At 49.0% G+C, this 260,819-nt stretch overlaps 3 protein-coding genes across 4 annotated transcripts; 2 read left to right on the plus strand and 1 right to left on the minus strand.

Annotated features, from left to right (window-relative positions):
• Positions 1–41,731: 41,731 nt before the first annotated feature.
• SLC15A2 (solute carrier family 15 member 2) lies at positions 41,732–91,186 on the plus strand. 2 transcript variants are annotated; one of them, XM_077273303.1, is made up of 23 exons: positions 41,732–41,868; positions 48,492–48,553; positions 52,414–52,501; positions 60,000–60,141; positions 60,577–60,669; positions 60,748–60,847; positions 60,933–61,023; positions 61,119–61,196; positions 62,745–62,827; positions 73,279–73,365; positions 74,816–74,905; positions 74,989–75,033; positions 75,665–75,697; positions 76,386–76,474; positions 76,565–76,646; positions 78,166–78,300; positions 81,593–81,730; positions 87,084–87,130; positions 87,353–87,457; positions 88,196–88,289; positions 88,669–88,821; positions 89,278–89,382; positions 89,467–91,186. In XM_077273303.1, the coding sequence occupies exons 1-23, from the start codon at positions 41,841–41,843 to the stop codon at positions 89,668–89,670; spliced, it is 2,172 nt and encodes a 723-aa protein (XP_077129418.1). In that variant the 5' UTR covers positions 41,732–41,840; the 3' UTR covers positions 89,671–91,186. The 2 variants fall into 2 exon arrangements, with proteins under 2 accessions (XP_077129418.1, XP_077129416.1); XM_077273301.1 differs by lacking the exon at positions 41,732–41,868 and having other exon boundaries at positions 48,434–48,553.
• Positions 91,187–95,817: 4,631 nt separating this feature from the next.
• Positions 95,818–182,507, minus strand: HSPBAP1 (HSPB1 associated protein 1). The gene is made up of 9 exons (XM_077275249.1): positions 182,371–182,507; positions 169,157–169,345; positions 165,857–166,041; positions 149,152–149,288; positions 144,681–144,852; positions 141,732–141,815; positions 137,868–137,978; positions 134,992–135,073; positions 95,818–95,950 (listed from the first exon to the last, which is right to left on the minus strand). Exons 1-9 carry the CDS (start codon positions 182,396–182,398, stop codon positions 95,937–95,939), a joined length of 1,002 nt encoding a protein of 333 aa, XP_077131364.1. The 5' UTR covers positions 182,399–182,507; the 3' UTR covers positions 95,818–95,936.
• A 2,686-nt stretch (positions 182,508–185,193) lies between these two features.
• Positions 185,194–230,503, plus strand: SLC49A4 (solute carrier family 49 member 4). The gene is made up of 9 exons (XM_077273304.1): positions 185,194–185,593; positions 195,736–195,829; positions 201,180–201,445; positions 202,380–202,509; positions 209,732–209,840; positions 210,946–211,013; positions 213,952–214,079; positions 218,404–218,586; positions 229,846–230,503. The coding sequence occupies exons 1-9, from the start codon at positions 185,329–185,331 to the stop codon at positions 229,959–229,961; spliced, it is 1,359 nt and encodes a 452-aa protein (XP_077129419.1). The 5' UTR covers positions 185,194–185,328; the 3' UTR covers positions 229,962–230,503.
• The last annotated feature ends 30,316 nt before the right edge of the window (positions 230,504–260,819 follow it).

Below are 260,819 nucleotides of genomic sequence, written 5' to 3' on the forward strand. Positions count from 1 at the left end.
TAGATACCCTAAACATCTGTGTGTAGATACCCTAAACATCTGTGTGTAGATACCCTAAACATCTGTGTGTAGATACCCTAAACATCCATGTGTAGATACCCTAAACATCTGTGTGTAGATACCCTAAACATCTGTGTGTAGATACCCTAAACATCTGTGTGTAGACACCCTAAACATCTGTGTGTAGATACCCTAAACATCTGTGTGTAGACACCCTAAACATCTGTGTGTAGATACCCTAAACATCCGTGTGCAGATACCCTAAACATCCGTGTGTAGACACCCTAAACATCTGTGTGTAGATACCCTAAACATCCGTGTGCAGATACCCTAAACATCTGTGTAGATACCCTAAACATCTGTGTGTAGACACCCTAAACATCTGTGTGTAGATACCCTAAACATCCGTGTGCAGATACCCTAAACATCCGTGTGTAGATACCCTAAACATCTGTGTGTAGATAGCCTAAACATGTGTGTAGAAACCCTAAACCTCTGTGTGCACATACCCTAAACATCCGTGTGTAGATACCCTAAACATCTGTGTGTAGATACCCTAAACATCCGTGTGCAGATACCCTAAACATCCGTGTGTAGATACCCTAAACATCCGTGTGTAGATACCCTAAACATCTGTGTGTAGACACCATAAACATCTGTGTGTAGATACCCTAAACATCTGTGTGCAGATACCCTAAACATCTGTGTGTAGATACCCTAAACATCTGTGTGTAGACACCATAAACATCTGTGTGTAGATACCCTAAACATCTGTGTGCAGATACCCTAAACATCTGTGTGCAGATACCCTAAACATCTGTGTGTAGATACCCTAAACATATGTGTGTAGACACCATAAACATCTGTGTGCAGATACCCTAAACATCTGTGTGTAGATATCCTAAACATCTGTGTGCAGATACCCTAAACATCTGTGTGTAGACACCCTAAACATCTGTGTGCAGATACCCTAAACATCTGTGTGTAGATACCCTAAACATCTGTGTGTAGATACCCTAAACATCTGTGTGCAGATACCCTAAACATCTGTGTGCAGATACCCTAAACATCTGTGTGTAGATACCCTAAACATATGTGTGTAGATACCCTAAACATCTGTGTGCAGACACCATAAACATCTGTGTGTAGATACCCTAAACATCCGTGTGCAGATACCCTAAACATCCGTGTGTAGATACCCTAAACATCTGTGTGTAGATACCCTAAACATCTGTGTGTAGATACCCTAAACATCTGTGTGTAGATACCCTAAACATCTGTGTGTAGACACCCTAAACATCTGTGTGTAGATACCCTAAACATCTGTGTGTAGACACCCTAAACATCCGTGTGTAGATACCCTAAACATCTGTGTGTAGATACCCTAAACATATGTGTGTAGAAACCCTAAACATCTGTGTGTAGATACCCTAAACATCTGTGTGCAGATACCCTAAACATCTGTGTGTAGATACCCTAAACATCTGTGTGTAGATACCCTAAACATCTGTGTGTAGATACCCTAAACATCTGTGTGTAGATACCCTAAACATCTGTGTGCAGATACCCTAAACATCTGTGTGTAGACACCATAAACATCTGTGTAGATACCCTAAACATCTGTGTGCAGATACCCTAAACATCTGTGAGTAGATACCCTAAACATCTGTGTGCACATACCCTAAACATCTGTGTGTAGATACCCTAAACATCTGTGTGTAGATACCCTAAACATCTGTGTGTAGATATCCTAAACCTCTGTGTGCACATACCCTAAACATCTGTGTGTAGATACCCTAAACATCTGTGTGTAGATACCCTAAACATCTGTGTGTAGATACCCTAAACATCTGTGTGTAGATACCCTAAACATCTGTGTGTAGATACCCTAAACATCCGTGTGTAGATACCCTAAACATCTGTGTGTAGATACCCTAAACATCTGTGTGCAGATACCCTAAACATCCGTGTGTAGATACCCTAAACATCTGTGTGTAGATAGCCTAAACATGTGTGTAGAAACCCTAAACCTCTGTGTGCACATACCCTAAACATCTGTGTGTAGATACCCTAAACATCTGTGTGCAGATACCCTAAACCTTTGTGTGCACATACCCTAAACATCTGTGTGTAGACACCCTAAACATCTGTGTAGATACCCTAAACATCTGTGTAGATACCCTAAACATCTGTGTGTAGATACCCTAAACATCTGTGTGTAGATACCCTAAACATCTGTGTGCAGATACCCTAAACATCTGTGTGTAGATACCCTAAATATCTGTGTGTAGATGTGTAGATACCCTAAACATCTGTGTGCAGATACCCTAAACATCTGTGTGTAGATACCCTAAACATCTGTGTGTAGATACCCTAAACATCTGTGTGCAGATACCCTAAACATCTGTGTGTAGATACCCTAAACATCTGTGTGTAGATACTCTAAACATCTGTGTGCACCTACCCTAAACATCTGTGTGTAGATACCCTAAACATCTGTGTGTAGATATCCTAAACATCTGTGTGTAGATATCCTAAACATCTTGTAGATTGTGAGCCTTCGCGGGCAGGGTCCTCTCTCCTACTGTACCAGTTATGACTTGTATTGTTCAAGATTATTGTACTTGTTATTATGTATACCCCTCCTCACTTGTAAAGCGCCATGGAATAAATGGCGCTATAACAATAAATAATAATAATAATAATAATAATAATCTGTGTGTAGATACCCTAAACATCTGTGTGTAGATACCCTAAACATCTGTGTGTAGATACCCTAAACATCTGTGTGTAGATACCCTAAACATCTGTGTGCAGATACCCTAAACATCTGTGTGCAGATACCCTAAACATCTGTGTGTAGATACCCTAAACATCTGTGTGTAGATACCCTAAACATCTGTGTGTAGATACCCTAAACATCTGTGTGCAGATACCCTAAACATCTGTGTGCAGATACCCTAAACATCTGTGTGCAGATACCCTAAACATCTGTGTGCAGATACCCTAAACATCTGTGTGCAGATACCCTAAACATCTGTGTGTAGACACCATAAACATCTGTGTGTAGACACCCTAAACATCTGTGTGTAGATACCCTAAACATCTGTGTGTAGATACCCTAAACATCTGTGTGCAGATACCCTAAACATCTGTGTGTAGATACCCTAAACATCTGTGTGTAGATACCCTAAACCTCCGTGTGCACGTATGCAGCGCCCCAGAGTCCTGGTCGTTGCAGTACTGTAGCTCCGCCACTAAGGGGGGCTATGGTACGTCTGATGGCACTGAAGGAGTTCATCTGATCAGGTATCACAGACACCAATACATTTCACAGTCGGGCCTCCGGGGGGAGCTAAGGGTTCTATTCATTAGGCCACTCCTCACAGTCTGGTAAAACTGGGGGTCAGGCAGGAAGTTAGAAGAGAAAGCTGACTGGGTTGGAACCAGGCAACACCTTGTGGCAGAGGGTGTTGTGGGGAAAGATTCGGTAGGGTCCCTGTCAGGTTTGGGACCCTGACAGAGGCCTGGCTATAAGAAGGAACGTCACGGGACCGTGCCTGCTCAGCATAGCGGCGGTGCCCTAAGAAAGGAACAGAAGCGAGATATATTGTGCTGAGTGAGAAACGAGATCAAAGCAAGAGGAGAAATACCGGTAGGAGTCGTGCTGTAAGACCGAGGCAACATCCTACTGAGGCGCACAGCCGGCGGCCGGAACGCCGAGGAAGTATTCATATATCTAGCTCCAAGCAATACTTCAAACCAACGGCAGGACAGTCAGTCACAGGCGGGCTGTCTCACATACATCACCTATGAAGACATGGGGGGCGCACTAGGAGAGGGGTGACTCTAGGGTCCCGGAAGAGCTCCGAGCCTACTCGTCATACGGGTGCCGTCCTAACCAGAACATCAGGGAGGGACGGAGGAGAAGAACATCATCCAAACGAGTTGTGAGGGAACAACAGAAACAGACACAACAGTTGTGAGGACTATCCCGTAAGCACAGCAGGGGAGGACCACAACACATAGCGCTAGAAGGAAGGCACAGATTTCCACCTGCAAAGAGAACTCTGGAGGTGCCATTGGACCGGCCGGACTTGCGCAGCCTGGTGAACCGTATTCCGGACTGAGGACCCAGAGACCTTCAGTAAAGAGGTAAAGAGACTGCAACCTGGTGTCCTCGTTATTTACTACAACCTACACTGCACCGCAACATCACCATCATCCACACCTATCAGATACTGGGCGCCCTTCGGCAGGGTCATGGACCGGGGCCTAGCCACCGTGACAACCCCGGAGCAGAGACTCAGAGGCCCGATACCGGGTACCCCTCGGCCCTGCGGCAGTGGGGACGTTACAACTTGGCGTCACGAACAGGATCTACTTAAGCCTGAAGAATCAGGTCATGTGTGCCTTGGAACTGTGATTTATTGTGCATGGACTGTGATTTATTGCAAAGACTGTGCTGTGCCATTTACCGCCAAAATCCGCCGCCATTACAGCGCTGAGGAGAGCGCAGGAAGAGAAGAGGGGCGTGGAGTGGGCGTGAACAAGCTGAAGAGCGCGAAAGACAATGGCCGCCCAGTCTAAATATTTCTGCACTGTGAGGATGTGTCCGTCAGCAGCGGAGATCCGCCTCCTGATCCTCAATGGAGGGCGGAGACCGAGAAAACGACACCGCCCACGAAGGAGAGAGCGGGAAAAAGACCAGGAAGCGACCCACGTGGAGGACGCCATGGCTAGCAGCTCTGAACCCGAAAGTGGGGTTGAAGCGGAAGTCTCCCCCAACTACCCGGATGAGCACAGCAGCCTGTTCTCCGTGGACAGCACCGAACTCCTGCAGGTCGAGATGGAGAGCTTGCTCGACCAGCTCCTTCAGCTGAATGTGAAGGCCCAGGCTCTGCACCAGGCGGCGCCGGACCGCAGTCTTCCAGCATCAGATCCGATATTGCAGCTGGGGTCCTCACTGACATCGCCAGAGGAACCCGCCGCGGAGGAGGAGCCTGCATCGGCTGGTGAGTCCGCCGACCCTGTCCCGCCGGCCGAGGGCTTACTAGTAGGCCCCGTTGCGGCACCCCCTCTCCCTGGGACCCATAGACTTCAGCGCCTGTTGCCATGGGAGGAGCCCACGGGTATGGAACACCGCCTGAAAGCCCCGCTTCGACCCACTGCTCTGCTGTATGAAGTCCGTGCAGAGCGCACGGTGTGCCGCTGGGAGAACCCAGGGTCCAACCTTATGGGGTTCCCCGGGGTGAAGACCCAGGAGGGAGAGATGGTACAGGCCCTAAGCTGGGAGGAATACCAGGTCCAGCTAGAGCAGCAATGGCAGGAGAAACAGAAAAAATATCAGGCCGGGCTAGAGGCCTACCACCAGAAAGATTTGGCAGTCAAGGATCGGGCCCGCAAGGACCCCACCGCTCACCAGGCCCCGCGCAGGCAGGGCACCGTCGTCACCTTCAGGCTCCGCGGAGGTTGGGGCTTCATCAAAGAGCCGGGCCTGTATGCGGAAGTGTTTGTTAATCGGAGGGATGTTGAATCTCACCTGAGGGAGGGTCACCCGGACCGGGACCTCCACCCAGGGGATGAAGTTACCTACACCCGGCACTTTGGGGAGAAGGGATGGTTCGCGTTAAATGTCCACAAGAAGAAGCTGGTGGAACCCTCGCCTAAGGTGCCGGAGAAGATCTCTCCCGTAGCCAAGGTGCCCCCTTGTGGTCGACCCACAATCACCACTGAGACCACCATGGTCACCCCAACGGGCACGGTCGTGAAGACTACGACTTGCCGCGTTATAACCTCCACCACTGTCGTGGCCGCGCAGGTGCCTCCTCAGGTGACCCGCGTGTTTACTGCCCCAGAGCTGAAGACTGTGGGCACGCAGACCCCCAGCTGGGATAGCAGACCCCCTTATGCAGTACCGGGCGGTTCGCAATACCCAAAGGGGTTGCCTCCGCCGGTGCTGCCTCCTGATTGGTTTGAATAAATGTCTTAGTATTCTGAACATGTACATAGTTCTTTAAACTGTTTGTTTCCTGATTTTGCTAAACCCGTCCAGGGTTAACTCTTAAAGGGATCCCTTTGTTGACCCGGGATCCCTATTGTTTTTGGTTATTTTCTATTTTCTTCTTTGTTATCAAGAACTGCCGCAATCATGAACAGTGCATGATACAAACTGCGTGTAAATAGTTTGCACCTTCTTAAAGGTGCTCCCTACTGGTTTTACTTAAAGAAGGACTCTGTGAAGATACCGCACCGGAGCCTTTGCTAAGTATGGACTGGTAGCTTGAGAAGATGTGCTACCTCATAAAGACTTGGTCCCCTCTTAAAGGGGATGTTCACTTGTTGCACTTAAAGAATGGTATTGCTTTAAGACTGATAGATAGCAATAATGTCTTGACAAAAGGAAGTGATGATGATGCTTATATGTAAAAGTTATACGTATCCAACTAGTTGATTGTAAGAAATGTTTGATAACGTTGATAGAAAAATGAGGACAGAGAGTGAACCCGTACGGGGTTAGTCAGTGAGTCCTCTTAGGAGCCTTGTAAGGATGGCTCAGTGATTTCAAACTGAAAGTAAATGTTATGTTCTATACTGTGTATAGTAGTGGAGGGGCAGTAGGCCCGGGCTGAAAGGGGCGGTCCTGTATAGAAAGGAGAGGCAGCAGGCCTGGAGTAGTTAGGACAGGCGGTCCTGCAGATTTAAAGAAGGAGTATGAAGTTAATTGCCTTATAATGTGTTATAAGAAGGTCTTTAGTGGATTTAGAGTGTACATCCTTAAAGGCAATGTTAAATTATTGTCCAACAATTTTGCACTTAGTAGAATACCCGGTTGGGTAAAAGAAAGTTAGTTATAGCATGTTGCTATAATATTTAACCATGTTTTGTAACGTTCAAGTGCCCTCACCTCCCATAAAGGGAAGACTGTTTAAATATGCTTACTGTTATTGCACTCACAAAAATTGTGTGTCTTTTTGCTAACCTGTATTGTTGTTTTCTTCCCAGTCCCGGAGTACTGGATTTAACCGGGGGGGAGTGCAGCGCCCCAGAGTCCTGGTCGTTGCAGTACTGTGGCTCCGCCGCTAAGGGGGGCTATGGTACATCTGATGGCACTGAAGGAGTTCATCTGACCAGGTATCACAGACACCAATACATTTCACAGTCGGGCCTCCAGGGGGAGCTAAGGGTGCTATTTATTAGGCCACTCCTCACCGTGTGGGTAAACTGGGGGTCAGGCAGGAAGTTAGTTCAGAAAGCTGACTGGGTTGGAACCAGGCAACACCTTGTGGCAGAGGGTGTTGTGGGGAAAGATTCGGTAGGGTCCCTGTCAGGTTTGGGACCCTGACAGAGGCCTGGCTATAAGAAGGAACGTCACGGGACCGTGCCTGCTCAGCATAGCGGCGGTGCCCTAAGAAAGGATTAGAAGCGAGATAGATTGTGCTGAGTGAGAAACGAGATCAAAGCAAGAGGAGAAATACCAGTAGGAGTCGTGCTGTAAGACCGGAGCAACATCCTACTGAGGCGCACAACCGGCGGCCGGAACGCCGAGGAAGTATTTATATATCTAGCTCCAAGCAATACTTCAAACCAACGGCAGGACAGTCAGTCTCAGGCGGGCTGTCTCACATACATCACCTATGAAGACATGGGGGGCGCACTAGGAGAGGGGTGACTCTAGGGTCCCGGAAGAGCTCCGAGCCTACTCGTCATACGGGTGCCGTCCTAACCAGAACATCAGGGAGGGACGGAGGAGAAGAACATCATCTGAACGAGTTGTGAGGGAACAACAGAAACAGACACAACAGTTGTGGGGACTATCCCGTAAGCACAGCAGGGAAGGACCACAACACATAGCGCTAGCAGGAAGGCACAGATTTCCACCTGCAAAGAGAACTCTGGAGGTGCCATTGGGCCGGCCGGACTTGCGCAGCCTGGTGAGCCGTATTCCGGACTGAGGACCCAGAGATCTTCAGTAAAGAGGTAAAGAGACTGCAACCTGGTGTCCTCGTTATTTACTGCACCGCACCACCACCACCATCCACACCTATCAGATACTGGGCGCCCGTCGGCAGGGTCACGGACCGGGGCCTCGCCACCGTGACAACCCCAGAGCAGAGACTCAGAGGCCCGGTACCGGGTACCCCTCGGCCCTGTGGCAGTGGGGGCGCTACACGTACCCTAAACCTCCGAGTGCACGTACCCTAAACCTGTGTGCACGTACCCTAAACCTCTGTGTGCACGTACCCTAAACCTCTGTGTGCACGTACCCTAAACCTCTGTGTGCACGTACCCTAAACCTCTGTGTGCACGTACCCTAAACCTCTGTGTGCACGTACCCTAAACCTCTGTGTGCACGTACCCTAAACCTCTGTGTGCACGTACCCTAAACCTCCGTGTGCACGTACCCTAAACCTCCGTGTGCACGTACCCTAAACCTCCGTGTGCACGTACCCTAAACCTCCGTGTGCACATACCCTAAACCTCTGTGTGCACGTACCCTAAGAGCTGCTGTCCCTTTAAGATGATAATCTGCGCCGTCTATTGCAGCAATCACAGAGATGTAGAATCGTAATCGCAGGCTGTTATACGCCGCCCTCCTGACCCCGGGAGAAAGTGCGCACGTAGTGTAAACGTGGATGTCAGCGCTATACTGTGAGTTTGGCAGAGCTCTCTGGGAATTGTATTTTCTGACCTGTGATCTCTGAACCCGATGATCCGGGGTTATTATTGTTGATGGTATCGATGCCTCCATTACCGCATGTAATAATATGGGCTCGTAATGTCGCAGGTTATTAGCTCCGATAACGCAGACGCCGGAAACATAGAGTTCAATGTCGTAAACTGCGGCTCTGATAAAACTGACCAAACATTATGGCATATTGTATCAAAATGTGGCCTAGAAAAGTACAGTGCAAAAGTATTCACTCCCTTCCTTAGGATGTCAGGACTGCAGACAGCCACGTCCTGATCTCTTTACTTGTCGTGTCCGGTCTTCCCTCCTTCCTGCGCTATAAATATTCTGCACTGACTCTGAGCTTGGGCTTATACACAATATACATCTTGCAGCTGCAGTGTAAAGAATGGGGGATAACTGCGGAGCTCAAACTTTAGACTCCAACAGACAATGCTGAACACCTTAAAGGTGTTGTCCACTTTCAGGAAAGAAAAGAATAATCTCAGCAGTAATTCGCACTCCCCGGGTTCAGCGCCATCTCCCAGTCACATTGATTTTGCTGCAGCCGTGATCTCGGGATATACAACGCTCCTGATCTTGGGATATACGGCGCTCCTGATCTCGGGATATACGGAGCTCCTGATCTCGGGATATACGGTGCTCCTGATCTCGGGATATACGGCGCTCCTGATCTTGGGATATACGGCGCTCCTGATCTCGGGATATACGGCGCTCCTGATCTTGGGATATACGGCGCTCCTGATCTCGGGATATACGGTGCTCCTGATCTCGGGATATACGGCGCTCCTGATCTTGGGATATACGGCGCTCCTGATCTCGGGATATACGGCGCTTCTGATCTCGAGATATACGGCGCTCCTGATCTCAGGCTATACGGAGCTCCTGATATCGGGATATATACGGAGCTCCTGGTCTCGGGATATACGGCGCTCCTGATCCCGGGATATACGGCGCTCCTGATCTCGAGATATACGGCGCTTCTGATCTCGAGATATACGGCGCTCCTGATCTCGGGATATACGGCGCTCCTGATCTCAGGCTATACGGAGCTCCTGATATCGGGATATATACGGAGCTCCTGGTCTCGGGATATACGGCGCTCCTGATCTCGGGATGTACGGTGCTCCTGATCTCGGGATATACGGCGCTCCTGATCTCAGGATATACGGCGCTCCTGATCTCTGGATATACGGCGCTCCTGATCTCGGGATATACGGCGCTCCTGATCTCGGGATGTACGGTGCTCCTGATCATGGGGATATACGGCGCTCCTGATCTCAGGATATACGGCGCTCCTGATCTCAGGATATACGGCGCTCCTGATCTCTGGATATACGGCGCTCCTGATCTCGGGATGTACGGTGCTCCTGATCTCGGGATATACGGCGCTCCTGATCTCAGGATATATGGCGCTCCTGATCTCTGGATATACGGCGCTCCTGATCTCGGGATATACGGCGCTCCTGATCTCGGGATGTACGGTGCTCCTGATCATGGGGATATATGGCGCTCCTGATCTCAGGATATACGGCGCTCCTGATCTCAGGATATACGGCGCTCCTGATCTCTGGATATACGGCGCTACTGATCTCAGGATATACGGCGCTCCTGATCTCAGGATATACGGCGCTCCTGATCTCAGGATATACGGCGCTCCTGATCTCGGGATGTACGGCGCTCCTGATCTCGGGATATACGGCGCTCCTGATCTCAGGATATACGGTGCTCCTGATCTCTGGACATACGGAGCTCCTGATCTCGGGATATACGGCGCTCCTGATCTCGGGATATACGGCGCTCCTGATCTCAGGATATACGGTGCTCCTGATCTCTGGACATACGGAGCTCCTGATCTCGGGATATACGGCGCTCCTGATCTCGGGATATATGGTGCTCCCGATCCCGGGATATACGGCGCTCCCGATCTCGGGATATACGGCGCTCCTGATCTCGGGATATTCGGCGCTCCTGATCCCGGGATATACGGCGCTCCTGATCTCAGGATATACGGCGCTCCTGATCTCAGGATATACGGCGCTCCTGATCTCAGGATATACGGCGCTCCTGATCTCAGGATATACGGCACTCCTGATCTCTGGATATACGGCGCTCCTGATCTCAGGATATACGGAGCTCCTGATCCCGGGATATACGGCGCTCCTGATCCCGGGATATACGGCGCTCTTGATCCCGGGATATACGGTGCTCCTGATCCCGGGATATACGGTGCTCCTGATCTCGGGATATACGGCGCTCCTGATCTCGGGATATACGGCGCTCCTGATCCCGGGATATCCATTTTATTCAGGTAGCAGTTCATCATTATCACATTTCCTTCCTACTGACCCAGTAATATCAGTAGTGATTGGTGATAAGACCTGGCTCTGCTCCCGGCCCCAGTCATTATCAGGATTATTAATCACTTTTTGGGCACCGCTCGGTCACGTGGGCGGCTGTGTGGCATTCCTGCCTCCGTGCTGTAATCCTCCCTGTATTCGGAGAGCGCAGGGTGGCACACGGGGCAGCAGAAATTAATTATTGGAACAATTATCAGCCGGAAATCACCGGGCGAAAGAGCAAAACCCCCGATAGGCAGCTGTGAGGAGCTGTAAACCGGCATAAAGTCATCGATAACATGATGGTCTGAGCTCATACAAGTGCGGACGACCAAACCGCCACTAAACAACCACCGACTGGCAAACACGTAGCCGGAAGACTGTCGGTGAATGGTACTGGTGGGCTTCTCTCCACAGGAGAAGGGCTGTCAGTTATACAGTGTGTGAGCTCCTGGGGTCCGGGACAATAAACGTCTGTGACCTTCATCATCTCCTCTGGGCAAACTAGGCCCGAGCTCAAAGTATGTGAAGGAAGATGGCAGGAAGGGTCCGAACATCCTGGATCCTTCTCCATCGTGTGACTCCATCGGGGGCGTCTGACCGGGTCCAGATTTATTCTACAGCCGGACAACGACCCCCAACATCCGGCCAATGTCAGTAAGAACGAGGAGTCCTGGAGGTGAAGATCCGGAGCCCCGATCTCCCATCATCCGTCTGTCTGGGATCACATGAAGGATCCACTGAGCCTCATACACAGGAGATCCGGGGTCAGGTCTCCAAGATGTCTGGAGCAACGTCCTGCCGAGATCCTCTGTAACCAGATACTGATGATGGAGGTGACGGGCGGTCACCAGATACTGATGATGGAGGGGACAGGCGGTCACCAGATACTGATGATGGAGGAGACGGGCGGTCACCAGATACTGATGATGGAGGAGACGGGCGGTCACCAGATACTGATGATGGAGGAGACGGGCGGTCACCAAATACTGATGATGGAGGAGACAGGCGGTCACCAGATACTGATGATGGAGGCGACGGGTGGTCACCAGATACTGATGATGGAGGAGAGGGGCGGTCACCAGATACTTATGATGGAGGTGTAGCGCCCCCACCGCCGCAGGGCCGTAGGGGCTACCCGGTACCGGGCCTCTGAGTCTCTGCTCTGGGGCTGTCACGGTGGCTAGGCCCGGTCCGTGACCCTGCCGAGGGGCGTACAGTGAAAGGTATGATGTAGATGGTGGTGATGAGGCTGTAGTGGTGCAGTGCAGTAAATAACGAGGACACCAGGTTGCAGTCTCTTTACCTCTTTAGTGAAGATCTCTGGGTCCTCAGTCCAGAACACGGTTCACCAGGCTGCGCAAGTCCGGCCGGTCCAATGGCACCTCCAGAGTTCTCTTCACAGGTGGAAATCTGTGCCTTCCTGCTAGCGCTATGTGTTGTGGTCCTTCCCTGCTGTGCTTACGGGATAGTCCCCACAACTGTTGTGTCTGTTTCTTAAGTTCCCTCACAACTCGATTAGATGATGTTCTGCTAATCCTCCGTCCCTCCCTGTTGTTCTGGTTGGGACGGCACCCGTATGACGGGTAGGCTCGGAGCTCTTCCGGGACCCTAGAGTCGCCCCTCTCCACAAGTTGCCCCCCAAGACTGCATAGGTGATTAAAGTTAGACAGCCCGCCTTAGACTGACTGTCCTGCCGCTGGTTAGAGTATTGCTTGAAGCTGAATGTTATGATACTCCCTCGGCGTTCCGGCCACCGGTTGTTGCGCCTCAGTAGGATGTTGCCTCGGTCTTACAGCACGACTCCTACTGGTATTTCTCCTTTTGCTTGATCTCGTTTCTCACTCAGCACAATCTATCTCTCTTCTAATCCTTCCTTGGGCACCGCCGCTACCCGGAGCAGGCACGGTCCCGTTACGTTCGCTCAAGTTGCCAAGCCTCTGTCAGGATCCCACCCCTGACAGAGACCCTACTGTATCTTCCCCTACAACACCCTCTGCCACAAGGTGTTGCCTGGTTCCAACCCAGTCAGCTTTCTGATCTAACTTCCTGCCTGACCCCCAGTTTACCCACTATGGTGGGGAGTGGCCTAGTGAATAGAACCCTTAGCTCCCCCCGGAGACCCGACTGTGAAATGTATTGGTGTCTGTGATACCTGATCAGATGAACTCCTTCAGTGCCATCAGACGCACCATAGCTCCCCTTAGTGGCGGAGCCACAGTACTGCAACGACCAGGACTCTGGGGCGCTGCACTCCCCCCTGGTTAAACACAGTACTCCGGGACTGGGAAGAAAACAACAATACAAGTTAGCAAAAAGACATACAGTTTTGTTGAGTGCAATAACAATAAGTATACTTAAACAGAGCTTCCCTTTATGGGAGGTGAGGACACTTGAACGTTACAAACATGGTTAGATATCATAGCAACATGCTATAAATAACTTTTCTTACCCAACCGGGTATTCTACTAAGTGCAAACTTGTTGAACAATAATTTAACATTGCCTTTAAGGACATACACTCTAAATCCACTAAAGACCTTCCTATAATCACATTATAAGGTAATTTAACTTTTCCATTCTCCTTCTTTAAATCTGCAGGACCGCCTGTCCTATCGGCACCAGACCTTCTGCCTCTCCTTTCTTACAGGACCGCTCCTTTCAGTCAGGGCCTACTGCCTTTTCCACTACTATGCACAGTATAGAGCATAACATTACTTTCAGTTTAAGAGCGCTGAGCCATCTCTACGTGACTCCTATGAGGACTCAGGGTTTACCTTCTATCCTAATTATCTATCAACGTTATCAACCATTTTCTTTATATAATATCAAACCTTCTCATTATCTTTCTCACTAACATGCATGCTGGACACCACGTCTACCCCTACGGGCCCACTGCATCCTTCTGCTATCTTTCACTTTTTCTTTTCAGAGAACATCATCAGCATTTCTTCACAATTAACTAGTTGAATACATATAACTTACTCATGTAAACATAATCATCACTTTCTTTCATCAAACATTATTGCTATCTGCCTTAAAGCAATATCACCATTTAAGTGCGACAACTGAACATCCCCCTTAAGAGGGGACCAAGTCTCTATGAGGTAGCACGCCTTCTCAAGCTACCAGTCCATACTCAGCAAAGGTTCCAGTGTGGTATCTTCACAAAGAGTCCTTCTTTAAGTAAAACCAGTAGGGAGCACCTTTAATAAGGTGCAAACTATGTACAAAAAGTTCGTATCATGCACTGTTCATGATTTCAGCAGTTCTTTTCAACTAAAAACTTGTGCAAAAACTTTGGAAAAACAAACAAAAACAAAACAATAGGGATCCCGGGTCAACAGAAGGATCCCCTTAAGAGTTAACCCTGAACGGGTTTTAGCAGCAACATAAGAGAACAGTAAAACAACAACTATTTACATTGCTCAGTGTATCGAGGTTTATTCTTCCAAGTCTGGGGGTGGCTTTTGTTTCCCGGCCACCGCAGCACCTGTACTGATAGTTGGTCCCGCAGATGCCATCAGATCAGCCGGTGTCTGGATTTGAAGGCTAATTCTGCTTGCGAGTTCAGTAGCCGCTACAAGGCGCACGGTGGTGATAGGAACCAGATCTGGCAAATCGGGATCAGTCTTGATCGGAGCTACAGGGGGCGCTCTCTCAGGTTCACACCGCCGAACGTTCCGGGCGCACCATCCTTGTGCATTCCGATGACGGGTGTACGTCACCTGATCCCCCCTTTGTAATGGGTCTCCATCTCGACTGCAGCATGGGGTCTTCACGTTGTAGCTAGTAACAAAGACATCAGTTGCTAGCCCCGGTTCCTGTATGGAGCCCCATCCCCTCTTCGGGTGGTAGGCCAGCACAGTTCCCCGCTTTACTACATCTTTCCTGCCGGGCGCAGACTTCTTACGTTGTGTGTCAGGTCGTTCAGTCTCGTCTCGATCTTTCCAGTGCTGGATTAGACATTGCTTATACTGTTCCCAGGTGAGTACCGCTAGGGTGAGGCCATCTTCCCGGGTTCCATCCGGCCTGGTCCAGGGGGTATCCCACCGGAGGATCACCCCGTCCGGGCCCACATCTATGGGTTCTCCCATCTTGGTTGGTAGCGGAGGCACTAGCTTCCCCATCGCGTTAGAGGTGAGGATGACCCGCTCCACCAAGAAAGAACGATCATTGCTGGGGTGAGGAGCGATCACGGGAGCGGGAGCGGTCCGGGGAGTCGGATCGGTCGGGAGAGCAGAATCGGCCAGGGGAGTAGGGATGCCGTCCATACCTGCGCCTGATGTGATTCCACCAATGTCGCCCCGGTCCGTTGACAGGGACACTGGAATCGGCTGCGGCCCGGACCGCGGCTCTTCCGGAGTCACCTCTTGATGTAACTCCGCCTCCCATGGTTCCGTGGCTGGGATAGGTAGGCTCGGCTCCTCCACTGGCGGCTCCAAGGAGTTCAGGTCCCTCACCGGCGGTGGACACGAGTCCGCTTCTGATGGGTGAGGGCAAGCCGGGATCATCTCGCCGTTGCTCGGGCACTTGCTGCTCATCGTCGCTGTCGGGCATTCGGCGGCAACGCATGCACCTGGCTCCGCCATTTCTCCGAGGTCGGGCTCCTCCTTCACCTCGTTCCCGCCATTGCAAATCAGGGGGCGGTTCTCCTCTGCTGCTGGGCAGGTCGTCCTCTCGCAGCAGGAGTTGGAGGGGGCGATCGCTACTTCTGGCGCCGCTTTGGTAGTCTCCTCCCATGGCACGCCCTCCGTCTCCCTCTGCGCTCCCTGTGACGCTGCAATGGCGGCGGTTTTGGCGCGAACTTTTGGCGGCAAGTGACAATCCACAGTCTTTGCAATAAAGTACAGTCCAAGCACAGTAAATCACAGTTCCAAGGCACACATGACCTGATTCTTCAGGCTTAAGTAGATCCTGTTCGTGACGCCAAGTTGTAGCGCCCCCACCGCCGTAGGGGCTACCCGGTACCGGGCCTCTGAGTCTCTGCTCTGGGGCTGTCATGGTGGCTAGGCCCGGTCCGTGACCCTGCCGAGGGGCGTACAGTGAAAGGTATGATGTAGATGGTGGTGATGAGGCTGTAGTGGTGCAGTGCAGTAAATAACGAGGACATCAGGTTGCAGTCTCTTTACCTCTTTACTGAAGATCTCTGGGTCCTCAGTCCGGAATACGGTTAACCAGGCTGCGCAAGTCCGGCCGGTCCAATGGCACCTCCAGAGTTCTCTTCACAGGTGGAAATCGGTGCCTTCCTTCTAGCGCTATGTGTTGTGGTCCTTCCCTGCTGTGCTTACAGAAAGTCCCCACAACTGTTGTGTCTGTTTCTTAAGTTCCCTCACAACTCAATTAGATGATGTTCTGCTAATCCTCCGTCCCTCCCTGGTGTTCTGGTTGGGACGGCACCCGTTTGACGGGTAGGCTCGGAGCTCTTCCGGGACCCTAGAGTCGCCCCTCTCCACAAGTTGCCCCCCAAGACTGCATAGGTGATTAAAGTTAGACAGCCCGCCTTAGACTGACTGTCCTGCCGCTGTTTGAAGTATTGCTTGAAGCTGAATGTTATTCTACTCCCTCGGCGTTCCGGCCACCGGTAGTGCGCCTCAGTAGGATGTTGCTTCGGTCTTACAGCACGACTCCTACTGGTATTTCTCCTTTCGCGTGATCTCGTTTCTCACTCAGCACAATCTATCTCGCTTCTAGTCCTTCCTTGGGCACCGCCGCTACCCGGAGCAGGCACGGTCCCGTTACGTTCGTTCAAGTTGCCAAGCCTCTGTCAGGATCCCACCCCTGACAGAGACCCTACTGTATCTTCCCCCACAACACCCTCTGCCACAAGGTGTTGCCTGGTTCCAACCCAGTCAGCTTTCTGATCTAACTTCCTGCCTGACCCCCAGTTTACCCACTATGGTGGGGAGTGGCCTAATGAATAGCACCCTTAGCTCCCCCCGGAGGCCCAGCTGTGAAATGTATTGGTGTCTGTGATACCTGATCAGATGAACTCCTTCAGTGCCATCAGACGCACCATAGCTCCCCATAGTGGCAGAGCCACAGTACTGCAACGACCAGGACTCTGGGGCGCTGCAGAGGTAACGGGCGGTCACCAGATAATGATGATGGAGGAGACGGGCGGTCACCAGATACTGATGATGGAGGAGACGGGCGGTCACCAGATACTGATGATGGAGGAGACAGGCGGTCACCAGATACTGATGATGGAGGCGACGGGTGGTCACCAGATACTGATGATGGAGGAGAGGGGCGGTCACCAGATACTTATGATGGAGGTAACGGGCGGTCACCAGATAATGATGATGGAGGAGACGGGCGGTCACCAGATACCGATGATGGAGGAGACGGGCGGTCACCAGATACTTATGATGGAGGTGACGGTCGGTCACCAGATACTGATGATGGAGGTGACGGGCGGTCACCAGATACTGATGATGGAGGAGACGGGCGGTCACCAGATACTGATGATGGAAGTGACGGGCGGTCACCAGATACTGATGATGGAAGTGACGGGCGGTCACCAGATACTGATGATGGAGGTGACGGGCAGTCACCAGATACTGATGATGGAGGTGACGGGCGGTCACCAGATACTTGTGGTGATATCGCATTTAATCTGAATTATCCAGACGTATTATTTCAGTAGGACCAGGGACATGAACTTGAGTCCATGTGAGAATGACTGTTGACCCTTATTGTCAGTGCATTATTGATCACTGGCTGCTGATTAGTTATTGTACCTGTCCTTGTATTTCTCCTTGTATTTGTCCTTGTATTGTTCTACAATCTTTAGGAAACAAAGACACAATGTCTGAATGTTTGTTCATATGATGATGAGCCGTTCCTGCTCTGCAATATGAAGGACAATCCATACCTGTTGTTTGCACTCCTGCAGAGAGCGATGGCCTCCTGCCTCCTTCCCTCTAGCCTGTGGTGGAATGACTGACGGAGAAGTTGTGACCTATAAACAGGAGGATCTGCCTGTGCTCAGACTCTACATTATAGAAGTCACGGCATCATGGCTCCAACTGGAGGAACACCGAGCCGCCTAATTGACCATCACTGAACCCTCAGCGGCGTCTAGAGAATCCAAGATGGGACAATCAGGTCACCGAGGCTCCTACATCCAGGGACTGTCAGCTTCCTAAGCTCGTTACCTCCTTGCTGTGGGGGCCGCCAATAAATTATTGTCACCCTGGTAGTGATCTGCCCACGGGGCGAGAGAGAGCGGGCGTTCAGTGGGGTGAGCCCTGCTCCATGCAGACAGCCGGGCCAGCGGACGAGAGCACACACTACTGATGATGGCGGCGACGGGCGGTCACCAGATACTGATGATGGAGGAGACGGGCGGTCACCAGATACTGATGATGGAGGCGACGGGAGGAGATGGCGGTCACCAGATACTGATGATGGAGGTGATGGGCAGTCACCAGATACTGATGATGGAGGAGACGGGCGGTCACCAGATACTGATGATGGAGGTGACGGGCGGTCACCAGATACTGATGATGGAGGAGATGGTGGTCACCAGATACTGATGATGGAGGTGATGGGCGGTCACCAGATACTGATGATGGAGGTGACGAGCGGTCACCAGATACTGATGATGGAGGTGACGGGCGGTCACCAGATACTGATGATGGAGGAGATGGTGGTCACCAGATACTGATGATGGAGGTGACGGGCGGTCACCAGATACTGATGATGGAGGAGATGGTGGTCACCAGATACTGATGATGGAGGTGATGGGCGGTCACCAGATACTGATGATGGAGGTGATGGGCATTGCAGCCATTTGGTAAATTCTAAAAAAAACTTCATTTTCCCTCATTAATGTACACTCTGCCCCACATCCTGACTGAAAAAAAAAAACAGAAATGTAGAAATTTTTGCAAAATTTTTGCAAATTTATTAAAAAAGAAAACAAGAAATATCCCATGGTCATAAGTCTTCAGCCCCTTTGCTCAGATGCTCATATGTAAGTCACATGCTGTCCATTTCCTTGTGATCCTCCTTGAGATGGTTCTCCTCCTTCATTGGAGTCCAGCTGTGTGTAATTAAACTGATAGGACTTGATTTGGAAAGGCGCACACCTGTCTATATAAGACCTCACAGCTCACAGTGCATGTCAGACCAAAGGAGAATCATGAGGTCAAAGGAACTGGCCAAGGAGCTCAGAGACAGAATTGTGGCAAGGCACAGATCTGACCAAGGTTACAACAGAATTTCTGCAGGACTCAAGGTTCCTAAGAGCACAGTGGCCTCCATAATCCTTAAAAGGAAGAAGTTTGGGACCACCAGAAGTCTTCCTAGACCTGGCCATCCAGCCAAACTGCGCAATCGTGGGAGATGAGCATTGGTGAGAGAGGTAAAGAAGAACCCCAAGATCACTGTGGCTGAGATCCAGAGATGCAGTAGGGAGATGGGAGAAAGTTCCACAAAGTCAACTCACTGCAGCCTCCACCCGTCGGGCCTTTATGGCAGAGTGGCCGATGGAAGCCTCTCCTCAGTGCAAGACATATGAAAGCCGCATAGAGTTTGCTATAAAACACATGAAGGACTCCCGGACTATGGGAAATAAGATTCTCTGGTCTGATGAGATGAAGATAGACCTTTTTGGTGATAATTCTAAGTGGCATGTGTGGAGAAAACCAGGCACTGCTCATCACCTGCCCAATACAATCCCCACAGTGAAACATGGTGGTGGCAGCATCATGCTATGGGGGAGTTTTTCAGCTCCAGGGACAGGACGACTGGTTGTCATTGAAGGAAACATGAATGTGCCAAGTACAGAGATATCCTGGATGAAAACCTCTCCCAGAGTGCTCTGGACCTCAGACTTTGCCGAAGGTTCACCTTCCAACAAGACAATGACCCTAAGCATACAGCTAAGATAACAGAGAAGTGGCTTCAGAACAACTCTGTGACCATTCCTGACCGGCCCAGCCAGAGCCCTGACCTAAACCCAACTGAGCATCTCTGGAGAGACCTGAAAATGGCGTCCACCAACGTTCACCATCCAACCTGACGGAACTGGAGAGGATCTGCAAGGAAGAATGGCCGAGGATCCCCAAATCCAGGGGGGGAAACTTGTTGCATCATTCCCAAGAAGACTCATGGCTGTACTAGCTCAAATGGTGCTTCTACCCAATACTGAGCAAAGGGGCTGAAGACTTATGACCAGGGGATATTTCAGGTTTTCTTTTTTAATAAATTTGCAAAAATTACTACATTTATGTTTTTTTTCAGTCAAGATGGGGCGGAGAGTGCACATTAATGAGAATTTTTTTTTAACCTTTTTGGATTTACCAAATGGCTGCAATGAAACAAAGAGTGAAAAATGTAAAGGGGTCTGAATACTTTCCGTACCCGCAGTTACTGTGTGCACCTTTATATAGCTGAGTACACCAGTATATAGCTGCGTACACCAGTATATAGCTGCGTGCACCAGTATATAGCTGCGTACACCAGTATATAGCTGAGTACACCAGTATATAGCTGCGTGCACCAGTATATAGCTGCGTACACCAGTATATAGCTGCGTGCACCAGTTTATAGCTGAGTACACCAGTATATAGCTGAGTGCACCAGTATATAGCTGCGTACACCAGTATATAGCTGAGTACACCAGTATATAGCTGCGTGCACCAGTATATAGCTGCGTACACCAGTATATAGCTGCGTGCACCAGTTTATAGCTGAGTACACCAGTATATAGCTGCGTGCACCAGTATATAGCTGAGTACACCAGTATATAGCTGCGTACACCAGTATATAGCTGCGTACACCAGTATATAGCTGAGTACACCAGTATATAGCTGAGTACACCAGTATATAGCTGCGTGCACCAGTATATAGCTGCGTACACCAGTATATAGCTGCGTGCACCAGTTTATAGCTGAGTACACCAGTATATAGCTGAGTGCACCAGTATATAGCTGCGTACACCAGTATATAGCTGCGTGCACCAGTATATAGCTGCGTACACCAGTATATAGCTGAGTACACCAGTATATAGCTGCGTGCACCAGTATATAGCTGCGTACACCAGTATATAGCTGCGTGCACCAGTTTATAGCTGAGTACACCAGTATATAGCTGCGTGCACCAGTATATAGCTGAGTACACCAGTATATAGCTGCGTACACCAGTATATAGCTGCGTACACCAGTATATAGCTGAGTACACCAGTATATAGCTGCATGCACCAGTATATAGCTGCGTACACCAGTATATAGCTGCGTACACCAGTATATAGCTGAGCGCACTAGTATATAGCTGCGTACACCAGTATATAGCTGCGTGCACCAGTATATAGCTGCATACACCAGTATATAGCTGCGTGCACCAGTATATAGCTGCGTACACCAGTATATAGCTGAGCGCACTAGTATATAGCTGCGTACACCAGTATATAGCTGCGTGCACCAGTATATAGCTGCGTACACCAGTATATAGCTGAGTGCACCAGTATATAGCTGCGTACACCAGTATATAGCTGCGTGCACCAGTATATAGCTGCGTACACCGGTATATAGCTGAGCGCACTAGTATATAGCTGCGTACACCAGTATATAGCTGCGTGCACCAGTATATAGCTGCGTACACCAGTATATAGCTGCGTGCACCAGTATATAGCTGCGTACACCATTATATAGCTGCGTACACCAGTATATAGCTGCGTACACCGGTATATAGCTGCGTGCACCAGTATATAGCTGCGTACACCGGTATATAGCTGCGTGCACCAGTATATAGCTGCGTACACCAGTATATAGCTGCGTACACCAGTATATAGCTGAGCGCACTAGTATATAGCTGCGTACACCAGTATATAGCTGCGTGCACCAGTATATAGCTGCATACACCAGTATATAGCTGCGTGCACCAGTATATAGCTGCGTACACCAGTATATAGCTGAGCGCACTAGTATATAGCTGCGTACACCAGTATATAGCTGCGTGCACCAGTATATAGCTGCGTACACCAGTATATAGCTGAGTACACCAGTATATAGCTGCGTGCACCAGTATATAGCTGCGTACACCAGTATATAGCTGCGTGCACCAGTTTATAGCTGAGTACACCAGTATATAGCTGAGTGCACCAGTATATAGCTGCGTACACCAGTATATAGCTGCGTGCACCAGTATATAGCTGCGTACACCAGTATATAGCTGAGTACACCAGTATATAGCTGCGTGCACCAGTATATAGCTGCGTACACCAGTATATAGCTGCGTGCACCAGTTTATAGCTGAGTACACCAGTATATAGCTGCGTGCACCAGTATATAGCTGAGTACACCAGTATATAGCTGCGTACACCAGTATATAGCTGCGTACACCAGTATATAGCTGAGTACACCAGTATATAGCTGCATGCACCAGTATATAGCTGCGTACACCAGTATATAGCTGCGTACACCAGTATATAGCTGAGCGCACTAGTATATAGCTGCGTACACCAGTATATAGCTGCGTGCACCAGTATATAGCTGCATACACCAGTATATAGCTGCGTGCACCAGTATATAGCTGCGTACACCAGTATATAGCTGAGCGCACTAGTATATAGCTGCGTACACCAGTATATAGCTGCGTGCACCAGTATATAGCTGCGTACACCAGTATATAGCTGAGTGCACCAGTATATAGCTGCGTACACCAGTATATAGCTGCGTGCACCAGTATATAGCTGCGTACACCGGTATATAGCTGAGCGCACTAGTATATAGCTGCGTACACCAGTATATAGCTGCGTGCACCAGTATATAGCTGCGTACACCAGTATATAGCTGCGTGCACCAGTATATAGCTGCGTACACCATTATATAGCTGCGTACACCAGTATATAGCTGCGTACACCGGTATATAGCTGCGTGCACCAGTATATAGCTGCGTACACCGGTATATAGCTGCGTGCACCAGTATATAGCTGCGTACACCAGTATATAGCTGCGTACACCAGTATATAGCTGAGCGCACTAGTATATAGCTGCGTACACCAGTATATAGCTGCGTGCACCAGTATATAGCTGCATACACCAGTATATAGCTGCGTGCACCAGTATATAGCTGCGTACACCAGTATATAGCTGAGCGCACTAGTATATAGCTGCGTACACCAGTATATAGCTGCGTGCACCAGTATATAGCTGCGTACACCAGTATATAGCTGAGTGCACCAGTATATAGCTGCGTACACCAGTATATAGCTGCGTGCACCAGTATATAGCTGCGTACACCGGTATATAGCTGAGCGCACTAGTATATAGCTGCGTACACCAGTATATAGCTGCGTGCACCAGTATATAGCTGCGTACACCAGTATATAGCTGCGTGCACCAGTATATAGCTGCGTACACCATTATATAGCTGCGTACACCAGTATATAGCTGCGTACACCGGTATATAGCTGCGTGCACCAGTATATAGCTGCGTACACCAGTATATAGCTGCGTGCACCAGTATATAGCTGCGTACACCAGTATATAGCTGAGCGCACTAGTATATAGCTGCATACACCAGTATATAGCTGCGTGCACCAGTATATAGCTGCGTACACCAGTATATAGCTGCGTGCACCAGTATATAGCTGCGTACACCAGTATATAGCTGCGTGCACCAGTATATAGCTGCGTACACCATTATATAGCTGAGTACACCAGTATATAGCTGCGTGCACCAGTATATAGCTGCGTACACCAGTATATAGCTGCGTACACCAGTATATAGCTGCGTGCACCAGTATATAGCTGCGTACACCAGTATATAGCTGAGTACACCAGTATATAGCTGCGTGCACCAGTAGTATATAGCTGCGTACACCAGTATATAGCTGAGCGCACTAGTATATAGCTGCGTACACCAGTATATAGCTGCGTGCACCAGTATATAGCTGCGTACACCAGTATATAGCTGAGTGCACCAGTATATAGCTGCGTGCACCAGTATATAGCTGCGTACACCAGTATATAGCTGCGTACACCAGTATATAGCTGCGTACACCAGTATATAGCTGAGCGCACTAGTATATAGCTGCGTACACCAGTATATAGCTGCGTGCACCAGTATATAGCTGCGTACACCAGTATATAGCTGAGTGCACCAGTATATAGCTGCGTGCACCAGTATATAGCTGCGTACAGCAGTATATAGCTGCGTACACCAGTATATAGCTGCGTACACCAGTATATAGCTGCGTACACCATTATATAGCTGCGTACACCAGTATATAGCTGAGCGCACTAGTATATAGCTGCGTACACCAGTATATAGCTGAGTGCACCAGTATATAGCTGCGTGCACCAGTATATAGCTGAGCACACCAGTATATAGCTGCGTACACCAGTATATAGCTGAGTACACCAGTATATAGCTGCGTGCACCAGTATATAGCTGCGTACACCAGTATATAGCTGAGTATACCAGTATATAGCTGCGTACACCAGTATATAGCTGAGCGCACTAGTATATAGCTGCGTACACCAGTATATAGCTGCGTGCACCAGTATATAGCTGCGTACACCAGTATATAGCTGAGTGCACCAGTTTATAGCTGCGTGCACCAGTATATAGCTGAGTACACCAGTATATAGCTGAGTACACCAGTATATAGCTGCGTACACCAGTATATAGCTGAGTGCACCAGTATATGGCTGAGTACACCAGTATATAGCTGAGTACACCAGTATATAATATAACTGAGTACACCAGTATATAGCTGCGTACACCAGTATATAGCTGCGTACACCAGTATATAGCTGCGTACACCAGTATATAACTACGTACACCAGTATATAGCTGCGTGCACCAGTATATAGCTGAGTACACCAGTATATAGCTGCGTACACCAGTATATAGCTGCGTACACCAGTATATAGCTGCGTGCACCAGTATATAGCTGAGTACACCAGTATATAGCTGCGTACACCAGTATATAGCTGAGCGCACTAGTATATAGCTGCGTACACCAGTATATAGCTGAGTACACCAGTATATAATATAACTGAGTACACCAGTATATAGCTGCGTGCACCAGTATATAGCTGCGTACACCAGTATATAGCTGAGTGCACCAGTTTATAGCTGCGTGCACCAGTATATAGCTGAGTACACCAGTATATAGCTGAGTACACCAGTATATAGCTGCGTACACCAGTATATAGCTGAGTGCACCAGTATATGGCTGAGTACACCAGTATATAGCTGGGTGCACCAGTATATAGCTGCGTGCACCAGTATATAGCTGAGTACACCAGTATATAATATAACTGAGTACACCAGTATATAGCTGCGTACACCAGTATATAGCTGCGTACACCAGTATATAGCTGCGTACACCAGTATATAGCTGCGTGCACCAGTATATAGCTGCGTGCACCAGTATATAGCTGAGTACACCAGTATATAGCTGCGTACACCAGTATATAGCTGCGTACACCAGTATATAGCTGCGTGCACCAGTATATAGCTGAGTACACCAGTATATAGCTGCGTACACCAGTATATAGCTGCGTACACCAGTATATAGCTGTGTGTGCACATTGGATACATTGTATATACAGTGCCTACAAGTAGTATTCAACCCCCTGCATATTTAGCAGGTTTAATAAGATGCAAATAAGTTAGAGCCTTCAAACTTCAAACAAGAGCAGGATTTATTAACAGATGCATAAATCTTACAAACCAAAAAGTTTTGTTGCTCAGTTAAATTTTTATAAATTTTAAACATAAAAGTGTGGGTCAATTATTATTCAACCCCTAGGTTTAATATTTTGTGGAATAACCTTTGTTTGCAATTACAGCTAATAATCGTTTTTTCAAAGACCTGATCAGGCCGGCACAGGTCTCTGGAGTTATCTTGGCCCACTCCTCCATGCAGATCTTCTCCAAGTTATCTAGGTTCTTTAGGTGTCTCATGTGGACTTTAATCTTGAGCTCCTTCCACAAGTTTTCAATTGGGTTAAGGTCAGGAGACTGACTAGGCCACTGCAACACCTTGATTTTTTGCCTCTTGAACCAGGCCTTGGTTTTCTTGGCTGTGTGCTTTGGGTCGTTGTCTTGTTGGAAGATGAAATGATGACCCATCTTAAGATCCTTGATGGAGGAGCGGAGGTTCTTGGCCAAAATCTCCAGGTAGGCCGTGCTATCCATCTTCCCATGGATGCGGACCAGATGGCCATGCCCCTTGGCTGAGAAACAGCCCCACAGCATGATGCTGCCACAACCATGCTTGACTGTAGGGATGGTATTCTTGGGGTCGTATGCAGTGCCATCCAGTCTCCAAACGTCACGTGTGTGGTTGGCACCAAAGATCTCGATCTTGGTGTCATCAGACCAGAGAACCTTGAACCAGTCAGTCTCAGAGTCCTCCAAGTGATCATGAGCAAACTGTAGACGAGCCTTGACATGATGCTTTGAAAGTAAAGGTACCTTACGGGCTCGTCTGGAACGGAGACCATTGCGGTGGAGTACGTTACTTATGGTATTGACTGAAACCAATGTCCCCACTGCCATGAGATCTTCCCGGAGCTCCTTCCTTGTTGTCCTTGGGTTAGCCTTGACTCTTCGGACAAGCCTGGCCTCGGCACGGGAGGAAACTTTCAAAGGCTGTCCAGGCCGTGGAAGGCTAACAGTAGTTCCATAAGCCTTCCACTTCCGGATGATGCTCCCAACAGTGGAGACAGGTAGGCCCAACTCCTTGGAAAGGGTTTTGTACCCCTTGCCAGCCTTGTGACCCTCCACGATCTTATCTCTGATGGCTTTGGAATGCTCCTTTGTCTTTCCCATGTTGACCATGTATGAGTGCTGTTCACAAGTTTGGGGAGGGTCTTAAATAGTCAGAAAAGGCTGGAAAAAGAGATAATTAATCCAAACATGTGAAGCTCATTGTTCTTTGTGCCTGAACTACTTCTTAATACTTTAGGGGAACCAAACAGAATTCTGGGGGGTTGAGGGGTTGAATAATAAATGACCCTCTGAAAAAACTTTTCACAATTTAAAAAACAAACAAACAAAGAAATAACATTCTTTTTTGCTGCAGTGCATTTCACACTTCCAGGCTGATCTACAGTCCAAATGTCACAATGCCAAGTTAATTCCAAATGTGTAAACCTGCTAAATCTGCAGGGGGTTGAATACTACTTGTAGGCACTGTATCTGCGTTTAGATAAACACACAATAAACATTTCTATCTTTAGTATATACGGTAATTGTGGCACAAAGTTCACTTTCTTATCTATTTTTCTTTCTTAGCAAAAGTGCAAAACAACCAAAGATGCCGGAGAATCGAAAACGTGCGGGGAAAGTCCTGGGACCACCGGCGACAGATCCCTGATTGATGGAGCTCAGCCGGAGCCTGCTGATCAGTACGGCTACCGGTCACTACCTAATACTCCTCACAGCTGAGGGATTGTCACAATTGCATCCAGTGTAGACAATCCTCTGTGAGCTAAACACAAGTTTGTTACAATGTATCACTGCGGGTATCATGTATCAGTTTTACGTACAGGCAGTTTAGCTCACAGAGGATTGTCTGAATTGGATGCAATGTAACAAACTCTCAGCTGTGAGAAGTATTATGCTGGAATGGATTTCACTGACAATAAGCAAAGATCTTGATAGTGTCTCAGGAGTGGAGCATTAAGTATTTAGGCTCCTCCTCCACACACTTCCAGCTCCTCCCACAGACCTGCAGTTCCTCCCCCACAGTTCTAAAGCCGCATAGATAAGTTTTGACCCCTGACCTCACTCGTGGCTATGACCCTGTTCTTCCATGTTCGGACCTTAGATTGGTCACATTGGTTACGGCACATGGCCCCATTCATTCTTTCAAGTACACGGATCAGTCGTCCTGGAATCTTTGCTGAGAAAGAGCCCCAAAGCATGATGTTGAGACCCCCATGCTTCACAGTAGGTATTGTGTTCTTTGGATGCAACTCAGCAGTCCGTCTCTTCCAAACATGACGAGTTTTGTTTCTACCAAACAGTTCTACTTTGGTTTCATCAGACCATATGACATTCTCCAAATACTCCTCTGGATAATCCAAATGCTCTCTAGCAAACTTCAGACGGGCCCGGACATGTACTGGCTTAAGCAGGGGGACACGTCTGGCACTGCAGGATCTGAGTCCCTGGCGGCGTAGTGTGTTACTGATGGTAGCCCCTTTTGTTACGGTGGTCCCAGCTCTCTGCAGGTCATTCACTATTTTCCCCCCGCGTGGTTCTGGGATTTTTTCTCACCGTTCTTGTGGTCATTTTGATGCCACAGGGTGAGATCTTGCGTGGAGCCCCAGATAGAGGGAGATTATCAGTGGTCTTGAATGTCTTCCATTTTCTAATTATTGCTCCCACAGATGATTTCATCACACCAAGCTGCTTGCCTATTGCAGATTCAGTCTTCCCAGCCTGGTGCAGGGCTACAATTTTGTTTCTGGTGCCCTCCGACAGCTCTTTGGTCTTCACCATAGTGGACTTTGGAGTCAGACTGTTTGAGGTTGTGGACAGGAGTCTTTTATACTGATAACAAGGTCACAGGCGCCATTACTACAGGTAATGAGTGGAGGACAGAGGAGCCTCTCAAAGAAGACGTTGCAGGTCTGTGAGAGCCAGAAATCTTCCATGTTTTTAGGTGACCAAAAATAAATCTTCCAAATCAGACAAGGTGATTTTCTGGATTTGTTTTCTCATTGTGACTCTCATAGTCGTGGTCACCTATGATGCCAATTACAGGCCTCTCTCATCTTTATAAGTGGGAGAACTTGCACAATTGGAGGCTGACTTAATGCTTTTTTCCCCACTGTGTATATTCACCACATTTTCAACTTTAATGCCGGATCTTCGTCTTATGGCTCAGAAGTTGTTATTGTCAAATGACACTTTCCTGTAAGTTTCATAATTCAAAAGGTTGAGGTTCGGTGTAAAGGATGGATAATTCTGGCAGCATTCTCAGCCTCTGACTCCAACGATCAATGCCGCTCCAAAATTCCCTGATCATAGTGTAGCTGTGAATCCTTAGCCTTCTTATCCATAGTGTAGCTTTTGGATGAGATCAATCATTCACTAGAAGTTGCAGCAAGGAGGACATTATACAGCAGTACTGAGAAGTGTAGATGTGCATACAGTTCAGGGGTGACTTATAATACTTACTATGAGATGTACAAAGGATATTTGCAATAGTACTACGGCACAGTGTAGTTGTGATTCTCGGTAGAGATAAAACACTTACAAGAAACAGCAGCTTTGAAGATATTACCCAGCAGTTATGCACAGTGTAGCTGGAAATCCAACACTAGTGTGATTAAAAAAAAAACACTTATTAGAATCAGTAGCAGCATAATATATTATATGGCAGTAATAAGTCTAGCACTGAGGTGTTTGGATGTTATTATACAGCAGTATTAAGCAGTGTACATGTGAAACCAGCACCAGGGTAAGATCAAACAATTATTATAAGCAGCAGCATGAAGGGCATTATACAGCAGTACTGAACAGTATAGCTGTGAATCTAGCACTGAGGTCAGATAAGACATTTACTACAAGCTGCAGCAGCATGGAAAACAATTTACAACAGTGTTAAGCGCACTAGCTATGAATCCATAAACTAAAATGAAACTGTTACTAAAAGCAGTGGTATAAAGGACAGTACATATTAATACTGAGCAGTGTAAATGGTAATCCAGCATGAAACTAAGATATAAAACTAGCAGCAGCATGGTGTGCATGATATAGCAGAATTGAGCAGTACAGCTGTGAAACTAGCACTGATGTAGCCTAAGTGTCACGGGTGAGTCAGAGGCTGCAGTCACACTGCATCTGGCTTCAGAAGGTCTTAGCAATTTGCTTTGCAGACTTCTTCCTGGTCCGTCTGACTCTGACCCAGTAGCAGCCTCCCCTCCCCCCCCCGCTCTAATGGACACACCTGGACCTGGGTGTTTATAACTCCCAGCTTGCTACTGGGAGTTACTGGTGATATTTCCATTTCCCCCTGTTGAGGCTTGGAGCTATAGCAGTCGGCTATCTTCCTCCTTGGTGATGCTGGAGGACGTCTGTTTTACTTCTCTCTGTCCACTCAAGTTAAGTGTTCCCCTTGTTCGTCTATCCTCTTCTGTCTTTAGTTGTAGTGGGGATTAACTAGATTCATCCTATTCTTCCCTTTGCAGGGCTTACTGCTAGGGTCAGGCAGGGATTAGGTGCAGAACCTATATAAGGACGTTAGGGCAGACAGGGTGACGTTAGATCTGCCAAGGGGTCTCCACTCCCCCCTTTCCTAGTGTTGGGTTCCCTTCCCCTTATCCCTCCATGTTGCACTTAGTCTTTCCTACATCTTGAGTGACAATAATGCCCCTAGTAGAAACAGCAGCAGCATGGAGGACATTATATAGCAGTATTGAACAGTTCAGCTATAAATCAAGCACCATAGTGAAATAAAACATTTACCAGAAGCAGCAGCATGGGTCATGTTACACAGTAGCACTGATTAGTGTAGATGGGAAATCATCCCTGAGGTGAGATAAAACCCTTACTAGAAGCAGCAAGGGAGGTAGTATACAGCATTATTGAGCAGTGTAGATGGGAAATCAACACTGATGTGAGGTAAGACGTACTAGAAGCATGAAGAGCTGCATGGATGACATTATACAAAATTACAAGAATGCTAATAGGGTAATATAAAACACTAAAAGCAGCAACATAAAGGACAGCACACAGCAGTAATGATCATTGTAGATGGGAATCCAGCACATGAAATATAATGTATCTAGAAGCAGCAGCATGGAGGGCATGACATAACAGAATTGAGCAGTGCAGCTGTGATTCTAGCAGTGAGGTAGGATAAAACACTTACTAGAAGCAGCATCAGCATGGAGGACTTTATACAGTAGTATTGAGCAGCGTAGCTATGAATCCAGCACTAGAGTGAAGTAAAACACTGGAAGCAGAACAGTCTGTCTACTCTGTCAGATTATTTTCCTTCCCTTCCTCCCTTGCCATCTCTATAAACTTTAAAGGGGTTGTCACTCTGTGTGACTGCAGACCTATGAATCCCCCCAGCGCCCGCACTGTTTCTGAGCGGACCGGAGGGTGTGTATGCGTTATACATACTCCCGGCGCAGCGCGTGTTGTCACTGCTGTCGGCCTCTGACACTTTGTTACAAGCTGTAATATTGGTGAACATGTCACTTTGTACCACCCTCCTCTCACCCCAGATTCAGGACACATCCAGGGCTGGCACTGCAAGAGTTAACTGTCATTAGCATCCGCAGGGACTTTGCTTTATGTCTGCCGTAATCATAAATGTTGTTCTTAAAAATTAACAGTCCCATATAAAGTAACTGCAGCCAGATGCTAAGAAAACACCCAGAAAACACAGTGAGCCTGACGAGCGAACTCCGCCACCGCCGCTATAAAGGGACAGCTGATTATAAAGGGACAGGTGATTATAAAGGGACAGCTGATTATAAAGGGACAGGTGATTATAAAGTGACAGGTGATTATAAAGGGGCAGGTGATTATAAAGGGACAGCTGATTATAAAGTGACAGGTGATTATAAAGGGACAGCTGATTATAAACGGACAGGTGATTATAAAGGGACAGCTGATTATAAAGGGACAGGTGATTATAAAGGGACAGGTGATTATAAAGGGACAGGTGATTATAAAGGGGCAGCTGATTATAAAGGGACAGGTGATTATAAAGGGACAGCTGATTATAAAGGGACAGGTGATTATAAAGGGACAGCTGATTATAAAGGGACAGGTGATTATAAAGGGACAGGTGATTATGAAGTGACAGGTGATTATAAAGGGGCAGCTGATTATAAAGGGACAGGTGATTATAAAGTGACAGGTGATTATAAAGGGACAGGTGATTATAAAGGGACAGCTGATTATAAAGGGACAGGTGATTATAAAGGGACAGGTGATTATAAAGGGACAGCTGATTATAAAGTGACAGGTGATTATAAAGGGACAGGTGATTATAAAGTGACAGGTGATTATAAAGGGACAGGTGATTATAAATTGACAGCTGATTATAAAGGGACAGGTGATTATAAAGTGACAGGTGATTATAAAGGGACAGGTGATTATAAAGGGGCAGCTGATTATAAAGTGACAGGTGATTATAAAGGGGCAGCTGATTATAAAGTGACAGGTGATTATAAAGGGGCAGCTGATTATAAAGGGACAGGTGATTATAAAGTGACAGATGATTATAAAGGGACAGGTGATTATAAAGTGACAGGTGATTATAAAGGGACAGGTGATTATAAAGTGACAGGTGATTATAAAGGGACAGTTGATTATAAAGGGGCAGGTGATTATAAAGGGACAGTTTATTATAAAGGGACAGGTGATTATAAAGGGACAGGTGATTGTAAAGGGACAGTTGATTATAAAGGGACAGGTGATTATAATTATTGCTGGGGGTCCGTTCTGTAACTCCTCGGTGCGGAGGATGGTGAGAGTCTCGGTCCAGCATTGCAGCGGGTCGGCTCCTCCTGGCGGTGCGGCCATTTTATAATGCATCCTATGGTTCCCGGGTAGATGAGAGTGCGCACAGTGCGATGTCCCGGAGCCGGGGAGGAATAATCCGTATTATACAGAATCTATAGAAAGATCCCGCGGAGTCTCCATCTCTGACAAGTTCTGCACGTTTCCATTTTGGGCTCCAAGTCTTTCTGTAATTCAGCGGCTGCTTCTGTCCGGAGTCTAGAACTCCTCCTGCCCTGGTCCTGCTCACACAGCTGAGGGCGGAAACCCCTCTGAGAGCGGCAAACGGGGGCAGCACATGAGGACAACACACGGGGCAACACACAGGGGGCAGCACATGGGGCAACACACAGGGGGCAGCACACGGGGCAACACACAGGGGGGCAGCACATGAGGACAACACACGGGGCAACACACAGGGGGCAGCACACGGGGCAACACACAGGGGGCAGCACACGGGGGCAACACACAGGGGGCAGCACATGAGGACAACACACGGGGCAACACACAGTGGGCAGCACACGGGGGCAACACACAGGGGGCAGCACATGAGGACAACACACGGGGCAACACACAGGGGGCAGCACACGGGGCAACACACAGGGGGCAGCACACAGGGCAACACACAGGGGGCAGCACACAGGGCAACACACAGGGGGCAACACACAGGGGGCAGCACACGGGGGCAGCACACGGGGCAACACACAGGGGGCAGCACACGGGGCAACACACAGGGGGCAGCACACAGGGCAACACACAGGGGGCAGCACATGAGGACAACACACGGGGCAACACACAGGGGGCAGCACACAGGGCAACACACAGGGGGCAGCACACGGGGGCAGCACACGGGGCAACACACGGGGCAGCACACGGGGCAACACACAGGGGGCAGCACACGGGGCAACACACAGGGGGCAGCACACAGGGCAACACACAGGGGGCAGCACACAGGGCAACACACAGGGGGCAACACACAGGGGGCAGCACATGAGGACAACACACAGGGCAACACACAGGGGGCAGCACATGAGGACAACACACGGGGCAACACACAGGGGGCAGCACATGAGGACAACACACGGGGCAACACACAGGGGGCAGCACATGAGGACAACACACGGGGCAACACACAGGGGGCAGCACATGAGGACAACACACGGGGCAATACACAGGGGGCAGCACACAGGGCAACACATGAGGACAACACACGGGGCAACACACAGGGGGCAGCACACAGGGAGCAACACACAGGGAGCAACACACAGGGGGCAGCACATGAGGACAACACACGGGGCAACACACAGGGGGCAGCACACGGAGGGCAGCACTTGGGAGGGAGCTGCACAGTATTGAGGAGAAGCCCCTTTTGACCTAGTACAGCCATGAGTCTTCTTGGGAATGATGCCACAAGTTTTTCACCCCTGGATTTGGGGATCCTCGGCCATTCTTCCTTGCAGATCCTCTCCTGTTCCATCGTCCACGTTGGTCGCATACTGCACACGCGCTGTTCCACACAGGTTCCACTCTGGCATCCAGACAACGTCATTCTCTCCGGGAATACTAATACACTACAAGATTCCTACAGTTGTGGCCAAAAGTATTGACACCCCTGCAATTCTGTCAGATAATACTCAGTTTCTTCCTGAAAATGATTGCAAACACAAATTCTTTGGTATTATTATCTTCATTTAATTTGTCTTAAATTAAAAAACAGAAAAAGAATTGTCCTAAAGCCAAATTGGATATAATTCCACACCAAACATAAAAAAGGGGGTAGACAAAAGTATTGGCACTGTTAGAACAATCATGCGATGCTTCTCTAATTAGTGTAATTAACAGCACCTGTAACTTCCCTGTGGCACCTAACAGGTGTTGGCAATAACTAAATCACACTTGCAGCCAGGTGACATGGATTAAAGTTGACTCAACCTCTGTCCTGTGTCCTTGTACCACATTGAGCATGGAGAAAAGAAAGAAGACCAAAGAACTGTCTGAGGACTGGAGAAACCAAATTGTGAGGAAGCATGAGCAATCTCAAGGCTACAAGTCCATCTCCAAAGACCTGAATGTTCCTGTGTCTACCGTGCGCAGTGTCATCAAGAAGTGTAAAGCCCATGGCACTGTGGCTAACCTCCCTAGATGTGGACGAAAAAGAAAAATTGACAAGAGATTTCAACGCAAGATTGTGCGGATGTTGGATAAAGAACCTTGACTAACATCCAAACAAGTTCAAGCTGCCCTGCAGTCCGAGGGTACAACAGTGTCATCCCGTACTATCCGTCGGCGTCTGAATGAAAAGGGACTGTATGGTAGGAGACCCAGGAAGACCCCACTTCTTACCCCGAGACATAAAAAAGCCAGGCTGGAGTTTGCCAAAACTTACCTGAAAAAGCCTAAAACGTTTTGGAAGAATGTTCTCTGGTCAGATGAGACAAAAGTAGAGCTTTTTGGGCAAAGGCATCAACATAGAGTTTACAGAAGAAAAAAAGAGGCATTCAAAGAAAAGAACACGGTCCCTACAGTCAAACATGGTGGAGATTGCCTGATGTTTTGGGGTTGCTTTGCTGCCTCTGGCACTGGACTGCTTGACCGTGTGCATGGCATTATGAAGTCTGAAGACTACCAACAAATTTTGCAGCATAATGTAGGGCCCAGTGTGAGAAAGCTGGGTCTCCCTCAGAGGTCATGGGTCTTCCAGCAGGACAATGACCCAAAACACACTTCAAAAAGCACTAGAAAATGGTTTGAGAGAAAGCACTGGAGACTTCTAAGGTGACCAGCAATGAGTCCAGACCTGAATCCCATAGACACCTGTGGACAGATCTAAAAATGGCAGTTTGGAGAAGGCACCCTTCAAATATCAGGGACCTGGAGCAGTTTGCCAAAGGAGAATGGTCTAAAATTCCAGCAGAGCATTGTAAGAAACTCATTGATGGTTACCGGAAGCGGTTGGTCGCAGTTATTTTGGCTAAAGGTTGTGCAACCAAGTATTAGGCTGAGGGTGCCAATACTTTTGTCTGGCCCATTTTTGGAGTTTTGTGTGAAATGATCAATGTTTTGCTTTTTGCGTCATTCTCTTTTGTGTGTTTTCATTTAAGACAAATTAAATGAAGATAATAATAACAAAGAATTTGTGTTTGCAGTCATTTTCAGGAAGAAACTGAGTATTATCTGATAGAATTGCAGGGGTGTCAATACTTTTGGCCACAACTGTATATGTGGAATATTGAAACTCCTCATCTAGTCTACTGAACCAGCTAGTTCTGATGAAGGTCCTCCTGTGGACCAAAAACGTTTAATGTGGTTTTTTTGGTTGCACAATAAATGGAACTTTCTTTTTCTCACTTCAATTGCTCGCTGAGTGCCGAGTTTTTTGAACAACAGATACGACGGGCTGGATACCCTACTTGTGCACCAATAACTGTAGTATAAGGGCCGTGGTTTTTGCTTGATTCACAAGGGCCTGTCTGGTCGTGGGCCGCATTGTCTGCTACTTTGTTAACAGAATCTGTGTTCTCAAGACACCCATACTGTTTTTGACAGCGCACAAAGTCACTGACCCCGTCACCCCAGCAGCCACGGGTGTCATTAGAAATATTGGTCTTGTAGAAAATGTCCCTTTTCTCCAACCCGGGTAATATTAGTGATATAAGTGCAGCGCCCCAGAGTCCTGGTCGTTGCAGTACTAACGCTCCGCCACTAAGGGGAGTGATGTTACGTCTGATGGCACTGAAGGAGTTCACCTGACCAGGTATCACAGACACCAATACACTTCACACTCCGGCCACCAGGGGGAGCTAAGGGCGCTATGTACTAGGCCACTCCTCACACTCTGGTAAAACTGGAGGGCGGATAGGAAGTTGGGGAGAAGCTGACTGGGTTTTGCCCAGGCAACACCTAGTGAGAGAAGAGGTTGCTTGGGAGGATTCAGGGGGGTCCCTGTCGGGTGGGATCCTGACAGAGGCCTAGCGAACAGGACAGATCGTTACGGAGCTGCGCCTGCACCTGATTGCGGCGGCATCTTAACAAAGGATAAGAAGCGAGGTTAATTGTGGAGAAGTGAGAAACGAGATCGCAGCAAAAAGGAGATAAAGCCAGTAGGAGTCGTGCCCCGAGATCGGCAACATCATACTGAGGCGCGTAGCCGGTGGCCGGAACGCCGAGGAAGTATTAGGCTCCAAGCATTACTTCAAACCAACGGCAGGGCAGTTAATTATAGGCGGGCTGCCTCACCCAAATCACCTAAGCAGACATAGGAGACAATTGTGGGAGAGGGGCGACTCTAGGGTCCCGGAAGAACTCCAGGCCTCCCCGTCATACGGGTGCGTCCTATACATATCATCTGGGGGACGGAGAAGAAGATCAGAACAGAAACGAGAGTTGTGAGGACTATCCCGTGGTGCTCAGCAGGGAAGTACTACAACACACAGGCGCTGGTAGGAAGGCTACTGATTTCCACCTGCAAAGGGAACTCTGGAGGTGCCATCGGACCGGCCGGTCTCAGCCAGCCCTGTTAGCAGTACTCTGGATTGCGGATCCCGAAGCCTTCAGTAAAGAGGTAAAGAGACTGCAACCCTGTGTCTTCGTTATTCATCGCACCTTGCACCACGCACCATCATCACACCTTTCATTGGACGCCCCTTAGCAGGGTCACGGACCGGGTCTAGCCACCGTGACAACCCCAGGACTGAGACAGAGAGGCCCGGTACCGAGTACCCCGCGGCCCTGCGTCTGGGGGCGCTCCAACTCCCATCTGGTTCATGGGGACGGGGACAACATGGACCTGTGTGATGTCAAATTACAGGACTGAATTTCAGCCCTAGTCCGTACCTGAGCTGCGCCCATGGTCTAGGAGCACTAGCTGTGATTACTGCCATGTGTGGTGCTGTGCCCATGGTCTAGGAGCACTAGCTGTGATTACTGCCATGTGAGGGTCTGCGCCCATGGTCTAGGAGCACTAGCTGTGATTACTGCCATGTGAGGGTCTGCGCCCATGGTCTAGGAGCACTAGCTGTGATTGCTGCCATGTGAGGGGCTGCGCCCATGGTCTAGGAGCACTAGCTGTGATTGCTGCCATGTGTGGGGCTGCGCCCATGGTCTAGGAGCAGTAGCTGTGATTACTGCCATGTGAGGGTCTGCGCCCATGGTCTAGGAGCACTAGCTGTGATTGCTGCCATGTGAGGGTCTGTGCCCATGGTCTAGGAGCAGTAGCTGTGATTGCTGCCATGTGAGGGTCTGCGCCCATGGTCTAGGAGCACTAGCTGGGATTGCTGCCATGTGAGGGGCTGTGCCCATGGTCTAGGAGCAGTAGCTGTGATTACTGCCATGTGAGGGTCTGCGCCCATGGTCTAGGAGCACTAGCTGTGATTGCTGCCATGTGAGGGGCTGTGCCCATGGTCTAGGAGCAGTAGCTGTGATTGCTGCCATGTGAGGGGCTGCGCCCATGGTCTAGGAGCAGTAGCTGTGATTGCTGCCATGTGTGGGGCTGCGCCCATGGTCTAGGAGCAGTAGCTGTGATTGCTGCCATGTGAGGGGCTGTGCCCATGGTCTAGGAGCACTAGCTGTGATTGCTGCCATGTGAGGGTCTGCGCCCATGGTCTAGGAGCAGTAGCTGTGATTGCTGCCATGTGTGGGGCTGCGCCCATGGTCTAGGAGCAGTAGCTGTGATTGCTGCCATGTGAGGGGCTGTGCCCATGGTCTAGGAGCAGTAGCTGTGAATGCTGCCATGTGAGGGTCTGCGCCCATGGTCTAGGAGCACTAGCTGTGATTGCTGCCATGTGTGGGGCTGCGCCCATGGTCTAGGAGCAGTAGCTGTGATTGCTGCCATGTGTGGGGCTGCGCCCATGGTCTAGGAGCAGTAGCTGTGATTGCTGCCATGTGAGGGGCTGTGCCCATGGTCTAGGAGCACTAGCTGTGATTGCTGCCATGTGAGGGGCTGTGCCCATGGTCTAGGAGCAGTAGCTGTGATTGCTGCCATGTGAGGGGCTGCGCCCATGGTCTAGGAGCAGTAGCTGTGATTGCTGCCATGTGAGGGGCTGTGCCCATGGTCTAGGAGCACTAGCTGTGATTGCTGCCATGTGAGGGGCTGTGCCCATGGTCTAGGAGCAGTAGCTGTGATTGCTGCCATGTGAGGGGCTGCGCCCATGGTCTAGGAGCAGTAGCTGTGATTGCTGCCATGTGTGGGGCTGCGCCCATGGTCTAGGAGCATTAGCTGTGAATGCTGCCATGTGAGGGTCTGCGCCCATGGTCTAGGAGCAGTAGCTGTGATTGCTGCCATGTGAGGGGCTGCGCCCATGGTCTAGGAGCAGTAGCTGTGATTGCTGCCATGTGAGGGGCTGTGCCCATGGTCTAGGAGCAGTAGCTGTGATTGCTGCCATGTGAGGGGCTGTGCCCATGGTCTAGGAGCACTAGCTGTGAATGCTGCCATGTGTGGGGCTGTGCCCATGGTCTAGGAGCAGTAGCTGTGATTGCTGCCATGTGAGGGTCTGCGCCCATGGTCTAGGAGCACTAGCTGTGATTGCTGCCATGTGAGGGGCTGCGCCCATGGTCTAGGAGCACTAGCTGTGATTGCTGCCATGTGTGGGGCTGCGCCCATGGTCTAGGAGCACTAGCTGTGATTGCTGCCATGTGAGGGGCTGTGCCCATGGTCTAGGAGCAGTAGCTGTGATTGCTGCCATGTGTGGGGCTGCGCCCATGGTCTAGGAGCAGTAGCTGTGATTGCTGCCATGTGAGGGGCTGCGCCCATGGTCTAGGAGCAGTAGCTGTGATTGCTGCCATGTGTGGGGCTGCGCCCATGGTCTAGGAGCAGTAGCTGTGATTGCTGCCATGTGAGGGGCTGTGCCCATGGTCTAGGAGCAGTAGCTGTGATTGCTGCCATGTGAGGGGCTGCGCCCATGGTCTAGGAGCAGTAGCTGTGATTGCTGCCATGTGAGGGTCTGCGCCCATGGTCTAGGAGCACTAGCTGTGATTGCTGCCATGTGTGGGGCTGTGCCCATGGTCTAGGAGCACTAGCTGTGATTGCTGCCATGTGAGGGGCTGTGCCCATGGTCTAGGAGCAGTAGCTGTGATTGCTGCCATGTGTGGGGCTGCGCCCATGGTCTAGGAGCACTAGCTGTGATTGCTGCCATGTGAGGGGCTGTGCCCATGGTCTAGGAGCAGTAGCTGTGATTGCTGCCATGTGAGGGGCTGCGCCCATGGTCTAGGAGCATTAGCTGTGATTGCTGCCATGTGTGGGGCTGCGCCCATGGTCTAGGAGCAGTAGCTGTGATTGCTGCCATGTGTGGGGCTGTGCCCATGGTCTAGGAGCACTAGCTGTGATTGCTGCCATGTGTGGGGCTGCGCCCATGGTCTAGGAGCACTAGCTGTGAATGCTGCCATGTGAGGGGCTGCGCCCATGGTCTAGGAGCACTAGCTGTGAATGCTGCCATGTGTGGGGCTGCGCCCATGGTCTTGGAGCACTAGCTGTGATTGCTGCCATGTGTGGGGCTGCGCCCATGGTCTAGGAGCATTAGCTGTGATTGCTGCCATGTGTGGGGCTGCGCCCATGGTCTAGGAGCACTAGCTGTGATTGCTGCCATGTGTGGGGCTGCGCCCATGGTCTAGGAGCATTAGCTGTGAATGCCTGCACTGCCTGTGATTTTACAGTAATGTTGAATTGTAGTTCTCATGATGACTCATGCAAAGAAAATGTACCTCTTTTTCTACATGGAGCTTAGAAGGATTCAACTTGTCAGTTATTAATCACTTGATGTCAAAGACCTAATGTAAAAGAGAACAATTAGCCAGGTAGAAAAGCAAAATGAGCAATTGTAAGTGAACAGTGCTGTTTAATATGGTGATTGCCATATACTAAGATGATAAAAGCTTTGATGGGGAGGACGGTGAGGAGGAGGAGGGCTTCTTTAGTGAAAGATTTGATGTTGCCGGCCTGGAAGGTTTTTAAATCTTTGTTTCTGCATTTGTTCTTATGCTGTGACTTAGGCTACTTTCACACTAGCGTCGTAGTGCGGATGCAGTTTTTCAACGCATCCGCTGCCCCATTGTGAGGTGCGAGGAGGCGGGGGTGGAGTTCTGGCTGCGCATGCGCGGTCGGAAAAGACGTTCTCGACGCACCAAAAAACGTTTTTTTTGTGGCGACGGACCGACGCAACCGTCGCACGACGGTTGCGACGTGTGGCAATGCGTCGCACTGTGTCGCTAATGCAAGTCTATGGAGAAAAAACGCATCCTGCAAGCACTTTTGCAGGTTGCGTTTTTTCTTCAAAACGACGCATAGCGACGTGCAGTGCACGACGCTAGTGTGAAAGTAGCCTAAGAGCCAGTTGTGCCTGAAATGCGTCATGATACAGGAAAGATATATATCTTGGTACCGTGTTAGCCAGTGGAGAGAAAAATATTTAGAACTGAGAGTCCTCAGTGGTTGATACCTTTTAATGGCTAACTGAAAAGATGGTAACAAATTACAAGCTTTCGAGACTACACAGGTCTCTTCATCAGGCAAAGACTAATAGAAATTCTGAAGAATCACATATTTATGCACAGCACAGAAATAATGCCATAGATAAGACAGGTGACGTGAAGCAGAACTACCATTATGTGAGTGATAAACAGTTGTGTCCATAAATATTGGAACAGTTCATAGATAAGGAGTGTGAATGTTTTATGGTCCTCTGATTGGGGTCTGGTTCTGTGTTATGATGCTCCCACAAGGTCTGAGGAGCAAATTCCTTAATTGATGTAAAAATACACAAATCCATGCAACACATTCATTCCTGCACTGAGAATGTCAAAGGTCATCATCAGCTTATAAGAATCAAATCTCATGTGGTCGCTGTAGACTTTTCTTGCACATTGGATTTCTATACCGCCGGGACCAGGGCGGCTCCGTGCGCTGATGACCAGCTAAGGAACCTGGACATAACGGGGTGAGCTGAACATTTGTCTTTACATTTATGTCCCTTCCTAGACTCATTTGCTGAGGTTCCTTTTGGTGCATTTTATGATACTTGTGATCAGACACTTTGTATCCGCACATTATTAACATTGTGTCTTTTCATCCTCAGATCTCACAGGTTCCTCCAGGTTCTCCTGACCTTCATCCTTTACATCTTGGCCGGTCTAAAGGTTCCTGATAATTACCCCTCACATCTCCTCTAATGAGTGGAAGCCTCCTGGGGTTGGTATTGGCCCCTGGTGGAGGGCAGGACCCTGCGGGTGAATCATTCACCAGAATTTAGGTGCTGAAAAGTGTGATGATCGGTGGGGTCGGGGCACATTCTGCCAGGAGATCGCAGCGCACAGGATCCAGCTATGGGCGAAGGAGGCGACGTGTCCTCAGGTAGATCCCTCTCCTTCTCCTCCCTCCCCCGCGCAGTCACCTTTTAGGTCTCTCATGATTTAAAGTTTGGGACAAACTTCCCAGAACTTTCTGCGTCTTCGCTGATGATTGTCACATCGGATATGTGTAGGGATGTTGGTTGCTGAGCGCATTGTCATAAGTTCATGTGTTCATCTGGGGGTGTTCTATTGCCTGGGGGTCTCTGTCTCTTTATTTTTTTACAATATATTGAGAAATATTGTTACATTTTTGCAGATTTTGTTCATGTCAGTCGGCTATGTCTCTGCCCAGAAGCAGTTGTCATTCAGCTTTCCCAGGCTTCTGCCATACAAGACCCAGGGAAGGATTAGTCATAGTCACACATGATCGCCTGTGCCCCCAGTTCCAGGGTGGGATTTGTGGGGTCTTCCTGACACTGGTGGTGACCTGAGATGAGGGGCTGCTTCCATTAGTCTGCAGCTGTAGGATATAATTACAATCTTATTCCATCTTTGGGATAATCCTAATGACGATCAGCGCCAAGAGCCGGGGCCAGGAAAGTGTCTGATTATCTGGGGGCACCTGAGCGTCCGCACCCCTCATACAGACAGGAGTCTCAGGGCAGAAGCCCCTCTAAGCCACAAATTGTGATGGTGAGACCCTGATTCCCCGGGCGGCCTTCTCATAGCTTTGCCTGGTTTTGGTGATATTTGGGGGGCTACTGATCCAGATCCTTAGGGGTTTCATGCTCTTTTGTCAGTTGTCTGAATGGCAGATTTGACAGTGAGATGCCCCCATATTCCTTCATCACCAGGAGGGGCTTCCATCAGACTATGCCAGAAATGCCTGACATGTGCCACCCCCAACAGGAAGCACGGGGGTCTAGGGGCGACCCCCCATTCACTGACTCCCATCCACAGCATTCTCCACTGAAGTCTATGGGCGAAAGAGCTGAGTCCTGCTTGTGCGGGACCCCCATCCTCTCATTAGTGAGGGTCCTAGATGTGTCACACGTGTCAGTATAGGGGTGACCCTCACGATAAAAGCCAATATTTAATAATGTAATTTGCCGACGATCTCCCCCACCCCCTGTAATGTGTAACGTCCGTCTGATCACCCCCTGGGACGACACACGGGGGTTATGCGCCTGATTCACAGCTTTTGCCCACGTACAGAGCACATTAATGGTCGCTCAATTCCTGGTTTACAACCTGATAAACTGCAGATTATAGATTATTCTGTATAACCGCTCCATAACCTGTTATTATAGGTCGCCGTCAGTACACTCTCCTAGCAGCAGGGGGCGATCACAGGCACCTGCAAATACACAGGGGGGCTGCCAGGGGATAAGGAACCATTGAGGGTCATGCGGACGCCGGTATTTTCGGTCTGAGTGTGGTCGGACATAACATCAGATTGCACTCGGACCAGTGTTATTCTATGTGACCGCGCACAGGACCGAGTCTCTCCGGGAAGAAAATCGCAGCGTGCCCAATTTGCATCTATAAATCGGATCGCACTCGACCATGCAAGTCAATGGGTCAAACAAATCACACTTCAGTCTGATGACATCGGAGAATAGTCTGATATTTATGGGCTGGCGGGATGGAGAAGATGCAGAAAACGTAGCTCCATGTTCTCCTGAGAAAATCGGATCACACGGTGATTAGCATAATCGTCCCGATTCTCTCGCACCGCTGTGCCCCGGCCTTAGTACAATGGACCCTCATTATCCGCTCCTCGTGCTCCAGCGACAACGATGGAATCCTGGGAAATCCTGGTGGATTCGGGGCAGATCGACCCCAGAATATCTGATGTCTGTAGGGGCTCGTTCCCACCATCGTTCTCTCTGTAAAAATACTGACGTCACGCCAACAACTGTCGACAATGTTATCCTATGGGGCTGTACACAGGACTTGTTTATCACAGACAAAATCTGAACCCATTTGAGTCTATGGGACTGTAGAAAAAAACGGATCCCACCCGGATGACACGTATAAGATCCAATGTATGACAGATACACTGCAATTCTACATGAGAAATGGTACTTGGTCTTATAGGCGTTAACTAAAAAGAGGTTGTACGCGGATTGTATCCTGACCACCGTATAGATGTAAATCAGACTCTTATTTTTTTCATATGTTCGTGTGTACCCCTCCTGAGATCCAAATTACTACAATAAGATACAATGTAAATACAATATATTCAGATAGATACAATGTAGATACAATATATACAGATAGATACAATGTAAATACAATATATTCAGATAGATACAATGTATATACTATATACACACACACACATTCAATGTAGATACAATGTATAGTTAGATACTATGTAGATACAATATATTCAGATGATACAATATACACAGATAGATTCCATGTCGATACAATGTATACAGATAGATACAATGTGAATAAAATATATAAATATATACAGTGTAGATACAATATCTTCAGATAGGTACAATTCAGATACAATATATTCAGATAGATATAATGTAGATACAATATATAGATAGCAACAATGTAGATACTATATATATACAGATAGATACAATGTAAATACAATATTTTCAGATAGATACAATATAAATACAATATACACAGATAGATACAATATACAGATAGATACAATGCAATATAGATGCAATATATACAGATAGATACAATGTAAATACAATATATTCATATAGATACAATATATACAGATAGATACAATGTAGATACAATACAGATAGATACAATATATCCAGATTGATACAATATATACAGATAGATACAATGTAGATACAATATAGTTAGATACTGTGTAGATACAATATATTCAGATAGATATGATATACAGATAGATACAATGTATACAGATAGCTACAATGCGATATAGATACAATATATACAGAGAGATACAATATACAGATAGATACAATGCAATATAGATACTATATATACAGATAGATACAATGTAAATACAAGATATACAGATAGATACAATGCGATATAGATACAATATATACAGATAGATACAATGCGATATAGATACAATATATACAGATAGATACAATGCGATATAGATACAATATATTCAGATAGATACAATGTAGATACAATATATTCAGATAGATACAGATAGATACAACAGATACAATATATACAGATAGATACAATGTAGATACAGATAGATTAGGTATATTTACACACATAGAGCAGATACAATGGTAGGAGACAGAGCCGACTCCAGGTGTTCATGGGCCCCAGGTAAAAGAGTCTCAGTGGCCCCTTTACCACATACCATGATTCATGATGCACAGATAATATAGGGATAGTACAATGCCAAAGATTTCACTTCTTACATTACATGAGTGCTATCTATGGTAAATTCTACAATAGCTCAGAAACCAGCGAATCCTGGTCCTGGCAGCGCACAGTGCGGGCGCTGGGGGGATTCCAAAGTTTTCATTTTAGACCGGACAGTATAGTCCTCCATACAGAGTTATGGGCACCACATAGTCTTCCATACAGTATTATGGCCACCACATAGTCTTCCATACAGTATTATGGACACCACATAGTCCTCCATAGAGTATTATGGGCCTCATATAATGCTCCATACAGAATAATGACTCCATGTAATCCTCCATACAGTATAATGACTCCATATAGTGCTCCATACAGTATAATGGTCCCATATAGTGCTCTGTACAACATAATGGTCCCATATAATTCCACATACATAAAAAAATTAAACACTCACCTCTCCTCATTCCCCGCAGCTCCGGTCTCCTCAGAGTCTTCTGACTCTCTGCACAGAGGCCGCGCTGTATTGCTGTCATTGCGCTCTCTGCCCTCAGACATCACAGAGGGTCAGAAGAGGCTGAATATACCAAAGCTGTGGGGAACGGTGAGTATTTAAGGAGGGCTGGAGCCGGGCTCCCCCCGACTCACGAGCCACATACCTTGCCGGTGCCCCCATTTGTCCAGGGCTCTGCACTTGCCCGGGTATCCTGGGTGGTGTCGCCGGCCCTGGTCACAGATCCACCAGACATAAAGTATAGATAGAATCAGACACAAGGAACTGCTGTAGAAACACAATGTAGCTACATATATTCCACAAACATACTTTACAAATCGATACAATCCAGATACGAGCAAAAGCCTCATAATGTGACTGGTGCAGTGTGGAACAGCGGGATTCTGCCTGGAGAAGCTGGAGGTCACTAGACTACAGACCTCACTGATGATGAGATCTGCATCCCCCCTAAGTGCTCCCCAAACCCACCCAGAAATCGACTCTGCCCTCCAGCATGGCCGTTCTACCAGCACCTCGCTTCTACAGTGACCTTGAGTGACGCCAATACCTACTCTGCAATTACATAGGTATTAAATACTGCCGACATGTCAGGATCTGTCCTTCTGCTCATGTCCATTAGTCCTCTGGGGGATCCAGGGACCCCCTGTAGATATAACCGACGTTTAGAAACATTTGTCACATCCCTGCGGCCGCACAGACGTCTCAGTGGGCGATTTAGTGTTAGTCATTCGCAGGCAGAACGGGGCTCTGATTTGGGAGATTTTCCTGCATTTTCCTTTATGCCCAGATTTTTATTAGTGACAAAAACCTGACTGTCACCTCCAGGGCAGTGTGAACAGGAGCAAAGCAGCGGCAGCTATATACAATGTACCAGAGAGGCTGCCCTCTATCGCATGTCAATGTGACCAGCAATACGCAACTCATGGGCCCCATGTGAAAGCTCCAACGGGGCCCCCAAATGTTGTAAATCTTTAATAACAAGTCTTTCTATAGGCCAAAGGGACTTTTAGGGCCCCCTAGGCCCCAGGGCCCGCGTGCGATTGCAACCCTGCACCTGCTGTAGTTACACCCCTGGCAATACGGCTTCTGAATATTAGGAAAAAAATGAGACGCTTCGCATAACATTTGGCCAAATTATATCAGATATTCATTCGTGTCATCGTCCCACCAAATATTTATTATGGGCAATTTGCGGCCCAGTACAAGGAGGGCGTCAGCGCTGAACAAGTCCAATGTGACCTTCTCCTGCCTCTTATCTCTGAACCTGAAGAAGCCTCAGCTAAAGGTCACATGGAGATATGGAGATGTCACAGGACAATATCTCTTAAAGGAGCCACGCACTATAAAATGAGCCACCCCCAAATCAACAGCTGAGCCTCATCTCCTCTGTGGACAATGATTTACCTGTGTCAGAAATGTCAGAATCTTCACTGCATCTGGGTGGAAAGGACGATTCTTATTTCTGTAAGATTTACATGTGGCCTCTAGGGGGCGCAGAATCACTGGAGATTTAAAGGGACAGGAGACTGAGGTTTATCAGCTGATAGCTGTGCTCCGTATGGAGCCTGCAACAAGCTGTCAGTTGTAGGACACAGACATGCAAGCTGTTGTTCTGTGTTATCAGCCCTGTGGCCATCACATCTCTGAATCCCGCTGCACATGTGAGGCACAGGAGCTGCAGGGGTTAACAGTGGGGTATAGCATCTAATGTGGGACAACTGGTCCATGATGGGAGGCCGGCAGCACCAGATATTATGTGTCCCGGGTCCTCACAGACATTCCTAGGAGATAGTACTAAATCTTCAAGACCCCTGACAGCAGATATTGGGGGTCCTCCAGCAGCTGAAACTGTTCGGCTACATTCCCATCATGAGCTTTTGGTGAGTTTTTGATGTTGCAAATTTTCTGCACCTATGAAGTAAAACAGGCTACTTGCATTTCCCAAAAATACTCAGAATAAAAAAAATCGCCAAAAACGAATCGTGTGAACCTAGCCTTATTACTGTCAGACATCTGCAATCTCCTGTCTGGGGTCAGCATGCCTAAAATAGAGGGATGCCTGAAGAGGAAAGGGTTAATGTCCCATAGGGATCTGGGAGCCTGGTAAGGAAGGGTTAATGGTGCAGGACCCAGGAGGTGAGGCAGCAGGGAGGAGGAGGAGACCTGAGGGGTTAACGGTGCAGGACCCAGAAGGTGAGGCAGCAGGGAGGAGGATACCTGAAGGGTTAATGGTGCAGGACCCAGGAGGTGAGGCAGCAGGGAGGAGGAGGAGACCTGAAGGGTTAATGGTGCAGGACCCTGGAGGTGAGGCAGCAGGGAGGAGGAGACCTGAAGGGTTAATGGTGCAGAACCCAGGAGGTGAGGCAGCAGGGAGGAGGAGGAGGAGACCTGAAGGGTTAACGGTGCAGGACCCTGGAGGTGAGGCAGCAGTGAGGAGGAGACCTGAAGGGTTAACGGTGCAGGACCCAGAATGTGAGGCAGCAGGGAGGAGGAGGAGACCTGAAGGGTTAATGGTGCAGGACCCAGAAGGTGAGGCAGCAGGGAGGAGGAGGAGACCTGAAGGGTTAATGGTGCAGGACCCAGAAGGTGAGGCAGCAGGGAGGAGGAGGAGGAGACCTGAAGGGTTAATGGTGCAGGACCCAGGAGGTGAGGCAGCAGTGAGGAGGAGACCTGAAGGGTTAATGGTGCAAGACCCAGGAGGTGAGGCAGCAGGGAGGAGGAGGAGGAGGAGGCCTGAGGATGAAGTTGGAGGAGTTTAGAGAGCGCAGCTCTGCAGCTCCGCACCATGTCTGGCCACATAGATGACTTGTTCCTTCTTTCTCCCCCAGGACAGAAAAGCGGAGTGAAGAAGTTCTTCTCCAAAGAGTCCAGTCCCACCAAGAAAGTTCCGGTAAGTGGTTGTCTGATGTCCAGAGAGTATGAGAGCATTCAGGGGTTAAACTGTAGTTGCCCCTAAACTGTGACTCCCCAGAGCGGACACCCTGCTGCGCCAGGACCACCGCACATTTCTGCCTTTACTTCCTATATCTGATTCATCACAAAGTAAGAGGATTAAAGGGATCAAATGCAGAGAATGTCTGATAACAGAGAGAACAGAACGTTCCGCATCTGCTACTCCTGGGAGTACTCTCATCATTGTATCTACTACTCCTGGGAGTACTCTCATCATTGTATCTACTACTCCTGGGAGTACTCTCATCATTGTATCTACTACTCCTGGGATACTCTCATCATTGTATCTACTACTCCTGGGAGTACTCTCATCATTGTATCTACTACTCCTGGGAGTACTCTCATCATTGTATCTACTACTCCTGGGAGTACTATCATCATTGTATCTACTACTCCTGGGAGTACTCTCATCATTGTATCTACTACTCCTGGGATACTCTCATCATTGTATCTACTACTCCTGGGAGTACTCTCATCATTGTATCTACTACTCCTGGGAGTACTCTCATCATTGTATCTACTACTCCTGGGAGTACTCTCATCATTGTATCTACTACTCCTGGGAGTACTCTCATCATTGTATCTACTACTCCTGGGAGTACTCATCATTGTATCTACTACTCCTGGGAGTACTCTCATCATTGTATCTACTACTACTACTCCTGGGAGTACTCTCATCAATGTATCTACTACTCCTGGGAGTACTCTCATCATTGTATCTACTACTCCTGGGAGTACTCTCATTATTGCATCTACTACTACTACTCCTGGGAGTACTCTCATCATTGCATCTACTACTACTACTCCTGGGAGTACTCTCATCATTGTATCTACTACTACTACTCCTGGGAGTACTCTCATCAATGTATCTACTACTCCTGGGAGTACTCTCATCATTGTATCTACTACTCCTGGGAGTACTCTCATCATTGCATCTACTACTACTACTCCTGGGAGTACGCTCCTCAATGTATCTACTACTCCTGGGATACTCTCATCATTGGCACGTGGAGGCCACACACACTACTGAGCATCATGTCCTTGTTTTGAGGCATTTCCACTCAAGTTGGATCAGCCTGTAACTTCATTTTCCACTTTGATTTTGAGCATCATTCCAACTCCAGACCTCCGTGGGATATTAGTTGTGATTTACATTGATCATTTTTAGGTTTGAGGGTATGTTTCCACGTTCAGGAAACGCTGCGTGTTTGACGCTACGTAGAGCCGCTGCGTCCAGATGTTACAGCATAGTGGAGGGGATTTAATGAAATCCCGTCTCCACTATGCATTAAAAGACGCAGGCGGCAGACCCGCGGAAACGGACATGCGGTGCGTCTTTTCAGAACGCAGCATGTCCTTACAATGCTGAAACAACGCAGGTGACCTGCCAGTGACCTCAGGTGCAGATTTGGTCAGGATTTTACCTGCGTAAAATCCTGACCAAATCCTGAAACAATCCTGAACGTGGACACATACCCTCATTGTTCTCGACACATTCCACTATGTAATGAATAAAGATTTACAACTGGAATATTTCATTCAGTGATATCTAGGATGTGCGATCTTAATGTTCCCTTTATTCTTTTGAGCAGTGCATATATAGTCAGTATATAGTATATATAATCAGTATATAGTATATAAAGTCAGTATATAGTCAGTATACAGTATATAGTCAGTATACAGTATATATAGTCAGTATACAGTATATATAGTCAGTATATATAGTCAGTATACAGTATATATAGTCAGTACACAGTATATATAGTCAGTATATAGTCAATATATAGTATATAATCAGTATACAGTATATATAGTCAGTATACAGTATATTAGTCAGTATACAGTATATATAGTCAGTATATAGTATATATAGTCAGTATACAGTATATATAGTTAGTATATAGTATATATAGTCAGTATATAGTATATATCGTCAGTATATAGTATATATCGTCAGTATACAGTGTATATATAGTCAGTATACAGTATATATAGTCAGTATACAGTATATATCGTCAGTATACAGTATATATCGTCAGTATACAGTATATATAGTCAGTATATAGTATATATAGTCAGTATATAGTATATATCGTCAGAATACAGTGTATATATAGTCAGTATACAGTATATATAGTCAGTATACAGTATATATAGTCAGTATATAGTATATATAATCAGTATACAGTATATATAGTCAGTATACAGTATATAAAGTCAGTATACAGTATATATCGTCAGTATACAGTATATATCGTCAGTATACAGCATATATAATCAGTATACAGTATATATAGTCAGTATACAGTATATATAGTCAGTATACAGTATATATAGTCAGTATATAGTATATATAATCAGTATACAGTATATATAGTCAGTATACAGTCAGTATATAGTATACACTCACCGGCCACTTTATTAGGTACACCATGCTAGTAACGGGTTGGACCCCTTTTGCCTTCAGAACTGCCTCAATTCTTCGTGGCATAGATTCAACAAGGTGCTGGAAGCATTCCTCAGAGATTTTGGTCCATATTGACATGATGGCATCACACAGTTGCCGCAGATTTGTCGGCTGCACATCCCAAAGATGCTCCATACAAGGCAGGATGGATCCATGCTTTCATGTTGTTTACGCCAAATTCTGACCCTACCATCCGAATGTCGCAGCAGAAATCGAGACTCATCAGACCAAGCAACGTTTTTCCAATCTTCTACTGTCCAATTTCGATGAGCTTGTACAAATTGTAGCCTCAGTTTCCTGTTCTTAGCTGAAAGGAGTGGTACCCGGTGTGGTCTTCTGCTGCTGTAGCCCATCTGCCTCAAAGTTCGACGCACTGTGCGTTCAGAGATGCTCTTAGGCCTACCTTGGTTGTAACGGGTGGCGATTTGAGTCACTGTTGCCTTTCTATCAGCTCGAACCAGTCTGCCCATTCTCCTCTGACCTCTGGCATCAACAAGGCATTTCCGCCCACAGAACTGCCGCTCACTGGATTTTTTTTCTTTTTCGGACCATTCTCTGTAAACCCTAGAGATGGTTGTGCGTGAAAATCCCAGTAGATCAGCAGTTTCTGAAATACTCAGACCAGCCCTTCTGGCACCAACAACCATGCCACGTTCAAAGGCGCTCAGATCACCTTTCTTCCCCATACTGATGCTCGGTTTGAACTGCAGGAGATTGTCTTGACCATGTCTACATGCCTAAATGCACTGAGTTGCCGCCATGTGATTGGCTGATTAGAAATTAAGTGTTAACAAGAAGTTGGACAGGTGTACCTAATAAAGTGGCCGGTGAGTGTATATTGTCAGTATACAGTATATATAGTCAGTATATAGTATATATAGTCAGTATACAGTATATATTGTCAGTATACAGTATATATAGTCAGTATATAGTATATATATAGTCAGTATATAGTATATATAGTCAGCATACAGTATATATAGTCAGTATATAGTATAGTCAGTATACAGTATATATATTCAGTATATAGTATATATAGTCAGTATACAGTATATCTAGTCACTATGTAGTATATATCGTCGGTATATAGTATATATAATCAGTATATATAGTCAGTATACAGTATATATAGTCAGTATACAGTATATATAGTCAGTATATAGTATATATAGTCAGTATACAGTATATATTGTCAGTATACAGTATATATAGTCAGTATATAGTATATATAGTCAGTATACAGTATATATATTCAGTATATAGTATATAGTATATATAGTCAGTCTGTTTCCCTCCTATATGAGATGCTCTCTGTCTCTTGCTCTTTGCAGACATTATGTGGCACCAACTACCCGCTGAGTATTCTCTTCATCATCGTGAACGAGTTTTGCGAGCGATTCTCGTTTTACGGCATGAAAGGTGAGTGTTGCCCCAGAACGAGCCCCGTCCTCTCCTCCCGGGGCCGCAGCCTCCCATCACCTCCCATCACCCATGGGACAATAAAGAGAAGATTCCTCCAAAGTTCCATAAGCCGGGCGATGTTCTCAGCAGCCGCCTCCACCCAATCTGTCTGGGTCTTCAGTGGTTAAAAAAATCCGAACCGCGGCAGCAGATCCTTCATCACCACGTGGGGGCGAAGCTTCTGGAGCCGTGAAACGTTATATATATATATATGTATATAATGTATAGAATGTAAGGTCTGAGAATCCCTATAATTTCCGGGGATTTATTTATTTTATTTATTTTACTCATTTATATAGCGCCATTAATTCCACAGCGCTTTACACACATTATTGGCGCTGTCCCCGATGGGGCTCACCAGGGCCCGACTTAGCCCAAAAGGCGCCCTGTGCGAGACTGCAGGACGGCGCCCCCCCCCCCTCCAAACTTTGAAAGAAAACAATAACTCTTTAATATTCACAACAACACGTTTACTTAGAAAACTTGTGTTTCCCTGCAAAACACTTGAAGAAACACTAATATTGCAATAACGGGAATTATAAAGTGCTTTAAAGCGGACCAAAAGGAAAAAATGACGCTTGGTCCAAAGCCATATGGGCTGACAGCCAATCAGAGTGCAGAGCGGCGGCCTGCAAGGCCAAACACCGCCACACCATGACCAGATGACATATTACCACCACAGTGATCGAATAATATCAAATACAAGGAACGAATACCACAACATCATGACCAGACCACATATTACCACCACATAGTGACTGAATACTACAATACTGATCAATAATAAAAAAACCCACAATACTATCACCATAAGTGCCATTATACACAGGAGATCTGTACTTAGTATGCAGCGTCTGTGTATAGGTAATACAGTGATCACCGGTGACATACACAGGACCTCAGTATATAGTATACAGTGTATAGTGTCAGTGTATAGGTAACACACTGACTCACCAGTGACATCTCTAGGTGAAGTCCTTCATCTTTCATCCCGCACAGACCGCCATCACTTCATCCAGCCAGGGCTCATCTCTGCAGGAAATAACACAGTTATCTCGAGTTCCACTTGCAGAACACATTACTTAATTTTCCCAACTTCTACATTACACCACATGAAGAAGGCGACATAGTGTCACTCTACACAGTAATAGGACCGCCCCCCATTTAAAACAGTATACTCAAAAAATAAAATAAATACATCACTGCAGTAATAATATCCCTTAATTAGCCCCTATGGTAATAATATTCGCCATCCTGGCCCCCGTGTGTCTCATTCCTGGCTCCAGCCATATATTCTCCCATCCTGCCCTAATGAGTATCTATCCTGCCCCATATGATCTTCCCATCCTGCCCCATCTGTCTCCATCGTATCCATCCTGCCCCATCTGTCTCCAATCCTGCCTCCAGTGTCTCCAGTCATGACGCCATGTCTGTCATCCTGCCCCGTGTCTCCATTCTGCCCCTGTGTCAAGCATTCTGCCCGTGTCCAGCATTCTGCACCAGTGTCCAGCATTCTGCACCAGTGTCCAGCTTTCTGCCCCTGTGTCCAGCTTTCTGCCCCAGTGTCCAGCTTTCTGCCCCAGTGTCCAGCTTTCTGCCCCAGTGTCCAGCTTTCTGCCCCAGTGTCCAGCTTTCTGCCCCAGTGTCCAGCGTTCTGCATCAGTGTCCAGCGTTCTGCCCCTGTGTCCAGCTTTCTGCCCAAGTGTCCAGCGTTCTGCCCCAGTGTCCAGCGTTCTGCCCCAGTGTCCAGCTTTCTGCCCCAGTGTCCAGCTTTCTGCCCCAGTGTCCAGCTTTCTGCCCCAGTGTCCAGCTTTCTGCCCCAGTGTCCAGCTTTCTGCGCCCGTGTCCAGCTTTCTGCCCCAGTGTCCAGCTTTCTGCCCCCGTGTCCAGCTTTCTGCCCCCGTGTCCAGCTTTCTGCCCCCGTGTCCAGCTTTCTGCCCCAGTGTCCAGCTTTCTGCCCCCGTGTCCAGCTTTCTGCCCCCGTGTCCAGCTTTCTGCCCCAGTGTCCAGCGTTCTGCCCCCGTGTCCAGCTTTCTGCCCCCGTGTCCAGCTTTCTGCCCCCGTGTCCAGCTTTCTGCCCCAGTGTCCAGCGTTCTGCATCAGTGTCCAGCGTTCTGCCCCAATGTCCAGCGTTCTGCCCCCGTGTCCAGCTTTCTGCCCCAGTGTCCAGCTTTCTGCCCCAGTGTCCAGCTTTCTGCCCGTGTCCAGCTTTCTGCCCCCGTGTCCAGCGTTCTGCCCCAGTGTCCAGCGTTCTGCCCCCGTGTCCAGCGTTCTGCCCCCGTGTCCAGCGTTCTGCCCCCGTGTCCAGCGTTCTGCCCCCGTGTCCAGCGTTCTGCCCCCGTGTCCAGCGTTCTGCCCCAGTGTCCAGCGCTCTGCCCCCCCTGTGTCCAGCTTTCTGCCCCGTCTCCAGCTTTCTGCCCCAGTGTCCAGCTTTCTGCCCCAGTGTCCAGCTTTCTGCCCCAGTGTCCAGCTTTCTGCCCCAGTGTCCAGCGTTCTGCCTCCCTGTGTCTAGCTTTCTGCCCCAGTGTCCAGCTTTCTGCCCCAGTGTCCAGCTTTCTGCCCCAGTGTCCAGCGTTCTGCCCCAGTGTCCAGCGCTCTGCCCCCCCTGTGTCTAGCTTTCTGCCCCAGTGTCCAGCTTTCTGCCCCAGTGTCCAGCTTTCTGCCCCAGTGTCCAGCTTTCTGCCCCAGTGTCCAGCGTTCTGCCTCCCTGTGTCCAGCTTTCTGCCCTGCCCCCCCCCCCTCCTGATCGCCGCTCTCAATAATAATTAAAAAAAACAAACAAGTTCTTCTTACCTGACCGCGATCCTGCTCTATCTGCTTATCGGTGGGGGCGGCCATCTTCCTGAGGCCGCGCGTGCGCAGGTGGAGTGCTCTGCTGCCCGGGGCTTCAGGAAAATGGCCGCGGGATGCCGCGCATGCGCAGATGGAGATCGCGGCGGCCATTTTTCTGAAGCCGAGAAGCGAACAGCCAGGTAAATTCTGCGCCGCCGGCGACCCGCCCCCCCGCATTGTGCCGCCCCCCGCATTGTGCCGCCCCCTTCCTACGCCACTGCCAGGGGGGGCCCGATGACCGGGGGCGTGGTAACCGGAACGCTGGCAGATGGAAATTTTAGAAAACGGCTGCCCCGTACCGGGTCGTACCGGCTGAATCCCACCCCTGATTGTGATGTAATGTGACATTAATCTGCTGAGCTCAATAAATGCGCCCCTTGTATGCTAACGAGCCTTGGCGCCCTGTGCGGCCGCACAGGTCGCACAGGGCAAATGCCGGCCCTGGGGCTCACAATTCCCCCGGTCCTGTAACCCCATACTGTCTTTGGAATGTGGGAGGAAACTGGAGAACCCGGAGGAAACCCACGTAAACACAGGGAGAACATATAGACTGCTTGCAGATGTTGTTCTTGGTGGGATTTTAAATCAGGACCACAGCGCTGCAAGGCTGCAATGCTAACCACTGAGCCACCGTACAGTGCTAACCACTGAGCCACCGTACAGTGCTAACCACTGAGCCACCGTGCTGCCCGGGATCCCTATGATGTCTGGTCACTAGATTGGGGGCCCAGAGGAGTCACAGGACACATAAAACGTTTACAGAAAGTAGAGCTGTAAACTTTGTGTGACATCTTCATCGCCCCCAAGTTGCGCCCCCCTCGGTACATGATGTCCCCCAACAGCCCCGGCTTTGTACTGACTTTTTTCATTGGCAGAATGTCCTTGTGCGACCTCTGAGTAATCAGATGATCACAGTTCTCAGCCAGATCCTCCATCCATGTACACTGTGCACACAGCACCACGCGCCCCCTGCACCGCACCCCCTCTGCACCGCGCCCCCCCCTCCGTGCACATTCCCCCCATGCACACTGCACCGCGCCCCCCCTCCGTGCACATTCCCCCCCTGCACACTGCACCGCGCCCCCCCATGCACATTCCCCCCCCATGCACACTGCACCGCGCCCCCCCATGCACACTGCACCGCGCCCCCCCTGCACACTGCACCGCGCCCCCCGTCCATGCACATTCCCCCCCATGCACACTGCACTGCGCCCCCCCATGCACATATCCCCCCATGCACACTGCACTGCGCCCCCCCATGCACATATCCCCCCATGCACACTGCACTGCGCCCCCCCATGCACATATCCCCCCATGCACACTGCACCGCGCCCCCCCATGCACACTGCACCGCGCCCCCCCCTCCGTGCACATTCCCCCCCTGCACACTGCACCGTGCCCCCCCATGCACATTCCCCCCCATGCACATTGCACCGCGCCCCCCCTGCACACTGCACCGCGCCCCCCCTGCACACTGCACCGCGCCCCCCCCTCCGTGCACATTCCCCCCCTGCACACTGCACCGTGCCCCCCCCATGCACATTCCCCCCCATGCACATTGCACCGCGCCCCCCCTGCACACTGCACCGCGCCCCCCCTGCACACTGCACCGCGCCCCCCCTGCACACAGCGGGGAGGGCTGAGATGTCAGTATTTAGGTTAATAATGACTTTCTCCCAGAATCGAGGTCAGCAGTCTCATTATACACCAGGAATGTTCTGCAACTTCCCAGCAGACTTTGGGCCGATTCATTAAGACCAGCGGCACGGGCAGTAATGTGAATGGTGGACGTGGAAGATTGAGGCTGTGTGCACACGTTGCAGATTTTGATGCTTTTCTACAGCATTTTTGGACGCACTGAATTGCATCAAATCCGCAGTGTAGTGCACAACCAATGTTAGTCAATGGGAAATCCAGAATTAGTGTGCACATGTCAATTGTTTTTGCGGATCTGCAGCGTCTCTGCCCCCATTGACTTCCATTGTGTCAGGCCAATCCGCAGCAAAACCACAGGTTTAAAAAAGATCTGCGGTTTTGCTGCGGATGTGCGGGCGAGAAACGCTGCAGATTGGGAGGAGGAAGAGTGTGTGCGTGTCTGTCTGTGGGGGTCTGCATGTATGTGTGTCTGTGTGTGCGGGGGTCTGCATGTGTGTGTGTATGTGTGTGTGCGGGGGTCTGCATGTATGTGTGTCTGTGCGTGCGGGGGTCTGCATGTATGTGTGTGTGTGTGCGGGGGTCTGCATGTATGGGTGTGTCACTGTGTGTGTGTGCAGGGGTCTGTGTAGCCAGGCATCGTCTGATGGGACTACTGCTCCCATCCGGCTATAAATGCTGTCACATATAATAGATTAGCCGATGATGGGTTACAGGACCTGGGGTCTCTTGCCCTGTGGGGTTACAGGACCTGGGGTCTCTCGCCCTGTGGGGTTACAGGACCCGGGGTCTCTCGCCCTGTGGGGTTACAGATCCCGGGGTCTCTCGCCCTGCGGGGTTATAGGACCAGGGGTCTCTCGCCCTGCGGGGTTACAGGACCAGGGGTCTCTCGCCCTGCGGGGTTACAGGACCTGGGGTCTCTCGCCCTGCGGGGTTACAGGACCTGGGGTCTCTCGCCCTGTGGGGTTACAGATCCTGGGGTCTCTCGCCCTGTGGGGTTACAGGACCCGGGGTCTCTCGCCCTGTGGGGTTACAGATCCCGGGGTCTCTCGCCCTGTGGGGTTACAGGACCAGGGGTCTCTCGCCCTATGGGGTTACAGATCCTGGGGTCTCTCGCCCTGTGGGGTTACAGGACCAGGGGTCTCTCGCCCTGTGGGGTTACAGGACCTGGGGTCTCTCGCCCTGTGGGGTTACAGGACCTGGGGTCTCTCGCCCTGTGGGGTTACAGATCCTGGGGTCTCTCGCCCTGTGGGGTTACAGGACCCGGGGTCTCTCGCCCTGTGGGGTTACAGATCCCGGGGTCTCTCGCCCTGTGGGGTTACAGGACCAGGGGTCTCTCGCCCTATGGGGTTACAGATCCTGGGGTCTCTTGCCCTGTGGGGTTACAGGACCAGGGGTCTCTCTCCCTGTGGGGTTACAGGACCCGGGGTCTCTCGCCCTGTGGGGTTACAGGACCCGGGGTCTCTCGCCCTGTGGGGTTACAGATCCCGGGGTCTCTCGCCCTGTGGGGTTACAGGACCAGGGGTCTCTCGCCCTATGGGGTTACAGATCCTGGGGTCTCTCGCCCTGTGGGGTTACAGGACCAGGGGTCTCTCGCCCTGTGGGGTTACAGGACCAGGGGTCTCTCGCCCTGTGGGGTTACAGGACCTGGGGTCTCTCTCCCTGTGGGGTTACAGGACCAGGGGTCTCTCTCCCTGTGGGGTTACAGGACCTGCGGTCTCTCGCCCTGCGGGGTTACAGGACCCGGGGTCTCTCGCCCTGTGGGGTTACAGGACCCGGGGTCTCTCTCCCTGCGGGGTTACAGGACCAGGGGTCTCTCTCCCTGTGGGGTTACAGGACCCGGGGTCTCTCGCCCTGTGGGGTTACAGGACCAGGGGTCTCTCTCCCTGTGGGGTTACAGGAGCCGGGGTCTCTCTCCCTGTGGGGTTACAGGACCTGCGGTCTCTCGCCCTGCGGGGTTACAGGACCCGGGGTCTCTCGCCCTGCGGGGTTACAGGACCCGGGGTCTCTCGCCCTGTGGGGTTACAGGACCCGGGGTCTCTCACCCTGTGGGGTTACAGATCCCGGGGTCTCTCGCCCTGTGGGGTTACAGATCCCGGGGTCTCTCGCCCTGTGGGGTTACAGGACCAGGGGTCTCTCGCCCTGTGGGGTTACAGGACCAGGGGTCTCTCGCCCTGTGGGGTTACAGGACCAGGGGTCTCTCGCCCTGTGGGGTTACAGGACCAGGGGTCTCTCGCCCTGTGGGGTTACAGGACCCAGGGTCTCTTGCCCTGTGGGGTTACAGATCCCGGGGTCTCTCGCCCTGTGGGGTTACAGGACCCGGGGTCTCTCGCCCTGTGGAGTTACAGGACCAGGGGTCTCTCTCCCTGTGGGGTTAAGGAAAGCTGTGATACAGGGCGAGTTGCAGGAGACGCTTCCATCTTTGTATCTGTCTTGTGTCTTGTCATCCAGGACATTTTGGCTTCAGTTTCTCTCCTGCAGGAAGCGAGGATCAGGCATGTGGAAACCCGACATGCCCGCTCCTGCTTTCCTCAGCATGTACATGAGTGGTGTCTGTGGCTGATGTCCCAGCGCCGGCCCGGACACGTCCTCCACCCGCCTCGCACACATTGTAAACCGCACTTGGCAGCTCCGGTGATAAATTCCCACCATGGCGGCTGCTGCGCTCGGGAACAGAATCACCGCTGGAAAGTTTCCCAGAATCGTTGTTCCCCAGAAAGAAAAGCAGAAAAATATAACAAACAAAACAACAGATTCTGCGCTGAGATACAATGGGGGGGTCGCTGTGTAATGAAACACAAAATGGGGCAATTCACTGACAGCAAGCAGAGGTTAGGGCATCAGAAAACAATAAACACACAGTCACCGTTCTTTCTAATATCATGGAGATGTTGCCATTTTCCTGCAGCTTTGCTCGGCTGAGCCTCTGCCTTTGGGGGGCTCCATTCATCTGTCCGTCTTTCCCTTCCAGCCGTCCTCACTCTGTATTTCCTGAATTACCTGCACTGGGATGAGAACTTGTCCACCACGGTCTACCACGCCTTCACCAGTCTCTGCTACTTCACCCCCATTATCGGCGCCCCCATTGCTGACGCCTGGTTGGGAAAATTCAAGTAAGACTCCTGTGCACGTCCTGGTGTGTCGGCGATGTCCTGTGCACGTCCTGGTGTGTCGGCGATGTCCTGTGCACGTCCTGGTGTGTCGGCGATGTCCTGTGCACGTCCTGGTGTGTCGGCGATGTCCTGTGCACGTCCTGGTGTGTCGGCGATGTCCTGTGCACGTCCTGGTGTGTCGGCGATGTCCTGTGCACGTCCTGGTGTGTCGGCGATGTCCTGTGCACATCCTGGTGTGTCGGCGATGTCCTGTGCACGTCCTGGTGTGTCGGCGATGTCCTGTGCACGTCCTGGTGTGTCGGCGATGTTCTGGGCTGGGGCCGGGCTGATGTCGCTGTGTGCATGCTGGGGGAATGATGGGAGTGATCCCCTGATCGGAGGACTGGTCGCCTTGTCCATCACCGGATGATCGTGACCTGTTGTCTGTTCTTGCAGCACCATTTTCTGGCTTTCCATCGTGTACGTCATTGGTCATGTGATCAAGTCAGTGGGCGCCATCCCGTCGGTGGGGAGCACAGAGGTGCACGTGTAAGTACTCCATGTGCTCCAGGTAATGGTGGCTCGCGGTCCGTCATGGGCCTCATCACTGTGATCCGTTCCTTCCAGGGCGCTCTCTATGATTGGTCTGATCGCCATCGCCTTCGGTACCGGCGGCATTAAGCCGTGCGTCTCCGCCTTTGGAGGTGACCAGTTTGCTGAAGAACATGTAAGTTGTGATTCCCTTTGGGGCGCTTGGACTTTGTCATCATCCTGGAGGGTGTTTCTCACCAAGATATTTGGATTCTTTTTAGGCCCAAGAACGAGGGAAGTTCTTCTCCATCTTCTACTTGTCCATCAATGCTGGGAGCCTCATCTCCACCTTCGTGACCCCAGTGCTGCGAGGTGGGCGCTGACATCAGATCTGCCCCAGGGTCCTGCGTTATTATCACCCTCCGCCATCTTTGGGGCCAGTCTCTGACTCTGCTCTTCCTTTGTAGGAGACGTTCAGTGTTTCGGCACGGACTGTTACGCGTTGGCGTTCGGGGTCCCGGCTGCGCTGATGTTTTTCGCGCTCAGTAAGTAGATTGGAAGTTTCTTCTGTCCCTAAAACTGTAAAATTCCTGGAAATAATAATCGCGTCATCCAAACCCCCGAACGACAGATGTGACCGGGTACAAAGCAATGACGGATGTATCGCTGTGTATCCGATCGGCCGCTCAGCTACTCGTGAGGTGAATGCGTCCTACACAGAGCGAAGGTTACCGGTCAGATCGTGGGCAACAGTAGTGGCCTCTGTGGACTCCGTCAGACATGGCCGCCGCCATCCCAGACATAAGGGGGAGATTAGCAACTTTCACTCAACACTGACGTTACAGCACCAGAAGTGGTGGATGATGGAGGTCAGCGTCAGAGACATCACCCATCTGCACATGGTGCAAACAATATTATCACATCCTCTGGATTCTCCCGTCCAGGGTCTGAGCCTCGTGCAGAAATCCTGGCACCTCCGGCCTCGGTACTGTCACTGAGGTTATTAATGGTCGTCTGAGGAAGGTCACATGTTCCTTGTACTACTGTCCTGCGTGGGTCAAACCTGCTCCCGCGGGTGCAGCGTCTCCAGACTTGTCTCCATCGGGCACTTAGGGGACGTCATTGGTTGGTGATTACACAGGAGCTGCCGGCAGCGGATCAGGATAATTTGTACATTCAGCGGCAGAACCTTCCTCAGACGACCATTCATAACCTCACTGACAGCGGCCGAGGCCGGAGGTGCCGGGATTTCTGCACGAGGCTCAGACCCCGGACTGGAGAATCTACAGGATGTGATAATATTATTTCCATATTTCCACCATTTGCAGATTGGTGACGTTTCTGTCCGGTGCTCTCCATCATCCACCACTTCTCCTTCTTCTGGTGTAAGTTTTGTGTTGTGTTCACACCATACGGCAGATTTATTGTTTTCACACTTTCCTAGAAAACTTTACAAAGTGTTTAGAAAAGTGGGAGTGGCTAAAAGGCCTAAACTGTGCCCTTTCCGCAACCCCTTCTGCAGCCCCTTGAGCTGCCACCTCTCCAGCCACTTGCACAGCCCATTGCACAGCCCCCTTGCGCAGCCCCTTCTGCACCCCTTTGCACAACCCGTTCCACAGCCCCTTGCGCAGCTCCTTTGCAGCCCCTTTCACAGTCCCTTGCACAGCCCCTTCCGCAGCCCCTTGCACAGCTCCTTCCGCAGTCCCTTGCACAGCCCTTTGCAAAGCCCCTTCCCCAACCCGTTCCACAGCCCCTTGTGCAGCCCCTTCCGCAGTCTCTTGCATAGTCCCTTCCACAGCCTCTTCCGCAGCCCCTTGCCCAGTCCCTTGCACAGCCTCTTCCGCAGCCCCTTGCATAGTCCCTTCCACAGCTCCTTCCGCAGTCCCTTGCACAGCCCTTTGCATAGTCCCTTGCACAGCCTCTTCCGCAGCCCCTTGCACAGCCCCATGCACGATGCGGATGAACGTCGTCTGTGTGTTTATCACATGTGACCCATGCTCTTCACGGAGACATCTTGTCTCAGGTCACCTCAGGACACTTTGCCCGTGTGCCCCCTCCCCGCTGACATTTGTTTTCTTTCTCATTCGTTCTAGTCGTATTTGTCTCTGGCAGCGGCATGTACAAGAAATATCCGCCGCAGGGGAACATCCTGGCCTCCGTCTTCAAGTGCATTGGAGTAAGTTCTGGCAGAGAATTTGATGCAGAAAACGTATCAAAAAGTTTCGAAAACAAAATGCCGTCTGAGGATCTGGATGATTCCAAACTTCATGATGACTCATGAATGCAGGCGACCCACGGGAACAGCGCGTCACGTTTCCTTCTCATGGAAGTGTCGATTTCCAGCAATAATTGCACTTTTAATGTGACAAATTATGAGATGTGGTCATGCGACTGCACCGTCCATGGCGCTCAGTGGGCAGTCACTAGTGATCTGAGATGTGGTCATGTGACTGCACCATCCGTGGCCCTCTGTGGGCAGTCACTAGTGATCTAAGATTTGGTCATGTGACTGCACCATCCGTGGCGCTCAGTGGGCTGTCACTAGTGACCTGAGATGTGGTCATGTGACTACACCATCCGTGGCCCTCTGTGGGCAGTCACTAGTAATCTAAGATTTGGTCATGTGACTGCACCGTCCGTGGCGCTCAGTGGGCAGTCACTAGTGATCTGAGATGTGGTCATGTGACTGCACCGTCCGTGGCGCTCAGTGGGCTGTCACTAGTGATCTGAGATGTGGTCATGTGACTGCACCATCCGTGGCCCTCTGTGGGCAGTCACTAGTGATCTAAGATTTGGTCATGAGACTGCACCGTCCCTGGCACTCAGTGGGCTGTCACTAGTGACCTGAGATGTGGTCATGTGACTGCACCGTCCGTGGCGCTCAGTGGGCAGTCACTAGTGATCTGAGATGTGGTCATGTGACTGCACCGTCCGTGACGCTCAGTGGGTAGTCACTAGTGATTTGAGATGTGGTCATGTGACTGCACCGTCCGTGGCACTCAGTGGGCTGTCACTAGTGATCTGAGATGTGGCCATGTGACTGCACCGTCCGTGGCGCTCAGTGGGCAGTCACTAGTGATCTGAGATGTGGTCATGTGACTGCACCGTCCGTGGCACTCAGTGGGCAGCCACTAGTGATCTCAGATGTGGTCATGTGACTGCACCGTCCGTGGCGCTCAGTGGGCAGCCACTAGTGATCTGAGATGTGGTCATGTGACTACACTGACCGTGGCGCTCAGTGGGAAGTCATTAGTGATCTGAGATGTCATGAGACTGCACCGTCCATGGCGCTCAGTGGGCTGTCACTAATGATCTGAGATGTGGTCATGTGACTACACCATCCGTGGCCCTCTGTGGGCAGTCACTAGTAATCTAAGATTTGGTCATGAGACTGCACCGTCCCTGGCACTCAGTGGGCTGTCACGAGTGACCTGAGATGTGGTCATGTGACTGCACCGTCCGTGGCGCTCAGTGGGCAGTCACTAGTGATCTGAGATGCGGTCATGTGACTGCACCGTCCGTGGCGCTCAGTGGGCTGTCACTAGTGATCTGAGATGCGGTCATGTGACTGCACCATCCGTGGCGCTCAGTGGGCCATCACTAGTGATCTAAGATTTGGTCATGTGACTGCACCGTCCGTGGAGCTTAGTGGGCTGTCACTAGTGATCTGAGATGCGGTCATGTGACTGCACCATCCGTGGCCCTCTGTGGGCAGTGTACTAGTGATCTGAGATGCGGTCATGTGACTGCACCGTCCATGGTGCTCAGTGGGCAGTTACTAGTGATCTGAGATGTGGTCATGTGACTGCACTGACCGTGGCGCTCAGTGGGAAGTCATTAGTGATCTGAGATGTCATGAGACTGCATCGTCCATGGCGCTCAGTGGGCTGTCACTAATGATCTGAGATGTGGTCATGTGACTACACCATCCGTGGCCCTCTGTGGGCAGTCACTAGTAATCTAAGATTTGGTCATGAGACTGCACCGTCCCTGGCACTCAGTGGGCTGTCACGAGTGACCTGAGATGTGGTCATGTGACTGCACCGTCCGTGGCGCTCAGTGGGCAGTCACTAGTGATCTGAGATGTGGTCATGTGACTGCACCGTCCGTGGCGCTCAGTGGGCTGTCACTAGTGATCTGAGATGCGGTCATGTGACTGCACCATCCGTGGCGCTCAGTGAGCCGTCACTAGTGATCTAAGATTTGGTCATGTGACTGCACCGTCCGTGGAGCTCAGTGGGCTGTCACTAGTGATCTGAGATGCGGTCATGTGACTGCACCATCCGTGGCCCTCTGTGGGCAGTGTACTAGTGATCTGAGATGCGGTCATGTGACTGAACCGTCCATGGTGCTCAGTGGGCAGTTACTAGTGATCTGAGATGTGGTCATGTGACTGCACCGTCCGTGGCGCTCAGTGGGCAGTCACTAGTGATCTGAGATGTGGTCATGTGACTGCACCATCCGTGGCACTCAGTGGGCAGCCACTAGTGATCTCAGATGTGGTCATGTGACTGCACCGTCCGTGGCGCTCAGTGGGCAGCCACTAGTGATCTGAGATGTGGTCATGTGACTACACTGACCGTGGCGCTCAGTGGGAAGTCATTAGTGATCTGAGATGTCATGAGACTGCACCGTCCATGGCGCTCAGTGGGCTGTCACTAATGATCTGAGATGTGGTCATGTGACTACACCATCCGTGGCCCTCTGTGGGCAGTCACTAGTAATCTAAGATTTGGTCATGTGACTGCACCGTCCGTGGCGCTCAGTGGGCTGTCACGAGTGACCTGAGATGTGGTCATGTGACTGCACCGTCCGTGGCGCTCAGTGGGCAGTCACTAGTGATCTGAGATGTGGTCATGTGACTGCACCGTCCGTGGCGCTCAGTGGGCTGTCACTAGTGATCTGAGATGCGGTCATGTGACTGCACCATCCGTGGCCCTCTGTGGGCAGTGTACTAGTGATCTGAGATGCGGTCATGTGACTGCACCGTCCATGGTGCTCAGTGGGCAGTTACTAGTGACCTGAGATGTGGTCATGTGACTGCACCGTCCGTGGCGCTCAGTGGGCAGTCACTAGTGATCTAAGATTTGGTCATGTGACTGCACCGTCCGTGGCGCTCAGTGGGCTGTCACTAGTGATCTGAGATGTGGTTATGTGACTACACTGACCGTGGCGCTCAGTGGGAAGTCATTAGTGATCTGAGATGTCATGAGACTGCACCGTCCATGGCGCTCAGTGGGCTGTCACTAATGATCTGAGATGTGGTCATGTGACTACACCATCCGTGGCCCTCTGTGGGCAGTCACTAGTAATCTAAGATTTGGTCATGAGACTGCACCGTCCCTGGCACTCAGTGGGCTGTCACGAGTGACCTGAGATGTGGTCATGTGACTGCACCGTCCGTGGCGCTCAGTGGGCAGTCACTAGTGATCTGAGATGTGGTCATGTGACTGCACCGTCCGTGGCGCTCAGTGGGCTGTCACTAGTGATCTGAGATGCGGTCATGTGACTGCACCATCCGTGGCCCTCTGTGGGCAGTGTTCTAGTGATCTGAGATGCGGTCATGTGACTGCACCGTCCATGGTGCTCAGTGGGCAGTTACTAGTGACCTGAGATGTGGTCATGTGACTGCACCGTCCGTGGCGCTCAGTGGGCAGTCACTAGTGATCTAAGATTTGGTCATGTGACTGCACCGTCCGTGGCGCTCAGTGGGCTGTCACTAGTGATCTGAGATGTGTTCATGTGACTGCACCGTCCGTGGCGCTCAGTGGGCTGTCACTAGTGATCTGAGATGTGGTCATGTGACTGCACCGTCCGTGGCGCTCAGTGGGCTGCCACTAGTGTTCTAAGATTTGGTCATGTGACTGCACCGTCCGTGGAGCTCAGTGGGCTGTCACTAGTGATCTGAGATGTGGTCATGTGACTGCACCGTCCGTAGCGCTCAGTGGGCTGTCACTAGTGATCTGAGATGTGGTCATGTGACTGCACCGTCCGTGGCGCTCAGTGGGCTGTCACTAGTGATCTGAGATGTGGTCATGTGACTGCACCGTCCGTGGCCCTCTGTGGGCAGTCACTAGTGATCTGGGATGTGGTCATGTGACTGCACCATCCGTGGCGCTCAGTGGGCTGTCACTAGTGACCTGAGATGTGGTCATGTGACTGCACCATCCGTGGCCCTCTGTGGGCAGTGTACTAGTGATCTGAGATGCGGTCATGTGACTGCACCGTCCATGGTGCTCAGTGGGCAGTTACTAGTGATCTGAGATGTGGTCATGTGACTGCACTGACCGTGGCGCTCAGTGGGAAGTCATTAGTGATCTGAGATGTCATGAGACTGCATCGTCCATGGCGCTCAGTGGGCTGTCACTAATGATCTGAGATGTGGTCATGTGACTACACCATCCGTGGCCCTCTGTGGGCAGTCACTAGTAATCTAAGATTTGGTCATGAGACTGCACCGTCCCTGGCACTCAGTGGGCTGTCACGAGTGACCTGAGATGTGGTCATGTGACTGCATCGTCCGTGGCGCTCAGTGGGCAGTCACTAGTGATCTGAGATGTGGTCATGTGACTGCACCGTCCGTGGCGCTCAGTGGGCTGTCACTAGTGATCTGAGATGCGGTCATGTGACTGCACCATCCGTGGCCCTCTGTGGGCAGTGTTCTAGTGATCTGAGATGCGGTCATGTGACTGCACCGTCCATGGTGCTCAGTGGGCAGTTACTAGTGACCTGAGATGTGGTCATGTGACTGCACCGTCCGTGGCGCTCAGTGGGCAGTCACTAGTGATCTAAGATTTGGTCATGTGACTGCACCGTCCGTGGCGCTCAGTGGGCTGTCACTAGTGATCTGAGATGTGTTCAATTGACTGCACCGTCCGTGGCGCTCAGTGGGCTGTCACTAGTGATCTGAGATGTGTTCATGTGACTGCACCGTCCGTGGCGCTCAGTGGGCTGTCACTAGTGATCTGAGATGTGGTCATGTGACTGCACCGTCCGTGGCGCTCAGTGGGCTGTCACTAGTGATCTGAGATGTGGTCATGTGACTGCACCGTCCGTGGCGCTCAGTGGGCTGTCACTAGTGATCTGAGATGTGGTCATGTGACTGCACCGTCCGTGGCGCTCAGTGGGCTGTCACTAGTGATCTGAGATGTGGTCATGTGACTGCACCGTCCGTGGCCCTCTGTGGGCAGTCACTAGTGATCTGGGATGTGGTCATGTGACTGCACCATCCGTGGCGCTCAGTGGGCTGTCACTAGTGACCTGAGATGTGGTCATGTGACTGCACCATCCGTGGCCCTCTGTGGGCAGTGTACTAGTGATCTGAGATGCGGTCATGTGACTGCACCGTCCATGGTGCTCAGTGGGCAGTTACTAGTGATCTGAGATGTGGTCATGTGACTGCACTGACCGTGGCGCTCAGTGGGAAGTCATTAGTGATCTGAGATGTCATGAGACTGCATCGTCCATGGCGCTCAGTGGGCTGTCACTAATGATCTGAGATGTGGTCATGTGACTACACCATCCGTGGCCCTCTGTGGGCAGTCACTAGTAATCTAAGATTTGGTCATGAGACTGCACTGTCCCTGGCACTCAGTGGGCTGTCACGAGTGACCTGAGATGTGGTCATGTGACTGCACCGTCCGTGGCGCTCAGTGGGCAGTCACTAGTGATCTGAGATGTGGTCATGTGACTGCACCGTCCGTGGCGCTCAGTGGGCTGTCACTAGTGATCTGAGATGCGGTCATGTGACTGCACCATCCGTGGCGCTCAGTGAGCCGTCACTAGTGATCTAAGATTTGGTCATGTGACTGCACCGTCCGTGGAGCTCAGTGGGCTGTCACTAGTGATCTGAGATGCGGTCATGTGACTGCACCATCCGTGGCCCTCTGTGGGCAGTGTACTAGTGATCTGAGATGCGGTCATGTGACTGAACCGTCCATGGTGCTCAGTGGGCAGTTACTAGTGATCTGAGATGTGGTCATGTGACTGCACCGTCCGTGGCGCTCAGTGGGCAGTCACTAGTGATCTGAGATGTGGTCATGTGACTGCACCGTCCGTGGCACTCAGTGGGCAGCCACTAGTGATCTCAGATGTGGTCATGTGACTGCACCGTCCGTGGCGCTCAGTGGGCAGCCACTAGTGATCTGAGATGTGGTCATGTGACTACACTGACCGTGGCGCTCAGTGGGAAGTCATTAGTGATCTGAGATGTCATGAGACTGCACCGTCCATGGCGCTCAGTGGGCTGTCACTAATGATCTGAGATGTGGTCATGTGACTACACCATCCGTGGCCCTCTGTGGGCAGTCACTAGTAATCTAAGATTTGGTCATGAGACTGCACCGTCCCTGGCACTCAGTGGGCTGTCACGAGTGACCTGAGATGTGGTCATGTGACTGCACCGTCCGTGGCGCTCAGTGGGCAGTCACTAGTGATCTGAGATGTGGTCATGTGACTGCACCGTCCGTGGCGCTCAGTGGGCTGTCACTAGTGATCTGAGATGCGGTCATGTGACTGCACCATCCGTGGCCCTCTGTGGGCAGTGTACTAGTGATCTGAGATGCGGTCATGTGACTGCACCGTCCATGGTGCTCAGTGGGCAGTTACTAGTGACCTGAGATGTGGTCATGTGACTGCACCGTCCGTGGCGCTCAGTGGGCAGTCACCAGTGATCTAAGATTTGGTCATGTGACTGCACCGTCCGTGGCGCTCAGTGGGCTGTCACTAGTGATCTGAGATGTGGTCATGTGACTACACTGACCGTGGCGCTCAGTGGGAAGTCATTAGTGATCTGAGATGTCATGAGACTGCACCGTCCATGGAGCTCAGTGGGCTGTCACTAATGATCTGAGATGTGGTCATGTGACTACACCATCCGTGGCCCTCTGTGGGCAGTCACTAGTAATCTAAGATTTGGTCATGAGACTGCACCGTCCCTGGCACTCAGTGGGCTGTCACGAGTGACCTGAGATGTGGTCATGTGACTGCACCGTCCGTGGCGCTCAGTGGGCAGTCACTAGTGATCTGAGATGTGGTCATGTGACTGCACCGTCCGTGGCGCTCAGTGGGCTGTCACTAGTGATCTGAGATGCGGTCATGTGACTGCACCATCCGTGGCCCTCTGTGGGCAGTGTTCTAGTGATCTGAGATGCGGTCATGTGACTGCACCGTCCATGGTGCTCAGTGGGCAGTTACTAGTGACCTGAGATGTGGTCATGTGACTGCACCGTCCGTGGCGCTCAGTGGGCAGTCACTAGTGATCTAAGATTTGGTCATGTGACTGCACCGTCCGTGGCGCTCAGTGGGCTGTCACTAGTGATCTGAGATGTGGTCATGTGACTGCACCGTCCGTGGCGCTCAGTAGGCTGTCACTAGTGATCTGAGATGTGGTCATGTGACTGCACCGTCTGTGGCGCTCAGTGGGCTGTCACTAGTGTTCTAAGATTTGGTCATGTGACTGCACCGTCCGTGGAGCTCAGTGGGCTGTCACTAGTGATCTGAGATTTGGTCATATGACTGCACCGTCCGTGGCGCTCAGTGGGCTGTCACTAGTGATCTAAGATTTGGTCATGTGACTGCACCGTCCGTGGCGCTCAGTGGGCTGTCACTAGTGATCTGAGATGTGGTCATGTGACTGCACCGTCCGTGGCGCTCAGTGGGCTGTCACTAGTGATCTGAGATGTGGTCATGTGACTGCACCGTCCGTGGCGCTCAGTGGGCTGTCACTAGTGATCTGAGATGTGGTCATGTGACTGCACCGTCCGTGGCCCTCTGTGGGCAGTCACTAGTGATCTGGGATGTGGTCATGTGACTGCACCGTCCGTGGCGCTCAGTGGGCTGTCACTAGTGATCTGAGATGTGGTCATGTGACTGCACCGTCCGTGGCGCTCAGATGCTCCTTTTGTTGCCTTTTTTAGGAGTAAAGCGTCACCTGAGTTCTTATAATAAGTCATGTTAGTCCTCAGCAGTGCAAAGAAAAAAACAAATTGGACCAATTTTGGGTTCCACTGAAGAACAACTGTGCCAAAGAAAAGTTTTCTTACATTTCAAAAAGTTGTCGGTGATAATTCCAGATCAAATATCGGGATGAGGAAAGCTGCGGCCTAAACAGCAAAAGACAAAACGGACAAAACCAAGTAACGTTAAGATGCAAATGCAATAATGAACAAAGAGCAAACACAAAAGTCATTATCAGACGATGAAGAGGGGTCCTGGGGTCTCAGCTCTCATCCAGTTTTGCTTGCTGTCAGTGAATACAAACTCTCTTGATCTTGTTACAGTTGTATCCAGTGCAGACAATCCTGTGTGAGTGGAGCATCCCAGATACAATGTAATGAACCATCAGAGGAGATTTCTGCGTTTATGTCCCACAGGATTGTCTAGGCTGATACATTGTAACAAACCAACAGGACAGAAGGGAAATTTGGGCTGTTGATTTCCGCTCCCAAAAACGTTTCCATTCAATGACTGCAAAGAGAGATTTGGAAAATGGATGAACTACCGGCAGCAGAACTGGTCTCATCTGCACTTTGCATTTATTACTGCGCTGTTAATAATAATAATAATAATAATAATTTTTTATTTATATAGCGCCAACATATTCCGCAGCGCTTTACAACTTATAGAGGGGACTTGTACAGACAATAGACATTACAGCATAACAGAAATCACAGTTCACAACAGATACCAGGAGGAATGAGGGCCCTGCTGCTCGCAAGCTACAAACTATGAGGAAAAGGGGAGACACGAGAGGTGGATGGTAACAATTGCTTTAGTTATTCGGACCAGCCATAGTGTAAGGCTCGGGTGTTCATGTAAAGCTGCATGAACCAGTTAACAGCCTAAGTATGTAGCAGTACAGACACAGAGGCTATTAACTGTATAAAGTGTATGAGAACACGATGCGAGGAACCTGATTATGTGTTTTTTTTTTTTTTTCTATTTTTATTAGGCCACACAGGGATAGTTAGGTTAATGCGTTGAGGCGGTAGGCCAGTCTGAACAAATGCGTTTTTAGGGCACGCTTAAAACTGTGGGGATTGGGGATTAATCGTATTAACCTAGGTAGTGCATTCCAAAGAATCGGCGCAGCACGTGTAAAGTCTTGGAGACGGGAGTGGGAGGTTCTGATTATTGAGGATGCTAACCTGAGGTCATTAGTGGAGCGGAGGGCACGGGTAGGGTGGTAGACTGAGACCAGAGAGGAGATGTAGGGTGGTGCTGAGCCATGGAGTGCTTTGTGGATGAGGGTAGTAGTTTTGTACTGGATTCTGGAGTGGATGGGTAGCCAGTGTAATGACTGGCACAAGGTAGAGGCATCGGTGTAACGGTTGGCGAGGAATATGATCCTGGCAGCAGCATTCAGGACAGATTGGAGCGGGGAGAGTTTGGTAAGAGGGAGGCCGGTTAGTAGAGAGTTACAATAGTCCAGACGAGAATGAATAAGTGAGACAGTAAGAGTTTTTGCAGAGTCGAAAGTAAGAAAAGGGCGAATTCTAGAAATGTTTTTGAGATGCAGATAAGAAGAGCGAGCCAGTGATCGGATGTGGGGGGTGAATGAAAGCTCGGAATCAAGGATGACCCCAAGGCAGCGGGCATGTTGCTTTGGAGTAATGGTGGAACCGCACACGGAGATGGCAATGTCGGGCAAAGGTAGGTTAGTAGAGGGAGAGAACACGAGGAGCTCAGTTTTTGACAGGTTCAGTTTCAGATAGAGGGAGGACATGATGTTAGAGACAGCGGTAAGACAATCGCTGGTGTTTTCTAAGAAGGTCGGCGTGAAAGCAGGAGAAGAGGTGTATAATTGGGTGTCGTCAGCATAGAGATGGTACTGGAACCCAAATCTACTGATTGTTTGTCCAATAGGGGCCGTATACAAAGAGAAGAGGAGGGGGCCTAGGACTGATCCTTGAGGAACCCCAACAGTAAGGGGAAGGTGAGAGGAGGAGGAACCAGCAAAACATACAGTGAAGGATCGGTCAGAGAGATAGGAGGAGAACCAGGAGAGAACGGTGTCCTTGAGGCCGATGGAGCGGAGCATAGTGAGGAGGAGCTGATGATCCACAGTGTCGAATGCTGCAGAGATCCAAGAGAATTAGCATGGAGTAGTGACCATTAGATTTAGCTGTTAGTAGGTCATTAGAGACTTTAGTGAGGGCAGTTTCAGTAGAGTGTAAAGAGCGGAAGCCAGATTGAAGAGGGTCGAGAAGAGAGTTATCTGAGAGATAGCGGGTAAGACGGGAGTGGACCAGGCGTTCCAGGAGTTTAGAGATGAAGGGAAGATTAGAGACAGGTCTATAATTAGCGGCACAGTTTTGGTCGAGGGAGGGTTTTTTAAGTAATGGATGAATGATGGCATGCTTAAATGAGGATGGTTACAGAGGCTACAAGTCACCCTGGGGGCCGCAGACCCACCAAAGTGGCTGCAGACCACCCTGGAGGCCACAGACCACCCTGGCACAAGTGTTGGTGTTCTTCGTTACAGGGTGCAGCTGATTCACAGACCCCTGTTGTCATATATTGAGGGGCCCGTCTCCTATCCTGGGGCCCTGGGGCTTTGCACTCTGCCTCTGGCGTTCCTCGGAGTGGCCCCGTTGGTGATCTTCTCGTGTTGCTGGTTTATTTTAGTTCGCCATCAAGAACCGCTGGAACCATCGCTCCAAACAACATCCCAAGAGGGAGCACTGGCTGGACTGGGCCTCCGAGAAGCATTCGGTGAGTACACGGCGTCGACCGCGGAGGACGAGGATCAATCACCGACCAGGAAACGCATCTGATTGGACAGGAGAGAATACAGTGGATCAGGGTGAATGAGGGTTATAGTCCAGTAATGATGGCGTTCCCCGCGGAGCTCCGTCCTGCGACTACTTACAACAATCCATTCATCAGCGTCCGGTCACATCACATCGTACGAGCAAAATGTTCACCTGTCTGACTGCTGATCTGCAAAAAGGAAACCTGCGGCCCAGCGCCATGCTGATTAACCCTCTCACGGCCCGGTGATTTTTTGTTTTTGCACTTTTGCTTTTCATTCCCTTATTATTAGTTGTAGATGTGACACTAAAGTACATAATGTACCGGAAATGGGGAAACACCCAAACCGGGAGACATAAAGCGCGAACAGCACCGATCACCGTGCTGCAAACACGTCCTGGTATCCGACTCCCCAGATCAGTCTGATGACGGCGATAACAAACTTATAAAGTCGTATTTTATATTTTATTCCCCATTTTCTGAGACCTGTAGATTGTACTGGTGCTGCTCTGCCATATTCACCACATGGAGACACCGAGAAATAACTCTGCGGCTACAACAGCAGAATAGTGAGCGCAGCTCTGGGGTTTAATACAGGATCAGTAATGTAATGTATGTACACAGTGACTGCACCAGCAGAATAGTGAGTGCAGCTCTGGGGTATAATACAGGATCAGTAATGTAATGTATGTACACAGTGACTGCACCAGCAGAATAGTGAGTGCAGCTCTGGGGTATAATACAGGATCAGTAATGTAATGTATGTACACACTGACTGCACCAGCAGAATAGTGAGCGCAGCTCTGGGGTATAATACAGGATCAGTAATGTAATGTATGTACACAGTGACTGCACCAGCAGAATAGTGAGTGCAGCTCTGGGGTATAATACAGGACGTATTCAGAATCGGTAATGTATGTACACAGTGACTGCACCAGCAGAATAGTGAGTGCAGCTCTGGAGTATAATACAGGATGTAACTCAGGATCAGTAATGTAATGTATGTACACAGTGACTGCACCAGCAGAATAGTGAGTGCAGCTCTGAGGTATAATACAGGAGGTAACTCAGGATCAGTAATGTAATGTATGTACACAGTGACTGCACCAGCAGAATAGTGAGTGCAGCTCTGGAGTATAATACAGGATGTAACTCAGGATCAGTAATGTAATGTATGTACACAGTGACTGCACCAGCAGAATAGTGAGTGCAGCTCTGAGGTATAATACAGGAGGTAATTCAGGATCAGTAATGTAATGTATGTACACAGTGACTGCACCAGCAGAATAGTGAGTGCAGCTCTGGGGTATTATACAGGACTTATTCAGAATCGGTATAGCGAATGTATTCCTTTCATATCTTGTCTTTTGCTTTTCTGCTTTGTAAATTTTATCTTTGATTTTCATTTCAGAAAAAGCTGATCACAGAGGTGAAGATGGTGACTAAGGTGCTGTTCCTGTACATCCCGCTGCCGATGTTCTGGGCGCTTTTTGACCAGCAGGTAGGTAGCTGGAGATAATGCGGAATATACGGAGGAAACTGTCAGCAGGGAGGTCTTTGCAGTGACATGATTTCTCGTTTCAGGGATCTCGCTGGACTCTACAAGCCACACGAATGAACGCAGATTTTGTGAGTTCTTGTCCGCTGCGATTCCTTCTTTCTTGCTCGTCGCCCGCGGACTCTCCAGGCAGCGTCTGACTTTGCTCCTTGCAGTTTGTGGTCGGACATTTCCTTCTTCATCTGTAATGGGGCCCAAAGAGGGAAACGTTGTGGGGCCCCGGCTCAGGGGTCTCCTGAGGGCCCCAGGGTCATGCTGACTGTTCAGATACACAGTATTGGGGGCAGCTCATGTGCACAGGAGGGTCCTCTACCACCATTGTCCGTTTAGCCTGGATCCATCATTACCAGCCCTCCATCCCCCTCCAGTAAAGAAGAGCTGCAGCAGCTGGTCCCTCTCTCCTGCTGGCCTTGTGGGGGGATCACCTCATGCCCCCTGTGCCAGAGTTGGATGTGCGAGCTCCAGCCGTTGGCGCTGTGATCTGTGCAATCTGACTGCACATTGATACAATGACTCCTCGGCCTCCGAGCTTCAGGCATGATGGGACTTGTAGTGTTGCTGGAGATCCTGCTCTATAGGAATGAGGCACGGATTATCGTTCCGGTGACTTTTACCTTCAGTTTCTGACTCTTTCGGCCGTAGAATCTGAAATGTGAAATAATTCTTACAACCTGAGAATCGCTGATTTCTGTTTCTTTTCAGGGAGGATTTGTGATTCAGCCGGACCAGATGCAGGTAAGAGTATATAGTATACGGCCAGTGGTGGCGCTCCGCCGTGCACACGTGTATACCGCATGTGTGACCGCGATCGAGGATCCAGGAGCACCACCTGTTAGGGTATGTGTCCACGGTCAGGTTTGCTTCAGGGTTTGGTCCGGATTTTATGCAAGTAAAATCCTGACCAAATCTGCACCTGAGGTCACTGGCAGGTCACCTGCGGTGTTCCTGCGTGTTTTGCTCTTTGTACCAACATGCTGCGTTCTGAAAAAACGCACCGCGCATGCGTGTTCGCGGCAAAAACGCATGCGTTTTTTAACGCATAGTGGAGTCGGGATTTCATGATATCCCCTCCACTATGCTGTAACATCTGGACGCTGCGTGTTTGACGCTGCGGAAAAACGCAGCGTTTCCTGAACGTGGACACATACCCTAAGACTCCACTCACAGCAAAGCTGCGGTCACTATGCTAGTTTAATAAACTCTGATTAGTTTGCAAGCGCAACATTTTGACAGTAGCTCTGGAGGTGATTGGAGGATAAGATGTAACAGCAGAATAGTGAGTGCAGCTCTGGAGGTGATTGGAGGATAAGATGTAACAGCAGAATAGTGAGTGCAGCTCTGGAGGTGACTGGAGGATAAGGCACGATGTACAGTACCTCTGGTACATGATGAGGACAATAAATCTTGTCTTCCTCTTTCTCAGATCTTGAATCCTCTGCTCATTCTTATCCTGATCCCAATCTTCGACCTCGGCATTTACCCGCTGATCAAACTCTGCAAGATCAATTTTAAGTGAGCAGCGACCGAGTTAATCATTTGTCCTTATAGGGGGAGGGGGGGGGGGAATTATGATACAAGGAGTAATAATCTCATCATCCTCAGGCCTATTCCCAAAATGACAATTGGTATGATCCTGGCAGCCCTGGCCTTCGCAGTGGCCACAATTGTAGAGATAAAGACAAATGTAAGTGACAGACCTCAATGTATCTAATCCTCTCCTGTGTGATACTGTCTGCTGAGCCGTGTATCTAATCCTCTCCTGTGTGATACTGACTGCTGAGCCGTGTATCTAATCCTCTCCTGTGTGATACTGACTGCTGAGCCGTGTATCTAATCCTCTCCTGTGTGATACTGACTGCTGAGCCGTGTATCTAATCCTCTCCTGTGTGATACTGTCTGCTGAGCCGTGTATCTAATCCTATCCTGTGTGATACTGTCTGCTGAGCCGTGTATCTAATCCTCTCCTGTGATACTGACTGCTGAGCCATGTATCTAATCCTATCCTGTGTGATACTGTCTGCTGAGCCGTGTATCTAATCCTATCCTGTGTGATACTGTCTGCTGAGCCGTGTATCTAATCCTCTCCTGTGTGATACTGTCTGCTTAGCCCTGTATCTAATCCCATCCTGTGTGATACTGTCTGCTGAGCCGTGTATCTAATCCTCTCCTGTGTGATACTGACTGCTGAGCCGTGTATCTAATCCTATCCTGTGTGATACTGTCTGCTGAGCTGTGTATCTCATCCTCTCCTGTATGATACTGTCTGCTGAGCTGTGTATCTAATCCTCTCCTGTGTGATAACGTCTGCTGAGCCGTGTATCTAATCCTCTCCTGTGTGATACTGACTGCTGAGCCGTGTATCTAATCCTCTCCTGTGTGATACTGACTGCTGAGCCGTGTATCTAATCCTATCCTGTGTGATACTGACTGCTGAGCCGTGTATCTAATCCTCTCCTGTGTGATACTGACTGCTGAGCCGTGTATCTAATCCTATCCTGTGTGATACTGTCTGCTGAGCCCTGTATCTAATCCTCTCCTGTGTGATACTGTCTGCTGAGCCGTGCATCTAATCCTCTCCTGTGTGATACTGTCTGCTGAGCCGTGTATCTAATCCTCTCCTGTGTGATACTGTCTGCTGAGCCGTGTATCTAATCCTCTCCTGTATGATACTGTCTGCTGAGCCGTGTATCTAATCCTCTCCTGTGTGATACTGACTGCTGAGCCGTGTATCTAATCCTCTCCTGTGTGATACTGACTGCTGAGCCATGTATCTAATCCTATCCTGTGTGATACTGTCTGCTGAGCCGTGTATCTAATCCTCTCCTGTGTGATACTGTCTGCTGAGCTGTGTATCTAATCCTCTCCTGTGTGATACTGTCTGCTGAGCCGTGTATCTAATCCTCTCCTGTGTGATACTGTCTGCTGAGCTGTGTATCTAATCCTCTCCTGTGTGATACTGTCTGCTGAGCCGTGTATCTAATCCTCTCCTGTGTGATACTTTCTGCTGAGCTGCGTATCTAATCCTATTGTGTGTGATACTACCTGCTGTATCTAAGCTTTGCAGTTTCTTGGAGGAGGTGTCAGTCACTTCCCTGGATCGTCTCTCTGTGCGACTTGTCGTTTTATAACAAAATTAAAAAAAAAAAAAAAAGAAAGAAAAAAAAAAAAAGTGAAGAGTCACCAAATAGTTCTGTCGTCCTCAGGAAACGAATCCAGTTGTTCCAAAAACAGGAGAAACTTTCCTGCAGGTCCTGAATTTTGAAAATCAGGAAGTCACAATTAAAGCTCCAGGCAACAATGAATTGAAGCAGCCGGTGCTGAACCTTGAGGACTTCCAGGTAAGAAGTATACACAGCTGCAGAGGAGATACCCAGGTTATACCAGCTGCCAGGGTCAGACCAGGGGCCACACTACAGCTATATGCAAATATCTGTTAGCCGTTATTCCCGATATAGTAGACTTGTCGGAAGAGGTGGGTCTTCAGGCTCTTTTTGAAGGTTTCGATGGTAGGTGAGAATCTGATGTGTTGGGGTAGAGGGTTCCAGAGTAGGGGGGAAGCACGGGAGAAATCTTGTATGCGATTGTGGGAAGAGGAGATAAGAGGGGAGTAGAGAAGGAGATCTTGTGAGGATCGGAGGTTGCGTGTAGGTAAGTACCGGGAGACGAGGTCACAGATGTATGGAGGAGACAGGTTGTGGATGGCTTTGTATGTCATGGTTAGGGTTTTGTACTGGAGTCTCTGGGCAATGCGGAGTCAGTGCAGGGATTGACAGAGGGGAGAGGCCGGGGAATAGCTCTGTATATAGTGTATAGTGTAGAGGTAATACAGTGATCACTGATGACATTATACACAGGAGCTCTGTATATAGTGTCAGTGTACAGATAATACAGTGATCACCAGTGACATTTTACACAGGAGCTCAGTATATATAGTGTCAGTGTACAGGTAATACAGTGATCACTGGTGACAATATACACAGAAGCTCTGTATATAATGTACAAGTAATACAGTGATCACTGGTGACAGTATACACTGGAGCTCTGTATATAGTGTACAAGTAATGCAGTGATTACCAGTGACATTATACACAGGAGCTCTGTATATAGTGTATAGTGTACAGGTAATATAGGGATCACCGGTGACATTATACATAGGAGCTCTGTATATAGTGTATAGTGTACAGGTAATATAGGGATCACCGGTGACATTATACATAGGAGCTCTGTATAGAGTTTATAGTGTACAGGTAATATAGGGATCACCGGTGACATTATACACAGATCTGTATATAGTGTCAGTGTACAGATAATACAGTGATCACCAGTGACATTATACACAGGAGCTCAGTATATAATGTTAGTGTACAGGTAATACAGTGATCACCAGTGACATTATACACAGGAGCTCAGTATATAATGTTAGTGTACAGGTAATACAGTGATCACCAGTGACATACATAGGAGCTCTGTATATAGTGTCAGTGTACAGGTAATACAGGGATCGCCAGTTACATTATACACATGAGCTCTGTGTATAGTATATACTTGCCTCCATAAATAATGTGCATTCCTCATTCTGGCCCCTATACCGTAAATGTCACCCATCCTGAGCCCATTTATTTAATAATGTCTGCCATCCTAGGCCCCTATGTCACCCTGTCCTGGGCTCCTATTTATCCCCCTCACATCCTGGACCCCTATGTATCCTCACTGTCACTGATCGCTCTCTGTGCTGCTACCAATTTGTCACGTACCCGCTCTCAGCACGCGACTTGGGTTGTGCCTGCAAGGGTTAATCTATCTCCCCTCTCTCAGTCCAGCATTCAATCTCTGTCCTATGCTGTAATGGGAGCATAAATCACACGCCCACCCAGGCCACACACCCGCTCATACACGCTGCCACCACTCACCGAATACACGGGCGATGAGTCCCGGAAATACTACTAATATTGTCTGTCACTCATAAGGGTCAAACACTTTAAGGTTATGGATTCTTTAGAACATGCAAGGTTCAACTGTTAGAGTTTTATGCTTTAATACAAAAGGTACAGTACTTTCAGTTAAAAAGAAAATAAAAATATGGTAATAAAAAGACATACAGGTATGGAAAACAGTATAAAATAAACAGGAGAAAACTTACAGAAATAGCTAACTTGTAGTCTGCTTCTGCTCCCTGAGGGTAGGATGAATATAGACTGGATCACATCAGCTCAGCTGCCCCCATTATGTGAACAATTTTGAATGTATACAAGCCAAATTTATAGAGTCACCCTGGAGGTCAGATTTCTAGACCAGCCCCTCAAGTTGATATTCTAATTGCTTGTTTTTGATTGGACCACGGCCGCGACCCCAATGAATATATTATTTGCTCTGAGATCTTTTGTGTAAAGCTTCTCACAGATAGTGTCAGGCTGTAATTGACATCTCTCTTCAAAGAGCTAGGAGGTGTAAAATGTTCCCTTTGCTTCTTGGTTCCCAGCACGACCCCCTGGTAAGATTGGAGACAGTAGACTGTCGTCTCAAGACACATGTGTTGTGACCTCCAGCCTTCAGGACAGATGTTAAATTACTGCTAGTCACACAATAGACCTGTACATATTTCACTACACACACATACATATATATATACACAGTACAGACCAAAAGTTTGGACACACCTTCTCATTTAAAGATTTTTCTGTATTTTCATGACTATGAAAATTGTACATTCACACTGAAGGCATCAAAACTATGAATTAACACATGTGGAATTATATACTTAACAAAAAGTGTGAAACAACTGAAATTAGGTCTTATATTCTAGGTTCTTCAAAGTAGCCACCTTTTGCTTTGATGACTGCTTTGCACACTCTTGGCATTCTCTTATATACAGGAGATACCCAGGTTATACCGGCTATACATATATAATTATATACAGGAGATGCCCAGGTTATACCGGCTGTACATATATAATCATATACAGGAGATGCCCAGGTTATACCCTCTGTACATATAGAATTATATACAGGAGATGCCCAGGTTATACCGGCTGTACATATACAATTATATACAGGAGATGCCCAGGTTATACCAGCTATACATATATAATTATATACAGGAGATACCCCGGTTTTACCGGCTGTACATATATAATTATATACAGGAGATGCCCAGGTTATACCAGCTGTACATATATAATTACATACAGGAGATGCCCAGGTTATACCAGCTGTATATATTATATACAGGAGATGCCCAGGTTATACCGGCTGTACATACATAATTATATACAATAGAAGCCCAGGTTATACCGGCTGTACATACATAATTATATACAGGAGAAGCCCAGGTTATACCGGCTGTACATATATAATTATATACAGGAGAAGACCAGGTTATACCGGCTGTACATACATAATTATATACAGGAGAAGCCCAGGTTATACCAGCTGTATATATTATATACAGGAGATGCCCAGGTTATACCGGCTGTACATACATAATTATATACAATAGAAGCCCAGGTTATACCAGCTGTACATATATAATTATATACAGGAGAAGCCCAGGTTATACCGGCTGTACATACATAATTATATACAGGAGAAGCCCAGGTTATGCTGTATGTTAATGTTATGCTTTTCTCTGCAGGATCCTGAATACTTGAAGTTGAATATCACGAATACACAGACAGTGGTCATTGAACTGGGAGGAACCCAGATCTGCGACATGGATCTTACATCAGAAAGCACTTATTCCGTAGCTGTAGAAAATGGCAAGTGCATAACAGTAAGTGGAAGAATATGTGGTGATGCACAGGTGCGAAGCTGAATATACAGAGATGCTACATGGGTGATACACAGGTGGTGCACAGGTGATATACTGATTATATACAGGTGATACACATGTGCACACTGATTACACAAATGTGATATGCTGATTATACACAGGTGATATACTGATTATATACAGGTGATATACTGGTTATATACAGGTGATACACAGGTGATATACTGGTTATGCATATGAGAAACCCTTTATAAACAGGTGAAATACTGATTATACACAGGTGATATACTGATTATATACAGGTGATATACTGATTATATACAGGTGATATACTGATTATACACAGGTGACATACTGATTATATACAGGTGATATACTGATTATATACAGGTGATATACTGATTATACACAGGTGACATACTGATTATATACAGGTGATATACTGATTATACATAGGTGATGCACAGGTGATATACTGATTATACACAGGTGATATACTGATTATACACAGGTGATATACTGATTATATACAGGTGATATACTGATTATATACAGGTGATATACTGATTATATACAGGTGATATACTGATTATACACAGGTGACATACTGATTATATACAGGTGATATACTGATTATACATAGGTGATGCACAGGTGATATACTGATTATACACAGGTGATATACTGATTATACACAGGTGATATACTGATTATATACAGGTGATATACTGATTATATACAAGTGATATACTGATTATATACAGGTGACATACTGATTATATACAGGTGATGCACAGGTGATATACTGATTATACACAGGTGATATACTGATCATACACATGTGATATACTGATTATACACAGGTGATATACTGATTATACACAGGTGATATACTGATTATACACATGTGATATACTGATTATACACAGGTGATATACTGATTATACACATCTAATATACTGATTATACACATGTGATATACTGATTATACACATGTGATATACTGATTATACACATGTGATATACTGATTATATACAGGTGATATACTGATTATATACAGGTGACATACTGATTATATACAGGTGATATACTGATTATACATAGGTGATGCACAGGTGATATACTGATTATACACAGGTGATATACTGATTATACACAGGTGATATACTGATTATATACAGGTGATATACTGATTATACACATGTGATATACTGATTATACACATGTGATATACTGATTATACACAGGTGATATACAGATTATATACAGGTGATATACTGATTATATACAGGTAATATACAGGTGATATACAGGTGAGATAATGATTATACATAGTAATAATAATAATAAAAAATAATATTATTTCCATAGCGCCGACATATTCCGCAGCACTGAAACTATACTGATTATAAACAGGTGATATACTGATTATACACAGGTGATATACTGACTATATACTGGTTATACACGGGTGATATACTGATTATATACTGATTATACACAGGTGATATCCTGATTATATACTGGTTATACACAGGTGAGATACTGATTATATACTGGTTATACACAGGTGAGATACGGATTATATACAGGTGATATACTGATTATATACTGGTTATACATGGGTGAGATACTGATTATATACTGGTTATACACAGGTGAGATACTGATTATATACTGGTTATACACAGGTGAGATACTGATTATACACAGGTGATATCCTGATTATATACTGGTTATACACAGGTGAGATACTGATTATATACTGGTTATACACAGGTAAGATACTGATTATACACAGGTGATATACTGATTATATACTGGTTATACATGGGTGAGATACTGATTATATACTGGTTATACACAGGTGAGATACTGATTATATACAGGTGAGACACTGATTATACACATGTGATATATTGATTATACACAGGTGATATACTGATTATATACTGGTTATACACAGGTGAGACACTGATTATATACAGGTGATATACTGATTATAAACAGGTGATATATTGATTATACACAGGTGATATACTGATTATATACTGGTTATACACAGGTGAGATACTGATTATACACAAGTGATATACTGATTATATACTGGTTATACACAGGTGAGATACTGATTATATACAGGTGAGACACTGATTATATACTGGTTATACACAGGTGAGATACGGATTATATACAGGTGAGACACTGATTATACACAGGTGATATACTGATTATATACTGGTTATACACAGGTGAGATACGGATTATATACAGGTGATATACTGATTATACACAGGTGATATACTGATTATACACAGGTGATATATTGATTATACACAGGTGATATACTGATTATACACAGGTGAGATACTGATTATATACTGGTTATACACAGGTGAGATACGGATTATATACAGGTGATATACTGATTATATACAGGTGATATATTGATTATACACAGGTGATATACTGATTATACACAGGTGAGATACTGATTATACACAGGTGAGATACTGATTATATACAGGTGATACGCAGGTGAGATACTGATTATATACTGATTATACACAGGTGATATACTGGTGATACACAGGTGATATAGTGATTATATACTGATTATACACAGGTGAGACACTGATTATACACAGGTGATACACAGGTGAGACACTGATTATACACAGGTGATACACAGGTGAGATACTGATTATATACTGGTTATACACAGGTAAGATACGGATTATATACAGGTGATATACTGATTATACACAGGTGATATACTGATTATACACAGGTGATATACTGATTATACACAGGTGATACACAGGTGAGATACTGATTATACACAGGTGATATACTGATTATATACAGGTGATATATTGATTATACACAGGTGATATACTGATTATATACAGGTGATATATTGATTATATACAGGTGATATATTGATTATACACAGGTGATACACAGGTGAGACACTGATTATATACAGGTGATATACTGATTATACACAGGTGATATACTGATTATATACAGGTGATATACTGATTATACACAGGTGAGATACTGATTATATACTGGTTATACACAGGTGAGATACGGATTATATACAGGTGATATACTGATTATATACAGGTGATATATTGATTATACACAGGTGATATACTGATTATACACAGGTGAGATACTGATTATACACAGGTGAGATACTGATTATATACAGGTGATACACAGGTGAGATACTGATTATATACTGATTATACACAGGTGATATACTGATTATACACAGGTGATATACTGATTATACACAGGTGATATATTGATTATACACAGGTGATATACTGGTGATACACAGGTGATATAGTGATTATATACTGATTATACACAGGTGAGACACTGATTATACACAGGTGATACACAGGTGAGACACTGATTATACACAGGTGATACACAGGTGAGATACTGATTATATACTGGTTATACACAGGTAAGATACGGATTATATACAGGTGATATACTGATTATACACAGGTGATATACTGATTATACACAGGTGATACACAGGTGAGATACTGATTATACACAGGTGATATACTGATTATATACAGGTGATACACAGGTGAGATACTGATTATATACTGATTATACACAGGTGATATACTGATTATACACAGGTGATATAGTGATTATATACAGGTGATACACAGGTGAGATACTGATTATACACTGATTATACACAGGTGATATACTGATTATACACAGGTGATATATTGATTATACACAGGTGATATACTGATTATACACAGGTGATTGTCATGATCTCAATGGCAAGAGAACATAGCATAAGCATATATAGGAACTAGCTCTTGGAAGATGGGAACTGAGCTGACCATGAACTAAACCTAACGCACAACTAGCAGTGGCCGGGTAGCATGCCTACGTTGATTCTAGATGCCCAGCCCAGCCGGAGGACTAAATAAAGCTAGCAGAAGAAAATATTAGTCCTAGCTCACCTCTAGAGAAATACCCCGAAAGGAGACAGAGGCCCCCCACATGTATTGGCGGTGAGTTGAGATGAAATAACAAACGTAGTATGAAAATAGGTTTAGCAAATTTGAGGTCCACTTACTACATAGCAGAAGACAGAAAGGACACTTTCATGGTCAGCTGAAAACCCTATCAAAAATACCATCCAGAAATTACTTTAAAACTCTGGCATTAACTCATAACACCAGAGTGGCAATTCCCGTTCACAAGAGCTTTCCAGACACAGTAACGAAACTACAGCTGTGAACTGGAACAAAATGCAAAAACAAACATGGACAAGAGTCCAACTTATCTAGTAGTTGTCTAGGAGCAGGAACAAGCACAGAGAGGCTTCTGATAACATTGTTGACCGGCAAGCAACTAACAGAGCAGCAAGGTTATATAGCGACTCCCACATCTTGATGGGAACAGGTGAACAGAGAAGATGAAGACACCAGTTCAATTCCACCAGTAGCCACCGGGGGAGCCCAGAATCCAAATTCACAACAGGTGATATAGTGATTATATACAGGTGATACACAGGTGAGATACTGATTATACACTGATTATACACAGGTGATATACTGATTATACACAGGTGATATACTGATTATACACAGGTGATATACTGATTATACACAGGTGATATACTGATTATACACAGGTGATATACTGATTATACACAGGTGATATACTGATTATACACAGGTGATATAGTGATTATATACAGGTGATACACAGGTGAGATACTGATTATACACTGATTATACACAGGTGATATACTGATTATACACAGGTGATATACTGATTATACACAGGTGATATATTGATTATATACAGGTGATATACTGATTATACACAGGTGATATACTGATTATACACAGGTGATATACTGGTGATACACAGGTGATATAGTGATTATATACTGATTATACACAGGTGAGACACTGATTATATACAGGTGAGACACTGATTATACAGAGGTGATACACAGGTGAGATACTGATTATATACTGATTATACACAGGTGAGACACTGATTATACACAGGTGATATACTGATTATACACATGTGATATACTGATTATACACAGGTGATACTGATTATACACAGGTGAGACACTGATTATACACAGGTGATACACAGGTGAGATACTGATTATACAGAGTAGAGACCCAGATGGAAGCAGCCACACATTTTGCATATTATCACCTAAGGACTCTGAACTACCATTTGGCTGCGGATCTGATCGTCTGCAGACGTGGGTGTAGGGGGAGTAGATTTTGAGACAGTTACAACCAATCACTGGATAAGATTCTTCTTTTTTAGACTGACGATCTCAATGAAAAGCCATCAAATGGTCAAGCCTCGGTGAGGTAGGTGCATCCGGAAACATTCCATATATTGTATCCGCACATACACACCATGTATTCATCTGCTCAGTGCTCTGCATCTGCTCATTCTAAGCCTCAGAAGTCAGGAATACAATGTCAGAGCCGCAGTAAAGACTGACACAGGGGTAGCGGGAAGGAATGTGACTGCAATCGGGGGAGGGCACATGGGATTATCGCTCCTGACAACGTCATTACTTCCTCCAGATTCATCAATATGCTCGATGCATCAGTCAACATTTCAATTGGAGGAAACGAGGTCATAGTTAATCCGGGCGTCGTGTCAAGAGAAACCCTACTGAAGAGAACAAAGTAAGTGCCCCCAGGGTCAGCGCCCGGTGCCAGTTGGGGTCTGGGATTAATTGTCCATAATGGATCGTCCGGACCCTCCCCAGTTATATCCTGGGAAATCTGCAGAGATTCAGTGTCTGAGGGTCCGGGATGATCTCTGACTGCAGAGTCTTCTGTGCCCAGTGTAGCGTTATCAATGCGCCCATGGCGGTCCCTGATGTCCCCTGAGAGCCACCTCATCCATGTGTCACATTGTTGTCCCTCAGCCCTTATTCTTAAAGGGTTGGTTTACTTTAACAGGGAAATGAAATAAAATACGTGGCTTGGTCCCTGCATTACGGTCAGGGGTCTTATGTTGGGACCATCCCCTCACTAATGACACCAGGCAACAACGGGGCATTCTGATGAAGTTCTTATTCTTCATCTCCTGGTCAGAGAAAGCTCCGAGCTGATGGAGATATTCCTAATGCCATTACTACTTATTAAAGGTTATTTTTAAAGTGAACCATCCCTTTAAGAAACCAATACATATAACTGCTGAATAAAGTTGGGGGGCACAGACGATTGTTGACCCACCCAGGTAAAATCTAATCTAAGTAAAGCACTGTACTGTTCCCAAGTCTCACTTTCTGGCTGTTGTAAAATACCCCATCTTTAATTTGAAGCAGTAAAGTGAGATCCTACTGCTGTGATAGCGGCGGGGGAGGAGGTCCCGGTATCTGGGCTGTGCAGCCCCTCATTATCTGCTCCTCTCTACAGGATCATTGTTCTGGGTCGGATTGGAAGCACAGACTACTCCATTAACCTGGGACTGCTGGATTTCGGAGGAGCGTACACGGCCGTACTGAGAAGCGTACGTGACCTTTCTGTTTGGTCTCCAGACTTCTCGATCCACCACTGTATGTAGCAGGGTGGCCATGACAAGCAGAATTCATTAACCCTTCGATTGTCTGCACAATATTTTGCTTTGTTGGAGCAGTAGTTTGTGCTTTAGAGCTGCTCTTCCATTTTGGATTCTCTGTCCAGTTAAAGTAGTAGATGGAGGCAGGGACGGCCGTACGACAGCCCACATGGGAACTGAACCTTCATCCACGGCTCTTTTTCACTGCTGCATGGCACATCCTGGGAGGAGACGAACGTGAGGATATTCCGAGCCTCCACAGTCCCCGCTCTGGTATACGTCGTCCTCATTATTCCTGTGCTAGACGTTTATTTTTTTTTCTTGTTTTCAGAGGGACGAAGTTGAGCAAGAGATTAAAGTCGCCAAGATAGAAGACGTGGCAGCAAACAGCTTCCATGTGGCTTGGCAGGTGCCGCAGTACTTCCTGATCAGCGCCGGGGAAGTCATGTTTTCCGTCACTGGCCTGGAGTTCTCGTATTCCCAAGTAATGGCCCGAAAGAGTGGTTGTGTGCATTGCTGGACTGGGGTGTAACGGGCTGGACTGGGGCGTAACGGGCTGGCCTGGGGCGTAACGGGCTGGACTGGGGCGTAACGAGCCCTCTGGTGGAAGTGATTGGGGGCCCCTGCATCAGATTAGATGGGTGCACTCTCAGATCTGGAGGGGGGGGCTGTATTATGGGTGGTCTGGTGCCAGTCTGCCCAGTATCCTTAACACTGTTCGTCATTGACTCTCAGGATAGTAGTAGTTGTTGCAGTCATTCATCAGAGGTCTTGACACGTCAGATTGACACTAGACGGGGTGAGAGGTGAGCGGGGCGCAGACGTCCCATGTAATGGGAGGAGCTGCACATTTGGGGGATTACATCTGTTATTACTGGTCCAGATGTCTCTAGAATATTCCGTAAACAGACTTGTGACCCCTACATCTCCCCCTCTGCAGGCTCCCAACAGCATGAAGTCCGTCCTCCAGGCCGGCTGGCTGCTGACCGTCGCTTTCGGGAACGTGATAGTGCTGATTGTCGCCCAGGCGGGATCGCTGGAACAGGTATGAGGATAGAACTCGTAGGGCCCCAGCACCCGAGCATAGGCGACCCCAGCACACTGACACCGCTTGTTTCTCACCCCGCAGTGGGCGGAGTTCATCCTCTTCGGGGCTCTTCTGGTCGCCGTCAGCATCATCTTCTCCATTATGGGCTACTTCTACGTCCCTGTAAATCCTGACGACCTGAAGGACGAGGACGAGAAAGACGAGAAACAGGAGAAGAAGAAGATCCCTGACTTCTTCGAAATGAGTCCAGATATCAACATGGAGGAGAAGAAGACGAAGATCTAGAGGGCGGAGGCGGCACGCTGCGATCTCGGGGCTCATTATACGTGTTGTGGGGCGCTGCTTATTACTACGTCCCCCCGGCTCGGAGATTCTCCTTCTATTCTTCCTTATGATGAACTTTGGCAATGAACTGACGCTTCTCCGGGACGCTACGCCACTTTACAAGCACAAACAATCAGGGCACATGGGCCGATTGCTGCACTTTGGACAGTCTCATGTCATCACCTATAATCAGAGGAGCGCGGGGGTCCGGGCCACGGTCGGGGGGGCCGTGCTGCTGTGATTCATGTACATTAGCAGGAATACTGTGATACATTATACTGTATATAAATAAAGGCAAAAAATTAAATGGAGAAATTAACATTATCTCGTTTTGGAAAGGTGCATCTGATAACAAATGATTCGCTTCTCTCGAATATTGTATCCTCTGCAGACTCGACACTTAATGCTGAACCGTTCAGCTCTTGTAAGATTCCTGCAGGTGAAAGACTAGGAATATCTTGTAATAAAAAGTCTGCAGAAATCCGGAGGGACGCAGATGCCCCCATTAGGGCCCATGATTCAGCCGCCCGAACTGGACACATCAGGGACTGGGATAATGCGACTATTTCTCATTACACCAATCGTCCGCGCCGTCGACTTCCAAATGTTACATTAGAAACACAGAATTCCCATCACACGTGAAACTCCGTAGATTATGAGAAGACGCAGTAGATGCACGGAGAGACCTAAGAGGAACGTACAAGCTCCGGTCTCTGTGTCCAAGTATATCCTGACATTGAGGGATCCAGACTTTGTCCGAGGAAATCAAGAGAAGCGATTTCCACAATGGAAGCAGAAGGGAATTCAGAGGCTGGAAGATTAAAGCCTGAAGAAGGCGAGCGACGAATTGGCCAGAATTGGGAAATCACCAAATTCTGCAAATCTAACCGGAGATTCCTTATTACAGGTCGTTAATAACAGATTTGTGAACGGAGGAAAAAAGGTCAATTAGCTTTATTGACCAGTAAAGGCTCCAGATATGATTCTTTATCAGGTATTTATGGCTGCAATCAAGTGCCGGTGGTGTGGAAAGAAGGAAGATTCTCTAGTTGGAAAGTATCTACTTCATATATAGAAAGAATTTGGAAAGTTAAGTTCCCCAAACCCCATAGAGGAAAGTATGGGAAAAGTGTTTGTCCCCCACATGATTCATTAAGAAATGGATTCTTAGAAATTGATTAGAAAAAGAAACTCGTCAGATATCGGAAATAATTGGCACGTAAAAACCTTGGATGATTTATTACAAGATAGAAACTGAGAAACAAAGAAAAACAACAAAGTTTCTTTATGGAGCAGAAGTTGCACAATCAGAAGGTCACAGATGATGGAGGCGAATCATTATATGTCTATATTTAGGATATAAAAGGGGTTATGAAAGCGAGGGAAGAGATAAGGTCTGGGGTCTTCATTGGGTTTTATTTGATTATATGTTCAGATAACGGCTGTAACAATAAAAAGACAATTACAACAATGCTAATCCTGATTTATTGCTGATTCTTCAGTGTTTGATATCACGTTGTTGAATGTTATCAGTTGTAAATATTCTGTCTCGTCAAATAAACTTTATTAAAATGGAAAAAAAAAGGCAGAAAATCATAAAAAGTCCAAGATGTGCGATCATACGGGATCGGAAAATGGATCCGTGCGAAGTGTCGGAAGGTCAATATTTGGTGAAGATGAAGCCTCGGTCCATTCCATAGGCAGCCTCGGCTCACTCCCAGCACGGCCTCGGCCCACTCCATACGTGGCCTCGGCCCACTCCCAGTACGGCCTCGGCCCACTCCCAGCACGGCCTTATCCCACTCTATACGTGGCCTTGGCCCACTCCCAGCACAGCCTTTTCCCACTCTATACGTGGCCTCGGCCCACTCGCAGCACGGCCTCGGCCCACTCCCAGCACAGCCTTTTCCCACTCTATACGTGGCCTCGGCCCACTCCCAGCACAGCCTTATCCCACTCTATACGTGACCTCAGCCCACTCCCAGCACGGCCTCTTCCCATTCCCAGCACGGCCTCTTCCCACTCCATACGTGGCCTCGGTCCACTCCCAGCACGGCCTCAGCCCACTCCCAGCATGGCCTCTTCCCAATCCATACGCGGCCTCTTCCCACTCCCAGCATGGCCTTTTCCCACTCCATACGTGGCCTCGGTCCACTCCCAGCATGGCCTTTTCCCACTCCATACGTGGCCTCTGCCCACTCCCAGCACGGCCTTATCCCACTCTATACGCGACCTCAGCCCACTCCCAGCACGGCCTCTTCCCATTCCCAGTACGGCCTCTTCCCACTCCATACATGGCCTCGGTCCACTCCCAGCACGGCCTCGGCCCACTCCCAGCATGGCCTCTTCCCAATCCATACGCGGCCTCTTCCCACTCCCAGCACGGCCTTTTCCCACTCCATACGTGGCCTCGGTCCACTCCCAGCATGGCCTTTTCCCACTCCATACGTGGCCTCTGCCCACTCCCAGCACGGCCTCTTCCCATTCCCACCACGGCCTCTTCCCACTCCCAGCACGGCCTCTTCCCACTCCCAGCACGGCCTCTTCCCACTCCATACGTGGCCTCTTCCCACTCCCAGCACGGCCTCGGCCCACTCCCAATGTGGCTTCTGGAGTGTCAGGATTTACGTTTGGTTGCCAGGAGAAGCGAGGAGAATTTTAGCCTCATAAATCTGCTTGAGGCTCCGTAATATTCTGATAGATCGCAGTGACCGCACGGAAAGGTCGGGTTTAACTGCTGTCAGCAGCAGACAAAGGAACAAACCCTCAGCGATTAATGAGAGCGACGCTGCGCTGTGCAGAGAGAAGACGTTTTGGAGGAATTGCCTCCTGTCCGATCCCGGTGATGGAACAAACAATGGAGCAAAATCTATGATTAAATATTGACTGCGGAGTTCAGCTCTGAGGCTGCGACGCTCCCAGCGTTATATACATCATCCCGCTCCCTGCAAAATTCTGCTTTAATCCCTCATCATTCTCAACATCTCTGCTTGATGACAATTAATTGATTCAGGTTTATATTCACAAGAGTTTAAGGTGTCACGTAGTGAGGGTTTCATATGGTAAAAGGCAGCAGTACAGAGTATTTCAGGATAGAAACGTACTGATCACAGCCTGAAAGCTACAGTTCAGCAAGTTGTAGATGACGCATTTCCTTTGTATTTTAGGCAAAAAAATATATTTTTTTAATCTTTTACATTTGAAAAAGGAAAATGAGACAATGCAAAAGTTTGTGCACCCTTGGAGCTTTGTGTGCGCAGATAACTTTGACTGAGGTTTCAGACCCTAATTAACCTGTTAGGGTTATGGCTTGTTCACTATCATCGGTAGGAAAGGCCAGGTGATGCAAATTTCCCAGCTTTATAAAAACCCAGCCTCCTCTAACCTTGTGCCAAAACCCAGCAGCCATTGGTTTTTCTAAGCCGCTGTTAAGCACTTGGAAAATGGTGGCGGCCCACAAAGCAGGAGAAGGCTGTAAGAAGATCGCAAAGTGTTTTCATGTTGTCCTTTTCCCATTTCCAAATGTAATTAAGAAAAGGCTGTTACCAGGAACCCTGGAGGTCAAGATAAGTTCTGGAAGATCAAGCAAAATTTCAGTGAGAGCTGCTCGTAGGATTGCTAGGGAGGCAAATCATAAACCTGCTTGACTGCAAAAGACCTTCAGAAAGATTTAGTAGACTCTGGAGTTGTGGTATATTGTACTACTGTTCAGAGACACCTGCACAAATATGGCCTTCATGGAAGAGTCATCAGAAGAAAACCTCTCCTGTGTCCTCACCATAATATTCAGCATCAGAAGTATGAAAAATACTGTACCTAAACAAGCCTGATACATTGTGGAAACAAGTCCTGTGGACCGATGAGGGTAAAATAGATCTCTGGCCACAATGATCAAAGGTGTGTGTGGAGAGAAAAAAGGGCACAGAATTACAGGAGAAGAACATCTCTCCAACCATTAAGCATGGGGGGAATCAATCATGCCTTCCTCTCACTTTTCCTTCCCGTCGTTGTTGTGTGCTGTGTCATCCGCTGGACTCACTAGTGTCTGAGCATGACAGGGTACTACCAGGTACTAACAATGCAGGGTGCCCAAACTTTTGCATTGCCCCATTTTCCTTTTTAGAATTTTTAAAATGTAAAAGATATAAATATATATATTTTTGCTTAAAATACAAAGTAAATGTGTGAACTGTAACTTTAGCCCTTTTAGAGATCATTTCATCTTCAACTTGCTGAACTGCTTACAATAACAATAATATTATAATAATTTTTTTTTTTTTTTAATTCCCTGTGATCTCTGGAGGCGTATTTGGATTTTCCGCACCTGAGGAGCCTTGGACTATCCCTGACTTGGAATTCTGTTTTTTATAGTAGTGGTCATCACCTATCTTCTTTGTATTATTACTATATTTATGTACACTTCTTTTAATCATGGTATCTTTATAACATTTTTAGCACAATCTATATGTGTATATGTGTTCATATGTGTTTTTGCATATGTGCATTTATGTGCACAGTATTATAATTCAGTTAATGTGCAATATGTATTTTACTCTGTATTGTTATATGTGTTTTATCATGATTGCTATCGATGCACCAGCACTTTACACCTGAATATTTAATATTCTTTAGGTTAAATTTTGCACTTTCTCGTGCACCTTTTATTATGGCTTGAGTATGGCATTTGTATTTTAGTGTATGCATACGTGGATACACACATATTGCATATACATACCTACATTGTCAGTACAATCTTATATGAATACACAGGGTGTTTATTGGCTCCACCCGGTTATAGGCAGGGGTACGCTACACATTAGCATTTACTATTTATATGTTTAATGCATATCCCTTACGTTGGATGTTTATGTCACTCCTTGTCTTTCTTTTTTATTCATAGGTATGATGTCCTTTTGTGCACTTTTTTGTTCCACTCTTGTCACTCTTTCTTCATTATCACCTTTCCGGTCAGGTATGTGCACGTCCATATACAGGCTTTTCTTATTATGGTCCATCTGTGCGGTCGCCTCCTGTTCTATTCTCCCTCATGCTCTCAGTGCTGTGCGCTTCTCCTGGTCAGCGTGCGCTGGTTGCTGTGGAGACGCGTCCATACGGCGTCGCGTCTCTGGCTCCTCCCACTGGCGCGTCGGTGCGGGGCGCCCGAGAGTGACGTCGGACGCCGACTCTGCAGCTTCCGGCTAACGCAGGGCCTGGATCAGCGCCGCCATCATCTCTGGGAGCATGTGTATAAAAAGAGCTTTATCTTCATTCTTACACTAGCGCCCCCCGAGGAAGCAATATTTGCGAAACGCGCGTCGGGGCTCCTCTTCCCGCATACTGCCACAGGGTGGGACTCTGCGTGTGCCTACAACTTTTCTACTCCTTGTAAGTATAATACGGCCCTACTCATGTATCTCTATGGGATTCTTTGCGGTATATCTGCACACATGTGTTAAAGACTAACATAGGTATATGGGGTTCTTTTGCCACATATGTTTATGGGATTTTTTCCGGTATATTCGCACACATGTGTTGAGATTAATATAGATACATAGGGTTATTTTGCCACACTGTATTACGCTGAGGCACCTTATTTTTATCTGTCTGCTACTTACATGCACACTCCCTGTCCCTTGTACCTGCTCTCCACCTGTGAGAGAATATCTCATTGCTGCTAGACCACTTTTTGGATCTGTGTCACCATGAATACTTCATAGCATTATATTTATTTTCTTTTTATTCATTGGATACCTTGCTGTGGCACACCTCCTTCTTGTTCTTTCACTCTGTTATTTAGCAGGTTGTATTTGTATGCGGCACTAGTGTTGCCTCTCTTCTGTATTATTATTTTTTTCTTATTATTTTGTCTCTTTATTTATTTCATTTATACAATTTGCTTACTGATGTAATGGTTTTCAATAAAATTGTTATTTTTAGCTTTGATGTCCATTTTTCTTTTGGTTTATTGCTTACAATAACGGTAATTTTTACTTGGGGTGCACAAACTTTTACATGTCATTGAATATAGCGAACAGAGCAAAGTCCCCAGCAGCACAGAGTATTTCAGGAGATAGCCAATGACACAAGAAAGTAAAAGTGTTCATACCTGGAGAATCCAAACCCTCGATTATCGGTCTCTTGCTGCTCGCTGGGTGAGTGGAGCCTGTGCAGACGGTGCGGGTACCTGCGTGGTGGCGAGCACTGTGCCCGCTGGCTCCGGACCAGCGTCAGGTAATGGATTCTGAGGAAACAGAATTGATCGATTTTGTCAGGAGACGAAGCGTAAAACAGCCGAGGCCATAAATTACCCTCCGTGTCCGCGCCATAAAGGCGTCATAAATCACAAAACAAGCGAAGGCAAGATGGCAGCGACCCATTGAGAGCTGCACGTACCCATCCAGGGGGCACAATGGTGCCGGACCGCACCCAACACTGCAACTACAAGTCCAAGCATCAACCACTCCTGAAACGGAGATACAGGCTTACAGTGACTTACAAAAGTATTCACCCCCCCCCGGCTTTTATCTGTTTTGTTACATTACAACCTGTGTAAATATTTTTATAATCTGATTTGTGTGTGATGTATCAGCACTAAATACTGGTGAAGTGAGAAAAATATAGGCCTAAATTAAATGTATGGGATCAAATAACTAAACATTGGCAGGTGCATATGTATTCACCCTTTTGTGATGAAGCCCTTAAAATTTTCTGGTGCAAGCAATTCCCTTCATAAGTCCCATACGTAAAGACAGGATGTCCACCTGTGTGCAATCTAAGTGTCACACATCTGTCTGTATATAGACTTTACCTTTACTGAAAGGTCACAAAGGCTGCAACACCATTAGCAAGAGGCACCACTAACCAACACCACCATGAAGACCAAGCAGATCTCCAAACAACACCATGAAGACAAAGAAGATCTCCAAACCACACCATGAAGACCAAAGAGATCTCCAAACAACACCATGAAGATCTCAAAACAACACCATGAAGACCACAGAGATCTCCAAATAACACCACGAAGATGAAGAAGATCTCCAAATAACACCACGAAGATGCAGAAGATCTCCAAACAACAACACCATGAATACCAAGGAGATCTCCAATCACCACCACGAAGACCAAGGAGATCTCCAAACAACACCATGAAGACCAAGGTGATCTGCAAACACCACCACGAAGACCCAGGAGATCTTCAAACAACAACACGAAGACCAAGGAGATCTACTAACCACCATGAAGACCAAGGAGATCTCCAAACACCATCATTAAGACCCAGGAGATCTTCAAACAACATCATGAAGACCAAGGTGATCTGCAAACACCACCATGAAGACCCAAGAGATCTTCAAATAACACAAAGACCAAGGAGATCTCCCAACACCACCATGAAGACCAAGGAGATCTCCAAACAACACAATGAAGACCAAGGTGATTTGCAAACACCATGATGAAGACCCAGGAGATCTTCAAACAACAACATGAAGATCAAGGAGATCTAACACCACCACGAAGACCAAGGAGATCTCCAAACAATCCCATGAAGACCAAGGTGATCTGCAAACACCACCATGAAGACCAAGGAGATCTCCAAACAAGTCACGGACATAGTTGAGAAGTACAAGTCGAAGTTGGGTTATGAAAAATCTCCCAATCTCTGATGATCCCCCAGAGCACCATCAAATCCATTGTCATCAAATGGAAGGAACATGGAACCACAACAAACCTGCCAAGACAGGGCGCTCACCAAAACTCTCAGGCAAGGATGGCATTAGTCAGAAAGGCAGCACAGACACCAAGGGTAGCCCTGTAGGAGCTGCAGAGTTCCCAAGCTCAGACTGGAGCATCTCTCCATACAACCACAATAAGCCATACACTCCATAGAGGTGGCCTTTATGTAAGAGCGGGCAGAAAAAAAACTTTACTTACACACAAAAATTATAAGGTTTGTTTTGAGTTGATCAAAAGACATGTGGGAGACTCGAAAATGTATCGAGGAAGGTGCTGTGGTAAACGCCGTGTCTGGTGCCAAACTGTTGTGAATTCTGCTCTTGGGCTCCCTCCGGTGGTTATAAGTGGTAGCGCTGCTGTCTTTGGATCGCTGCATTCATCAGGTGTGTTCAGTTATCGCAATTCTGACTGGGCTATTTAGTCTTGCTTGACCCTTTAGTCAGTGCCAGTTGTCCATTGTTCCTGGAGGATTCACATCCCTGCCTGGTCTCTCCTGCTTTGCTGTTCATTTCAACAAAGATAAGTTCTGGCTTTGTTTTTTGCTGTCCACATGCTGTGGGCTTCATTGTTCAGTTCTTTTCATGTTTTTGTCTTGTACAGCTTGGTCTGCATAAGGATTTGTTCAGCCAAGCTGGTATCTCTGGAGATGCAGATATACCCTCCATATCTTTAGTTAGATGTGGAGATTTTGTATTTTCTGTGGTGGATATTTTCTAGTGTTTTAATACTGACCGCATAGTACTCTGTCCTATCCTTTCTATTTAGCTAGAGTGGCCTCCTTTGCTAAATCCTGATTTCAGTCTGCGTATGTTATTTCCCTCTCCTCTCACAGTCAATATTTGTGGGGGGCTGTCTATCCTTTGGGGATTTTCTCTGAGGCAAGATAGTTTTCCCTTTTCTATCTCTAGGGGTATTTAGTCCTCCGGCTGTGTCGAGATGTCTAGGGTGTGTTAGGTACATTCCACGGCTACTTCTAGTTGCGGTGTTAAGTTCAGGGTCTGCGGTCAGTACAGATACCACCTTCTCCAGAGTACGTCCCATGCTGCTCTTAGGCCACCAGATCATAACACCAAACCAACAGAGCTCATCACCCCAAGAACACCATGCCCACAGAGAAACATGGTGGTGGCAGCATCTTGCTGGGGGATGTTTTCAGCAGCAGGAACAGGATAAATGGTCCAAGTCAAGGGGAAGATGGATGGTGAGAAACACAGGGATATTCTTGAACAAAACCTGTTTCAGTCCATCAGTGATTTGAGACTGGGACGGAGATTCACCTTCCAACAAGTCAATGAACCAAAGCATACTGCTAAAGCAACACTCGAGAGGTGGAAGAGGAAACATGTAAATGTTCTGGAGCAGCCAAGTCACAGCCCGAACCTTCATCCAATGGAGAATCTGTGGTCAGACGTGAGGGTCGCTGTTCATCAAAGGAAACATCTAACCTGAAGGAGCTGGAGCAGTTTTACCTGGAGGAATGGGCAAAAATCCCAGTGGAAAACCTCGGAGACTTATCACAAGCGACTTACAGCTGTAATTGCTGCAAAAGGAGGCTCTACAAAGTACCGACTTCAGGGGGGTGAATAGTTATGCACAGTGAAGTTTTCAGTTATTTTGTCCTATTTGTTGTTTGCGTCACAATAAAAAGAAAACCAAATGTTCTCAGTTGTCGGCATGTTCTGTACATGAACTGATGCAAAACCTAAAAAAAAAAAAAAATCCAGGTTGTGAGGTATTAAAACACGGAAAATGCCAAGGGGTGAATACTTTCACAAGACATTATATATACACTGCAAGGAGGAATGTATGTGCCCCCCACATCCTCCTCCGGGGGCTTCTCTGTCCTCATCTACATCCATAGACTTTATTATGGAGAAAGTATGTGCCCCCACATCCTCCTCCGGGGGCTTCTCTGTCCTCATCTACATCCATAGACATTAATATGGAGAAAGTATGTGCCCCCCACATCCACCTCCGGGGGCTTCTCTGTCCTCATTTACCTCCATAGACATGTCTGTATGGTCCTTGTGCGCTGGGCACAGTCATGGGGGGCAGATAAGGGTCTCCCCCAAATTGTTCCCACAAAGCTGAAGCTACAATTGTCCACAATGTCCTGTGCTGAAGATGAAGATTTCCCATCACTGGAGCTGAGGGTCCGCGGACCCCCTGATAACAGCACATAGCATTATCCTCCTCCACCATCTGTACAGGGGGCACAATGCAGTCAGGGGGTAACGTCCTCCTGGAATCACCAAACCCAGACTCCTCCATCAGATGCAGAGAAGTGCGATCCATCACTGCACAGAACACGTCTCCTCCAGAGTCCAGTGGTGGCGGCTTTACACCGCTCCATCCGACGCTCAGCATTGTGCTTGGTGATGTACGGCTGCATGCAGCTGCTCGGCCATGAAGCTCCCAGCAGAGTGCAGGGTTTGTGCTGATACCAGAGGAGGTCTGGACTCGGCTGTTATGGGCTTTTCCGCCCTCAGCTGACATTATTCGATAACCTGTACATTCCCAGGAACCGATGAGATAAACCAGGAGAGTTTCGATCACGTTGCCGCAATGGTGGAGCTGTACGATAAATGTCAGCCATAGCCGCTTGGCACATTAATGGTCTGGTGGGGTCCAATGCACAGGATGCCCCCCGGCTTTGTACCGTGTCAGTGAGGATTCTCCCGTTTCGCGCTGTACCTTGTGCCTGTGACCGCTCCGCAGTGGGGGATGGGGATGTCACACATTTTATTTTAAGCTTTTCTGGGATTTTTCCGCTGTCCGCGTGAGCGACATAAACCATACAATGATAATTACACTCACCGATAATCTGATTTTCCAGAACCAATGATGATGCCGGGGAAGGAGCTGATTGGCCTATGGATAACAGGGGGGTCTTCTCCGGACCCCTGGGGGAAGCGCATACACGGCAGTTACTGTGTAATTACAGGGAACAGAATTACCATAAAACTCTACAACATTTTCTCCTCTTTTCTATGTGAAGAAAGAAAACACCCGGAGCTGAGAGCCGGACACGGAGAATTAGGAGGCCGCGTCCACGGCTCCAGAAAATCAAGTTACTGCTGAGAGTAATGAGCAGTTGTTGGTTCCCCCGTGACAGCACCAGAGAGGAGCAGGGCGTCCACACCGTCCAGGGGCCACATCACACTGTTCTCCAAAAGCCAAGCCCCCACGTGCCACCGATGGGAACTCACTTCTGCCCAATAGTAATGGTGAGATCCACGTGGAGCGAGCGGTCACAGAACAACAATAAGTGATGGAAGTCTCACTCCACCTAGGAAGGGGCCCTAAAGGGCCAGCGCCTCATATTACACCTGAGATCATCGCAGAATAAATCCTCGAGACCAATGAAGTTTTGTTCACTTTGTGCAGGAAGATCCGGTCCGGTTTAGTGATCGTCTACCAGAATTGTAGAAAAACAAGGTTCCACCAATATGACCTGTAGGCCCAACACTCCTGCTGAGGTCAGAGCCACGAGGATGGTCTCAAGAATAAGGACCCATATGGAAACCCGACACAAAGGTGCAGAGGGGGCATCAACCACTAGACTCAGTGCTTGGACCCATCACTCTACATCCCAAAGAAGCTTTTGGGAACCTCACCAGCCGAGGACAAGCTGCTGGTCTATTGTTAGACCCAAGTCCCCAAAGTTTGGACCTTTAACGCACAGGAGGACAGGTCCAAACTCTACAATATCCACAAAGAAATGTTCGGCACCTGTTCCTCCAAACCCTGGTGCAGATGGAGGCTCCTCACCAGCCGAGGACAAGCTGCTGGTCTATGGTTAGACCCAAGTCCCCAAAGCTTGGACCTTTAACACACAGGATGACAGGTCCAAACTCTACAGTATCCACAAAGAGATGTTCTGCACCTGTTCCTCCAAACCCTGGTGCAGATGGAGGCTCCTCACCAGCCGAGGACAAGCTGGTCTACGGTTAGACCCAAGTTGCCAAAGCTTGGACCTTTAACACACAGGAGGACATGTCCAAACTCTACAATATCCACAAAGATGTTCTGCACCTGTTCCTCCAAACCCTGGTGCAGATGGAGGCTCCTCACCAGCCGAGGACAAGCTGCTGGTCTATGGTTAGACCCAAGTCCCCAAAGCTTGGACCTTTAACGCACAGGAGGACAGGTCCAAACTCTACAATATCCACAAAGAAATGTTCGGCACCTGTTCTCCAAACCCTGGTGCAGATGGCGGCTCCTCATCAGCCAACGGAGGCTGAAAATTTGGGGGATGTAAAACTGGTCCTTTAGTTAAGAGATTCTAAGCTTCCGGAAGAATCCTGTGGTCTGACACTGAGAAGGGTCTAAGCCGAGTGGACCAGGCCGAGTCTGCGTGATCAGAAGAGCCGTCGCCCGATGTGAAGCGATGTGAAGCCAGAGACCAGTCCTTTCTGCAAACATTAGAATCTATTTCAGCCATCAATGGTCCTGATCTTCTGTGCCAGCCGGCTGAGGGGCGCCAGGAGTACCCTGAAGTATATGCGACCACCCATGAGCCGCCCCAACCGGATGGGCCGACGTGGGTAGTGATGTCCATGGGAGGGAGGGCTCCAAGCTCAGGGGTAGCACTGGGTCAGGGCAGATGTAGATATCCTCCGCTATTAGACCCTAACTGCGAGAATCTCCAACTGAGGACCCTCGTGTGACCCCACAGGTCTACAGGCAGGATGCCCACTAGAATAAAGGTCCTACCGTGATTGTGGGGTCTGGGGGGCACTTCTGTATGTGCGGCCAGGGTCTGGGGGGCACTTCTGTATGTGCGGCCAGGGTCTGGGGGGCACTTCTGTATGTGCGGCCAGGGTCTGGGGGGCACTTCTGTATGTGCGGCCAGGGTCTGGGGGGCACTTCTGTATGTGCGGCCAGGGTCTGGGGGGCACTTCTGTATGTGCGGCCAGGGTCTGGGGGGCACTTCTGTATGTGCGGCCAGGGTCTGGGGGGCACTTCTGTATGTGCGGCCAGGGTCTGGGGGGCACTTCTGTATGTGCGGCCAGGGTCTGGGGGGCACTTCTGTATGTGCGGCCAGGGTCTGGGGGGCACTTCTGTATGTGCGGCCAGGGTCTGGGGGGCACTTCTGTATGTGCGGCCAGGGTCTGGGGGGCACTTCTGTATGTGCGGCCATGGTCTGGGGGGCACTTCTGTATGTGCGGCCAGAGTCTGGGGGGCACTTCTGTATGTGCGGCCAGAGTCTGGGGGGCACTTCTGTATGTGCGGCCAGGGTCTGGGGGGCACTTCTGTATGTGCGGCCAGGGTCTGGGGGGCACTTCTGTATGTGCGGCCAGGGTCTGGGGGGCACTTCTGTATGTGCGGCCAGGGTCTGGGGGGCACTTCTGTATGTGCGGCCAGGGTCTGGGGGGCACTTCTGTATGTGCGGCCATGGTCTGGGGGGCACTTCTGTATGTGCGGCCAGAGTCTGGGGGGCACTTCTGTATGTGCGGCCAGAGTCTGGGGGGCACTTCTGTATGTGCGGCCATGGTCTGGGGGGCACTTCTGTATGTGCGGCCAGGGTCTGGGGGGCACTTCTGTATGTGCGGCCAGGGTCTCCTGATCCTTAAAAATGATCCGGCTCCATTATCAACCAGCACAGAAAATGCAGCTCTTATTAGGGGAGCAGTGAACGTCCGTTGGGGTCTCAGCGATTCGTTGTTTCAGCAGGAAGCCCCTGAGGCACAAACACATTACAATGCGGCAGTAATAATAGCGGCGCTGGCTGCCCGGCCCCCCGACCCACTGTCCTCGCAGGCCCTAAGAATCCTTCATCCAGACACAAATTGGGTTTTCTATTACTCCGGCCGGATCCGCAGCAGCCATCAATGAATCAGGTAATAAATACACAATGAGGTGAGATCTCTGCGGCGAAACACTGTCACAAATCTCCAGCAAAGGTGAAGGAAGGATCACAACCATCTCCGCACAAACCCTGAAACCGCTCATGAAATCACAAAGTGCTGAACTATTCTGCAAAGGATGATACAGCGCCCCCATCAGTGCAGGATATAAGGGGTACTGCACCCTGCTCTCTGTACAAGGTGATACAGCGCCCCCATCAGTGCAGGATATAAGGGGTACTGCACCCTGCCCTCTGTACAAGGTGATACAGCGCCCCCATCAGTGCAGGATATAAGGAGTACTGCACCCTGCTCTGTACAAGGTGATACAGCGCCCCCATCAGTGCAGGATATAAGGGGTACTGCACCCTGCTCTCTGTACAAGGTGATACAGCGCCCCCATCAGTGCAGGATATAAGGGGTACTGCACCCTGCTCTGTACAAGGTGATACAGCGCCCCCATCAGTGCAGGATATAAGGGGTACTGCACCCTGCTCTGTACAAGGTGATACAGCGCCCCCATCAGTGCAGGATATAAGGGGTACTGCACCCTGCTCTGTACAAGGTGATACAGCGCCCCCATCAGTGTAGGATATAAGGGGTACTGCACCCTGCTCTGTGTACAAGGTGATACAGCGCCCCCATCAGTGCAGGATATAAGGGGTACTGCACCCTGCACTCTGTGCAAGGTGATACAGCGCCCCCATCAGTGCAGGATATAAGGGGTACTGCACCCTGCTCTGTACAAGGTGATACAGCGCCCCCATCAGTGCAGGATATAAGGGGTACTGCACCCTGCTCTCTGTACAAGGTGATACAGCGTCCCCATCAGTGCAGGATATAAGGAGTACTGCACCCTGCCCTCTGTACAAGGTGATACAGCGCCCCCATCAGTGCAGGATATAAGGGGTACTGCACCCTACTCTGTGTACAAGGTGATACAGCGCCCCCATCAGTGCAGGATATAACGGGTACTGCACCCTGCCCTCTGTACAAGGTGATACAGCGCCCTCATCAGTGCAGGATATAAGGGGTACTGCACCCTGCACAAGGTGATACAGCGCCCCCATCAGTGCAGGATATAAGGGGTACTGCACCCTACTCTGTGTACAAGGTGATACAGCGCCCCCATCAGTGCAGGATATAAGGAGTACTGCACCCTGCTCTCTGTACAAGGTGATACAGCGCCCCCATCAGTGCAGGATATAAGGGGTACTGCACCCTGCCCTCTGTACAAGGTGATACAGCGCCCCCATCTGTGCAGGATATAAGGGGTACTGCACCCTGCTCTCTGTACAAGGTGATACAGCGCCCCCATCAGTGCAGGATATAAGGGGTACTGCACCCTACTCTGTGTACAAGGTGATACAGCGCCCCCATCAGTGCAGGATATAAGGGGTACTGCACCCTGCCCTCTGTACAAGGTGATACAGCGCCCTCATCAGTGCAGGATATAAGGGGTACTGCACCCTGCACAAGGTGATACAGCGCCCCCATCAGTGCAGGATATAAGGGGTACTGCACCCTACTCTGTGTACAAGGTGATACAGCGCCCCCATCAGTGCAGGATATAAGGAGTACTGCACCCTGCTCTCTGTACAAGGTGATACAGCGCCCCCATCAGTGCAGGATATAAGGGGTACTGCACCCTGCCCTCTGTACAAGGTGATACAGCGCCCCCATCTGTGCAGGATATAAGGGGTACTGCACCCTGCTCTCTGTACAAGGTGATACAGCGCCCCCATCAGTGCAGGATATAAGGGGTACTGCACCCTGCTCTGTACAAGGTGATACAGCGCCCCCATCAGTGCAGGATATAAGGGGTACTGCACCCTGCCCTCTGTACAAGGTGATACAGCGCCCCCATCAGTGCAGGATATAACGGGTACTGCACCCTGCTCTCTGTACAAGGTGATACAGCGCCCCCATCAGTGCAGGATATAAGGGGTACTGCACCCTGCTCTCTGTACAAGGTGATACAGCACTCCCATCAGTGCAGGATATAAGGGGTACTGCACCCTGCTCTCTGTACAAGGTGATACAGCGCCCCCATCAGTGCAGGATATAAGGGGTACTGCACCCTGCTCTGTGTACAAGGTGATACAGCGCCCCCATCAGTGCAGGATATAAGGGGTACTGCACCCTGCTCTGTGTACAAGGTGATACAGCGCCCCCATCAGTGCAGGATATAAGGAGTACTGCACCCTGCTCTGTGTACAAGGTGATACAACGCCCCCATCAGTGCAGGATATAAGGGGTACTGCACCCTGCTCTGTGTACAAGGTGATACAGCGCCCCCATCAGTGCAGGATATAAGGGGTACTGCACCCTGCCCTCTGTACAAGGTGATACAGCACCCCCATCAGTGCAGGATATAAGGGGTACTGCACCCTGCTCTCTGTACAAGGTGATACAGCGCCCCCATCAGTGCAGGATATAAGGGGTACTGCACCCTACTCTGTGTACAAGGTGATACAGCGCCCCCATCAGTGCAGGATATAAGGGGTACTGCACCCTGCTGTGTACAAGGTGATACAGCACCCCCATCAGTGCAGGATATAAGGGGTACTGCACCCTGCTCTCTGTACAAGGTGATACAGCGCACCCATCAGTGCAGGATATAAGGGGTACTGCACCCTGCCCTCTGTACAAGGTGATACAGCGCCCCCATCAGTGCAGGATATAAGGAGTACTGCACCCTGCCCTCTGTACAAGGTGATACAGCACCCCCATCAGTGCAGGATATAAGGGGTACTGCACCCTACTCTGTGTACAAGGTGATACAGCGCCCCCATCAGTGCAGGATATAAGGGGTACTGCACCCTACTCTGTGTACAAGGTGATACAGCGCCCCCATCAGTGCAGGATATAAGGGGTACTGCACCCTGCTCTCTGTACAAGGTGATACAGCGCCCCCATCAGTGCAGGATATAACGGGTACTGCACCCTGCTCTGTGTACAAGGTGATACAGCGCCCCCATCAGTGCAGGATATAAGGGGTACTGCACCCTACTCTGTGTACAAGGTGATACAGCGCCCCCATCAGTGCAGGATATAACGGGTACTGCACCCTGCTCTGTGTACAAGGTGATACAGCGCCCCCATCAGTGCAGGATATAAGGGGTACTGCACCCTACTCTGTGTACAAGGTGATACAGCGCCCCCATCAGTGCAGGATATAAGGGGTACTGCACCCTGCCCTCTGTACAAGGTGATACAGCACCCCCATCAGTGCAGGATATAACGGGTACTGCACCCTGCCCTCTGTACAAGGTGATACAGCACTCCCATCAGTGCAGGATATAACGGGTACTGCACCCTACTCTGTGTACAAGGTGATACAGCGCCCCCATCAGTGCAGGATATAAGGGGTACTGCACCCTGCTCTGTGTACAAGGTGATACAACGCCCCCATCAGTGCAGGATATAAGGGGTACTGCACCCTGCTCTCTGTACAAGGTGATACAGCGCCCCCATCAGTGCAGGATATAAGGGGTACTGCACCCTGCTCTCTGTACAAGGTGATACAGCGCCCCCATCAGTGCAGGATATAAGGGGTACTGCACCCTGCTCTCTGTACAAGGTGATACAGCGCCCCCATCAGTGCAGGATATAACGGGTACTGCACCCTGCCCTCTGTACAAGGTGATACAGCGCCCCCAACAGTGCAGGATATAAGGGGTACTGCACCCTACTCTGTGTACAAGGTGATACAGCGCCCCCATCAGTGCAGGATATAACGGGTACTGCACCCTGCTCTGTGTACAAGGTGATACAGCGCCCCCATCAGTGCAGGATATAAGGGGTACTGCACCCTACTCTGTGTACAAGGTGATACAGCGCCCCCATCAGTGCAGGATATAAGGGGTACTGCACCCTGCCCTCTGTACAAGGTGATACAGCACCCCCATCAGTGCAGGATATAACGGGTACTGCACCCTGCCCTCTGTACAAGGTGATATAGCGCCCCCATCAGTGCAGGATATAACGGGTACTGCACCCTGCTCTGTGTACAAGGTGATACAGCGCCCCCATCAGTGCAGGATATAAGGGGTACTGCACCCTACTCTGTGTACAAGGTGATACAGCGCCCCCATCAGTGCAGGATATAACGGGTACTGCACCCTGCTCTGTGTACAAGGTGATACAGCGCCCCCATCAGTGCAGGATATAAGGGGTACTGCACCCTGCCCTCTGTACAAGGTGATACAGCACCCCCATCAGTGCAGGATATAACGGGTACTGCACCCTGCTCTGTGTACAAGGTGATACAGCGCCCCCATCAGTGCAGGATATAACGGGTACTGCACCCTGCCCTCTGTACAAGGTGATACAGCGCCCCCATCAGTGCAGGATATAAGGGGTACTGCACCCTGCCCTCTGTACAAGGTGATACAGCGCCCCCATCAGTGCATGATATAAGGGGTACTGCACCCTACTCTCTGTACAAGGTGATACAGCGCCCCCATCAGTGCAGGATATAAGGGGTACTGCACCCTACTCTGTGTACAAGGTCATACAGCGCCCCCATCAGTGCAGGATATAAGGGGTACTGCACCCTGCTCTGTACAAGGTGATACAGCGCCCCCATCAGTGCAGGATATAAGGGGTACTGCACCCTGCTCTCTGTACAAGATGATACAGCGCCCCCATCAGTGTAGGATATAAGGGGTACTGCACCCTGCCCTCTGTACAAGGTGATACAGCGCCCCCATCAGTGCAGGATATAACGGGTACTGCACCCTGCTCTGTGTACAAGGTGATACAGCGCCCCCATCAGTGCAGGATATAAGGGGTACTGCACCCTGCTCTCTGTGTACAAGGTGATACAGCGCCCCCATCAGTGCAGGATATAAGGAGTACTGCACCCTGCCCTCTGTACAAGGTGATACAGCGCCCCCATCAGTGCAGGATATAAGGGGTACTGCACCCTGCTCTCTGTACAAGGTGATACAGCGCCCCCATCAGTGCAGGATATAACGGGTACTGCACCCTGCTCTGTGTACAAGGTGATACAGCGCCCCCATCAGTGCAGGATATAAGAGGTACTGCACCCTGCCCTCTGTACAAGGTGATACAGCGCCCCCATCAGTGCAGGATATAAGGGGTACTGCACCCTGCCCTCTGTACAAGGTGATACAGCGCCCCCATCAGTGCAGGATATAAGGAGTACTGCACCCTGCTCTGTACAAGGTGATACAGCGCCCCCATCAGTGCAGGATATAAGGGGTACTGCACCCTGCTCTGTACAAGGTGATACAGCGCCCCCATCAGTGCAGGATATAAGGAGTACTGCACCCTGCTCTCTGTACAAGGTGATACAGCGCCCCCATCAGTGCAGGATATAAGGGGTACTGCACCCTGCCCTCTGTACAAGGTGATACAGCGCCCCCATCAGTGCAGGATATAAGGGGTACTGCACCCTGCCCTCTGTACAAGGTGATACAGCGCCCCCCATCAGTGCAGGATATAAGGGGTACTGCACACTGCCCTCTGTACAAGGTGATACAGCGCCCCCATCAGTGTAGGATATAAGGGGTACTGCACCCTGCTCTCTGTACAAGGTGATACAGCGCCCCCATCAGTGCAGGATATAAGGAGTACTGCACCCTGCTCTCTGTACAAGGTCATACAGCGCCCCCCATCAGTGCATGATGATATAAGGGGTACTGCACCCTGCTGTCTGTACAAGGTGATACAGCGCCCCCATCAGTGCAGGATTTAAGGGGTACTGCACCGTACTCTGTGTACAAGGTGATACAGCGCCCCCATCAGTGCAGGATATAAGGGGTACTGCACCCTGCTGTCTGTACAAGGTGATACAGCGCCCCCATCAGTGCAGGATATAAGGGGTACTGCACCCTGCTGTCTGTACAAGGTGATACAGCGCCCCCATCAGTGCAGGATATAAGGGGTACTGCACCCTGCTGTCTGTACAAGGTGATACAGCGCCCCCATCAGTGCAGGATATAAGGGGTACTGCACCCTGCTGTCTGTACAAGGTGATACAGCGCCCCCATCAGTGCAGGATATAAGGGGTACTGCACCCTGCTCTGTGTACAAGGTGATACAGCGCCCCCATCAGTGCAGGATATAAGGGGTACTGCACCCTGCTGTCTGTACAAGGTGATACAGCGCCCCCATCAGTGCAGGATATAAGGGGTACTGCACCCTACTCTGTGTACAAGGTGATACAGCGCCCCCATCAGTGCAGGATATAAGGGGTACTGCACCCTGCTCTCTGTACAAGGTGATACAGCGCCCCCATCAGTGCAGGATATAAGGGGTACTGCACCCTGCTCTCTGTACAAGGTGATACAGCGCCCCCATCAGTGCAGGATATAAGGGGTACTGCACCCTGCTCTCTGTACAAGGTGATACAGCGCCCCCTGTTGTGATTCGGTTCGTGGGCTCCCCCGGTGGTCTCTTGTGGTACTGGTGTCCTGCAAGCTTTGCCTTCAGTTCACCTGTTCCTATCAGGATGTGGGAGTATCCTATTTAACCTTGCTCCTCAGTCATTCTAATGCTGGTCATCAATGTATCCAGAGTGATTCTGTTGCATGTTCCTGCTCCCAGTTTTCTGCTCAGCTAAGTTGGACACTTTAGTCCTTAAGTCTATTTTTGTATGTTTTGTCCAGTTTGCACTTATGTGAATCTCTGCAGCTGGAAGCTCTTGTTGGGCTGAAATTACCACTCCAGTGGCATGAGTTGTCACATGAGTTAAGGTAATTTCAGGATGGTGTTTTGAAGGGTTTTGCAGCTGACCGCGAAGTCCTCTGTTGTATCTTTCTGCTATTTAGTTAGCGGGCCTCTCTGTGCTAAATCTGCTTTCATACTACGTGTGTCTTTTCATCTGCTCTCACCGTTATTATATGTGGGGGGCTGCTATCTCCTGTGGGGACATTCTCTGGAGGCAAGCCAGGACTGTGTTTTCTTCTACCAGGGGTAGTTAGTTCTCCGGCTGGCGCGCGGCATCTAGAGACAACGCAGGAATGCCCCCTGGCTACTTCTAGTGTGGTGTGTAGGTTTAGCATCGCGGTCAGCTCTAGTTTCCATCACCCGAGAGCTTGTCCGTTTATTCTATGCTTCTGATGTTTCCTTGCCATTGGAAACCATAACAGTATGGCCAGCCCCAAAATGTTTAATCTATAGGCTGAAGCAGGAGAGAAAAGGAACTGTGTGAAACCTTTTTTTTCCTTCCTCTGAAGTTGCACTCCAGCTCTAATTGCAGTCTCCTGCTTTCCTCTCCTCTTAACCCCTGAATGGCTCAGACTTTATCTGTTGAAATATGGATCCCCAGAGTCTGGCTACCAATTTGTATAATCTTGCCTCTAAAGTTCAGAATATACAAGATTTTTTGTTACATGCTCCTCGGTCTGAACCTAAAATTCCTATACCGGAGTTTTTTTCTGGAGATCGATCTTGTTTTCTAAATTTTAAATACAATTGTAAATTGTTTCTTTCGCTGAGATCTCATTCTGCTGGAGATCCTGCCCAGCAAGTAAAAATTGTTATTTCTTTACTGCGGGGTGACCCCCAAAATTGGGCATTTTCATTGGCACCAGGGGATCCTGCGTTGCTCAATGTGGATGCGTTTTTTCTGGCTTTGGGGTTGCTTTATGAGGAACCAAATTTGGAGATTCAGGCTGAGAAAGCCCTAATAGCCCTCTCTCAGGGGCAAGATGAAGCCGAAATATATTGCCAAAAATTTCAAAAATGGTCTGTGCTTACTCAGTGGAATGAGTGCGCTCTGGCGGCAATTTTCAGAGAAGGTCTCTCTGATGCTGTAAAAGACGTCATGGTGGGGTTTCCTGCGCCTACGGGTCTGAATGAGTCCATGACAATGGCAATTCAGATTGATCGGCGTTTACGGGAACGCAAACCTGTGCACCAGTTGGCGGTGTCTTCTGAAGAGGCACCACAGAGTATGCAATGTGATAGCTTTCTGTCCAGAAGCGAACGACAGATTTATAGGCGCAAAAATCATTTGTGCTTCTATTGTGGAAATTCTACTCATGTTATATCAGCATGCTCTAAATGAACAAAGAAAGTTGATAAATCCTCTGCTATTGGCACTTTGCAGTCCAAGTTTATTTTGTCTGTAACTCTAATTTGTTCGTTATCTTCGATGGTTGCGGATGCGTATGTGGATTCTGGCGCCGCTTTGAGTCTTATGGATTGGTCCTTTGCCAGGCGCTGTGGGTTTGATCTAGAGCCTCTGGAAGTTCCTATACCTTTAAAGGGTATTGATTCTACACCATTGGCTAGTAATAAACCACAATACTGGACACAAGTGACTATGCGTATGACTCCAGACCATCAAGAGGTGATTCGCTTCCTTGTACTGTATAATCTACATGATGTGTTGGTGCTGGGATTGCCATGGTTGCAAACTCATAACCCAGTCCTTGACTGGAAAACAAGGTCTGTACTAAGCTGGGGATGTCAGGGAAATCATGGGGACACATCTTTGGTCTCCATTGCTTCATCTATTCCCTCTGAAATTCCTGAGTTTTTGTCTGATTATCGTGAGGTTTTTGAGGAATCTACTCTTATTTCTCTTCCTCCTCACAGAGATTGCGATTGCGCCATAGATTTGATCCCTGGCAGTAAATTTCCTAAGGGTCGTCTATTCAATCTGTCTGTACCTGAACATGCTGCCATGCGAGAGTATATTAGGGAGTCCTTGGAAAAGGGACATATTCGTCCTTCTTCGTCTCCTCTTGGAGCGGGGTTCTTTTTCGTAGCTAAAAGTGATGGTTCTTTGAGACCTTGTATTGATTATAGACTCTTGAATAAGATCACAGTCAAGTATCAGTATCCTTTGCCATTGCTGACAGATTTATTTGCTCGCATTGAGGGGGCGAAGTGGTTCTCTAAGATTGATCTTCGCGGTGCGTATAATTTGGTGCGAATTAAGCAGGGGGATGAGTGGAAAACCGCATTTAATACGCCCGAGGGCCATTTTGAGTATTTGGTGATGCCTTTTGGTCTGTCAAATGCCCCTTCGGTCTTTCAGTCTTTTATGCACAATATTTTCCGTGAATATCTGGATAAATTTATGATTGTGTATCTGGACGATATCTTGATTTTTTCGGATGACTGGGAATCTCATGTTCAACAAGTTAGGAGGGTTTTTCAGGTTTTGCGGACCAATTCTCTGTTTGTTAAAGGTTCAAAGTGTGTTTTTGGGGTTCAGAAGATTTCTTTTTTGGGGTACATTTTTTCCCCCTCTTCTATTGAGATGGATCCTGTGAAGGTTCGGGCTATTTGTGACTGGACGCAACCGACTTCTCTTAAGGGCCTTCAGAAATTTTTGGGCTTTGCTAACTTTTATCGTCGATTCATAACTGGTTTTTCTAGCGTTGTCAGGCCTTTGACTGATTTGACTAAGAAGGGTGCTGATGTTGCAGATTGGTCTCCTGCTGCTGTGGAGGCCTTTCGGGAGCTTAAGCGCCGTTTTTCTTCTGCTCCGGTGTTGTGCCAGCCTGATGTTTCTCTTCCTTTTCAGGTGGAAGTTGATGCTTCCGAGATCGGAGCGGGGGCGGTTTTGTCGCAGAAAAGTTCAGATTGTTCAGTGATGAGACCTTGTGCGTTCTTTTCTCGAAAATTTTCGCCCGCCGAGCGAAATTATGACGTCGGTAATCGGGAGCTTTTGGCGATGAAGTGGGCATTCGAGGAGTGGCGTCATTGGCTTGAGGGTGCTAAACATCAGGTGGTGGTCTTGACTGATCACAAAAATTTGATTTATCTTGAGTCGGCCAGACGTCTGAATCCTAGACAGGCGCGCTGGTCGTTGTTTTTCTCCCGGTTTAATTTTGTGGTTTCGTATCTGCCAGGTACTAAGAATGTGAAGGCGGATGCCCTTTCTAGGAGTTTTGAACCTGATTCCCCTGGTGATTCTAAACCTACGGGTATACTTAAGGATGGGGTGATATTGTCTGCTGTCTTCCCAGACCTGCGACGTGCTTTACAAGAGTTTCAGGCGGATCGGCCTGATCGTTGTCCGCCTGGTAGATTGTTTGTGCCGGATGAGTGGACCAATAGAGTCATCTCGGAGGTTCATTCTTCTGCGTTGGCAGGTCATCCGGGAATTTTTGGTACCAGAGATTTGGTGGCTAGGTCCTTCTGGTGGCCTTCCCTGTCTCGGGACGTGCGTACTTTTGTGCAGTCTTGCGATGTTTGTGCTCGGGCCAAGCCTTGTTGTTCTCGGGCTAGTGGGTTGTTGTTGCCCTTGCCTGTTCCTAAGAGGCCTTGGACACACATCTCTATGGATTTTATTTCTGATCTCCCTGTTTCTCAGAAGATGTCCGTCATTTGGGTGGTGTGTGACCGCTTTTCTAAGATGGTTCATTTGGTGCCCTTGCCCAAGCTGCCTTCCTCATCTGAGTTGGTGCCCCTGTTTTTTCAGAATGTGGTTCGGCTGCATGGTATTCCGGAGAATATCGTTTCCGACAGGGGATCCCAGTTTGTGTCCAGATTTTGGCGGGCGTTTTGTGCCAGGATGGGCATTGATTTGTCTTTTTCATCTGCATTTCATCCCCAGACAAATGGCCAGACGGAACGTACTAATCAGACCTTGGAGACTTATTTGAGGTGTTTCGTGTCTGTTGATCAGGATGACTGGGTCTCCTTTTTGCCGTTGGCTGAGTTTGCCCTTAATAATCGGGCCAGTTCTGCCACTTTGGTCTCCCCTTTCTTTTGCAATTCAGGGTTCCATCCTCGTTTTTCATCTGGTCAGGTGGAGTCTTCGGATTGTCCTGGAGTGGATACCATGGTGGATAGGTTGCATCGTATTTGGGGGCAGGTGGTGGACAATTTGGAGTTGTCCCAGGAGAGGACTCAACGTTTTGCTAATCGCCATCGTCGTGTTGGTCCTCGTCTTCGTGTTGGGGACTTGGTGTGGTTGTCCTCCCGTTTTGTCCCTATGAGGGTCTCTTCTCCTAAGTTTAAGCCTCGGTTCATCGGTCCTTATAAGATTTTGGAAATTCTTAACCCTGTGTCTTTTCGTTTGGACCTCCCGGCATCTTTTGCTATCCATAATGTCTTCCATCGGTCATTATTGCGGAGGTATGAGGTACCACTTGTGCCTTCTGTTGAGCCTCCTGCTCCTGTGCTGGTTGAGGGTGAATTGGAGTACGTGGTGGAGAAAATCTTGGACTCCCGTGTTTCCAGACGGAGACTTCAATATCTGGTGAAATGGAAGGGCTACGGTCAAGAGGATAATTCTTGGGTTACAGCTTCTGATGTTCATGCTTCTGATTTGGTCCGTGCCTTTCATAGGGCTCATCCAGATCGCCCTGGTGGTTCTTGTGAGGGTTCGGTGCCCCCTCCTTAAGGGGGGGGTACTGTTGTGATTCGGTTCGTGGGTTCCCCCGGTGGTCTCTTGTGGTACTGGTGTCCTGCAAGCTTTGCCTTCAGTTCACCTGTTCCTATCAGGATGTGGGAGTATCCTATTTAACCTTGCTCCTCAGTCATTCTAATGCTGGCCATCAATGTATCCAGAGTGATTCTGTTGCATGTTCCTGCTCCCAGTTTTCTGCTCAGCTAAGTTGGACACTTTAGTCCTTAAGTCTATTTTTGTATGTTTTGTCCAGTTTGCACTTATGTGAATCTCTGCAGCTGGAAGCTCTTGTTGGGCTGAAATTACCACTCCAGTGGCATGAGTTGTCACATGAGTTAAGGTAATTTCAGGATGGTGTTTTGAAGGGTTTTGCAGCTGACCGCGAAGTCCTCTGTTGTATCTTTCTGCTATTTAGTTAGCGGGCCTCTCTGTGCTAAATCTGCTTTCATACTACGTGTGTCTTTTCATCTGCTCTCACCGTTATTATATGTGGGGGGCTGCTATCTCCTGTGGGGACATTCTCTGGAGGCAAGCCAGGACTGTGTTTTCTTCTACCAGGGGTAGTTAGTTCTCCGGCTGGCGCGCGGCATCTAGAGACAACGCAGGAATGCCCCCTGGCTACTTCTAGTGTGGTGTGTAGGTTTAGCATCGCGGTCAGCTCTAGTTTCCATCACCCGAGAGCTTGTCCGTTTATTCTATGCTTCTGATGTTTCCTTGCCATTGGAAACCATAACAGCCCCCATCAGTGCAGGATATAAGGGGTACTGCACCCTACTCTGTGTACAAGGTGATACAGCGCCCCCATCAGTGCAGGATATAAGGGGTACTGCACCCTGCTCTGTGTACAAGGTGATACAGCGCCCCCATCAGTGCAGGATATAAGGAGTACTGCACCCTGCTCTCTGTACAAGGTGATACAGCGCCCCCATCAGTGCAGGATATAAGGAGTACTGCACCCTGCTCTGTACAAGGTGATACAGCGCCCCCATCAGTGCAGGATATAAGGGGTACTACACCCTGCTCTGTGTACAAGGTGATACAGCGCCCCCATCAGTGCAGGATATAAGAGGTACTGCACCCTACTCTCTGTACAAGGTGATACAGCGCCCCCATCAGTGCAGGACATAAGGGGTACTGCACCCTGCCCTCTGTACAAGGTGATACAGCGCCCCCATCAGTGCAGGATATAACGGGTACTGCACCCTGCCCTGTGTACAAGGTGATACAGCGCCCCCATCAGTGCATGATATAAGGGTACTGCACCCTGCTGTGTACAAGGTGATACAGCGCCCCCATCAGTGCAGGATATAAGGGGTACTGCATCCTGCTCTCTGTACAAGGTGATACAGCGCCCCCATCAGTGCAGAATATAAGGGGTACTGCATCCTGCTCTCTGTACAAGGTGATACAGCGCCCCCATCAGTGCAGGATATAAGGGGTACTGCACCCTACTCTGTGTACAAGGTGATACAGCGCCCCCATCAGTGCAGGATATAAGGAGTACTGCACCCTGCTCTCTGTACAAGGTGATACAGCGCCCCCATCAGTGCAGGATATAAGGGGTACTGCACCCTGCTCTGTGTACAAGGTGATACAGCGCCCCCATCAGTGCAGGATATAAGGGGTACTGCACCCTGCTCTCTGTACAAGGTGATACAGCGCCCCCATCAGTGTAGGATATAAGGGGTACTGCACCCTGCTCTCTGCACAAGGTGATACAGCGCACCCATCAGTGCAGGATATAAGGGGTACTGCACCCTGCTCTCTGTACAAGGTGATACAGCGCCCCCATCAGTGCAGGATATAAGGGGTACTGCACCCTGCTCTGTACAAGGTGATACAGCGCCCCCATCAGTGCAGGATATAAGGGGTACTGCACCCTGCTCTGTGTACAAGGTGATACAGCGCCCCCATCAGTGCAGGATATAAGGGGTACTGCACCCTGCTCTCTGTACAAGGTGATACAGCGCCCCCATCAGTGCAGGATATAAGGGGTACTGCACCCTGCTCTCTGTACAAGGTGATACAGCGCCCCCATCAGTGCAGGATATAAGGGGTACTGCACCCTGCTCTCTGTACAAGGTGATACAGCGCCCCCATCAGTGCAGGATATAACGGGTACTGCACCCTGCCCTCTGTACAAGGTGATACAGCGCCCCCATCAGTGTAGGATATAAGGGGTACTGCACCCTACTCTCTGTACAAGGTGATACAGCGCCCCCATCAGTGCAGGATATAACGGGTACTGCACCCTGCTCTCTGTGCAAGGTGATACAGCGCCCCCATCAGTGCAGGATATAACGGGTACTGCACCCTGCTCTCTGTACAAGGTGATACAGCGCCCCCATCAGTGCAGGATATAAGGGGTACTGCACCCTGCTGTGTACAAGGTGATACAGCACCCCCATCAGTGCAGGATATAAGGGGTACTGCACCCTGCTCTGTGTACAAGGTGATACAACGCCCCCATCAGTGCAGGATATAAGGGGTACTGCACCCTGCCCTGTGTACAAGGTGATACAGCGCCCCCATCAGTGCATGATATAAGGGTACTGCACCCTGCTGTGTACAAGGTGATACAGCGCCCCCATCAGTGCAGGATATAAGGGGTACTGCATCCTGCTCTCTGTACAAGGTGATACAGCGCCCCCATCAGTGCAGAATATAAGGGGTACTGCATCCTGCTCTCTGTACAAGGTGATACAGCGCCCCCATCAGTGCAGGATATAAGGAGTACTGCACCCTGCTCTCTGTACAAGGTGATACAGCGCCCCCATCAGTGCAGGATATAAGGGGTACTGCACCCTGCTCTGTGTACAAGATGATACAGCGCCCCCATCAGTGCAGGATATAAGGGGTACTGCACCCTGCTCTCTGTACAAGGTGATACAGCGCCCCCATCAGTGTAGGATATAAGGGGTACTGCACCCTGCTCTCTGCACAAGGTGATACAGCGCACCCATCAGTGCAGGATATAAGGGGTACTGCACCCTGCTCTCTGTACAAGGTGATACAGCGCCCCCATCAGTGCAGGATATAAGGGGTACTGCACCCTGCTCTGTACAAGGTGATACAGCGCCCCCATCAGTGCAGGATATAAGGGGTACTGCACCCTGCTCTGTGTACAAGGTGATACAGCGCCCCCATCAGTGCAGGATATAAGGGGTACTGCACCCTGCTCTCTGTACAAGGTGATACAGCGCCCCCATCAGTGCAGGATATAAGGGGTACTGCACCCTGCTCTCTGTACAAGGTGATACAGCGCCCCCATCAGTGCAGGATATAAGGGGTACTGCACCCTGCTCTCTGTACAAGGTGATACAGCGCCCCCATCAGTGCAGGATATAACGGGTACTGCACCCTGCCCTCTGTACAAGGTGATACAGCGCCCCCATCAGTGTAGGATATAAGGGGTACTGCACCCTACTCTCTGTACAAGGTGATACAGCGCCCCCATCAGTGCAGGATATAACGGGTACTGCACCCTGCTCTCTGTGCAAGGTGATACAGCGCCCCCATCAGTGCAGGATATAAGGGGTACTGCACCCTGCTGTGTACAAGGTGATACAGCACCCCCATCAGTGCAGGATATAAGGGGTACTGCACCCTGCTCTGTGTACAAGGTGATACAACGCCCCCATCAGTGCAGGATATAAGGGGTACTGCACCCTGCTCTGTGTACAAGGTGATACAGCGCCCCCATCAGTGCAGGATATAAGGGGTACTGCACCCTGCTCTCTGTACAAGGTGATACAGCACTCCCATCAGTGCAGGATATAAGGGGTACTGCACCCTGCTCTGTACAAGGTGATACAGCGCCCCCATCAGTGCAGGATATAAGGGGTACTGCACCCTGCTCTGTGTACAAGGTGATACAGCGCCCCCATCAGTGCAGGATATAAGGGGTACTGCACCCTGCTCTGTGTACAAGGTGATACAGCGCCCCCATCAGTGCAGGATATAAGGGGTACTGCACCCTGCTCTGTGTACAAGGTGATACAGCACCCCCATCAGTGCAGGATATAAGGGGTACTGCACCCTGCTCTGTGTACAAGGTGATACAGCGCCCCCATCAGTGCAGGATATAAGGGGTACTGCACCCTGCTCTGTGTACAAGGTGATACAGCGCCCCCATCAGTGCAGGATATAACGGGTACTGCACCCTGCCCTCTGTACAAGGTGATACAGCGCCCCCATCAGTGCAGGATATAAGGGGTACTGCACCCTACTCTCTGTACAAGGTGATACAGCGCCCCCATCAGTGCAGGATATAAGGGGTACTGCACCCTGCTCTCTGTACAAGGTGATACAGCGCCCCCATCAGTGCAGGATATAAGGGGTACTGCACCCTGCTCTGTGTACAAGGTGATACAGCACCCCCATCAGTGCAGGATATAAGGGGTACTGCACCCTGCCCTCTGTACAAGGTGATACAGCGCCCCCATCAGTGCAGGATATAACGGGTACTGCACCCTGCTCTGTGTACAAGGTGATACAGCGCCCCCATCAGTGCAGGATATAAGGAGTACTGCACCCTGCCCTCTGTACAAGGTGATACAGCACTCCCATCAGTGCAGGATATAACAGGTACTGCACCCTGCTCTCTGTACAAGGTGATACAGCGCCCCCATCAGTGCAGGATATAAGGAGTACTGCACCCTGCCCTCTGTACAAGGTGATACAGCACTCCCATCAGTGCAGGATATAACAGGTACTGCACCCTGCTCTCTGTACAAGGTGATACAGCGCCCCCATCAGTGCAGGATATAAGGGGTACTGCACCCTGCTCTCTGTACAAGGTGATACAGCGCCCCCATCAGTGCAGGATATAAGGGGTACTGCACCCTGCTCTCTGTACAAGGTGATACAGCACCCCCATCAGTGCAGGATATAAGGGGTACTGCACCCTGCCCTCTGTACAAGGTGGTACAGCGCCCCCATCAGTGCAGGATATAAGGGGTACTGCACCCTGCTCTCTGTACAAGGTGGTACAGCGCCCCCATCAGTGCAGGATATAAGGGGTACTGCACCCTGCTCTGTGTACAAGGTGATACAGCGCCCCCATCAGTGCAGGATATAACGGGTACTGCACCCTGCTCTCTGTACAAGGTGATATAGCGCCCCCATCAGTGCAGGATATAAGGGGTACTGCACCCTGCTCTCTGTACAAGGGGGGAGTACTTTTTATGTATACACAGCCATTGAAGTTGACAACAGACTCTTCATATTTGTTGCTGGACTGATGGCGCAGATGCAGACTCCCGGTAAGTGTGGCCCACCAGTACTGCCCACCACACTTCTCCCGGCGGTGTTTCTGGTCCGTGCCCCCGCCATCACTCCTGGCAGCCGCCATCACGGCTCCATCTGTGTTAGTGTTTTGGATGAATATGAAGAGACAATTTTGTTTTGAAATCTGATTTATAACGAGGAGACTTCGTCCTGTCCTGTAACAATCAATCACGGCCGCAGCCCCGCCGCTCGTCTCTGCGCCAATTCATTTACAGAAGATTTATTGTCTCAAAAGCATCAAACTTGGCAAAAAACGGCAGCGTCAGCGAGTGTCGAGATCCAGAGGAGGAAAGTTCTGCCCGAGCCGAAAACTGGAAATCAAGTCTGGAGGAACCGAGCCCCTAACAAAGCGTCAGGGAAAGTAATGGGCAAGACCCGCAGCGCCCCAGACCATAGGTCGACCAACGCAGCCGGCACTATGGGTGCACCACATGTCGGTATTATATAGTCATGGCCGAAAGTGTTGGCACCCTTGAATTTGTTCCAGAAAATTAAGTATTTTCTCCCATTACATTTCCCCATGTTTTGTTCTACCCAGGATTATATCCTTTGTGTATTGGAACACTTCAGAACTCTCCAGCACTTTGTTTCCATCCATTTCCGGGGGCTTCTTGACGTATGTTTGGGGTCATCATGGCTGCATGTCTCGCGGCTGGTGGGCAGTCCCTGCGTGTGTTGCGGGTGAACAGCTGAGAGATATGCAGCAGCAGGTACGCAAACATTTATCGAGCACCCGAGCACGCTCGCTCATCACCATTATCCACCATCCGGACTCTCCTGTGTTACAACCTTTCATCTATTCATCTCTTCCCTCCACGTCCAGAGAGATTAGCTACAGTAATGGGTTGTAAACTTCTTGGTTATGTTGTGCACCGTGGACGAAGGAACATCAAGATCTCTGGAGATGGATTTGTAACTTTGAGATTGTTGATATTTTCAACAATTTGGGTTCTGAAATCCTCAGACAGTTCTCTTCTCCTCCTTCTGTTCTCCATGCTTATTGCAGCACAGATTGCAAAGATGGAGGTAACTTTTTTTTTTAATCTGGTTTCAGGTGTGATTACCTACTGTATCCTCACCCATCCCTTGTAGATTGGGGACAGGGTCCTCTCTCCTCCTGTACCAGTCGTGGACTTGTATTATTCAAGATTATTGTACTGGTTTTTATTATGTATACCCCTCCTCACATGTAAAGCGCTATGGAATAAATGGCGCTATAATAATAATTTTCATACTGCCCACACCTGTTACTTGCCACAGTTGAGTGTGAACGAGCATCACATGCTTGAAATTAGCCGGATTACGTACGGTAATGCTCTTTTAATGAGTCCATGACAGCACCCACTGGAGAGATGGGGATCCGCCCCAAGGAACAGGAAACCTACAGAGACATAAAAGGGGGCGGTCCCCCTCTCCTCCTCAGTTTAATTTCAGAGTACCCGGAGGACCGCCAGTATTAGTCATCCATTACAATGTATCATCAGAATATAAACTTCCTAGAATTACATTGGCTTTTAATTAGGGAGGGATGTGACTGGGTGCTGTCATGGACTCATTAAAAGAGCATTACCGTAAGTAATCCGGCTATTTACCCTTCGCCATGACAGCACCCACTGGAGAGATTTCCAGAGACCAACACCTAGGGGGGGACCACCGTGCTGAGGATAGTCCTGCCAAAGTGTAGGTCAGAGTCGGAAGACAGGTGAAGCCTGTAGTGATTATAGAAAGTGGAAGGAGCCAACCATGTTGCAGCCTTACATATATCCTCGATTGGCACGTTCCCTTTTTCGGCCCAGGAAGAAGCCATGGCTCTGGTGGAATGCGCTTTGATGCCCTCCGGAGGTTCTTCATTTTTCATGGAATAGGCCAACCGGATAGCGTCTCTTATCCACCTGGATAATGTTGCTCTTGTGACTCCATATCCTTTCTTTTTGCCCTGGAAGGATATGAACAGAGCCCTACTCTGCCTCCAACTACTAGTTTTCTCAATATATTGCAAAACTACTCTCCTGACGTCTAGAGTATGAAAATTTTGTTCTTCAGGAGTAGAGGGGTCTTTAAAGAAAGTAGGAAGATGTATCTCTTGTGACCTGTGGAACTTCCCTGCTACCTTAGGAAGGTATAAGGGGTCCGGTTTTAAGATTAGTCTGTCATGAAATGTGAGAAGGTAAGGTTGATCTATCGACAAGGCCTGAATGTCGCTGACTCTCCTAGCCGATGTTAAGGCTACCAAGAAGGCTGTCTTTAGCGACAAATGTTTCAAAGATGCTGTGTCTATAGGCTCAAACGGAGATTCTGTTAGAGAGTCTAAGACTAGATTTAGATCCCAAGGAGCTACCCTAGGTATGTGGATAGGAGTAACTCGTTCACAGGCCGTGATGAAGCGGGATACCCATTTATTACCAGCAATATTATGGCCATAGAGGGCACCCAGAGCGGACACCTGGACCTTTAGTGTGTTAACTGACAGACCTAACTCTTTCTGTAGAAATTCTAGTATAGATTTTATTGGGACTTCAGAGGGGTTTGGACTAGTATGGAACTGAAGAAACTTCTTCCATACTTTGGTGTAAATTTTTGTTGTAGATGGTTTCCTGCTAAGCAGGAGTGTATCAATTAGGCCTTTTGAAAACCCCCTGGAATTTAATATCTGCCTTTCAAATTCCAGGCCGTCAGGTGGAGGCTGTCCACCTGAGGGTGGAAGAAAGGTCCCTGAGAGAGAAGGTTTGGGATTGAGGGAAGGACCCAAGGATCCGTCACCGACATTGACCGCAGGCACGAGAACCATGGTCTCTTAGGCCAGAATGGCGCTATCAGTATTATCCTGGCCTGCTCTTCCCTGATCTTCCGTATTACTTGTGGGAGCAGAATTATCGGAGGGAAAGCATACGCTAGTTTGAATTGCCAGGGTGTTTGAAGAGCATCTAGAATGTCCGGGTGATCTGCACGGGACCGAGATGCGAATTTCTGGACTTGTTTGTTCCGTTCTGTAGCGAACAGGTCTATCTGGGGCTTGCCCCATAACAATGTTATTTTGTGGAAAATGTGAGGATTGAGACACCATTCTCCTTGGTGAAGAGTGTGTCGACTTAGAAAGTCCGCTTGTTGATTGTTCTCTCCTTTGATGTGGACTGCCGAGAGGGACAACAGATGCTTTTCGGCCAGGATTAAGATACTGTTTGCGGAAGACACTGGAGCGTCTGATCTTGTGCCGCCTTGTTTGTTTAAATACGCCACTGTCGTAGTGTTGTCTGAACAGATTCTGACGTGGCTTCCTCGTAGCTGTGGGAGAAATTGACGCAGTGCATAGTTTACCGCATTCAATTCTTTCAGGTTTGATGAATATAAATCCTCATTCTTATCCCAGGTTCCCTGGCAGAATCTATCTCCCATGTGTGCGCCCCACCCGTGGGGACTAGCGTCCGTAGTTATCGTGTGGGATGGTGATATTACCCAAGGGACACCCCCCGCTAGGTTGTTTTTATCTAGCCACCACACTAAGGAGGATAAGACTTTCTCGGATAAAATTATTTTTGATTCAAGGTGCCCCAGAAACTTTCTCTGTTCCCGAAGTATCTGATGTTGCAATGTTCGGGTATGAAGTTGTGCCCACTGAACGGCTGGAGTACAGGAGGAGAGGGATCCTAGCAAGGACATTCCTGCTCTCCGGGACATTTGAGGTTTGTGAATGGCCGCCACAACTTTACCCTCTATAAGAGATATTTTTTCTTGGGGAAGTAGACATTTTTGTTTTATGGAATCTAGATTAAACCCTAAAAATGTCTGAAGAGAAAGTGGGATGAGTCTGGATTTTTTATAGTTGACGATCCAGCCCAGGCTTTCTAAGGACGAGACAGTGTCAGCTAATCGTTCCGCACACTGAAGGGATGAATTTCCTACAACTAAAAAATCATCTAAGTAGGGAATGATTAATGTGTCTCTCTGGCGAAGGTAGGCCATTACTTCTAACATTACCTTCGTGAAGATCCTGGGTGCCGTGGAGAGACCGAAGGGCATGGCTGTATACTGGAAATGATGAATCTCCCCCTCAAGAGTTACTGCCACTCTTAAGTATTTTTGATACCTACTATGGATAGGGAGATGGTAGTAGGCATCTTTTAAATCAATGCCGCCCATTCTACAATTTGGAAAAAGGAGCTTAATGGCCGATCTAATAGACTCCATTTTAAACGTATAATTTTTAATAAACGTATTGAGTTTTCTAAGATTTATAATTGTTCGAAATGAACCATCGGGTTTAGGGCTTAAAAATAACGGAGAGTAGAACCCTTTACCCTCTTGTCCCTTTGGCACCCTAACTAAAACATTTTTAACTATGAGACTTCGAATTTCCAGTTCAAGGGCCCTCTGTTGCACTGGTGAGGAAAGGGCTGTTAAAATAAAGGAATCATGGGGAATTTGGAGGAATTCTATTTTCATTCCTTCCTTAACAATATTTAGAACCCAGGAACTTGACGTGATTTTTCGCCATTGGGGAAAGAAAAATTTTAACCTGCCCCCTACTGGGGTGTCTGGTGTTTCAGAATTTGTTGTCTCTACGGAAGGGGGGGCCTTTAAACATAGTGCCACCCTGTTTTCCCTCTCTTGTGGCCCATCGTGACGATCTTTCATTTTGTGTTCTTTTCCCGAACGGCCTCTTCCTAAAGGTCTTCCTATAGAAAGGAATTGAGGGGTCAGGGAAGGCTTTTTTCCTCTCTTTTGCTTTTTTGAGGATCTCGTCTAATGCTTTCCCAAACGAAAACTCACCCTCACACGGAATAGCGCAGATCTTAGCCTTTGACTGCGTATCCCCCTTCCAGCTCTTCATCCATAACGCACGTCTGGCATTATTAATCAGACCCGCTGATCTTGCTGCAAGGCGAAGAGAGTCAGCCGAAGCATCGGCCATGAATGCTGCTGCACCTCTAATTAGTGGTATCGCATCCCGCAATTTTTGTCTGGAGACCCCCTGTTCGATCTGTTGATCCAGCTGATCAATCCAAACGAGCATGGATCTAGCTGTGCACGTGCTGGCAATTGATGGCTTAAATATGCCCGTGGAAGCCTCCCATGATCGTTTTAGTGACGATTCTGCCTTCCGATCTAGAGGATCAGAAAGTAGGCCCGCATCCTCGACTGGTAGAGCTGACTGTTTTGAGGTGGAGGCGACTGCAGCGTCCACCTTAGGAATTTTAGTCCATGAAATTAACTCCTCATCATTAACCCCTTTCTGACATCTGACGTACTATCCCGTCGAGGTGGGGTGGGCCCGTATGACCGCCGACGGGATAGTACGTCATCATCGATCAGCGGCGCTCACGGGGGGAGCGCGGCCGATCGCGGCCGGGTGTCAGCTGCATATCGCAGCTGACATCCGGCACTATGTGCCAGGAGCGGTCACGGACCGCCCCCGGCACATTAACCCCCGGCACACCGCGATCAAACATGATCGCAGTGTACCGGCGGTATAGGGAAGCATCGCGCAGGGAGGGGGCTCCCTGCGGGCTTCCCTGAGACCCCCGGAGCAACGCGATGTGATCGCGTTGCTCTGAGGGTCTCCTACCTCCCTCCTCGCCGCAGGTCCCGGATCCAAGATGGCCGCGGCATCCGGGTCCTGCAGGGAGGGAGGTGGCTTACCGAGTGTCTGCTCAGAGCAGACACTTCGTAAGCCTGCAGCCCTGCACAGCAGATCGTCGATCTGGCAGAGTGCTGTGCACACTGCCAGATCAATGATCTGTGATGTCCCCCCCTGGGACAAAGTAAAAAAGTAAAAAAAAAAATTTTCCACATGTGTAAAAAAAAAAAAAAAAAAATTCCTAAATAAATAATAATAAAAAAATATATATTATTCCCATAAATACATTTCTTTATCTAAATAAAAAAAACAAAACAATAAAAGTACACATATTTAGTATCGCCGCGTCCGTAACGACCCAACCTATAAAACTGCCCCACTAGTTAACCCCTTCAGTAAACACCGTAAGAAAAAAAAAAAAAAACGAGGCAAAAAACAACGCTTTATTACCATACCGCCGAACAAAAAGTGGAATAACACACGATCAAAAAGACTGATATAAATATCCATGGTACCGCTGAAAACGTCATCTTGTCCCGCAAAAAACAAGCCGCCATACAGCATCATCAGCAAAAAAATAAAAAAGTTATAGTCCTGAGAATAAAGCGATACCAAAATAATTATTTTTTCTATATTTTAGTTTTTATCGTATAAAAGCGCCAAAACATAAAAAAATGATATAAATGAGATATCGCTGTAATCGTACTGACCCGACGAATAAAACTGCTTTATCAATTTTACCAAACGCGGAACGGTATAAACGCCTCTCCCAAAAGAAATTCATGAATAGCAGGTTTTTGGTAATTCTGCCTCACAAAAATCGGAATAAAAAGCAATCAAAAATGGTCACGTGTCCGAAAATGTTACCAATAAAAACGTCAACTCGTCCCGCAAAAAACAAGACCTCACATGACTCTGTGGAGCAAAATGTGGAAAAATTATAGGTCTCAAAATGTGGAGACGCAAAAACTTTTTTGCTATAAAAAGCGTCGCTGGTTTCACACTTGCGTTTTTGTCTGCAGCATTTTTTGCACAAAAAAACGCATGCGTTTTTTCCCTATATTTAACATTGAAAACGCATGCGTTTTTTCCCTATATTTAACATTGAAAACGCATGCGTTTTTTTTGTACGCGTTTGGTCGCGTTTTCAAATGCATGCGGTTTTTTTCTGCATGCGTTCATTTTCAGAAATACAACCTGCAGTATTTTTTTGCGTTTTTAAGCACATGCGTTTGTTTGCGTTAAAAACGCATGCATTTTTATCGAAAAAAAACAGAAAACACACTGAAAAGCCACCCACCACCATCAAGGTGATAAAGGGATCCAAACCCTAACCCTAACTCTACCCCTAACCTCACCCCTAACCGTTTAATGAACATTTTCTGACAGTCATAGTGCCACGTATTTCAGTGCCACGTATTTCAGTGCCACGTATTTCAGTGCCACGTATCACGTATTTCAGTGCCACGTGTTTCAGTGCCACGTATTTCACGTATTTTCACGTATTTCAGTGCCACGTATCACGTATTTCAGTGCCACATATTTTAGTACCACGTATTTCAGTGCCACGTATTTCAGTGCCACGTATTTCAGTGCCACGTATTTCAGTGCCACGTATTTCAGTGCCACGTGTTTCAGTGCCACGTATTTAAGTGCCACGTATCACATATTTCAGTGCCACGTATTTAAGTGCCACGTATTTAAGTGCCATGTATTTCAGTGCCACGTATTTCAGTGCCACGTATTTCAGTGCCACGTATTTAAGTGCCACGTATCACATATTTCAGTGCCACGTATTTCAGTGCCACGTATTTCAGTGCCACGTATCACATATTTCAGTGCCACGTATTTCAGTGCCACGTATTTCAGTGCCACGTATTTCAGTGCCACGTATTTAAGTGCCACATATCACATATTTCAGTGCCACGTATTTCAGTGCCACGTATCACGTATTTCAGTGCCACGTGTTTCAGTGCCACGTATTTAAGTGCCACGTATCACGTATTTCAGTGCCACGTATTTCAGTGCCACGTATTTCAGTGCCACGTATTTCAGTGCCACGTATTTAAGTGCCACGTATCACATATTTCAGTGCCACGTATTTCAGTGCCACGTATTTCAGTGCCACGTATTTCAGTGCCACGTATTTCAGTGCCACGTATCACGTATTTCAGTGCCACGTGTTTCAGTGCCACGTATTTAAGTGCCACGTATCACGTATTTCAGTGCCACGTATTTCAGTGCCACGTATTTCAGTGCCACGTATTTCAGTGCCACGTATTTCAGTCACGTTTAGGGTTAGGGTTAGGGGTAGGGTTAGGGCTAGGGTTGGAGGTAAAGTTAGGGTTAGGGTTTGGATTACATTTACGTTTGGATTAGGGTTGGGATTAGAATTATGGGTGTGTCAGGGCTAGGGGTGTGGTTAGGGTTACCGTTGGGATTAGGGTTAGGGGTGTGTTTGGGTTAGGGTTTCAGGTAGAATTGGGGAGTTTCCACTGTCCAGGCACATCAGGGGCTCTCCAAGCGCGACATGGCGTCCAATCTCAATTCCAGCCAATTCTGCGTTGAAAAAGTAAAACAGTGCTCCTTCCCTTCCGAGCTCTCCCGTGCGCCCAAAAAGGGGTTTACCCCAACATATGTGTTATCAGCGTACTCGGGACAAATTGAACAACAACTTCTGGGGTCCAAGTTCTCTTGTTATCCTTAGGAAAATAAAAATTTGGGGGGCTAAAAATCATTTTTGTGGGAAAAAAAAGATGTTTTATTTTCACGGCTCTGCGTTATAAACTAGTGAAACACTTGGGGGTTCAAAGTTCTCACAACACATCTAGATAAGTTCCTTGGGAGGTCTAGTTTCCAATATGGGGTCACTTGTGGGGGGTTTGTACTGTTTGGGTACATCAGGGGCTCTGCAAATGCAACGTGACGCCTGCAGACCAATCCATTTAAGGCTGCATTCCAAATGGCGCTCCTTCCCTTCCGAGCTCTGTCATGCACCCAAACAGTGGTTCCCCCCCACATATGGGGTATCAGCGTACTCAGGACAAATTGGACAACAACTTTTGGGGTCTAATTTATCCTGTTACCCTTGTGAAAATACAAAACTGGGGGCTAAAAAAATCATTTTTGTGAAAAAAAAAAAGAATTTTTATTTTCACGGCTTTGCGCTATAAACTTTAGTGAAACACTTGGGGGTTCAAAGTTCTCAAAACACATCTAGATAAGTTCCTTGGGAGGTCTAGTTTCCAATATGGGGTCACTTGTGGGGGGTTTGTACTGTTTGGGTACATCAGGGGCTCTGCAAATGCAACGTGACGGCTGCTGACCAATCCATTTAAGTCTGCATTCCAAATGGCGCTCCTTCCCTTCCGAGCTCTGTCATGCGCCCAAACAGTGGTTCCCCCCCACATATGGGGTATCAGCGTACTCAGGACAAATTGGAAAACAAATTTTGGGGTCCAATTTATTCTGTTACCCTTGTAAAAATACAAAGCTGGGTGCTAAAAAATCATTTTTGAGAAAAAAAATAAAAATTATTTTCACGGCTCTGCGTTATAATCTGTAGTGAAACACTTGGGGGTTCAAAGCTCTCAAAACACATCTAGATAAGATCCTTAGGGGGTCTACTTTCCAAAATGGTGTCACTTGTAGGGAGTTTCAATGTTTAGGCACATCAGGGGCTCTCCAAACGCAACATGGCGTCCCATCTCAATTCCAGTCAATTTTGCATTGAAAAGTCAAATGGCGCTCCTTCCCTTCCAAGCTCTGCCATGCGCCCAAACAATGGTTTACACCCACATATGGGGTATCAGCGTACTCAGGACAAATTGGCCAACATTTTTTGGGGTCCAATTTCTTCTCTTACCCTTGGGAAAATAAAAAATTGGGGGCGAAAAGATCATTTTTGTGAAAAAATATGATTTTTTATTTTTACGGCTCTGCATTATAAACTTCTGTGAAGCACTTGGTGGGTCAAAGTGCTCACCACACATCTAGATAAGTCCCTTAGGGGGTCTACTTTCCAAAATGGTGTCACTTGTAGGGAGTTTCAATGTTTAGGCACATCAGGGGCTCTCCAAACGCAACATGGCGTCCCATCTCAATTCCAGTCAATTTTGCATTGAAAAGTCAAATGGCGCTCCTTCCCTTCCAAGCTCTGCCATGCGCCCAAACAATGGTTTACACCCACATATGGGGTATCAGCGTACTCAGGACAAATTGGCCAACATTTTTTGGGGTCCAATTTCTTCTCTTACCCTTGGGAAAATAAAAAATTGGGGGCGAAAAGATCATTTTTGTGAAAAAATATGATTTTTTATTTTTACGGCTCTGCATTATAAACTTCTGTGAAGCACTTGGTGGGTCAAAGTGCTCACCACACATCAAGATAAGTTCCTTAGGGGGTCTACTTTCCAAAATGGTGTCACTTGTAGGGGGTTTCAGTGTTTAGGCACATCAGGGGCTCTCCAAACGCAACATGGCGTCCCATCTCAATTCCAGTCAATTTTGCATTGAAAAGTCAAATGGCGCTCCTTTCCTTCCGAGCTCTGCCATACGCCCAAACAGTGGTTTACCCCCACATATGGGGTATCAGCGTACTCAGGACAAATTGTACAACAACTTTCGGGGTCCATTTTCTCCTGTTACCCTTGGTAAAATAAAACAAATTGGAGCTGAAATAAATTTTGTGTGAAAAAAAGTTAAATGTTCATTTTTATTTAAACATTCCAAAAATTCCTGTGAAACACCTGAAGGGTTAATAAACTTCTTGAATGTGGTTTTGAGCACCTTGAGGGGTGCAGTTTTTAGAATGGTGTCACACTTGAGTATTTTCTATCATATAGACCCCTCAAAATGACTTCAAATGAGATGTGGTCCCTAAAAAAAAATGGTGTTGTAAAAATGAGAAATTGCTGGTCAACTTTTAACCCTTATAACTCCGTCACAAAAAAAAATGTTGGTTCCAAAATTGTACTGATGTAAAGTAGACATGTGGGAAATGTTACTTATTAAGTATTTTGCGTGACATATGTCTGTGATTTAAGGGCATAAAAATTCAAAGTTGGAAAATTGCAAAATTTTCAAAATTTTCGCCAAATTTCCATTTTTTTCACAAATAAACGCAAGTTATATCGAATAAATTTTACCACTAACATGAAGTACAATATGTCACGAGAAAACAATGTCAGAATCGCCAAGATCCGTCAAAGCGTTCCAGAGTTATAGCCTCATAAAGGGACAGTGGTCAGAATTGTAAAAATTGGCCCGGTCATTAACGTGCAAACCACCCTTGGGGGTGAAGGGGTTAAAGGGGTACTTCCTTTTGGAGGCTGACGGGAGAAAACCTCTCTGGTCCTGTTTCTCCCACTCCCTCTTTATCAGTGCCTTAACCGCAGGAATTACTGGGAATGCTCTTCTCTTCCTCTCTGCCAACCCTGCAAACATGATGTCTTGTGCAGTTTGGTCGTCTTTTGTATCCTCACAACCTATAGTATTCCTGATGGACTTTACTAGGTTGTCCACCCCATCAAGGGGAAAACAAGCTCGACCCTCAATGTCGGAATGTGTTGAGGAAGAGGATGACGCCTGCGAGGAGTCTGAGTGGATAACGCCTTCCTCCTCGGACTCAGAGCTGGATATAGCCTTTTCTTTCCCGGATTTTTTAGGGGGGGTACTGGCTTGTGAGATGGCCTGTAATTCCTCTCTAATTATGGCCCGTATATCTGTGACCGACATAGATGGACTCTGCATTGTTTCCGCCATACACTGATTGCAGAGTTTTTTGGGGTGGGAATCTGGGAGAGGCTCGTCACATAACGCACACTGTTTGTGCTTAGATTTTTGTCTCCTTTTGGCCTGGGTGAAGAAGACATTTGTGGAAAAGGGTGTCAGCTTTATAGGCAGAGGGGAATTACACTCACCCAGTGAAGCTGTACGGTACCGAAATAGGAGGTTGCGTCTTCCTGGATCTTGAATCCTTGGTCTCCCTCCTGTGGCTGGCATCTGAGGACCTTCTGCTGGCTGGCTCACCTGCTGGGTCCACTGTTTTGCCTGGGGACGACATGTTGCATCGCCTGTGCGTTTGCAACTACCCCCTTTTTATAGGCCAAGATCCGGTCAGCTTTTTTTTTTTTTCCAGTACCCCACAGCGGTGTACTGCGCCTGCGCGAGACCGCGCTTTCCCTCACCGCTGTGTGGGTGACCCGGAAGTGCTCACCCGCCCCGGGGCAGTATGGGGATTTTTACACCGCTTCCACGCACGCGCGGCCGCCATCTTGCCCGGCCTGCACTATGGAGCGGTGTGCCGGCTGCCGCTGTGCCTCAGATCCCGGACCTCATACCTGCCGGTCCGCGTCTGGAGCTCCTTCAGGGCCGCACCTCTGCCGCGTTGCCTCGTGGAACCGAGCGGCCTCTCCCGGACCAGGCGTTCCACATGCCGGGAAGACGAGGGGGGAGCCGTCTAGCGGAGTCTCCCCCGACGCTGCTTCTTCCCCTGCCGTTCTCGCGGAAACCGCACAGGCGGATGCTACTAGCCCAGGTACGCTGTAGCTCGGAGAATCCAGAGATCCTGTCCCCTGGGAACAGGAAACCTAAACTGAGGAGGAGAGGGGGACCGCCCCTTTTATGTCTCTGTAGGTTTCCTGTTCCTTGGGGCGGATCCCTATCTCTCCAGTGGGTGCTGTCATGGCGAAGGGTAAAAAAGTTGTTTACCCACAATTTCAGAAAGGTACCAACAATTTTGTCTGGCCCATTTTTGATGTTGCGTGTGTAATTATGTCCAATTTGCCTTTTTTCCTACTCTTTTGTGTTGCTTCAATACAAGAAGGAGAGAAGCAGGCAGGAGGAGAGAGGCGGTCAAGAGGAGAGAGGCGGTCAGGAGGAGAAAAGACGTCAGGAGGAGAAAAGAGGTCAGGAGGAGAGAGGCGGTCAGGAGGAGAAAAGAGGTCAAGAGGAGAGAGGCGGTCAGGAGGAGAAAGGAGGTCAGGAGGAGAAAGGAAGGCAGGAGGAGAAAGGAAGGCAGGAGGAGAGAGGCGGTCAGGAGGAGAAAAAAGGTCAGGAGGAGAAAGGAGGGCAGGAGGAGAAAGGAAGGCAGGAGGAGAGAGGCGGTCAGGAGGAGAAAGGAGGTCAGGAGGAGAAAGGAGGTCAGGAGGAGAAAGGAGGTCAGGAGGAGAAAGGAGGTCAGGAGGAGAAAGGAGGTCAGGAGGAGAAAGGAGGTCAGGAGGAGAGAGGCGGTCAGGAGGAGAAAGGAGGTCAGGAGGAGAAAGGAGGTCAGGAGGAGAAAGGAGGTCAGGAGGAGAAAGGAGGTCAGGAGGAGAAAGGAGGTCAGGAGGAGAGAGGAGGTCAGGAGGAGAGAGGAGGTCAGGAGGAGAAAGGAAGGCAGGAGGAGAGAGGCGGTCAGGAGGAGAAAAAAGGTCAGGAGGAGAAAGGAGGGTAAGACTAAAAACAGAAGGGCAGGAGTACACAGGAGGAGAAAGGAGGGCAGGAGTACACAGGAGGAGAAAGAAGGGCAAGAGGAGAAAAGAGGGCAGGAGGAGAGAGGCGGTCAGGAGGAGAGAGGCGGTCAGGAGGAGAAAGGAAGGCAGGAGAGAGGAGGTCAGGAGGAGAAAGGAGGTCAGGAGGAGAGAGGATGGCAGGAGGAGAAAGGAGGTCAGGAGGAGAAAGGAGGGTAAGACAAAAAACAGAAGGGCAGGAGTACACAGGAGGAGAAAGGAGGGCAGGAGGAGAAAGGAGGGCAGGAGGAGAGAGGCGGTCAGGAGGAGAAAGGAAGGCAGGAGAGAGGAGGGCAGGAGGAGAAAGGAGGTCAGGAGGAGAGAGGCGGGCTGTTGGGGATAAGAGGTCAGGAAGAGAAAGGAGGTCAGGAGGAGAAAGGAGGCCAGGAGGAGAAAGGAGGCCAGGAGGAGAAAGGAGGCCAGGAGAAAGGAGGGCAGGAGAAAGGAGGGCAGGAGAAAGGAGGCCAGGAGAAAGGAGGCCAGGACTAAGAACAGAAGGGCAGGATTACACAGGAGGAGAAAGAAGGGCAGGAGGAGAAAGAAGGGCAGGAGGAGAAAGAAGGGCAGGAGGAGAAAGAAGGGCAGGAGGAGAAAGAAGGGCAGGAGGAGAAAGGAGGGTAGGAGAGAGGCAGGCAGGAGGAGAGAGGCGGACAGGAGAGAGGAGGGCAAAAGGAGAAAGGAGGGCAGGATGAGAGAGGAGGGCACGAGTAAACAGGAGAGCAGGAGGAGAGGGCAGGAGGAGAGGACAGGAGAGAGAGAAGGCAGGAGGGGTCTGGGGATGCTGCAGAAGGATGGTCGCCCACAGGTAATGACCGGCAGTGTTCCTGGTCTGTTCCCCATCATCGCTCCTGCCCCATAGAGGCAAATAACAGGAGCAACAACGATAAGGCAACGCTACTTTTTGATACTTTGTTACTTATTACTTTATGTTTCAGCATTATACAAACAAATAATAAAAATAAAGATTTTCTGGAAACTGAACATAAAGACGATGAAATTATCGTCTCTTCAATACTAAGGAAATCCTGGAGACATCGCCTGTTGGTGGCTCTTGAGGGCCGGATTGGGGAACACTGCATTAATGTATCGTAATAAATCTGTGCAGACGCGGGGAACGCTGCGCACGACCGTCCACCGGGATCATCAGCCGTCATCTGCCTGTATCTGTGCCGCCTTTTATTTATCAGCCATTTGAGGCGGTGCAGAGGCCGACTGTAGGCCAGGTTATTATACCGATACCCTCTATTACTCTCTGTTATCAGCTGCTCCTCTGCTGCCGTATTTCTGGCCCTTTAACACGACCTGCATTTTGAGGTTAACTCTTTCCTCCCGTCCTGTCCACCAGGAACCGGGCGACCATAGTGATGACCTGCGGGTGCAGCAGACAGTCCAGCAGCTCGTCGCTGGTTATGGCGCCCGTTTCCCCAGCTGATCTCGGCCGTTTTGCCTCTTTTTCTCCAGGCTCCTCGTTAGTTAATGAAGGTAACACGGGGATAAAGCAGTGACGCAGCGGAGAGCGGCCCCTGGACCGGCCCGGCCGCGCCTCGTCCTCCCTCCTCCGCGCCTCGTCCTCCCTCCTCCGCGCCTCGTCCTCCCTCCCCCGCGCCTCGTCCTCCCTCCCCCGCGCCTCGTCCTCCCTCCCCCGCGCCTCGTCCTCCCACCCCCGCGCCTCGTCCTCCCTCCCCCGCGCCTCGTCCTCCCTCCCCCGCGCCTCGTCCTCCCTCCCCCGCGCCTCGTCCTCCCTCCCCCGCGCCTCGTCCTCCCTCCCCCGCGCCTCGTCCTCCCTCCCCCGCGCCTCGTCCTCCCTCCCCCGCGCCTCGTCCTCCCTCCCCCGCGCCTCGTCCTCCCTCCCCCGCGCCTCGTCCTCCCTCCCCCGCGCCTCGTCCTCCCTCCCCCGCGCCTCGTCCTCCCTCCCCCGCGCCTCGTCCTCCCTCCCCTGCGCCTCGTCCTCCCTCCTCCGCTTCATCTCCGGCTCATCTGTATTAGCGGCGTTTTCCGTCTCACTTTCCGCCATCTTGTGCTCCGTGAAGGCAGAAACCGCAAGATTCAAATACTGCAGGTTCGTTTTGTGAGTCGTCGCCTCCTCCTGCAAAACACAAGGGGAGTGGAAGCCACCGAAGGGTTAATGATCCTGAGACGCCGCGGACCTCAGACGATGCGGGAAAAACTGCCGAGACGGCGACTTCTCCGCAATATTCCTGTCCCTCCAGAGACGCCGGAAACAAAGTCCGATAGAACCAATAACGAGGCGGAGACCGAAAACCCCAGATTATCAGACATTCTGGATTATTGGACAGTAATAGAATGGTCGCCAGTCAGGGCAGACTTACAAAGGGTTAATGCTTCTTCCAGACAGACATCTGCTTCTGTGCTGGAAATAGTCGCCAGATTATCAAATGTTCTGGATTATTGGATGTCATGTAAGAGGGTCCACGGTAACAACCACATGTTCATTACTGAGAGAGACCCCCGAACAACAGACGCCGCAGCCGAGGGGTCACCCCACTATGTCCCGATACACAGGAACGCTCGGCTCTGAGTCTCTGCCAGACTCCGCCCTCCTCCTCCCCCCCGATACGGACTCCGCCCTCCTCCTCCCCCCCGATACGGACTCCGCCCTCCTCCTCCCCGATACGGACTCCGCCCTCCTCCTCCCCGATACGGTCTCCGCCCTCCTCCTCCCCCCGATACGGTCTCCGCCCTCCTCCTCCCCCGATACGGTCTCCGCCCTCCTCCTCCCCGATACGGACTCCGCCCTCCTCCTCCCCGATACGGACTCCGCCCTCCTCCTCCCCGATACGGACTCCGCCCTCCTCCTCCCCGATACGGACTCCGCCCTCCTCCTCCCCGATACGGACTCCGCCCTTCTCCTCCCCGATACGGTCTCCGCCCTCCTCCTCCCCGATATGGACTCCGCCCTCCTCCTCCCCGATACGGACTCCCCCCTCCTCCCCGATACGGACTCCGCCCTCCTCCCCGATACGGACTCCGCCCTCCTCCTCCCCAATACAGACTCCGCCCTCCTCCGACGATACGGACTCCGCCCTCCTCAGACGATACGGACTCCGCCCTCCTCAGACGATACGGACTCCGCCCTCCTCAGACGATACGGACTCCGCCCTCCTTCTCCCCGATACGGACGCCGCCCCGGAACGGACTACGCCCTCCTCCTCGATACGGACTCCGCCCTCCTCCTCCCCAATACAGACTCCGCCCTCCTCTGACGATACGGACTCCGCCCTCCTTTGACGATACGGACTCCGCCCTCCTCCGACGATACGGACTCCGCCCTCCTTCTCCCCGATACGGACGCCGCCCCGGAACGGACTCCGCCCTCCTTCTCCCCGATACGGACTCCGCCCTCCTTCTCCCCGATACGGACGCCGCCCCGGAACGGACTACGCCCTCCTCCCCGATACGGACTCCGCCCTCCTCCTCCCCGATACGGACTCCGCCCTCCTCCTCCCCGATACGGACTCCGCCCTCCTCCTCCCTGATACGGACTCCGCCCTCCTCCTCCCCCCGATACGGTCTCCGCCCTCCTCCTCCCCCCGATATGGTCTCCGCCCTCCTCCTCCCCCCGATACGGTCTCCGCCCTCCTCCTCCCCGATACGGACTCCGCCCTCCTCCTCCCCGATACGGACTCTGCCCTCCTCCTCCCCGATACGGACTCCGCCCTCCTCCTCCCCGATACGGACTCCGCCCTCCTCCTCCCCGATACGGACTCCGCCCTCCTCCTCCCCGATAAGGACTCCCCCCTCCTCCCCGATACGGACGCCGCCCTCCTCCTCCCCAATACAGACTCCGCCCTCCTCCGACGATACGGACTCCGCCCTCCTCCGACGATACGGACTCCGCCCTCCTCCGACGATACGGACTCCGCCCTCCTCCGACGATACGGACTCCGCCCTCCTCCGACGATACGGACTCCGCCCTCCTCCGACGATACGGACTCCGCCCTCCTCCGACGATACGGACTCCGCCCTCCTTCTCCCCGATACGGACGCCGCCCCGGAACGGACTACGCCCTCCTCCTCGATACGGACTCCGCACTCCTCCTCCCCAATACAGACTCCGCCCTCCTCCTCCCCAATACAGACTCCGCCCTCCTCCGACGATACGGACTCCGCCCTCCTCCGACGATACGGACTCCGCCCTCCTCCGACGATACGGACTCCGCCCTCCTTCTCCCCGATACGGACGCCGCCCTGGAACGGACTATGCCCTCCTCCCCGATACGGACTCCGCCCTCCTCCTCCTCCTCGATACGGACTCCGCCCTCCTCCCCCTCGATAGGACTCCGCCCTCCTCCTCCTCGATACGGACTCCGCCCTCCTCCTCCTCGATACGGACTCCGCCCTCCTCCGATACGGACTCCGCCCTCCTCCGATACGGACTCGCCCTCCTCCTCCCCGATACGGACTCCGCCCTCCTCCTCCTCCCCGATACGGACTCCGCCCTCCTCCTCCTCCCCGATACAGACTCCACCCTCCTCCCCAATACGGACTCCGCCCTCCACCTCCTCGATACGGACTCCACCCTCCTCCTCCCCGATACGGACTCCGCCCTCCTCCCCCCGATACGGACTCCGCCCTCCACCTCCTCGATACGGACTCCGCCCTCCTCCTCCCCGATACGGACTCCGCCCTCCTCGATACGGACTCCGCCCTCCTCCTCCCCGATACGGACTCCGCCCTCCTCCTCCTCAGATTTCTGAATTATTAGATGCCAGATTAGGAGGCATTTTACTCCTTTGGCGGTGCGGATAAAGGAACTTTCCAGAGTGGTTTTCGGCCGATCGTGTGTCCGCGGGTAACAGAGTCGCTGCCGCATTGTGTCCATAGAGCCGGACTGTCAGTATTCTGCTCCCTGCACTCACCTCGGTCGGGTTCAGCCAATCACCGGAGCTCTCTGCGCCCTCCACAGACTTAAAGGCACAAACCACCGTCCGGGCTATGGCCTCCTCCACCCGAGCCGCGTGGTCCGAGTCCTGCACAGCACAAACACGACAGTGGTATTATTACACGAGGATCACGGGGTTATCTGTGGTGTTTCATAGGACTGCAGGTGACATCTACTACATTATCTGTACTCAGAGTTATCACGGGGTTATCTGTGGTGTTACATAGGACTGCAGGTGACATCTACTACATTATCTGTACTCAGAGAGTTATCACTGTGCTATCTGTGGTGTTACATAGGACTGCAGGGGACATCTACTACATTATCTGTACTCAGAGTTATCACTGTGTTATCTGTGGTGTTACATAGGACTGCAGGTGACATCTACTACATTATCTGTACTCAGTTATCAGTGTGTTATCTGTGGTGTTACATAGGACTGCAGGTGACATCTCCTACATTATATGTACTCAAAGTTATCACTGTGTTATATGTGGTGTTACATAGGACTGCAGGTGATATCTACCACATTATCTGTACTCAGAGAGATATCACTGTGTTATCTGTGGTGTTACATAGGACTGCAGGTGACATCTACATTATCTGTACTCAGAGAGATATCACTGTGTTATCTGTGGTGTTACATAGGACTGCAGGAGACATCTACTACATTATCTGTACTCAGAGTTATCACTGTGTTATCTGTGGTGTTACATAGGACTGCAGGTGACATCTACATTATCTGTACTCAGAGAGAGATCACTGTGTTATCTGTGGTGTTACATAGGACTGCAGGTGACATCTACTACAGTATCTGTACTCCGTTATCACTGTGTTATCTGTGGTGTTACATAGGACTGCAGGTACGCCCAGGAGTGACCTAATGATGACCTTCCAGATTTTCCCGCAGGACGGCTCCGTGGGGGTCGGCGTTGGCTTCGTTATCACGTTACATTTTTAATGAGCGCCTGTGGAGATATAAACGGCGGCGATGATGGACGGCGCCATCTGAATCTCATTACACAATGGAATAAATCTGCCGCCAAATCCTTCCTCCGATTTACATTCACGGCAATGTGAGATTGTGCAGGACACGGCGATCAGGGACTGGACTACTCCCCCCATCATGTCGGCTTACACAGTGCGGGAACACAGAGCTGAGAGCCAGACACCGCAGAATTGTGAGTGCAGCTCTGGGGAAGCGCTGAACACCCTGCAGCAGATACACGTGCGCTCTGAGGTTCTGTGGCGTTGTCTCGTTACTTTGTGTCGGATCGGCTCGTCCTGAATATTGCGCTCGTCTCTATCCACCGGTCATCGATCGCCGCCGTTATATCAGGGCAGCGACGGCTTTATCGCTTGTGTATATAGTTACTGTCTCGCGCCTCCAGAAAATGCATTTCTCTTTACTTGTATTGATCGCGGTAAGATGAGCATCGCACACTCCAACAGCAGCTCAATGACCGTGGGACTGATCCTATAAGCCTTACATGGGGCTGCTGGTGGAGCTCAGACCGAGAAAGCAACGTAGCAAATATCAAAAAGAAAATCTTTATTACTTACTAAAATCCACCAGAGAGCAGGCGCAGACGAGGGCGAGGAACGCCGCGCGGAGCAGAACACGGCGCCTGCAGGGCAGCACACGGCGGCTGCAGAGCGGAACACGGCGGCTGCAGAGCGGAACACGGCGGCTGCAGAGCGGAACACGGCGGCTGCAGAGCGGAACACGGCGGCTGCAGAGCGGTACACGGCGGCTGCAGAGCGGTACACGGCGGCTGCAGAGCGGAACACGGCGCCTGCAGAGCGGAACACGGCGGCTGCAGAGCGGAACACGGCGCCTGCAGAGAGGAACACGGCGCCTGCAGAGAAGAACACGGCGCCTGCAGAGAAGAACACGGCGCCTGCAGAGAAGAACACGGCGCCTGCAGAGAAGAACACGGCGCCTGCAGAGAAGAACACGGCGCCTGCAGAGAAGAACACGGCGCCTGCAGAGAAGAACACGGCGCCTGCAGAGAAGAACACGGCGCCTGCAGTGTTGTGAATTCCGCTCTTGGGCTCCCTCCGGTGGTTGTAAGTAGCACTTTTGTGAGTTCTGCTCTTGGGCTCCCTCTGGTGGTTTTGAGTGGTAAGGCTGCTTCTTGGATTTAGCATCAGCAGCTGCTTCCACTGATCGTCTTTCTGGCTCGGCTATTTTAGTCTGGCCTTATCCCTCAATCAATGCCAGTTGTCAATTGTTCCTGCTTGGGGTCACGACTCTCTTGGATTTCCCTGACACTCTGACCTGTTCAGCAAAGATAAGTCCTTGCTTGTCCTTTTGCAGGCCTCTTGTTGTGGACTTTATTGTTCAGCACATTCTATGTTTTGCTCATTTGTCCAGCTTATCAGTATGGATCTATTCAGCTAAGCTGGAAGCTCTGGGCGGCAGATTTTGCCCTCCACACCTTTAGTCAGGTGTGGAGATTTTTGCATTTCTCTGCGGTGGACTTTTCCTTCTTTTGAGATGCATTCAACTCATTTTAGGCCAGTTGTACTGTTGTGGACTGGTAATTTAGGAGCGACATGCGACTAGCTCTGAGCAGGTGGTAACTATACTGACCGCAGTTCCTGATCTTAACACAACACTAGCAGTAGCCGTGGGATGTTCCTGTCACTCCCTGGACACCTCGTCACAGCCGGAGAACTAGCTACCCCTAAAGGTAGAAACAGGAAAGCTATCTTGCCTCAGAGAAAATCCCCAAAGGATAGGACAGCCCCCCACAAATAATGACTGTGAGTGGAGAAGGAAATGACACACGTAGAATGAAACAGGATTTAGCAAAGGAGGCCAATTCTAGCTAGATAGATAGTACAGGAAAGAACACTGTGCGGTCAGTAATAAAAACTAGAAAAAGTCCACCGCAGAGAAATGCAAAAATCTCCACACCTGACTAAAGGTGTGGAGGGCAAAATCTGCTGCCCAGAGTTTCCAGCTTAGCTGAATAGATCCATACTGATAAGCTGGACAAATGAGCAAAACATAGAATGTGCTGAACAATAAAGTCCACAACAAGAGGACTGCAAAAGGACAAGCAAGGACTTATCTTTGCTGAACAGGTCAGAGTGTCAGGGAAATCCAAAAGAGCCGTGACTCCAAGCAGGAACAATTGACAACTGGCATTGATTGAGGGATAAGGTCAGACTAAAATAGCCGAGCCGAAAGACGATCAGTGGAAGCAGCTGCTGATGCTAAATCCAAGAAGCAGCCATACCACTCAAAACCACCAGAGGGAGCCCAAGAGCAGAACTCACAAAAGTGCTACTTACAACCACCGGAGGGAGCACAAGAGCGGAATTCACAACAGTGCAGAGCAGAACACGGCGCGTGCAGAGCAGAACACGGCGCGTGCAGAGCAGAACACGGCGCCTGCAGAGCAGAACACGGCGCCTGCAGAGCAGAACACGGCGCCTGCAGAGCAGAACACGGCGCCTGCAGAGCAGAACACGGCGCCTGCAGAGCAGAACACGGCGCCTGCAGAGCAGAACACGGCGCCTGCAAAGCGGAATAGGGCAGCTGCAAAGCGGAACAGGGCGGCTGCAGAGAAGAACACGGCACCTGCAGAGCACGCTCATCCTGCAGGGAGGCACAAATAAATCCCCCTAATAAATGACAAGGACCCCTGAACTGCGGAGGTCGGCACCCTACACAGCCGGCACAATGACTCGCATGGCCATAGTCCCCCTGGTCCGCTCTCATACAGAGGTTTTGTGGACGGTAACCTGCGCCGGACTCATTACACCACATATACCCGCCAGCACCGGATATAACGGCCCGTCCACCCCGTTATTAATGATGCGGATTTACCAGCTCCAGCCAGGAGTTGACGCTAACAGTGACTTCATCCACAGACTCCACGTAATGCCACCATCGTCGTGGGACCACAAGCACCTGCAGGGGCGGTAAGAGCGGGTGTTACACAGCAGTCACATTACACACATTACGGGTCTGCGGGGCGAGCTCGGGGGTCGCTGAGCGGCACATTACTGCCCCCCGCTCTATTTTTTTCCTTTCCATCGCTCTGAGCCCTGCTCCTCACAGCAGCAGGGTTGGTGCACTGGAGCAGGTCAGTGTTCCTCAGCACCAGACATTTTCCCCGTATAACTCACTGTCCCGGGCGGCGGCCAAAGAAAGCAAAAAAAAAAAACGGATAATGAGGACGGATTTAACGCGCCGAGAATGACAGGAACCGCTGCCAACAATCTGATTTACATCTAAAGACTTAAAATCCATCCGGACTTATTCTCCACAATCATCCGCCTGCTGATCACTGCCCTGAGAGTTTGTTACAGTGTGTCAGTGCAGGGCTGTGATCACATGCAGAAGGCGCACAATGAAAGGGCGGCAGCGCTGCAGACTGGAAGACGATGGGCGGTAAACGGCAGCGATGCGTCCACAAAACAAAAATCACCAATAATAAAAAGCATCCGAGCGACAAGAAAATCCTCTGGTGATCCTCACACTGACCAGCAGGTGGAGCCCTGAACATGTCACAGACTCCGCTGGTGACAACATAGCAGAGCTCAGAGCGTACAGATAACAGAAGCGGAATATTCCCAGGACCAAGGCTTTATATAGGTTCAAACAAGGCGAACAACAACGCTCCGCACCATCTCATCTGTGCACTCACCAAGTCACACACTGCCAGGGCTATCTTACACAAATATTGTTCTGTGCAAAACCCCCAAAGGTCAACACTGTCTGATGGCAAACAACCTGATGTGTGATAGTGGAGGAGGCCAAAATGGGCCGGCAGACAACACAGAGACACGGTAAGACCCTGTGTGCAGCCACCACTAGGGGGAGCTCCCTGTATACAGAGATACATGATAAGATCCTGTCTGCAGCCACCACTAGGGGGAGCTCCCTGTGTACAGAGATACATGATAACATCCTGTCTGCAGCCACCAGTAGGGGGAGCTCCCTGTATACAGAGATACATGATAAGATCCTGTCTGCAGTCACCACTAGGGGGAGCTCCCTGTATACAGAGATACATGATAAGATCCTGTCTGCAGCCACCACTAGGGGGAGCTCCCTGTATACAGAGATACATGATAAGATCCTGTCTGCAGCCACCACTAGGGGGAGCTCCCTGTATACAGAGATACATGATAAGATCCTGTCTGCAGCTACCACTAGGGGGAGCTCCCTGTATACAGAGATACATGATAAGATCCTGTCTGCAGTCACCACTAGGGGGAGCTCCCTGTATACAGAGATACATGATAAGATCTTGTCTGCAGTCACCACTAGGGGGAGCTCCCTGTATACAGAGATACATGATAAGACCCTGTCTGCAGCCACCACTAGGGGGAGCTCCCTGTATACAGAGATACATGATAAGATTCTGTCTGCAGCCACCACTAGGGGGAGCTCCCTGTATACAGAGATACATGATAAGATCCTGTCTGCAGTCACCACTAGGGGGAGCTCCCTGTATACAGAGATACATGATAAGATCCTGTCTGCAGTCACCACTAGGGGGAGCTCCCTGTATACAGAGATACATGATAAGATCCTGTCTGCAGCCACCACTAGGGGGAGCTCCCTGTATACAGAGATACATGGTAAGATCCTGTCTGCAGCCACCACTAGGGGGAGCTCCCTGTATACAGAGATACATGATAAGATTCTGTCTGCAGCCACCACTAGGGGGAGCTCCCTGTATACAGAGATACATGATAAGATCCTGTCTGCAGTCACCACTAGGGGGAGCTCCCTGTATACAGAGATATATGATAAGATCCTGTCTGCAGCCACCACTAGGGGGAGCTCCCTGTATACAGAGATACATGATAAGATCCTGTCTGCAGTCACCACTAGGGGGAGCTCCCTGTATACAGAGATACATGATAAGATCCTGTCTGCAGTCACCACTAGGGGGAGCTCCCTGTATACAGAGATACATGATAAGACCTTGTCCACTAGTGGTTTGCAGCCAATCATCACCATCGGCCACTAGTGGTCTGCAGCCAATCATCAACATCGGCCACTAGTGGTCTGCAGCCAATCATCACCATCGGCCACTAGTGGTCTGCAGCCAATCATCACCATCGGCCACTAGTGGTCTGCAGCCAATCATCACCATCGGCCACTACTGGCCTGCAGCCAATCATCACTATCAGCAGCTACTGGTCTGCAGCCAATCATCACTATCAGCAGATGCTGGTCTGCAGCCAATCATCACTATCAGCATATACTGGTCTGCAGCCAATCATCACTATCAGCAGCTACTGGTCTGCAGCCAATCATCACTATCAGCATATACTGGTCTGCAGCCAATCATCACTATCAGCAGCTACTGGTCTGCAGCCAATCATCACTATCAGCAGATGCTGGTCTGCAGCCAATCATCACTATCAGCATATACTGGTCTGCAGCCAATCATCACTATCAGCAGCTACTGGTCTGCAGCCAATCATCACTATCAGCAGCTACTGGTCTGCAGCCAATCATCACTATCAGCATATACTGGTCTGCAGCCAATCATCACTATCAGCATATACTGGTCTGCAGCCAATCATCACTATCAGCAGCTACTGGTCTGCAGCCCTCGCGCTTCTCTGGAGAAATCTGAGCCTTCAGTGGAGGTATGAGCGCTGCAGTCTGTTAGTGGCAGCTGATTGGCTGCAGCGCTCAGTTGGTATAACAATGAGAGTGTTGGGAGACCTGGTGCTGACACGGCTGGTGCGGCCCTGGTTGTGGGGCGAGCATACTTGCATTTTAGATGTTGTGCGGTCACATGCTGTATACCTGGCCTGGATGTAAGGTGACCACGTGTGGACGGGCCCTGGAGAACGCCGGATGACGCCGTCGGTCGGGGTTCACCACGTTGACCTTACTGAAGACGCTGGACTCCTCGTACGGGATGCGGGTGGGGTACAGACACGCTGTGTCCTCGGGGGGGAACAAGTGCCATTTCTTCCTGAAAACAAAGAGGTGCCCAAATAATTACCCGAAAAAGAGAAACAAAATGTGCCGAGCATCAGATGTCAGTGACCGTGTCCACAGCGGCACAGAGTGTTTCAGGAGAAGGCAGTAAAACAGCAACTTAGTGGAAAAGGAGGGTTTCGCCAGCAGCACAGAGGATTTCAGGAGAGGTCACACAGCACTCAGTGGAGGGAGCAGGGTTTCGCCAGCAGCACAGAGGATTTCAGGAGAGGTTACACAGCACTCAGTGGAGGGAGCAGGGTCTGACCAGCAGCACAGAGGATTTCAGGACAGAAGTGTAGGGATGCTGTAGGGAGTGGTAACCATGTGATGATGGGAGTGGGTGACGGGGGACTTAGCGCGTAGGAGGGGTACGGACACGTGGCTGGGGAGCTGCGCGGGGGTCTCGGCAGTGGGTAATTCTCCATTATGATCTTGCAGTCGTGATTGATCCGTCCTCCATTAGTCTCCACTGTATGGCGCCTCCAGGATCAATAAATGAAGAACTAAATCAGAAAAGTGAGAGGCTGGAGGCGCGGACCACCCCAGTGAGCGAAGGCAGGAGGGGGCAGCACATGGCAGGCGAGGGGCTCCAGGTGCTCTACGTCTCCCCATCACACCCCACGTCTGCTCCGGCTCCGCAGCACTGGGGGCCGCGCAGCATTAACGCTCCAGCGCAGGAATCAGCCGCAGACGCAAGACAAGTTCACACTGCACAAGGGCAGGATGATGGGGGAGTACAGGGAGCGGCGAACCCGTGACATCATCACAATCACTCGGTGACATCATATATTGTAAACTAAAGTCCCACAGAAAAGGTGTGGAGTCTTAAAGGGATTTCCAGCCTTAATGACAGTATTTGATATGACAGCACATTGCTCTCGGCTCCAGTGCCGCCGTCTGCAGATCATCTCGCCGGTCCTCGCTGCAGGTTCTGTGCTGGACACAGGGCGGCGATGTCGTGTTACCGGTGTATGACGGGGGGCCGGCTGACGGCTAATATCAACCGCTAAGCCAGACCCCCTCTGTCCGACCAATGAAAAGCTCTGCAGCCTTCTAATGTACGTTGTGTCTCCTGATAAGGAAAGTCACAGAGGACTGCACCGGTGCAAATGTGACAAACTCGCAGCTGTGAAAAGTATTAAGTCAGGAAGAGGTCTGCAAGTCTAGACGAAAAATCTGAATATTCACTTACAGCAAGCGGAGATCTAAAACACGACCAAGGAGAAAACCCAAAGTTTATTAGAAAGTTGTAGAACTTTTCATCTCAGAATGATGTTTACACGCTTCTGTCATTTACAGCCCCCCCACCTCTGTCTGCACCCTCCAGCTCTGCCGGCACCGTCCCTCTACCTGCACCCACCCTCTGCCGGCACCGTCCCTCTACCTGCACCCACCCTCTGCCGGCACCGTCCCTCTACCTGCACCCACCCTCTGCCGGCACCGTCCCTCTACCTGCACCCACCAGCTCTACCTGCACTCTCCCTCTACCTGCACCCACCAGCTCTACCTGCACCCACCAGCTCCACCTGCACCCACCAGCTCCACCTGCACCGTCCCTCTACCTGCACCCACCCTCTGCCGGCACCGTCCCTCTACCTGCACCCACCAGCTCTACCTGCACTCTCCCTCTACCTGCACCCACCAGCTCTACCTGCACCCACCAGCTCCACCTGCACCCACCAGCTCCACCTGCACCGTCCCTCTACCTGCACCCACCCTCTGCCGGCACCGTCCCTCTACCTGCACCCACCAGCTCTACCTGCACTCTCCCTCTACCTGCACCCACCAGCTCTACCTGCACCCACCAGCTCCACCTGCACCCACCAGCTCCACCTGCACCCACCAGCTCCACCTGCACCCACCAGCTCCACCTGCACCGTCCCTCTACCTGCACCCACCCTCTGCCGGCACCGTCCCTCTACCTGCACCCACCAGCTCTACCTGCACTCTCCCTCTACCTGCACCCACCAGCTCCACCTGCACCCACCAGCTCCACCTGCACCCACCAGCTCCACCTGCACTCTCCCTCTACCTGCACCCACCAGCTCTACCTGCACCCAACAGCTCCACCTGCACCCACCAGCTCCACCTGCACCGTCCCTCTACCTGCACCCACCCTCTGCCGGCACCGTCCCTCTACCTGCACCCACCAGCTCTACCTGCACCCACCAGCTCTACCTGCACTCTCCCTCTACCTGCACCCACCAGCTCTACCTGCACCCACCAGCTCCACCTGCACCCACCAGCTCCACCTGCACCGTCCCTCTACCTGCACCCACCAGCTCTACCTGCACTCTCCCTCTACCTGCACCCACCAGCTCTACCTGCACTCTCCCTCTACCTGCACCCACCAGCTCTGCCGGCACCGTCCCTCTACCTGCACCCACCCTCTACCTGCACCCACCCTCTGCCGGCACCGTCCCTCTACCTGCACCCACCAGCTCTACCTGCACTCTCCCTCTACCTGCACCCACCAGCTCTGCCGGCACCGTCCCTCTACCTGCACCCACCCTCTACCTGCACCCACCCTCTGCCGGCACCGTCCCTCTACCTGCACCCACCAGCTCTACCTGCACTCTCCCTCTACCTGCACCCACCAGCTCTACCTGCACCCACCAGCTCCACCTGCACCCACCAGCTCCACCTGCACCCACCAGCTCTACCTGCACTCTCCCTCTACCTGCACCCTCCCTCTACCTGCACCCACCAGCTCCACCTGCACCGTCCCTCTACCTGCACCCACCAGCTCCACCTGCACCCACCAGCTCCACCTGCACCGTCCCTCTACCTGCACCCTCCCTCCACCTGCACCCACCAGCATTGCCTGCACCGTCCCTCTACCTGCACCCACCAGCATTGCCTGCACCGTCCCTCTACCTGCACCCACCAGCATTGCCTGCACCATCCCTCTACCTGCACCCACCAGCTCCACCTGCACCTGCACCGTCCCTCTACCTGCACCCACCAGCTCCACCTGCACCGTCCCTCTACCTGCACCCACCAGCATTGCCTGCACCATCCCTCTACCTGCACCCACCAGCTCCACCTGCACCGTCCCTCTACCTGCACCCACCAGCTCCACCTGCACCGTCCCTCTTCCTGCACCCACCAGCATTGCCTGCACGATCCCTCTACCTGCACCCACCAGCTCCACCTGCACCGTCCCTCTACCTGCACCCACCAGCTCCACCTGCACCGTCCCTCTACCTGCACCCACCAGCTCTACCTGCACCCACCAGCTCCACCTGCACCCACCAGCTCCACCTGCACCGTCCCTCTACCTGCACCCACCAGCTCTACCTGCACTCTCCCTCTACCTGCACCCACCAGCTCTACCTGCACTCTCCCTCTACCTGCACCCACCAGCTCTGCCGGCACCGTCCCTCTACCTGCACCCACCCTCTACCTGCACCCACCCTCTGTCCGGCACCGTCCCTCTACCTGCACCCACCAGCTCTACCTGCACTCTCCCTCTACCTGCACCCACCAGCTCCACCTGCACCCACCAGCTCCACCTGCACCGTCCCTCTACCTGCACCCACCAGCTCTACCTGCACTCTCCCTCTACCTGCACCCACCAGCTCTACCTGCACCCACCAGCTCCACCTGCACCCACCAGCTCCACCTGCACCCACCAGCTCTACCTGCACTCTCCCTCTACCTGCACCCTCCCTCTACCTGCACCCACCAGCTCCACCTGCACCGTCCCTCTACCTGCACCCACCAGCTCCACCTGCACCCACCAGCTCCACCTGCACCGTCCCTCTACCCGCACCCTCCCTCCACCTGCACCCACCAGCATTGCCTGCACCGTCCCTCTACCTGCACCCACCAGCATTGCCTGCACCGTCCCTCTACCTGCACCCACCAGCATTGCCTGCACCATCCCTCTACCTGCACCCACCAGCTCCACCTGCACCGTCCCTCTACCTGCACCCACCAGCTCCACCTGCACCGTCCCTCTACCTGCACCCACCAGCATTGCCTGCACCATCCCTCTACCTGCACCCACCAGCTCCACCTGCACCGTCCCTCTACCTGCACCCACCAGCTCCACCTGCACCGTCCCTCTACCTGCACCCACCAGCATTGCCTGCACCATCCCTCTACCTGCACCCACCAGCTCCACCTGCACCATCCCTCTACCTGCACCCACCAGCTCCACCTGCACCGTCCCTCTACCTGCACCCTCCCTCTACCCGCACCCTCCCTCCACCTGCACCCACCAGCATTGCCTGCACCGTCCCTCTACCTGCACCGTCATCATCATATCACGGGGGCTCCACGTTACCTGCCTTGCACTTGTAGCACCAGGTTGCAGCCATAGGAGTCGATGTGACACGGGGTGTTTGCGCCTCGGCTTCCAATCCACAAGGTGCTGTCCCGTCCGTCTCTTCCCGGGAACCCGAAATCAGCCCAGGACACCTCCTGCCGGAGCAACACAGGGAGGTGATGTAAAGATTATGTACTCAGTCCTGAGCAAAACTATTAGGCAGGTGGGAGGGAAATGCTGAAAAACCACTTTACAACAGACGTGATAATAGACACAGTTTATACCGGCGGATCCTTCATGATGTGACACCAACGGGGGCGTCTGATCAGCTCAAGATTTATACTACAGCCGGACAACGACCCCCAACATCCGGCCAATGTCAGTAAGAACAAGCAGTCCTGGAGGTGAAGATCCGGAGCCCCGATCTCCCATCATCCGTCTGTCTGGGATCACATGAAGGATCCACTGAGCCTCATACACAGGAGATCCGGAGTCAGGTCTCCAAGATGTCTGGAGCAACGTCCTGCCGAGATCCTCTGTAACCAGATACTGATGATGGAGGTGACGGGCGGTCACCAGATACTGATGATGGAGGAGACGGGCGGTCACCAGATACTGATGGTGGAGGTGATGGGTGGTCACCAGATACTGATGATGGAGGAGACGGGCGGTCACCAGATACTGATGATGGAGGAGACGGGCGGTCACCAGATACTGATGATGGAGGAGACGGGCGGTCACCAGATACTGATGATGGAGGAGACGGGCGGTCACCAGATACTGATGATGGAGGTGACGGGCGGTCACCAGATACTGATGATGGAGGTGACGGGCGGTCACCAGATACTGATGATGGAGGTGACGGGCGGTCACCAGATACTGATGATGGAGGTGACGGGCGGTCATCAGATACTGATGATGGAGGAGACGAGCGGTCACCAGATACTGATGATGGAGGAGACGGGCGGTCACCAGATACTGATGGAATTTTTATTTCTCTTTTATGCATTTAGTATAAATAACACATTAACCCTTTCATGTATGACGGCTTTCTCTGCATATACAGTCTATACTGCAAATAAGGAATTAACCCCATTCGCGCCACACTCCATTACAAACACCCCAATAGTACAAGCAGTGCCCCCCTCCCCGATGCTGTAGGGGCAGACTGTTGCTCCGCTCGGGGAAGGTATCTCAGTGATTGCAGAGCGACGGATCCTGAAGAGCAGAAGAGCGGGATTTCCCGCAGAGGACGGTGATAACGATCACACAGCAAAGAACGCCGATCGCGATTACATCACAGGAAAAGATGGAAAAGTTCAACTCATCGCGGTCGCTGCGACGTGGAGGAGTGAGATAATTCCGTGTATTCCTTAGGTGGACGGTTCCACGCCGTCGTATCATCTGGAGGGTCCAGGATTGTGAGTATTATGATCTGTGGGGTCCGGACCTCGGTATGATATAACTATTTGATTTCCTGTTTCTTCCATGATTGATAAAGCTCACAAAGAACAATCAAAATGTAAAAAGTCATCGACTGATCATCAATATCTGCGACCTGTCGCCCCCGACTACTGTCAGTGTTCAGCCTGGTCTGCACAAATGTAAGGAGGACCCCAGATAACGGAAACACAAAGGAGACATTACAGATCGCTGAGAAGGAGGGGATTCACCAAACGTCACCATTGAAATCAATACTACATGCAGCCAAAATTAAAAAAAAAAAAATCGATCCAGAGCTGCACTCACTATTCTGCTGGTGCAGTCACTGTGTACATATATTACATTACTGATCCTGAGTTACATCCTGTATTATACCCCAGAGCTGCACTCACTATTCTGCTGGTGCAGTCACTGTGTACATATATTACATTACTGATCCTGAGTTACATCCTGTATTATACCCCAGAGCTGCACTCACTATTCTGCTGGTGCAGTCACTGTGTACATACATTACATTACTGATCCTGAGTTACATCCTGTATTATACCCCAGAGCTGCACTCACTATTCTGCTGGTGCAGTCACTGTGTACATACATTACATTACTGATCCTGAGTTACATCCTGTATTATACCCCAGAGCTGCACTCACTATTCTGCTGATGCAGTCACTGTACATACATTACATTACTGATCCTGAGTTACATCCTGTATTATACCCCAGAGCTGCACTCACTATTCTGCTGGTGCAGTCACTGTGTACATAATTACATTACTGATCCTGAGTTACATCCTGTATTATACCCCAGAGCTGCACTCACTATTCTGCTGGTGCAGTCACTGTGTACATATATTACATTACTGATCCTGAGTTACATCCTGTATTATACCCCAGAGCTGCACTCACTATTCTGCTGGTGCAGTCACTGTGTACATACATTACATTACTGATCCTGAGTTACCTCCTGTATTATACCCCAGAGCTGCACTCACTATTCTGCTGGTGCAGTCACTGTGTACATATATTACATTACTGATCCTGAGTTACATCCTGTATTATACCCCAGAGCTGCACTCACTATTCTGCTGGTGCAGTCACTGTGTACATATATTACATTACTGATCCTGAGTTACATCCTGTATTATACCCCAGAGCTGCACTCACTATTCTGCTGGTGCAGTCACTGTGTACATACATTACATTACTGATCCTGAGTTACCTCCTGTATTATACCCCAGAGCTGCACTCACTATTCTGCTGGTGCAGTCACTGTGTACATACATTACATTACTGATCCTGAGTTACATTCTGCATTATACTCCAGAGCTGCACTCACTATTCTGCTGGTGCAGTCACTGTGTACATACATTACATTACTGATCCTGAGTTACATTCTGTATTATACTCCAGAGCTGCACTTACTGTTCTGCTGGTGCAGTCACTGTGTACATACATTACATTACTGATCCTGAGTTACATCCTGTATTATACTCCAGAGCCGCACTCACTATTCTGCTGGTGCAGTCACTGTGTACATATATTACATTACTGATCCTGAGTTACATCCTGTATTATACTCCAGAGCCGAACTCACTATTCTGCTGGTGCAGTCACTGTGTACATACATTACATTACTGATCCTGAGTTACATCCTGTATTATACTCCAGAGCCGCACTCACTATTCTGCTGGTGCAGTCACTGTGTACATACATTACTGATCCTGAGTTACATCCTGTATTATACCCCAGAGCTGCACTCACTATTCTGCTGGTGCAGTCACTGTGTACATACATTACATTACTGATCCTGAGTCACCTCCTGTATTATACCCCAGAGCTGCACTCACTATTCTGCTGGTGCAGTCACTGTGTACATACATTACATTACTGATCCTGAGTTACCTCCTGTATTATACTCCAGAGCTGCATTCACTATTCTGCTGGTGCAGTCACTGTGTACATACATTACATTACTGATCCTGAATTACCTCCTGTATTATACCCCAGAGCTGCACTCACTATTCTGCTGGTGCAGTCACTGTGTACATACATTACTGATCCCGAGTTACATCCTGTATTATACCCCAGAGCTGCACTCACTATTCTGCTGCTGAAGTCACTGTGTACATACATTACATTACTGATCCTGAGTTACATCCTGTATTATACTCCAAAGCTGCACTCACTATTCTGCTGGTGCAGTCAGTGTGTACATACATTACATTACTGATCCTGAGTCACATCCTGTATTATACTCCAGAGCTGCACTCACTATTCTGCTGGTGCAGTCACTATGTACATACATTACATTACTGATCCTGAGTTACCTCCTGTATTATACCCCAGAGCTGCACTCACTATTCTGCTGGTGCAGTCACTGTGTACATACATTACATTACTGATCCTGAGTTACCTCCTGTATTATACTCCAGAGCTGCACTCACTATTCTGCTGGTGCAGTCACTGTGTACATACATTACATTACTGATCCTGAGTTACATCCTGTATTATACCCCAGAGCTGCACTCACTATTCTGCTGGTGCAGTCACTGTGTACATACATTACATTACTGATCCTCAGTTACCTCCTGTATCATACTCCAGAGCTGCGCTCACTATTCTGCTGGTGCAGTCACTGTGTACATACATTACATTACTGATCCTGAGTTACATCCTGTATTATACTCCAGAGCTGCACTCACTATTCTGCTGGTGCAGTCACTGTGTACATACATTACATTACTGATCCTGAGTTACATCCTGTATTATACTCCAGAGCTGCACTCACTATTCTGCTGGTGCAGTCACTGTGCACATACATTACATTACTGATCCTGAGTTACATCCTGTATTATACTCCAGAGCTGCACTCACTATTCTGCTGGTGCAGTCACTGTGTACATACATTACATTACTGATCCTGAGTTACATCCTGTATTATACCCCAGAGCTGCACTCACTATTCTGCTGGTGCAGTCACTGTGTACATACATTACATTACTGATCCTGAGTTACATCCTGTATTATACCCCAGAGCTGCACTCACTATTCTGCTGGTGCAGTCACTGTGTACATACATTACATTACTGATCCTGAGTTACATCCTGTATTATACCCCAGAGCTGCACTCACTATTCTGCTGGTGCAGTCACTGTGTACATACATTACATTACTGATCCTGAGTCACCTCCTGTATTATACCCCAGAGCTGCACTCACTATTCTGCTGGTGCAGTCACTGTGTACATACATTACATTACTGATCCTGAGTTACCTCCTGTATTATACTCCAGAGCTGCACTCACTATTCTGCTGGTGCAGTCACTGTGTACATACATTACATTACTGATCCTGAATTACCTCCTGTATTATACCCCAGAGCTGCACTCACTATTCTGCTGGTGCAGTCACTGTGTACATACATTACTGATCCCGAGTTACATCCTGTATTATACCCCAGAGCTGCACTCACTATTCTGCTGGTGCAGTCACTGTGTACATACATTACATTACTGATCCTGAGTTACATCCTGTATTATACTCCAGAGCCGCACTCACTATTCTGCTGGTGCAGTCACTGTGTACATACATTACTGATCCTGAGTTACATCCTGTATTATACCCCAGAGCTGCACTCACTATTCTGCTGGTGCAGTCACTGTGTACATACATTACATTACTGATCCTGAGTCACCTCCTGTATTATACCCCAGAGCTGCACTCACTATTCTGCTGGTGCAGTCACTGTGTACATACATTACATTACTGATCCTGAGTTACATCCTGTATTTTACTCCAGAGCTGCACTCACTATTCTGCTGGTGAAGTCACTGTGTACATACATTACATTACTGATCCTGAGTTACCTCCTGTATTATACTCCAGAGCCGCACTCACTATTCTGCTGGTGCAGTCACTGTGTACATACATTACTGATCCTGAGTTACATCCTGTATTATACCCCAGAGCTGCACTCACTATTCTGCTGGTGCAGTCACTGTGTACATACATTACATTACTGATCCTGAGTTACATCCTGTATTATACTCCAGAGCTGCACTCACTATTCTGCTGGTGCAGTCACTGTGTACATACATTACATTACTGATCCTGAGTTACATCCTGTATTATACTCCAGAGCTGCACTCACTATTCTGCTGGTGCAGTCACTGTGTACATACATTACATTACTGATCCTGAGTTACATCCTGTATTTTACTCCAGAGCTGCACTCACTATTCTGCTGGTGAAGTCACTGTGTACATACATTACATTACTGATCCTGAGTTACATCCTGTATTATACTCCAGAGCTGCACTCACTATTCTGCTGGTGCAGTCACTGTGTACATACATTACATTACTGATCCTGAGTTACATCCTGTATTATACTCCAGAGCCGCACTCACTATTCTGCTGGTGCAGTCACTGTGTACATACATTACATTACTGATCCTGAGTTACATCCTGTATTATACTCCAGAGCTGCACTCACTATTCTGCTGGTGCAGTCACTGTGTACATACATTACATTACAGATCCTGAGTTACATCCTGTATTATACTCCAGAGCTGCACTCACTATTCTGCTGGTGCAGTCACTGTGTACATACATTACATTACTGATCCAGAGTTACATCCTGTATTATACTCCAGAGCTGCACTCACTATTCTGCTGGTGCAGTCACTGTGTACATACATTACATTACTGATCCTGAGTTACATCCTGTATTATACTCCAGAGCCGCACTCACTATTCTGCTGCTGCAGTCACTGTGTACATACATTACATTACTGATCCTGAGTTACGTCCTGTATTATACTCCAGAGCTGCACTCACTATTCTGCTGGTGCAGTCACCGTGTACATACATTACATTACTGATCCTCAGTTACATCCTGTATTATACCCCAGAGCCGCACTCACTATTCTGCTGGTGCAGTCACCGTGTACATACATTACATTACATTACTGATCCTGAGTTACCTCCTGTATTATACTCCAGAGCTGCACTCACTATTCTGCTGGTGCAGTCACTGTGTACATACATTACATTACTGATCCTGAGTTACATCCTGTATTATACCCCAGAGCTGCGCTCACTATTCTGCTGGTGCAGTCACTGTGTACATACATTACATTACTGATCCTGAGTTACATCCTGTATTATACTCCAGAGCTGCACTCACTATTCTGCTGGTGCAGTCACTGTGTACATACATTACATTACTGATCCTGAGTTACATCCTGTATTATACTTCAGAGCTGCACTCACTATTCTGCTGGTGCTGTCACTGTGTACATACATTACATTACTGATCCTGAGTTACAGTCTGTATTATACTCCAGAGCTGCGCTCACTATTCTGCTGGTGCAGTCACTGTGTACATACATTACATTACTGATCCTGAGTTACATCCTGTATTATACTCCAGAGCTGCACTCACTATTCTGCTGGTGCAGTCACTGTGTACATACATTACATTACTGATCCTGAGTTACATCCTGTATTATACTCCAGAGCTGCGCTCACTATTCTGCTGGTGCAGTCACTGTGTACATACATTACATTACTGATCCTGAGTTACATCCTGTATTATACCCCAGAGCTGCGCTCACTATTCTGCTGGTGCAGTCACTGTGTACATACATTACATTACTGATCCTGAGTTACATCCTGTATTATACTCCAGAGCTGCACTCACTATTCTGCTGGTGCAGTCACTGTGTACATACATTACATTACTGATCCTGAGTTACATCCTGTATTATACTCCAGAGCTGCACTCACTATTCTGCTGGTGCAGTCACTGTGTACATACATTACATTACTGATCCTGAGTTACATCCTGTATTATACTCCAGAGCTGCACTCACTATTCTGCTGGTGCAGTCACTGTGTACATACATTACATTACTGATCCTGAGTTACATCATGTATTATACCCCAGAGCTGCACTCACTATTCTGCTGGTGCAGTCACTGTGTACATACATTACATTACTGATCCTGAGTTACATCCTGTATTATACCCCAGAGCTGCACTCACTATTCTGCTGGTGCAGTCACTGTGTACATACATTACTGATCCTGAGTTACATCCTGTATTATACTCCAGAGCTGCACTCACTATTCTGGTGCCATCACTGTGTACATACATTACATTACTGATCCTGAGTTACATCCTGTATTATACCCCAGAGCTGCACTCACTATTCTGCTGGTGCAGTCACTGTGTACATACATTACATTACTGATCCTGAGTTACATCCTGTATTATACCCCAGAGCTGCACTCACTATTCTGCTGGTGCAGTCACTGTGTACATACATTACATTACTGATCCTGAGTTACCTCCTGTATTATACTCCAGAGCTGCACTCACTATTCTGCTGGTGCAGTCACTGTGTACATACATTACATTACTGATCCTGAGTTACATCCTGTCAGGGCAGTTTCTAGCCCAAAAATGACACAGGGCGAGAGTAGGAAATTTCTCCCCCCCCCCCCCCCCCCCCCCCCCCGGCACCGAAAATAATAAACATTATTTTTGTGGGCTTGAGTAATAAATAGAGAGCAGGCTTGTATCTTCCCTTTTTTTAATAAATTATAATTTGCCTTTAACTTATATAGAACTTGGGGAAAAGGGACAAGTATGCTAATTATTAACGGTGAGAACAAAGTTGTAGGTAAATAATATCTATTAATTATTTTGGAAACAGATCCTAAAAATTGTAGGTTGCAGATTTATGAGAAACTGACTCTTCTAGATTTAGCCGCTGCAAAAGCATTAATAGCTTCCGAATAATTCAGCTTTTCTGCCAGTTCATTTTCTAATTCCAGGTCACATTTACTAATCTCTTCTAAAAGGAGATTGGCGAGACTTTCCCCAGATGTATCAGTAGCAGGACGATAGCCAATAAAATGTTCCTTTATTGCTACGTGATCATCATCTATATCAACAAATCTTAAGGTGTATGACAACTGTTCAGTGTGACCTGCATCTTGTGTGCAGTCCAACATTATTGAAAAATACTTAGATCTTTTGGCTTTTTCTAGAATACATTTCTTCACCTGAGAGGCCATCAAGCAGATAATTTCATTTTGAATTAAATTTCCACAGTAATGTGTATGGATTTCCTGGGAAGTAATTCGTTTTAAATGATCTCTCATTACTGGTTCAAATTTTCCAAGAAGCTCTATAAGCCCAAGGAAATGTCCATTATTTGGTGTAAACAATGTATTTGACGATCCTCGAAAAGCTAAATTATTGGTTGCCAGGTATACAGTTACTGCCATAACTCTTTCCAACACTTCTCGCCTGGGTGAGGATGCCACCAGACTGCCAAAGATGAGGTAAGTCAGCTGGGCCCCCTCCCGGGTTTCATGCTGTGGGGCATGCCAAATCAGCATGCCCCAAGGGTGGTTGGGGGGGGGGCAGGTGTGGGGGTCCCCATCCAAAAAAAAAGGCTAGCCCAACCCATCCCATCCCTCAGACCCCCTCACCTGTTCAGTGTGTCAGTGCCCTCTGCCCTCTGAGTCTGAGCGCGCTCAGACTGCTAAATGGGGCTGCTGGGAAGGGAAGGACTAATCCATAGGCAGGGGGTGGGCATTTTTGCTATACTGCTACCACTGTCAGACTAGACTGCAGCCTGTCCTGTCCAGCATTGAAATTGGCAACAGCCAGGCAGCCTAGTCTGACAGTGATAGTGTGTGTGCTTAGCTCTTTGATCACTGTCTCAGGGAGCGCCCGTGCTCAGCCGAGAGCGCGGCGCCCCTGCTATCAGTGTGGGAGTGGCCGAGCTGCCTCATCCTGGCTGTTCATTCTCGCTGTTCATCCAGCGCGGAGCGGAGGTGAGTCATACCTCCCAACTTTTGAAGATGGGAAAGAGGGACAAAGTTTGCGGCGCGCTTTGCGCGCCGCGGCAAATTTTAGGCCACGCCTCTGACCACACCCATTCATAATTAGTCACACCCATATCCACATCCCAACCACACCCATTTAGCACTGCCGATCACACTGTTTCATATACAATAATTATAAACAAAAAAATATGGCCACACAGTGCCCCATACTGTATAATGGCCACACATGATGCTCCATACTGTATAATGAACACACATGACGCTCCATACTGTATAATGGCCACACATGATGCTCCATACTGTATAATGAACACACATGATGCTCCATACTGTATGACCGCACATGATGCTCCAGACTGTATAATGACCGCACATGATGCTCCAGACTGTATAATGACCGCACATGATGCTCCAGACTGTATAATGACCGCACATGATGCTCCAGACTGTATAATGACCGCACATGATGCTCCAGACTGTATAATGACCGCACATGATGCTCCAGACTGTATAATGACCGCACATGATGCTCCATACTGTATAATGGCCGCACATGATGCTCCATACTGTATAATGGCCACACATGATGCTCCATACTGTATAATGGCCGCACATGATGCTCCATACTGTATAATGGCCACACATGATGCTCCATACTGTATAATGACCGCACATGATGCTCCATACTGTATAATGACCGCACATGATGCTCCATACTGTACAATGACCGCACATGATGCTCCATATTGTATAATGACCGCACATGATGCTCCATACTGTATAATGACCGCACATGATGCTCCATACTGTATAATGGCCACACATAATGCTCCATACTGTATAATGACCGCACATGATGCTCCATACTGTATAATGACCGCACATGATGCTCCATATTGTATAATGACCACACATGATGCTCCATACTGTATAATGACATACAGGCACGCAGCTCACACACAGGCACGCAGCTCACACGCACGCAGCTCACAAACACATGCAGCTTTGACACAAATGCATCACACACGCAGCCATCACACACACACGCAGCCATCACACACACACACACGCAGCCATCACACACACACACACGCAGCCATCACACACACACACGCAGCCATCACACACACACACACACGCAGCCATCACACACACATGCAGCCATCACACACGCAGCCATCACACACACACACACACGCAGCCATCACACACACACGCAGCCATCACACACACGCAGCCATCACACACACACAGCCATCACACACACACAGCCATCACACACACACAGCCATCACACACACACAGCCATCACACACACGCAGCCATCACACACACACAGCCATCACACACACACGCAGCCATCACACACACGCAGCCATCACACACACGCAGCCATCACACACACGCAGCCATCACACACACGCAGCCATCACACACACACACGCAGCCATCACACACACACGCAGCCATCACACACACAGCCATCACACACACACACGCAGCCATCACACACACACACACACGCGCAGCCATCACACATGCAGCCATCACACACACACGCAGCCATCACACACACACACGCAGCCATCACACACACACACGCAGCCATCACACACACACGCAGCCATCACACACACACACGCAGCCATCACACACACACACACGCAGCCATCACACACACACACACGCAGCCATCACACACACACAGCCATCACACACACACACGCAGCCATCACACACACGCAGCCATCACACACACACACACGCAGCCATCACACACACACAGCCATCACACACACACACCCAGCCATCACACACACACACACGCAGCCATCACACACATCACACACACACAATCTCCTCTGTGATGCAGGGGCGGCTGATGTCCATGTGCAGCTCTCTGCTGAAGTCTTCAGTCTCCTGCTCACAGCTCTGCACTATCCCGGCACCTCCCCCATCTCTCCTTCTCTGCCGGGATAGCAGCTAAGAGCAGAAGCCGGAGCTCCGTGCACACACAGCCAGAGGTAGTGAATCGCTGACCTTTCTTCTTGATTGCTGCAGGCTCTCTCCTTCAGCGTGGCAGCGCCGCACAGGGGGCGGGAGGGGGGGGGGGTGTTGCGCGGGCGGTCAGGAGGCAGCTTTTATATAAAAAAAAAAAAAAACAGGCTCTCTCTACGTCCCGGAAGTGGGCGGGGCTTCACCGGCGGCCGCAAATTCGGGATTTTAAATGCCCGAAGCGGGACAGCGGGACCCCGGTGCCAAAGCGGGACTGTCCCGCTGAAATCGGGACGGTTGGGAGGTATGGGTGAGTGGCGGCGCCGAGGTGGCCGCAACCATTATGTGCGGTGCGGTGCGGGGGGGGGGGCGCGGCGACGCGAGGCGATGATCTGACCGCTCAGCTGTCAGATTTGCAGCTGAGTTCGGGCAGGGCGCGCCCGCGCTCAGCACTGAGCGCGGCATCCGCGCCCCTGACAGCCCTTAAACAGCAGCAGCAGCGGGCAGGGGACCACCGGGGCCCGAGGCCTCTCCTGCGCCCCCCGGCCCCACGGCGCCCCGTGTGGCCGCCCTGCCCGCCCTGTTGAAGAAACGGCCCTGGTCAGGAGGCAGCTTTTATATAAAAAAAAAAAAAAACAGGCTCTCTCTACGTCCCGGAAGTGGGCGGGGCTTCACCGGCGGCCGCAAATTCGGGATTTTAAATGCCCGAAGCGGGACAGCGGGACCCCGGTGCCAAAGCGGGACTGTCCCGCTGAAATCGGGACGGTTGGGAGGTATGGGTGAGTGGCGGCGCCGAGGTGGCCGCAACCATTATGTGCGGTGCGGTGCGGGGGGGGGGGCGCGGCGACGCGAGGCGATGATCTGACCGCTCAGCTGTCAGATTTGCAGCTGAGTTCGGGCAGGGCGCGCCCGCGCTCAGCACTGAGCGCGGCATCCGCGCCCCTGACAGCCCTTAAACAGCAGCAGCAGCGGGCAGGGGACCACCGGGGCCCGAGGCCTCTCCTGCGCCCCCCGGCCCCACGGCGCCCCGTGTGGCCGCCCTGCCCGCCCTGTTGAAGAAACGGCCCTGCATCCTGTATTATACCCCAGAGCTGCACTCACTATTCTGCTGGTGCAGTCACTGTACATACAGAATACAGTTTTCCAGTTGCAGAGCTCTCATCCCTCCTGGGCTCTGTAGTCCGCCTTCAGTAGCGGTGGCACACTGCTGCCTGGATATGACACTAATCCTGGTCCGTCAGCTCTCCGTAATTAAGCAGCGGCCGCCGGAGAAGCCGCTAATAACATAATGGACTGTAAACTACATTAGGGGATCGGCGGCGGCTCAGGAAGGAGATTAGAAATGTTCAGGGTCAGAGCGCAGAGCAGACACCGTGCGCAGCCACCCAGGAGAACCGCAGACGGCGGCACTAATAGGATGGAAGGGACAGGGGGAGGCGACGGCCGCTCACCGGAGCAGAATCGCTCGCCCCCGTGTTGATGTCATCCACCCGCCGTGTTCGTCAGGAGACTGTGTGTAAATATGGAAATATAGTGATAATGGCAGAGGACTAGTGTAAAGACTGGCCAGAATCAGGACCGGCTCTGCCGCCTGGAGCGACCAATCACAGCTCTGGGAAAACTTTTCTATTAGTTTTCTAAACGTTCTGAGAGTTTTTCCACGAGAAATGATCGTATTTATCGCGTCGCCCGACACTCGCCTTTCTCTTTCCTGATTTGTTCTTGACGCCAGAATTTCAGATGAGGTAAATCGCTCCGAGGAAATGGACGGAAAAGAAAACGCAGTAAGAACGAGGAAGGACGCCGCGTCCATTCATCAAGGTCGCGCTCGTTATCATCAGCCCGGAACGCGCTTATCTGCCCTGACGGCTAATTGTCTTTTTATTCTCCTCTGGAGATAGATAACGCGACGTTCAGCCAAAGTCATCCCTGAACCCGCGCGGAGGAGGCGGCCATGTTGGTCCCCGGTGCTGCGGGGGTTAAGAGCCGATGCCTGGTCTGATAGAGTGAAATCAGGATGACGCAGAACATTAGGATGCAGGACGGGGCTCATCGAGAGGGATAATGGAAGCATTACCTCACCTGGTGCCGGCGCCCAAGATAAACGGAGCAACCGCCAAGAGAGCAACACAAATGGCCCAATAAATCAGGGACGTAGCAGACATGGCTGACGGCGCAGCACCGGAACACGGCGGCCGCACCGCCCGGAGCATCACCGGAACACGGCGGCCGCACCGCCCGGAGCATCACCGGAACACGGCAGCCGCACCGCCCGGAGTATCACCGGAACACGGCGGCCGCACCTCCCGGAGCATCACCGGAACACGGCGGCCGCACCGCCCGGAGTATCACGGGAACACGGCAGCCGCACCGCCCGGAGTATCACCGGAACACGGCAGCCGCACCGCCCGGAGCATCACCGGAACACGGCAGCCGCACCGCCCGGAGTATCACCGGAACACGGCGGCCGCACCGCCCGGAGCATCACCGGAACACGGCAGCCGCACCGCCCGGAGCATCACCGGAACACGGCAGCCGCACCGCCCGGAGCATCACCGGAACACGGCAGCCGCACCGCCCGGAGCATCACCGGAACACGGCAGCCGCACCGCCCGGAGCATCACCGGAACACGGCAGCCGCACCGCCCGGCGTATCACCGGAACACGGCGGCCGCACCGCCCGGAGCATCACCGGAACACGGCAGCCGCACCGCCCGGAGTATCACCGGAACACGGCGGCCGCACCGCCCGGAGCATCACGGGAACACGGCGGCCGCACCGCCCGGAGCATCACCGGAAGGAACACGGCAGCCGCACCGCCCGGAGCATCACCGGAACACGGCGGCCGCACCGCTCGGAGCATCACGGGAACACAGCGGCCACACCTCCTGGAGCATCACCGGAACACGGCAGCCGCACCGCCCGGAGTATCACCGGAACACGGCGGCCGCACCGCCCGGAGCATCACGGGAACACAGCGGCCACACCTCCTGGAGCATCACCGGAACACGGCACCGCCCGGAGCATCACCGGAACACGGCGGCCGCACCTCCCGGAGCATCACCGGAACACGGCGGCCGCACCGCCCGGAGCATCACCGGAACACGGCGGCCGCACCGCCCGGAGCATCACCGGAACACGGCGGCCGCACCGCCCGGAGCATCACCGGAACACGGCGGCCGCACCGCCCGGAGCATCACCGGAACACGGCGGCCGCACCGCCCGGAGCATCACCGGAACACGGCGCCCGCACCGCCCGGAGCATCACCGGAACACGGCGGCCGCACCGCCCGGAGCATCACCGGAACACGGCAGCCGCACCGCCCGGAGTATCACCGGAACACTCCGGCCGCACCGCCCGGAGCATCACCGGAACACAGCAGCCGCACCGCCCGGAGCATCACGGGATAGGGAGAGGGATAATGGAAGCATTACCTCACCTGGTGATGGCGCCCAAGATAAACGGAGCAACCGCCAAGAGAGCAACACAAATGGCCCAATAAATCAGGGACGTAGCAGACATGGCTGACGGCGCAGCACCGGAACATGGCGCCCGCATCGCCCGGAGCATCACCGGAATACGGCGGCCGCACCTCCTGGAGCATCACCGGAATACGGCGGCCGCACCTCCTGGAGCATCACCGGAATACGGCGGCCGCACCGCCTGGAGCATCACCGGAACATGGCAGCCGCTCCGCCCGGAGCATCACCAAAACATGGCGGCCGCATCGCCCGGAGCATCACCAGAACACGGCGGACGCATCGCCCGGAGCATCACCGGAACACGGCGGACGCACCTCCTGGAGCATCACCGGAATACGGCGGCCGCACCGCCTGGAGCATCACCGGAACATGGCAGCCGCTCCGCCCGGAGCATCACCAAAATATGGCGGCCGCATCGCCCGGAGCATCACCAGAACACGGCGGACGCATCGCCCGGAGCATCACCAGAACACGGCGGACGCACCTCCTGGAGCATCACCGGAATACGGCGGCCGCACCTCCTGGAGCATCAACGGAATACGGCGGCCGCATCGCCCGGAGCATCACCAGAACACGGTGGCCGCATCGCCCGGAGCATCACCAGAACACGGTGGCCGCATCGCCCGGAGCATCACGGGAACACGGCGGCCGCACCGCCCGGAGCATCACCGAAACATGGCGGCCGCATCGCCCGGAGCATCACCGGAACACGGCGGCCGCACCTCCTGGAGCATCACCGGAATACGGCGGCCGCACCGCCTGGAGCATCACCGAAACATGGCGGCCGCATCGCCCGGAGCATCACCGGAACACGGCGGCCGCACCTCCTGGAGCATCACCGGAATATGGCGGCCGCACCGCCCGGAGCATCACCGAAACATGGCGGCCGCATCGCCCGGAGCATCACCGGAACACGGCGGCCGCACCTCCTGGAGCATCACCGGAATACGGCGGCCGCACCGCCTGGAGCATCACCGAAACATGGCGGCCGCACCTCCTGAAGCATCACTGCAACACGGCACCCGCACCTCCCGAAGCATCAGCGGAGCACGGCGGCCGCACCTCCTGGAACAGGTATGGACACCGACTATGGGATGGCAGGTATGGACCCCGTCTATGGGATGGCAGGTATGGACCCCGTCTATGAGATGGCAGGTATGGACCCTGACTATGGGATGGCAGGTATGGACCCCGTCTATGGGATGGCAGGTATGGACCCCGTCTATGAGATGGCAGGTATGGACACCGACTATGGGATGGCAGGTATGGACCCCGTCTATGGGATGGCAGGTATGGACCCCGTCTAGGAGATGGCAGGTATGGACCCTGACTATGGGATGGCAGGTATGGACCCCGTCTATGGGATGGCAGGTATGGACCCCGTCTATGAGATGGCAGGTATGGACCCTGACTATGGGGTGGCAGGTATGGACACCGACTATGGGATGGCAGGTATGGACACCGACTATGGGATGGCAGGTATGGACACCGACTATGGGATGGCAGGTATGGACCCCGTCTATGGGATGGCAGGTATGGACCCCGTCTATGGGATGGCAGGTATGGACCCCGTCTATGGGATGGCAGGTATGGACCCCGTCTATGGGATGGCAGGTATGGACCCCGTCTATGGGATGGCAGGTATGGACCCCGTCTAGGAGATGGCAGGTATGGACCCTGACTATGGGATGGCAGGTATGGACCCCGTCTATGGGATGGCAGGTATGGACCCCGTCTATGAGATGGCAGGTATGGACCCCGTCTATGGGGTGGCAGGTATGGACCCCGTCTATGGGATGGCAGGTATGGACCCCGTCTAGGAGATGGCAGGTATGGACCCTGACTATGGGATGGCAGGTATGGACCCCGTCTATGGGATGGCAGGTATGGACCCCGTCTATGAGATGGCAGGTATGGACACTGACTACGGCGGATCTCACCTGCAGCATGTCGGGTCGATCCTTGAATAAAAGTGGCAGGTACTTGTAGTCCGCGTAAGCCCAGGACACCGTGCTATCGAACCGGCCGAAGGGTCCGGACGCTTCCTCAGGAATCCCGCTGACCCAGTCCTGGAACTGCCCGATGGTCGCATCAACGTAGTTGCAGCGAGTCTCAAACTGCGGCTCTAAGAGAAGATGTGGAGACAACAAGTGGCAGGATGAGATACACGGCTCAGCAGATAGTATCACACATGACAGGATTAGATACACGGCTCAGCAGACAGTATCACACATGGTAAGATTAGATACACAGCTCAGCAGACAGTATCACACAGGATAGGATGAGATAGAGCGAGCGAAAGAGAGGCAGGGAGAGGAGGGACCCGACCCTGCGCGTGAGACAGAGAGGAGGGGCCCGACCCCGCGCGTGAGACAGAGAGGAGGGGCCCGCTGTCACGATAATGTGAATATGCCATGTTTGAGTATCTACCTAACCATTTCATGGCTTTTCGGACACACGCTGTGGGCTTGTCCGACCCCCCTCTTCCCACTCTGCCTGTGTGTGTGTGAATTCTAAGCCACTCTTTCTCCCACAAGAATTTTTATGGTTCTATGCTGCAGGCAGACCTGTCTCCCTAAAACTACTTATTCCCTCCTCCTCCATAATACCAGCCAAAACTGGTACAGCCACTTCCAAACTGCATGAGCTTCTATTGTTCTATTGAAGTTATATATACTGGCACCGATCCGGGCTAGAGATATAAGAATTATATATTCCGGATGTCCATCAATCTATCACTCACTGAAACTGCTAGCAGCTAAACGCAACGAGTAGATTTCTACTTAAGCAGTTCATGTAAGAACACTGTGCTTACACTTAAAAGAATCGCCCCGTAGTGGTGCACCTCGGGAACCTGGTGTATTTCGTATACGAGATTCATACAGCGAGCTATGTGTAAAAATAGTTTTCATATTCTAAGTAAAGGGGAGGTGTAAGCCCCCAGCACACAGCCAGTCAAGATGATACCATGACATAACGACCTGTAAGTTCTCTTTTCAATTTTAATCCCATTTTATTTGTAATTTGTATTGTACACATGATTTGTCTTCTTTATAATTTTTTTACACTTTATAAACACTGCCTACTTTTTTTTGGAGTAAAATATAAAATTACTAGCTTGTCTCTCCATGTTCTAAACGAACTGTCGTGTTCTCTGAAGTGAATTACGCTACTACATTGTAGTGACGGCGGTATTGATAATTATTGTTCCCGCCTATGTGGGAGTAGTTATATCACCCCCGCTGCAGTGTGCCCATTAGCCAGTACATAGCAGGCAGCCTAATTACCCTGGGTGCAGTACCCTGACTGACATGAGGGTAAGGGGGCGCCAGAGAGCTGCAAGTTCCAAAGCGGAACTGGGAAATGGGATATAGAAAAAATCCCCTTCAGAAGGAACCAGGGGCAACCAAACAACCCCGGTTCGTGACAAATTGGTGTGAGTGGTGGGGATGATAAAAGGCATCTTTCCTGGGATCTGTGATATATTGGTGGCATGCGCAAGACAGAGATAGGAGGGGCCCGACCCCACGCGAGACAGAGATAGGAGGGGCCCGACCCCACACTCACGAGAGAGACAGATATAGGAGGAGCCTGACCCCGCACGAGACAGAGAGGAGGGGCCCGACCCCGCGCGAGACAGAGAGATAGGAGGGGCCCGACCCCACGCGAGACAGAGATAGGAGGGGCCCGACCCCACACTCACGAGACAGGTATAGGAGGAGCCTGACCCCGCACGAGACAGAGAGGAGGGGCCCAATCCCGCGCGTGCGAGAGGAGGGGCCCGACCCTGCGCGAGACAAGACAGAGATAGGAGGAGCCCGACCCCGCACGAGACAGAGAGGAGGGGCCCGACCCCGTGCGAGACAGAGATAGGAGGGGCCCGACCCCAGACTCACGAGACAGATATAGGAGGAGCCTGACCCCGCGCAAGACAGAGAAAGGAGGAGCCCGACCCCGCACAAGACAGAGAAAGGAGGGGCCCGCCTCCACGCTCACGAGAGAGACAGAGATAGCAGGGGTCCGACCCCGCGAGAGAGAAAGGAGGGGCCCGACCCCACGCGAGACAGAGAGGAGGGGGCCGATACGACCCTGGGAAAGAGAGGAAGGGACATTCCCCCTCCACCGACAGTAGAAAGGAAGAGCCCGTCCCCAGGAAGAAGAGGAGGGCCCCCCACCGAAAAGAAAGCAACAACCTCCACCCCTCCAGGAAAAGAGGAGAAGCCCCCCTGAACCTGGAATAGAGAGGGGGGAGGGGCCCCAACGCTAGATGAAGAGACTTGATAATGTACAGAAGCCTGAGTACGGCAAAGGAGCCTCAACACTGGGGAGAAACCTCAATGCGGGGGGAGAAGCCTCAATAAGATGTATGGACCTTGGCAAGAGGGAGGAGCCTTAACAAAAGGGAGAAGCTCTGGCAGGCAAGAGGGAGGAGTCTTGGCAAGCTGAGGAGTGTTATACATTTCATGAGGGTCACATCCTCCAGATAAAGAGCCGCAGGACGGGTGCTATAGTGGGTGACGTGGGGCTACAGGGTGTCATCAGCGGGGCCTTCTGTCCTGATGAAGATTATTACAATTGCTGGTAATGCCCAGAACTATGTAAGACAGATAACTCACTAAGAACACCCGTAACACTACAACTCCCAGCCTGTGTGCATTCTGGCCCCTGAGAGTTGTAGTCCTACATCAGCGGCACAGTTTGGAAAAGATTAGCGGGTGCATCTGATGTGACTCAGCGCCATAAATGTCTCCGTCACTAGAATCTCTAATCCCCCGCAATTCTGTGTTTCTGCGTGCTATGCTGGAGACGGCAGTAGAGGAGATGGGTGCCGTAATCCCCGCACAATCTGACGCCGTTCTAACTCTCTGGAGCTGTTTAAGGCTTCTAATCTGCCGTCATACCCGGTCATTAGTGGTGGAGGTGACATTAATTTGCCGTCATACCCGGTCATTAGTGGTGGAGGTGACTATTGGCGCAGTCACCGTAGAGTAGCACTAATGGCTCCGGAGCTGCCTCTCAAGCCGCACTTTGGAAGCGTCGCTCCAGATCACGGAACAGAGGAGGCAATTAGTTATTCTGGTAAAGGAGATCATTAATGGCGATGAGTCACATCCAAACTCATGTAAAAGGGATATTTAGAAGATCCTTTCCAGGCAGCAGAATTGTGAATGCAGCTCTGGATGTGAGTGTTGGCGCAGCAGACACAGAAGATGTCATTGATCTGGCTCATGGATGGTTACCTGTCTCCACTTTCCTCTCTCCGATCCTGAATCTCAGCATCTGCTCCTGTAACACGTCACACAGGCGAGGGAGGGTCCAGTGTGAAACCGGCCAGTCATCAGTCATACCCAGGACCACCGCAGGACACGTCGCAGTGAAGATCAGGTCTCGTGCCTCCTCCGGTGTGAATGGTTTTATATTGGAAGCTGCTGAAGAAAATCTCATGAATGAATGAAATTTATCAGGCGGCTTCAACAATATCATCCAGAAAGAAAAATGATAGAATAATTTAAAGGGCTTCCACTTCTCCGTTTGCTGTCAGTGAATGGAAACATTATTGCTGACGCACAAAATGTATCTAATCTCTCTGCTGAGACATCTGGGGTTGTTACAATTGTATCCAGAAGACACAATCCTGAGCGAAAAAGCACAGCACAAACCTCTCAGTGCTACTTTGTATCAGTGGAATCCAGTTACTCTGGATACATTGTAACGACTTCTCTCCTCCCACATGAGAAGCCAGACAAATTTATTACATTTTAAGCTAAAACATAAAATTAGAAACGAGCAAAAACCTGCATTTTCTCAAACTTGGTGCAAATTTGTTTTCACGACTTTAGTTCCAGGCAATGAGGCGCTAACTACAGTGACGAAAATAAGTATTTGATCCCTTGCTGATTTTGTAAGTTTGCTCACTGACAAATACATGAACAGTCTATAATGTTAAGAGTAGAATAATTTTAACACAGAGATAGAATATCAAAAATAAAATCCAGAAAATCACATTGTATAAATTATATACATTTATTAGCATTTTGCATTGAGAAATAAGTATTTGATCCCCTACCAACCATTAAGAGTTCTGGCTCCTACAGACTAGTTAGTCTCTCCTAATCAACTCGTTACCTGCATTACAGACAGCGGTCTTACATAGTCACCTTAATAAAAGACTCCTGTCCGCAGACTCCATTAATCAGTAAGACTCTAACCTTAACAACATGGGCAAGACCAAAGAGCTTTATAAGGATGTCAGGGACAAGATCATAAAGCTGCACAAAGCTGGAATGGGCTACAAAACCATAAGTAAGACGCTGGGTGAGAATGAGACAACTGTTGGTGCAATAGTAAGAAAGTGGAAGAAATGCAAAATGACTGTCGATCGACATCGATCTGGGGCACCATGCAAAATCTCACCTGATGGGGTATCCTTGATCATGAGGAAGGTGAGAGATCAGTCTAAAACTACACGGGGGAGACTTGTTAATGATCTTAAGGCAGCTGGGACCACCGTCACCAAGAAAACCATTGGTAACACATAACAGGGTAAAGACTTAAAATCCTACAATGCCCGCAAGGTCCCCCTGCTCAAGAAGGCACATGTGCAGGCCCATCTGAAGTTTGCCAATGACACCTGGATGATTCTGTGAGTGACTGGGAGAAGGTGCTGTGGTCAGATGAGACAAAAATTTATGTCTTTGGCATCAACTCAATTTGCCGTGTCTAGAGAAAGAGAAATGCTGCCTATGACCCAAAGAACACCGTCCCCACTGTCAAGCATGGAGGGGGAAACATTATGTTTTGGGGGTGTTTCTCTGCTAAGGGCACAGGACTACTTCACCGCATCAGTGGCAGAATGGATGGAGCCATGTACCGTAAAATCCTGAGTGTCAACCTCCTTTCCTCCGCCAGGACATTAAAAATGGGTCATGGCTGGGTCTTCCAGCAAGACAATGACCCAAAACATACAGCGAAGGCAACAAAGGAGTGGCTCAAAAAGAAGCACATTAAGGTCATGGAGTGGCCTAGCCAGTCTCCAGACCTGAATCCCATAGAAAACTTATGGAGGGAGATGAAGCTCCGAGTTGCCAAGCGACAGCCTCAAAATCTTGATTTAGAGATGATTTGCAAAGAGGAGTGGAGCAAAATTCCTCCTGACATGTGCGCAAACCTCATCATCAACTACAAAAAACGTCTGACTGCTGGGCTTGCCAACAAGGGTTTTACCACCAAGTGTTAAGTCTTGTTTGCCAGAGGGATCAAATATTTATTTCTCACTGCAAAATGCAAATAAATTTATACAATTTATACAATGTGATTTTCTGGATTTTATTTTTGATATTCTCTCAATGTTAAAATTAACCGACCCTTAAAATTATAGACTGTTCATGTCTCTGTCAGTAGGAAAATTACAAAATCAGCAAGGGATCAAATACCCCACTGTATATTATAAGAGGGGTGCGGGTTTACCTCCTTATTTTACACGTGGTCGTCGCCCCCAGCGCCTACGTTACAGCAACGCTCCGTGGATTCTTGTCTCTGTCAATGAGATTTTCGCTGCTCAGAATTATTTTTATTGCAAAATCCCAAAAGTAAAATCACTGAACAAAGGAAAGTGAAGCTGAAAGTGCAGTTGCCTCGAGTTTATCGTCCCCTCAGAGGCCACGTGTAATGACGGCGATACGGTCACCGCCATGGCTGATTTACAGCGAGAGATGCTTCAGCGTTAACGGACCTTGGATCGGTGCTGCTGACAATAAAGAAGTAATATATCCTTTATTATCTTCCAGCAGGACGACGATCAATAGAACACGGGAAAACGTCCCGACAAAACATCCGCTGATTAACAAAAGTCTGAGCCGAGACAGAGCCATAAAGCGCTCACCCCGGACGATGGGCTCCCGGGCGTCATTACAGGGACCGATGCCGAGACTCCGCGACACTAGAAAGCTGCCAAAGACAGAAGGACTGACAGATCTACAGACCGAGCACATACAGCACACTGCTAATGAGAGACATCAGAAGAGGGACAGACATCCACCTTCATTGTACACTGATAAAGCCGTTACTTTCTGTATTATACCCCAGAGCGGCACTCACTATTCTGCTGGTGCAGTCACTGTGTACATACATTACTGATCCTGAGTTACATCCTGTATTATACCCCAGAGCTGCACTCACTATTCTGCTGGTGCAGTCACTGTGTACATACATTACATTACTGACCCTGAGTTACATCCTGTATTATACCCCAGAGCTGCACTCACTATTCTGCTGGTGCAGTCACTGTGTACATACATTACATTACTGATCCTGAGTTACATCCTGTATTATACCCCAGAGCTGCACTCTCTATGCTGGTGCAGTCACTGTGTACATACATTACTGATCCTGAGTTACATCCTGTATTATACCCCAGAGCTGCACTCACTATTCCGCTGGTGCATCACTGTGTACATACATTACATTACTGATCCGGAGTTACATCCTGTATTATACCCCAGAGCTGCACTCACTATTCTGCTGGTGCAGTCACTGTGTACATACATTACATTACTGATCCGGAGTTACATCCTGTATTATACCCCAGAGCTGCACTCACTATTCTGCTGGTGCAGTCACTGTGTACATACATTACATTACTGATCCGGAGTTACATCCTGTATTATACCCCAGAGCTGCACTCGCTATTCTGCTGGTGCAGTCACTGTGTACATACATTACATTACTGATCCGGAGTTACATCCTGTATTATACCCCAGAGCTGCACTCACTATTCTGCTGGTGCAGTCACTGTGTACATACATTACATTACTGATCCTGAGTTACATCCTGTATTATACCCCAGAGCTGCACTCACTATTCTGCTGGTGCAGTCACTGTGTACATACATTACTGATCCTGAGTTACCTCCTGTATTATACCCCAGAGCTGCACTCACTATTCTGCTGGTGCAGTCACTGTGTACATACATTACATTACTGATCCTGAGTTACATCCTGTATTATACTCCAGAGCTGCACTCACTATTCTGCTGGTGGAGTCACTGTGTACATAGATTACATTACTGATGCTGAGTTACCTCCTGTATTATACTCCAGAGCTGCACTCACTATTCTGCTGGTGCAGTCACTGTGTACATACATTACATTACTGATCCTGAGTTACATCCTGTGTTATACCCCAGAGTTGCACTCACTATTCTGCTATTCTGCTGGTGCAGTCACTGTGTACATACATTACTGATCCTGAGTTACATCCTGTATTATGCTCCAGAGCTGCACTCACTATTCTGCTGGTGCAGTCACTGTGTACATACATTACTGATCCTGAGTTACCTCCTGTATTATACCCCAGAGCTGCACTCACTATTCTGCTGGTGCAGTCACTGTGTACATACATTAAATTACTGATCCTGAGTTACATCCTGTATTATACTCCAGAGCTGCACTCACTATTCTGCTGCTGCAGTCACTGTGTACATACATTACATTACTGATCCTGAGTTACATCCTGTATTATGCTCTACAGCTGCACTCAGTATTCTGCTGCTGCAGTCAATATACAAGCAGGGAATGCTGAGACTCAGTTCGGAGCTGCACTCACAATTCTGCTGACTATAGTTGTATATCACCCTGTGATTCGTGAACGGTGCTGGACAAGTCCTTGGTTGTTAATGATTTTACACCTGTCCGTCAGTGGTTTTTGGCATTATGCGCTGTCAGTGATAATTCACACTTCGCTCCGGTGTTGTAACGTAACAGCTGCATATTATAAATTGCCTATTAAATTATTTCTATGTGACACCGTATCGCGGCGCGCAGGGAATAAAACCTCCGTTTCCGCTCATACTTGATTAACACGTTGCGGTCGCTGCCGTCTCGTCAATCACCAGGAGGTGTATACAGACGACATGATGTACAACGTGTACGTTCCTGCCCAGTGCCGAGAAAATGATGGAGGACGATGAAGTATTACTCCTGTGGAGCATGGGGGTGTCGGCTGTGATGGGGGCATGGACGGCCTCGTCCACCACCAATTGTTTTACTTCCATGAATATCAAATACAGAATCTCGGTTTCACTTCAACTCTGCCACCGTTTTCTGCATGCAGCTCATATGCACAGCTATGCGTCTCCATGATAAATGTTCCCTCCACTCCCCATACATGTACGTCACCCCTGCCCTGTATAGAGCGGACACAGCTCCTTAGCTCCCTACACACCCTGTACACGTATGTCACCCCCACCCTGTATACAGCGGACACAGCTCCTGAGCTCCCTCCACTCCCCACACACGTATGTCTCACCCACCCAGTATACAGAGAACACAGCTCCTGAGCTCCCTCCACACCCCGTACATGTATGTCACACCCGCCCTATAAACAGCTCCTGAGCTCCCTCCACATGTCACCCCCACCCTGTATACAGCGGACACAGCTCCTGAGCTCCCTCCACACCCCGTACATGTATATCACACCCGCCCTATAAACAGCTCCTGAGCTCCCTCCACACCCTGCACATGTCACACCCACCCTGTATACAGCGTACACAACTCCTGAGCTCCCTCCACACCCCGTACATGTATGTCACACCCGCCCTATAAACAGCTCCTGAGCTCCCTCCACACCCCGTACATGTATGTCACACCCACCCTATAAACAGCTCCTGAGCTCCCTCCACACCCTGCACATGTCACACCCACCCTGTATACAGCGTACACAACTCCTGAGCTCCCTCCACACCCCGTACATGTATGTCACACCCGCCCTATAAACAGCTCCTGAGCTCCCTCCACACCCCGTACATGTATGTCACACCCGCCCTGTACTCAGCTCGAGCTCCCTCCACAGCCCGTACATGTATGTCACACCCGCCCTGTACACAGCTCCTGAGCTCCCTCCACACCCCATACATGTATTTCACACCCACCCTATAAACAGCTCCTGAGCTCCCTCCACACCCTGTACATGTATGTCACACCCGCCCTGTACACAGCTCCTGAGCTCCCTCCACACCCTGTACTCAGCTCCTGAGCTCCCTCCACACCCTGTACATGTATGTCACACCCGCCCTGTATACAGCTCCTGAGCTCCCTCCACACCTCGTACATGTATGTCACACCCGCCCTGTATACAGCGGACACAGCTCCTGAGCTCCCGCCACACCCACCCTGTATACAGCTCCTAAGCTCCCTCCACGTATGTCACACCCGCCCTGCACACAGCTCCTGACCTCCCTCCACACCCGTACATGTATGTCACACCCGCCCTGTACTCAGTTCCTGAGCTCCCTCCACACCCCGTACATGTATATCACACCCGCCCTGTACTCAGCTCCTGAGCTCCCTCCACACCCCGTACATGTATGTCACACCCGCCCTGTACTCAGCTCCTGAGCTCCCTCCACACCCCGTACATGTATGTCACACCCGCACTGTATACAGCTCCTGAGCTCCCTCCACATTCCGTACATGTCACACCCGCCCTGTATACAGCTCCTGAGCTCCCTCCACACCCCGTACATGTATGTCACACCCGCCCCGTACTCAGCTCCTGAGCTCCCTCCACACCCCGTACATGTATGTCACACCCGCACTGTATACAGCTCCTGAGCTCCCTCCACATTCCGTACATGTCACACCCGCCCTGTATACAGCTCCTGAGCTCCCTCCACACCCCGTACATGTATGTCACACCCGCCCCGTACTCAGCTCCTGAGCTCCCTCCACACCCCGTACACATGTCACACCCGCCCTGTACTCAGCTCCTGAGCTCCCTCCACACCCCGTACATGGATGTCACACCCGCCCTGTACTCAGCTCCTGAGCTCCCTCCACACTCCGTACATGTATGTCACACCCAACCTGTACTCAGCTCCTGAGCTCCCTCCACACCCCGTACATGGATGTCACACCTGCCCTGTACTCAGCTCCTGAGCTCCCTCCACACCCCGTAGATGGATGTCACTCCCACCCTGTACTCAGCTCCTGAGCTCCCTCCACACCCCGTACATGTATATCATACCCGCCCTGTACTCAGCTCCTGAGCTCCCTCCACACCCCGTACATGTATATCACACCCGCCCTGTACTCAGCTCCTGAGCTCCCTCCACACATGTATGTCACACCTGCCCTGTACTCAGCTCTTGAGCTCCCTCCACACTCCGTACATGTATGTCACACCTGCCCTGTACTCAGCTCCTGAGCTCCCTCCACATCCCGTACATGTATATCACACCCGCCCTGTACTCAGCTCCTGAGCTCCCTCCACACATGTATGTCACACCTGCCCTGTACTCAGCTCTTGAGCTCCCTCCACACTCCGTACATGTATGTCACACCTGCCCTGTACTCAGCTCCTGAGCTCCATCCCCACTCCGTACATGTATGTCACACCTGCCCTGTACTCAGCTCCGGAGCTCCCGCCACACCCCGTACATGGATGTCACACCTGCCCTGCACTCAGCTCCTGAGCTCCCTCCACACCCCGTACATGGATGTCACACCTGCCCTGTACTCAGCTCCTGAGCTCCCTCCACACCCCGTACATGTATGTCACACCCGCCCTGTATACAGCTCCTGAGCTCCCGCCACACCCCGTACATGGATGTCACACCTGCCCTGCACTCAGCTCCTGAGCTCCCTCCACACCCCGTACATGGATGTCACACCCGCCCTGTACTCAGCTCCTGAGCTCCCTTCACACCCCGTACATGTATGTCACACCCGCCCTGTATACAGCTCCTGAGCTCCCTCCACACCCCGTACATGTATATCACACCCGCCCTGTACTCAGCTCCTGAGCTCCCTCCACACCCCGTACATGTATGTCACACCCGCCCAGTATACAGCTCCTGAGCTCCCTCCACACCCCGTACATGTATATCACACCCGCCCTGTACTCAGCTCCTGAGCTCCCTCCACACCCCGTACATGGATGTCACTCCCGCCCATTACTCAGCTCCTGAGCTCCCTCCACACCCCGTACATGTATGTCACACCCGCCCTATAAACAGCTCCTGAGCTCCCTCCACACCCTGCACATGTCACACCCACCCTGTATACAGCGTACACAACTCCTGAGCTCCCTCCACACCCCGTACATGTATGTCACACCCGCCCTATAAACAGCTCCTGAGCTCCCTCCACACCCCGTACATGTATGTCACACCCACCCTATAAACAGCTCCTGAGCTCCCTCCACACCCTGCACATGTCACACCCACCCTGTATACAGCGTACACAACTCCTGAGCTCCCTCCACACCCCGTACATGTATGTCACACCCGCCCTATAAACAGCTCCTGAGCTCCCTCCACACCCCGTACATGTATGTCACACCCGCCCTGTACTCAGCTCGAGCTCCCTCCACAGCCCGTACATGTATGTCACACCCACCCTGTACACAGCTCCTGAGCTCCCTCCACACCCCATACATGTATTTCACACCCACCCTATAAACAGCTCCTGAGCTCCCTCCACACCCTGTACATGTATGTCACACCCGCCCTGTACACAGCTCCTGAGCTCCCTCCACACCCTGTACTCAGCTCCTGAGCTCCCTCCACACCCTGTACATGTATGTCACACCCGCCCTGTATACAGCTCCTGAGCTCCCTCCACACCTCGTACATGTATGTCACACCCGCCCTGTATACAGCGGACACAGCTCCTGAGCTCCCGCCACACCCACCCTGTATACAGCTCCTAAGCTCCCTCCACGTATGTCACACCCGCCCTGCACACAGCTCGACCTCCCTCCACACCCCGTACATGTATGTCACACCCACCCTGTACTCAGTTCCTGAGCTCCCTCCACACCCCGTACATGTATATCACACCCGCCCTGTACTCAGCTCCTGAGCTCCCTCCACACCCCGTACATGTATGTCACACCCGCCCTGTACTCAACTCCTGAGCTCCTTCCACACCCCGTACATGTATGTCACACCCGCACTGTATACAGCTCCTGAGCTCCCTCCACATTCCGTACATGTCACACCCGCCCTGTATACAGCTCCTGAGCTCCCTCCACACCCCGTACATGTATGTCACACCCGCCCCGTACTCAGCTCCTGAGCTCCCTCCACACCCCGTACACATGTCACACCCGCCCTGTACTCAGCTCCTGAGCTCCCTCCACACCACGTACATGGATGTCACACCCGCCCTGTACTCAGCTCCTGAGCTCCCTCCACACTCCGTACATGTATGTCACACCCAACCTGTACTCAGCTCCTGAGCTCCCTCCACACCCCGTACATGGATGTCACACCTGCCCTGTACTCAGCTCCTGAGCTCCCTCCACACCCCGTACATGTATGTCACACCCGCCCTATAAACAGCTCCTGAGCTCCCTCCACACCCTGCACATGTCACACCCACCCTGTATACAGCGTACACAACTCCTGAGCTCCCTCCACACCCCGTACATGTATGTCACACCCGCCCTATAAACAGCTCCTGAGCTCCCTCCACACCCCGTACATGTATGTCACACCCACCCTATAAACAGCTCCTGAGCTCCCTCCACACCCTGCACATGTCACACCCACCCTGTATACAGCGTACACAACTCCTGAGCTCCCTCCACACCCCGTACATGTATGTCACACCCGCCCTATAAACAGCTCCTGAGCTCCCTCCACACCCCGTACATGTATGTCACACCCGCCCTGTACTCAGCTCGATCTCCCTCCACAGCCCGTACATGTATGTCACACCCGCCCTGTACACAGCTCCTGAGCTCCCTCCACACCCCATACATGTATTTCACACCCACCCTATAAACAGCTCCTGAGCTCCCTCCACACCCTGTACATGTATGTCACACCCGCCCTGTACACAGCTCCTGAGCTCCATCCACACCCTGTACTCAGCTCCTGAGCTCCCTCCACACCCTGTACATGTATGTCACACCCGCCCTGTATACAGCTCCTGAGCTCCCTCCACACCTCGTACATGTATGTCACACCCGCCCTGTACTCAGTTCCTGAGCTCCCTCCACACCCCGTACATGTATATCACACCCGCCCTGTACTCAGCTCCTGAGCTCCCTCCACACCCCGTACATGTATGTCACACCCACCCTGTACTCAGCTCCTGAGCTCCCTCCACACCCCGTACATGTATGTCACACCCGCACTGTATACAGCTCCTGAGCTCCCTCCACATTCTGTACATGTCACACCCGCCCTGTATACAGCTCCTGAGCTCCCTCCACACCCCGTACATGTATGTCACACCCGCCCCGTACTCAGCTCCTGAGCTCCCTCCACACCCCGTACACATGTCACACCCGCCCTGTACTCAGCTTCTGAGCTCCCTCCACACCCCGTACATGGATGTCACACCCGCCCTGTACTCAGCTCCTGAGCTCCCTCCACACTCCGTACATGTATGTCACACCCAACCTGTACTCAGCTCCTGAGCTCCCTCCACACCCCGTACATGGATGTCACACCTGCCCTGTACTCAGCTCCTGAGCTCCCTCCACACCCCGTAGATGGATGTCACTCCCACCCTGTACTCAGCTCCTGAGCTCCCTCCACACCCCGTACATGTATATCATACCCGCCCTGTACTCAGCTCCTGAGCTCCCTCCACACCCCGTACATGTATATCACACCCGCCCTGTACTCAGCTCCTGAGCTCCCTCCACACATGTATGTCACACCTGCCCTGTACTCAGCTCTTGAGCTCCCTCCACACTCCGTACATGTATGTCACACCTGCCCTGTACTCAGCTCCTGAGCTCCCTCCACATCCCGTACATGTATATCACACCCGCCCTGTACTCAGCTCCTGAGCTCCCTCCACACATGTATGTCACACCTGCCCTGTACTCAGCTCTTGAGCTCCCTCCACACTCCGTACATGTATGTCACACCCGCCCTGTATACAGCTCCTGAGCTCCCGCCACACCCCGTACATGGATGTCACACCTGCCCTGTACTCAGCTCCTGAGCTCCATCCCCACTCCGTACATGTATGTCACACCTGCCCTGTACTCAGCTCCGGAGCTCCCGCCACACCCCGTACATGGATGTCACACCTGCCCTGCACTCAGCTCCTGAGCTCCCTCCACACCCCGTACATGGATGTCACACCTGCCCTGTAATCAGCTCCTGAGCTCCCTCCACACCCCGTACATGTATGTCACACCCGCCCTGTATACAGCTCCTGAGCTCCCGCCACACCCCGTACATGGATGTCACACCTGCCCTGCACTCAGCTCCTGAGCTCCCTCCACACCCCGTACATGGATGTCACACCCGCCCTGTACTCAGCTCCTGAGCTCCCTTCACACCCCGTACATGTATGTCACACCCGCCCTGTATACAGCTCCTGAGCTCCCTCCACACCCCGTACATGTATGTCACACCCGCCCAGTATACAGCTCCTGAGCTCCCTCCACACCCCGTACATGTATATCACACCCGCCCTGTACTCAGCTCCTGAGCTCCCTCCACACCCCGTACATGGATGTCACTCCCGCCCATTACTCAGCTCCTGAGCTCCCTCCACACCCCGTACATGTATGTCACACCCACCCTGTATACAGCTCCTTCCACACCCCGTACATGTATATCACACCCGCCCTGTACTCAGCTCCTGAGCTCCCTCCACACCCCGTACATGTATGTCACACCCGCCCAGTATACAGCTCCTGAGCTCCCTCCACACCCCGTACATGTATATCACACCCGCCCTGTACTCAGCTCCTGAGCTCCCTCCACACCCCGTACATGGATGTCACTCCCGCCCATTACTCAGCTCCTGAGCTCCCTCCACACCCCGTACATGTATGTCACACCCACCCTGTATACAGCTCCTTCCACACCCCGTACATGTATGTCACACCCGCCCTGTACTCAGCTCCTGAGCTCCCTCCACACCCCGTACATGTATGTCACACCCACCCTGTATACAGCTCCTGACCTCCCTCCACACCCTGTACATGTATGTCACACCCGCCCTGTACTCAGCTCCTGAGCTCCCTCCACACCCCGTACATGTATGTCACACCCGCCCTGTACTCAGCTCCTGAGCTCCCTCCACACCCCTTACATGTATGTCACACCCGCCCTGTATACAGCTCCTGAGCTCTCTCCACACTCCGTACATGTCACACCCGCCCTGTATACAGCTCCTGAGCTCCCTCCACACTCCGTACATGTCACACCCGCCCTGTATACAGCTCCTGAGCTCCCTCCACACCCTGTACATGTATGTCACACCTGCCTTGTACTCAGCTCCTGAGCTCCCTCCACACCCCGTACATGTATGTCACACCCGCCCTGTATACAGCTCCTGAGCTCTCTCCACACTCCGTACATGTCACACCCGCCCTGTATACAGCTTCTGAGCTCCCTCCACATCCCGTACATGTCACACCCGCCCTGTACTCAGCTCCTGAGCTCCCTCCACACCCCGTACATGTATGTCACACCTGCCCTGTACTCAGCTCCTGAGCTCCCTCCACACCCCGTACATGTATGTCACACCCACCCTGTATACAGCTCCTGACCTCCCTCCACACCCTGTACATGTATGTCACACCCGCCCTGTACTCAGCTCCTGAGCTCCCTCCACACCCCGTACATGTATGTCACACCCGCCCTGTACTCAGCTCCTGAGCTCCCTCCACACCCCGTACATGTATGTCACACCCGCCCTGTATACAGCTCCTGAGCTCTCTCCACACTCCGTACATGTCACACCCGCCCTGTATACAGCTCCTGAGCTCCCTCCACACCCTGTACATGTATGTCACACCTGCCTTGTACTCAGCTCCTGAGCTCCCTCCACACCCCGTACATGTATGTCACACCCGCCCTGTATACCGCTCCTGAGCTCTCTCCACACTCCGTACATGTCACACCCGCCCTGTATACAGCTTCTGAGCTCCCTCCACATCCCGTACATGTCACACCCACCCTGTATACAGCTCCTTCCACACCCCGTACATGTAAGTCACACCTGCCCTGTACTCAGCTCCTGAGCTCCCTCCACACCCCGTACATGTATGTCACACCCGCCCTGTACTCAGCTCCTGAGCTCCCTTCACACCCCGTACATGTATATCACACCCGCCCTGTACTCAGCTCCTGAGCTCCCTTCACACCCCGTACTCGGTAATATGACAGTGTCTTTGGACTTTGTGGCTCTGGGGACGTCCACATTGTGTTCGCCGCTCTCTGGAGGCCATTAATGTGGGAACTTCGCTATAACAGACCGTGAGCTTCCATTCTGCAGCATTTCTGACACCGCTTGCTGTCAGTGAATGGGAACAACGCTTCTCTCTCTGCTTCCATTCTGTGGCTGCAGGCAGAGGTGTTGCATTGACTCAGTCATTAGGAAGCTGCACATCCCGCCGGTGAACTCTGACATTACACACCAAACCAGCGATAAGTGGAGGTGGAGAACTACAGATCCCAGACGTCCATCTCCAGTACCTGCTGCTCCCGTCACCGCGTGCTCCATCCTCAGGGAGGTTCACGTGACTCCCCGGCTACGGCGCAGAAATAATACGTCATCAGCGCCTCAGCGCTCAAGGTGTCGCCGGAACGGTGGCGGCCATGTTTCTGGATCTTGACCCAGCATAGAATGATGTGACTCCTGTGTGTGCGGCCGGTGATTGTTATAGACCCAATGATGTGGGATGTCTGTAGTTGGTGATCATTATGGGGTGTCAGGGCCTGTAATTATTAAGGGGTGTACTGGGTTTGACGGGATACGGCAGATCTTGAGGGGTGTTCCCGGTATACGGCGGGTCTTGGGGGGGTTCCCGGTATACTGCGGGTCTTGGGGGGGTTCCCGGTATACTGCGGGTCTTGGGGGGGTTCCCGGTATACTGCGGGTCTTGGGGGGGTTCCCGGTATACGGCGGGTCTTGTGGGGGGTTTCCGGTATACGGCGGGTCTTGTGGGGGTTCCCGGTATACGGCGGGTCTTGGGGGGGTTCCCGGTATACGGTGGGTCTTGTGGGGGGTTCCTGGTATACGGCAGGTCTTGAGGGGGGTTCCCTGTATATGGCGGGTCTTGGGGGTTCCCGGTCTATGGCGGGTCTTGTGGGGGGTTCCCAGCATACAGCAGGTCTTGTGGGGGTTCCCGGTATACGGCGGGTCTTGTGGGGTGTTCCCTGTATGCAGCTGTTCTTGTGGGGTGTTCCCTGTATATGGCGGGTTTTGTGGTGTGTTCCCGGCATACGGCGGGTCTTGGGGGTTCCCGGCATACGGCGGGTCTTGTGGGGGGTTCCTGGCATACGGTGGGTCTTGTGAGGGGTTTCCGGTATACGGCAGGTCTTGTGGGGGTTCCCGGTATACGGCGGGTCTTGTGGGGGTTCCCGGTATATGGCGGGTCTTGTGGGGGGTTTCCGGTATACGGCGGGTCTTGTGGGGGTTCCCGGTATACGGCGGGTCTTGTGGGGGTTCCCGGTATACGGCGGGTCTTGTGGGGGGTTTCCGGTATACGGCGGGTCTTGTGGGGGGTTCCCGGCATACGGCGGGTCTTGTGGGGGGTTCCCGGCATACGGCGGGTCTTGGGGGTTCCCGGCATAAGGCGGGTCTTGTGGGGGGTTTCCGGTATACGGCGGGTCTTATGGGGGTTCCCGGTATACGGCGGGGCTTGTGGGGGTTCCCGGTATACGGCGGGGCTTGTGGGGGGTTTCCGGTATACGGCGGGTCTTGTGGGGGTTCCCGGTATACGGCGGGTCTTGTGGGGGTTCCCGGTATACGGCGGGTCTTGTGGGGGGTTTCCGGTATACGGCGGGTCTTGTGGGGGTTCCCGGTATACGGCGGGGCTTGTGGGGGTTCCCGGTATACGGCGGGGCTTGTGGGGGGTTTCCGGTATACGGCGGGTCTTGTGGGGGTTCCCGGTATACGGCGGGTCTTGTGGGGGTTCCCGGTATACGGCGGGTCTTGTGGGGGGTTTCTGGTATACGGCGGGTCTTGTGGGGGGTTTCCGGTATACGGCGGGTCTTGTGGGGGTTCCCGGTATACGGCGGGTCTTGTGGGGGGTTTCCGGTATACGGTGGGTCAGTGGATGATCCTGTGATGGCTGCTAACAGCATCTACTGTAAGGAGAAGTGAGAACACGCAGAGCGTCGCTCCCTGGGGCGCTGTTGTGCAGAGTGACTTTCTGCTGTGCGATACTCTGCGGGGTGTCAGGACTACAGAGAGTAAGGGTATGTGCACACATTGCGGATTTGCTGCGGATCCGCAGCGTTTTTTGAGGTGCAGAAACGCTGCAGATCTGCAATTGATTTACAGTACAATGTAAATCAATGAGAAAAAAAAATGCTGTGCACACTTTGCGGAAAATCCGCTGCGGAAACGCGGTTTGAGGGTATGTGCACACGTTGTGCTTTTCACTGCGGATTTTCACGCGGTTTCTTCTGCGGATTCCTCTGCGGGTTTTCAACTGCACTTTCCTATTGGTGCAGGTTGAAAACCGCTGCGGAATCCGCACAAAGAAGTGACATGCTACTTCTTTTATACCGCAGTGTTTCCGTGCGGAATTTTCCGCATGTGCACAGCGGTTTTTGTTTTCCATAGGTTAACATTGTACTGTACACCGCATGGAAAACTGCTGCTGATCCGCAGCGTCAAATCCGCAACGTGTGAACAGAGCCTAAAAGAAGTAGCATGTCACTTCTTTTTTGCGAATCTGCAGCGTTTTTGTACCCACTCCATTATAGAAAACCGCAGGGGTAAAAACCGGAAGAAAACCGCAGCAAAAACGCACAAAAAAACGCTGCGGAACCGCACAAAAAAACGCAGGTGCATTTTCTGCCAGGAGAGACAGAATCCGCACCAGAAATTCCTAAGCCGAATCCGCAACGTGTGCACATAGACTAACACTGAGAATCTGCTGCAGGCCGGAGTCACACGGTCAGTATTCAGTGTCTTACATCAGTATTTGTAACCAGGAGAGGAAGAATCAGAGGGAAAGTAGAATAGAAATTCGTCACCACTTCTGTATGTTATAACTACTGATGGAAGACACTGACCGAATACTGATCACGTGGCCGAACAGAAACTCTCCATAGAGAGAGTTATTTTAATTGCCTTTATCAACCAATCAGCACACAGCTGACATTTCTTCCACCGCTCTAGAGTGATATAAGCTGCGCTGTGATTGGTCGCTGTGAGAAACACAGCCAGAAAATTACCCCAATAAGAAACAATCACTAAATAAGGGGGCGGGGCCTGAATAGGGCGGAGCCGTGACAACCCCTTACGAGGGGGCGGAGCTGTGACATTAAACACAGCGGGGGCGGGGATTCGCCGCCTTTGACTTGTGGTGACGTCACTGTGGGGCGGAGTGCCGTCCCGTGACCGGATGTTTTCCTCGCGCGCCGGCCGTTTCCGGTGTTTCTGGGTTCCGGCTGTGCGTTGCAGTGAGAGGTCCGGCCATGGGGCTGGAGTGGAGCCGAGCGGAGGAGCGGCGGCCTCTGCTGCCTCGGCCTCCGCGGGTGTTCGGGCGGCGCTGGCTGGTGCTGCTGCTCTTCTCCCTCCTCGGCTTCATGCAGGGCCTGGTGTGGAACAGCTGGGGGCCCATCCAGAACTCTGCCCGCTCCGCCTACGGCTTCAGCAGCCTGGACATCACCCTGCTCGTGCTGTGGGGCCCCATCGGCTTCCTGCCCTGCTTCTTCTTCATGTGGCTGATGGACACCCGGGGTGAGTGCTGCCTACACCCGACAGTGCCCGAATATCGGGGGCACCGTGCTGGGGACACTGTGCTGCCTACACCCGACAGTGCCCGAATATGGGGGGCACCGTGCTGGGGACACTGTGCTGCCTACACCCGACAGTGCCCGAATATCGGGGGCACCGTGCTGCCTACACCTGACAGTGCCCGAATATGGGGGGCACCGTGCTGCCTACACCCGACAGTGCCCGAATATCGGGGGCACCGTGCTGGGGACACTGTGCTGCCTACACCCGACAGTGCCCGAATATCGGGGGCACCGTGCTGGGGACACTGTGCTGCCTACACCCGACAGTGCCCGAATATCGGGGGCACCGTGCTGGGGACACTGTGCTGCCTACACCCGACAGTGCCCGAATATCGGGGGCACCGTGCTGGGGACACTGTGCTGCCTACACCCGACAGTGCCCGAATATCGGGGGCACCGTGCTGGGGACACTGTGCTGCCTACACCCGACAATGGCCGAATATCGGGGACACCGTGCTGCCTACACCCGACAGTGCCCGAATATCGGGGGCACCGTGCTGCCTACACCCGACAGTGCCCGAATATGGGGGGCACCGTGCTGCCTACACCCGACAATGGCCGAATATCGGGGGCACCGTGCTGGGGACACTGTGCTGCCTACACCCGACAATGGCCGAATATCGGGGACACCGTGCTGCCTACACCCGACAGTGCCCGAATATCGGGGACACCGTGCTGCCTACACCCGACAGTGCCCGAATATCGGGGACACCGTGCTGCCTACACCCGACAGTGCCCGAATATCGGGGACACCGTGCTGCCTACACCCGACAGTGCCCGAATATCGGGGACACCGTGCTGCCTACACCCGACAGTGCCCGAATATTGGGGACACCGTGCTGCCTACACCCGACAGTGCCCGAATATCGGGGACACCGTGCTGCCTACACCCGACAGTGCCCGAATATCGGGGACACCGTGCTGCCTACACCCGACAGTGCCCGAATATCGGGGACACCGTGCTGCCTACACCCGACAGTGCCCGAATATCGGGGACACCGTGCTGCCTACACCCGACAGTGCCCGAATATCGGGGACACCGTGCTGCCTACACCCGACAGTGCCCGAATATCGGGGACACCGTGCTGCCTACACCCGACAGTGCCCGAATATCGGGGACACCGTGCTGCCTACACCCGACAGTGCCCGAATATCGGGGACACCGTGCTGCCTACACCCGAAAATACACTCGCCCTAATATCGGGTGACACTGTCGCCCTAATATCGGGTGACACTGTCGCCCTAATATCGGGTGACACTGTCGCCCTAATATCGGGTGACACTGTCGCCCTAATATCGGGTGACACTGTCGCCCTAATATCGGGTGACACTGTCGCCCTAATATCGTGTGACACTGTCGCCCTAATATCGGGTGACACTGCTGCCCGAGAATACACTCGCTCTAATATCGGGTGACACCATGCTTCCTACACCATGCTACACGACACCCAAAAAGGAAATGATGCTCAGTAGTGTGTGTGGCTTCCACGTGCCTGTATGACCTCCCTACAACGCCTGGGCATGCTCCTGATGAGGCAGCGGATGGTCTCAGGGATCTCCTCTCAGACCTGGACTAAAGCATCCGCCAACTCCTGGACAGTCTATGGTGCAACGTGACGTTGGTGGATGGTACGAGACATGATGTCCCAGATGTGTTCAATCGGATTCAGGTCTGGGGAACAGGTGGGCCAGTCCATAGCTTCAATGCCTTCATCTTACAGGAACTGCTGACACACTCCAGCCACATGAGGTCTGGCATTGTCCTGCATTAGGAGGAACCTGGGGCCAACCGCACCAGCATATGGTCTCACAAGGGGTCTGAGGATCTCATCTCGGTACCTAATGGCAGTCAGGCTACCTCTGGCGAGCACATGGAGGGCTGTGCGGCTCTCCAAAGAAATGCCACCCCACACCATTACTGACCCACTGCCAAATTGGTCATGCTGAAGGATGTTGCAGGCAGCAGATCGCTCTCCACGGCGTCTCCAGTCACCTCTGTCACACTGGCTCAGTGTCAATCTGCTCTTATGAAGAGCAGAGGGCGCCAATGTCGAATCTGCCAGTTGCCCTGCACAATGTTGGGCTCTAAGCTCAACACCCACTTGTGAACAGCGGGCTCTCATACCACCCTCATTGAGTATGTTTCTGACAGTTTGCACAGACACATGGATGTCAGTGGCCTGCTGGAGGTCATTTTACAGGGCGCTGGCACTGCTCCTCCTGTTCCTTCTCGCACGAAGGAGGTAGCCATCCTGCTGCTAGGTTATTGCCCTCCTACATCCCCCCCCCCACCCTCCTCGTCTCCCGGTGTACTGGCCTGTCTCCTGGTATCTGCTCCATGCTCTGGACACTGCTGACAGACACCGCTATGCTTCTTGCCACAGCTCGCATTGGTGTGCCATCCTGAATGAGCTGCACTACCTGAGCAACTTCTGCCTCATGCTACTGTACCTCTAGGGGTGAGAGACAAAATGCAAAAGTGACCAGAACAGCCCAAAAAGAAAATGAGAACAGAGAAATGGTCTGTGGTCACCCCTGTAGAACCAGTCGTAGAATTGCCGATCATTTCTATGTGTTCTGCTCCATTTACACAACAGCAGGAGAAATTGATTCACAATTGTTGTTGCTTCATAGCTGGACAGGTTGATTTCACAGAAGTGATTGACTTGGAGTTGCATTGTGTTGTTTGAGTGTTCCTTTTATTTTTTGGGCAGTGTATGTATGTATAAATATATTTATTAGGTTACATTACTATTTATTTTATATCGGTTTTAAAAACATGCCTGATGTCTGTAAAAGTCCAACTTGTTAAAAGATTAACCCATAGGATTGATACCAGAAAGGGAATATTTCAAAGTGCCAGAATTAATGTTTTAGGTCACAGCTCATCTCCAATCAATGCATAGAAAGTGGGATCGACATGACCTATCATGGTAAGGTGCCATAAATGTAAGAAGTGATAAGAGAAGGATTTAGGTTAAAAGGTATGTCTTTATTAACAACAATTTATAAAACCAATTTAAAAAGACAGGGCAAAGAGAAGCCTCTGATGGTGGGAAGAAGGCAGCAAGTTGGTAGCAGAAAAAATGCACTGTCAGCAAAAATTTGTAGCCTTATGGTAAACCATGCCATGATTAAGACTTCAGTCGAAACGCGTTGGTTAAATGCTGCTATGTGTGCATAATGCTGTGATATATCAACATTTTTTATGTGGTTTACCATAAGGATACAAACCTTTTTTAATATGGAATAATAAAAGAATTTTTATCACCAATCCTGCTGGATTCATCAGACCTTTTTTCTTCCTTTGGACTGGCTGCTCAACCTTTTTTCCGTGCAGGAACAGATGAGGAATCGCCCATACTCAGGTGAGCTGACTGCTTTCTTTTTAAATTGGTTTTCTAAAGTGTTAATTAATAAAGATATACCTTTTATCCTAAATCCTTCTCTTATCACTTCTTATCTTTATGGCACCTAAAGGCTGAGTCACACATAACGATATCGTTAACGATATCGTTGCACCGTCACGCTTTTGGTGACGTAAGCAACGATCCCGCTAACGATCTCGTTATGTGTGACAGCGACCAACGATCAGGCCCCTGCTGGGAGATCGTTGGTCGATGGGAATGATCAGGACCTTTTTTTGGTCGTTGATCACCCGCTGTCATCGCTGGACCGGCGTGTGTGACGCCGATCCAGCGATGTGTTCACTTGTAACCAGGGTAAACATCGGGTTACTAAGTGCAGGGCCGCGCTTAGTAACCCGATATTTACCCTGGTTACCATTGTAAAAGTTAAAAAAAACACTGCATACTCACATTCTGATGTCTGTCACGTCCCCCGGCGTCCACAGGGTTGACTGTGTCAGCGCCGGCCGTAAAGCAGAGCACAGCGGTGACGTCACCGCTGTTACTGCCGGCGCTGACACATTCAGTGCAGAGAAGCTCTCGGCAGCAGCGCGTGCATTACCAGCGCTCCTGCCGAAAGCAGTTTTAACCCTGTGGATTCCGTCGGGGGACGTGACAGACATCAGAATGTGAGTATGTACTGTTACTTTTTTTTTTTTTTTTTTACTTTTACAATGGTAACCAGGGTAAATAATCGGGTTACTAAGCGCGGCCCTGCACTTAGTAACCCGATGTTTACTCTGGTTACCCGGGTGCTGCAGGGGGACTTCGGCATTGTTGAAGACAGTTTCAACGATGCCGAAGTCGTTCCCCTGATCGTTGGTCGCTGGAGAGAACTGTCTGTGTGACAGCTCCCCAGCGACCACACAACGACTTACCAACGATCACAGCCAGGTCGTATCTCTGGTCGTGATCGTTGGTAAGTCGTTTAGTGTAACGATACCTTTAGCCTGATAGGACATGTTGATTCCACTACATTGTCCTTAACCTTTATAACCAGGACTATGGGAGACAATGCATAGAAAGTGGACAAAGCCTTAGGCTCTGTGCACACGATGCGGATTTTGCTGCGGGTCCGCAGCAGTTTCCCATGAGTTTACAGTACAATGTAAACCTATGGGAAACCGAAAACGCTGTGCACATGCTGCGGAAAAAAACGCGCGGAAACGCAGCGGTTTACATTCTGCAGCATGTCACTTCTTTGTGCGGAATCCGCAGCGGTTTTACACCTGCTCCAATAGAAAACCGCAGGTGTAAAACCGCAGAGGAATCCGCACAAAAACCGCAGTAAATCCGCAGTAAATTCGCAATAAATCCACAGGAAAAAGGCAGTGTTTTTGCCCTGCGGATTTATCAAATCCGCTGTGGAAAAATCCGCAGTGGACCATTCTGTGTGCACATAGCCTTATAAGTGATCCAGAATGGTATCAGAAAAAACTCCAAGTCGCCCCACAATGAATGAACCCCCCACCCAGCACCATCCGCAGAAAAATAAGAACATTATAGGTCTCAGAAAATGGCGACACAAAACACTTCATTGTTACAAAGTTCAAAAAGGTTTATTTTTTATTTTATAGAACCACGAAGTATAAACATAAAACTTTGCACGTTCACTTTCACCCTGATCGTCCTGACGGGGAGAATCGTCAGCTCATGTTTCCTGCAGAATGAACGCTGGAAATCAAAACCTGAAAGCTGCATTTCACCACAACCTACATTTTTTCCCCGATAACATTGTATGGTAAAGTAAATAGTGTTGTTCAAAACTACAACTCGTCCTGCGGAGAACGTGCCCTGATACAGCGATGTAGATGGAAAAATTAGTTGTCGTTCTTGGAAGAAGGGGAGGAAATGGCAAAAGTGCAAAAATGTGAATTGGCTCCAATGAGCAGGTGTTAAGTTTGAGCAACTTTCATTATAACAGGATGAAATCCGGGATGATTTAATATCAAAAACTCCTGAAAGTCTGTTATTGGCTGTTTATTTTAGTGTTTGTAGCTTAAAATGACCTTTTTCATAATTTTTGCCTCTTGTTGCTTTTCTGTTACTTGAGGCAGCTTGTCAGAATCTGTCTCCTTCCCCCTCTGGCAGCTGACATTAAAACCCATTCTTGCTTCCCCAGCTAGCTGTAGTGCCACGTCCTGCAGGGCCGCTCCCTGCGAGCAGGCAGGCTATTGTAGAGGCCCCAGTGCTTCGCACATTAGATGGATGTGCACATTGCTATGCACTGAACGTGGAGGCGCTATACCATGGATGGCATCGCGCGGCATCTGATGTTTGTCTGGATAATTGCTCATTTGTGGATGTACATATATTTCTCCCCTCCCGTCATGTTCGCGGTGATTGCGCCGGTGGTTGGTGAGATAATTAGAGCGCTGTCTATCCTGCTGCGCGGGAACACTTTACACTTCTGACAGCTTGTTACAGGGATGACATCCCCGGATCCGCGGCTGTGAGAGCTGTCACCCTCTAAGACGTTAATGTGACTTGTCAGCCCCCAAACACCCCAGACACAAAAAACAAGTCAGCCAGGGATAGAGGAAAATCCCGGCACCGGATGCGCTGCCGTCTGCGGAGGCCTGCAGGTCTCATCAGGATCTGGCACAAAATCACTTTCTCAATTGTTTGTTTTTTGAAACTTTGGATAACTGTTTTTACAACTTTTTCTTACATCCATAGACCGTGCTGTAAATACTGCAGTCTTATTGTATGGCTGTGACGTCATCAGTTTCTCCATAGACTTCTCATGACTCTTGCCTAGCTGCTTGTTTACAAGGACATGTGCCAGGGAGATGCTGACGTCTGCCACGTGTTGGCACGGACCTGGAGCTGTCAGTTGCCCGTCACTATCCCCACTCCCCGTTCCTCTTCGTTCCTTCTCCCTGCTTGCAGTGGGTATTCTAACGCAGGGCTGCAGTAAGGTGCGCAAAGTCAAAGTGCAATGAATGTACGATGAAATATCTGGCTATTCCGGAAACTGCATGTGGCCGTGGGAGCCGGGACTTCACCTGTCATTCTAAAGCTACGTAAGGGTACGTTCACATTAGCGTTGTGCGACGCAGCGTCGGGTGCCGCTGCGGCGACGCATGCGTCATGCGCCCCTATATTTAACATGGGGGCGCATGGACATGCGTTGTACTTGCGTTTTGTGACGCATGCGTCACTGCGGCGCACGCGTCAGGGCGCAGAGGACGCAGCAAGTTGCATTTTTTTGTGCGTCCAAAATCAAGCAAAAAAAGGACGCATGCGTCACAAAACAATGCGTTTTGCATGCGTTGTGCGTTGCGTCGCCGGCGCAACACACAACAACGCAAATGTGAACGTAGCCTAAGAGACGTACGGCCTCCTGCCAACAGCTGATCCGCTGGATGACTGGGAAGGATCCTATGGGATCATTTTCCTTCCTGTGTTTCACTACTGTGCTAGAGGTAAAAGCTGTTTGCTTTATTGGGAATCACCGAGGTCCATTTACCCCCCCCCCCCCCCTTTTTTTTAATTTTTTTATATACAGGTAAAACCTGCTCTCTTGGCAGTAAAATAGCTGCTGGAAAAGGCGGGTATTGCTGCATTTTTTAGTTTCTTGTGCATGTTGATAAAGTTTAGTGCCACCCCCCAAAAAGAATGATTTATCTTCATTAGGTTTTTTTTAGCAGTTTTTTTTTTTTTACTGTTTTTTTTCACTTACCCATTGTTTCCAGTGGGTTAACCCCTTAACGACCGCTGATACGCCTTTTAATGGGTGAAGGATACATATTCCTCGGCGCTGCTTTTTAACAGCACTGAGAAATAAGGGTATAGCACCCCTTAGCATCATAAAATCTCCGGGGTCTCGGCTATCGGGGGTAGCTGAGACCCCGTAGAACATGATTCGGGTGGGGTTTTTACCGTTCCCAGTCTTGTGATCGCCATTATTCACTGAATAACGATGATTGAAAAAAATCAAAGGGCAGGTTTCCCATTCATTTCTCTCTCTCCTCTGGTATGATCTAGCATACCAGAGGAGAGAAAAATGGAGTCCCCCGGTACCTTCGCCTTTCACAGACCCTCCAGCTCTGTCCCCCCGGCCCTCCACGTCATGTTCCCGGAAGAAAATAGCAGGCGCATGCGAAATGTGCCCACTGAGATCTGCCAGCCGGCACCCAGCAGCATCAGGAGATTTTTCTTATTGGTTCATTTTGATCACTTTGATGGAGTCTATCGGTGATCAAAATTAAAAGAAAAAAAAAAAAAAAAAGTAAATCAAATCTCCCTTTATCACCTTCTTAGTTAGGTAAAAAAAAAATGTACTTTTTTCCAGTAGGCTTGGAGCTAGGATTAGGGCTGGGCTAGGGTAACTGTTGGGGCTGGGGTTAGAGTTAGTGTTACAGTTGAGGTTGGGGTTAGGGGTAGAGCTGCGTTAGGGTTGGAGTTAGAATTATTATTTATTGTTATAGCGCCATTTATTCCATGGCGCTTTACAAGTGAGAATTGGGGGGTTTCCACTGTTAAGGCATATGACGGGGTCTCCAAACACAACATGGCCCCATCATTGATTCCAGACAATCAAAAAGTGATACGGTGCTCCCTCCCTTCTGAGCCCTGTCATGTGCCCAAACAGTGGCTTCCCACCACATATGGGGTATCGGTGTACTCAAGAGAAATTGCACAACAAATTGTGGTCCATTTTCTCATGGTACCCCTGTAAAAATAAAAAAAAAAAGTTTGGGTCTAAAGTAAAAAATTTTTTTTTTAATTTATTTTTTTTATATACACCGAAAAAAGTTTGGCGTATTTTCTGTCATATTGACCCCCAAACTCACTTCAAGTGTGAGGTGGTCCCTAAAAAAAGGTTTTGTAGATTTTTGTAAAAATTAGGAATTGTTGGTCCAGTTTTAAACCTTATACAGTCCTAACAAAAAAAAAATTTCCAAAATTGTGCTGATGTAAAGTTGGCATGTGGGAAATGTTAGTGTGTGACAAATTTCTCTGATTTAAGGGCACAAAAATTGAAAGTTTGAAAATTGCAACATTTTCAAAATTTTTGGCAGATTTCCATTTTTTTTTTCATAAATAAAAACAAGTCACTTCGAAAAACGTTACCACTGTCATGAAGTACAATATGTTGAGAACAAACATCTCAATCAGTGAGATCCATTGAAGCGTTCTAGAGCTATAACCTCATAAAGGGACAGTGGTCAGAATTGTAAAAATTGGCCTGGTCGTTAAGGACAAAATTGGATTGATCACTAAGGGGTTAAACGCTCCAAATACATAAGAAGAAGCTGAAAATGACACGCTGTAGTTTTCCAAATCGAGATAATAAAACCAATGTGTGTGCTTGAGATTTCTGAAATCTCAGACTTCACTGCTCCAGTAAAACGCAACTTAAAACTTTTGCATAGAAATACGCTGCAAAAATCCAACATGTGAACATAAGTCCTTCTCCTTCGCTTGACTTGTGGCTCGGTGCTTTTGTCTGTGACGTGGTGACCTGGGCGCACTCCTGTAACCATTGCAGTGCGGTGCTTTTGTCTGTGACGTGGTGACCTGGGCGCACTCCTGTAACCATTGCAGTGCGGTGCTTTTGTCTGTGACGTGGTGACCTGGGTGTGCTCCTGTAACCATTGCAGTGCGGTGCTTTTGTCTGTGATGTGGTGACCTGGGCGCACTCCTGTAACCATTGCAGTGCGGTGCTTTTGTCTGTGACGTGGTGACCTGGGCGCACTCCTGTAACCATTGCAGTGCGGTGCTTTTGTCTGTGACGTGGTGACCTGGGTGTGCTCCTGTAACCATTGCAGTGCGGTGCTTTTGTCTGTGACGTGGTGACCTGGGCGCACTCCTGTAACCATTGCAGTGCGGTGCTTTTGTCTGTGACGTGGTGACCTGGGCGCACTCCTGTAACCATTGCAGTGCGGTGCTTTTGTCTGTGACGTGGTGACCTGGGCGCACTCCTGTAACCATTGCAGTGCGGTGCTTTTGTCTGTGACGTGGTGACCTGGGCGCACTCCTGTAACCATTGCAGTGCGGTGCTTTTGTCTGTGACGTGGTGACCTGGGCGCACTCCTGTAACCATTGCAGTGCGGTGCTTTTGTCTGTGACGTGGTGACCTGGGCGCACTCCTGTAACCATTGCAGTGCGGTGCTTTTGTCTGTGACGTGGTGACCTGGGCGCACTCCTGTAACCATTGCAGTGCGGTGCTTTTGTCTGTGATGTGGTGACCTGGGCGCACTCCTGTAACCATTGCAGTGCGGTGCTTTTGTCTGTGACGTGGTGACCTGGGCGCACTCCTGTAACCATTGCAATGCTGAAAGTTGTAGCGTCAATTGTTTGCGCAAGGAGTAAAACTGAGAACTGCAGAATCCCCAACTATACAGCCCCTGACTGCAGTGATGAGGGTCCTCGGCCTAGTTGTGTGATGAGCATCGGATCTGTGCTCGCAGCTCTGTAGTGTCCGGTCCTGGGAATATGTGGCCGGTCCTTTCATCCATCACCAGCACCTAAAGCTGCCAACTCCTTGTGTCTGCACAGAGTGACCTACTCTGTGACCTACTGACCGTTCTCCCAAGCTGACCCGGCCAGGATGAATCGCCATCGCCGGCCTCCTCTGCTGCCTCGTTACCCTGATTACTACGCTCTCCCATTACACGCAGGGTGTCTGTAATTACTGCTCATCCTCATCTCATTACTGTTCCTCTAGGTCTCCGTGTCACCGTCCTCCTCACGCTGCTCTTAATGGTGGTCGGCTCCGGCCTGCGATGTGTCCCAGTGTCCGACCTGGGAGTAAGGAGATGGTAAGTCACTGTGAGATGCCACAAGATGCACATGAAACGCCTATGCCGAGCAGAAAATAGTCCTCCAACCATAATTTGCATATAAAAAGATAATTTTCATTGAAATGTACAATTAAAAAATATATATTAAATAAAGTGTTTGGAGATGTAAATGGGCCATACAGAAAAAAGCAAGCAAAACACTGGAGCCAAAAATAGATGGATAGTGCCCAAAAAGTGATACTGCATCCATAATTATAGGCGATCTGTAACCACCTGCACAGTAAACTTGTAACGCTCGCGCCGAGACTGGTTGGCGCGGGCGCCTGGGGGTGTGGCCCCACTGGACCACAGACCGAACTTCCCTGGAAGGGGTGTAACTAAGTAGCTTCCTAGGTGTTCACTGGAGCCTCTGATGGTGAGGACAGACTTGTGCAATAGGAAGCTACCAGGTACCACTCCAGGGTGGAGTCGGACTGTGGATGCTGATCCCACCGAGGACAAAACACAGGCAGGCAAGCACGGTTGTGGCACTGGCTGACAGACGTGTTTGGCAGAGGCCCAGACGGGCGGACTGGCTTGACGGAGATACAGGCAGGCAGGCAGACGGGCGCGGCTGGCACTCAGGCAGACAGGCGGGCACGGCTGGCACTGGCAGACAGGACTGATACTCTGGTAGGAACTGGTATTCAGGTGGTTGTATGGAAACAGGTAAGAACCTGTTCAGACTGGAGAACATAAAGAAACAGGTAGAGACCCGTACGGCAAGTTGCAGAAAAAAGATAGAGCAAGAGTGGAAGCAAAGCAGAATCACAGGAGGCGGAGCAAGACCAGGAGGCGGAGCCAAGAGCGGAGACGCTGGAGGCGGAGCCAAGAGCGGAGACGCTGGAGGCGGAGCCAAGAGCGGAGACGCTGGAGGCGGAGCCAAGAGCGGAGACGCTGGAGGCGGAGCCAAGAGCGGAGACGCTGGAGGCGGAGCCAAGAGCGGAGACGCTGGAGGCGGAGCCAAGAGCGGAGACGCTGGAGGCGGAGCCAAGAGCGGAGACGCTGGAGGCGGAGCCAAGAGCGGAGACGCTGAGCCAAGAGCGGAGACGCTGGAGGCGGAGCCAAGAGCCAGAACCGCAGGAGGTAACGCCAAGAGCAAAAGAGTGCAGAACCACAGGTTGTGGCGAGGAAAGCGGAGAAGCACAGAACCACTGATAGTGGCAAGCAGAGCAGAGAGATAAGGCGGAGGTACACACAGCAGAGTGGGAAATGACAAATGACAAAGAAGGAACAGGAACGGACATAGACCAGAGTTCAGACAGGAACGGACACGGATACACAAACAGAACACAGATGAAGGCCTGCAGTATTGCAGCCCTCTGAGACAGGAAACAGACACGACCTGGCAGCTCAGTAGCAAATGCTAACTGAGGGGAATAGTTTGCTCAGGCATCCTCCAATGGGTGAGGACTAGTGTTGAGCATTCCGATACCGCAAGTATCGGGTATCGGCCGATACTTGCGGGTATCGGAATTCCGATACCGAGATCCGATACTTTTGTGGTATCGGGTATCGGTATCGAAACAACATTAATGTGTAAAATTAAGAATTAAAATAAAAAATATTGCTATACTCACCTCTCCGACGCAGCCTGGACCTCACCGAGGGAACCGGCAGCGTTGTTTGCTTAAAATGCACGCTTTTACTTCCTTCCGTGACGTCACGGCTTGTGATTGGTCGCGTGCCGCCCATGTGGCCGCGACGCGACCAATCACAGCAAGCCGTGACGTAATTTTCAGGTCCTCAATGCAGAAATAGGCATCAGGACCTGAAATTACGTCACGGCTTGCTGTGATTGGTCGCGTCGCGGTCACATGGGCGACGCGACCAATCACAAGCCATGACGTCACGGGAGGCAGGAGACGCGCGCATTTTTAAAATTACGTCACGGCTTGTGATTGGTTGCGTGCCGCCCATGTGACCGCGACGCGACCAATCACAGCAAGCCGTGACGTAATTTCAGGTCCTCAATGCAGAAATAGGCATCAGGACCTGAAATTACGTCACGGCTTGCTGTGATTGGTCGCGTCGCGGTCACATGGGCGGCACGCAACCAATCACAAGCCGTGACGTAATTTTAAAAATGCGCGCGTCTCCTGCCTCCCGTGACGTCACGGCTTTTGATTGGTCGCGTCGCCCATGTGACCGCGACGCGACCAATCACAAGCCGGAACGTAATTTTAAATTCCTGAATGCCTAGAATTAGGCATTGAGGACCTGAAAATTACGTCACGGCTTGCTGTGATTGGTCGCGTCGCGGCCACATGGGCGGCACGCGACCAATCACAAGCCGTGACGTCACGGAAGGAAGTAAAAGCGCGCATTTTAAGCAAACAACGCTGCCGGTTCCCTGGGTGAGGTCCAGGCTGCGTCGGAGAGGTGAGTATAGCAATATTTTTTATTTTAATTCTTTATTTTACACATTAATATGGTTCCCAGGGCCTGAAGGAGTTTCCTCTCCTTCAGACCCTGGGAACCATCAGGAATACCGTCCGATACTTGAGTCCCATTGACTTGTATTGGTATCGGTATCGGATTAGATCCGATACTTTCCGATACTGATACTTTCAAGTATCGGACGGTATCGCTCAACACTAGTGAAGACGCCTTAAGTATCAGAGGCCTCTAGGCCATTGGCCAGGGACTCCTTAGGGAGGTGCACACAGTCTCAATAAGAATCCGGAGTGGCTGGCGCCGCCCCCCTATGCACACAGCCAGGAAGTGTACACAGAGCAAGGGCCATGGAGCACACGGCATGGAGCTGGCAGCAGACAGATCTCACAGCATGGCACTGGGTGAGTGAGTTGATGTAACAGGCAGATGGGGAATGGAAGGCCATGCAGTGATGCCGGCAGGGTTGTTACAAAACTCTAATTATAAAGTAATGAGCAGTAGTCTTCTGAAAAAAATAATAAAGTGCAGAGAATTAGAGTGCAGCAATAGGGCACAAATAAGTAAATGAATTAGTAACCCTGGACACTACTAGGGTTTTGTCCTTGGTGACCCAGAATGAGGCGTACAGAGGTTAAGTAATAAAAAATGCAGTAAATGAACACCTCATAAGGGAGACCAGAAACAAGAAGACATTGCATACCATGCCTCAAGGTAAAGAGTTAATACATCAGTCATAGGTATACAATGAGGAGCCAGGGAAATAAATGCACAGAGTGCCGGAGGTCCCAGCGTTACCCCTTGTAATGTATGCTCAGTGACTGCACCAGCAGAATAGTGAGTGCAGCTCTAGGGTATAATACAGGATGTAACTCAGGATCAGTAATGTAATGTATGTACACAGTGACTGCACCAGCAGAATAGTGAGTGCAGCTCTGGAGTATAATACAGGATGTAGCTCAGGATCAGTAATGTATGTGCACAGTGACTGCACCAGAAGAATAGTGAGTGCAGCTCTGGGGTATAATACAGGATGTAACTCAGGATCAGTAATGTAATGTATGTACACAGTGACTGCACCAGCAGAATAGTGAGTGCAGCTCTGGGGTATAATACAGGAGGTAACTCGGGATCAGTAATGTAATGTATGTACACAGTGACTGCACCAGCAGAATAGTGAGTGCAGCTCTGGAGTATAATACAGGATGTAACTCAGGATCAGTAATGTAATGTATGTACACAGTGACTGCACCAGCAGAATAGTGAGTGCAGCTCTGGGGTATAATACAGGATGTAACTCAGGATCAGTAATGTAATGTATGTACACAGTGACTGCACCAGCACAGTAGTGAGTGCAGCTCTGGAGTATAATACAGGAGGTAACTCAGGATCAGTAATGCAATGTATGTACACAGTGACTGCACCAGCAGAATAGTGAGTGCAGCTCTGGAGTATAATACAGGATGTAACTCAGGATCAGTAATGTAATGTATGTACACAGCGACTGCACCAGCAGAATAGTGAGTGCAGCTCTGGAGTATAATACAGGATGTAACTCCGGATCAGTAATGTAATGTATGTACACAGTGACTGCACCAGCACAGTAGTGAGTGCAGCTCTGGAGTATAATACAGGATGTAACTCAGGATCAGTAATGTATGTGCACAGTGGCTGCACCAGCAGAATAGTGAGTGCAGCTCTGGGGTATAATACAGGAGGTAACTCAGGATCAGTAATGTATGTACAGCGGGTATGGAGAGTATTCATTCCCCTTTAAATTTTTTGCATTCATGTTTCCTTCAATGACAACCAGTCGTCCTGTCCCTGGAGCTGAAAAACTCCCCCATAGCATGATGCTGCCACCACCATGCTTCACTGTGGGGATTGTATTGGGCAGTTAATGAGCAGTGCCTGGTTTTCTCCACACATATCGCTTAGAATTATCACTAAAAAGGTCTATCTTCGTCTCATCAGACCAGAGAATCTTATTTCTCATAGTCCGGGAGTCCTTCATGTGTTTTATAGCAAACTCTATGCGGCTTTCATATGTCTTGCACTGAGGGGAGGCTTCCGTCGGGCCCCTCTGCCATAAAGGCCTGACTGGTGGAGGCTGCAGTGAAAGGTGACTTTGTGGAACTTTCTCCCATCTCCCTACTGCATCTCTGGAGCTCAGCCACAGTGATCTTGGGGTTCTTCTTTACCTCTCTCACCGAGGCTCTTCTCCCACGATTGCTCAGTTTGGCTGGATGGCCAGGTCTAGGAAGACTTCTGGTGGCCCCAAACGTCTTCCTTTTAAGGATTATGGAGGGCACTGTGCTCTTAGGAACCTTGAGTCCTGCAGAAGTTCTGTTGAAACCTTGGCCAGGTCTGTGCCTTGCCACAGTTCTGTCTCTGAGCTCCTTGGCCAGTTCCTTTGACCTCATGATTCTCCTTTGGTCTGACATGCACTGTGAGCTGTGAGGTCTTATATAGACAGGTGTGCGCCTTTCCAAATCAAGTCCTATCAGTTTAATTACACACAGTTGGACTCCAATGAAGGAGGAGAACCATCACAAGGAGGATCACAAGGAAATGGACAGCATGTGACCTATATATGAGTGTCTGAGCAAAGGGGCTGAAGACTTATGACCATGTGATATTTCAGGTTTTCTTTTGTAATAAATTTGCAAAAATTTCTACCTTTTTTTTTTTTTTTTTTTTCAGTCCGGATGGGGTGCAGAGTGTACAGTAATGAGGGAAAATGAACTTTTCTGTATTTACCAAATGGTTGCAATGAAACAGAGTGAAAAATGTAAAGGGGTCTGAATACTTTCCGTACCCACTGTGTGTACATCGTGATGCCACCAGCAGAATAGTGAGCGCAGCTCTGGAGTATGATGTAGGATATATCCTGGAGTTTGGATGGTGTATAATATATTTTGTGCTTTATCTCCAGGCTCATACATGGCGGTCAGCTGCTGAATGGATTTGCTGGACCAACTGCTATGAACGCTGCTCCTTTTCTTTCCACGACGTGGTTCTCTCCAGATGAACGTGCTACAGCCACCGCCATTGCCTCAATGTTGAACTATTTAGGAGGAGCTTGTGCATTTTTAATTGGACCTTTAATTGTTCCTGCTCCTAACAATACATCCGACAGCTTCCTGACCGGAGAACACGAAGCCACGATCAAGGACCGGATTGAGGCAGTGATGTACACAGGTAGATACAGATTAGACAATACAGGGTGGATAGCAGTGTAGATCAGTCTACTGCACTCTTAAATTAAAGGGAACCTGTCACCCCCCAAAATCAAAGTAGAGCTAAGCCCACCGGCATCGGGGTATATCTCCAGCATTCTGTAATGCATTCTGTAATGCTGTAGATAAGCCCCCGATGTATCCTGAAAGATGAGAAAAAGAGGTTAGATTATACTCACCCAGGAGCGGTCCCTCTGCGGTCCGGTCCGGGGCCTCCTATCTTAATAGGATGACGTCCTTTTGTAGTCATGCTGCGGCTCCGGCACAGGTGTACTAATTTTCCCTGTTGAGGGCAGAGCAATGTACTGCAGTGTGCAGGGAAAGGTCAGAGAGGCCTGGCACCTGCGCACTGCAGTACTTTGCTCTGCCCTCAACAGGGAAAATCCGTACACCTGTGCCGGAGCCGCAGCGTGAAGACAAGAAGAGGACGTCATCGTAAGAAGATGGGAGGCCCCAGACCGGACCGCGACGCCCATCGGATCGGGACCACCCCTGGGTGAGTATAATCTAACCTCTTTTTCTCAGCTTTCATGATACATCGGGGGCTTATCTACAGCGTTACAGAATGCATTACACAATGCTGGAGATAAGCCCCTGATGCCGGTGGGCTTAGCTCACCTTCGATTTTGGGAGTAACAGGTTCCCTTTAAGCTTAGTTTTGCAGCATCTCTTACTGCTTTACTGCAGTGAATAGGAGATTTGCCTTTTGAGTTTCTGGTTTTCTCCTGCACAATGCGGGGAGTTGTAAGCGGCACCTGACCTGACCCTTATGTACAGATCCTGGGGGGGGGGATCAGCGGTTCAGATCTGTGGCTGCAATGTCTTTTAGATGATCTCTGTTCTCACCATTTGTCCTGAGTTTTGTCTTCATATCTTGACTCTTTGTTTTCTTGCAGAGTTTGGGATCATCACGCTGCTCTTTGCGGCTGTCCTGGCTTACTTCCCTGCCCGACCCCCAGTGCCCCCCAGTGTAGCTGCTGCTGGTCGCAGGCTCGGATACAGGAGCAGCATCAGAAGGTTGCTCAGGTGAGTCCTGTACTAATTTGTGTTCACTAGCTAAGTAGTGTCTGTTAGAATTAGGATTGTTCTTCTGTGCAGAGCTGCACTCTTTCCTCTTCTTTTCATTTTTTTTTTTTTGTTTAACCGCCAGTGTTCTTAAAATTTGCAATGCTTCTCCTAACAATGCTGAACCAGACCATCCCGTGGATTGCACAAAAAATCACAAAGACATTTCTGTTTTTGGCACAGTCCGGGTGAATTGTTGTGATGCCAGTCTTTAACATTGTACAGTAATGGATAGGAGAAGCTTTGCAAAAAAAAAAAATATATATAAATATATATATATATATATATTATTGGCTCGAGTATAAGCCTAGGGGGGGAAATGCAGCACCTACCGGTAAATGTCAAAAGTAATAATAGATACCAATAAAAGTAAAATTAATTGAGACATCAGTAGGTTAAGTGTCTTTGAATATCCATATTGAATCGGGAGCCCCATATAATGCTCCATACTGTTCATTATGGCCCCATAAGATGTTCCATATTAAATTATGCCCCATATAATCCTGCATAAAGGTTAATAAAGGCCCCATAAGATGCTCCATAGACACATTTGCCCAATATAATGCTGCACAAATGCTGATTATGGCCCCATAAGATGCTCTATAAAGATATTTGCCCCTTATAGTGCTGCACAAATGTTATGGCCCTATAAGATGCTCCATACAGACACTTGCCCCATATGCCGTAGTGCCCTACAAACGTTAAATTATGGCCCCATACAGACACTTGCCCCATATAGTGCTGCACAAACATTATGCCCCTATATAGTGCTGCAGAAACGTTATGGCCCTATATAGTGCTGCACAAATGTTATGGCCCCATATAGTGCTGCAGGAATGTTATGGCCCCATATAGTGCCGCAGGAACGTTATGGCCCCATATAGTGCTGCAGAAATGTTATGGCCCCATATAGTGCCGCAGGAATGTTATGGCCCCATATAGTGCCGCAGGAATGTTATGGCCCCATATAGTGCCGCAGGAACGTTATGGCCCCATATAGTGCCGCAGGAACGTTATGGCCCCATATAGTGCCGCAGGAACGTTATGGCCCCATATAGTGCCGCAGGAACGTTATGGCCCCATATAGTGCCGCAGGAATGTTATGGCCCCATATAGTGCCGCAGGAATGTTATGGCCCCATATAGTGCTGCAGGAATGTTATGGCCCCATATAGTGCCGCAGGAACGTTATGGCCCCATATAGTGCCGCAGGAACGTTATGGCCCCATATAGTGCCGCAGGAACGTTATGGCCCCATATAGTGCTGCAGGAATGTTATGGCCCCATATAGTGCTGCAGAAATGTTATGGCCCCATATAGTGCTGCAGGAATGTTATGGCCCCATATAGTGCTGCAGGAATGTTATGGCCGCATATAGTGCCGCAGGAATGTTATGGCCCCATATAGTGCTGCAGGAATGTTATGGCCCCATATAGTGCTGCAGGAACGTTATGGCCCCATAGATGCTCCATACAGACACTTGCCCCATTTGCTGCGATAAAAAAAAAATAAATCACATACTCACCTCTCCGTCGTTCAGGCCCCCGCACTTTCAATAGTCACCTGCTCCTCGTTCCGGGCTCCGATCTGTCTCCAGCACTGACGTTCAGCAGAGGGCGCGCACTGACCACGTCACCGCGCCCTCTGACCTCAGCGTCAGTGCTGGAGACAGATCGGCGCCCGGAACGAGGAGCAGGTGACTATCGTGCAGCGCTGCGCTCCCCTCCCCGTATACTCACCTGGTCCTGCCGCTGTGTAGATCCTGCTTCCCCGACGCCGCAGCGCTTCATCCTGTACTCAGCGGTCACATGGTCCCACTGATTACAGTAATGAATATGCGGCTCCACCCCTATGGGAGGTGGAGCTGCATATTCATTTACTGTAATCAGCGGGACCATGTGACCGCTGAGTACAGGAAGAAGCTGAAGCTGCTGCTGCCGGCGCCGGGGAAGACTGGGACCGCGCCTGGACTAGGTGAGTATTTTTAGACAGCCCCCGCTCCCCCCCCCCCCCCCCCCCGCCGACCCCGGGTATGACTCGAGTATAAGCCGAGAGGGGGCAATTTCAGGCCAAAAAAATGGGCTGAAAATCTCGGCTTATACTCCGGTATATATAGATATATAGATATACAGTATATAGATATATAATTTTTTACTTATGACAAAATCACTGATGGTAATAACAAGCAGTCTGACCTGATCTGGTCATTTCTCCTGCACGCTGAAGGTAATCAGTGATTATTGTATGTGATGAGGCCCGTCCTCTGAATGAGGCCTCGCGCTGTCGGCACGTGGGTCAGAGACGCTTGGTCTTTCTGGATATAAAACTGACATCTTACAGTAATTTAACAAAGTCTTATCCCCACGTTGTCCTGTACTGAGGATTTGTCGTCTGCAGTAATTCACCACTTCTGCCGCAGATTTTTACTGATGCAAACCTGCACGGTGTTATACAGTTCATGCCACTGAAGATTTGCTGTCCGTTTTCCGCTGTCCCTTCTGGACGCAGCCTAGTCGGAGATGAACGAGTCTTTTCCCACGTCCCTGTTACAGCGGTGACGTCCGTAGTCCATGGCTGCCGGACAGGAGCCCTCCGGACCGTCTCCCAGCTGCCAGCATCCTCGGCGCCTCTTCTGATTTGTAAGCCCGGCACAACATAATCTTTGCAGCGTGATGTTGCATCTGGTCTGCCGGGTAGGAGGTGGTGCCACGGACTACTCACGTGGGTCTGGACCTGGGGCCTATGTATTGTTTCCATCATCTAATACTAATAGTAGGTCTTGCACCCCTTGTATAGCAGCATGCTGCAGGGTCTGTTCTCATAGGTGAAAACAGTCCCATAAATATTGTGCCATGTGACTGATGAGGGGGTCAGAAGAACAGCGGAGCCTGCCCTTTACTTGCCGCTCTCAGATTGACCTCTGTGTATAGCTGACAGCCGTGGCCGGGGTTCATCGCCCAGCTCTCCTCTTTCTGCTTTGCCTTGGCTCTCGCCAGTCCCTGCATCCTGTTCTTGCCTTACATCTGTGTGACTGCTGCAGCCAATCACTTGGTCACCACTTCAGTCATTGAGTGGCAATAGCTACATGTCCGTAATGCCAGCAGAAAGTGTACAGAGGCCGATGACGGACCCTGCTGATGCTGAAACAGGAGCGTGGGGGGACTCGGATAGTTGGAGAAAGTCCGCAACCGTCTAATATACTGGTCGCCATTGTACCGATGCTCTGTGAGTGCTGCCTTTCTGCTGGTGGAGTCTCCCCTCATCAGTGCACAGTACGGCCAGTGCTCCTGTCTGTCCTGATTACGGCGGGCTGTCTGTCCTGCGTCGTCACCGTGCAGATGCTCGTGTTCTATGATATTCCTCCTCTTCGTGATGACATTCATTCTCGTGCACTGGATCTGATAAATTCACCCTGTAAGAATAAGGGGGCATTTACGGGAGTCGCGTCTTCAGATCCGCCTCTGCTCTGGAGTACCTGATGTTCAGCGTTGTGGCGCTCGCCGCCGCCTCCCCGGAGCATTGATTCCAGTGAACTGTGTGGCCAGCAGTCGCTTCTGTAACTCAGAATGGCTCTGACAGGAGCATTGAGTCGTGGTAGGTGTTTATACAGGCAGGAGCGGCCGATTACACCTCCCAGGGTTCGGGTAAATGCAGCCGGTGATGCGGGGCCCTCACACACACAGATGAACGTCTCCGCCTGCAGTTGTTTCTGGAGCCGCATTAGTTTGTTAATGCGTAGAAGCAAATGAAATCCATTCCTGTAAGTGACACGCGGGATTAATATAATTGAGACTTTTAACAGCTTCCTGCAGTAAATGGAGCCGAAGTCAGACAAGTGAGAATGACTTATTCCCTGTTATTCCGACTCAGACGACAACTCCAGAGAGGCGGCTGCAAATAACGGATCATTTAAAGGGCACCTGTCACTGCACCGCAGCCGCGCACAATGCGGCTGTCAGCTCCTCGCGTTCAGGGGTGAAGTCGCTGGATGCTCCTGAGTGACGGGACCACGGGCGCCACCTTCATTAGTGGAGGCTTGTCTACCCTTGTGCATGCTCTCTTTATCTAATGGATTGGTTCCCGTGCCAAGGACTGCTCCACGCTGCGGCACCGCTATTGTGCGTCTGGAGATTTTTTATTTTTTTTTACAAGCTTCAGTAAGTAATAGACTAAATCGAAATCCTCCCCCCAAATACCTAAAGGGTCTTTGCTGGGATTCTCATTGATTTGATCCTTAGAAACTATTTGCCCTCATCACCTGCATCAAGAGCGTAGGAGCATGGATGTCAGACGTCAGCCCTCTGTATTATTACCGGCTCCACGTGCCATTCCCACAGGGCTCGTCAATAGACCTTAGAAATAAAGTGCAAAAATGGAAGAGCTTTCCTCTTCAGTGAAGGACATCTGCTCTGATGTTCTAATATGAAGATGTAAGAGACGGGTTTAATTTTTTAAAGAAAATTCTTTAAAGATGCAGCATAAGGATGAAAGTAACTGATATTCTCAATTTTTTGCAGATTGCGGTCTTGTGATTTTAAATGCTCGAGCTTCATCTCCCATCCCGGGTGCAGGTCTCCATGTGCCGCTGTGCAGGCTTCTCCCCGGTGTACGAGGCTTTATAATCTCCCATCCCGGGTGCAGGTCTCCATGTGCCGCTGTGCAGGCTTCTCCCCGGTGTACGAGGCTTTATAATCTCCCATCCCGGGTGCAGTTCTCCATGTGCCGCTGTGCAGGCTTCTCCCCGGTGTACGAGGCTTTATAATCTCCCATCCCGGGTGCAGGTCTCCATGTGCCGCTGTGCAGGCTTCTCCCCGGTGTACGAGGCTTTATAATCTCCCATCCCGGGTGCAGTTCTCCATGTGCCGCTGTGCAGGCTTCTCCCCGGTGTACGAGGCTTTATAATCTCCCATCCCGGGTGCAGATCTCCTTGTGCCGCTGTGCAGGCTTCTCCCCTGTATACGAGGCTTTATAATCTCCCATCCCGGGTGCAGGTCTCCATGTGCCGCTGTGCAGGCTTCTCCCCTGTATACGAGGCTTTATAATCTCCCATCCCGGGTGCAGATCTCCATGTCCCGCTGTGCAGGCTTCTCCCCAGTGTACGAGGCTTTATAATCTCCCATCCCGGGTGCAGTTCTCCATGTGCCGCTGTGCAGGCTTCTCCCCTGTATACGAGGCTTTATAATCTCCCATCCCGGGTGCAGGTCTCCATGTGCCGCTGTGCAGGCTTCTCCCCTGTATACGAGGCTTTATAATCTCCCATCCCAGGTGCAGTTCTCCATGTGCCGCTGTGCAGGCTTCTCCCCTGTGTACGAGGCTTTATAATCTCCCATCCCGGGTGCAGGTCTCCATGTGCCGCTGTGCAGGCTTCTCCCCGTTGTACGAGGCTTTATAATCTCCCATCCCGGGTGCAGGTCTCCATGTGCCGCTGTGCAGGCTTCTCCCCTGTGTACGAGGCTTTATAATCTCCCATCCCGGGTGCAGGTCTCCATGTGCCGCTGTGGAGGCTTCTCCCCTGTGTACGAGGCTTTATAATCTCCCATCCCGGGTGCATGTCTCCATGTGCCGCTGTGCAGGCTTCTCCCCTGTATACGAGGCTTTATAATCTCCCATCCCGGGTGCAGGTCTCCATGTGCCGCTGTGAGGCTTCTCCCCAGTGTACGAGGCTTTATAATCTCCCATCCCGGGTGCAGATCTCCATGTGCCGCTGTGCAGGCTTCTCCCCGTTGTACGAGGCTTTATAATCTCCCATCCCGGGTGCAGGTCTCCATGTGCCGCTGTGCAGGCTTCTCCCCGGTGTACGAGGCTTTATAATCTCCCATCCCGGGTGCAGATCTCCATGTGCCGCTGTGCAGGCTTCTCCCCTGTATACGAGGCTTTATAATCTCCCATCCCGGGTGCAGATCTCCATGTGCCGCTGTGCAGGCTTCTCCCCGTTGTACGAGGCTTTATAATCTCCCATCCCGGGTGCAGGTCTCCATGTGCCGCTGTGCAGGCTTCTCCCCGGTGTACGAGGCTTTATAATCTCCCATCCCGGGTGCAGATCTCCATGTGCCGCTGTGCAGGCTTCTCCCCTGTATACGAGGCTTTATAATCTCCCATCCCGGGTGCAGGTCTCCCATGTGCCGCTGTGCAGGCTTCTCCCCTGTGTACGAGGCTTTATAATCTCCCATCCCGGGTGCAGGTCTCCATGTCCCGCTGTGGAGGCTTCTCCCCTGTATACAAGGCTTTATAATCTCCCATCCCGGGTGCAGGTCTCCATGTGCCGCTGTGCAGGCTTCTCCCCTGTATACGAGGCTTTATAATCTCCCATCCCGGGTGCAGGTCTCCATGTGCCGCTGTGCAGGCTTCTCCCCTGTATACGAGGCTTTATAATCTCCCATCCCGGGTGCAGGTCTCCATGTGCCGCTGTGCAGGCTTCTCCCCTGTATACGAGGCTTTATAATCTCCCATCCCGGGTGCAGGTCTCCCATGTGCCGCTGTGCAGGCTTCTCCCCTGTGTACGAGGCTTTATAATCTCCCATCCCGGGTGCAGGTCTCCATGTCCCGCTGTGGAGGCTTCTCCCCTGTATACAAGGCTTTATAATCTCCCATCCCGGGTGCAGGTCTCCATGTGCCGCTGTGCAGGCTTCTCCCCGTTGTACGAGGCTTTATAATCTCCCATCCCGGGTGCAGGTCTCCATGTGCCGCTGTGCAGGCTTCTCCCCTGTATACGAGGCTTTATAATCTCCCATCCCGGGTGCAGGTCTCCATGTGCCGCTGTGAGGCTTCTCCCCAGTGTACGAGGCTTTATAATCTCCCATCCCGGGTGCAGATCTCCATGTGCCGCTGTGAGGCTTCTCCCCAGTGTACGAGGCTTTATAATCTCCCATCCCGGGTGCAGGTCTCCATGTGCCGCTGTGAGGCTTCTCCTCGGTGCCGGAGGCTTTAGTAATGTCCATTCTTGGCTGGTGGGTGTCTCGGTGAAGTTGTGCCCGTGTCTCTGGGTGGGATGTTGAGTGGAGATCTGATCGTTTTTTTTTCTCCCATCTGTTTTTGTATTTGTGCAGTGATCACTTTATTATCTGTTATTTTCTCTTTCTGACATGTTACATTAGATAAACTCGTATTTGTTGCATTTTGTAATAAGTGGTAACGTTCTTACATTCAGATTCTCATCACTTATTAGATTCTTTTGTTTTCTGTAGTAATGGGCGTTTCCTGATGATCGTCTTGGCCTATGCCATCCCTCTGGGCTTCTATGCCGGCTGGTCGGGGGTTTTGGATCTGATTTTAACCCCGGTTCATGTTAATCAGGTGAGTGTGGGATGTGGGGTACGAGGATAGTCCTTCGGTGAGTGAAGTGCTGCCTGCCGAGAGCCGGACATCTTGGCGCAGAGTCCATGCGTTCTCCAGGATGATCAGCACAGTCACTTTCCCTGAACTAGTTCCCGCGGTGCCTGTACGTCTAATCCGTGATCATCAGGACGTGATCCCAGCTATACCGGCACAATAGGGATGAAGCACATGTTCCAGGATGATATCGCCCACTTTATTTTACTGCAGTGTCATTTTTCACTTTATTTCTACACTTCAGTGATTTAGACTCTGCTGCTAATAAGCGCTTACATTTTCTTGTTTGGACCCTCAGCTGTTGGCGTTCGGTACTTTTAGGATCATTGCTGGGGCCTCCGGTGTTCAGTACATGGGGTGGTGCACGTGCGCCTGTTCAGTTAGGTCTCTGCATAATGATCCTCCACACTGCAGGCCGGCCAGTGGGACAAGCTGTATGGCCGCTGTTCGGAGATGAACGCTTATTCCTATTGCTGCCTATATTTAAAAACACAGAACACCCGAAATTATCCAAAAATCTAATATATATCAGTGATATTGAATAAAATGAACATGCAATCGTGGTGTACTGTGAGGGTTGTCAGTGGAAACCACTACAGAGAAGAGACCAAAACCAAAGCAATACAGAACAAAAGACCACCAGAAAGTATACAGGCTAGAGAATAATTAAAATATGACTTTATTTATAAAAATTGATTGATTCCACATCATGTTTTAATAATTGTCTTTTTGCACAATATGGTATGCACAGCCGAGTAATATATAATAATCCCTTTATTGAGGTATTCTGGGGTTGCTGTGAATAATTGTTTAATATCTTGTCTAGTCCTGCTCTTGTGCACTTTTGTCTTATTTTTATTTTATGTAACCAATTGCCAATTTTTATAAATAAAGGCATATTTTAATTATTCTCTAGCCTGTATACTTTCTGGTGGTCTTTTGTTCTGTATTGCTTTGGTTTTGGTCTATTTGCTGCCCAGCAGTGAACAGAGGATCTATATACGCACGTCCGGCGGTGATGGATCTACCGTGTGTCGCATAACTAATCTTTCGTGTCCTCTGATCATAGGTGGATGCCGGCTGGATCGGCTTCTGGTCAATTGTCGGCGGATGTTTTGTAGGAATTGCTGTGGGAAGGTAAAAAAATCATATTTACAGAGTGTATGTATATGTGTGTGTGTCTGTGTGTGTATACACTACCGTTCCAAAGTTTAGGGTCACCCAGACAATTTTGTGTTTTCCATGATAACTCATACTTTTATTAATCACGAGTTGCCAAATGAATGTAAAATCTAGTCCAGACATTGAAAAGGTTCGAAAAAAAGATTTTTATTCGAAATAATAATTTTCTCCTTCAGACTTTGCTTTCGTCACAGAATGCTCCTTTGCAGCAGTTCCAGCATTACAGACCTTTGGCATTCTAGCAGTTAATTTGCTGAGGTCATCTGGAGAAACTTTTTTCGCACCATACGGTCAAGCTGCTCCCACAATGGGGCTGAGATCTGGTGACTGCGCTGGCCACTCCATTACAGATAGATACCAGCTGCCGGCTTCTTCCCTAAATAGTTCCTGTATAATTTGGAGGTGGCTTTGGCTCATTGTCCTGTTGTAGGATGAAATTGGCTCCAATCAAGCGCAGTCCACAGAGTATGGCATGGCGTTACAAAATGGAGTGATAGCCTTCCTTATTCAATATCCCTTTTACCTTGTACAAATCTCCCACTTTACCAGCACCAAAGCAACCCCAGACCATCACATTACCTCCACCATGCTTGACAGATGGCGTCACGCACTCTTCCAGCATCTTTTCAGTTGTTCTGCATCTCAAATGTTCTTCTGTGTGATCCAAACACCTCAAACTTGGATTCTTCTGTCCATAACACTTTTTTCCAATCTTCCTCTGTCCAATGTCTGTGTTCTTTTGCCCATATTGATCTTTTCCTTTTATTAGCCAGTCTCAGATATGGCTTTTTCTTTGCCACTCTGCCCTGAAGGCCAGCATCCCGGAGTCGCCTCTTCACTGCAGACGCTGACACTGGCGTTTTGCGTGTACTATTTAATGAAGCTGCCAGTTGAGGACCTGTGAGGCATTGATTTCTCAAACTACAGACTCTAATGTACTTGTCTTGTTGCTCCGTTGTGCAGCGGGGCCTCCCACTTCTCTTTCTACTCTGGTTAGAGCCTGTTTGTGCTCTCCTCTGAAGGGAGTAGTACACACCGTTGTAGGAAAGCTTCAGTTTCTTGGCAATTTCTCGCATGGAATAGCCTTCATTTATAAGAACAAGAATAGGCTGTCGAGTTTCACATGAAAGTTCTTTTTTTTTCTGGCCATTTTGAGAGTTTAATGGAACCAACAAATGTAATGTTCCAGATTCTCAACTAGCTCAAAGGAAGGTCAGGTTTATAGGTTCTCTAATCAGCCAAACTGTTTTCATCTGTGCTAACATACTTGCACAAGAGTTTCCAAGGGTATTCTAACCATTAGCCTTCTCACACAGTTAGCAAACACAAAGTACCATAAGAACACTGGAGTGATGGTTGTTGGAAATGGGCCTCTATACACCTATGAAGATATTGCATTACAAACCAGACGTTTGCAGCTACCTCTTGAAGCTCATCAAGAGAATGCCAAGAGTGTGCAAAGCAGTCATCAAAGCAAAAGGTGGCTACTGTGAAGAACCTAGAATATAAGACATAATTTCAGTTGTTTCACACTTTTTTGTTAAGTATATAATTCCACATGTGATAATTCATAGTTTTGATGCCTTCAGTGTGAATGTACAATTTTCATAGTCATGAAAATACAGAAAAATCTTTAAATGAGAAGGTGTGTCCAAAGCTTTGGTCTGTACTGTATATATACGTGTGTTGGTCTGTGTGTATGTATGTATGTATACGTGTGTATGTTGGTCTGTGTATGCATGTATACGTGTGTAATATGTATGTAGATGTGCCAGAGGGCTCATGATATGCAGCCGCCTCCTCCCCTGGACCCGCTGGCACAATACCAACTCATGTTGTTGCGGGATCTGAACTTTTAGTGCTGGAGACTTTTGGGGACCAGTGTGGGCTCCGTTTGTAGCTCAGGTCTGGGGAACATATTAGTGTATGCACGTACGCCATTAATTGATGTCCCCTCCGGATGCACATTTTGATGATTGGAGCATTATTTTTCACGATGGACAGGGTTAGATCCGCTGTTCCCAGTTGATTTATGGGAATCTCGCACATCCCGTTCGCCCTTGTCCGGGGGCGCAGCGCTGAGAAGTCAATTTCCCAGTAAATGTAGCGGTCATAGATGCATCTGCTCGCGGCTGACAGAAGCGCCGAGGCTGCAAGCACAATGGTCTCCGTCTCCAGGAACCTAATGAGACTCGGGGCCGCTCATCTGTCTTTTCTGGAGACCTGGATCCGTGACAGGCCCGGCCATAATCATCTGCTGAAAGTTGTAATCAGGAAAATGAGGTCGTAATTCTTGTCACATTTCACAGATTTCTTCACGCTGAAGTGTGGCGGTGCGGACCCACGAGCGCCGCGCTACTCATCATTATTCCACTGAAAACGCCTTTTGTGTTTTTCTTACACCAGATGCTGATGGTTAGCAAGGCAAAAATCTCAATTTCAGCATTATCTTGTCATTTTCTGCAAATTATTCCTCCGCTCCGTCCTTGACGACAGCCTGTAATTCTGTTTCCAGAACTGGTTAATTACAAACTCCCATCTTTTAATTCCTCATTTGGAAGCAGATTCTCATATGTTTGCAATTTGTCTCAGCCGGGAAAAGTGGCCGGAAGCGACAGATACTTGGGGCTGCGCCTGGTGTGTCCCCAATCGACTGACAACCAGCCTGTATACCATGTGAGAGGTGGTCAGTCCTGACCCCAGTTACGTCTATGATGTAAGGAGCCTCGAAGGAATGGAAAGTGTCGACTACGAGACGAGACTGCTGTTTATTTCCCCTGATTGCAGCGTGTCTGATCTATTGATGATGGGGGTGATTGGTTAGTGATGATGGGGGTAAGTTTGCTCAGTGATATGTTTACTGCAGATGTAATGATCTCTTGTTTCTCCCCAGGTTTGCAGATTCTGTCCGGGCCGTGCTGAAGCCCATACTCGTCCTTCTCTTTTCGGGGGCCACACTTTCAGCCACATGGTTCACCCTGACGTTTTTAAGCCACGTCACCCACCTTCCCCTGACCACAGGTGAGTGCACACAGGTCGCCCTTTCTTCTAGCATTCATGTTGTTTTCTAGTCCAGCAGTAAATGTCCACAATGACGTTATTGTGAGTGACTGACTGGTGCAGTGTGGCGGGGAGGCGGCGGGGCGCTGTGCACATGGGGGAGGCGGCGAGGCGCTGTGCACATGGGGGAGGCGGCGGGGCGCTGTGCACATGGGGGAGGCGGCGGGGCGCTGTGCACATGGGGGAGGCGGCGGGGCGCTGTGCACATGGGGGAGACGGCGGGGCACAGTGCACATGGGGCAGGCGGCGGGGCGCTGTGTACATGGCGGAGGTGGCTTGGGTCGTTGTGCACATGGGGGAGGCGGCGGGGCGCTGTGCACATGGGGGAGGCGGCGGGGCACAGTGCACATGGGGCAGGCGGCGGGGAGCTGTGTACATGGCGGAGGTGGCTTGGGTCGTTGTGCACATGGGGGAGGCGGCGGGGCGCTGTGCACATGGGGGAGGCGGCGGGGCACAGTGCACATGGGGCAGGCGGCGGGGAGCTGTGTACATGGCGGAGGTGGCTTGGGTCGTTGCGCACATGGGGGAGGTGGCGGGGTGCTGTGCACGGGGGAGGCGGCGGGGCGCTTTGTACACACATGGACAAGAATAATGTATGAGATACAACAGAAGGCAGAACGCTCAGCCTCTTCATGTCTGGGAGATTTTTTTTTTTTTTTTTGCAGTTTTGATTGATATTTTACCTTATAATGTTATAGAAAACAGAAAATTCCGAGCTGGTGAAAAATAAGTCTATGGCAAAATCGCATTTTGTTTTTGCGGTGTTCAGTGTGCGGTAAAAATGGTCCAGTCCATGAATCTCTAATGTGATCCAATTACAGTGATACTGAACTTGTGTAGTGTGGAGTTTTTTGTTTTTTTTAAACTGGTGAGAAAATGGTACATTTCTGTAAAAAAATAAAAAATTTCTTTTTTATTAAGACCTGAAACATTTTTTGTTTGTCAGTTGAGCTACTTGAGGGTTTGATGTTTATTTCCTTTTCTGATATTTTTATATATAACATTTTGCACTTGCTCATTCTGATGAAACATACAACCAGCACATCATGTCAGGACTGGCTTCATATAAAGTTGCTTATAAGAACTGATGTAATGGAAAAGAGATGCTGAAATTAGCCAAATTGCACACAAAATGCCAGGAATCAGAATTCCCCAGGAGCTGACAGTCTAACGTCCAGACGTGCTCGCAGCAGGGAGTTCGCTCCTGTGTCCACGTCTCTGATCTGGAGGTATAGAGCCGCCCACGCCTGTTACATAGTGGCGGTCCTGCGCCTGCTGTAACGACGGGCGGTCATCGTGTGTTTTGTCTGCGGGTTCAGTCTTTGCCTTATGTAGATGTCTTACCTATGGGCAGGGGAGCAATGTGGCCGGTTGTCTGGGGGCCGTGGGCAGGGTACATGCAGCACGGGGCCACTCCTGCCTTTCCCGTCTGATTAACTTGTTTGTTAGTGATTGTTCCTTCATCTGACACTTTCTCGGCCTCCACTCACATGTAATGAAATGTTTAACCTTCTGCAGTTGATCGATGGTTACAGAGTAATTGCTCACTTAGATGAGATTTCTTAATGAGTCGTCAGTCTCCTGTGCGCGGCCTGCGGAGGGTCTGATCCGTGCTCTCGCTGACAGCTCGCTTTCTGAAACTTTCTCCTTTTTTTGCATGCTGTCACGTTGCTTTGTACCATAGAGCTCACTTTATGGCGGCTCTGGAGGCGGCTGTGATGAGTGCAGGAGTTTCTCCGAGAGTCGCATCTGCAGGGTCGTTACCTTTGCATCAGATGTTTTGTGTTTGAGGTCGGATGTTTTCCTGACTGAATTGCGCAGTTGGCGGCGGAGCGCGTTCTCAGATCTGACTAGCTAATGACTCCTAAATCTGCCTGACCGGAGCGTTTTACTCCAGGATATAAAGGACGTGCAGACGTTCTGAGGTGCGCTGCGGCTCGCTGTCAGGAAGCGGAGCCAAGTGTTGTAAATGTCTGCAGATATTGTTGGCGCTGGTCACCTCAGGAGAAATCAGCGGCTGCAGATGAAACCTTTCATCTATCCAGAGATTGTACTTGTTACTCCAGATGCTCCTAGCAGGACGGGCGAGCTTCTGTAGGGGGTGAGCTTCTCTAGGGTGCCTGCCTCGGACAGGCGAGCTTCTGCAGGGTGCCGGCCCCGGACGGGCGAGCTTCTGTAGGGGGTGAGCTTCTGCAGGGTGCCGGCCTCGGACGGGCGAGCTTCTGCAGGGTGCCGGCCTCGGACGGGCGAGCTTCTGCAGGGTGCCGGCCTCGGACGGGCGAGCTTCTGCAGGGTGCCGGCCTCGGACGGGCGAGCTTCTGCAGGGTGCCGGCCTCGGACGGGCGAGCTTCTGCAGGGTGCCGGCCTCGGACGGGCGAGCTTCTGCAGGGTGCCGGCCTCGGACGGGCGAGCTTCTCTGAGTTTTTGTATTTGTAGTAATGTTCTTGGAGAATTACTTCATTTTCTAGAACAATTTCTAGGGTGCCATGACTGTACATCACTTGCTGATCTCACAGCACAGCACTATACACTCTTGTGCTTTCCTGGGTGCTGCAGCTCTGCTCCCTTACACTTCAACAGGAGCTGATCTGCTGGAGCCAAAAACGGCCACTGCATAGCAGATTGTGGGGGCGCCAGCTTTCGGATCCCCACAAATCTAATAGTGATGACATTAGTATTCGTCCTGAGCAACACATTTTAACTGCAATGTGTTTTTTTTTTTTTTTGCTATAATGGTAAAATATGTGAAGGGTTTCTGAAGGATGTTATTCTGGATTATCTCAATGAGAATAACTGTTTAACTCCATATCAGCATGGGTTTATGAGAAATCGCTCCTGTCAAACCAATCTAATCAGTTTTTATGAAGAGGTAAGCTATAGGCTGGACCACGGTGAGTCATTGGACGTGGTATATCTCGATTTTTCCAAAGCGTTTGATACCGTGCCGCACAAGAGGTTGGTACACAAAATGAGAATGCTTGGTCTGGGGGAAAATGTGTGTAAATGGGTTAGTAACTGGCTTAGTGATAGAAAGCAGAGGGTGGTTATAAATGGTATAGTCTCTAACTGGGTCGCTGTGACCAGTGGGGACCGCAGGGGTCGGTATTGGGACCTGTTCTCTTCAACATATTCATTAATGATCTGGTAGAAGGTTTACACAGTAAAATATTGATATTTGCAGATGATACAAAACTATGTAAAGCAGTTAATACAAGAGAAGATAGTATTCTGCTACAGATGGATCTGGATAAGTTGGAAACTTGGGCTGAAAGGTGGCAGATGCGGTTTAACAATGATAAATGTAAGGTTATACACATGGGAAGAAGGAATCAATATCACCATTACACACTGAACAGGAAACCACTGGGTAAATCTGACAGGGAGAAGGACTTGGGGATCCTAGTTAATGATAAACTTACCTGGAGCAGCCAGTGCCAGGCAGCAGCTGCCAAGGCAAACAGGATCATGGGGTGCATTAAAAGAGGTCTGGATACACATGATGAGAGCATTATACTGCCTCTGTACAAATCCCTAGTTTGACCGCACATGGAGTACTGTGTCCAGTTTTGGGCACCGGTGCTCAGGAAGGATATAATGGAACTAGAGAGAGTACAAAGGAGGGCAACAAAATTAATAAAGGGGATGGGAGAACTACAATACCCAGATAGAGTAGCGAAATTAGGATTATTTAGTCTAGAAAAAAGACGACTGAGGGGCGACCTAATAACCATGTATAAGTATATAAGGGGACAATACAAATATCTCGCTGAGGATCTGTTTATACCAAGGAAGGTGACGGGCACAAGGGGGCATTCTTTGCGTCTGGAGGAGAGAAGGTTTTTCCACCAACATAGAAGAGGATTCTTTACTGTTAGGGCAGTGAGAATCTGGAATTGCTTGCCTGAGGAGGTGGTGATGGCGAACTCAGTCGAGGGGTTCAAGAGAGGCCTGGATGTCTTCCTGGAGCAGAACAATATTGTATCATACAATTATTAGGTTCTGTAGAAGGACGTAGATCTGGGGATTTATTATGATGGAATATAGGCTGAACTGGATGGACAAATGTCTTTTTTCGGCCTTACTAACTATATGTTACTATGTTCCAAGAAAAGAAGCCAGAAAGGAGAATCGTTGTTTTTTAAGGGCTGGCATTAATGTTATGGCTGCACAATTTCTGTAACCCATGTGCTTAAGGAAGTTGTGGATGTTTAATTAAAGCTAGAACTGTACGTCGTCCATGTGAACGTTGAAACTTTGCTGAGCGACTTTGTGTTTTGTGACGCAGCGACCCTGTATACCTCATGTATCCTGATCGGTGTCTTCCTCAACGGCACGGTGCCAATCTTCTTCGAGACGTTTGTGGAGACGGTCTACCCTGTCCCAGAGGGGATCACCTGCGGCTTTGTCACCTTCCTGAGTAATATCTTCACCGGACTTTTGCTGGTGTTTTTAACATTTTATCACACAGGTAAGTGGACGATGCATAAGATTACACTCTGTACGATACGGAAACATGGAGTTTATAGACTATGGGTGGGTTACTTCAGTGTGAGTCCGGATGGGGTCCTTAAAGGGAACCTATCAGCTGGATTGTGCTCAGTAACTACAGACAGTGTCGGTGCCGTCATACTGATTACAATGATACCTGGTGATGAAATCCGTCTTGTGGTTGTTGTGTAATCTTTATCAGTTAATGATATGCTCGTGCTCTGGGGCGTCACTATGGGTGGGGCTGTGAGTGGGCCGGGATTTATGTGGTGCTCTGATTAGGTATTCATCTGTATGGCTCTCCACACCCTCCCACCTTGTTTACATAATGAAAACAAATATGTATGTATGTGTGTGTGTGTGTGTGTGTGTGTGTGTGTGTATATATATATGTATATATGTGTGTGTGTATATATATATATATATATATATATACATACATACATACATACATACATACATACATACATACATACATACATACATACATACATACATACATACATACATATCGTATTTTCCGGCGTACAAGACGACTTTTTAACCCCTGAAAATCTTCTTAAAAGTCGGGGGTCGTCTTGTACGCCGGGTGTATATGGTGGTGGGGGGGGGAGTGGTCCTGATGACGACGAGGGGGCATCTCACAGGAAAGTGAGTATCCCCCATTACCTTATCATAGCGCTGCAGCGTGGGGTCTCTGTGCTGTGGTGCGGCGGCTCCTCTTCTGCAGTGTGGGGCCTCTGGTGCTGTGGGGCGGTGGCATATCTTCATGCAGTCGGGGCTCCTCCGGCATCTCAAAGCCTGGAAGCCCCGCCGGCAACTCCATCGGTGTAATGCGGTGGCCTCCGGGAAAATGGCCGCTGCTTAGATTCAGATCTCGTGTCCCGAGATTTCGGGACGAGATCTGAATCTGAGCATGCGCAGCCCCCAGCGGCCATTTTCCCGGAGGCCACCGCATCGCACCTATTGAGCTGCCTCCGGGAAAATGGCCGCTGCTCAGATTCAGATCTCGTCTCTCGGGACGAGATCTGAATCTGAGCAGCGGCCATTTTCCCGGAGGCCACCGCATTGTACCGATGTAGTTGCCGGCGGGGCCTCCAGGCTTTAATGAGATGCCGGAGGAGCCCCGACAGCATAAAGATACGCCGCCGCCGCCACCCCACAGCACCAGAGGCCCCACACTGCAGAAGAGGAGCCAACGCACCACAGCACAGCAGCCGCCGCTCCCAGCACAGAGACCCCACGCTGCAGCGCTATGATAAGGTAATGGGGGATACTCACTTTCCTGTGAGACGCCCCCTCGTCGTCATCAGGATCACTCCCCCCCCCCCAAAAGGCACATATTCACCGGCCCTATAAGACGACATACGGTGTATAAGAAGACCCCTGACTTTTAAGAAGATTTTATTTTTTAACTGGTAAAGTTGGGGGGTCGTCTTATACGCCGGAAAATACGGTATTCATATATATATTCACCTGCAGCATGATCACGTGTAATGTTAATTTAATTATTTTATTTGATGCTATAAATTCATTAAAAGAAGTCTGAAAATGGCGTCTGCAGTACCTGCGCAGTAGCATATATCTGCGATCCAATAGCTGCCATCTTGCTAGAGAAAAGAAAATTGTTACCTCCAAGATGGCAGCGGCCTGCACAGTAGCATATAACAAACTGAAGAACTTGGCACTCAGATGGAGATGTGGTGATGCATTCAAGCTTTTGTTTTACATTTTCGATCTTCCATCAGAACTGAATGCATGAGAGGAGGACCCACGGTGCCAGCGCTGGTGGAATGTGATCTGCGTCACTTGTGCAGGCGCTCAGATGCAGATCACATTCCGCAATCGCTGGCACTGTGGTTCCTCTTCTCATGCATTCAGTTCTGATGAAGGTCTGTTGTGATTTTTATTTTTTTTAGTCAATGTACATATATTCAGTATGTAAAATAGGGGGAAGGTGACTGAGGGATCGGTGACCTGTCTGAGGCCATACAGAGGAATACCTAATCGGAGCACCACATGAAGACCCCCACAGGCTGCCCCGGTGCACGAGCATATCATTAACTCAAAACTGAAAATCCAGACTCCACAACAACCACAAGACTGATTTCATCACCAGGTATCATTGTAATCAGTGTAACGGTGCCGACCTGTCACTCTGTAGTTACTGTGCACAATCCTGCTGGTGGGGTCATTTTTATTGGATGCACCGACATCCAATAATATATTTTTTTTTGTGTCCTAGAATTACCAGGCTTAGACTTTTGAGGGAAAACTGCTCCTTTTAAAATACATTTTGGCATAAATTTGCACATGGGTGACTGAGGACTGGTGTTCTGGGACTTAATGATAAGTGGGTCTGAACAGCAGTCTAGTTCTCAGCGCCCCGCCTGCACTCGCAGAAGGCCTCTTCCAATGGCCGGCCGCCGTAGCTGCGTGTCGTGTGCAGCCTGTAACTGGTGGCTCAATGTCAGACGTGTATCTCGCCATTACCCTGTGCATGAAAGCTACAACCCGACCTTGGATCTGGAGGTGCCACAGCCCGACCTTGGATCTGGAGGTGCCCGGACCTCTGCCATATTGCTGTGGCTTACACTCTAGCAGCGCAGGGTCGTGTATAAAGCACTTTGTTGGAGGATAACATGCTGACGCTGAATTTCGCTGTGGTCCAATGCTCCAGTAAGAAGCTGCCCTGTAACATTGACTGTATGAGAAGGCTGATCGGTGACTGTAGTAATGTACTGTTGTAATTTATGGTGTAAGTTCTGAAGAATTTTCTGGCTGCCTTCAGCCACGCCTCGTCTGCACTAAGCCCCGCCCTATTAAGGAAAATTTGACAAAACTGATTGGGGTTGGCATAAAAACTGTAAATTCACAATTTCCCATAGGTTCAAGCTGTTTTTTGCCACAATCCTCATGAGAATGGTTCAGTGAATCGTGGCCTGTATGCAGTACTTACCAGTTCTGTAGCGCTGGTCACTGGAGCGATCCTCCATGGTGTCTGCATACAGGACAATCCTCGTGAGAATGGTTCATAGAATCGGGGCCTGTATGCAGTACTTACCAGTTCTGTAGCGCTGGTCACTGGAGCGATCCTCCATGGTGTCTGCATACAGGACAATCCTCGTGAGAATGGTTCAGTGAATTGGGGCCTGTATGCAGTACTTACCAGTTCTGTAGCGCTGGTCACTGGAGCGATCCTCCATGGTGTCTGCATACAGGACAATCCTCGTGAGAATGGTTCAGTGAATCGGGGCCTGTATGCAGTACTTACCAGTTCTGTAGCGCTGGTCACTGGAGCGATACTCCATGGTGTCTGCATACAGGACAATCCTCGTGAGAATGGTTCAGTGAATCGGGGCCTGTATGCAGTACTTACCAGTTCTGTAGCGCTGGTCACTGGAGCGATCCTCCATGGTGTCTGCATACAGGACAATCCTCGTGAGAATGGTTCAGTGAATCGGGGCCTGTATGCAGTACTTACCAGTTCTGTAGCGCTGGTCACTGGAGCGATACTCCATGGTGTCTGCATACAGGACAATCCTCGTGAGAATGGTTCAGTGAATCGTGGCCTGTATGCAGTAGTTACCGGTCCTGTAGCGCTGGTCACTGGAGCGATACTCCATGGTGTCTGCATACAGGACAATCCTCGTGAGAATGGTTCAGTGAATCGTGGCCTGTATGCAGTAGTTACCGGTCCTGTAGCACTGGTCACTGGAGCGATCCTCCATGGTGTCTGCATACAGGACAATCTTAGTGAGAATGGTTCAGTGAATGGGGCCTGTATGCAATACTTACCGGTCCTGTAGTTCTGGTCACTGGAGCGATCCTCCATGGTGTCTGCATACAGGACAATCCTCGTGAGAATGGTTCAGTGAATCGGGGCCTGTATGCAGTACTTACCAGTTCTGTAGCTCTGGTCACTGGAGCGATCCTCCATGGTGTCTGCATGCAAGACAATCCTATTCTCCACATATACTAATAGATTGTGCTGCACCTTTTCCCGCAGCCCTTTGGTCTTGCCCTGGTAATCGGCGTCACGCCATCCTATTTCGGCGGTCCCCATTAATCAGGAGCCCCGATTGCCGTGGTTGTAAGGTCACATTGCCGCTCCGGATGCAGCGGATAATTGCGTGCTGACATTTCGGGACGCCTGACATTTTGTCTCTAATTCCAGGTAAAAGTTGTGCTCCACGTATTGATCTCGCAGGGCAGGAAATCCATTCCGAGGGCGCGCCACGTTCCTCAGACACAAATGTTCCAGCTGCTTTTTGTGCTGGAGATTTGGAAAGGACACCGATCCGCTCCCATCCATGACTCATTTTAATGTCATCATAAAATATATAATTAGCCACAAATGATTTAAGGCCGCAGAATGAGCAGCGCTGAATAATCCGCAGCCGGGGAGGGGACGTTGGGACAATATGTATAATGCCAATTAATGTTCCGGCCGTCGCTCGGCTGAGCTTCACCTGCCCTGTCTGACTGCCTTCATCCCCAGTCACCGCAATCTGCGCTAAAAATCGCAAAATCCAGCATTTCTTCCCAAATACAGCCGACCGTGGAAATGTGCATTATGGGTTACGAGCGTCCTCATTAACCCCTTACTTCCATGGTCAGTCTTTGTTGTTGTGCTTTCTTCTTTTCCTCTTTTTCTTCCAAGAACCAAAACCTTTATTTTTCCGTCGGCATCGCAGCATGAAGGCTTGTGTTTTAGCAAGACGAGTTGTAGTTTTCAATGACCCATTCATTGCACCATGTAATGTAGTGAAGTCGTGGGAAAAACACAACTCTGTCACTTCTTTATTTTGTTGTGAGCCCCATGTATATTTATGGTGCATGTCAGGAAGGGGTTCCACCTTATGCCCCCTACAGTGCTTGTGGCTGAAGTTGAATATTTCTCTGCAGTTCTGCTGCAGTCCTGCCTGCAGAGGTGGCGCTGTATCCCGCTGTGCAGGGTCATCTGACTATATGGATGCGGGTTCTGTGCTGCGACGCCCGCTCTGGCTGCATTGTCGTCTCGCCTTCCTTCGGGGGCAGCTGCCCAGATGTCTCCAGTCCTGCGTACAGCGTTTGTCATTTTAAAAATTGAGCAGAAAAAAAGAACATTTTCTCCTTTTCTGCCTTCTGGAATTAATTCTGAAAGAGGGCAATATCCAGTAATAAATCCAAGTGTGGCATTCAGGCTGATAAATTTCTCCATCAGGAGCAGCTCAAGCATTGCAATTCCCCTGCGTGGTCGATCCGTCATCTTCCAGGAGTCGTTCCTCCGGAGGAGAAGACGGTGCCATTGAGGGGAGGGATTGATAGAGGCCACAGCATCAGTGGAAAAAGAGAGCGGCTCAAATATGCAGTAATGTCCCTGTGTCCGAGAAATTGTATCGAGGGGGCAATATGGCCGTGTGGTACATGTCATAGGGGGCTTAGCAGCGGGGCAACCACGGATGGAAATGTCCAATGGTCTTTCTTGCTGTAACAAAGGACAAGTCATCAAATACATCCAGAGACTCGGTTATATGGAATTGCACGCGACGCCTTACGGTGACGGCCATCTCTCGCAGGAACAAAGAATCTTTTTCTCTAGATGACAGACGTGGGTTGGACATTGTAGCCTCCATTTATCTCCAGAGCCGCTTGTCTGAAGGTGCAATTAACACTTTCCGCTTTGCATTTCTTGCATAACAATATCATGAGATAAAGAAGCACAAGATCTGCATTTACTACTTATAGCGGTGACTTCCTTTTGGTCCACTTACCTCCTGAGATACTGGACCGGGTCACGCTAACCCTCTAGAGCGGCAGTGCGCGGTTCACTCCCTATGGCGCTGCCTTGCTCCGTGCTCGGCTTGTTTCCTACAGTCCCATAGAGGATTGGAGCCGCAATTGGACAAGTGCACTGCCGCTCCATCCCAAGGGAGGCATAGTGTCCGTACTGCTGATCTGTGCAGGTCCCTGCGCTCGGACCCCCACAGACTTACAAAGGATAAGTGATGACTGCTTTACAAAGAGCTAACGCAGCCAGAATAATGCTCGGCTTCCAGCGTTCTCCTGTCCCTTCTGTGTGTAACTGCAAGATTTGCACTTGTAGAACAGATGTCCTTTGATAATAAAGGAGGGAGGCCAGGGAGACATGAGAAGAATTGCATCTTCACCAGAGGGATGCTGGACAGAGCAGAGCCGCGGGGAGGCATCGTCCACATTGGAGGGCTCCCTGCAGATCAGGGGGATATCACTACAGATGGCACGTGGGGTAGTTCTGCATGACGCTGCACATGCATTAATATTGTCCCGTATGGGGGGCACAATGATGAGTTCACTGCTGCCGATCGGTTCTCATTTTAACATCATTTAGACCCACTTCTTCACAGTTGCCACATTCATTGTAAGGTAATTGGTGCTTGTACACAGTTGGAGAAGCCGCTATTTATAGTGTGAACTTGTGCCGTGTTCTTAATAAAATATACACTCCCCTGAGGAACGCTTAGAATGTACGTCGCCCTCCGACCGCCATGTTACATCTTACATATAGAACGAATCACTTTCTCCTGTGTACATACATTACATTACTGATCCTGAGTTACATCCTGTATTATACCCCAGAGCTGCACTCACTATTCTGCTGGTGCAGTCACTGTGTACACACATTACATTACTGATCCTGAGTTACATCCCGTATTATACTCTAGAGCTGCACTCCCTATTCTGCTGGTGCAGTCACTGTGTACATACATTACATTACTGATCCTGAGTTACATCCTGTATTATACTCCAGAGCTGCACTCACTATTCTGCTGGTGCAGTCACTGTGTACATACATTACATTACTGATCCTGAGTTACATCCTGTATTATACTCCAGAGCTGCACTCACTATTCTGCTGGTGTAGTCACTGTGTACATACATTACATTACTGATCCTGAGTTACATCCTCTATTATACTCCAGAGCTGCACTCACTATTCCGCTGGTGCAATCACTGTGTACATACATTACATTACTGATCCTGAGTTACATCCTGTATTATACTCCAGAGCTGCACTCACTATTCTGCTGGTGTAGTCACTGTGTACATACATTACATTACTGATCCTGAGTTACATCCTCTATTATACTCCAGAGCTGCACTCACTATTCCGCTGGTGCAGTCACTGTGTATACATACATTACATTACTGATCCTGAGTTACATCCTGTATTATATCCCAGAGCTGCACTCACTATTCTGCTGGTGCAATCACTGTGTACATACATTACATTACTGATCCTGAGTTACATCCCGTATTATACTCCAGAGCTGCACTCACTATTCTGCTGGTGCAGTCACTGTGTACATACATTACACTACTGATCCTGAGTTACATCCTGTATTATACTCCAGAGCTGCACTCACTATTCTGCTGGTGCAGTCACTGTGTACATACATTACATTACTGATCCTGAGTTACATCCTGTATTATACTCCAGAGCTGCACTCACTATTCTGCTGGTGCAATCACTGTGTACATACATTACATTACTGATCCTGAGTTACATCCTGTATTATACCCCAGAGCTGCACTCACTATTCTGCTGGTGCAGTCACTGTGTACATACATTACATTACTGATCCTGAGTTACATCCCGTATTATACTCCAGAGCTGCACTCACTATTCTGCTGGTGCAGTCACTGTGTACATACACTACATTACTGATCCTGAGTTACGTCCTGTATTATACTCCAGAGCTGCACTCACTATTCTGCTGGTGCAGTCACTGTGTACATACACTACATTACTGATCCTGAGTTACATCCTGTATTATACTCCTAGAGCTGCACTCACTATTCTGCTGGTGCAGTCACTGTGTACATACATTACTGATCCGGAGTTACATCCTGTATTATACTCCTAGAGCTGCACTCACTATTCTGCTGGTGCAGTCACTGTGTACATACATTACTGATCCGGAGTTACATCCTGTATTATACTCCAGAGCTGCACTCACTATTCTGCTGGTGCAATCACTGTGTACATACATTACATTACTGATCCTGAGTTACATCCCGTATTATACTCCAGAGCTGCACTCACTATTCTGCTGGTGCAGTCACTGTGTACATACATTACATTACTGATCCTGAGTTACATCCTGTATTATACCCCAGAGCTGCACTCACTATTCTGCTGGTGCAGTCACTGTGTACATACACTACATTACTGATCCTGAGTTACATCCTGTATTATACTCCTAGAGCTGCACTCACTATTCTGCTGGTGCAGTCACTGTGTACATACATTACTGATCCGGAGTTACATCCTGTATTATACTCCAGAGCTGCACTCACTATTCTGCTGGTGCAGTCACTGTGTACATACATTACGTTACTGATCCTGAGTTACATCCTCTATTATACCCCAGAGCTGCACTCAATATTCTGCTGGTGCAGTCACTGTGTACATACATTACATTACTGATCCCGAGTTACCTCCTGTATTATACCCCAGAGCTGCACTCACTATTCTGCTGGTGCAGTCACTGTGTACATACATTACATTACTGATCCTGAGTTACATCCTGTATTATACCCCAGAGCTGCACTCACTATTCTGCTGGTGCAGTCACTGTGTACATACATTACATTACTGATCCTGAGTTACATCCCGTATTATACTCCAGAGCTGCACTCACTATTCTGCTGGTGCAGTCACTGTGTACATACATTACATTACTGATCCTGAGTTACATCCCGTATTATACTCCAGAGCTGCACTCACTATTCTGCTGGTGCAGTCACTGTGTACAGACATTACATTACTGATCCTGAGTTACATCCTGTATTATATCCCAGAGCTGCACTCACTATTCTGCTGGTGCAATCACTGTGTACATACATTACATTACTGATCCTGAGTTACATCCCGTATTATACTCCAGAGCTGCACTCACTATTCTGCTGGTGCAGTCACTGTGTACATACACTACATTACTGATCCTGAGTTACGTCCTGTATTATACTCCAGAGCTGCACTCACTATTCTGCTGGTGCAGTCACTGTGTACATACACTACATTACTGATCCTGAGTTACATCCTGTATTATACTCCTAGAGCTGCACTCACTATTCTGCTGGTGCAGTCACTGTGTACATACATTACTGATCCGGAGTTACATCCTGTATTATACTCCTAGAGCTGCACTCACTATTCTGCTGGTGCAGTCACTGTGTACATACATTACTGATCCGGAGTTACATCCTGTATTATACTCCAGAGCTGCACTCACTATTCTGCTGGTGCAATCACTGTGTACATACATTACATTACTGATCCTGAGTTACATCCCGTATTATACTCCAGAGCTGCACTCACTATTCTGCTGGTGCAGTCACTGTGTACATACATTACATTACTGATCCTGAGTTACATCCTGTATTATACCCCAGAGCTGCACTCACTATTCTGCTGGTGCAGTCACTGTGTACATACACTACATTACTGATCCTGAGTTACGTCCTGTATTATACTCCAGAGCTGCACTCACTATTCTGCTGGTGCAGTCACTGTGTACATACACTACATTACTGATCCTGAGTTACATCCTGTATTATACTCCTAGAGCTGCACTCCCTATTCTGCTGGTGCAGTCACTGTGTACATACATTACTGATCCGGAGTTACATCCTGTATTATACTCCAGAGCTGCACTCACTATTCTGCTGGTGCAGTCACTGTGTACATACATTACGTTACTGATCCTGAGTTACATCCTCTATTATACCCCAGAGCTGCACTCACTATTCTGCTGGTGCAGTCACTGTGTACATACATTACATTACTGATCCCGAGTTACCTCCTGTATTATACCCCAGAGCTGCACTCACTATTCTGCTGGTGCAGTCACTGTGTACATACATTACATTACTGATCCTGAGTTACATCCTGTATTATACCCCAGAGCTGCACTCACTATTCTGCTGGTGCAGTCACTGTGTACATACATTACATTACTGATCCTGAGTTACATCCCGTATTATACTCCAGAGCTGCACTCACTATTCTGCTGGTGCAGTCACTGTGTACATACATTACATTACTGATCCTGAGTTACATCCCGTATTATACTCCAGAGCTGCACTCACTATTCTGCTGGTGCAGTCACTGTGTACAGACATTACATTACTGATCCTGAGTTACATCCTGTATTATACCCCAGAGCTGCACTCACTATTCTGCTGGTGCAGTCACTGTGTACATACACTACATTACTGATCCTGAGTTACGTCCTGTATTATACTCCAGAGCTGCACTCACTATTCTGCTGGTGCAGTCACTGTGTACATACACTACATTACTGATCCTGAGTTACATCCTGTATTATACTCCTAGAGCTGCACTCACTATTCTGCTGGTGCAGTCACTGTGTACATACATTACTGATCCGGAGTTACATCCAGTATTATACCCCAGAGCTGCACTCACTATTCTGCTGGTGCAGTCACTGTGTACATACATTACTGATCCTGAGTTACATCCAGTATTATACCCCAGAGCTGCACTCACTATTCTGCTGGTGCAGTCACTGTGTACATACATTACATTACTGATCCCGAGTTACCTCCTGTATTATACTCCAGAGCTGTATTCGCTATTCTGCAGGCTTTATAGGACCTGGTGTAAGCTGTTATAGGGAAATGTCTTACCGTATGCTTGCTGATTATTTTGAATTAGAACAGCAGAATAGTGAGTGCAGCTCTGGAATATAACACATGGCCTAACTCCGGATCAGTACAGTATAAGTAATGTATGTAGCCAGTGAGTGCAGCTCTGCAGTATATTACAGGGTGCTTTTCACTAGCTGGTGGTTTATGTGGCTAGGATTAGTACGCTCGCCCGGTTACGTGGTGGTCTGCCATGTGTGGTCTCTCGGTGGCGGGGGCTTTACCTTCCGAGTCGCTCTGCAGTTGTTCCTTCCGTTGTGCTGAATCTTGTGCATTACTGACTGATTGTGACAGCGCCGCTTATTTGAGTGAATGTTTTATAGACTTTTTTTTAATCCTGTCTGGTTTTGGTGACGGTCGCTGTGATGATCTCTTGCTTTTTGTATTCACACAGCGCTGTCCTGGTGGAACTTCTGCCTCCCGGGGTCTTGTCTCCTTGGCCTCATGTTTGTTATCTGCTTCAGGGCGTCCAGTGATAAACTGTCTCAGCAGAAGTACATCATCTGAATGTCGGGATTATTCAATGTTGTTTTTTCATTTCCAGAGTTGTCGTGGCTGAACTGGTGCCTGACGGGATCCAGCTTTCTCAGCCTGCTCTTTATTGTGTGCTTCAGGGAATCCTATGATAGACTCTATCTTGATGTCTTTATATCCGTGTAATGGCCCCAACCGGGCCGCACACTCCGCTCACGGCACAATTGTCTGGTATTGCACAATAGACTGGAGGAAGACGAGCAGCGCGAGGCCAGCGGTCTGATATTAACAACTCAATAAAAGGTCCCGCGTGTGTATTTTACTCCTGATCCTGGAAAGTGAGGAGCATCAATTACCAGGGAAGTCGTCTGCTCTCTCTGCCTTCGGGGTTATTAATGGAGGTGAAGGATTAATGTTCTCCATGAATACGTTGAGTCTAATCAGTTTGTCACATGGAAGCTTCACAATCTGCTGACACCTGACATGATGGGAGATGTGGGCAACGTCTCATGCAAACGGGCACGTCAATGATACTGTATCTTGAATATTACAAGCCGAGGACTTGTCCACGTCTGCATATCCGAGGAACTCTGTCCCCCAAAGCGGTAAGATCTCCAATCAGGTGGCCTTAACATATCAGGATATTGAATACACCATTAAAGCCTTGTGAAACAGAAAATTGTAGTGATGGCCGCAGTTCTCAAGATTAGATTAAATGCTCAGTTTTTACACTTTTTTTCTTTCTCCTTACGTAAAGCAGAGATATTGAAAATGTTGAGAAATTCATGCAGGGCGTTGAAATTACAAGGATTTAGCTTTATGTGCCACCTACAATGTTACTATATATATATATATATATATATATATATATATATATATATATATATATAATCCTCTATATAAAAGCTGCTGATCTCCTGGATCTGCCTCTTTTTTGTTTTGCTGTTGTGCGTCTCCATTGCTGAGATGTTCTCTTCTTCCCTGTATGTAAATCTGGCCTTTTTAGCCATGAGGGTGTGGTCCTCCAGAAGATACCAGCAGAAAATAGTAGAGGCCACACCCCCCTGGCTGACAAACTAGATTTGCATACAGCAAAGGGAAGGCCATATCTCAAGAATGGAGAGACGCAGGGAGAATTAGGACAGCAGCCCTTACACCAGGTAAAATTCACATTTCTGGCAATCGCCAGGTGCTCTATAAGATGTCACTGTTGTCCTTTTGTTACCGGAATGTGCTTCTGTTTGTTGAGTTTAATTTAAGTTTATCTTTTGCAAGAATCAGTTTTTCTGTTGTCGCAGTCACTGTAGAAAGGGAATAGATGATGGTTTTCTAACACTATGATCGGCAGGATTGTGTCCAATAGTTGTAGTGGAGAGGGAAGATGAGAGCTGTCAGCGAGCACGCTCAGTGAGGTCTCACCACTTTATCACTAGTGACAGCAGCGTTGTCGGTGCAGCACCTTTTCCATCCATGATGTCCCTTTAGAGCAGGGGTCTCAAACTGCATTCCTCGAGCCTCAAACCATGCGTGTTTTCAAGATTTCCTTAGCATTGCACAAGGTGCTGGAATTATTCTGTGCAGGTGATTAAATTATCACCCGTGCAATACAAGGAAATCCTGAAAACATGACCTGTTTGCAGACCTCTGCTTTAGGCCGGGATCACACGCAGCGAGATATGGCCGAGTCTCGCAGGTTAAAACCAAGCTCTGGCGCCGGCACTCCGGCGCGGAGCGTGCAGCCGCACAGCAATACATGGAGCTGCACGCTCCGGAGTGCCAGCGCCACAGCTTGGTTTTAGCCTGCGAGACTCGTCCGTATCTCGCGTATGTGTAATCCCGGCCTTAGAGGGAGGATATGAGTGCTCACTTCTTACCCATCAGGTGTCGCCTTGTGTTATTGCTCTGCGAGATCATTATCTAGGAATGTCACCGTATGACGACCGGCTGGGATCAGTTCAGGAGGACATTGTACATTGAAGCTCTTGCCATTCTTTGTCTGGATGCAGTTATAGTTTTATATATTCTAGGATGTCTGCAAACTCTCGAACCTGATCTGTTCACAGAAACCTTCAATATTTCTCAGTCGCCATCGGGAGTTTACTTGTAAGTCCAAAATGCTGGTGCCGGAATTTACATTGTGTTCCACAAAGTGTAGCCACGTCATGTCATTGGCCTCTACCAACAGCACGTGAAATAGCCCTGGGCGTACACCAGTGTCTCACTCCTCGGCCCACCAGTGTCTCACTCCTCGGCCCACCAGTGTCTCACTCCTCGGCCCACCAGTGTCTTACTCCTCGGCCCACCAGTGTCTCACTCCTCGGCCCACCAGTGTCTCACTCCTCGGCCCACCAGTGTCTGGAAATGTTCCATCTATGCGTCATCTGAAGTTTCACCCAATGTGGCCCTGAGCCATTGATCCCAGCTCTGGTGCAAAAGGCAATATGGTGCATGTGGTCCGATATCTAGGCTAATTTGGCCCCAAACAGTGCGGACTCTATGGGCTAATTTACATATGGTAATTTTATGTCCTGGGACTGGCACTTGTCTGAGTGGGTTTGTCAGAATTCCTGTATTCACTGCAAAAACCACATTTAGGTTTGTGAAAACACGTTTAATCACAAAGTTGTGTGAATTCACCCCGGATCAGGTGCACACACTTAATGTAATGGATTAGGCCCAATGTTCAGTGCACATAATGGTGAAACCTCTTAATTTCTATTGCATATGAATGTTACTTTAAAATCCATGAAAAATACAAACTGTGAACATGGCCGAACTCCTGAGGTTCCGTCTATATGACAGTAGTGAGATACTCTTCAATCTCCTAGAGAACGTCCCATGAAGGCTTCACGCTCCGTGGCTCCTAGAAGGGTTGGCCAGATGACTACTAGTGATGAGCGAATATACTCGGTACTCGAGATTTCCTGAGCACGCTCGAGGGTCCTCCGAGTATTTGTAAGTGCCCAGAGATTTAGTTTTTATCACGCAGCTGAATGATTTACAGCTATTAGCCAGGGTGAGTACATGTGGGGGTTGCCTGGTTGCTAGAGAATCCCCACATGTAATCAAGCTGGCTAACAGATGTAAATCATTCAGCTGCGGCAAAGAACACTAAATCTGCGAGTACTTACCAATACTCGGAGGTCACCCGAGCGTGCTCGTACCGAGTGTATTCGCTCATCACTAATGACTACAGGTAATCTCATCTGGGAAATTCTTGATGGGAACTTCACTCTTAGGAAGATAATTTGTCTTTGAAGGTTCCCTGTTCCCTGCTCTGGGCATTTCCCCATGGCCTCCGCTGTTCAGGATTAGGTGGAGCGGCGACTTTGTGGCATTACTTTTGTCTTGTACCTTACTCTATGCTGCTAATATCCCGGAAGCTGGGAATATGAAGAGGTTCCCATTATTTTAAAGATCTTGTTCTCTAATCTTTGTATATAATGTGACCTGGAATAAAGTTGTTTAATGTCTGTCATGAGTTATTAACCTGCTCACTGCAAGTACTGTCAGGTAATGCCTTTTTATAAAGATTTTTCATTGTAATGTGAAATAAAAGTTTTAAATACTTTTTTCTGAATATTTTCTTGTCTTTGACACTAGTGATTTATTTTTAGTCTTCTAAACAGAGTTACTAGGGACAGGACCCCTGAAAACATGGGAAGCAGGCGCTGGTCATGGTAAGGTATACTTGCCACCATACTAATGAGGTTTAAACATTGTCAGCGATATAGTAGAAAGTGATGTTTAATAAGAATATGGTATTGCTTAAATATTAGTGATTTAGTTTCCTGAGCACAAGGCCAGACTCATGTAATGCACCCCTTATGTGTTATGGGTAGGGGGGATACTTGCCACTATACTAACGAGGATTAAACAATTCCAACAACCTGGTGTTGGACACTTCTTCCAGTTTTCTTACCTATTCACCAGGTTTTTGTTTTCATGTAGCAAACCAGCATAGCCTATTAATGGAGAATTGTGATCAGCTATGACATACCTAGTGCCATGGTGAAGGTCTCTGTGCAGTGGAAACTACCGGGACCGTGAACATGAAGCCACTAAAGATCATGAATGAAAGAAACTCTAGTATTGCTTGAGTCATACAGACCACCTTTGTCTCCTAAGTAGGAGTCATAGTCTATATGATCACAGGCCACTTAAAGGGAACCTGTCAGGTCCCTCGTGCCCCAGAACTACCAGCAGTTGTCTGCATATGTAGAGAATGCCTAACAGTCTGTTGTATTGCATACTATTTCTAAAGTCTTTGTGATCTGTAAATGAGGGGGCGTTAGTGTCTCCAGACTAGTCGGCCCTATAAGGATCTTCTCGCACCTGTGGGTGTGAGAATGTGACGTCGTAAGCGCATGGCTTCTTCCCACGCTCATCATTGATCCTCTGAAGCCGGGTGTATGTGTCCTGGCTTCAGAGAGGTGCACTGTACATTATCGGAAGCGCAGAGACTTATTTACCGAGTGGTTACCAAAGTGTAAAAGATCACATGTGGGATGCCACAACTTGGGAGTTCGGTCCTTGCTTTTGGTAGAACGTTAAGCCCTTTAGTGGGTGTTAGCGACACTCGTCATAACTTTTGATGTTATATTTAGAACCATAGTCTGGCCACTGCTGTCATAAAGCCACAGACTGTATTAAGTATTACAGTGTTATGGTCTGAGACTTCACACTAAGATTAATTATGTGGACTGGGGGTTCAATATCTCTAGAGGTTTTCCAACCTTTTACCAAGTTGGTCTCATTTGTAAAACAAACTTAACTGTAGAATGGATGGCTGTCATTGTGTTGACCAGCTATGACCTAGTGACACAGTAAAGTTATTGGTGATTATTTTCATTTGCCAAGCTGCTGTTCCAGCGAGTAATTACACCGAGAGGATACTGGATGGACAGTGCTCATCCCTACAGACAAGCAGACGCTGGTCTTGTGTGTTCGGGGTGGGGGCTTGTGTGTTCGGGGTGGGGGCATGTATCACTGTGCTAACAAGCATTAAATAGCGTTATAGACTAAACTATGAATTTCATCAACATGGTGCTGGACATTTCTGCCAGTTTTCTACCTTTCACCAGGGTGGTCTCGCCCACATGGAAAACCTAAACTTCAGAATGAATAATTGTCATTGTGTCAACTAGTTCTGCCATAGTGAAGGTCTCTGGGACGGAGACTGCGGACTGGGACCACCCATGCAGGTGAGAGTAGTAAGAGATGTGTTATGGTGGAGTTTGGAGCAGTGAACTACTAAGAAGAATCTGTCGGAGCCATGGTGTCTATGAAGACAGTGCAAGGTCAGTAGTAAAGTACATACCTATTAAGTTCCATTATTAAATTGTTGGAACAGGTGTTTTTTTTTTGTTTTAAATAACATACCGTAGATGTCTTTTCTATTAAGTTGAGGTTTATCATCATGTTTTATTTCCACCAATAAAGTGAATTGTGGAAAAGGTAGGAATGTTTCTAAGTGAATCTTTATAGAAGCTTCGCCCTTTTTGTAAGTTGGGAGGGATATCCACATATTGGTGGGGCCATCAAATAGGTTCAGTAACATAATTTTACAGTGCAAATCTGGGAAATGTATTAAATGACCAAATCCCATTAAGTTTGCCATCTTGATCAGTTTGCCGCAATGAAAGACTTGATTGAAATCTCATGAGCTTCATGTCAGTTGTGGCTCAGAGCGGGCAAAGGCGCTGCTAACCGATACTGATTGGTCATTGTGTCAGGTTGTCGCTGGGATTATTGCTGTGTGAACTCAATGTTTCATTCACCACTATTGCACAACCCTTTTGTAACTGCTATTGTGCCCAGATAGAATTTTATAAAATTACATCCCTCTCGAGCGCGCTGCTCCAGTGATGTCGGTGCTGTAATTCCCACTGATCATGTGACATAAACCACTACAGCTTTCCAGTATTCCATTAGAGCAGTAGTTTGTGCGCCGCTGGCCGGGAGGTATGTATATTTTTTATTTTATGTGAGGCACACTGGCCGTTAAAGTGTTGTCCAGTAGTGGACAATCCCTTTACTAGAAAGTTATAACCATTTGTTCAACTCCAAAATTTACCAAAGATTAGTATTTTCTGTTAACATTGGGGTCTCTTAGTGGGACAGGTTAAGTATTTTCCTCGTACATGCATATAACCGATGAAAAACATGGAATTAAATTTCACTTAAATGGAACCTGTCATGGCAGTTTTAGCAAATAAACTGTCCCCAATGTTAGTCATGCAATGTGCATCACTAAGGCTGGTTTCATATGTCCTGATATTTCCGGTACCAGAAAAAAAACTACCGGAGATATCCGTGTCCGCGGGTGTAATACTTGTGCCGCATCAGTATACACGTACTGGCACTTGGGAAGCAGAGGTACAGTTAGCACTGTTCCCTGCCGCCGGGTCCTGAAGACTTATCTCGTCATTCTCCCCTGTTCTGCCTGCGATCAGCACAAGCAGGGGAGAATGTTGAATTGATATTTAGAGATGAGTGAATTTGATCAGGTCAGGGCTTACTCGGCAAGCTATAGCGCTTACCGAATAGGCTGCAGAGCGAACCTGGGTCACTCCGGCTGATCAGCTGTTCGGCTCCGCAGCTACATGTGTCGTGGCTGTGGGACAGTCACGACATGAATGTAGAGCCTGGTGGGCTCTCCACGCATGTGTTGTGACTGTCACACAGCTGCAACACATGCAGCTGCAGAGCCAAATAGCTGATCAGCCGGAGCAATCCAGGAAGCCAGGTTCCCTCTGCAACTTATTCAGTAAGCACTATAACTTGCTGAATAATCCCTGACCCAATGAAATTCGCTCATCTCCAACTGATAACAGTGAGAGTAGTCGGCGGTTGATGGGACTACTAACTCCTATCAGCCTACCCCTGCTGCCACTAAAAACGGTGAGTCAGGCGGCTGATGAGTATTCATCATCCGCTGCCTGTGCTATAATTAACTAAACCGGTGTGGGTTCCCCTATATTTTTGATAATGACCAGGCAAAACTGACATCTGTGGGCTACAACCCTCTGCTTTAGCAAGACTGGTTATCAAGAATAGAGTGGTTTCTACGCTGTTATTTTAAATAGCCAAAACAAAAGTGGTTTGGTTTCTTCAGTTTTGACAACCAGCCTTGCTAAAGCAGATAGCTGAGGACTGGTATTCTCAGGCTAAGTGGCCATGGATTTTACACACCCCACCCCCCTTCCCCAGCCTAAAAATAGCAGCCCACAGCCTCAAAGAAAGGGCCCATCTATTATTCAGGCACTTTGCCCGGCTCTTCCCACTTGCCCTGTGGCAGTGGCAAGTGGGATAGTATTTGTTAGGTTGGTGTCACCTTTGTATTTTCTGGTGACATCAAGCCCATGGATTAGTAATGAAAAGATGTCTATAAGACGATTCCTATCCATTACTAATCCTATAGTTGTATGGTAAAGACACTGCCAGAATATAGTCTTTTGTAATAAAAGAAAACACCGTTTTCTATTTTTATTTAAAAATAAGTTATACTCCCCAAACACCTATTTCACCGAAGCCCTCGTTCTCCTGTAATACAACAAAAATAAAAAAACAACAATACCCCTCACCTGTCCGTTCTGTCCCACACCTTTATCCATGTCTGGGGGATTAATATTTTTCAACCTGGACGGTGCCAAGATGCGACAGTCCAGGCTGAGAGCCACTGAGGAATGAGCTGCGGCGGTGTAGCATCATTGACCAGCGGTGACATCGTTGAGTTCACCACAGATCAAAGATCATAGCCCAGGCAGCTTATGAATGCTCCCATCTGCTGCTGCCTGCTCTCACTGTTAGCGGCAGCAGGTGTAGGCTGATGCGAGTAGTAGTCCCATCAGCCACTGCCTGCTCTCGCTGTTATTGAATGTAACTTGCCATTTTCTGCTGCTACTGCAGGCAGAGCAGGGGAAAATACGAGTGGTCTTCAGCACCTGGTGCTGGGGAACAGCGCTAACTGAACTGCTTCCCAGGCGGCGGTACGTATCGCACTGACACACTCGTCATCACTGTGCAGCACGTTTTGCAGCTTATGCTGCTGTTAAAAACAACAACAAAAAAAAAGGATATGTCGATATGTCACCGCATCACTAACACATTGGGGACAGGTTAGTTCTTAAAAATTATGTGCTGGTTCCCTTTAACATTTTCATAAAAATTATTAAGTGGTGTGAAGTAATGCAGTATTGCCCATTAATGATTGATGGCGGCACTGAGCAGCCCCTTATCTGACTCACAGCATTGCTTTACTCTTTACCTGTAGATGGGAGAAGCCATTTGGTCACATTCTCTACTGCAATTCAGCCCAAAATGGGAATTTGATGGTACTGAGCCATGACTTCAAGGAGAACTTAATAGGCCAGAAAGCTTTTTAATTTAAAGTTGTAGATGTAATTTGATTTGCTTCTCTGAATTCTGAATGCATATTAAAAAGGAACTGCAGAATGTATGTGATGGATGACGCAAAGGATTTGGAGGGGGGTAAATTATTAACCCTTATCTTGCATGCAGGATGTTGCTGATAGAATAGATTCACTGACTTGTCTTGACATGCTAAATACTAGTGGCCCAAGTCATTAGGTTATATTCTTAAATTAACATTTTTAATGTCTGCTGAAATTAAAGTTGCTGTAGGCACTTTTTTTTTTTTTATCAACAGTAAAAAAAAAAAAAAAAGTTAGAATTTATTAGAAAAGTTTGAGCCTTAAGACATGTTCTGTAGCAAGGAATCAAAATGAACAAGGCCTGCACCCACAACCAATACAGGAACGGTGCATAGGTAAAGTGCCAATGACAATTGAAAATCATACGAGAAAAGAGCACCATAAATACCAATAATGATAAAAATGCAAAAGTTTATTAGAAATAAGGAAAAATAAAAACAAAAAGATACAACAAAGTATAGCAGGGATGTGACAAGGTAAGCCAAAAGTAGATGGCACCACAGGCGAGAACAGATCCATTCAGGTATGTATTAAGAGTGCAATATGCATGCTCAAGAATAATTTACCAATGATTGTGCAAAAAAGCATAAACAGCAAATAAGATACAAAGGGGCTGTATACCACCCATGCAAATTGAGCAAGAAAGCAATTAAGTGACTGAGTGCTGAGAGTAATTTACTTGAAAGGACTCTGGAGCTCTGAGGTGCCACCGTCCCCTACGCGCGTTTCGGCGCTTAAGCCTTCCGGTTCTGTAGCAACTTGAAAAAGTTTTGTTCCTTTTTTGTAATGAATGTGGGCAAATATACTGATTAAAAAGAAATATCTTTACCAAAAAAGTGCATAGATTTATAGGGAGAATGTTCCAAACTTATTGTTGACGTGTATAAACTAAAAAGTATAAAGTTCGCGTAAGGGAAAAGTGTCTAACTTCTGTCTCACAGCAGCATGAATGTGATAAATTTGTACAGTGGGGAAATAAGTATTTGATCCCTTGCTGATTTTGGAAGTTTGCCCACTGACAAAGACATGAACAGTCTATAATTTTAAGGGTAGGTTAATGTTAACATTGAGAGAATATCAGAAATAAAATCCAGAAAATCACATTGTGTAAATTTTATATAAATTTATTTGCATTTTGCAGTGAGAAATAATTATTTGATCCCCTACCAACCATTATGAGTTCTGGCTCCTACAGACCAGGTAGACGCTCCTAATCAACTCATTACCTGCATTAAAGACAGCTGTCTTACATAGTCACCTTTATAAGACTCCTGTCCACAGACTCAGTCAGACTCTAACCTCTAAAAATTGCTGCAAGGTATGAATAAAAAGTGTTAAAATGCAAACAATTTTACAAAAAAAACTTCGTACAAATGAGAAATCTAAAAATATTTGGTATGATTGTTCTTTACTTTCATCAGTTATTGTAGCTATACTTGCACAGTCACTGACTTTGTAAGAGCTAATGGTCATTTTTATGTAGGTTAAAGCAGTAAAATTTAGAAACAGCCAAACTTACAAACGAGGTTGTGGATTAAGGCCCCGTCACACATAGCGATTTACCAACGATCACGACCAGCGATACGACCTGGCCGTGATCGTTGGTAAGTCGCTGTGTGGTCGCTGGGGAGCTGTCACACAGACTGCTCTCTCCAGCGACCAACGATCAGGGGAACGACTTCGGCATCGTTGAAACTGTCTTCAACGATGCCGAAGTCCCCCTGCAGCACCCGGGTAACCAGGGTAAACATCGGGTTACTAAGCGCAGGGCCGCGCTTAGTAACCCGATGTTTACCCTGGTTACCAAAAAAAACCAAACACTACATACTCACCATCTGATGTCCGTCAGGTCCCTTGCCGTCTGCTTCCTGCTCTGACTGAGCCGCCGTACAGTGAGAGCAGAGCGCAGCGGTGACGTCACTGCTGTGCTGTGCTCTCACTGTACGGCGGCACTCAGTCAGAGCAGGAAGCAGACGGCAAGGGACCTGACGGACATCAGATGGTGAGTATGTACTGCTTGTTTTTTTTTTTACATTTACGCTGGTAACCAGGGTAAACATCGGGTTACTAAGCGCGGCCCTGGTTACCAGTGAAGACATCACTGGATCGGTGTCACACACACCGATTCAGCGATGTCAGCGGGACCTCAACGACCAAAAAAAGGTCCAGGCCATTCCGACACGACCAGCGATCTCGCAGCAGGGGCCTGATCGCTGGTACGTGTCACACATAGCGAGATCGCTACTGAGGTCGCTGTTGCGTCACAAAACTTGTGACTCAGCAGCGATCTCGCTAGCGATCTCGCTATGTGTGACGGGGCCTTTAGTTTCATGTTACAGGACATACACAAGACACAAGGTCTTTGTACTACATCAGCACTGTCTTTCCCAGGCAAAGATTTCAAGGGAGACTAATGTTTCAAGATGTGCTGGTCCAGCTTTTTTTTTTATCCCCTTCACGAAATGCGCAGTACATGTATGGCACATGTCAGGTCTCCCCCTTTTGATGTGGGCTTTGGTGCTGAGCCCAAATCTTTTCCAGCACGTCAGATGATTTGAACAGCTGACATGTGCCCCTAAGGGTATGTGTCCACGTTCAGGATGGCCGGCGGTTTGGACGGAGCAGCAAACCCGCTCCGCCCTAAGCCCTGCCCCCTTCTGTGACGCGATGATGCCGGATGTGTTCATTGCACACATCTGGCATCATCGCACCCCACACATAGGGCCCTGTGATATACCTTGCGGCGTCGCCGCAAGGTACACGGACATGCTGCGATCTTAAAAGACGCGCAGCATGTCTGGAATCGCAGGGCCGCCGGGTGCGTGTTACCACGCATAGTGGAGACAGGATTTGATAAAATCCTCTCCACTATGCTGTAACATCTGGACGCTGCGTGTTTGACGCTGCGGCTCTGCGCAGCGTCAAACGCAGCATTTCCTGAACGTGGACACATCCCCTAACAGCTGCGGCTGGATTCACAATTCACCTGCGGCTGTTAACCTTTTAAATTCCGCTGTCAGTCTGACAATGGCATTTAACAATTGCATCGGAAGCGTGTCACTAATCTTGTCCATCTATGCCCGTGTCGCATGACCGTGGGTTGCTGACGGTTTGGCATAACAGCCTGGGGTTTGCAGCAGACCCCTGTGGTTGTTATTGCCATGAGTGCCACCCAGCAGTCAACGTTCATATCAAGTGTGCATTTGTTACACAGAGCAGGCTGAAGCGTGATAGGTTAGAATAGATGTATACACACAGAATACATAGATGTAAGTGACATACAATTAGTACAGTGTAGCTTACTGTACATGTATTTAGGATTATTTTTCTGAAAAAAGCTGGGGCTCCTGTGTAATTTTCTTAATGAGCAGAGGGAAAGCAGACGGCTGGGGTAGATATTTATAACCTGGGAAAGGGAGTAATACCCATGGAGCTTCCCAGGCTATTACTATTGGCTCACAACTGTATACTTAGCCTTTACTATTAAAATAGGGGTCCCTAAAAAAAGACATAGGGTCACCTTATAATTAATAACCAGCAAAGGCTATGCAGACAGCTGCGGGCTGATATTAATAGCCTAGGCCATTGATACTGCTCCCCAGGCTAAAAACATCAGCATTCAGCCACCCCTGAAAAGGTGCAGTTCTGGCACTTAGCCTCGCTCTTCCCACTTGCCCTGTAGTGGTGGCAAGTGGGGTGATAGGGGGATTTAATGTCACCTTTGTATTGTCAGGTGACAAGCCCCAAGGTTAGTAATGGAGATACGTCAATAAGACATCCCCATACTTATGACCTCGCCCATTCCAGAGACTCCATCATTTTCTGAAAAAGTTTAAAGAAAACAAAGCCATATTCGTGATAATCCTGATATCATCAAATAGATGATAATCTATTTGTCACAGGACGGGTCTAGCTCGGCTACATCTAGATGGCAGTCTGCATTGTTGCATGGTGCGACCATAGAGCCTGCCATCCAGGAGAGACACTGAGCAGCGTCTGCTTCCACTGCACAGTGTCTCCCTGTGAACTGTTACCTATCTGATGGCACCGCGAGCGTGAGAAAGTTCTGCTCACGATGCCGTCAGACAGGCCCTAGACGTTCACAGCCAATTAACTCACTTCACCTTTCTGACATCAACGCGAGCGCTGTGGGAAAAATCCTAAGACATTCCTGAACGACGTCTGTTATATCACACACACACACACACGCTCAAACTCCATCTTGGATAGGAGAAAAGAATATATGTAGAATAACCACAATAATGTCGGGATAGATAAATTAGTCCTGCTCTCACAGCAGCAGCCATTGAGATGAGCTACTGGTTAGTGAAGTTTGGCCAGAACTGCGGTCAAAAAACAAACCTCCGCCATGGAAACAAGGCCAAGGCTGTAATGGAAAGCATTTTATTCCCAAAGGGCTGGAGAGCAGCACAATGAGGGTCTTCACGAGTAGTGAAGCTTGGTGGAGGGTCCTTTAAGTTTGCAGCTGCATTTCAGCAAATGGAGTTGGGTGGTTGGTCAGGATTAATGGTGTTCTCAATGCTGAGCATTAAATAAAAAGAGCAAATGGGTTCTGCGCTGCCATGGAAGATGCCAATCCAGTAGTATGTGGTTTATTCGTCTATTCGTTTCAAAGTATCTGCCTTCATTGTGATATCCTAATGAAGTTGTAAACTTCTCCATCATGTAATACTATGAGGAGGCATCTGATTGGCTTCAAATTTACTCTGCAGCTGAACGACCCCAAACATCCAGCTAATGTAATTAATAACCAAGAGTCCTGGAGGTGATGATATGGCCTCAAAGTCCTGATATCACAGTATCCAGTCTGGTCTCACTTGAGGAAACAAAGGTTCTGCACAAGCCTCATACACAGAAGATCTAGGGTCAGGTCTCCAAGATGTTTGGCACAACCTCCTGCTGAGATCCTCCATAACTGTGTATAAGTGACAAGAAGTGATGGAGGCAACAGGCAGTCACCAGATACTGATGATGGAGGCGAAGGGTGGTCACCAGATACTGATAATGGAGGTGTTGGGCGGTCACCAGATACTGATGATGGAGGAGACGGGCGTACCACCAGACTCTGATAATGGAGGTGTTGGGCAGTCACCAGATGATGGAGGCGACGGGCGGTCACCAGATACTAATGATGGAGGCGACAGGCGGTCACCAGATAGTGATGATGGAGGCGAAGTGGTCACCAGATACTGATAATGGAGGCGACGGGTGGTCACCAGATACTGATAATGAAGGTGTTGGGTGGTCACCAGATACTGATGATGGAGGAGACGGGAGGTCACCAGATACTGATGATGGAGGAGATGGGAGGTCACTAGATACTGATGATGGAGGAGATGGGAGGTCACCAGATACTGATGATGGAGGAGACGGGCGTACCACCAGACTCTGATAATGGAGGTGTTGGGCAGTCACCAGATGATGATGGAGGCGACGGGCGGTCACCAGATACTAATGATGGAGGCGACAGGCGGTCACCAGATAGTGATGATGGGGAGACGGGCGGTCACCAGACACTGATAATGGAGGAGACGGGCGGTCACCAGATAATGATGGAGGCGACGGGTGGTCACCTGATACTAATGATGGAGGAGACGGGCGGTCACCAGATACTGATGATGGAGGAGACGGGCGGTCACCAGATACTGATGATGGAGGTGATGGGCGGCCACCAGATACTGATAATGGAGGTGATGGGTGGTCACCAGATACTGATGGGATTTAAATTTCTCTTTATATTCACTTAGTGTATTTTTAGTGTTTAACAAAATGCAATTACCATGTCTATTTTTTTAAACCATTTTTCCACATGTCTAAAGCTTAAAAAAAACAAAACTATAAAACTCATTTGTATAAAATATTCCTTAGGCCGGAGACACACTGGTGCGAGAGACGGCCGAGTCTCGCTGGTTAAAAGCAAGCTGTGGCACCTGCATTCCGGAGCTGAGCGTGCAGCTCCATGTATTGCTATGGAGCCGCACGCTCCGCTCCGGAGTGCAGGTGCCACAGCTTGCTTTTAACCAGCGAGACTCGGCCGTCTCTCGCACCAGTGTGTCTCCGGCCTTACACTCAGAAGTATTAATAGGCAGATATAACCATTATCCCATAGCCACTTCATTTGAAATCTTGCAGAACAAGAATTTAAATGGTGCAGATCTTTGGGGGTTTTCTTTATTTTGCACTTATTCATCCGCTCACATGCATTTTGTTTGATAAAATGTCCTCATTGCAAAATGTCAGCAGTCCATTAATTTTTTAACCTAGAAAAAAAACAGGATTTGCTTTTACATTTTTGAGTTGTGCATAATATTGGAGACTAGAACTGTTATCAATACTGGAGAGATTTACTTATGCAAATGTGTCACAATTCTATCTGTCATATACAATAAATACCACATTAAGCTTTTTTTTATTAAGCTACGTTCACACAATATGTTCACAATTGTATTTTTTCTGCAATTTTCTTAAAAAAATCAGTAATGCAGTGATTTTACTGCATTGGGGACATTGTGGAGTAAGAATGAATTGTGTGAACACTGCTTTATAAACTTTTTAAATCTCGCTTCATGAGTGGATATGACGAAGTGAAAAGGGAAACTGGTTTGCTGAAGAAATACAGTCCAAAATATGAAAGTGCTCCAAAATTTGGGAGCAAATGACTGGTATAAAGTAACATAACTACTGTGTGGTGGAAAGTTTGACAAAAATATATAAAGATGCACCAGATTTCTCATAGCGCCAGTTACTATGATAGAATAGACTGTCTTAAAGTGTCAGAATGACTTTACAAATTAGATCCGTTTAGTAAATTTTCCCCATTTTTTACTTCTTAAGTCCTCCATGTGCTCCCTGTCTATCAAATATACCACACCAGCCAATAAAGAAAAAAGAATTGTCCTCCATTTACCACTCAGTCATTATTGCGTTCATTAACATCTGTTTGGATGGGGCTACATGCTGACTTTGGCCACGACACGGGTCATGTGCCCAAACATTTACAGCACCATGGAATCAATGGTGCTATATAAATAATAATAAAGATTGCCTTGTGCTGATGCTACATTTTGGCATATTTAAGGTGAATGGGCGCACTGTGAAGCGCATGGTACTGAGACTGCAATAAGCAAGTTGCAAAAATGCAGAACTAGGTGGCTCCGTTGCAATTTGTTGAAGTAGTGGTACCATGTGTTGGAATGCAACCTCATTCACCTGTATTTACGTTGCAATGCTGCAGCATCATAGAACGGTCTGGTTGCAAATCACCAGGTTTATAAAATCATTTCAGATTTGCACAAAATGAAAAAAACCCCCTCAAACTCAAAACCTTTCTTTGTTATGCAATAGTACTCTGTGCTTGATTGTGACCCTAAGGCCACTATCTACCAGGATTTTCTGGACATTTCAGATGGTTGGTTTCATTGTCCTGTTACGTCCTCTTTTAATAATATAATAATAATAATCTTTATATAGCGCCAACATATTCCGCAGCGATTTACAGTTTAACAGTTTCAAACACAAGTCATAAGTAACAATGTTAACAATACAATAATTAAAGCAAAACAAGATGACCCTGCTCGTGAGAGCTTACAATCTACAATGAGGTGGGGAGATACAAAGTCCAGGTGTGTATTTACAATGATGATGATCCAGCCATCTTCAGGGGGTGAGGAATAGATGGAAGTAGTGAATGGGCTGCACACAAACAATAACTGATTAGGGAACATAATAGGCTGCTCTGAACAAATGTGTTTTTAGGGAGCGCCTAAAACCATGCAAATTGTGGATGGTCCTAATTTCTTAGGGTAGAGCATTCCAGAGGATTGGTGCAGCACAGGAGAAGTCTTGGAGTTGGGAGTGGGAGGTACGGATTAGTGCAGAGGTTAGTCGAAAGTCATTTGCAGAGCGCAGAGGTCGGTTAGGCCGATAGACAGAAATGAGGGAGAAGATGTAAGGGGGTGTCGCACTGTGAAGAGCTTTGTGGGTGAGAACAAGTAGTTTGAATTGTATCCTGTAATGAATGGGCAGCCAGTGTAATGACTGGCGAAGAGCGGACGCGTTTGAGTAACGATTAGCCAGATGGACGACCCTGGCTGCTGCATTAAGGATAGACTGGAGAGGGAAAAGTCGAGTGAGGGGGAGGCCAATTAATAGAGCGTTGCAGTAGTCCAGACGGGAGTGCATCAGGGCGACAGTGAGGATTTTTGTTGTTTCTATAGAGAGAAAAGGGCGGATTCTAGAGATGTTTTTTAGGTGTAAGGCTATGTGCACACTTTGCGGATTCCATTGCGGTTTTTACTGCGGATTCTTATGCGGTTTTTCATCTGCATTTTCCTATTGGAGAAGGTGAAAATCCGCAGAAAAGAAGTGACATGCTGCGGAATGTAATCCGCTGCGTTTCCGCGCGGCTTTTTCCGCAGCATGTGCACATCGTTTTTGGTTTCCCATAGGTTTACATTGTACTGTAAACTCATGGGAAACTGCTGCGGATCCGCAGCGGTCAAATCTGCTGCGGATCCACAGCAAAATCCGCAAAGTGTGCACATAGTCTAAGCGGCATGAGCGGGCAAGAGATTGTATATGGGATGTGAAGGAGAGATCGGAGTCAAACGTAACACCCAGACAGTGCGCCTACTGCCGGGGTGTTATTATGGTGCCACCCACGGAGAGGGAAATGTCCGATTTAGGGAGGTTAGTAGATGGTGGGAGCAGAAGAAGTTCAGTTTTGGAGAGGTTGAGTTTCAGATAGAGAGCGGACATGATGTCGGAGACTGCGGACAGTCAGTGGTGCTCTGTAGTACAGCAGGAGTAAGGCCAGGGGATGACGTGTATAGTTGTGTGTCGTCGGCATAAAGATGGTACTGAAAACCAAATCTGCTGATGGTCTGTCCAATTGGGGCCATGTAGAGAGAGAAGAGAAGGGGGCCAAGGACTGAGCCCTGGGGTACCCCGACTGAGAGGAAGAGGAGATGAAGTGGAACCAGAGAAGAGAACACTGAAGGAGCGGTCAGAAAGATAGGAGAACCAGGAGAGAGCAGTGTCCTTAATGCAAAGTGACTGGAGCCTAGAGAGTAAGAGAGGGTGGTCAACAGTGTCGAAAGCTGCAGGAAGATCGAGAAGAATGAGCAGAGTGGTCACCGTTACATTTGGCTGTCAGAAGGTCGTTGGTCACTCTTAAAATTAAGCAACAGCACGTGTGAAAAAGACTTGGGTATACTAAAAGATCACAGATTGCACAGGAGTCAAAAGTGTGATGCAGCAGCAAAAAAAGGCAAACAATTCTAGGATGTATTAAGAGAAGAATAGAGTCTAGATCACGTGAAGTAATTATTGCGCTCTGCTCCTCCTTGGTCAGGCCTCATCTGGAATAGTGGGCCCAGTTTTGGGCACCGCATTTTTAAAAAAACATTGAAAAAGAAGCAAGTTCAGAGAAGAGCTACCAGGTTGGTGAGCAGACTGCACAGTATGTACTACGAGGAATGGTTAAAGGATCTGGGAATGTTTAGCTTGTAAAAAAGAAGACTAAGAGGAGACTTAATAGCTATCTACAAATATCTGAAGGGCTGTCACAGTGTAGAGGGATCATTATTCTTATCTGCACATGGAAACACGAGAAACAATGGAATGAAAGTGAGAAGATAATTTGATATTAGGAAAAAACTTTTTGACAGGGCGATCAATGAGTGGAACAGGCGGCCACGAGAGGTGGTGAGTTCTCCTTCAATGGAAGTCTTCAAACAAGCTGGACAGACATCTGTCTGAGATGGTTTAGTGAATCCTGCATTCAGCAGGGAGTTGGAAACGAGGACTCCGGTGGTCCCTGCTAACTCTAACATTCTCGGATTCTATAAAAATAAGTTTTTACTATCCTTTAGATGCTTGTTCATAGTTTCCAGCACTTTACAAGCTATATTATCTCAGGTGGAGGTGAATCATTGCAGCTGCAGCAGTCGGGGTTAATCCCAATTGTTTACTCTTTCCATCTTTATAATCAGAGAATCGGCTTGTAGCGAGTCTCAGGCAATTTTCCCTTAATTAGTGCTGAGACATGAGCGTTGGATGCAGCAATCAGCGGATGCACAGAGGACTGCGCTGCTCACCACACATGAAATCTGTGTTGTTCCTCTTGGATTAAACACCTTTTTTGCTTCTGAAATAAAATCTCCAATCAAATCGCTGTTACAGCTCTCCGGTGTGTATCGATCAGAGCCTGGAAACTGAATATAGGAGATGTAATAGTGGTCAAATATCTGCAGAAGAAATGTGTAGAATATGGCTTAGTAAAATAGGCTTGTCAGTTATCTCTAAAACTCTTGCAACTCTAGGAAAAATATATCATTCTGGCAAGGCCAGGACTCATCTAGTCATCCAGTAGATGGTCTGAAAATATATGAAATAATTAGGAACACATAGTTTTTGAAAACTGGATATACTTTAAGTGAGAAAAATGGTGTGAGTTTTCTGGATGAAACTTTTTCTTTTTAGATATATATATATCAGTTGTGTGAACTTGGGCATCATTCACACATTCATGTTTAGCTCCTTAACGACCGCCGGTATGCCTTTTAACTTAAACCACAGCGGTTGGGGTTAGGGTTTGGATTAGGGGTGTGTTGGGGTTAGGTTTGTGGTTAGGGTTGGTATTAGGGATAGGGGTGTGTTGGGGTTAGGATTGGAGTTAGAATTTGGGTTTTTCCCTGTTTAGGTACATCAGGAGTCTCCAAACGCGACATGGCACTACCATTGATTACAGCCAATTTTGTGTTCAAAATGTCAAATGGTACTCCCTCCCTTCTGAGCTCTGCCATGCGCCCAAACAGTGGTTTACCCCCACATATGGGACATTGGCGTACTCGGAACAAATTGAACAACTTTTTGGGTCCAATTTCAACTGTTACCCTTGGAAAAATAAAAAATTGGGGGCTAAAAAAATCATTTTTGTGGGGAAAAAAATATTTTTTTATTTTCACGGCTCTGCATTATAAACTTCTGTGAAGCACTTGGGCATTCAAAGTGCTCATCGCACATCTAGATAAGCTCCTTGGGGTGTCTAGTTTTCAAAATGGGGTCACTTGTTGGGGGTTCTACTGTTTAGGCACATCAAGGGCTCTACAAACGCAACATGACGCCCGCAGACCATTCCATCAAAGTCTGCATTCCAAAACGTCACTACTTCCCTTCTGAGCCCCAACATGCGCCCAAACAGTAGTTTTCTCCCAGATATGAGATACCAGCGTACTCAGGACAAACTGGACAACAACTTTTGGGGTCCAATTTCTCCTGTTACCCTTGTGAACATAAAAAATTGCAGGCTAAAAAACATTTTTGAGGGAAAAAAATATTTTTTTATTTTCACGGCTCTGCGTTATAAACGTCTGTAAAGCACTTGGTGGTTCAAAGTGCTCACCAAACATCTAGATAAGTTACAAAAGGGGCCTAGTTTCCAAAATGGTGTCACTTGGGGGTTTCCACTGTTTATGCACATTAGAGAATCTCCAAATGCAACATGGCGTCCGATCTCAATTCCAGCCAATTTTGCATTGAAAAAGTCAAACGGCGCTCCTTCCCTTCCAAGCTCTGCCGTGCACCCAGTGGTTTAAGACCACATATGGGGTATTGGCGTATTGAGGAGAAATTGCACAACAAATTTTGTGGTTCATTTTCTCTTTACACTTGTGAAAATAAAAAAATTGGTTCTGAAGTAAAATGTTTATAAAAAAAAAAAAAAAAAAGTTAAATGTTTTTTTCCTTCCACATTGCTTCAGTTCCTGTGAAGCATGTAAAGGGTTAATAAACTTGAATGTGGTTTTGAGCAACTTGAGGGGTGCAGTTTTTAGAATGGTGTCACTTTTGGGTATTTTCTGTCATGTACACCCCCAAAGTAACTTTAAATGTGAGATGGTCCCTAAAATATGGTTTTGTAAATTTTGTTGTAAAAATGAGAAATCACTGGTAAACTTTTAACCCTTATAACTTAAGAAAAAAAAAAATTTGGTTCCAAAATTGTGCTGATGTAAAGTAGGCATGTGGGAAATGTTGTTTATTAAGTATTTTTTGTGACATATCTCTGATTTAAGGGCATAAAAATTGCAACGTTTGAGATTTTCACCATATTTCCGTTTTCATAAATAAACGCAAGTCCTATCGAAGAAATTTTACCACTAACATATGATCATGAAAAAACACTCAGAATCGGCAGGACCGGTAAAGCGTTCCAGAGTTATAACCACATAAAGTGACTGGTCAGAATTGTAAAAATTGACTTGGTCATTAAGCTGCAAATTGTCTGTTACTAAGGGGCTAAGCATATGCAGGTGCTTCTCACAAAATTAGAATTTCAAAAAGTTAATTTCAGTTCCTCAATACAAAAAGTGAAACGTGCGTGTGTGTATATAGTCATTACAAACAGTGATCTATTTCAAGTGTTATTACTGTTAATGTTGATTATGGCTTACAACCAATGAAAACACAACAGTCATTATCTCAGTAAATTAGAATACTTTATAACACAAGTTTGAAAAATTATTTTAAAATCAGAAATGACCACCTGAAATGTATGATCAGTAAATGCACTCAATACTTGGTCGGGCTCCTTTTGCATCAATTACTGCATCAATGCGGCGTGGCATGGAGGCGATCAGCCTGTGGCACTGCTGAGGGGTTATGGAAGCCCAGGTTGCTTTGATAGCAGCCTTCAGCTTGTCTGCATTGTTGGGTCTGGTGTCTCGTCTTCCTCTTGACAATACTCCATAGACTTTCTATGGGGTTAAGGGCAATCGAGTTTACTCACCAATCAAGCCCAGTGATACTGTTGTTTTTACACCAGGTATTGGTATTTTTGACAGTGTGGACAGGGGCCAAGTCCTGCTGGAATATGACATTTCCATCTCCAAAAAGCTTGTCGGCAGAGGGAAGCATGAAGTGCTCTAAAATGTCCTGGTAGACGGCTGTCTTTACTTTGGTCTTGATAAAACACTGGACCTACACCAGCAGATGACATGGCTCCCTAAACCATCACTGATTGTGGAGACTTCACACTAGACCTCCAGCAGACCTCCAGAGTCTGGGACCTTGATTTCCAAATGAAATGCAAAAATTACTTTCATCCGAAAACACCTTTGACCATTGAGCAATAGTCCCTTTTTCTCCTTTGCCCAGGTAAGACGCTTCTAGTATTGTCTAATGGTCATGAGTGGCTTGACACAAGGAATCTGTTATCTCGGTTGCTTGTGCACCTTTTTCAACCACTTTTTCCTTCCACTCCACCTTCCATTAATATGCTTGGATACAGCTCTCTGTGAACAGACAGCTCCTTTAGCAATGACCTTTTGTGACTTCCCCTCCTTGTGGAGTGTGTCAATGACTGCCTTCTGGACATCTGTCAGGTCAGCAGTCTTCCCCATGATTGTAGAGCTACTGAAACAGACTAAGACCTTTGTAAATGCTTAGGAAGCCTTTGCAGGTGTTTTTTGTTAATAATTCTAATTTAATGAGATAATGACTTTTGGGTTTTCATTGGCTGTAAGCCATAATCAACATTAACCCCTTTCTGCCAGCTGATGGAATAGTACGTCAGCTGGCAGATCCCCTGCTTTGAGGTGGGCTCCGACGGAGAGCCCACCTGAAAGCCGCGACATGTCAGCTGTTTTGTACAGCTGACATGTGCGTGCAATGAGTGCGAGCGGCATCGTGATCCGCCCGCGCCCATTAACTAGTTAAATGCCGCCGTCAAACGCTGACAGCGGCATTTAACTAGCGCTCCCGGCCGTGAGGCCAAGTGTGCTCGTGCCGCTGACCCCCGTCACATGATCGGGGGTCATCGGTGCATTGCCATAACAACCAGAGGTCTCCTTGAGACCTCTATGATTGATGGCCGATTGCTTTGAGCGCCACCCTGTGGTCGGCGTTCAAAGCAACCCTGCATTTCTGCTACATAGAGGTGATCTGTGCTTCACCTCTATGTAGCAGAGCCGATCGTGTAGTGCATGCTTCTAGCCTCCTATGGAGGCTATTGAAGCATGCCAAAAAATTTTAAAAAAAGTGTTTAAAATATAAAAAAAATAAAAAATATATAAAAAGTTCAAATCACCCCCCTTTCGCCCCAATCAAAATAAAACAATAAAAAAAAAATCAAACCTACACATATTTGGTATCGCCGCTTTCAGAATCACCCGATCTCAATAAAAAAAAGGATTAACCTGATCGCTAAACGGCGTAGCGAGAAAAAAATTAGAAACGCCAGAATTACGTTTTTTTTGTCACCGCAACATTGCATTAAAATGCAATAACGGGCGATCAAAAGAACGTATCTGCACCAAAATGCTATCATTAAAAACGCCAGCTTGACACGCAAAAAATAAGCCCTCACCCAACCCCAGATCATGACAAATAAAGACGCTACGGGTATTGGAAAATGGCGAAATTTTTTATTTTTTTTTTCTTAGCAAACGTTGAATTTTTTTTTTTACCACTTAGATAAAAGAGGACCTAGACATGTTTGGTGTCTATGAACTCGTAATGACCTGGAGAATCATAATGGCAGGTCAGTTTTAGCATTTGGTGAACCTAGCAAAAAAGCCAAACAAAAAACAAGTGTGAGATCGCACTTTTTTGCAATTTCATCGCACTTGGAATTTTTTTCCCATTTTTGTATTGAAGAACTAAAATAAATTAACTTTTTGATGATATTCTAATTTTGTGAGAAGCATCTGTACATACATGATAAAATGGTAACGGTGTAATCAGTGTTTGGTCCGTGTGTCCGTTTTTACCATCAGTGTTTTTCATTGATCAATAAATTACAAAGCTCCTATTCTTTCCAATGTTAAACATGGACAGTACAGCGATCTGATCCATGTGCTGTATTTGTCATGATGAAACTGGCACGTTTCATCTGTAATAAAACAATAGCAGAATCGCTTGACTTTTTTTTTGTTGTTGCATTACTTTCAAATAAAAAATGAAAGACCATTTAAAAAAAGAAACCTAAAGTTATTGCCACTGAAAAATACAACTTTCCCCAGTAAACAAGTCCAAGTAACAACAACTGTAAAATAAAGTTATGGTTGGTGGAATGTGAAGGTGAAAACTAAACAAGTGCCTTAGCAATTAATGAAAAATATTAGCATTTGCGAAGCACTCAAAAATGACAATTTTATCAATTTAGGTATGGATTTAAAAAAAACAAAAAAACAAAACTTGTTTTAATAGAAAACTTCTAAAAAAAAAATAAAAAATACCCAAAGAGCATTACAAAATATTTGTTGCCTACACAGATTACAATATAACCAGTATAATAATGTTTCAGTCCAACTGTGTGATTGCAATAATTTTAAAGGCATGTCTATCATAGCCATGAGATGAACCCAGATTGTCTATTTTCTTTGTTTTGGGGTTGGAGGCTGAAATAAATTGTTACATGTCTTCAGAAGTCTCGTACCACTTGGTTCCGGCTCCTGTGGTTCCGGTATTATCAGCCATACTGGTTATGACCCAGACATTCGTAAACAAAATAAATCTCAGTTGTCCCTTTCATAGATTTCGAGTACTAATGATTTTGAATGAGGATCAAGAAGTCCATGATCTGTTGTGGTTACGAGTCCTTGAACAGCTGCTGTTTGCTTTTATGAACTTTTAATTGGAAATTCTGACTCTTCCAAATCATAATCCTCATTCTCTCCAGACGGCAGCTCTTGGTCTAAATAACATTTGTCAGTGGGTGTCAGCAGCAGATAGAGGCTCTTGCCTTGTTAACCAGAGAAATTTTTATTTTCCATAATGTGGGTGCGTTGTGCATGGAACACATTTCTGGGGAGGCTCGGAGCAGTTCGCTAATGACATTTCTATGGTATGCAATGCAGCACAATATTCTGTTATGTCATATCATTAAATATTTGAAAATGTTTCACTTCTTTCATGTGCTATGATTGCACTCCCCTTTTGATCTTAAAACATGTGAAAAAGGGTTAACAGTTAAAAACAATTATTTATATTTTAGATTTATGGCTTTAATTTGTTAAAAAAAAATCACGGCAGAAATGATTTGTGCATAGTCATCACAGAAAAATGCAGTATAAAAAGATCAATACGGATTTGGATTTTCTATGATATATTGAGGTTTAGAATCTATTATTCCTGGCATGTTCTGTCAGACTCTGAATGCACAGAGGTATTTTCCCTATCTATAATATGAAGTCCTAGGTTTGTTTTTTTTAAGTGGAAAAAAAAGGAGGTAAGCCAGTGCTGCGCTCTCCTGCACTGGAGGAGTGACTCTGATAATGTTGATCTGCACTCACCTGCCCATTAGAATATGACCAGTGTATGGTGCCTGCTGGCCTTGTATGTGTGCCAACAGGTATGGGCAGACGTGACCTAATCATTGACATGCAACTCCTGGTAGGGAAACGAAGAAAAAAAAATGAATTACTTTACATTTTAAGTTTGCATCTTTACATTTTAATATTTGTAGCAAAAATATGTAAATGACAGCATAGATTTGGTAGTGAACTCTGTTATAGGGGCGGTGCCGTCTGTATATATAAAGAATTATTTATGATACATTGGAGCTGTATATTTACTATCTTGGATATGTTTAGCCATTGATGCTGTTTTTTGAGCCCCTGTTGGACGTTCCTGTTTCTTTATTTTTTGTTGGGTGTTGTGTATATTTTATGATTTCGAATAAAAACTTGCTTTTTTTATATTATGGTTCGCTTCTTAGGACTACTGGTTTAGTAAGTCCACTTGTGTTAGTGCATTGTGTGAAGTGCCATATTTGTTTGTACATGTAGGGACGTTTGTTGATATTATTTCCTCTCTAATAGTAGGAGTTAGAAATGAGTGAATCCGTTCAAGGCAATTTAAATCCACCTTAAATTTTACCACAAAATTGAATTCACTCGAATCCAATTGGCTTCAGGCAGGGCTGCCACTAGGAATTTTGGAGCCCCATACTGGCAAAATTTTCGGGGCCACCTTAAGACTCCGCCCAGGCTCCACCCCAGCCCCGCCTCCACCCCTCGAACTGTCCACAGCCCCACCGCTGTCTCTTTGAAAAACTTCATTTCTTACCAATCACACATTAACAGTTCCTATCACCAGATCACACACACAGCTAGCAGCTTTTGTTTTGACCAAAAGGTTTTTTTAATCTGCCATGACGACAAGGTAGACTCTTTTGGCCGGGCCCTACTCTAACCTATTAAACATTTGTTAAAATATGCAATACAACTTAGGTATATTTTTATTTATTTTTCAAATGACCAATAATACCACATACAAGGGACAAATACCACAACACCATGACCAGACACCATATTACCACCACATAGTGACCTATAATACTATCTACAAGGAACAAATACCGCCACTCCATGTGCAGACCACATATTACCACCAGTGACTGAACAATATCACATACAAGGGACAAATACCACCGCACCATCTCCAGACCACATATTACCACCACATGGTGACCAACTACATACAAGGAACAAATACCAACACAACATGAACAGACCACATATTACCACCACACAGTGACCGAATAATAGAACATACAAGGAACAAATACCGCCACACCATGGTCGGACAACATATTACCACCACATTGTGACTGAATAGTATAATACTGATCATTAATTAAAAAAAACTATCACCATAAGTGCCATTATACACAGATCTGTACTTAGTATGCAGTGTCAGTGTACAGGTAATACAGTGGTCACTAGTGACCTTATACACAGGAGCTCTGTATAGTGTACAGATAATATAGTGATCACCAGTGACATACACAGGAGCTCTGTATACAGTATATAGTGTCAGTGTACAGGTAACATACTGACTCACCAGTGACGTCTCTAGCTGAAGTCCTTCATCTTTGCATTTCTTTTTAATCCAGCGCAGACCATCACTTCTTTCAGCCAGGACTCGTCTGCATAAAATAAGTTATCTAGAGCACCGCTTCCAGAACATGTTCCCCACTTTTTCCCTTCTACACTACACATCTGAATAGACGTTCACCATTGATATATAATTGGTTATTATGCAACCCACCATTCCAAATATAAATTATAATCCGCCATTGTGCCCCCACTATCTGTACATAGCCATTTTCCCCATTTAATATATAAATTAGCACCTGTACTCTTTCCCCCAATTTATTATCAGTCACTTTATCCTCAACGACCCCACTATGTACCTCCCACTCTAACCCTTACCCCGATTCATTATAGTTACATGCCCCTTCTGCCTCAATTCATTGTCATGTCTTCTCTCTCCCACCCTCTATTCATTATGAATGATATAATAATTATCAACTGCTCTTCCCCACCCTCAAAATTCATTGTTTGCTCTCCCCACCTTCAATTCAATTTGTGTCCGTGTCCCTCACACTCACTTCATGTGCAGTCCCCATCACCCCCACTTAATCATTTGCAGTCCCCCTTACTTCATCATTTAGTCCCCTATCCCCCTTCATCATTTGCAGCCCCCTATCATTTCATCATCTGCAGTCTCACTTCCCCCCACCTCACCCATTTAAAAAAACAAAAAATGTTTTTAATACTTACCTCAGTCGTTCCCGGGCGTCTAGTGTTTTTCATCCACCTCTCGTGTCTCCCCTTTTCCTCATAGTTTGTAGCTTGCGAGCAGCAGGGCCCTCATTCCTCCTGGTATCTGTGCTGAACTGTGATTTCTGTTATGCTGTAATGTCTATTGTCTGTACAAGTCCCCTCTGTAATGTGTAAAGCACTGCGGAATATGTTGGCGCTATATAAAATTATTATTATTCAGCAGTGAAGCAGCAGCTAGACTGTATGGGCTGCTGAGAGGACCTGACAGGAGCCCATACATTCTAGCACATTCACTACTGCGATTGCTAGAATGGATGGGCTGTAGTCAGGACCTGCAGGGAGCCCATACATTGTAGCTCCAGCTGAGCAGGAGCTGCACAGCCGACTAGGTTAGGCTACGTTCACATTTGCGGTCCCCGCCGCAGCGTCGGGCGCCGCAGCGGCGCCGCATGCATCATGCGCCCCTATATTTAACATGGGGGCGCATGCACATGTGGTGCACTTGCGTTTGGCCCCGCATGCGTCCCTGCGGCGCCCGCGTCGGGGCGCAGAGGACGCAAGTTGCATTTTTGCTGCGTCCAAAATCAATGAAAAAAAGGACGCATGCGGCGCAAAACGCAGTGTTGTGCATGTGTTTTGCCGCGTTTTTGTTTGCGTTGTGCGCTGCGGCGCCAACGCTGCGGCGCACAACGCAAATGTGAACGTAGCATAAGACGGCCGTGGACAGCTCCAAAAAGGCTCCCGGGCCCCAGTGCCGACATGTGCGCCGCAGTGCACAGTATTTTAGTGCACGATGGGGCCCGATTAGCAGAAACACAACAGTGGGGCCCCGGACCTGCGGGCCCCTCAGTGTACTGCTGCTGACCGGGCCCCATACAGCAGTAAGGGCAGTAATGCCCTGATTGTGGCCCTGGCTTCAGGCCATACAGGATTAAGGAATTGAAAGAAAAATGTTGTATTTGCTCCTCCTGCCAGTCCCACCATTGACTTTTCTAAGTTCCAGTGGGGTCTTACATTCACTAGACCTTATACCATCACAATGCACATTAACCCCTTCACCTCCAAGGGTGGTTAGCATGTTAATGACAAGGCCAGTTTTTACAATTCTGACCACTGTCCCTTTATGAGGTTATAACTCTGGAACGCTTCAACGGATCCCACTGATTCTGAGATTGTTTTCTCGTGACATATTGTACTTCATGATAGTGGTAAAATTTCTTTGACTTGCGTTTATTTGTGGAAAAAAACTGAAATTTGGTGAAAATTTCACAGTTTTCCAACTTTGAATTTTTATGCCCTTAAATCACAGAGATGTCACACAAAATACTTAATAAGTAACATTTCCCACATGTCTACTTTGCATCAGCACAATTTTGGAACCAACATTTTGTTGTTAGGGGCTTATAAGGGTTAAAAGTTGACCAGCCATTTCTCATTTTTACAACACCATTTTTTTTCTAGGGACCACATCACTTTTGAAGTCACTTTGAATACCCAAGAGTGACACCATTCTAAAAATTGCACCCCTCAAGGTGCGCAAAACCGCAGTCAATACATTTTTTTAACCCTTCTGGTGCTTCACAGGAGTTTTTGGAATGTTTTTTTTTTTTTTTTCTAAATGAACATTTAATTTTTAACAGGGTAACAGGAGAAATTGGACCCAAAAGTTATTGTGCAATTTGTCCTGAGTACGCGGATACCCCATATGTGGGGGGTAACTGCTGTTTGGGTGCATGGCAGAGCTCGGAAGGGAAGGAGCGCCGTTTGACTTTTTTAGCGCAGAATTGGCTGGAATTGAAATCCGATGCCATGTCGCGTTTGGAGAGCCCCTGATGTGCCTTAACAGTGGAAACCCCCAATTCTAACTCCAACCCCAACACACCCCTAACCCTAATCCCAACCGTAACCGTAATCCTAACTTTAGCCCATACCCTAATGGGAAAATGGAAATAAATCTTTTTATTTTACTATTTTTCCCTAACGGCGGGCGGTGATAAAGGGGGTTCGATTTACTATTTATAGCGGATTTTTGTTTGGCAGCCGTCACACATTAAAAGGCGCTTTTTATTGCAAAAAATAATTTTTGCATCACCACATTTTGAGAGCTGTAATTTTTCCATATTTTGCCCCAGAGTCATGTGACGTCTTGTTTTTTTGCGGGACGAGTTGATGTTTTTATTGGTACCATTTTCAGCCACATGACATTTTTTGATCGCTTTTTATTCCAATTTTTGGGAGGCAGAATGAACAAAAACCAGCAATTCATTCATTTTTTTTTTTTTTTGGAGGGGGGCGTTTATATCGTTTCGCGTGTGGTAAAATTGATAAAGCAGTTTTATTCTTCGGGTCAGTGCGATGACGCAATACCTCATTTTTATATCATTTTTGTATGTTTTGGCGCATTTATACAATAAAAACTTTTATATAAAAATAATTATTTTTGCATCGCTTTATTCTGACAGCTGTAACTTTTTTTTATATTTCCAGTGATGGAGCTGTATTGCAGCTTGTTTTTTGTGAGACAAGGTGACATTTTCAGCGGTACCATGTTTGTTTATGTCTTTTTGATCATGTGTTATTCCACTTTTTGTTTGGTGGCATGATGATAAAGCATTGTTTTTTGCCTTGTTTTTTTATGGTGTTCACTAAAGGGGTTAACTAGTGGGACAGTTTTATAGGGTGGGTCGTTACGGACACAGGGATACCAAATATGTCTACTTTTATTGTTTAGATTTTTTTTCACTCAAATATTTGATAGAATAAATTTTTGTTTTTAAAATTTTTTTTTTAAATTTATTCTTAGCTTTGCACTGTGTCCCACTATGGGACACATTTTTTGCAGGTTGATCGCCTCTATAGCATGCAGATTTGCATGCTATAGAAGCTGTCAGCACTGCAGCTGTGCACTAACCTTAGAGACTTTCTGACATGCATGGCGCATGACAGGAAGTCTCTCAGTGCTGGAGACCTGGATGTCATCATGATGACATCAGGTCTCCATGGCAGCGACTGGGACCCTGCGGAGTACCTCGGGGTCTCTGATCCAAGGGCAGAGAGCCTGTGCCGGCTCCGGAACGCTGCGATCTTGTTTGATCGCAGTGTTTCGGGGGTTAAAGTGCCAGGAGCGGTCCGTGACCGTGAGAAGCAGCTCGTTTGGAACTTTCTTTCGTCGCTGGATCTCCCGCTGTCATCGCTGGATCGTTGTGTGTGACAGCGATCCAGCGATGCGTTCGCTTGTAACCAGGGTAAACATCGGGTTACTAAGCGCAGGGCCGCGCTTAGTAACCTGATGTTTACCGTGGTTACCAGCATAAAAGTTAAAAAAAAACAGACAGTACATACTCACATTCCAGTGTCCTTCAGGTCCCTTGCAGTCTGCTTCCCGCTCTGACTGACTCCCGGCCGGAAAGTAAGAGCAGATCACAGCGGTGACGTCACCGCTGCGATCTGCTTTCACTTTACGGCCGGGAGTCAGAGCGGGAAGCAGACGGCAAGGGACCTGAAGGACACTGGAATGTGAGTATGTATGTTTTTTTTTCTTTTTTACTTTTACGCTGGTAACCAGGGTAAACATCGGGTTACTAAGCGCGGCCCTGCGCTTGGTTACCCGGGACCTCGGCATCGTTGGTCGCTGGAGAGCGGTCTGTGTGACAGCTCCCCAGCGACCACACAACGACTTTCCAACGATCACGGCCAGGTCGTATCGCTGGTCGTGATCGTTGGAAAGTTGCAGAGTGTGACAGTACCCTTAATGTTGATGATTATGGCTTACAGCTAATGAAAACCCAAAAGTCATTATCTCATTAAATTAGAATTAAGAAACACCTGCAAGGGCCTCCAAAGCGTTTACAAAGGTCCCTTATTTGGTTTCAGTATCTCCACAATCATGGGGAAGACAGCTAACTGACAGATGTCCAGAAGGCAATCATTGACACACTCCACAAGGAGGGGAAGCCACAAAAGGTCATTGCTAAAGAAGCCGCTGTTCAGAGTGCCGT

The sequence above is a fragment of the Ranitomeya variabilis genome, chromosome 7 (assembly GCF_051348905.1).
Source record: "Ranitomeya variabilis isolate aRanVar5 chromosome 7, aRanVar5.hap1, whole genome shotgun sequence".
Classification (NCBI taxonomy): domain Eukaryota; kingdom Metazoa; phylum Chordata; class Amphibia; order Anura; family Dendrobatidae; genus Ranitomeya; species Ranitomeya variabilis.

What these genes read in the sequence shown, in the direction of transcription:
- SLC49A4 (XM_077273304.1), top strand. Translation starts at nt 185,329, where the DNA reads ATGGGGCTGGAGTGGAGCCGAGCGGAGGAGCGGCGGCCTCTGCTGCCT. An exon ending in GACCTGGGAGTAAGGAGATG is followed by an intron (nt 195,830 to 201,179) that starts GTAAGTCACTGT and finishes CTTTATCTCCAG; the next exon opens with GCTCATACATGGCGGTCAGC. An exon ending in TGAGGCAGTGATGTACACAG is followed by an intron (nt 201,446 to 202,379) that starts GTAGATACAGAT and finishes GTTTTCTTGCAG; the next exon opens with AGTTTGGGATCATCACGCTG.
- SLC15A2 (XM_077273301.1), top strand. Translation starts at nt 48,449, where the DNA reads ATGTCTGGCCACATAGATGACTTGTTCCTTCTTTCTCCCCCAGGACAG. An exon ending in GGGCCTCCGAGAAGCATTCG is followed by an intron (nt 73,366 to 74,815) that starts GTGAGTACACGG and finishes TTTTCATTTCAG; the next exon opens with AAAAAGCTGATCACAGAGGT. An exon ending in GGGCGCTTTTTGACCAGCAG is followed by an intron (nt 74,906 to 74,988) that starts GTAGGTAGCTGG and finishes TTCTCGTTTCAG; the next exon opens with GGATCTCGCTGGACTCTACA.
- HSPBAP1 (XM_077275249.1), bottom strand. Translation starts at nt 182,398, where the DNA reads ATGGAGCACGCGGTGACGGGAGCAGCAG. An exon ending in GTGCTACAAGTGCAAGGCAG is followed by an intron (nt 144,853 to 149,151) that starts GTAACGTGGAGC and finishes CTTTGTTTTCAG; the next exon opens with GAAGAAATGGCACTTGTTCC. An exon ending in TCACCTTACATCCAGGCCAG is followed by an intron (nt 141,816 to 144,680) that starts GTATACAGCATG and finishes CCGCCCCTGCAG; the next exon opens with GTGCTTGTGGTCCCACGACG.